This window comes from Canis lupus, chromosome 10 (assembly GCF_011100685.1).
Source record: "Canis lupus familiaris isolate Mischka breed German Shepherd chromosome 10, alternate assembly UU_Cfam_GSD_1.0, whole genome shotgun sequence".
Taxonomy (NCBI): Eukaryota; Metazoa; Chordata; class Mammalia; order Carnivora; family Canidae; genus Canis; species Canis lupus.
Window position 1 is genome coordinate 65,014,336 of NC_049231.1, and position 288,358 is coordinate 65,302,693.

Consider the following 288,358-nt stretch of genomic DNA (forward strand, 5'->3'; position numbering starts at 1 on the left):
AAGCAGATCATCCCCTACAATTGGGAGTCATTGTTTATAACACAATGACAGTTGATGTTCAACTCCATTGGCACTTTTTATTTTAAAATAGAAACTATTAAAGTGCAACATAGTTATCTCTGCTTCAACAAACAAAACCTGGGAATTTAACTGAATCTTGATGACTCAAGTCCCTGAATTAGGTGGACAGGGAAAGAGGTTCCAGTACCAGATGTATCAGTTAGTAGCCACTTTGCCTAAGGCCTTGGTTTCTCAACTGTAACGTGACTGCCACGATCCTTTCTAGTTTCATATTCTGTATTTTTACTCATAGTTACACAGTAATATGATATACGGAACTTCAGGAAATTCTAAGGTGAACAGATCTTAATTTTCCCTTTCAATCTTGGATTGCTTTTTGTGCCTTTCCTACCAATGATAGGCTCTCAAGTCTGTGTGACACACTTTTGGGCTGTAATCAATATTCCTTCTCTTTTCTCCAGAATTCTTTTTGTTCTCTTCCGGCATCATCCATAGGTTTTGTCTTGTTGCCAGATCACCTACTTATTGTCTTTGCAATGTCTCCGCGTTTGTTTTCCATTTTTATCTTTTCAGCCAAGAAAAACTGTTTTTTGATCAAATGGCTTCTGTAACCTTCATTCTTTTTGACTTTTTGTTAATGCTCTTAGACTGTTTTGATAGCCTAATGGTTCAGAGTTCTAATAGTTTCCTACAATTATGTAAGAAATAATTTTTCAGCATTTACCATGTGCCAGGCACCATGACAGCTTAACTAGGGAAAGAATTCCTTCAGTGGGTTCTATCATTAAAGCAGGGAATGAGCAGATAGGATACCAAAAGCACAGGCAACAAAAGCAAAAATGAGTAAGTGGGACTATATCAAACTGAAAAGTTTTTGCATAGCAAAGGAAACAACAGAATGAAAAGGCAACCTGTGGAATGGGAGACTTTATTTGCAAACCATATCTGATAAGGGCTTAATTTCCAAAATACAGAAGACACTCATATGACTCAATAATAATAATAATAATATTAATAACCCCCCCCCACACAAAACAAAACCTAATAAGTTGACTAAAAAATGGGCTAAGGACTTGAATAGCTATTTTAGAAGATATACACATGGCCAACAGGTATATAAAAAATGTTCAATGTCACTAATCATCAGGGAAATCCAAATCAAAACACAGTGAGATGTCATTTCACATCTGTCAGGTTGGCTATTTTTAAAAAACTAAAGACAATAAAGTGTTGGCAAGGATGTACAGACATTGGAACCCTTGCACACTGTTTGTAGGAATGCAAAATGGTGCAGCCACTATGGAAAATAAAAAATAAAAAAGAATTCCTCAAGAAATTAAAAATGTAACTACCATTTGATCCAGCAATCCCATTTCTGGGTAGTTATCCAAAAGAACTGAAATCAGGATTTTGAAGAGATATTAGCACTCCCATGTTCATTGAGGCATTATTCACAAGAGCCACAATGTGTAAACAACATCAAAGTCCAACAGGTGAATTGGTAAAGAAAACATGGTATATACATACTCTGGAATACAATTCAGCCTTAAAAAAGGAAAATTTTTGCAATATGCAACATGGATGAATGAACCTTAAGGACATTATGTCAGTGAAATAAGCCAGTCACATAAAGACAATACTGTGTGAGTCCACCAATATGAAGGAATGGCACTATTTCCTGGATGTGCATTTCTCTGGTTGCAGGACTAGAAATGATTATGTTTCTCCATCATTGAATTTGCTACCTTCTAAGCAGCTGCCTGGATCTTATAGCTGATCCTGCTCCCCTTATTGAATAACCTGCTAAACACCTTTGTGCTAAATTGATTTGTGACTCATGTTTAGCAAATTTGTAGGTCTTCATTAAATCCATTCATGTACTCACACCACTTCTGGTTCTTACTTTGTTATAATACCAAACCTTTTTTTCGTTGCTTTCTTTTTAAAAACTTTGCTACTGATGTTTTAATGTTATTTATAATTTTGGTTAGCTACCTTAAATCATTTTTTAAAAACTATGAAAGAAATAGACTTCAAATCCCACTCAACAAAAAAGGGGCAGGGAGCAAATATGGTGGCTGCATACACAGAAATAGAGCAAGACTTCCAAGGCTCAAATTCTACCTCCTGTAGTCATGAGCCATGTGAACCTTGGGCAAGTTACTAGATAATACTGTACCTAGTTTTGTCATTAAATGTAGACAAGAATTCCTACCTCACAGAGCTGTTTTCGGCTTTAAATAATATACTTAAAATTGTGCATTTAGAACAGTGCCTGTTCTAAATACTCAAATGTTAGCCGTGAGGAATTTATTTTATGCTGTGGCTTAACTATCACATACATAGCTGAGTTTACAATCTAATGTCAACCTAAACAGACAAGCATTCCCATCATATTGTCTAACAGAATGTTTAAATGGATGTGATGCTTTACAATTACTAGGAAGAATCTGATCTTATTTACTCCATTTTCTGCTGACAGTATTATCAAATACAGGCATATTTCTTTAAGGGAGGCTGGATACTGAAATCTGGGCTTATAGGTTCAAGAACTCTGTGTTTTCTGTAAACATCTGAATATTCAAAAGATTTTTTATTAAACATTTTATTTATTTATTCATGAGAAACACAGGGGTGGGGGAGAGAGAGGCAGAGACACAAACAGAGGGAGAAGCAGGCTCCATGCAGGGAGCCCAATGTGGCACTTGATCCCGGGACTCCAGGATCACACCCTGGGCCGAAGGCAGGTGCTAAACTGCTGAGCCACCCAGGGATCCCCAAGAATATTAAAAAGATTTTTTTCAAAAGATTTTTAAAAACAAAACACAACTTGTGCTTTGTCACTGCCAGAAAGAATTTGAAGCAGCAAAATATTAAGATTCAAATACTTTTTTTTTTTAAAGGAAGAGCTACACAAAAAGATGTACATGAAGAGGAAGAAAAACTGTATCAGAAATTATTGGCTAAAGGAAGTTACTATAGTTGAAAACAGAACCACATTTCCTCAAAGGGCAGCCAAAGCAAAGAGAGAAATATGAGAGGTGTCCCAACTCTATTTAATGAAAGGAAGTTTGCCATTAATTAGGAGAAACACTTTTTGTTTCTAAGCTAACATAGCATGTATGGAGAACTTTGTTCATGGTGGTTAAGAACTTTGAAAGGAGATTTAAAAAAATGCAGTGACAGTTCACCTTTGGCAAATACCTTGTCTAATAGGGGAGTCTCAAACTGATGTCCAAGGTTTTCCTGATTCTACAAGCAGTACGCCCCTCCTCCCCCCTTTTCTTCTCATAATCTCCATTCTAAACAGCAATTCTATTTTTCCAGTTGTCCAGGCTAATTGGGCGAAGTCATTCCTAATTCCTCTCCTTTCATACCCTATATCTGATCTGCCAGCAAATATTGTCAGCTTTGCCTTCAAATATACCCAGATTCTGGCCACTTTTCAAACCTGCTCCACTGCCACCACTTTGATCTATGCCACCATCATTTCTTTTTTTTTTTTTTTTTTTTTTAAATTTTTATTTATTTATGATAGTCACAGAGAGAGAGAGAGAGAGGCAGAGACACAGGCAGAGGGAGAAGCAGGCTCCATGCACCGGGAGCCTGACGTGGGATTCGATCCCGGGTCTCCAGGATCGCGCCCTGGGCCAAAGGCAGGCGCTAAACCACTGCGCCACCCAGGGATCCCTGCCACCATCATTTCTTTCCAGAGTTACTGCTATGGACTAACTGGTCTCCTCATTATCACTTCAGTCTGTTTGCATTAACTAAAACCTAAGTTGGATCACGTCACTTTCCTACTCAAAATCCTCCCTAGAACCCCCATCTCACTCAGGATAAAAGCCAAGCCTCAGGAGGCAGTCCATGGTCTAGTTTCATCCCTTTACCTCTTTGGCCATACCTATTACTCCTCCCTCTTACACTACATAGCTACGCTTCCATTCTATTATGGAAATATTCCAAGCACACTTTTACTTTAAGACTCTTGCAATTGCTATTCCCTTTGCCTAAATGTTCTCCTCCTAAGTGCAGCTTTCCCTGGCCCTCTCCCCTTTAATATCGCGAACATTCCACACACATCACCCATGGCATTTTGTATCTCCTTTATTTGTCCCTTCAGCACTGTTCACTACCCATCATGCTGTATCTTTTATTTTCTTACTCGTTTCTATCTTCCCCACTAAAACATAAGCCCCAAGAAGGCAGGGATTCTTTTTCCTGTTAAATCACCCAAAGTGGTTTGGTGCAGAGCAGGTATTGAAATATCTGTTGAAAGAATGCATAGATAAAATTTGAGGGCATGGTCTTAAAGTATACATATTTATGAAAGTGGAAGTGGGAGACAGAATAATATAGTTCAGTAAGCAGTATTTTGGTGATCTCATTTGCTACATGCTACAGGGTTAATGCTTGGATCATAAACACAAAAGAATGGATCATAGATCTTTTAGCCAGTGTCCCTAAAGTGGGATGGCACAAGATGATCCATTAGGATGAGGGGCCGAAGTGTTTAAATTTATAAGGTAAATATAATTCTAAGAAACGATGGATTTTCACTGGTGCCCTCACTCACTCAGTCTACGTGTCAGAAGATCATGCATCACACATGGTTCTTGAAGTATCCTGACGGAAGAGTAGAGTAGGAGTATTCATGTTAGATGTAATTATATATTTATTTACATTATTACATATTCCTATCCTATTTTACATGTACCAGAATATTTTTAAAATGATGGAAGTAAGCAATTACAGCTTCAAGATGATAGCCTGGAAAAGGATTTCTCCTTCTGGATATTTACCCTGTCTCATTTCATGACCCTAACATGTTAGATGAAGGAAAATTCCCTAATATAAATTAAGGAACATTTAGATAAGTAAGATCACTTTGATAAAAGAGTTAAGCCGTAAATATTATCTTTCTTTTGAGTATATTTGGGAGACCTAAATAGAACTTTTTCTCCTTGACCAGAATACTGATATCCCCTTAATACCACTGAGTAACTAAGTGTTCTATTAGGTGTTAGCAAAATGACAGAACCAATATTCAAAATGCTTGGATAAAAAAACACCTCATCACTTAAATTACCTGAGTTTTCAAAACTTAAATTTTGACAGAAAATGAACCAGACTTTTCACAGTTGGGAGGAGGGAATTCAGGCACTTTGGGAAGAACATGAACCTTTTATGGTCACCGAAGCACTGTTTAAAGAGTCTAGTATTCAACTTGCAAAAAGACAAATCTCTAGTAGGACTTAACTAAAGCTTTAATTATTCAACCACTGAACAAAGTTCCTTATTAATAAGTAAGAGATGCTTTCCCAAGAGAACCAGAGATTTAAAGTGTTACATTAAATACAAATTCTTCATCTATTTCAAGTGAGTATTTGTGAAGTGGGGGGGTAGATTTGTCCCCAAGTTTTCATTTCTGGTTTCCCATTCTCAGTTATGCAAAAACGAACTCACAGAGACAAATTCAAGTAACTATTTTGAAAAGTATTTACTTAGTTTGAATAAATTAATTGCAAATAAAAATTAGCTACAATATATAGCCTGAATAGAAATGACTAGAACAAGTACAACACAGGACTTGATTTCCTTGCATTAGTCACAAAGCATGTGACTATCTAGAAAACTTCAAAATCAATTATATTTCTTTGAAAAGGGGGTAACAGCAGTTACTGATACATCACAACTAGTAAACTTATAATACAGGTTTCCTGACATGCATTTCCTGAGTGAACCCAAATGATCATTTTAAAAACAAGGAAATTTTGACAAGTTGAATTAAAGTAAAATAGTTCATGGCTTCTAAGCAACAGATTTTTTTTTTTAAACCAAAAGAAAATTCAGAACAGCATAGTAATAGTTACGATAAATTAAAGCTATACTACCACATACGAAAATTTGCTAGAGGCAATTATAACACAACTTTTGAACTAAAGGAAAACAAATCAAAAGATTAAAAAAAAAAAGATTCTCTCTAGTCTAAAAGTGTACTGATTTCTACAAGTGTCACAAAGGGTTTGATGTAGTGCAACTGTCTATACTTCCCTTGTGGTGCATTAAAAAAAAAAGGGCAGGGAGGGAGTGAAGAAACGTTTTCTTGCTTCTTTAAGTGAAGAACTTATTGGAATTAGAGAACAAACATACCATGCAAGTATGTTCTACTCGGCTGTCACTGGTGCTCATCTGCCAACCAAACATTCTCTTGAGTCACACGGTGGCAACTCTCTTTAGGATTCAAAGCCGACAAAGTTAAGGCGGGTCTGCTAGTTTAAAAAAGGGGGGTGGGGCACTATTGTCATTGAACCCTTTATATCTCTCTAGATTTCTTAATGCCTAGGTAAGACCACACGCAGAATAATCAATTAATTATTTCTTTTTATAAAAGCAAATCAAGTCACTCTCTTCCTTGTTAATGTATGCTTTCTCTCATGAGAATGATTTTTTTTTTCTAGAAACAGTGAACAGATGAACCACAGTTTATATCTAAAAAATAAACTTGCCAAATGTTGCTGATACTAAAAACAGATTAAGTTATCATGGGAGAAAAATAGATAATCTAGATTAAATTGCATATTCAAAGGAGCATATAAAATGTTTTTAGCATTAAGTTTTGTTATATACTACACTTGAGAGAAACATTAAGAAAAAACTTTCCTGATTATATTCAATGTGGTTAAAAACAAACAGCTCTTACACAATAATTAATATGAATTTGGTTTTACAAAGTATTCTAATTTACCAAATTCCATATTTAGAAGAGGGTGGGGAGAGAGGCTCTCTTGTCCTTTCTAAGCTTGCAAATCCTTGAGCTATGCTCACTAAACTACCGTTCACACCAAGAGTGTGACACCATCGTTACCATGCTACTCTATCAAGAACATTCTAAGATATTTTCTATAATAAAGATAAATAGAAAAAAGTTAATATACATGTTGCTGTATTTTACAATGTTTGCAACAAACTGTAAACTAACATAGTTTGAACCAACAGTACCCTCAGTTATATAAAACAATTTTTCAACACTGAGGATGGGTGATTCAAAAACACTAAAAGGAAGGCAACAAATTAGACTATGTCTTTTTATCCTCAAAATATATTTTCAAAACTCAGAATTCATAAGTCTGGTACTTTCAGAAATTCTTTTTCTTGAGTTTCCCAGATTTTCTGATCAGAAATTGTTACTATTTATTATAAATGTTTAAAAAAATTCTTCATCTTAATGCAAATGACCAGAGCAGAGAAACTGTGACATGGACAACAGGTTGGAAAACCCAACTCACTTAGCTTATAAATTTATAATGTAGTCCTGGAGGACAACTGTCTGTTAGTCTAGAGGTCCTTGGAAAATAAGTCTGATGTAGCCTTGTTCACCAGCCAACTGATGTGCACAAAAGGGGCAGGCTGCATGAAAAGTATGAGTACCATGAGGAAGCGGGATCTGGGACCAATAGGCAGTTGTCTTTTCTGAACACACATGCCCACATGGGCTGAATGCATGGGTTGGAGGGCCGGCGTCCACATAAAATCCAGCTTCACATCCAAGCCACAGAGGGACATAGGGACCAATAGACCTACACATGGGACATTCACGATCTTTTCCATCACGTTCTTCTTTGTTTCCCCAGTTATGATAGCCATGCACATGGCCGCAGTTTAGGTATACCCATGGCTGTTTTTCATCGACAACATCTTTCCTCTTCATACTAGGAAATGCTAGTGTGTTGAACCCTACAGGGCACTGAGGTCGTGCTGCATTGATTTCCTGTCTTAAAGCTTCTAAATGCTTCACTGTAGGAGTGTGGGAAAGGCCTTCTGCAGTACGCCACAGCAATGTTGCACCGCAGAGGTCAATTAATGAGCCATCTTGTAACTGATTGGTTTCAATTTCCACCTAAAGGAAATAAGAATCGAAAAACACATTCACCATTTTGTTTTCAATTTTTACATGAGAGTTTTGGTCTTACATGCTCCTTACTCAAGAATTGAGATTTCCTATGATTGTTACTAAATATAAGAATGGCAGTCATGAAAAATGTAAGTTTGAAAATCAAAGATAAAATACTGAATAGGAACATATATCTTTTTAACTTTACAGTGAAGATAGTTTATGACTAAAACATCTAGCTACTCAGTAAGTCTAATATTTCCAATATACAACACGGTCAAAGAGATATAAATAGAAAATACACAGTGCTATTTAATTTAGGAAAGCTTAGGTTTTAAAATGTATTAACATAATATGAAAGAACAAATTTTTAAAGTGTCTTGATTCAAACATTAAGATATTATCCTCTAGTTTAATATTTAGTGGTCAGTGTTTGATAGCCTTAAGTACTCTATGTCAGCAAGAGATTTTAAGAGTTTTTGGAAATAGATAACGCATTCAGTCCAACCCACCCTATGTGTTTACTGTAGCTAAATAAGAAGCTCCATCTCAATACTTACCATTTTTCCTCTCTGCTGAGCTGATCTGGTTTCCCGCAGGCTAAATACATTTCCACACACTGATATTTCTCTCCATATTCCAGGCTTGGAGTCTTCTGTGAACCCATTACGTGGATGCATAACAAGAACGCCATTAGTGGTTAAACCATCCATCTGCCCATCTGACGTCTTCCATTTGGCAGCCTTCTCCTAGTAGCAATTAGAATAGTGAGCTTCCATTTCTTTTTGTAATTTGGAAACAGAAGTGGTTATAATATAATGCATCATTTAGGAAAAAAGCTTTTTACCCCAAGAAAGATGTTTTTTGATGAGTCAAATCCTGCAGCATAAATCCGTGCTGTAAAGGGGGGATTCCGTTCACATATGATTCTACAGGCAAATCTTGATATAGTGCTTTGCACTGACTGTGTATCAGAATTACTTTGGCTTCCAGGAACTGTGTCAGTTACTACAAAATCAATGGGACTTTCAGTCGACCGACCAATCTAAAGGAAAAAAGAAATGTCTATAAACCTACTGGAAGGAACACAATGGAAAAATCCATTCAAGAAAGATACAAAAAGGTGAAATCAGTAAGCCTCTGAAATTTCTAGAGCTCAAACTTATACTTAACTCTGAGAGCATCTACACCCTGGAAACCTAATCTGTCATACTTGTTCTGACATGATAATCATTTAGAGCATAGAAGTAAGTGGGAACTTACCATCCAGAATATATAAAACCCTCAGGGAATGCAGAGTTTAGCATGGCTGAGATTTCTAGATGGCTGGAAACTTTAATTTTAACCCCTTTGGAGGGAAATATGCCTAACATGTATTACTCTACCTTCTTCAACAGAATATAGTGAACACACAAGTAAATCTTTTATGATGACTCCAAGACATTGAACTATAAATACCATTTATATTATACTGAATGCAGTGATGTTTCAGGTGCTATAAAGGTGTACAAGAATGCTGATCCTTACATTATGGGCTTATATAGCTTTGCTTTGAGGCCTTATGCATACTTTATAGATATTTTTGTGTGTTTTCTGTCAAGTTGTCAACTCCCATTTCTTGCTATTAGGCATATTTGGTTCTAGCAGCATACCCCTCCTCTAATCAGCCACTATTATTCTGCTAGGGTTGAGGAAAAAAAAAAAAACAAAAACAGACTTCAAAGAATAGTATTTCAAAAGGTTCTTGGTAAGATCTTAAAGGATTCTCCAGGGAGCAAAGAAAAGGAATTTTAGTACATGGCTTATGTGGCCTTTATTTTATATACCTGGATGTCCTTTTTATTTTCTTCCTGTTTCTTGGCCATTATTTTAGAGAGACAAGGTTCCCAGATAAGAGTTTTGATATATGGGTCAGTAAATTAAAACATCTTCAGAGGTACCACTAGCAAATAAACTAATTTTCATTTTGAAAGATGAAAGTTGAGAAGAAAAAAAGAAATAGATGACAGAACTGATTGTCTTGGGGTTTTATTTTATTTTATTTTTTAAAGATTTTACTTATTTATTCATGAGAGACACACACACACACAGAGAAGCAGAGACACAGGCAGAGGGAGAAGCAGGCTCCATGCAGGGAGCCTGATGTGGGACTGGATCCTGGGTCTCCAGGATCACACCCTGGGCTGAAGGCGCCACTATACCGCTGAACCACCTGGGCTGCCCTGTCTCGGGGTTTTAAAGTAAACATTTAAAAATGAAAGAAAAAAGGAAATCTGGAATAGAGGAGAGTGTCACAGGGTTTTAAAGTAAACATTTAAAACTGAGTTCATTCATATATTTGTTATCAAGTAATATAAAACTGAAGTAGATATTTAGAAAAAAACACTGACCCTCTACAAAGATGATGACACTTCAAAGACATTCTTTGCATAGCTGAGTCTTAAGAATTCCTCATTACCACACACTTTTGGAGAAAATCCTTTTAGCATTTTTGTCCTATCATCAAGCATGTCTTTCTTATTTGGATGGTTTTAGAAGAAAACTGGTTAGTTAACAAACTTAAGACTGCATGTCCCTTTTCCTGCTTTTTAGATAACATTTAAAGAAAATGGTCTCAGAAACTTTTGAAACTAAAAATATTTCTAAAAATAAAAGGTTCTTTTAGATCCAAAAAATGCAGGCCCAGGAATGGATTGAGGATTGATATTTAGAATCAAGATATTCAGAAGTGGCACTCAATTGGGAGGGGAGATTGTTCCAGAAGAGCTGATACTTGAGCTGAGTCTTAGAGATTTAAGATATCAAAGCAATATTGGTTAAGATAGGTCAGAAGGAAGAAACCTTAAGTATCCATGAAGAGAAAAAGCCTATGTGATCATGATCAAAGTGCCAAAATGTAACTGTGTTAAGATAAATTTTAACAATTCTTCCTCTAACTGCTACAATTAGCTTTAAAAATATAGAGCTCATGTCATTCCCTCCCACTCTCATTAAAAACCCTAATGGTTCCTTCCTCACAGACTATCCAAACTTCTTAGTTTCTTATTTCTATAATAATTAGAAATTGACTTCACAATTTGCTTCCTACCGATCCAGCTTAGTTTCCTATCATTGCCATTCATATGAAAAGTATATTCTAGCCCCAAGCAGCCCGTAAATCTTCTACTACACCACTGTGTACTTTGTGATCTCTTTTGTCAGAATGCCTCTCTACTGGCTAGACTGACAAAATCATACTCACTTGGATGACAAAAAAAAAAAAAAGTCTGGATAAAAAGTCACTACTGTGACATCTTCCCTCCTCTTCAACCCAATCAGAAACTTGTACTTCACATTTAGATTGCCAGTATAACACCTATGAATATAACCAAATTATAATGTCTCCTTTATTTACTTCATAGTGTCAACCAAATGCAGAGAGTTGGAGTTTAAATAGCTAATGAATTACAATAAATGTTCTTGTTCAGTTTGGAAGGAAGGCAGGCAATCCCAGAATGATTATAAAATCAGTTCCTCAGAGACTGGCTAATTTATCAGGGTAGTTTCCGATATATCTCCAATTTTTTGATGTAGAAATGTTTGGATTTTCCATCAGTGTAATGCTTTGTAGAAGGAGTATCATGACTACAATTTAGAAAAAACTCTCCTTTATGAAAAGGAAAAAACTGAAAATGCTGCAACTTATCTAAGGAACCCTCATAAGATAGTAAAGACACTGTTCTATAATTCAGAATGCCTGCTTTTTTTTAAAGATTTTATTTATTTATTTATTCATGAGAGACAGAGAGAGAGAGAGAGAGAGAGAGAGGCAGAGACAAGGCAGAGGGAGAAGCAGGCTCCATGCAGGGAGCCCGATGCGGTACTTGATCCTGGGACTCCAGGATAATGCCCTGGGCTGAAGGCAGACGCTAAATTGCTGAGCCACCCAGGGATCCCCAAGAATGCCTGTTTTTGTTTTTTTTTTGAAAAGTTAAAAATTCCTTAATTTTTTATTCCTGGTACCACTACCACAATTTACAGGGCAATATACCTGATGTAATGAAAAGAAAAAGAAAAAGAAAAAGACAAAGCTACAACAGATAAAAGACCTCAGGAATGTACATCTAATTGACACTACATTGCATTAATCAATAGCTGCACTTTTTGCAAACTGTGGCTATGACGGTCCTGAACAAGAAGGGTTTCCTGTTTAAGCTGCAGTAACTTTTCTGACTATGGATCATCGTTCCTCCTGTGGCAGATTTTTACAGTTCCTCTAATGCATTTGGGACGACTGTCTCAAAGTAACCTGCAGCTTTCCTGACAACTCCTCGCTCTCTCTCCTGCTAAGAACTGTAGCCCTTTTCTTCTGAAATTTTTTTAGAACCTTCTGCTACCATATCCACCACTTCTACCACCAGATCCATAACCACCACCATAGGGACTGCCCGAGCTTCTTCCACCAAAACTGCCCCCTTTCATGGGTCCATAATTTGATTGCTGTTGTCCACTATAATTTCCAAAATCATTATAGTTCCCACCACCACCATAGTTACCTCCAAAATTTTCTCCTTCATTGTAACCATCGTATCATCCTCCTCCACCACCACCACCACCACCACCATATCCGCCTCCTTGGTTTCCATATCCTGGTCCACCACCACTATAGCCTCCTCTACTACTATAACCAGAACCACCACCATAGTTGCCACCATCACCTCCTCCATAACTACCTCTGCTGCCACCACCTCCACCACCATAGCCTCCTCTTCCACCAAAGTTTCTACCACGGCCAAAATTACCACCACCTCCAAAGTTTCCTCCACAACCCATGAAGCTGCCAGATCCACCTCCATGACCTCTTTGCGATCCAGCACACTGCATCTCTTGTTTAGAAAGGGCCTTTTTCACTTCACAATTATGCCCATTAATAGTGTGGTATTTCTGAACAACAATTTTATCAACTGTATCATGATCATCAAAAGTTACAAAAGCAAATCCTCTTTTTTCCACTCTGTCAGTCTTCCATAACTTCTATGGTTTCAATTTTGCCATACTTTTCAAAGTAATCTCTCAAATTATATTATTCTGTATCTTCTTTAATACCACCAATAAAAATTTTCTTCACTGTTAGATGGGGACCAGGCTTTACAGAATCCTCTCCAGAAACAGCTCTCTTTGGTTCCACTACACGCCCATCAACCTTGTGTGGTCGGGCACACATTGCTGCATTCACCTCTTCAACACAAGAGTAAGTCACAAGACCAAAACCCCTGGAACGTCTTGTTTGGGGGTCTCTCATTACCACACAATCTGTAAGTGTGCCCCATTTTTCAAAATGTTCTCTTAAACTATCATCCGTAGTTTCAAAGCTCAAACCACCAATAAACAGTTTTCTCAACTGCTCGGGTTCCTTTGGATCATGGCCTTCCTCCCTCCGGCGGCAGCGGTGACGGCCGGAGTCGGGTTGGGGGTGGCCAGGCAGCGGTTTTACCTCCATTTTGATACCGGACTCACCTCTTCCAACTCGAGTTCAATATCAAGAATGCCTGTTTTAATTTCAATTCTGCCCTACTAATTTCATAACCTTTAATTCACAAGATTTCAGTAACTTTACTGACAAAAAATAAGGGGTAAATAAATGAATTCAAGATATTTTCTGAAACTAAAGTTCTAGTCTGGAATCAAACATCTAAGTAGCATCTTGATTTTTTAAAAAACTAATTAAGCATATTTATTTTAACCAGTTGTCAGTGAACTAAAATGTAGAAAATCATCCTAAAGCTTTTGTTAGGTTCTCATTAAGATCCCAACCTTCATCTTCATTAAGGGTGTTATTTATTTTAAAATTCTTTTGGCAAAAGCAAGAAAGACATAAATATATATCCATATTCTGATATTAACTACTATAGAGACACTACACTAAAAAGTTCAGTATTCTCCTAGAAGGGCTAGAGGAGAACAAGTGACTTCAATAAAATATTTTGTTATTGATTATAATTAAAGATATCTCCAGGACTTTTCCTGTTCAATCTTGCAAAATAAAGAAAAATTGAAAAAAGTCACTGGGACAGTAATTGTAAAGAGTAACATTATCAGGTACTTTATGCTCTATTTGTTTTCAAACAGTCCAGGACTTTACAAAACCAAAGAAGGGAGAAGACATCATGGATTTTGTTTACATCTTTGGGTTTGATTGTTCTATCAAGTATATAAAAACATCAGTACTTGATTGGTACAAAAATGAGAGGGAAAAAAAAGTTTTATGCATTAGTAACTTGGAGCAAAGATGAGTTGAAAAACAGGTTTGATCACAAACATAACATAGACAATTAGAAACTGCCTATACATTTTGCTACCTAGAGAGGAAGGTGGAAAATAGTGGCAAAAACCAGTTGTAAATATGTGCAGGATATTTCTTGCTTCCTTTTTTGGGATAATAGTTAACTAAACTATTATTATAACTACTATTATTAATAGTTGGCCCAGCTTTGAGCACTTTACATGTACTAACACATCTAAGCCTCCTAAATGTCATATGAGGGAAGAAGCTCTATTACCTGAACTTCACAGGAGGAAACTGAGGCATAGAGTGGCTAAGTAATGTTTACCAGGGCCCATTTTTTAATCATGCTATGCTGACTTCTATATATGAGATTTAGAAATATATATTTTAGTGAAATACATGATTAAAATATGATAATCATGAATCTGACCACAGCAAAAGTCACTGACAATAGGTTTTCGACTTTTTTTTAAGAAAAAAGATGTTATAGAGAAAAGAAAGAAAAAAAATCCAGATGTTATAATACCTGAAACATATCAGTGTTGCTGTCATGAGTATATTCAACCACCACTGTCTGTGCTCGAGATAAGGTATACGATATGCTGTGCTGGTCCTTGTTGCTTATTGCCTAAGGAAGAGAAGATTAATAGCAACATTAGCTGGTAGGCCAATCAAATCAAATTCAAAAGAGAAAAGTAATCTATCACGTGTTTGATATATTTTCTCCTGAAATTTAAGGTAGAAATCAATAATTCTTTGTAACCTCAACTGTGAGTAGTTACTTGAGTGGGATGTACAAGAATACTTTGAAAATGTTGTAGAGTAAGAACATAAAATTTCACTGTATAAAAACACTGTAAAATCTGGGTCTCCCTTATAAATATTTTAAATCATAAAGTAATCAAAATCAAACCCCATGTAGAAACTGAAAATTGTACTTAACCATGCTCTAAAAAGGAGAAAATATAGAATTCTGCAAGATAAGAATCTTGATTTTAAAGTAACTCAAAGAGTTATAAATAAGTTACCAAAAAGTTAACTGGTTTTCTTAACATTCTTTGACTCTATAAGGTGACAAGTATTTGCAATATGCTAGGCTAGATATGGAAAAATTCATAGAATGATTAAACATTACCAAAGGAAATGGACAGAATGCTTACGACTATACTTCTGACTTATTCCAAACTAAAAACATTGCTAAAAAGAACTTTTCAGTTTTGTTTTCAGGCGTTTTCTATGTATATGAGTTGAAGATAATATCAGAAAGGGGGAAAACCTGCACAAAGGAAGTGGAAACAGGTTGTATAAAGGGAAAACAGATATAAAGACACAAAAGAATGATTATACACAGCAAAGAAGCTAAAATTCAAAAAATGTTTCTTAATTAGAACATTGGCATTATGAAACCTTACTTAGTTTCAATTTGTAGTTAATCTATAATAGATAAAGCCTTACAATAACAGCTTTGAAATTAATTAAGGCTGTGAAAATTTCAAATATTTAAAGAGAAAAAACAAAACACCTGGGTACCAACTACCCAACTTTATCAAAGCATAATAATGCCATTTTTGCTTCTGGTTTCTTAAAAGAAATTAAATTCAACAGACAATACCAAGGCTGCTTACATGTTTCTTTCACTTCCCTCTCTTCATAGGGGTATCCAACCTCATTAATGCAGGGCAGATCATTTACATGCACCTTAACGTTTTTAAAATAAACATTATATAATTGTTTTGCGGATTTTAAAACCTATAATTACTTTAACTCAGCAAAAAGCAATGAGTTTTCAAACAAATAATTGCCTGAATATTGGAAGTGAATTCTTAATGGCTAAAGAGATTTTAAAAACACAGGTTTCTGTGTACTTTGAGATTGTAATCTCCGGCTTTTTTTTTTTTTTTTTTTTAAGCTATTAAACCTACTCGGAGATTAAGAATAAGAACTATGTCTAATTAAGTTTTGACTGGACTGAAAGGCAGGGTTTAATCTTATCCCAGATGACTGCCAGAATAGGATATTTTAGAAGTAAGGGTTATAAATATTTTCTTTCTGCTAGTGGTTCTCAAACAGAGGTAGTATTAGCTGTGTAAGGGGCACTTGGAAATAGGTAGGTGCATTTTCTGACTATGATTTGAAGGCTTGAATGGCATTAGTGGTTGGGGACAAGAATATTAAATGTCCTGCAATATATGAGACAATACCCTGCAAAAAGAACTGGCATACCCAAAATGCAAGAGAACTGCTACAGGGGCAATTCTGGCATAAAGCTCCTCAGGTTGGATCAGTTAGCTTTCACTCCCTTTCACTACCTGGTTAGCACAACCCTTCTTTGCAAAGGAGCAAAAAGAAACACTTAAAGGAAACTGTCCCTTTTCTACATTCATTGGGTCTCAAATAGTAATAGAGGAGGCCTCATCAAGACATGAGGACTGTTCTAGTCACCATACTGTATACAAAACAAATTCAATTAACTTCAGGGACTGAAGCTAAAACTAGTCACCATATGCCAATTTCTCTGTCTCTTGTTTAACTTACAAAGATATACCTCAGATGGTATATTAATGCACATCCTGGGGCTGCTTAGCTAAAGATACAATTACTTCCAGAAGCTGAGCCACTCTTTGTAATTTTTATTCACTCAACACAGTATCAAATACAGTCTGTTATACAATTGGAAGCAGAGGAATACAGAGAAATATAAAGATTTGAAATTCCCCCTAATTGTCAATCACTCCAGGAAAAGCCTGAGGGTCCTGAAATGATGGCTCAGGTTCTGGAGATTCTGGTAGGGAAAGAAAAAGGAGCTAAGAGCATTAGGTATACTGGGAGACTGAGAAGTTATACTGTAGATCTAGTTGGGTATTTGCTTCTGTAGTTTTGATTCAATTTAATAGTTACTGATGTCCGTTTTGTTCAAGGCACTAAGCTAAAAGCTGTAAGGGTTATAAAACAAGCAAACAAAAGATAAGAGCATACACAGAATCTTTGATAAAGGTCTCTTGTAAGAACCACACAATTAAATCCTTAGTTTAAAAAAATCACCTCATCCAAACAACACTTCTCGTACCTGAGTACACTTATTATATATACTACATTCCTTGCTCAGCCCAGACAAGGCTCCTCTAGTAACAGTGGAAACTCCCTACTTCTCAGGGTGGACAGCCATACAATTCTAAAAATTAGGTAAAGTCCTGGTTCCAACCCAACTTTTTTTTAATATGAAAAGGGAATGTTTCCTTCTAATTTCCACCCGCTGATACTGGCTTGTCATTAAAAATATATATAAAAATAAAAATCTGATGCCCTTCCATATATGGCAGCCCTTCAAATATTGTCTCCAAAATGTCTGCTCCCATCAAAACAAAAGGAAACTTCTGGTACAGAATGTGAAGGGAATGCTAGAGAACATGTACAAGTCTTTCAATTTTTCTAAGTTAAATTATTTAGTTTAATTTGTGTTTGTTTTTTTACCTTTGCAGCCTGAGGAGTACAAGCAATATGTACAGTGCTGGGCTTCACCCCATTTGCCTTAGGTCTTTTAAACAAAGCAAACCTACTTTTCCTTCTTCCTCTATCGCCGTTTGGGAGAGATCCATTATACCTGATGGGGGAAAAAAGTTTGGGTGATCTTTTGTAAGTACCACACAATTCTAAAAATTATGCTTTGCCTTATAATAAAGATCAATCCCCAATTAATCATTTATTAGCACACTATATACGTATCTCAAAGTATCTCCCTTCAGTAATTGCTGATCCCCAGACCAGCTGTCTGAGTATGAAACAAAATGAAATTCTGGTTACATTCCAAGTCACAAAGAAATATTTTTTGGATTATAAATAGCGTTAAATTATCTGTACTCTTCTTCCTTCTTTTATTTAATATAATCAAGAGCTGATTAATGGCATATCTGATTCCTTGTGACTCATTCATGTGCAAATACAACCTTTAAAAGTATAGTATGAATTGTCTAAAACAATCTCCTTTAATTGTAACCTAATTACTTTAAATAGCTTGACTTTTGAAATAAGGAATTTTTAGACTTGTTTGATAAGTCTGATAAGTCTCAGTACTTGCATGTACACATACAGATTCACATTATGTTGGCAAGATCTATCCAACTGAGATGCCTGCTAAGCAGTGATTGAACATATTTTTGTTGTTGGGATCTTTTATTTTTTTATTTTTTAATTTTTATTTATTTATGATAGGGACACAGTGAGAGAGAGAGGCAGAGACATAGGCAGAGGGAGAAGCAGGCTCCATGCACCGGGAGCCTGACGTGGGATTCGATCCTGGGTCTCCAAGATCGCGCCCTGGGCCAAAGGCAGGCGTTAAACTGCTGCGCCACCCAGGGATCCCTGTTGTTTGGATCTTATAACCATTTCTCCATGATAACATATACATGTCCTGAAAATATGCAAGCAAGTGAGGACTGAATAGGAAAGAAGTTCAAAACAAAATATTTGGGTGTTTACTATGTATTAGGCATTACTGTATTCTCTACCATGTAGCATCTCATTTAATCCATTCTCATGAAAACTCTTGGGATGGGTATCACTCAACTTTACAGGTTAGGAATTTAAGTTATTCCTCAGAGGAATAAAATTTCTTAGAGGCTTAGAGAAATTAAGTCATTTTCTGAAGGGTCACATAAGTGACAATAGAAAAAGCAGAAATGAATCCAGGTGTTTGTCATGCTTTTTAAAATTCTTTACTGCTTCATTTTGACATGGGCAGTAGCTTAATAATAATCTCTCCTCATTCACTGTCCCCTGCCCCCTGAAGAAATCTTTGGTTTCCTGGTCTCTCATAAATAGCTGGTCAATCTGAGGGTAAAGGAGGCAGGGACCACGGACAGTTCTGAGGTTGGAGGAGAATGTGATTGTAAAATGGCCTACAAAGTAGCTGACAAGGAAAAGAAGGGACTTTACTCACACTGTTTTATACAGAAATTATACTGACTATAAAAAATAAAACACACTGCTTTCTGTTGGAGAAAGCTCTTGCTAATCTTGCTAGCCTTGGTAAGAGTTCAGAATAGTGCCCCTTAGTTAATACATTACTAAATTCTAGGCTGTGTGTTGCCACCAGCCCCACTGTGGGCTCCTGACTGTTCTATCTGCCTAGTTACATGACTTGTTTCTCTTGTGGGGTTGTATTCTATTCGCAAACATTGTGTTTCTATAGCTTAAAACTCTATTCTAAAGTAGTGACAAGACCAAACTGACCACCTTATCCAGCTTTATTTGTCCTAGAGGGCTGGAAAGAATTATTATTTGTATTTTAAGACACCAAGTGCCGGATACAGAGACAACCACTATTGCTAAGGACTAACTAAGACACTGCTGGGAGAAGAAAGGCAGTTTAAACTATATACTAAATTTTAAATTCTGGGCTTCAAATGACTCAGATTTCCTGGTAGAAGAACTTAACTTTGAATAATTTTTGGTAGTTAAAAGCTGTTAGTCATTAATACATTAAGATATACGTAATTTCAAAGTGTAACACTGTAGTTACTATATAAGTTTCTAATCTTTTAAGCTGTTTTTGAGAAAAAAGATTTTTAGGTCTCAAAGGGCCTTAAATGATCTTATCTGTCATTTTACAGAAGAGGAAACCGAGACCCAGAATGTTTAAGTGACTTGACCAAGGTCATATAACTAGCAATGTTGGAATAGCACTGGAATCTAGCATTCCTGACTTCCAGTCAAGCTCATTAACACCGTATTATCTTCTTACTCGCTCCTCTGAAAAATGGACACTTTCTCACTTTAAACAGCAACATGTGCCGATCTGATTCTAAAACATGTTGTAATGTATAGAGCTGTTTTCTAGACAGAAGAAAAGAAACAGCAGGGGTAAAGTAAAATTAGCAATTTCTAGTTTCTGAGATCTCTAGCTAATAGACTAATATTGTGTTTCTGTTTTGACAGCTCCTGTTAAGTTTAGACTGAATAAACTGAAATATGGAATCATCTGTTCCTCATACTTTAAATTGTGTATCTGTAATTTGTATGGATAAGAGTGCTTCAGAAGCAAACAAGTAGTGAGATCCTGGGCTTCAGGGTCATCATATTGTTAGCCTTTACAACTCTATCAGAAGAATAGGACCATAAGCACAAAGCAACAACTACCTCAGAAGGACAGAGACAAATAAATACTGACCTACATGAATGACCTAAATGGGGAAGAGATTTTGGTAAAGTCAGCTGAGGCAAACTTTTCTATAAGATGGGATAGGGAAGAAAATAGAACAATTCTATTGTTAGACATTTAGACTTAACATTAGTCAAATGTTAAGTTAGACATTTAGACTTAGCACTTTTCATCTTTAATAAGTGTTGTCCTTTCTGTGGGTAAAGGTGAGGAGGCAAAGTTTATGCATATGAGAGCACTTATAAGAGATGGCATAAAAATGAAGATTAAAAGAGTTTCTTGATTTAATATTATCAACATTACTTAGAAGTAATACTATCCTGTAGCTTTAATCATTTTTGGAAATAGGTAGGATACACAATCTAAAAAGTAGTTTTAATGTAGATGTCAAAGTTACTATACATCATTCCATTTGTGTGTCATCAGATGGGGAAAACTTACCCTAAGACAATGAGTTCACCATACTTTACTGGTGCTTTGGATGGATGATTTTCTTGATCAGGAGAAAACATGAGCTTGGCTGTCTTTCTCAAATCTTTGTTCACTGGTCAGGAGCCTAGGACACCTTTTGCATTATCTCCTAAAGGAAAAAAAGTTTTCATTAATAATGTAAACAATGAATTTCAGTTTAAATAAAGATGTTATTTTCTAGCAGTCTTGTAAACACAGTATTATGCAAAGTTACCATATAATATACAAAGCATGTGACATTTTCCCCAATAGTGGTTATATATTTGGTCCAACTATTTAAATAGTTTAAAAATGCTGGTAACTTCTACTTGTAGGTAAGATGGTAACTTACCTACAAATTTGGTAACTTCTACTTGTAGGAAGATGGTGTAGGAGTATTTTTTCCTATTATTTCCACTAACTACAACTATAGACTCTGGACATTATATATAAAACACAAGAAGCGGGATCCCTGGGTGGCGCAGCGGTTTGGCGCCTGCCTTTGGCCCAGGGCGTGATCCTGGAGACCCAGGATCGAATCCCACATCGGGCTCCCAGTGCATGGAGCCTGCTTCTCCCTCTGCCTGTGTCTCTGCCTCTCTCCCTCTCTCTCTGTGACTATCATAAATAAATAAAAAATTAAAAAAAAAAAACACACAAGAAGCGTATGAAAAGTAGAGATAAGTTAGACTAGATATGGACATTGGGGCACAAGGAATGACACAGTCCTGAGTTCTCTGGGTTTTCTTTATGCTTAATATATCCCAGATTTAGAGGTGATTAACCCAGCAGCCTGGAAATGTCAACTGGCAGAGACATAAAAAAAAGCCACCCCAAAAGTTTTGTTCTCTCTAGTTAAAGGAATGAGAAAGGGGCAGCCTTAGCAAGACAGAGGACTTTAACAATAACCACTCTACTGCACCCAAACACCACAGAAAACACTGGCCCTACCACTGCCCACACAAGCAAAAGCCAAGTAGGGAGCCTTAAACATGCACTTCATGAGGCCATAATGAAGAAGCCTAACCCCCTGCCTCCCAACCAAGGTATTGTCAGGGCAGCCAAGTAGAAGGCCAAGACTTTCACCATGTTGGTGAAAACATGCCCTCACCTCTACTCTAGCAGTATCAGGGGAGCCTGAACTTTCACCCTCATTTGGCCGTAACAAGGATTCCCTTCCCTTGAGACTCAGTGAAGGCTGAGTAGGGAATCTGGACTTCTCTATCTATCTGGCAATAATAAGGAAGCAGCCACTATTCCCCAGAAAAAGACAGAGGAAATAGTTGGTTTATATAACATCCAGAGTATTAGAACATAATGCCAAAATGTCCAGATTTTCTTTTTCTTTTTTTTTTTTTAATGTCCAGGTTTTCACAGAAGACCATTTATTGTATTAAGAACTAGAAGATTAAAAAAAAAAAAAAAAGAAGAACTAGAAGATTTAAGAAAATAGAAAAATATAATGAATAAATACCAAAATTGAGGTGACAGAGGTATCAGAATTACCTGACAAGGATTTTAAATTTATCATGATAAAAATGCAGAATGTTTTAATAAGCAATTGCAAACATATTTGGGACAAACAAAAAAAGTCTTGACAGAAAAACAAAAATTTAAGGATGAAAAAAAAATTTAAGGATGGGTTTACTAGCAGAATAAAAGGGACATAAAGAATCAGTGAACTGGAAGAGAGAAATTTCCTAATCTGAACAATAGAGGGAAAACAGACTAAAAAAAAAAAAAAAAAAGAAAGAAAGAAAGAAAAGAAAAGAAAGTGAAGAAAAGGTAGATTTCATGGAGCTGTGGGACCTCAGCAAAAGATCTAACATTTGTATCACTGGAACCCAAGGAGACAGGAAAGACACTGCAGCTGAAAATGTACTCAAAGAAATAATGGCTAAAAACACCAATTTGGAAAGAGAAACCACACAACCACAGATTCAAGAAGCTAAATAAACCACACAGAACATAAACCTGAAGAAATCCATGCCAAAATACATCATAGAAGCAAGAAGAAGGTAGCATATTTTTTTCAAGTGCTGAAAGAAAAGAACTGTCAACTCAGAATTCTATACCTAGCAAAAACAGAGGACAAATCAAGACAATCTCAGGTGAGGGGAAATTAAAGAGAATTTGTCACCAGCAGATATACTCTAATAGAATGGCCAGAGGAAATTCATTAAGAAGAAAAACGATAAAAGAAAAGAAACCTGGTACATCAGAAAAGAAGAAAGAACACGGTAAGTAAAATACAGGTAAATACAATAAGCTTTCCTTTTCTTGAATTTCTACATTATGTCTGAAAGTCAAAGCAAAAATTATCAACACTGTCTGATGTGGTTTCAAATGTATGTAAAGGAATATTTAAGAAAATTATATACAGCACACCTGGGCATTTATCCTAGAGAAATGAAGACTTATGTTACAAAACCTGTACATGAATGTTTATAGCAGCCTTATTCATAGCCCCAAACTGGAAACAATCCAGATGTTCTTTACTGACTGAGTGAATGATTAAACCGTAGTACATCTGTGTTGTGGAACAGTACTCAGCAATAAAAAGGAACAAACTACTGGTATATGAAATAATATGGATAAATTTCTAGAGAATGATGCTAACTAAAAAAAAAAAAAGCCAACCCTCAGGATGCCTGAGTGGCTCAGCAATTGAGCATCTGCTTTCAGCCCAGGGCGTGATCCTGGAGTCCCTGGACTGAGTCCCACATCCGGCTCCCTGCAGGGAGCCTGCTTCTCTCTCTGCCTATGTCTCTGCCTCTCTTTCTCTCTGTCTCTCTCATGAATAAATAAATAAAATCTTAAAAAAAGCCAACCTCAACAGGTTTTTACATAAATGATTTTATTTATGTAACATTCTTGAAATGACAGAATTATAGAAATGGGTAACAGATAAATGCTTGCTAGGAGTTAAGGAAGGGGTGGGAGAAATAGAAAAGTGGGTATGGCTACAAAAGGAAAACTGAAAGGACCCCCCGTGGTGATGGAAATGTTCTGTATTTTTACCAAAGTCAATATTCTGGCTGTGATATTTTATTATAGTTTTGCAAGATATTACCATGGGGGGAAATTGCATAAAGGGTACACAGAATCTCTCTGTATTATTTATCACCACATATGAATCTACAATGATCTCAAATTAACAAAGCTTAATTAATAAATATAAATTCGGTGGGGGCAGAGGGTGGGGGGCGCTCGGTGCTGGGGGTGGGGGGCAGAGGGGGGGCGCTGGGTGCTGGGGGGTGGGGGGCACTTGGGGCTGTGAGAGCTTTGGTCCTTCTGGGCCCCGGGGCCCTGCCCACACACCCGGGCTCCCTACCCCCCTCAAAAAAGAAATATAAATTCAACACACATATGAAAAACAAGACTAATGCTTCTGATAAGCCAGAAAAAACACTACAATAAACAATCCCCATAATATTATCATGTCTATTTCATCAGCAGTTTAATGGGACCAGTTATTTCCTATATCTATTATCTGCACGGTCTTCCTGTTAGACCTGTTACAAAGGTTTTTCACAACAAAACTCTTAGGAGCTAACTCATGACAGTCTCCTGATTTTATACTTCCACCAACAGGTTTTATAGGAATCTCATGAATGAAAAATGCCTATTTGTCTTTTTCTATACCAGTAGAGCGAAATGTAGCCTCTATAGCAGCACTTTTGGAGAGAAGGCAACACAGATATTTGTAGCCCAATAATAAGTAAGAACAAGTAAAAGGAGAAGCCTTAGCCATTTTGACCCTCTTCTATCCCTGTACCTGGCACACACATTTAGACCAGCAATTCAAACACTAGTTTTTAAATTTTTAAAAATTTAATTATTTTAAATAAATACCTTTTTTTAAAAAACCGTACTTCCTCCATTCAAATACTCTATAAAATCCTCACTTCCCCAGATGAATTTCTCCCCAGGGAAATGTTTTATTTCAGTAAAATATACTGATCATATCCTCCATTTAGAAAAAGAAATAATATGAAGCTAACTAAAACCTTCAATGTAAAAATTTAAGAGTTTTAAGACAAATTAATTCAAATTAACCAAAGAACAATTTTGGTTCCAAATAATAAGACCTTCTGATCTATATTAAATCAGACTTTAATATACGAACAAGAATTCATACCCTTTATTTTCCTTCCAAAGAAGCCACCCATTACAAAAAGCTAAGCAAAGCTTAATTAGAAGCTTTAACTGTACTTTTCTTATTAGACAATTAAGGTACTGCCATCAAACAGAAAACATTGCTTTGATACATTTCTGACCAGGAACAGCAAAAATTAAAAATTTAGTAACAAGAATTAAATTTAAAGTTTAAATTAAATTTTAATAACATGGCTTTCTTTTGATTTGGACTCCTATTTAGAGCTACTTTCTATTATTAGGAAGTGATAATTTTCCATCTATAGTAGTAAAATATTCCTTTTAAAAACACTTACTTAAAGAGGTAAGTCAATTTAAGTAGTATTAAATGGTGTAAGTACACAGACATGGCCAAAATCTGAAAGTGATATATGCGAATGCCCGTATTTGGCTGACACTAGTGTATAGCATGGATAGCAAATATTAGCCTATGTTCTAGTTCTAGCTATCTTTGAACAAAGCAATGTTCCCTCATCTCTAAAAATGGTGGGACTAAAGTAGAATAAAGAGAATTTTGGAGCTGTAAAAAATATGAGACCATCTGGTTCTAACATAAGAATTTATAAGTAATATACATATAGGACTATAGATTTAGTCCCACTGCCTCTACAGCAAAAGAAACAATTTTTAGCTTTGAAAAGTAACTAGAGTAGGGGTAACATATATCCACCATTCTATACTTCCTAGAGCCCTTGACCAAATTAGCCAAGAAAAACAACAGACTTCCAATTATACTTATTCTTACTCTGCTTATATCCCTCAGAAGGCCTGATTTGGGGATATTTTGTCAGTGATATCAAAGTTTCAATCACAGGAACACACTCAAACTTGGCTCCTATTTCTGTATCTAATAATCTGAAACCTATAATAAAATACTTTATTAGTACTGTTTATATACCTAAATGACCCAAGATAAACAGTTTCTTAAACTCAAAATGGCATATAACCAATGATAATACAACTGGCATTCTTAAAGTATGAATAACATATGCTATGACAGCTACTTCTCCTGGAACATTTCAGTGCAATTCTAATATATGTTAATAGGTGACTGTTGCAAAGAAGTTGTTAGAATCTTTACATGTTCTGAAAAGCCATGATTTTCACAATGGTTTAGGATCTAACAATGCCAAGTTGCTAGACAGTGTTCTTGTACTCTGTGTATATTCTCTAGATTTAAAATATGAATATAGAATTCTTCAAAATTAATTCCTAAAGTCATTCCTAAATTCACTTGAGAATGTGAAATGGGTATCTATATAAAGTATACTCTAATGCCTCAATTACGGGCTACACCAGGTGATATTCAATTAAGTTAGTTGGTCTAACTGCATGTATTCGGTTCTATACCAATGTGATGATCTAAAAAAAAGAACATTAAATAGCACCATTAATTCCGAGACTGGAAAAAAATGACAAAAAATCTTGCTAAGATAATAAGGCTGTTTTCTATAATACCTATTATTTTAAAACTGCTTGATCCTTAGAAAGTAAACATGTTCTCATCGACAGGGACCTTCCCAAGTTAAACTGTTTTAAAGAAACACATTCTAGAACAGTGTTATTTTCTGTGTAGGCTGGGAAAACATAAAAATCGAGCCATAATATATATGTTTCTTTGAAGGAGTCTCATTAATTTGATAAAACATTCTAATCATTTGTTGTTTAAAGGCCAGTGAAGTATAATTGTTTTCATATCAACTCTTCCCAAAGGAATGACGGTCTACAACATATAATTGTCAGTTTCACTTAAAGGAAAACTGGGAAATCAATCTTTGTTCAAATTGCTCCCTCAACATAACACATTTTATAATATTGCAAACAGCCTTTTGCGTACCACCTACTAAATACAAGTTCAAAATTCCTGCCCTGAAAAATAAAAAGAAGCAAAACAAATACTAAACAAAGAACAAAACCAATCTTACGTAGATATTTACCTAAACTTTTGAACACTTCTATTTTAGTGGGGAAGAGAGTAGGCATAAAGGGATGCTGAGAAAAAAAAAAGGAAAATGTTTTAAAACATGAAATGTTTCTTTATGGTGAAAAATGGTGTGGATTGCATATATTATCTCTGATGAAACAGATTCCCATCTACACAGAGTTCCCCTTTGGTTGATTTCAAAAGGATGACTCAAACAGAACTGTGTTGGTATATTTGTGGTGGAGCCATTTTATGAAACCAATTAAGCTGATGATTGAAGGGAGGTGAATTTATAGCAGCTTTTTGATAAGAGGGAAAATCTAATCACCTTCTTCCTTCTTTCACAATCAGTAGGATTAATAAACAGCATTCTTCCATAAAAGGAAAGAAAGGATAGAAGAAACAATGGAGTCAACAGGAATATGAGGTTACTACTGCCCTTCAGTCACTTTAAGCTTTTTAATACAGGAATGGAGGAAGTGACATCCCTGCTCCCCTTCCCAAAGTACAGGCACCCTCTGTGTGAACATTTGGTCTTCCCCAGAGGACAGCCAAATGACATGCTGATACTCTACCACTTAAGGGACACCGTATTTGCATCCTGATTGGAAAACAGTTAAAATCTTTCACGTGGGCAGTATTTGTTTCTTTAAACTAGGGCTTCTCAGCTTTGGCACTACTGACATTTTGACATTGTGGGGTGGCTGGCCTGTTCACTGCAGGAGGTTCAGTATCACTCCTGGCCTTTACACCCCTTAGATGCCAGGAGCATCCTTAGTTGTCATGATAAAAAATGTCACCTTCCCACCCTTCACCCTATAGAGAACCACTCTTCTAACCTCAAATTGAGGATGACAGTTTGTTTTTAGGAGGGGAATTTCCTCTATTTTTGGCATAGTGCTTGGCACATAGTAAGATATTTAATAAATGTTTGCTTTCTTATGTCACCATATTACTGTCTTAAATGGTTATTACTAAGCCTTATGTTAGTAAAGGCAGTAGCTTAGAAGGTAGCAGTAGTTTCAGTATTTTGTTAGAATTGGTAAAAGTGATTGGAAATGAAAACTGAAGAACTATCATCTTACCTTGATAGTGATTAATTATTAATATTTCTGTGCACTTAAAATATTTTAATATTGTAGCAATGTCTCTTAAGTGGTTGAAAGAACCCTTTCCTTCAACTGGAGCTGGGGTGGCCACAGAAATAATCTTATAGGCCTCTACTGGGTAGTCTGACTTTAGAGAAGGGCTAATCTGTGAAGGCCAGATAAGCAAATATCTTCTTGACCTAGGGGACTCAAATCTAGAGAAATTAAAAGTAAGCTTTGGAAAGCATAGGGGAATCTTTTTAAATCAAAAAGGGTGTCAACTTGAATCAACCTTGGATTAAAGTCTATCTTGCACTTGCACAGAATGTTAATTAGCAAAGAGCTTTCACATAAGGTTATTTTATTTGACCCTCACAATAGCCCTGTGAATTAGATAGGAAAGTCTTATTAACTCCATTTTCCAGATAAGAGAACTGAGTGTGTTAGTCAGAAAGGCCACTTACTGGGTTCAAGGCCAAACAGGTAATCTCTGGCAAAGCCAGAACTGAAACCCATATATTAATTCAACATATATTAACTCATTTAATTTCTATCAGAACTATATCAAGTATATTTATCCTCACTTTTATAAATGGAGACACTGTGGCTCCTAGAAGTTAAGCAGTCTGGGTTTTCTGATACCATCAATAAAATCCCACACAAGACAGGGTGGAGCTATTTCCTAAATAAGAATAAGCGGCCCTACTATGGGCCCATTTAGGAAGGAGACTAGAAAGTATATCTGGGTAAAATAAACTGAACAAGTTACACTCCAGTATAGACTAGTAAAAACTATGCAACTATGACTAGTGTTTTTGGAGACTGTTTGAAACTGTCACTTCCTCACTCTTCACTATATTTGTCAATCCTGTTTCCTGGTAGCAACCAACAATAAAAACTTCAGTAAATGAAGTGGACTTTGCATGGTTGTTTAAAAAATAGAACGGGAGAAAGGAGCCCAAGGTGAAAAGCAGGGTATTACACTAAGGCAAATTCCTGATACCATCGGAAAGAAAAACACATATTAGAAGTGAGTGAAGACAGCTTATGGACAGAAGCTTTCATGCACTCCCTAAAAAGTAATAACCAAGAAAAAAACTGTAGGGCAGTATTCCTGATTGGCTGACTTCAAATGATCACTTAATTCCCTACACCTAGAAATGTATTTTAAAAGACACAAAACAAATAAGCCTTCAAATATTTTTATTGTCTTGGCCCATACTTGGCCTGTGTGCAACCCTTTCAGATTACCAAAGTTCCTAAAATGAGAGTATGCTTCTCAGAAAACAAGACCAGAAATCCCCTTAGGTTTAACCACTAAAATCCCAAACAAAAGTCTGCAGAAAGCAGCAAATTCAGTGGGATTTGACAACTATTTGGAACAAAAACACTGGATAAAAGTATATTCATGGAAAATTCTATCATTTTCTAAAGTCAGCACCAAACACTGGCAGTCAACTCATGCTTATGCTACCTTTTTTTTTCATAGTGAGTGGCTAACACATACTGGGTTCTGTCTCTGTGCCAAGCACTGTTCTAAGCACTTTACATGTATTAACTGATTTAATCCTCAGAACAACCTTATGGGGTAGGAACTATTACAACTCTTACTTTATAGATAAGAAAGCTAAGTTACAACTCAAACTAGCTAGCTCGCTGGAACTGCTAAAATAGCTGAGTTTAAAAGGACATTGTAAGGGGGGAGTACAGAGGAAAGAACTAAGGTGGTAAACCAAATTAAACAACAAACAAAAAAATTTCCCCAACTATTCCTACTATAAAATATTAAAGAGTTTACATGCTACATGTTACATGCTATATTGTCCTAATGGGCATAAACTAATACTGACTAGCCATTTAAATTTTCTCAGTAATTCAATGAATTTTTTAAAGCTGAATTTAGAAGTCCCTCGGATAAAATTTAAACACAGAAAAAATGAATAAAATGGTTTCTTTTCCAACCACTTTAAATGTATACTATGAGATTAAAACATGGAACTCTGAGTCTATGGTCATGTTTTTATATTCCAGGAGTAAACCATATTAATCTTATGTAGGTTATGGGCCCTTCCAAAAAGAGTATTATGTAATAATTATTTCCAACAGTTAAATTACTCCCAGAAAGAGAATATTTCTCTAGTCCTTATTTTTATTGAAACAGTGACCAAGCTATATGAATTTTTAAAAAGGCAACAGGGGCACCTGGGTGGCTGTGGCTGAGTCTGTTCAGCGGCAAGATTTAAAGTTGGCCTCCTTTCAGCCTTCTCACAACCTAAAGGTATAATATTTCTATGTTGTGCTGGTGCCTCCCAGGTCTCCTGTCCTTTCTTTGATGGGAAACTGCCCATCCACATAGCCCCCAAGGTCATGGAGGTTGTTACTACAAGCGTGGCCACTCAACAAACTGATACCAGAACCAAAGTGATTCATTCCCCATACCGATCAGAATTTTGGAGAACTATGTTTCACGGATTTTTCTTTAAAAGAAAAGAAAGTTATGACAGAGAAGGACAATTTTACTATTAATATCATTAAGTGGCTTTATTAGAAAACACCCTGTATAAGCAATAATACCATAGCTTCTGAATTAATGTATTTACATTTATTTTTCTTTATAAAGTCAGGGTTATAATAGGGTCTACCTCATTTGGTTGTTCTCAAGATTAAGTCAGTTAATACATGTGAATTCAGTTAATATATGTACATTTACATGAAATTGAAATCTTTACAGTGTTTGAATTTGAGTTCTGTCCACCTACACACATGAAACCTCATCTTAAATAGTTTATGAAAAGGAATAGAAGGGGAGCTAGGAGGAAGAAGAGTTAGGAAAAAGCCAGCATCAAACTGTAATTCCACTATATTTCATTCAAACAAAATCTTGAAAATCTCGAAAGTCAAGGACTTTCCTGAATTATTCACTAAATTATTTCATTATGATAGTGTTTTCTTCAGAGTAGATGAGACATTATGAAAGTCTAAGCTGTGGCCGCCTAGGACCAAGCCTGAGAATTCTGGCCCTTGATAGTCATGAGGGCTACATCTATGGCCCTTCATGAATTCTCAAATCTGTAAAACCTAGCCTGTAGCACATGATTTTCTCTACTACCTATAAAATGGTGACAATATTTTCCACACTTCATAGAATTTGTCACCAGGGCTGAATGAGAACAAAGCTGCTTTAAGATTTGGATGTTGGGCCATCTGCTTGGTTCACTATGTACATAAGTAAAAGACTTTGGGGTCTCTTAAAATTACTCAAACTGTGAGGGTTTATATCAGGGATTTTCAAGGACCTAATGTAATATAAAATTTTTTTTAAAAAGGCACTTGCTAAATACCCAGTATGTATTTAGTTAGGCATAAAGTAGGTCTAATACTTAATACTGTTCCATCACTTTAGATTTATTCTCTCAGAGACTCATCTTTATTTCTTAGTATCTAAACAAATGTTTATAATCTATTCTTTGTAGATAACTAGAACTTTCATGATGTCAAAGTTTTCTACTACTTGTTATATGTAACATGCCCTGAAATACAATCAAGGCCTCAAAAACTATTGCAATTAGTTTCAAGGTTGAATGTTGTATAAATGTTTGATTTTCAATAGGGGAAAAACAGTATACCTAAGTCAAGTCAGATGTAGTATATGTAGTCCCTGCTCTTATAGCAAAGTTAACTTTAAGTCTTTTATAGTTTCATAATTCCATTATAAATTCTATTAAAAAGGAATGGAAAAAGGAAAATGTAGTTGAAAATTCAAATTACAAATGAATCTCCAATACTGTTTCTAACAGTGAGGTCAGCTACTTATAGAAAGAGGCCATTATTAAAAGGTGACAACTATTATTAATCTCACTAACAAAACTTTCATCTTATGAGGATTTTAGTTTTCTCTTTGGTTCATGAAAAGTCCTCAAAAGTAACAGCTGATCTTTCTTTGACCAAATCATAATGTTTTCCCCATAAATTTTTATAGCAGTAATTTAGAGACGTTGTGTGTGGGAGGCTAAGAACATCTATTTTTTAGCAGAGTGAATATTTTAAATCACTCAGTGTGATATTCCTACTTAACCCTTTTCATTAGGAAAATGATACATATATATAGCTCAGGTATTCTTACAAATTTCCTCTAATTATTGCTATGTTATCACATTACAAATATCCCAATTATGCAAAATTACTATGATCAATTTATCCTCCTAATTAGCAACTATTCTCTTGTTTCTTCCATTTTATACATGTGAGTACAAAATGAGCAAGTACTTCCCCTTCACAAACAGATCAGAAAATTTGACACACATTATTGGGCAACACGTTAGTATTCTAGCAAACATTCCGTTTTTAATAAATTTCCTATAAAAAGAAAAGTAAATCATATATGTTTTAGAAAAGAATACTGGGAACTCATTTTATAGTAGAAAAAGTCTCCTCTCATCAAACATCAGATAAAAAAATTATTAAACCTCTTCCCATCGTATCAGAGGAAGTACAACAGAACATTCAGGGTAGGAACATTACTTAAGATCTGTATAAAGCAAGACTCAGAATTAAAAAAAAACTTGGTAATTTTTCCCTACCTTGTGAAAGTGTCTACATAGTAAATTATAGTTATCTCAAAGGCCTAGATCTCTGAGAGGACCTCAAGAAGAGATTTATGGTCAAAAACTAAGATTCTGAATAAGCTGTCAATGGCTAACCAAAGTACAATGACAGCACTATCATTTTGGCTTCCAAACAATTTTCTTCAGAAAGCAACACCATTCACAAATTTAATAATTCAAAAGAAAACAAAGGACAACATTAAGTTCTAAAAGATGTAAAAGAAAAACACTACATATTTTAGCTTGGATTAGAAAAATATTACATATGAAGAATTCTCATGTTTCTGTTGACCAACAATTAACAGGCAATAAACACCTGTAGATATTTTTTTAAAGAGTGATGGAGGTGAGATTAACAGTGTAAAGCCTCCTTAAAACCACAAAAACCTTGAAGTTAGAGATTTATTCAACCCTTTCCCTAAGACAGATGGAAATGTAATTTCATACATAACAACTTCTAAAGCTGAATGTGAAAAAATTAAACACAAGCAATCTGATGATGATTCAAATCGTTCCACTTACAACCTGAACCACTGACAATGTGGCACTTAAAAGTAAGCTACAGAATACCTACCTCTTTATTCCATTGCTATCAGCATAAGCTAGATAAACAATCTTCTCACCAGCAGATAAAATCCAGACAGTATTAAAGCATCTCCCAATTACACTTGCAATCACACACTGATAGCTGTCTGCTCAGTGTTCTTTCACTTAAGCACCTCATAATGTGTGTGGGTGGGCCTGTGTTACGCAAAATAGGTAAACACTATATAATTCTAAATTCTATTGGCTCAAGGGAGAACTCCCTTCTCCCTTACGTCCTCCCTAAGGAAGCCTGTAACCCAAAAGGGAAGAAACGGAAGTAAGAGGGAAGCACAGAACAGTTTTTAACACAGGCTTGATTTCAAGTTATGGAATAAGGTACCTGAAAAGGCAGTATTCTATTTCATAAAAGGCTGACTGAATTAACTATATAAATGCTCTAGAAATGTCAGAGGTATAACTAAAATACTGAACTACCTTCTCATGATACTGTAAGACTCTATTTTTAACAGATTAAAATAATGTTAAGAAACGTTCCATTAAAAAAAAAAAACCAGAAGAATCAATCCAATCCACCTAGAAAGAAATAGTGTTCATTTAGCATTATCTAATGAATCAGACTTTTTTGGTCTTGCTACAAAACACATTATCCCAGGCATAAGAATAGGTAAACATTCCATCACATGACTGATCATGATTTTTTTATTTCTAGCTTTGTATTTTAAAATAAATTAAGATTCGTTTGGTGCTCATGAACATGGAGAATTGATAGCAATACCCAGCAGTGAGTTGGGATTATTTAAGGTTCATCAAGTAGTTACTGAATGCACCCTACTTACCCCTTCAGCTGCTCTTGTAAACTTCATTTGAAGAGTTAACTTCCTGCTACTCCAAATTCCCCCATTCTTCTCCTTAAGAAATGTGTTTTCTTAAGGTGAAGGGTTGTGCATGGAACTCATCTATTCCTTTACACAGTCAAAGGTGAACCTGCTTTGTGCTTAATTACATTTAAGTTTTTTTTTTAAAGCATGCTAATTAAGTCACAAGGGTAAGGGCTAGTTCATACCTGTTCAATGAGCTCCATATACAAACCATCTGTATGCTCTACCCATTAAACTCTTGCCCAACTCCAGTCTAGGGGTTAATATTCCCTTATACAAAAATGCTTTTGGCTGGCCTAGGTCTAATAACACTTTGTCACCTAACACCCTGGGACAAAATACACCCCCCTCCCCATGTTATAGCTGCAAGTTTACTTCTGTTGCTTCCCAGCATTCTATATCTGTGTCGTATCCCCTGAAGCTGTTCTTCAGTAAATCTGCATAATGTTTCTTTGGCCCATTCTGCTGGCAGCAGGCCCACTTGGTTACTCTGAAGTAAATTTGCTCCGGTATTCTGCTTTGGTCTAACCAGTGTAGATGCGTGACCAGTTCAGGAAACACATCTGTAAAAATGACCTCGGCATATTCTAAGATTTTGCTATTTGGTGATCCTGCCTTGTCATGTGATTCTAGGCTGATGAAACTGCTTAAGAAGCCGGACATGACAGGTCCAATACTCATGTAGTTGTGGCTGTGCCTTAAATTTGAGCCTACAACAAAACCTGAGGACCTGCCAATCTTTAGATCTACATTCCAACTCCCTTAATTTTGGAAGTGTGTTTTTTGTTCAAGGTAACTGAGATATCAACAGCTCACATGCTATCATCATGAACTATCTTAATGATTAAATGTCAAGCATTAAGAGCCTAAAAGTTCCTTATGTACTTCAAGCTTTGTGTTTATACCAAATAGTCTCCTGAGAGAATACGGTTTTCTTAAAAAACTCTAAGAAAACATTAAAGACAAAACATCCATATTTTCTACATGATTATGGCGAGTTATTTTTATAATGAAACAAAGAACCCATATTCATAAGGGAGAGAAGGGCTAGAATTAAATCTCCAAGTTCTTTCCCAGTCTGAATTCTTTTTTCTTTTCTATTTATTAAAGTCTTGTTTATTTAAATGATCTCTACACCCATCGTGGGGCTTGAACTCACGACTCCAAGATCAAGAGTTGGATGCTCTACTGACTGAGCCAGCCAGGTGCCCCTACTTTTTGCTTTTCACATGTACTTTATTTATAATAATGTCTGCTTATAATATCATGTAGACCAATCAAGTAAGAAAACAAAACTTTAAGCACTTTTCTTGGTTGATGGGAATCAAAGTTCCCAAATGTTGGCAAATGGACCTGAATCTCAGTGACCTTCCGCCTACTCTTCTTCCATATTTAGCTTGGCTTACAGGTAGGTGTCTTAAACTTCGTCTCTTATCTATAGTGTCTGAACTTCTAGTAAATATCCCAATTGAGCTTCGGGACCAATGATAAACTTTTAGTCCCCTGAAAACTTCTAAGAATCATTCTAGAAAAAGACTAAACCAAACAAAGTATACTTACCCCACAATTTCTAGGCCTTCTCAGAAGTTTCTTTTCTTATGGTCCTATTTTTCTTATTAGTTGTAGTCTAGGTTTTGATTTCACCTTTGGACACAACTAACCTCTGAGAGCGTGCTTCTTCTCTAATCTCTGAAAACTTCCACGGATGTAATAATCAAGGACTCATTCCTCACAGTCCCTTTACCTCTAGCCACACCCACAGCAGGTGTGTTATTTCATCCTTTAGTTCTGCCTCATTGGTGATGCATAGGTCATGTTCTTCTAATATATACGCAAGCTCATACAGATAGCATTGGCTATAATGTCTTTACTGAGTATCTACATGTTCCTGGTTTTTTACTTGCCAAATCCATCCATCTCCAATCCTTTTGGAAATAGGAATACTGGGGCCTAAGATTTTTTCAACAAGGGTGGAGAAGGAAGAAAGAAGAAGGGGGTGGGGGAAGGGGTAAAGGGGCAGGGGGTGGAGTAAAAGAAAGTCACTGGTATTAATGCAACATATAATCACATTCTAAAGCTGGAAAGAGACTTAAAGAATATCCTTCCTATTCAACTTGCACAATTTTCCTTTTAATACCCTCATTTTATAGATGAGAAAAATCTATATCCAGAGAGGATAGGTTATTTGATGAAGTTGTAGGGCTAAATAGTGGAGTTAGCTAGCAGATCTTGTGACTTCTGTTAGTCTGTTCCATAGTTTTGGAGGCAAAGCCACAAGCACTAAAGAACAGAACTGTCAGCCAACAAATAACTCATACCTTGTACTGTGCAAGTATTATCATAGGAGATAACCAAGTATTCACCTTTAGCTCTATTATTTGCTGTGTTGGTTGTTATAATTTATATCATAAAGAGAAAGCTGAAAATTAGATAAATAAAAGTTTGATGACAGGCATACCATGGAGATTTGTTTCTCTTTGCTCACCAGAGGAGCTGTGTCTCACTGAACTGTCTTGTTCACTCTCCCACTGTGTGGGCTTTTGCTAACCTGGAAGTCTCCTTAAACGAACCAAAGAAACCCAGATGTCAAAAAGTACTGCCATAGATAACGCACAGAATGGGAAAAGTATTTGCAAGTCACTTATATGATATAAATATATCTATATGCAGATATATAAAGAACTCTTGCAATTAAATGATAAAAATATAAACCCAATAAAAAATCGGTAAAGGATCTAAATAGACATTTCTCTAAAAAAGAGATATACAAGTGAGCATTAAGTTCATGAAAAAATACCCCACTCACTAGCCGTTAGGGAAATGTAAATCAGAACTACAATGATGGATGCGTGGGTGGCTCAGTGGCTGAGTGTCTGCCTTCAGCTCACGGTGTGATCCTGGAGTCCTGGGATCAAGTTCCGCATCAGGCTCCCCAGAGGGACCCTGCTTCTCCCTCTGCCCATGTCTTTGCCTCTGTCTCTCTCACAAATAAAATCTTAAAACACACACACACACAATAAAATACCACTTCACGGCCACTAGGATTACCAGAGTCAAAGACAGATAATAAATGTTGGCAAGGATGTGGAAAAGTTGGCATCCTTGATCACTGCTGGTAGAAAGGTAAAATGGTGCAGTTGTCATTTTGGAAAACAGTCTGGCAGTTCCTTAAAAGATTAAACATAAATTTATCATACGACCCAGGAATTCTACTCTAGGTATGTATCCAAGAGAAATGATAACATATGTCCACACACAGACTTGTACATGAATGTTCATAGCAGCATTATCAAATAGTCAGAAAGTTGAACAACCCAAATGTCATCCATCAATTGATGAACAAACAAAATGTGGTATGTCCATACACAGGATATTTGGCAATAAAACAGGATCTGTTAAAATCAAACACAAATGGTGACCAGACTTGAAAACTCGCTGAGCAGTCATATAAGCAAAGTTTAATTTAGCTTATTATGCAAGGTAAGTGAAGTTACCTTGACCTGGGTCACTTCTAAAAATCATAAGCAAAATTGTTCCTCCAAATTGATAAGGGGTGACCAATAACCAATTCTCCTTCCTTTAAGAAAATTCCAATATTGCAAATAATCACCATAAAGAATAAACATTCATGCCTTCACACTATCTAAGCTACTTTATATGCTTCTGAGCTTTATATACCTCTGAGCCTCCTTCCACGTTTTGATTTGAGTGCTCCTCATCTGCAAACTGTCTTGTTGGTGTGTACTCAATATATTTCTACTAATTTCTACTTAAGTGACTGATTTTTTTTTAAATGAACTTTTGACAGTACTGATACATGTTACAACATGGATGAACCTTGAAAACATCATGTTCAATAAAAGAAGCCACTCACAAAGGACTACAGATTGTATGATTCCATTTATATGAAATTTCCAGAATAGGCAAATCCAGGGGCAGAAAGGAAGATAGGTAGTTGACTAGGGTGAGGGTAGGGAATTGGAGTTTGAGGAGTGATGGCTAAAGGCTACGGGGTGTCTTTTACAGCTGATAAAAATGTTCTAAAATTGATTGTGATGATGGCTGCACAACTCTTGTGACTATAAAAAGTAGTGAGGTATATACACTTTAAAGTATGGTATATAAATTATATCTCAATAAAGTTATGAGAAATAATGAAGAAACAAAATACCACCACACTAAAAAAAAACAACCCTGCCATAAACTAGAAATTACTGAATATTGGAGTACGTCTGGAATTCAAATATTCATCTTTTGAAGAATATAAGATCAGAAGAACTTATGCAACTTTAGAACTTGCAGAAGTTAAAAAATTCTATTTTAATTCCAATTACTTGTTGAACCAGAGAAATTGAGGGAAGTAATCATTTGAACATTCTACAAGTTTTCACAAACCAAGCTTAAGATTTTCCCAAACCAAATCTTTCTGTACTAGAAATCACAAAATTCACAATTAGGTTTGGAACTTCTAATCTCATATTGTTTCAATCTAGCTTTAACTGCACACATGAATTTTTTGGTTTATGTTTTGCTGACATTTTACATCACCTTCAATGAAGGCAAATGAGCACGGTGTTTCCTCCAACACCAATCAATTAATCAATTCTCTGACATCAAGTGGGTGCCCAACAATTTAATTCAATTGACACTACCTATTTGGGGTTAACTCAGATCCCAGAAGTTAAAGGTCCCAAAAGACCATCCCACTTCTAATGCCAGTCGCAAATCCCAGGCTATCTCTACTTCTAATAGGCTATAAACTGGGGGTTTCCATGCCCCACTCCACATGTTCCATAATTTACTAATATGACTCACACAACTCACGAATACACTTCACTTACATTTACCAGTTTATTATAAATGGAAATATTAGCTACAAATATTAGCTTATAGTCCTATTTGGTTAAATAGCTAAAAATAGTTTAAAAACTATCATTTATTTCTAGGTTACCAGATGATGGTATCTCTACACAACAAGATTATAAAGAGCTACCCCACTTCCAACATTCTAGATTGGTTATTTTCCATTAAATGCTTATTAATGACTTTTTTCTACTAACAACAGCAATTGTAGGCTTCCCTTGCAGCTTAATTAACTTAGATGTTTGAGTAGTTTTCAAATTGGGGGCTGTGATTCCCCTTCATTTCTTTTTTAAGTAGGCTCCATGTCCAGTGGAGCCCAATGCAGGGCTTGAACTCAAGACTGAGATTAAGACCTGAGTGGAGATCAAGAGTTGGGACATTTAAACACAGAGCCACTAGGGTTCCCCCTCCTTACTTTGAATTTGGTGCATCTAGAATAACTAGTAATGCAATTACTAATCTAACAAATTATCAGTGAGCATTCACTATAATGCCAGAAGCTATGGAAGAATTCAAACCAATGCAAAAGGTGTAATTCTCTACACTACCACTTATTTCCTTATTGTTAGGAAAAAAAGGTATAAATCAATCAGCCCAGCTGTAATCAGCATAGGACAGGTACTACATTAAAAGACTATAGGTACGATAAGACCTCAAAGAAAAGTAAAAGACTATAGGTACGATAAGACCTCAAAGAAAAGTATTACCACTTTAGTGGAGGAGGATCCAGATAAATCTTCATAGGAGGTGTATTTGAGTTGGGCCTTATGAGACAGACTAGATTTTGATAAGCAGAGAAATGGCAGTTCAGGTGGAAGAAACAGATGGATGCATCAAGACAAAAAAAAACAATGAGTAAAAACTATATCGTGTGCTCAAAAAAGGGTAAGTAAGTAGATTCCCTGGAGTGAAGGGACCAGGTAGGAGACCAATAAACAGTAAGCCTGTGGAAATCAAGGAGCCTCTGTAAGCTCAATCACTCCCGGCAAGCACTGAATAAATGTCTAATAACTCAATGAGATACAGCTCAAAGGCAAAGAAATGCCATATATAGTGGGCCTTAAGGGTCAGGATCAAGGGAATGAACTTTATTCTGGAGTTTAACCTTTAAACAAGGTTTCAGAGAGAGGAAGAAAACAAACGTGTTATCTACTGGGTAGCAGGTATTAAGAACTTCAAATATGTTAAACTCAAACTCTGCAACTGTCTTATAACAGATGAGGAAAACAGGCTCAATAATTTGCTCAAGGTCATTCTGAAACTGAGTGGTAAAAGTTGTGATCTGAACTTAAGCCCCTGTCCTTTCCACCATTCTACACAGCAAAGGTCAATCAATCAAACCATGGCCAGAAGTTGTCTGCCAAAAAAATCTATAATAAAAATAATGTATTATGTCAAATTTATATTTTTAGTCTGGACTATCACCACAATATGGAAAAATGGGTTTTTGCCAAATTTGGGTGGAATTTTGGGTACTGTGACCCAAAATTTAAGCTGCAGTAGCACACATTAAATTCACTTTGGGGATTCTTAAAGAGTCATCTCAAAGAGTCATCTTTCAGAATAGAGTAAACCAATATAAGAAGTTAATCTAAATATGGAGAGGGAAATATATGCCATATGCATTAAGACAAAAATGGGTGAAGTAAGCTATGGAAAGCCCCAAAGGCACAGGTACCATGGCCCTTTTTTTCTAGTTACTGATTCTCCTCACATGTCTTGTTAATTTTTAACTATTTAGGAAAATCTATATTGATGAATATAGGGGCTTGTGTGGGATCCCTCAGCATTTGTGTACTGTTGTGTATTGTTCAACTTCTTCCAGGGAGAAGGCTGTTTTCCTAAGGAAGGTTACCAACCAGAGGGATGGGTTTATATCTATTTTTTCTCAGAGTAAATGGATCAAGAACAAGCCAGTAATGTTGCTCCCTGAGTGAGATGAGTTACCTAGATGCTTCTGCAATGCAAATACATAAAAGGACGAAGAAACCGTATATGCAGCTAGAAGATGCTCATGAAACTATCTGAAACCACCCAGATCGAAACTGCTCACATAAAACCTCTGTTTGATGTTGGACATGGTCTTCATACTTTTAAGTGCTCAGCACCAGGACAAATTTGACTAAGTCTGAATTTACTTAAAGGAATTTCTCGAGAAGCTAGGTGGAGTAGGCTGGAAGAAAACCAAAGAAATCACTCACCAATTAGGACATTTAGTATTTTGTATATCAAAAAACAAAACTTCTTTTTAAAAAATTCAGTTCAGTGCAATTACTGATTCCCCTTTACAGCCTCATCATAGAGAGAATCTCTTTATATTTTTTCAACAATGGACAGACTACCCAGACCAGAAAAAATATTCTCTTAAGACATATTAATTTGCAAAAGCCTAAGTTGTTAATAACCCTTTTGCTGATGCTTATTAAACAAAACAACACAATGTAGAATGAAAGCATAAAACCCATCAAATTCCATGCCAGTAAGGGTGATTTGAAAAATTTTCAGAGGAATGATTCTGTATACACTTGTTGGGAGACTATGCTTTAGTAGGTTACAACATCACAGCAATATTCACTAAGTAATGTTCAGTGAGTCAGGTTTTTTTTTAAGATTTTATTTATTTATTAATGAGAGAGAGAAAGAGAGAGAGAGAGAGACAGGGAGAGGGAGAAGCAGGCTCCACATGCAGGGAGCCGGACATGGGACTCGATCCCGGTTCTCCAGGATCATGCCCTGGACTGAAGGCGGCGCTAAACCACTGAGCCACCCGGGCTGCCCAGTGAGTCAGTTTTTTAACATTGGTGAATATGGCTTCAATTGACAGGTGGATGTCTCTGAAACTTTGCGATGCTAAAAATATACTCATTTAATGCTCTTTTAACTGTTTTTCTCAAATTCTATTTCCAATGAGCCCCTGACTGCAACAACTGCAATTGTGCTAATCACAGTTCTATTCCTTGTCAAAGGATTATTGTACCTGAAATTGGAACTAATCTGGAAAATCTAGGCTTTTGCCACAGTTAACATTTGAAAGTCAGAATTTAGCTTCCCTCTAACTACATCTGTTAGGACTGACCGCTAGGTAGGAATAGATCCTTTTTCCAGAAAAGTTCTCCACCTTAGTTGACTGCCTTTTTTCCATCAGTTATCTCAAATAAAAAGAGACTCTTCTCATTCATATTATTTAGAAACTATATTCTATATTCTAGGTACCTGAAAAGATGGTATGCTCTTAAACTGAGTTCCCTTTTAAGTAATTTCAGCTCAAGCTAAGGTTGAGCAGACGAAAAAAAATATCAACCAGTTTTCTTCACTCAAAACTGAGAAACTATTTGTACCAAAATTGAGATAGAAAAGTGCGTGTGTGGGGAGGGGAGGAGCATAGTTTTAAAGCCCAGAAAGATAACACTGTCCTATTCTGCAATTTCTAAAATTGAAGTTATTAGTTCAGCAAACATTTACAGGGTGTCTACCATGGGTCAGCTCTTGTGCTAGGGGTTGCACATACAAAGATTAAATGAGAAATATTCCTCTCTTAAAGGAACTATTAAAATCAGGACAAACACTTTTTTTGCTGCTAGAATTTTTTCTGAGATATGCTTTTTTTAAAATTTTTTAAAAAATTTGTATTTATTTATGATAGTCACACACACAGAGAGAGAGAGAGAGAGAGAGAGAGAGGCGCAGAGACACAGGCAGAGGGAGAAGCAGGCTCCATGCACCGAGAGCCCGACATGGGATTCGATCCCGGGTCTCCAGGATCGCGCCCTGGGCCAAAGGCAGGTGCTAAACCACTGCGCCACCCAGGGATCCCTGAGATATGCTTTTTAAATCATTTAATAATAGTCTTCCAAGCAAAGTTATATATATGAGATACACTTCTATGCTTTCAAAACTGAAAGATCGGATTTGCAAATGTACTTTTTTTTAAAGTACTGTAGGGGCGCTGGGGTAGCTTAGTTGGTTGGGTGTCCGACTCTTGATTTTGGCTCAGGGCATGAGTTTAGGATTATGAGACTGAATCTGTGTCTGCTCTGAGTGTTGAATCTGCTTGGGATTCTCTCTCTCCTGCCTGTCCACCTGCATACGCTTGCGTATGCCCTCTCTCACAAAAATAAATAAATAGGGGCACCTGGGTGGCTAAGTGGTTGAGCATCTGCTTTTGGCTCAGGTCCTGATCCTGGGGTCCTGGGATGGAGTCCTGCATCAGGCTCCCCACAAGGACTCTGCTTCTCCCTATGCCTATGTCTCTGCCTCTCTCTCTGTGTCCCTCATGAATAAATAAAATCTTAAAAAAAAACCAAATAAATAAATAAATAAATAAATTTTAATTGCCATCATCATTTCTTTCTCTTCCTCTCACTAAGGAAAAATCTTTTTACAGGACCTCAAAAAATTTCTTAAATTTTACATTTTTAAACAGAGTTACAGAATGAGCTAAAGTAATGTGACATCTATAATGAATTTTTTAAAAAACTCTTTATTTAGGGCAGCCCCAGTGGCTCAGCGGTTTAGCGCCGCCTTCCACCCAGGGTGTGATCTTGGAGACCCAGGATCAAGTCCCGGGATAAAAATCTTAAAAAAAAAAAAAAAAAAAACTTTTTATTTGCTTATATATTGTCATCTTTAATTATTTGTCCTAATAATGAGTCATGCTTTTATTAGAGTTTTATTGTTAGTAAAGACTGTATGTTTAAATTTCTACATGTATTTTTTTTAAGATTTTATTTATTTAGTCATGAGAGACACAGAGAGAGGCAGAGACAGGCAGAGGGAGAAGCAGTCTCCCCACAAGGAGCCCAAAGTGGGACTCGATCCTGGATCCGGGGATCATGCTTTGAGCCGAAGGCAGAAGCTCAACCGCTGAGCCACCCAGGCGTCCCATTCTATACATATCTTTAAGTTTCATATAGTTTACAATTCTCAGCAAGGATATCCTCTCTTAATATTTTCACATTAACATTTGTCCAAAAATTGGGTTTTATGTAAGCTAAAAATTATTTTTCATAATAGAAATAAAAAAGATTCTAATTAACATAGTTCTTTCTCTTCGAAGGCCCTGGCACAGATATAAAATTGCTGATATTTGATCAATAAGTTTGATGGATTGTTTTTTTTTTTAACCTTTGACCTAAACTGGTCTACCACTATATTTACTGAGCCAAATATCCACAAGGACAAACGGCAAAGCTTCCTATTCATTCCAGCTAAATCAATTAGGTTACTCACATTTACTGAACACTTGCCAAAAGCCCCTCCCTCTGCTTTTTGGTATCAATAAAAAGCATTCTTATAATAAAGGTTTATTTTGTTTTGGAAAAAAGCCAGGGTTCTTAAATTCACTGTGTTACTTTGCAACTCCTGCTTCACTTGCCTTCTACATTGTGTAGGTGGAGGAAAGAAACCAAGACATTCAGAACAAAATGTGAAGTCAAGGGAAATTTTTAGACAGCAATAAATTGTGAAATGACTTAAACTTACTGTCAGAACAATCTTTTGTAGAGAAACATAAATGTAGGAACTTTAACATACCCTTGGCATTCAATGAAAAAATACTAGGCTCAGAATACCATAAATTCAATTTTTATTTGTTTAAACTAGTTTGGGTTCTTTTTTATGTAACTCAATAAACTGCAATTAAAATTATATTTGAATAGATTTTGTTTTATTGCTCCTCTTAGGACTTCAAAAAAAGACAACTATTTACTAATCTATAAATTACTTTTTTTGTGATTATGAAAATGTTCTTCAGTAAACATTTAAAGTATTTATAAACTTTCCAAGACTATTCATTTAAAGTCATGCTGTATTTTGAAGAGTCCACTTTAAATGAATGTTGTATTTGTAAAACACATTAATACATATATAAACCCAACCAAATTAATATTGTTGATTCTAGAAGATAGAGTACAGACTACAATTGCTAATCTATATACAACCAAGGAATTTCTTTAATGACTAATGTTAGAAGATTAATCTAGAACTTCTAAGGCAATGTATGTACTATTTTTTCTTCGAATCATTGATTACTTCTTAATATAATTTTTATTAGGAATGATTTTCAACTTTTATTTATACTACAAAGAGTTATTGTGGTGGCTGAAATAGCTTCCCATTTGATGTGTCCCAATAAACTCCGTTACTTTTTTTAAAACCATGTGTCTTTAGGATCCACCATAACTCAAATTCTCCCAACTTTTCCCCAGATTTAAAAATGATGTATCGGGGATCCCTGGATGCCTCAGTAGTTTATGCCTGCCTTCGGCCCAGGGCTGGTCCTGGGGTCCCGGGATCGAGTCCCACGTCGGGCTCCCTGCGTGGAGCCTGCTTCTCCCTCTGTCTGCGTCTCTGCCTCTCTCTGTGTCTCTCATGAATAAATTAATAAAAAATCTTAAAAAGAATAAAAATGATATCACATATTCTTGACAAAAACCATGAAACTGAATATAATAAATGCTAAGTAAATAATTGTCATTTTAATATTATCACTATTTACTTGTAAAAAATTCTGATGTTTCGGGGATCCCCAGGTGGCTCAGAGGTTTGGCGCCTGCCTTTGGGCCTAGGGCACGATCCTGGAGTTACGGGATCGAATCCCGTGTTGGGCTCCCAGCATGGAGCCTGCTTCTCCCTCCTCCTGTGTCTCTGCCTCTCTCTCTATCATAAATAAATAAATCTTAAAAAAAAAAATTCTGATGTTTCAAGATCCATTTGATAGGCCTTTTCCAATCAAGGAGTCTTTCCTTTTCCTTATCCCCTAAACGCTTGTTCTTATAGCCAGCTTTGTGTTACAGTAGATACGGATCTTGTGCTATCTCCTATTAAAGCTGAAAACTCCTCTAAGGGAAAAACTGTTTTGCCCATTTTGCAGAACTTAATAAAGGAAAAGAAAATGTTAAAGATATGTTTAAGTTAGATCTTATGAAGACTTCATTTTAATTTGGTGAGTAAAGCATATTTGCACGGTGTCAAGAAATTTTGGGGTACCTGGGTGGCTCAGTTGGTTGAGTTCTCCAACTCCTGATTCTGTCTCAGGTCATGATCTCAGGGGCTGAAACCAGGATCCAAGTCAGTGTTAAATCTGCTTGGGATTCTCTCTCTCCTCCCTCTGCCACTCCCCCTGCTCATGCTTGCTCTCTCTAAATAAATAAATAAAATCTTAAAAGAAATTTAAAAGAAAAAACCCTAACATTTCCTCAATACTATAGAATTGTATTGTAAAGCCTTATTGGGATATTTGTACTCATTCACATATATATTAATGTAACATAAGAAATGGAAGGAGCTATCCAAATAATATTAGAGATTGAAATGTAAATGATTTTCTACTTCATTTCATATTTTTTATATTAAAAAAATAAAAGTATAATAGGTACTTTATTTTCCTTTTCAGTTATAACTGAGTTTCCATTTTCAGACTAAAATCAGTTACAGTAATGAAAGCATTTGTTAGTGTCCCTCATCACCCCTTATTGTTCCTCCTCTCCCAAAGGCCCTGAGTATCTTTAGGAGAGAACTTTAGATTTCATAGTTCTTTATGAACTTGCTGGTCTAAAATCCCAGTTGGCTTAAGGCATTAAGGAAGTATTCACCTAGAAAAACATGTGGATCTATAAAGACACTGTTATATATCATAAAACTACTTCTCAGCAAATGTGGTTACTATAGCTAATAGGAAAATTAATAGTACGGTTATTTGTTAAAATAGCACCAAATTTTAAAATTTTGATATTCTCAAAACTCTTCAAAGGTGACAAGTCTTAGCAATTCCCATTTATATATTGCTCTAAAACAGTAATTTGGAAGTGAAGTCATACAAATTCCAAATTAGCAGTGAATACTAAATTAAAAAAAAAAAAACAGAGGAAAAAAATAAAACAAGATGGAGAGAAAGACAAACCATAAGAGACTCTTAACCACAGGAAACAAACTGAGGGACCCTGAGGGTGGGGGGATGGGGTAACTGGGTGATGGACATTAAGAAAGCATGTGATGTAATAAGTACTGGGTATTATATAAGACTGATGAATCACTAACTTCTACCTTTGAAACCAATAATACATTATATGTTAATTTAATTTAAATAAAATTCAAAAAGTAATTTAAAAAAAATCAAACTGGTCTTCCTTAGTTGAGCCCTAACTCTTAAAATGGAAAAGATATAACAAGAGTTAAGGACATCTATTTTCTGCCTCCCAGCAGACATTCACCCTTCCTGTAATATAATGGTGTCTTTATTTCCTTCTTAGAAATTATAATTTATGTATATCTGGTTGACATAGTTGACTATGTCCTCAAACTCAATGGCTGGGTATGTAGCTCACTCCTAGACAATCCCGGCTTCATGTTCCTGTGGCCACAAAGAAAGTGGGCCAGTCTGAGCCAATAAGATGCAGTGAGACTTTTGCTGGGGCTTCTAGGAAAAAGATGGTCACTCTTTCCAGATACAGAGGATACTGCAGGGATTTAAGGGCTGAAGGGATTAAAGTTATCTTCTACTCAGGTAGGGCTGGAGAATAAAGCCAAGAAGGAGGAAGCAGTGCCAGGAAAAGCACAGAAATTGAGTCTCAACATTAAAGCCTTGGGTGGAGCTATCCTTGAAGCCATACCTATCCTGGTCCAGTTCACACAAATCAATAAACCTTTTCCCCTCTTAGGCCTGTTTGAGTGCAGTTTTCTGTCACAATAGATTCTTAACTGACATAACTATTTTAAGTGTGTTTGTTTCCCCAAGACTAAATACACTAGGCCACAGAATTCAGTTCCAAAAACATGGTAAAACAGACTCTTCATAAATGATTGTTTTTTAAAGTCCACTCTCCTTCTCAAGATCCTCTCCTTGCCAAGTTCAAGGGCTACAGAAGACTTTATATCTTCTGCCTTTATATTAAGACAAAGGAATTTCTTTTTTTTTTTGCCACAAAGAAATAAGAATTAAAAACCAACAATGGAAAAAAGAATAAGCATGGGGAAGTGGGGAAGTAAATCATCTACAGAAACTGTAAATAATAATCAGATGTATTTTTTTTTTTTTTACTAGAGGCCTAAATGAGAGTCAGGGACTAAAACTTATTTAATTAAGCAGATTCAACTACATACAGAATCTAATATACAAAGGCCTTAAAATACTAAAATCAAAGTTCATATTCAAAAAGAGGCTGATAAAATTAAAAGGAAAACTTTTCCTTGGGGAATTGAAATATCTATGGCTTTTAAAAATAGGCAAATAACTACATAATTTCAAAAGAGGTAATATTTAATCATAACCACAAAAATTACTGGTTTTAAGCATACTATGTGAATATGACATGCTTCCAAGTCATTCTGAAAATATTTAGCAAAAAACTACTTAATAGAGTAAGTCCAAATATTGTCAAGTAATTCACAACAACTAAAAACACTTTCAAGTAATATATAAAATTCGTACTCCTACTTTCTAGGGATTTGGTGACTAAACTGCTAACAAGAAAAAGAAAAAACAATGCATGCAGAATAAAATGGAATTAAGATGTATATTCTTGTGTTTCTCATACCATATTCAAGTGAGCTTTTAACTGTATACTTATCTTTTACATTTTAAACAAAGTAGGAGTACTAGAATGATTATAATACTCATATGATCACAATATCATTAATATGGAGACTTGTGTGCAAGAGTATGAGATACACTATTATTTGTTGAGATGAAGTAAAATAGAGTAGTTAAGGGAATTCTGGAGTCAGACTGTCTATGTTGACTCCTGGCACTGTCATTTTTAATAGTTATAAGTCTTGGACCAACCTTACTGAGGTTCAATTTCCTTATCTATAAACCTTATTAATAAGTAATAATGTTAATTAACATGTATGCAGTACTTATCATAAGTGACAGGTATTTTTGAATGAACTTTACTGAATAATTGTTTTACTCCTAATAATGTTCTTGGGAGGTAAATAATATCATCTCTCTTTTACAGATAAGAAAACTGAGGTCCAGATCAGTAAATTACCAGAGGTCATACAGCTAGTAAGTGGTAGGGTTGGCACTTCGGATGGAAACCTGAGAAATTTTGGTTAAGAGTCAATACTTGTAAACCTAACAGTCTATTACCTTTCAATAATATAATATTACTAACCCCAAAAGAGGTGTTTTGAGAATTAAACCAAGTACCTAGCACATAGTAGCTATTTCAATAAAGAATTACTGTTATAGCTCTTTTGATAGCTGATTCCTTTTTACTTGGATATTTATATTGTCAGTTAAATAATTATTTTAGTATAGAAACTATTTCCTGCTAAAGAGAATTTGGTGGGGGAGAACAACAACCCTGGAAATTAATTTTTATGAAGAGTAATAAATCACTCTTCAAACCTTCTGTAGCCAGGGACTTTGAGGCTCCCATAAATTTGACACTGAGCATGGGAATTTGAGGTACCTTTGAGATATCCATGGACATTAGAAGCAATTGTATATACAGGTCTGGAGCTTGGGCTGGACATATAAGCCTGGAAATCTTTGATATACAGATGAAATTACCTAGGGAATGAGTATGGAGTATGAGAAGAAAGCCTAAGATTAAGCCTTGAGTTCAAAACTTTAGGAATCTGAACGAAGTAGCACCTCCTAAAGGAGATTTTAAAAAGCAACAGCATCAAACTGCTGATCCATGGTATATAGTATCCTGGAAGTGAAGAATGCTTCAAAAAGTAGGAATTAGTCAGCAATGTCAAATGTCCCTAGGAAGTCAAGTAAGATAAATATTGAAAAAAGTATCACTCAATTTAGTAATATGGAGATAGCAAGTGATCTCCATAGCTATTTCAAAGGAATAATGGGATTTCATTTTATTTTAAACACAATTATGTATCTTTTAATCAAGAACAGCAAGCAGGGATCCCTGGGTGGTGCAGCGGTTTAGCGCCTGCCTTTGGCCCAGGGCACGATCCTGGAGACCCGGGATCGAATCCCACGTCAGGCTCCCGGTGCATGGAGCCTGCTTCTCCCTCCGCCTATGTCTCTCTCTCTCTCTCTCTCTCTCTCTCTGTGTGTGTGTGACTATCCTAAATAAATAAAAATTTATAAAAAAAAAAAAAATAAGAACAGCAAGCAAACACTGGAGATATGTTGATAATTGAGTCTCCCTTCTTCCTCCCTCCAGCCTCCATAATGCCCATCCAAGGAAGGCTGTAATGGTGAGATATTCCACAATGAAACTATAGTCACTGGAATTTTCGTGATTGTAATTATCCACAGTATTTTCACTAGATAAACAAGGAAAACCAAGACTCAGTTCTTGTCCTTAAGAAATGTATGTAAAACAATTTAATGCCAATGTAATATGGTAAAAGTAGTGTCTGGGCCCTATAGAAGCAAATAATACTCATCCCAGTTACGGCAGTAGGGTCAGACTGCTTTATACAAGAAAAATATCCACTCCTTCATTTTTCTGAGCAGCTCCTATGCACTGGATTCCTGGAACACAAATAAACTTAGATCTCTGGATTCACACAGCTCATGAATTAGCAAAATGTGTCCAGATATGTCAAAAGAGAAATTCTAATATAATGTGATCGGTGCTATAACAACAGTATTAGCCGAATGTTAATCAATGACAGTAAAATGTTAAAAAAAATAAAAGAAGAAGAAGAAAAAAGAGAGAGAGAGACCCTAACCGAAACATGGAGAAGTTGGAGAAAATTCTATAGAAGAATAAAATTCAAGATGGGCTTTGAAGGATGAAAGTCCTCAATGAGAGATGTTTATTCTATGTAATAGCATATGCAAAGTTCAAAACTGTTTTGAAAACAATGAGAATTTCATTATGACTTATGTACAGTAATGAAAGGAAGGAAGTGAGAGAAGCTAGAGGTAGATGAGGGATGAGTCCTTATAAGGACTTTATAAGCCAAGATAGAATTTGGAGCAGGTCTTTAAAAAATAGAAAAAAGATATATTTATTTATCTGAGACAGAGAGAGAGTGCACGCATACACAAGCGGAGGGTGGAGGAGTGGACGTGGGGGCCAGGCAGAGGGAGAAGGGGAGAGTCTTAAGCAGACTCCACCCTAACCACAGAACTTGATCTCACCACCCTGAGATCATGACCTGAGCTGAAACCAAGAGTCAGATGTTTAACAGACTATACTACCCAGAACAGATCTTATAGGAAATGGGAGACCCAGAATGGACTAACATAACTATGTTTTTTTTCAGACTCCTTAGCCTGACAAACTAGATATGTGATTCTGTCCCTTGCTCTAAGCTATCCCATCCCTAATCTATTTCCGTAAATGGCACCACTTAAACCCAGTAATTGCTCATACCAGAAACCTGGAAATCCTTAATAGCTCCTTCTCCCTCATTTTCTATATTGTCTACCACGATGTGCTACCATTTCACTTTTAAAACATACTCAGCGTCTTTGCTCATGCTGTACCCTCAACTTAGAATGATATTCTGCTCTTTGCCTAGCTGGCTCCTCTTTCTGGAGACAGTAGCTTAAATGTTAATTCCTTAGAAAGTGTTCTCTGATCATCCAATATACAATATCAGGTTCCCATCTGGTATTCTCTCTCAGCACCCAGTTCTGAATTTATTTGTATATTTACTTGTTTTTAATATCTACTCTCCTTTCTAGTCTGTGATTTTCATTAGGAACTGTCTCATCCTGTCCTCTCACCACATACTCAGTGCCTGCACAATAGAAGTATTCAAGACAGACTGGTTGTAAAAAAACAAACAAACAAAACACACACACAATTTTTAGGAAAATAACTTTGAAAGCACTATGGAGGATATGTGAGGAGGAAGAGGAGGATGTGAAAAACATGAGGAGACTAGAACCAACAAAATCAGATAAAAAGAGCCCAGGTGAAAAGATAAAGAGCCCAGGCAAAGGGAATGTAGAAATGAGGAAAGAGAAAAGCAGTACTTGAGAAATCAAGGCACAACTGACAAGTTCCTGGCTTGGGCAACATATAGTGAAACCTTAACTTCCACCAGGATTGAAGGAGACAGAACAGATATTGAGAGAATGAAGAGAGAGCTTCTTGACAATGCTAAGTCTGAAGAAAATGGATTAATAGGTCTAGTGGGCACTTGAAAACTTAAATGTGGCACACAGATCCTGGGTTGGGGGACAGTTCTTTTCCTCTCTTTTTCCACTTCTACAAATCAAGACACCAGTATGAATAAAAACAACTGTCAATTTTTGATCACCTACGTTATGCTTAACATTGTGCTGAGGGTTTTATGTATTAGTTCTATTCCTCTCAACAAGATTAAGTAAGTCACCTGCCCAAGGCAATAGAGCTGTTAATCAATGGTGGAAGGATTTAAATCCAGTTTTCTTTATATCAAAGCCTCTTAAAAAATATTTTATTTATTTATTCATGAGAGACACAGAGAGAGAGAGAGAGGCAGCGACATAGGCAGAGGGAGAAGCAGGCTCCATACAGGAAGCCCGATGTGGGACTCTATCCCAGGTCCTCAGGATCACACCCCAGAGCCCAAGGCAGATGCTCAACCGCTGAGCCACCCAGGCGTCCCTATCAAAGCCTTTTTGAATACTACCTTACCTATTATTATTCTAACTTGAATGACCATCTATGAAGTTGGTTCTGGAAAGTGAAAAACAGCAAAACTAAAGGAGCTATCAGACTGAGAAGATAGGGAATGAACCTAGAGAAACGAAGCTTCAAAAACAAGTTTAATGAAATTTCATGTGAAAGAGTCTGAGAAAAAGAAGTGGAGTTAAGATTTAAAGACCCAGCCAGAAGAACATCAAACCATCGTAACACTTTTCTAAAATATGTTCCATGGTATACAGCAGTAACACATTTGAGAGCTTGTTAAAACTGTAGAATCTCAAGGCTTATCTGGACTTACGGAATCAGAAAATGCATCTTAGTATGATTCCCAAATAATCTGCATAATACATTAATGTCTGAGAAGCAATGGTCTGATACTATTACCTAGATGAAGATACCAACCAGGTTAAAGAACAGTTTGCAGAGCTAAAAGGCCTCTTGACTCTCAGGCTAGTATTCATTCTGCTTCACCATGTGCCCTTCAAATAGACACATCACTTTGAATCTCAGTAACCTGATGTTTTGCCATTGAAACATTTAGGAGTTGAAATGAGTTTAAATCAAGTCACCACTAACCATTTTATTTTTTTTTTTAATTAAAATTTTTTTTCCACTAACCATTTTAAATGTTTCCACTCCACTTGGAATTTTAAATGTTCCCATGAATTTTCTCCAGTTTTTTTTTTTTCTTTAAGATTTATTTATTTTGGGGGGAGGAAGGAGAAATAGCATGAGCGGGGGGAGGGGCAGAAAGAAAGGGCAAGAAATGGACTCACTGCTGAGCACAGAGCCAAGCTAGATCTCAGGACCCTGAGATCATAACCTGAGCAGAAACCAAGAGCCGGACGCTTAACCAACTGAGCCACCCAGGTGCCCCTTCCAATATTTGTTTTTAACATCATGATATGTCTTTGCCCATTGGGGGTATTCTAACAGAATACCATAGACTGGATGGCTTATAAAAAACAGATTTATGTCTCACAGTACTGAAGACTGGGAAGTCCAAGATCAACACTGGCAGATTAGGTGATGGGGAGGGCTCACTTCCTGGCTCATAGATGGTCATCTTTTCACAGTATCCTTACATTGGCAGAAGGAGTGAGGGATATCTAAGGTCTTTTATAAGGTCATCAATCTCATTCATGAAGGCTCTGCCCTCATGACGGAATCCCCTCCCAGAAGTCCTCCCTCCAAATACCATCGTATTAGGGATTAGGTTTTAATACGTGAATTTTGTGGGGGATACAAACATTCAGTCTATAGTACTACATGAAATACAAACATGCTATCTCTGACCACAAAGAATTCTTAATTCACAGAATAAGTGAATTACCATCTCTCTAACTCTGTTCGATGTGAAAAAAACAGTAAAGACTCAAAAAAAAAAAAAAAGACTTTCTACTGGCAAGTCATTTAAAATCACGGAATTGTGGAGTTGGAAGAGATGACAGATTTCATCTAGAATGCCAACTATCTAGCTGCTGACAATACAGTACCAAAAAGGGGTCAGGTATTATGTATATCTGCATGGGTTGGTTCCAAAGAGGGCTATCATAGAGTTGCTAACCTTGTAAAGATAAGGAAAGTTAAGACCTTGAGAGGTTAAATGAAATATATGAGGCACTCACTAAATAAATGGATCAGAACTCCAGGTCTCATGACTTCTGGTATACTGGTTTTTATCCTGAATCCTGCTTTTCCTCTTTGATACATTTATTCAATAAAAAAATATAAAAACCTTTTCATGTAATAGCAAAAATCAACCAATTAAAATTTAACTGAGAATAAACAAGTCTTCAAGAAGTCCTATAACAATGACATACATGTAAGTACCTTCAAAGTTTTAAATGAAGCCCACAATCTCTAGGTTGTATCATTGTGATCAATGAATGATCTCTGACTCAGATTGTTTTCTGACAATTTTACTTCATGGTGAGTTTTTCCATGTGACAATTCTTCTTTAGAGTTTAGCCATGATGACTCAGGGCACCTAGATGCTACGAAAGAGCTTTCAATTTAAGAAGTAGGAGGAGAATGAGGGGGCATATTGAATCATTAACAGCCTACTCAGTTCTGAAATCCAGCAAATCCTTTTTGGAAGCCATTTTAAAGACAGCTTCAGGAGGCAAATTCTGGCTAAAGCCTTTAAAGACTGGTCTTTAAGAGCTCAACTACATACAAATAGATTGGTATACCATTTATAAAAGAGACACAACCAAGGAGTTTTAACAAAATGTGAATTTCTTTTTGTTAACTATAAGTTATGAATTTTTTAAAAAAGGTCTGGTGTCACTGAAGTCACATACATGATCTAGACTGAACACTTCAAGAGCAAAACTCAAAATTCATTGCTCCTTTGGTGAACTTAGTTCAGACTTAGTTCGGAGACTAAATCATGCCATTTTAAATGAAAATTACAGTAAAGCAGTTAAGTAAATCTAAAAAACTTTCAGATACATGAAGTTTGTCTATATTACTGTGGTTTCTAATTAGAAGCAACCACTACTTTATGAAACAAACACACATTTAACACATTTCTCACAAAAGATAAACGTAATTAGTTTTGTAATTTGGATGTTTTGGTCCTTTGTCAAATTTAAAGAATAGTAGTAAGAAACAAATGAAAGAAAAATCCATTATGTTAACAGTAGTCTAAATTAAAGAAAATCAGCTTTTAGTCCTTCTAGTACACGCAGTTCATTAAATTTGGCATAGACCCAGAGGAACATGAAGTACTGTGGGTATCATCTGCCAAAACCCAGGAATCCAACACTCAGGTTTTGAGGAACCAACAAAATACCTCCAGTTGTTTTCAGTTATCGTTAAAAAATAATATTAAACTTTATGAGGCCTTCTAAAGATTAAGCCAATTGACAGGCTGCACACTACAATGAGCATCTAACCAGCAAAAAAATCAGGGCCAGTCATCTTATAATTTATTCCATGAAAGGATGAAGAAGTTATAAACTTCTTTACCACATTACTGATCTTTCTACCCTTTCCTCTTAACGGTCAAAAAAGCACCTTATCAGAAGTCCGGACAGTTTTTTTCCAAGGCCATTTATGATTAACCATTATTACAGTGATGGTGAAGTCCCTGATTGATGTTTTTAGAAAAGACAACATACACCAAGAGTTGAAAATGGTGTTTGAAATTCTACGAGGCTGTTAATTCTGTCAAATTTTGCTAGTTTAAGTTTCATTCTGGATGGATGCAGAACTAACTCTTGAGGCTTTCAAATCAATGAGTTTACTACTATTTCCTATATTATTCAGTTGAAAAATACTGTATCCTTTGGGTCACAGAGTTATCTCTTAGAGCCTAACTGATAGAATATACCATCTCTCCTCTAGAACACACACCAAAAAATGGGGGGCAAGAAAAGGTAAAAAAGAAGGTAAGCAGGTAAAAGACACAAATAGGACAGATGTTATATCTGTCATCTACCTGTTACTACTTTAAGACCCTTCATTCATTCCAAGCCCACTCTCCAAGTATAAAAAATAGCAGGCATGTAGAAAACATGGTGGAAGGGCAATAGGCACTAAAGCAAGCAAAGGTGCATAAACAGAGCCAGTGACAAAAATGAAGAAGAGATGAAAGTAAGAGAGAGAGATGAAGTGAGAGCTACAGAGATGTGGAATACAAATACCTTTCAAAGCGCAACTTGAAAAGAAAATCCTGGAACCTGATGCAGCAAAAACCTACAGAGTTTAAGTAATAGAGTGAATTTTTTTTTTTTTTTAAAGGTTTATTTAGTTGAGAGAGAGAGAGAGAGAGCTTGCAAGTACATGTGCATGCATGAGCAGGGGGTGGAGCAGAGGGAGGGAGAGGGGCAAAAGGGGGAGAGATGGGGAGAGAGGGGGAGAGAATGAGAGAGAGAGAGACAAAGACAGAGACAGAGACAAGCAGACTCCTTACTGAGCATGGAGCCCAGACTCAGGGCTTGATCTCATGACCATGAGATCATGACCTGAGACAAAATGAAGAGTCAGATGCTTAACCTACTGAGCCACCCTGGCACTCCTAGAGAGTGAATTTTCAAATAATTCTTCATTAGTGTTACTTATTATCACCATCATTATTAACATTATTATCATTATTGCTATTATTTCCCAAAATAAATACAGGCTTTATCATGGTCACAAAGCTTAAGTCAACATGAAATTTAAGATATCCCCTTTTGCAAAGCAAGTTTTTTTCTTGAAATGGAAGCTGTATTATTATTACTATTTTCTATTTAATAATTTGAGTCTTAGCTCATTAAGTCATGGACACTTAAGCAGATCCAACTTACCAGAATTATCCATGGTCAAGTTTACTATTTTGTGAGAGCCAATTTTTTCTTTCCTTCCTTCTCTTCCCCTCCCCCTCTTTCTCTTCCTCCTCCATTATAAGCTATTTATTTATTCCACAAAAATGGAAATAAAAACAGATTCGTAATCCTACCACCAAATCAACAGACTGAAAGCTAGTTCTAAAATGAGCCACACATCAGAATGGTCCCACCATAGAATTTCAAAGTCCTTCATGAAAAACTATTATTCTTTTTATTGCATTTTACAGAGCAATCAAAGATAGTTTGTAAAGACCTTCAGAGTTAATGGAAAGCCCACGAATTAAACATGGGTTCTCTGTTCCAGGCCAATAAGCTAGTGTTTAAAATACATTACATAATCCAGCATAGCATCCAAATCCTGATAGTATATACAGTGTATGAAGAAAGGTTCTATCTATATGTAAACCTCTGCATATATATATATATATATGTGTGTGTGTGTGTATATATATATATATACACACACACACACACTAAAAGGATCAAAAACTCTGATTGAATTTAAAAAATTAAAGAATTTTCTAAAAATGTTTAAAACAGGGAGCTTTATCAAATATTCCTTATACTGATCCATACTTATATTCTTAGTGGTCACTTTATGCAATTTATTTTATTATATTCTTAGTGGTCACTTTATGCAATACTTTATTATTACTTTTTTTAAGATTTTATTTTTTTTAAGTAATCTCTACACCCACCACGGGGCTCAAACTTAACCCCAAGATCAAAAGTCGCATGCTCTACTGACTGAGCCAACCAGGCACCCCTGCAATTTATATAATAAAGGTCAAAAATTCTACTTAATGCCATTAAATCCTACATATTATTGATTAAAAATACAAAACCATTGTGCTCTTCTATTATGTGTAATTAACTAGAAAAAAATGGTTTTTTAAATTCAATGTTATTGACAAAGTAAAAATCCCTGAAATAAGTTTAGTTTCTCAGGTTGGAAAACTTATCCTTACAAAAAATGAAAATCATTTATCATTTAAATCATTTAGTGCAAAATCATTTGAAACTAGTAATCTCCAAATGTATATCGTTCTATGAATAGATTTTAAAAATCTATATTCATGGAGGGTTTTTTTGAGGGGGCCTTTCAAACATTTGGAAGATGAGATCAATTTTTCTATAATAATAAAGATTTAAACACAGTTCTCTATTATGGCAAATCATCATGTTCTGGAAGCAACCACTAATCTGAGAATTGAAGCATGAATTTAAGACTTGAGAGCCAGATTAGTCTCAAACACTAAATGTGTGTTAGTCTTTCAATTCCCCAAGTGTATGCCATAGCAACAAGAAAGTTATACAACTTCATTACATTATAAATGCCATCTCTTCAGTCTTGAATGCATAACACAAAACTTATCGGCAATGATGGTCTTGAGTACTTAATTTTTAAGAAGTGTGCACAGCTTTGTGTGTATATGTTTTAATGCATCAGACAAAACCTAAATATCTAAATGAGTGTAATAGTCTCTTCCGTATTAGTCATTCTCAGAGGTTAGATCCTTATTCCAAATGATGCTGCAATTGTCCACAACATTAATAAAACTCCTTTTCAGTCTATGGGTAGATCTGATTTTCAGAAATAGTAATTGCCTTCTCAGAGTGGATATGGATTTTAGAAACAGCCTGAAGTTATTTCCTATTTTCTTTCTGTCCCAAAGTCTTTTTGAGTCATATCTGATAAATGAAATGAGATGTCATATGGCTAATACCCTCTTTTTCCTTAAAAACAAGGAGCAAATATAAGGTACTGAGCTATTTTCATGTGTGGCTCCTAAACTGGCTTAGAAGGCAATTACCAAAAAAAGGTAGTTCCAAAAATATTTTGAGTAATGCTAGTATCCTTGAAATAAGTGTATAGCTTCCAGGGTGACCAAAGTAGACTTATTTTAGTTAAATGTATAAAATAAATGTCCTTACTTTAAAGCAAGATGGATAACCACCCAGGCCCTATAAAATCTGGTGTCCCAGCTCCTCCCTTTACCTTTCTTATCCAATCTGCTGTTCTTTCACTCTAACCCAGCCACACTGGTCTTATAGTTTCTTGTATTCTAGTCAAGATTCTCTACCTCAGAGCCATCATACTTGCTGTTTTCTTCGCCTGTGTCCTGTCCCAGGATTATCTGCAAGGCTTACTCCTTCACCTCCTTCCTTCAAGTCTTCACTCAAATACCTTCTCAATGAGGTCTATTCTGCATCCTCCTCCTATTACAACCCACCTGTTCCTTCTTCCCCTTCTCTGCTTTATTCTCTTGTGTGTGTGTAAAAGTGTTCATTACAGAAATTTCAAACATATACAAAAGTAGAGAGAATATGAGAAATCTAAGGTATGCATCATCTACCATCGACAATTTTCAATATATGGCCAATCTTGTTTCATCTATGCTCCTCTCCCGTCCAAATTATTTTAGAGCAATAATCCAGACATGACATTTTAATTCATAAATACGTTAGATCTCTAAAAGGACTCTTGTTTAAAACTCATAGTACATTATCACACCTACAAAAATTAACAATTTCTTTTCATCAGACATCCAATGTCCAAATTTCGCCAATTTTTCATAAGCATCTTTTTATAGTTAGTTTTGCTCAAAGCAGGATCTAACTAAGGTCTATACATTGCATTTGGTGGATATGCTTCTGAAGTCTCTTTAAATCTTAGAGCTTCCTCTCCTTTTCTTATTTCTTGTTATTTACTTCCTGAAGAAATGAGGTCATTTCTCCTTAAAACATGAAATACTTTACTTATTTATTTTATTGCCTGTGTTTGTTATTAGAATGTAAACACCATAAAGCAGAGCTTTTAGTTTTAGTCTGTATGACTAATATGAGTGCCTGACACATAAAAGACATCCAATAAATACTTAATGAATGAATATTTGGCATTCATGACAAAAGTCCATTGCCCACCCAATAGCAGAAACTGCCCATCACCATATCCTTTCCTACTGAGCTTGAACTGGGACTCCCAGTTTTCTAAATATAGTACAGGGAGCCCCCACCAAGCAACCAGATTTGGTACCCAAGGTGAAATCTATTCACTATCCCTGCTTTATCTCCCCCTCTTCAAAGTAAGCGTACTTCTATCACCAAAACAGATTCAATGCATCCTGTATGTTGAAATTTAGCTGAAGTTTAGCATAATAAATAACTGACTGTATTTCTTGTCAAGTATGCATAAACATTTCCTAGCTTATTTTAGACAATTTAGGGGAGAAAGCAAATTGCAGCCAAAAAATGATAGAAACAGAAACTGCAGAAGATGGTGGGAAACTAGGGGTAATACGTATTTTTAGAATTAGCAACATCCCAAGGGGTTCATTATAAAAGAAAAATCAGTAATAAATTCTTTGAAAAGGAAGTAAATCACATGTGTATTGAATTTAGAACTTTTTTTTTAACTACATGAATAGTCAAGATTAAGTGGGGAATGACAAATGTCCAAATTTTCTCATTTACAGGCAACAGCAACATATTCTATTTTCCTGTAAATGGCATTTTGAGGTGTATAAAAGTTTTACAGGGGTAACACGAGGAATACCATGTAGAATTCTATTCTCTGAAACAGAGTTTACTGCAGCAAAAAACAAAAAAAGAAAATAAAACATCGTGTACACATTCTGAAAAAAATAATCACATCTTCTTAGACTCATTTACAATTCATTTCTCTTAAATTACTTGACAAAGCTCTTTTCCTTTAAGTTTACTTCAGAAGGAAGCTATGATAATTGAAAGCCTCCAATCAGATGTTCATATTTTTTGATACTTATTTCTACTTAAAAAGGAAAAAAATCTCACAAATTCCTTGATATTCTCTCAAGAAATCACATGCTTCCTTCTTTAATATTTGCAAATTAATTCAGCAACAACAGAAATTATGTAGGACCTACTAAGCGTAACATGTGAGGCAATTATTTTCAACCTTTGGCAGGAAAATTAGAAGTGGTCTTTTGACATAATGTAAGAAAAAAGCTAGTGGCATAACTTGACATATCTAGTTCTTTCAGTGGCCAATATTTCTTGTTCTGAGGTTCCCACACATTAGTGTGGGGAACATCTTCTCTGCCAGAGGTCAAACTTAAGGAAAAGCAATGATAATCCTCCCCCTTACCACATGTGTAAAAAAACAAAAAACAAAAAACCAAAAAACAAAAAAAACTCAACAAAAATCCCCAAATCCCTTGAAAGAATGATTTCTGTTTACTTTTCCTGTGTAATATATTTAGAGAGAATCTGGAAAAGATGGCTAGAAATCTATAAACAGAAAGTGCTAAGTGGAATTCACTGTTTATAGACTTTAGCTAGAATTTTGTCCCTTATATAATGTTGCCAGGAATCTTTTATATTGTACTCTTTAAAAACATCTTCATCAGGTTTCCTTTTCTGTTGATTTTCCTCCTCCTCCTTTTCTCTGGCTCTTAAACTTGTTTCATTCTCTTCAATTAAATGGCATAAATGTAACTTTTGGAATAACTGATTTTTCCAAAGAAACTCCTGGAACTATCTTAGTGCCATCATATATACCTGTCATTTTGAAATTTTAATATATTATATATTGTATAGTTAAAATATATGTAATAAAATTATCCACAGAAATCTTTCTGATTTAATAAATACTAGGCTAGGTCTATATTGATGTGGAATGGTAAGATGTATATATGTAAGAATGTTAGAAAAATAATTTTGAATTGTAAGCCTGGGCTCAAAATCTTTATCAGCTCCAGAATTTTCTGTCTGCAAACAGTTGTTCACAAGCAGGATTACTATAGTCCTTATCATCTGACCCATTAGACAACTACAGTAAGACATATTCTGAATGACAAGACTCTGAACATATCAGTGACATTAATTATGACAACCTGAAAAGAAGCTGAAACGAAGTCAAACAGCAACATACAGAGGCTTCCCCTTGAAACATGCCTGACTAGCATTTGCTGTATTAGACTTAGTTCCTTGATCTGTGCTTTTCAGTCATTTCTTTAAGCAGTCCCAAAGACATCAGGAAACCTGCGGTGCCAGCCTTTGCCAGTCAACACTAACTTCTGCCTTTGGACTCTAGTGATTGAGCAAAGATGTTGTGTTAGTAGTTTCCTTTGAGTACAAATATCTCCGGTTTGAAAAGCTACAGGAAAAGTTCAATATAACCAAAAAACTGCAAGGTCACCTAAATGACAATTTTAAGGAGAGCAGATTCTCCCCCTTTACCCCAAAACTGTCATTCAGGCACAATTTCTAGCCTTTTTTTTTTAAGTCGACAAATACTGCTATTATTGCATTACAGCATCTCTAACACATTAATAAAAACCTAGGTGACACTTTTCTCTTTAAAAGGTGTAAATATATTAGAAGAGGCATAAAAAACCACTCCACTACATGCAACTTTCCAAACACTAACTGTTCTATTTCCAAATGTTTGTTTTAAACTCAAGATCTCTTTAAACATACTACAGGAACGGGACAGGTTAGAGGACTGGAGAGAAATATGAAAATAACAAATGTCTCACTTTTCCTTTTCTGATGGAACCACCAGAATCTAAAATGTGTGTGTGTGGGGGGGGGGGGGGGGGGCGGGGCGCGGGCAACGATATCATACAAAGGTGAATTCAAGAGGAATTCGGATAAGTGAAAGTACTCACTGTTACTACAGTTTTGATCACATTCAACTCAGGAAATAACTACTAGAAATGATGCTTGATTTAAATTTTTGGTACCCTCCAGTTTGGTTCAACTACCAAAACGAATAAACTTGTCCTCAGAGTTACGCATTTTCCTCCAGAAGAGGTTGTTGGTGCGAATAAGGAAACAAAAGGAATTGGTACGATATATTTGTACAATAAGGACAATGTTTTGAGAGATGTAAATCTGATCGCTCTGAGGAAACATTTCCTGTTTAAAAGAAAACATCATAGGCTGAAACAGAAGAAATGAAAAACTGAACCTTCTCCACAATTCAAAAAATCTAAATCCACACTACAATGCAGATTAAAAACAAACAAACAAAAAAACAAAACAAAAATCACTTTACATCTCTTCTCAGTTACCCTACACATTCAGTGTAGAAAGACAAAGCCAGTTCTGAAACAAAAGATCAGCTGCTACGAAAACAAAATAACACTCTGCAGAGGAGGAAAAGTACACAGCCTTTGAACCAAAACAAACAGATGACCTTTTCATACACTTAAAGCTTCAGTCCTTGGCACAGCCAGCACCTTATGGATAAAATGCTCCCTCCATTATTTGCTAACATACTGTCTGAGGACTACACGATGGGAAGGCTGTGGATAAAAACAAGGCACATTTCCTTGTGTGTGATCAAAATCTGTCAAATCTACATTAAAAAAGCAAAACAAAACAAAAAACAAAACCATCTCTGCCCTCCGCCCCCCCCCCCCCTTAATTGCTCTCTTGCCTCATGAGACCCCTGAATGTACAAAACTAAAAGTACGTGGGGAGGGGAGTGTAGGATTTTGCAGGCTTCTCCACGCTCCAGGGAGGCATTTCTCACGAGTCCTTTGAGGTTTTAGGATTCAGATACTATGCAACCAGAATTGCTGTCTGAGCTACCTCACAATTTACCCAGACTTCTTTTACTTTAGACTTGAGTTAACCTGTTAACTAAAAGGAGCATCTTGAACTTTTCCACGGGGGCGCCTTTGGAGAACGAGTTCTGGCTCATAAAGCCTTTTCGGGTCCTCAGACACTCGGCGCGCGGCGGCAGATCAAGAGTGTCCATCGGGTAGAGGGCTCTTTCCGGGACTCAGTTTACCCACCGAACCAAAAACGGGCGTATCAACGTCGTTTCGTGAGGGGGGAGACCCCCCTCACACACACACACAGACACACACACGCACACACACAGACACACACGCGCGCAGAGGCGTAATTAATCAGTGTCTTTGAACTGCTCTGAGATCCAGAGATGAAAGGAGACGCCGGAGAGACGCGCGGAGACGATGACAAGAATCACAACAATAAAAAGAATGACTAACTTGGAAGTCTGCGTTATGTAAGGAAGGAGAAAGAAGTTAGCAGATGCGCACGAACAAAAGAGGAGCCCACCGCCCCCTTTGTTTCTCTTTCCTTTCTCTCCTCCTCCCCGCGGCCCGCGCGGCTCGGCGCCGGGGGGCGCGGGGGGCGCGGGGCTCCCGGGCGGAGGGGGAGGGCGCGTCGGGCCGGCTCCTCACAAAGGCCCTTCCTCCCGCGAGGGCGCGGGATGCGGGCGCCGCGAACTCCGCTCCCGGCCGCGTCGAGCGCGGGGGCGCGCAGGCGGGCGGGCGGGCGGGCAGGGAGAGCCGGCGCGGGGGGCCCCCGGGCCGCCGCTGAGGAAGTTGCGCGCCCGCCTCGCCCGCGCGCCGGGCCGGCCCCGTCACCATCCCTCCCGCCCGCCCGCCCGCGCGCCGCCGCCGCCACACTCACCGGACGATCGCTGGCGGCCGCGAGCCCAGCACGGCCCCGAGGGCCGGAGCGAGGGGGCCGAGCGTGCGTACGCGAGCGGCGCGAGCAGACAGCCCGGCGTTCGGCCGCCGCCTCCCTCGCCAGCCGGCCGAGCCCCGCGAGGGAAGTTGGCCGCGGAGCCGAGCGCCGAGGAGCCGCGCGCTCAGGCACAGGCAGAGGCGCGGGGCCCGCTTTGTGGTGCGCTCCCGGAGGGCTGAGGCAACCCGAACGCGCGGCGCGGCGGCGGCGGCGGCGGCGGCGGCGGAGGCTGCGGCTGCTGGTGGAGGCGGCGGCCGCGGCGGCGCCCCCCGACGGTCCCTCCGCCTCACACCGCCTCTGGGTCACTGACACACACTCGGAGGGAGGGGAGGGGACTAGCCGGAAGGCGGGGCAGGAGGGACGGGACGGGGGCAGGGCCACAGCGGGAGGCGGTGACGCGGCGCCGAGTGGTCTCTTGGGAGTTGTAGTCCTCCAACGCAAGGAACCGAGGGCTCCATCGTGGCGGTGGAGGCTTCCCGGCTGTCTCTGCACTGCGCATGCTCAGGGCGAGAGGGTCGGCCCCCACTGTTGCTATGGTCACCGACACTCGGAGGGAGAGACCGCGTTCCTCGCTGCTGCTGGCTGAACAAGGCCCTCCTTGTCCTAAGGTACGGCGAGGGATCCCGCCCCCAGCTACTCCTTCCCTACTTTGCTCCACCCCCCCAGCTCCTAGTTTCACCACTCACAAGTGCCCAGTGAGGTCGGACTTCCTGTCGATATTTTTTGGCATTTCCCTGCTACTTAATTTTCTTTCAAAATTCCGAATCACAGATGCCCATTTTCCCCCTCCCTTCCCTCAAAAGAGTCCTCTCTGCTTTAGATTCAACTTTTTTTTTTTTTTTTTTTTTTTTTTTACCTAAGACTTGTAGAAAGGTAGTTGCTTCCAGTAACTTAATAATGAAGTGATAAAACGATTAGGAACATCACCTTGTTAATTTTTTTTCACTTCGTCACATCAGACTTTAAGACCAGCAAAGGTAAAAGAAAGAGTTCAGGGTTAATATTGGTATTTTTTACTTGCTCAGCGTAAAATGACCCAGGTTTGTTTATTTTAAAGCCTACGATTTTTTAAGAAATATACATAAGTTCAAACGATGCGTGGGACGTGGAAGATTGTTTACTGCACATATGTTGGCAAACTTTCATTTGGCAGTAACTGAAGTCTGAACCAAAGTCTGAGTATGCTGTTGGGCTGGTCAGCTAAGTCTACACCCATACAGGCAGGCACCGAGGTGTGAATTGGTGGTGGAGGAGGGTGGTAGAAGGCAGGACACAGTTACTGGATCTCTAAAGGTCTAAAGGTAACCTGTCCCAGCCTCTTGTATTCCTTCCCTAGCTGAAAACCCATACATACTCTGGAAGAAAAAGATTAATGCTTATAAATCAGAAAAACATGTAGTGGAAGAAAAACGGAGGTTTTCAAATAGAATCTTAAGATCAAAAATCCTTATTTTTGTAGACCACATAATTATTCATTCAAGAAAAAACACACTTATTGAGTATACTATGTCTCAGTATACTTTGTTGGTTCTCGGAAATAGAGATGCAGAAATATTAAAGAAACATTTCTTGTTTTCAAAGTGCTTGCTGTGCATAGAGGAGACAGGTAAATAAAGGGACTCAGTGTGATAAATACTATAACATGAAAGCATACCAGGTGCTTTGATGCACAGCTGCCCCAGACTCAAGTAAGGTCAGATGCTTCCAAGAACATTTGAACTTGAAGATGGCTGTGAGTTAGGGTGTTTTGAGTATTTTGGTGGAGGAGGGGAAGAGAGAAGTGAGTGGGAGCATGGGGGGTGGAGTTGGAAGGCAGGAAGAGCAAAGTGCTAGAGGCATGAGACTGTGCAGTATTCTGGCTTGGCAGAGTTCAGCATTGTTGGTAGAACAGGATTGAGGGAGTGGTGAGAGAAGACACAGAAAAAGAATGAAGAATCTTATACAATATGCTAAGGAATGTGAACTCTTTTCTAGAAGCAATGGAAACTCATGCCAGGACTGTAAGCAGATGAAATTTTCATAAGATATGTATTTTAGAAATGCATTTTCTGCATTTAAAAAAAGATGAGAGCCCGAACTAAGGCATCAGCAGTGGCAGGAGACTGAACTGAGGGTAATCAGACACTATTTAAGAGAGAGAATTAATAGAACCTAGTGAGCAGTTGCCTATGTTTGGGGGTGAAAGGTGAAGGAAGGTTATCAATTATGATGCTTTTGGTTGCAAGCAGCAAAACCCCAACTCTAACTGGCTTAACCAATCAATATTACCTGTCTAGATAGAAAGTCCAATGAAAAGGTGGGCTTCAAAGCTGAATGACTCAACAGTTCAAAGATGTCATGTTTCTCTCTTATTTCATTGCTTTTCCTTCCTTAGTATTAGCCTATGGTCAAATGACAGTGGTTTTAAGAAATTCCTGTGGTTTTAAGTTTCACCATCTAGGTACATGAAAAGAAAAAAAAAAAAGAAATTTTTGAAAACTGTTTTAGAAGGGAGAGAAAACTACCTTTCCCCAGAAGTCTCAAGAACTGGTTCATGTTTCTATACATGACCAGGGAATGACATGAGACTAATTATCTAAGGATAAAGACATATGCCCTGCCCCCAGCCCCAAAGGAGTTAGATTCCTCCAAGTTGTGATGGGGAGGTGTTGGATATCCCAATGAACACAGGGGTGATTGCCCAGAAAAAGAAGAATGAAGGCTGGCAAGGGGGGGGGGGATCCATAATATGTATTACAAGGAAGGAGAAGGATGAGATTTATGAGCCATTGATGCCATTAACTGAGTTAGGAAATACAGAAGATTGAACAGCTTTTGAGGGGGAATTTGATGAATTCGCTTTGGATATGTTGAGTTTGAGATAATTCTGGACATCTCTGTGAAGAAGTGGAGTAGGCAGTTATATATATACATATATATTATATATATGACTCTAGTGCTCTGAAGAAAGATCTGGACAGCAGAAGATACAATTGGAATATACCATCATATAGACGGTAGTCAAAATTATAGGAATGGATGAAATAACCCACAGGGAGTATGTACATCAGAAAAGGAGGAATCAATAATAGCATCCTGGGGAACACCAGCACTTAATGCGTAGGCAAGAAGATCATGAAAATGCCTAGGAACTAGCAAGAGACCTAGAACATGTAAAGAAATAGGAAAATGTAATCTATAACCAGGAGAAAAGTCAGTCAACATAAACAAAGCCAGAAATGAAAAAGATGGTAGAATTAGCAGTCCACAATATTAAAAGCTATTATGAATATGCTCCATATACTGAAAGAGAAATTAGAGATATAAAAGAATGGAATTTCAATGGACATAAAAATTTCACTGAGTGAGATTAATACTCAAGCAGGTTAGACACTCTGAAGAAAAGATTAGTAAACTTGGAGACATAGCAGTAGAATCTAGCCCAAAACTAAAAAAAAATTAAACAACAACGAAAATGAAAAAAAAAATGAAAAACTGCCTCAGTGATCTGTAGGATATTACCAAGTTTTCTAGTTTTTGTGTGACTGGAGTTCCAGATGAGAGAGAGGTGAGAAAGGGTGACAGAAAAAATATTTGAAGTAATATGGCTAAAAATTGGACAAAATTATAAACCCAGAGATTGAAGAAGTTCAATAAGCCCTAAGCAGGGTAAGCACATGCACTCAAAACCACTAAAAAAGACATCGTCATCAAACTGTTGAAATCTTGCGGTAAGAAGAAAATATCAAAAGCAGCCAGTGGGAGGAAAGGCACATTATGTATAGAGAAACAAAGACGAAAATTCAATGAACTTCTCTGATCAGAAACTATGCAAGTCAAGAGACAATGAAAGGGCATTTAAAAAAGTGCTGAAAGAAAAAAAATTCTGTCACATAGAATCCTATATTTAGAAAAAATATCTTTCAATAATGAAAGCTAAAGAAAACAAAAGCTGAGAGAATGTTGCCAGTTACACTGCACCACAAGAAATGTTAAAGCAACTTTTTCAGCATTAAAACACACACACACACATACACACAGAAGCTTGAGTTTGTATTAAAGAATGAAGAGTCCTGGAAATGGTAACTATATAAGTAAATACAAAAGGCTTTGCCCCTCTCATTTAGAAATTCTTAAAAAAATAACTGATTACTTAAACAAAAATACAATACTGTTTTATAGAGTTCATAACATATGTAGAAGTAAAATGCTTGACAATAATAGTTCAAAGGATGGAAGGGAGAAATGGAATTACATTGTTAGAATTTACATTGTATGTGAAATGTACTATTATTTGAAGGTAAATTGTGATAAATTTAAAATGTACATTCTAAATCTTAGAACACCCATCAAAAATAAAACAAACAGGTCTAGCTAATAGGTCAACAGTGGGGATAAAATGAAATCCTAAAAAGGTATGTTTGAATGTAGAATCAGAAATACAAAGAAATCTGTGTCCTTAATGACCATAGAGCTGACATAGCTTCTAGAACACAGGTTTCTATCTCTTGACCTCTTTTAAGTGATTGAGAAATAAACTTCTAATTCATAGGCATTGTTGTTTTATATTCTATGTTATGTACATAATCAGAATAGCTGCCTGCTTATATTAGTTATGGACATTCTATGTCCATTTTATGTTATGGACATAATCAGAATAGCTACCTGCTTATACTAGTTTCATGAAGTAAAGTATATTTCCCAGAATCAGGCAAACCCACACATTGCTCAAGATTTGGTCTCATTGGCAGCAACTTCAACATAATTCTGGAGTTCGTGTAATTGTCATTAAAATTACGAGTATAGTTTATCTTTTGTATGAATATTGCTTACCATTAGTTCAATCAGTTTTTCTTGAAAGAGGAAATACATGTAGAGTCCTTGGAATAGAGAAAATGCTCAGTCAATATACATTACTTTGAAACAGCCTCCATAATAAGGTTGAGATACCCTAATTTATTTATTTTTTAAAAGATTTTATTTATTTATTTGAGAGAGAGAGAGTCTACGAGCCGAGGGGAAGTGCAGAGGATAAAGCAGATTCCTCACTAAGCAGGAAGCCCAACATGGGGACTCGATCCCAGGACGCCGGGATCATGACCTGAGCCAAAGGCAGATGCTTAACGATCTGAGCCACCCAGGTGCCCTGAGATACCCCAATTTAGATATATTGTGAGGTTTGTACTCCAAAGTTAGGTAAAAAATAAAAGTGGCATTCATTTATCTATGAAAATCAGTGAACCTCTCTTTGAAATTGTGTTCACCGTACTCTTCTGTATAGTTCTTCAAAATCAGCAGTGCGAAACTTCAATCACAGGAAATGAGTGCACCTTCACTCACCCTCTACTCAGTCTATGTGTCTAGTTTAATATTTAACAGTTCTTTGACCAAAGCAGCTATCCTTTTTTGCTTATCTGCACTTTCAAATTTGGTATATTCAAATATCTAGTCATTTCAGTAAAAAATGACTAATAATTAAGGTTTTGTTAAATCTCTTAAATTCTAAAAACTTCTTGATCTTAGGAATTTGCTCAGTAAATTCCAGTGTTTCCTCCACCATCTGACTACATAAAAATCAACTAGAACGATGTTTCTACTCTTCCTCCAAATATACATGAAAATGATATTTAGAATATGAATATAAGGAAAAATCACAATGTTAATACCTTTCTCCAAAACATGATGCAATTAATCTAATTTGCTAGAAAATGATGTAGAGGGAATTGGATACACCAATCTTTTCTTATGACTTGAAAAAAACTGTTGCAAACTTATTTTTCTCTTTTTACTGCAAACGTTTCATCTGCAGCACGTGAACATACCTTTGCATATTTTGTCCAAATTTCTCATATTTTATACTGACAAATGATTATATCCTGTTCATGGATGTTAAAAGTTGGGCTTTTTTTTTTTTTTATTAGAAATGCAGGCAGACTTCTTTTTGAGATCTGGAAGACCGTAGACTACATTTGAATTCTTGCTGAGATGCTCAGATTTGAGAGTACTAATATTGTGTTTGCATTTTAATATTCAGGTATTATGTAGGTTATCTCTTAAAATTTCTATCTTCCAATAGTCTTCCCTAAAATAAAATTATTCTCTTTTAATGTTCTCAAAGTCTCCAAATAGCTCACAGTCAACATGGAACATGTTCCTATTTTAAACCTGTGAATGGCACACAATTTGAAGGCCTGGGCTTTCACTCAAAAGATTTGTAGGCCCCAAATGCTGTCTCTGACATTTTAGATATATTTGGAAAATGTCAAAGACAAGCTAGTTAAGATTTTAATTTTTTAAAGAAGTATGCTTATACACCAAAGAATGCAGCCTGTATATTTTCAGTATTAGGCCAATCAACACGTATGCAAACAGTTATTTTGGAACTTTAAAAAATACTAAATAATGAAAGAAGTGGAAAACTCATGGAGAGAAGATTTAGATTGTGTTACCATACCTATTGATTTTTCTGCTCATGGAATAATTACTTGTACTTTTATACCTCACGTTTCATGCATTAATTCCTTCATCAAATACTCATTGTACATAGTGCCAAGCTATGGATGTAAAGATTAATTAGTCATGTTTCCAACCCTTGGAAAGCTTATAAGCAAGTGCATAGATAAGTACAACAAAATTTTATAACCACTTTTCTAGAAGTATGTTTAGGAAATAGTGGGTACGTAGACAAGGGAATAATCAGTTTTACATGAGAATGCAGTCAGAAAACACTTCAAAGAGGAGATGGTGGTTGAGCTAAGTCCTGAAACATGTCCAGGTGACCAAGGACATTTTAATAGAGCTTGCACTATGAGAAAAAACATGGAAGATGAAATAGCATGACCTACTTGGAGAACAACAGGCAATTTGGGCCAGATCATAGGGTATGAGGTGAGCAACCTGAATCATGAGGTTAGGTAAATTTTCTGGGATCAGATCACAGAAGTCCTTTTATGCCATGCCATGCCAAGGAGTTTGGCAATGAGAAACTGTTGAAAGAATATAAACAGAAGAGTGATACCAATCATATTTGTGTTTGAGCAAGGTGACCAGTTTAAAGAATATATAATAATTCAGGTGAGAGATGATGGACACACTAAGTAGCTGTGGGGAATGGAAAGAAGAGAACAGATACCAAAGACATTCGAGAGATAGAATGGGACTTAATTGCTGATTGGATGTGGGAGGTGAGGGAAAGAGGAGAGAAGGATAATTTTGAGGTTTCTAGCTATGTAACTGGACATTACACATTGAAGCGATTCGTTAATAGTGAACACCAGAAGAGAAGCAACTTAGTGGAAAATAATGAACTTCATTTTGGACAATAGAACTGGAAGTGAATGTGATGATACCCAGAAGGCATGAGATAAATATTGAGTACTGATGCCATTGAACACTGAACCTGGGAATGGATAAGAGCCCTGGGGAAAGGGGTGCATGGGTGGCTCAGTTCGTTGAGTGTCTAACTCTTGATTTTGGCTAGGTCATGATCTCAGGGTCATGAGATTGAACCCTGCTTTGGGCTCTGTGCTCAGCATCAGCAGGGAGTCTGCTTCTCTCTCTTTCCCTCTCCCTCTGCGCCTCTATCCCCCTCTCAAATAAATAAATAAATAAATAAATAAATAAATAAATAAATGAATAAATCTTTAAAGAAAGATCCTCCAGTGAGTGTGTAGAGTGATACCAATAACAACAGTTAACATCTATTGCATTATTAAGATCTTATTTGTACCAAGTGTCCTGCTCTATGTTACCTCATTCAATCTTTGACAAACTCTATGAGGTTAAGTACTCTTGATTGTTAATTTTATGTGTCAACTTGACTGGACCAGATATTTGGTTAAACATTATTTCTGGGTGTGTCTCTGAAGGTGTTTTTGGATGATACTAACATTTGAATCATTGGACTAAGTAAAGCGAATTGCACTGTGGGCCTCATCTGATCAGTTGAAAGATTGAATAGAACAAAAAGGCTGACCCTTCCACAAATAAGGAGGAATTTCCTACTGCCTGACTGCCTTGAGCTTGGATATTGGCTTTCAGCTATTTGAAAGTCCTGGTGTTAGCAGGGGTCCCAGTTCTAACCTCCGCACTACCAGTACATCTCCTGTCCCTCTATAGGCATTAAAACCCTGGCCTCAGGCCCATAAGGCCTAGATTTAAGTCTGACTTAGAGTCCCTTTCTCCTGACACAACATTTTTTTCCCTCTGGCAATAGGATTTCTCTCAAGCCCAGGATGTCTATGTATTTGTATCAGAAAAGATGGCTGCAATGAGCTCAATCTGCCATGTTGTGAGAGCCTAGTTTTTATTCATTTTTGAAAATGATTTCGAATACTTTGCCATAATTACCTATATTCTTATTTTCTAAAAATCTTTTTACCAATACCTTTAAGGACGTATCTGACTTGTTCAAGTACAAAAGAAATACACTGACCATGAAACATTACCATCTCTGAAATAGTAGTATGTAGACACAGTTAGGGAATACTGGGGAGCCAGGCTAGGGTGTGGAAGGGATTTAGGGTAAATAGCCATATTTAAAGTTGGCAAGTTATAGGACTCTAACTTCATGATGTTCACTTTAATTCTCCTTGTTCACCCCCCAAGCTAGGTTGGTGCCCCATAACCCAATCTTTCTTTGGTAGTTTTCTCTAGTTCTCTGACTTATGTTGGTAAGTAAAATAGTAAGTTACTCTAAACTCACCAATTTTTGTTTTGTTTTAACATCTCTTTATAGACCTGAGTACAGGAATCCTGGACTTTGCCAATAAAAATTTCCTACTTAAGTTCTGCCCTTCTCAGTATTAATGTCTCACAACTAGATCTCCTGAACTGCTACTGCTCTAATATTTTCTCAGATAATTCCCCCATTCAGTTTCACATGCTGCCTTAAGCATCTGTGTCTCCTGCTTGTCCTGCCTCCACAGTTACCTCTCGGAGATCAGTTTCTTCACAACCCCACCCCGCTGTGTCACTGTTTAAAACTCCCAGCCTCCCAACCTGAGTCACCGCACGCCCCCTTCTAGTGTTACCAGCCGGGCCTCTTACCCCCAGCCTGTCTCTTCTCTGATAAAATCAGCATTGCATGTTAGCAGAGACACACCATTCCATCCATTTGACCAGACTTGGCAGCCTGGAGTTTTTCAGTTTATGAGAGTATGTTTTTAATGCAGCATTTATAGATCTTAGAAAATTTAAAAGTATACAGAAAAACAAAGAATAGTCCAATGAATCCCATGTATCCATCATCCAGCTTGAAGAATTTTCAACTTCTGGTCAACCTTGTTTGGTCTCTATCTCCACCACACCCACTGATTTATTTCAAAACAAATCCCAGATGCCATATAATTTTATCTGTATATCCATATGTGTCTTTTAAAAACTGAGTGTTTTATTTTATTTTTTAAAAGATTTTTTTTATTAATTTGAGACAGAGAGGGTACAAGCAGGGAGGAGGGTCAGAGGGAGAGGGAGAAGCAGACTCCTCACTCATGCAGGAAGCCTGATGTGGGGCTCAATCCCAGGACCCCAATGTCATGACCTAAGCCAAAGGCAGATGCTACTGAGCCACCCAGGCACCCCTAGATATCTTTATTTTAAAAACAAAACTATAACTTGATTATCACACCTAAAAATAACCCCCTGAATATTTTCTTAATATCCTCAAATATCCAGACAGTTTTTAAGAATTGAGATACAAAAATCCATTAGTTGTTATTATCTCTTAAGTCTCTCTTTTTAAAAAAGTTGCATATTATGAAAATTTTCAAACACATACAAAGTAAGCAATATAATATACATACACAACACCTAGCTTTAATCATGACCATCAGTCTTTTTTCTTGTATCATCTATACCTCTACCCACTCTCCAATTTCCATTCCATTATTTTTTAACAGTGTTTGTACATATATTTAAACATACAAATCTTAGTTGTATAGTTTTGACAAATGGATATACCAATGTAACCCATATCCCTATCATCACATAGGAATTTACATCTCCCTAGATGGTCCCCTTGTGCCTCTTACCCCTTCACAGGCAACTTCTATGTTGATTTTTATTTTAGCCTTAGATTAGTGCCTGTTCTAGGCCTTTATCCTCTTTTATGTTTAGCTTCTTCTCAGTACAATGTCTGTGAGATTCAGTCTACTTCATATAATTGCTATCACTACTACAGTATGTTTATCCTTTCTCCTGTTGATGGACATTTGGTTAATGAAGGTTTTTGTTATTGAGAATAAAGCTGCTATGAACATTATTCCATAAGACTACCAGTGCTTAAACTTTTTTTAAAGGTCTAAGTGGGGTGCGTGTGTGCGTGTGTGTGTGTGTGTGTGTGTGTGTGTGTGTGTAGGTGCAGGGAGTTGGTTATTGTTGAGGAATCCAGGTCATTTGTCCAGTAGAATGTCTAGTCAGGATTCTGCTGATTGCATCCACTTATGTTTTACATATTCCTCTGTCCCTTGAATTTTCTGTAAATTGATCATTAGATCTAGAGGCATAAAAGATTCAAGTTCAATTTTGTCAAGACTGTTTCAAAGGTGTTGTTGTGCACTTCCATTAGAAGATCACAGTGATGAGTATTCTTTTATTTGATACTGTAACTTTGGGATAGGTTTCTAGAAATGAGATTGTTGGATTAAAGGGTAAATGTATATAAACTTTCACTAGATTTAACTTATGAGATTTTCAGGTATATATTATAAACTATAATATGCTGTTCAGTGAGGTATTGGTTGTGGTAATTTTGCTACGTAGAAATACACATACACACACAATTTAATCTCATTATTTGTAGTAGTTATGATCTATAAAGTTGCTGCAAACACTGAATTAGTAAGTACTGAACCATGCCTCCTAGAGAAAAATACAAGGTTAAGATCCTGTGAGCATCTGGTCACAACATTTTAGTCAACTCAGCAATAGATAATCTTATTTTATGTGTACTTCTGCTTAAAGACAACTTATTTAATATATATTGTTGATTCATTAATATTGAGCTCACAGTCAACAGCACTATAACTCATGCCTAAATGAAACTTATCTAACACGCATATTTTCTCTGAGGGCAACAGCACAGCCTTCCTATGCTTAGAAACATTAGACAGCAGCTCAGCACTGTTTGTGGGCCCTTTTAAACATTGAAATCACACACACACAAACAAAAGCAGAAGACATAAAAATCTGAACAACCTGGTGCTAAATGGACCACAAAATGGACACTTATTTACAGTATGAGATCTAAGACAAGAAGGCAGAACATTACCTTGTTCAGCCTCAGCTAGGTATGTGGGTGCCAAGAAACTCAAATTTTGGGGGACTCGTGGCATGTCCATGAATGACCTACGAAAGCACTATGATTATTAATATGGGAATTACAAGTATTTTTAGTGAGTAGGCAAAATCACAAATACGTACTCCATGAAGAATGAGAATCAACTCTATACATAAAACAGGGTTAGCATCTGTTTCCAATCCCCCAGAAATTGGGCAGCTAAAAAGAAGAATAAACATATTCTTTTCAGCAGGCTCAATGGGACTATATTCCCATGAGAGCTAGGCTTGATGGAGGTATCCTGTCTCAAAAACGTGTAGACTGAAGCGTAACCATAACTCACTGTGATAGGAGATGTAGGTAAATTGGGTTGTAAATATGCTAACATTTTTACTAAGAAAGAACCCTCCTTAAGTGAGAAAAATATCATATATAGTGGTGGAAATGGCGTGAGGTTTAGAAAGTATAGAAGTGTCTAAGAAAACTAGCTTAAAATCTGACCTGAAAGAAAGAAAAGACTGAGGACTTAGTACAGAATAAATGCAAAGAATATAGTTCTAAGATGTTTCACTGAATGGGGAGTGAGAGACATACTACCTAATGAGGATGTCTGGTGATGACAAGAATCAATTTACCTGGGAGATAAGAAGTAATAGAAAATCCTTTGCCTCACTAATGAGAAGTAGTTCTGACTTGGACTTGAGGGTATATGTATGGGAAGCCATAGTGAAAAAAGACCAAGTGAATCCAGAATATGCTTTAAAAAAATTATCTTGTTCTAGGTATGAACCTTAGAGAGCAATTTGTAAAGAGTTTGATTGATTAATTAATTAAGTAATATCAGATCACTATAATAATAAATAAAAACAATGCCTGGTGGTTTACATATTGAGATAGATATTCTGCTCCCAAGTCCTCCGTAAATTATAGTCTCACATTTGGCTCTCCATATATTGAGCAAAAGCTGGTATAAAAATTATCAGAGGAGTGCCTGGGTGGCTTAGTCTGTTAAGTGTCTGCCTTTGGCTGGGGTCATGATCCTGGGGTCCTGGGATCAAGCCCTGCATTGGGCTCCCTGCTCAGTGGGGGACCTACTTCTCCCTCTCCTTCTCCTGCTCTCTCTGCTTGTACTCTCACTCTCTCTCTCCCTCTCTCTGTCAAATTAACAAATGAAATCTTTAAAAAAAAAAGAGAGAGAGAATTATCAGAGACACTAGGGCCAACACATAGGATAACAGCCATATTTTTCAAATATACCATGACAATTACTCTCCCACCTCTTATCCCTAATACTATTCTCTTGAGAGGCAACAACAGAAAATATACCACTAGATTTTTGCTTCAGACTTACCCTTAAAATTTCTCTAGTTTAGATATCGGGCTGAAGATATTTCTTGAAGTCGAGTCACAGAGACATTCTAGTGCTTGACCACAACACTTATATCCCTATGGTGAGACTCCAGCCTCCTTCCCAGCCCCAACCAGGATTCCCATAAAACTCTCCTATAATTCTCTTTCCTAAGACGCTCTTATAAATAGCATGTCCTAAATCATGGACACTAGCCTAGGTTTCCCTTTTTGCTTATTGGACATCTTGCCTGCACTCACTAGTTTCTCTCTGGCTTTAAGAATTTCAAAGGCCATCTCCAGGAGGCAGAGGTGGAAATGGTACTAGAAAAGCCCATTTGGATTATATACTTTTAAAGACAGTGACTTAGATCATATGAAGATTATCAACACAGTAACAAACACCTACGTTTTAGTTTCTTACTGACCAGACTTAACAATATTTAGGGAAATCATGAGAAGCAATTCTTACTCCCAGAAGCCTAGAATTCAGGAAAGCTCTGCTTTTGCAGAGTCAGAGTCAGAGTCATTTTGCTGACTGAGAAAAATAAAAAGGAATTTGGTAGAAACTTTTGTTATATATATATATATATATGTATGTGTATATATATGACATATATGTGACATTTATATATATATAAAGTAGTAGGATTGATATGAAATAAAAATATTTTCATAATTTCAGGTTCAGTTTGAACTTTTGTTTACTTAATTTCTGAATTTCATTGTTCAATTAGAATCATACAATAACATGAGATTATTTTGCTATCCAAAGCAATTTGTTGCTATTCATTCCTCAACAATAGCTCTCTACCCTCATCTTTTACTCTCCAATTCCAAATTCCAATATTATTCAACTGGAGGATTAGACTGAGTGAGGAGTTGAAGACAAACAGGTGATACTTAACACAAAGCAATGAAATACATAATGTAAGCATTCCATTTTGAAATAAGTTAGATGTTAAGAAATATAGCTGCTATGAATTTTTACTGATGACATGCCTGTTGTGACCTAGGCTATTGATATGGTTGGCCAAGCATGAATAGAAGCATAAACATTTCTATACCTGAACTCAGGCAAAGTGGTTAACTTAGAAGAAACTTCAAGTCTATATTTATCAATGGAGCAGACAAAATGGAATCAAATGACACAGGAAGAAAAAAAGGGAAAAAAAAGATAACTATATGGTAAAAATCCCAATTATCTTGGGATCATTTTTCCAGCAATCAAAATAGGACCATTAACCCAAAGGTAAAACTTCTGAGCTGCTAAAAAAAAAAAAAGAAAAAAAAAGAAAAAAAAACTGTACACTACAGTTCACAAACTTTATGTAGAAAATGTTATAATATTAAATTTATCTAAATAAACTTGATATTTCACTCCCCTAGTCACAGAAAATTAGAAGCAATAAATTTTTTAACCCTCAGTTATTATAGACTCTAACATTTATTGTTTGTTTACTGTGTGTGAGGAATAGTTACATAAATAGTTAATTTAATCCTATAAGGTATGTATTATTATTCCCCTCATTTCACAGACAAGGAGACAGAGGTAGAGAGAGGTTGTTAAATTTGCCCAACATGACACAGTAAAAACCAGGAGGGTCAGGATTCAAATACAAGCATTTTACCAGAGACTACACTTCGAGGCATTAGTGGCAGACATCAGGGACTGTAAATACAGTGATGAACAGGTGAGGAGGCTCCTGTTGTCAAGGTCTACAAGGGCCGGGGACCTGGAAGAGGCATGAGCTGGTAGGAGCAAGAACTGATGCTGACAGCACAAGAAGGCAGAGGTGTTTAGGGTTGGGAGCGCCAGACCCTTTACAGTTATTGTTTAATTCATTCTTTGCAACCATTCTGTAACTTAGAAGTAGCCCTTTCTCAGATGAAGAAATTGAGTTTGCGGAGCATTAAATAAATTCCCCCCAAATTGCATAATTTAGTAAATAGTGGACCTGGGATTTGAATCCAGGTCTGACATGAAGGCTTCATTTCTTTCTCCTGTACCTCACTACTCTAGCAAAACCTTAGAAACAGAGGAACTTAAAAGTATTTTGTCTGCAATTCTGTATAAAAGGAAAAAGCCCTGAACACACTACACCAGCCTGTGAGAGTTTTGTTGAATTCATAAAGTGGTTCAATGTGAAAATGGTGCAATAAAATACGTACAATTAAGACCCTAATAATAAAAAACCAGTGACATTATGTAGATTACTCTCTGTTTAAGAAAACAGGAAAAAGTCTTGCATATTTTAAAAAGCCTAAAAATAGATATGGTTAAAATAAAACGTGCATTTAAAGGGACAAGCTTCAAGAATCTGGAAATTTCTCCTCTGTGGAATACCTCTTTTCTAATGACGCCAGATAAAGAAAGTTTCCTATGTTGAGAAATAGTACAAATAGACATATTAAATAAAGGTTAACACTATTTTGTGTCATAGGACCCAACAAAAATAGTCCCAACACTTTAATAGCAACTTGGATTATGTGTTAATACTGAATGATACAGTATCTAAAATGTGTTTCTACAAGTTGTAAGAAATTGTAATTTATCAGGGATTCAAGCTATTAGGAAAGTAAAATAATTGGATTTCTCCTCATTCTATACTTCTGTGAGACAAAAGGACACAGATGTTCTTCAAAGACCTATGAACTTAAAATTCAAATATTCAGCACCAAATAAGCCAAAGGTTTACTTTAAAGAGCAACATATATGGTATGTCTTACATACAATATTGAACTGTATTTCCTATACTTTCTCTACAGTGCTGTGTTGATGATTGTTTTCATGACAACAATCATGACCCATAGTGTGCCCTCTAAGCTACAAAAAGACAAAAAAGCTAAAAACTACGTTCAATGTAATTTGAGAACAATACATTCAATTACCAGCTTTAAAAAATGAGCCAACTATTGCGTATCTAAAATCTTTCAGATAACCCAAATACTAATTTGAAAATTTCATTATCTAGTTTATTCATTAGAACACCTGAAAAAAATATTTATGAAAAATATTCCTAGAAATATAAGAAAATATTTTCATCTGCACATTACTTTTATTGACTTACATGTTCTTTTAAAGTTCTATGCCCTGCTTAGGTGTTGGATGTATTTTTAATGAAAAATTTTAATAATTTAAAAATAGCTATTAAGAAATTTTCAGTTGGTTAATGATTATAGACAACATTCAAATAAAAAATACCGTTTGTTACTGAATAGCTTTAACATTTTACTTGGGTTGCCAGAAAACTTTGTGTGGGAGATAATTATTTAATTTAGATGTATATATTTGTTCACTCAGAAGTGATGCTTTGTCAATGACAAAAACATAATTATGCATAAAGTTAGTTTTGTTCAAACCTTTTTTGCTAACTTTTAAAAAGATTTTATTTATTTATTTGACAGAGCGCAAAAGAGAGAGCACAAATGGGGAGCAGGAGAGGGAGGAACAGGCTCCTTGTTGAGCTAGGAGCCAGATACAGGCTCCATCCCAGGACTCCAGGACCATGACCTGAGCTGAAGCAGATGTTTAACCAACTGAGCCACCAGGTACCCGTCCTTTTACTAATTTTTTTTTTAAATCAAAGAAATGTATGTAGTTTAAAGTAGAAGAGAAAGGAAAATATTTTCTTCCTGGGCAAATTCATGGTAGGTGGAGGATGTGTAGCTATAACTACTTTCTGTAACGTTTCTAAGATAGTTCCAAGTTTCAATTTAAAAACCATGTTAAACCATTCATTTTGATTTTTGTTTCAAAGTGTTTAGACACCATAGAGGGTAATGATCTGATATTTTTGGGAAAATCTTACTTTGACTTTGTTTCTAAATGAGCCTTAGGAACATTAAAGAGTTTCTATAGCTGGGTCCTACACTCATTGAAGACTTAGAGCATTTAATTAATAAAGGGTAACTGATTGTGAATAGGTCTTCTGATGGGCTTCAGAAATTTTATGAAATATGATCTGAATTTATAACATCATAGAGAGATCTATTTATGAAGCTTTATTATGCCAGAGACACTCTGAAAATTCTTTCTTCCAGTTTAAGGCTTCAAATAGCACATATATATTGATTAGTCTGTAATTTGGAAAGAGTCAGTCTATTACTAGGACAGCATTTCAACCATGTAAGAGAATCTATTTCCCCTTTTAAAAACATTTACCCTTATTTTATTTTCTAAAAAATCATTTAAATATTAAATCAGTATGACAGGCCTTGTCAAAGCAACAATTGAGCAATTGGCGTAGAATAGTAAAGTACTATTACCTAGATGAGGCTCAGATAGTAGATTCATTAAAAGAACACATTGTCCTGTTTTCTTCCTCTTTAAAGGCAGCATTCTAGCAGTAGCAGTGTAAAGACAGGCAGTACCTATTCCTTGCTTACTAAAAGAAAATGTTGAAAGGGAATCTTATCTCCACCTGCTTGACAGCTTCTCAGAAAAGACCAGTCTTTTAATTTCCTTTCCTTTTTCTCTTTACAACTTTTAATTGGTTCACATGTTCCAGACCTCAGGGGACAATGTGATTTCTCATTTTTAATGTGGCATATCCTCAATATCCTAATGCCCACACACAGTGAGTGTGATGCTGGTGGCTCCTAAGACATACTTTTTTCTGTGTCATACTTGTGTGACATATCTTTTGGGATGGTTATGACATACTTCTTCCCAAATAAAGATTTTAAATTTACTGTTTTGGGAGATTAATGCATATAGTGGCACAGAAAGTAATATATTAGTGTCATTATTATTACCAATTATTACTCAGAAGGTGCTTTTTGATGACAAGTTCACACACATGTACCAAACAGAAGAGCTCTTATGACCATCTACATAATCATATAAATTAAATCTAAAAACTGCCACAAAAAGCCCAAAACTCATTTTGTATCAGGAGATTGGAAATGGGAGAGTATTTCTGTTTGTATTTGATTTCCTGGTGCTCTGTCTTTATATAACTAAGAAATGATGCAAATCCATATAATCATGGCCAACAGCCAAATCTTCCACAAGTACTTGTGAGTGTATGTGGAAGTTCATGAAAATATATTTCAAAGATTTCTATCTTGCTAATTTATAAACTTTTATGTCTAGACAGAAACAAATACAGGGCAACTTTTGAGCATTATTTCTGATGTGTATGATAATAATTTAAGCAAACCATTTAGACAGACTAAAAACATATGAAATAAATGTGATGCTTCTAAAAAGACTTCTCTGATTTTCACTCTGGAGAAAATAATTTGCTGTTTTACCTTACTGTTTTTTTCCTTGTGACTCAAGGGAATCCATGACTCTAATATGTTTTTCTTGTAGGTATTTAAAATAACATACTATAAAGGTAGATAGTATTTTCAAATTTAGTTAAATAGGGAAATAGTTAAGATTGTAACTTTCAGACAATACTCCTCCTTAAAATTTAGACAATACTCTTCTTTGACATTTTAGTGAGCTCCAAAGTTCGTAAGTAATTTTGCCCTTTATTTAGTAGAACATCACCCAACATGTAATGGGAAAATAAAAACTTACATATCACAATATTATCATTGTATATAATTATGATATATGACACACTGTATTATGTGATTTACCAAATTAATCTGTAAAAGACTGTGTGGCCACTATTAGTTGCTTCAAACTGTCAAATGAACTAGATGTTGATTTTTAAACCTCAAGAGAGCATTAATGGTTTACTAAATTTTCTCAACTGAAGTTCATCATCTGAGCAGAGCAAGACCTTTTTTCATCATTCATCTGTCAAAAGTCATTCTTCTGGCATTTTCCTCTACTCTCTAAGTGTTCGCCAGAGTGAGATTCAACTGCAGCTCTTGTGGCCCCCATCTTACCACCTGTCTGTCTTGCTCAGCTCTCAGAACTGCTTCTCTTTGATGTACCTCTGATATCTCCAGAGAGCCTCCCTACTGGCTGTCTCCTCAAAATGCCCCCCAGGACCCTACACCCTTCTTTAGCTATACTTTCTCTCCTTTTCTTCCCATCCAAGCTTCTTGAGAAGGGGCTCTAGTCAGTCCCTACATTTTCTTGTCTCTCATTCAATCTTTTTATTCTCTCTTTTTTCTTTTAATAAAATATACATAACATAAAACTTGCCATTTTAACTTTCAAGTGCATAGGTCTGTGGCATGAAGCACATTGACATCGCTCTACAACCATCACCACCATCCATCTCCAGAACCTTTTCACTTCCCAAACTGAAACTCTATACCTGTTAAACAATAATTTTCTATTCCTCCTCCTCCCTGCTTGCAGCCCCTGGAAACCCCCATTCTACTTTCTGTCTTTATGAATTTGATGACTCTGTGTACCTCATATAAGGGGAATCCCATAGTATTTATGCTTATGTGACTGACATTTCATTGAGCATAACATCCTTAAGCTCAGTCATGTTTCCTTTATTGTCTTTGTTTTATCTTTTCCATGCCATTGAACTGCTCCTTGCCAAGGTCACCAGTGACCCCCAACTTACTTGATACTCTGGAAAATTGTCTTTTTTAAAAATCTTTCAGTGGCATTCAACTGCACTTGAAACTTCTTTACACTCTCCCCTCTTTTCAATTCCAAGACCTCCCTCTCTCCTGTTTTCTTCCTACGTTCCTAGCACTTCTGTGTTTGCTCCTCTTTACCTCAAATAATGTTTTTCTTCTGTGTCCTGTGTACATTTTAGAACATACTTTTCCATTCCTGTAATTTCTATTGCCATCCATATGTGGACTCTGACTCTTTGTTGTCATCAACCTAGATTTCTCTCCTGAACTCCAGAGAAGCGCAAACATCTATTGATGGAGATCCCCACATGAATGCTCCACCCACAAAATGTTTAAATCCATGTTTCCCTCTGGATTTATATCAGCAATAGCTGGTACCATCCTCTGAGTTACTCTTGACTTTAAAATTTTTCCAACCCGCAACATTTAATTGATTTCATAAGTTTTCTCAGTTTTTCCCATTCCATATCTCTGCAATAACCTTAATATTCACTTGTATCTATCCTCACTGCTACTGCTACTTGGCAATTCAAGTATTATTCTTCTCTCTGGGATCACTGTCACAGCTTCCTAATGAGTCTGCTTCTTTTCCTTCAGTTTCATCCCCATCTGGTATATTCTCCACCTATTGTCAGAATGATTTGTACAAAGCAAATCTGATTATATCACTCGCTGAATAAAAGTTTTGAATGCCTTCCCATTGCCTTCAGGAAGAAGAGTGCCATATTCTGCAGGATCTGGCCTCTCCATCTAAACCTCAGTACTTGCTGCTTTCCCTTATGCATTATTTGTTCCCAAGGGCATGATAAACTGTTCTAAATGTACTCTCTCCAGGCTGCCTTATTAACATAGGTGCCGTTCTCCTGGATAACTCTTACTGTCCTTTAGGACTCTACTCCAGGGCCATCTTCTCTAGAAAACCTTCCATGAAGGTGGGTATGGTAGATCCAGTGGTGTGCTGTTTGGATTCTTTTAAGGCCTCAGGACTGAATTGTTCATTCCCTGACCGCTGAGAGTATTAGTACAGATAGATCATAGCTAAATTTCATTTTGCAGCTTGACCGTGGTTGAAGAGAGCCACTTCCTTAAGGCCATGCCTTCCTTCCTATGGGCAACCCATATGTAATGACTACTTGATCTGGAAATATAGAAGCCTAGTTACATTGTCCCAGTTGGGACTATTCTGCAGGCCACCCTAGCCCTATAATCCTCCCATGAAAAGGCTGAGAACTTTGTTGTGATTGCATCAGAGACCAACTTCTTCTGTTCAATTCAGTTTCTTTCACTTCTCCTGCACGTGATTGATCCTGAAAGCTAGTCTCCTGTGCATAAATCTCCATCTTAGAGTCCATTTCACAGGGAACTAAGTAGCAACACTGAGTTAGGATCCTCAACGTCACTTGCTTATTTCTATCATAACACTTATCCCCCTATATCATCATAATTGTCTGTTTACTTGTGGGCCTCTGCCTAAGTACAATGAGCAACTTGAGGACAGAGAGTCACCATCTTGTTTTTTTTATCTTCACTTCCTTTTTATCGTTATTTATTAAATCTTCTTGAATAAATAAATGAGTAAATAAATGTATGAGATCACCATCTTCAAAATCCTTGGGGATTTTTTCTAAAATCAATTCAATCCTTCTTGACCTTTATTTCCTTTAGGAATAGCTCCAGAAAGTCTGGATTGTCTCTTCCAGGATGTATTTGAAGTTTGCTGCTGCTTGTGTTTAATAAAATTGAGAGAAGCGTGGATTTGAAGGTCTAGATTTAGATGCCTGGATTGAATTCTTAGTCATCATAGCTGTGTGACTTTGGGCAAATCATATAACCTCTTCATGTCTCAATTTGATCAGCTGGACAATTGTAATTCTAGCCCATAAATCCTGCTTGGTGGTAAATAAATTAGGTATTATCTGTATGAAATAATGGCACGTGGTAGATACTCAATAAATTTTAGCCCCATATCCCTTTTTTCCTTTTTAGATTAAACTTATTCTTCCTATAATAATTTGCAAAGAAATAAATTACAGTAGTTTGGTCCTACTGAGATGATCTCAGTAGCTCTCATTATCTTCTCACCCCACTCCCCTGCCTTTCATGGAACATAGCAAAAATCCATCATTCTCTTCTCTGCTACTGTTCTTATTCTAGAAGGGAAAAAAGCATCTACTGAAAGCCTTTGAAAGCATCTACCTGTGGAAGGAGCCTCGGTGTCCATCGAAGGATGAATGGATAAAGTAGATGTGGTATATATATACAATGGAATATTACTTAGCCATTAGAAACGATTAATACCCACCATTTGTTTCAAAGTGGATGGAACTAGAAGGTATTATGCTGAGTGAAGGAGGTCAATCGGAGAGGGACAAACATTGTATGGTTTCACTTATTTGGGGAATATAGAAAATAGTGAAAGGGATTATAGAGGAAAGGAGAAAAAATGAGTGGGAAATATCAGAGAGGGTGACAAAACATGAGAGACTCCTAACTCTGGGAAACAAACAAGGGGTAGTGGAAGGGGAGGTGGATGGGGGGATGGGGTGGCTGGGTGGCGGGCACTGAGGGGGGTACTTGAGGGATGAGCACTGGGTGTTTTTTTTTTTTTTTCTTTTTTTTTTTTTTTTTTAGCACTGGGTGTTATACTATATGTTGGCAAATTGAATTCCAATAAAAAATATACAAAAAATAAAATTCAAATTCCAAAAAATAAATAAATGAAAAATAAAAAGAAAATAAAAGAAAATTCCATTTCACATATAAATATTGTCTTTTGTCTGTACATTTATACCTATTTTTTATATTTTTTTAAATTTTTATTTATTTATGAAAGTCACAGAGAGAGAGAGAGAGGGGCAGAGACATAGGCAGAGGGAGAAGCAGGCTCCATGCACCAGGAGCCCGATGTGGGATTCGATCCCGGGTCTCCAGGATTGCGCCCTGGGCCAAAGGCAGGCACTAAACCGCTGCACCACCCAGGGATCCCCATTTATGCCTATTTAAAATATACTGTATATAGCAGAAAATTGACTATTAATACCATATATAAATATATATTTATGAATTTTGTTTTCTAGGTCACTTCTGTTTGTTACTGATAAATCTCTAAACTCTTAGCCATACAAATGAATATAGGTGAAGAGGTTTAAAGCTGAATTCAAATCTGCCTCATGTAATTCCAACAGTTTCAAAGCCAATTTAGTTTTGATTAGATAATACTTACTCTTGGTGACAGGTGTTGAGTATATAAGAAACTAAATTGAGCTTTAAAAATGCTGATAGAAGAAGTCAGTGTAAGTAAATATGGAACATCATGATGACATTTTTAACATTTTATTGCGTGGTGTTAATAGTTTGGTTATAGGCAGTAGCTTTGGGGCAAAAGGTAGATACCGATTTTCATAAAATTTCAGGCTTAACAATGAGAAGAAAGTTTGTGAATCCCAAGAGAGGTTAAGATTGTTTCATTCTAAAAGGTAGTTTGACAAGACTGACTTGAGATCAGAGACAGCTATAATTTGTGTGCTTTCTTATGGTGTGCTGTGTTTATGATAAATAAAAGGTACTTCTCTATTTAAAAAAAGCATCTACTCAACAATGCAAGTCCCTGCTTGCTACAATTTTTGTTAAATTTATTGTCAAGCATCAAATTTGCTAGTGACTAGAGAGGTGTGACTAGGTGTGTCTGACAGTGAATCAAAGGTGAGTTAAATGACTTGAATGGAACACTACCCGATAGGCTTCAGTGAAGCATAGGAAGGGCTAAAATGATTAACATAAAGCAACAAGAAAAGTTTAAAGTTATAGTAGCAGGGTATCCCATATTTAGGTACCTGATTCACTCAATACTTCTAGTTTTCTTCTTCCCAGTACTTGGAAAATCACATTTCTTGGTTTCCTTGTCATTAATTGGACCATGTGATAAGCTCTGGCCAATTACTGGGACAGAAGTGTCACATCACATGTAGGTAGAAGTATCTGAGTCAGTGATCAGGTCTCAGCTAGAAATCTGGAATTTTGAAGAACACATGCCCTGAATAGTCTTTTAGATCTGGAGCAAATTCTGCAAAAAGTGAAATAACCTTTCATTGTATTAAACTGCTGAGGTATTCATGTTACACATTACCTTAACCATTTGGTTCAAATGTAACCATTTCTGGCCAACTTCACTGGGGCTCAAGAGAACTCAGGATAAATTTGAATAAACAAAACATCCCAGGAAAAATAACCACGGCCAGCTGTTTCAGAAAATAGAACTGGAAGGTTGTTCACAATTCTTTTGCCCACATCTACTCTACTGTTCTATGCTAGAGTAACTTAGCTCTTCCCTTTCAATATGCTCTCTTCTGTGTATCTCCTTCTCTCACTTCCAACAGCCAGTTGTCTTTCTCAGCATCATTGCGTGTCCACATCCCTGAATCATTCATCTTTCAAGGAGATAGAATTCAGTTGGTCCAAGGTCTGCAACCATCACAAGGTCCTCTTGAACCAGACTACATAGGCTTCTGGGTAGTCTACAAATAGGCTTTTCTTGAATTAGATGCCCTCCCCATTGTCCAATTAGCAACAACCATGAGATTGGATCATGAGATACAAAACATGGCCGCCCACGCTTAAAGAAAAGGAATTGTGAATTGGAGTCTGTCTTGGCTTGCCCAGTAAACTGGGATACAGATGCTTCGGGCCAGTGAGAGGATAGTACTCCCTTGTTGTGCCTACTGGACACTGAACTGGTTTCACAAATGTCTTGGTCTTGATCTGGAAATTGACCTGGGACTCCTGGGCCAGGACAAAATTTTTATTGAGCTGATCGATGAGTCTTCCTAGATGAGTCAGAAAAAGTGGATCCAATGACCCTGGGTCAAATGCAGGAAATATCTGGCTTATTAGATAATTTTAATCAAGAACTAGATATTTAATTTTGAGAGTGTTTTTGGTTGGTAGTAGGCACAAAAGGCAATGGTTGTTTTAGAGCAGTGTAATAATCAGTGATTTAAAAATGGTTTTGTTGTCTACATATAAATTAGGAACCATTTCATTTCACCCTGAGCGTTTGGTTAACTTATTCATAAATGTGAAATAACAGCTTCCCTTTGCTCTTAACATCACCATCTTACCTGCCACAGTTTCTTATGAATGCTCTTATTAATGTATGATAGTCTCTATTTGGAGTGTATTTATTTACCTTCTTAAAGTGTTTATTTCATTTTTTTTTGTTTCATTTTAAATTGCACTCCTTAACCTGTCCCTATTGTTTAATGTTCCCCTGAAGAACCTTCTTATCTTTCCCACGGTACTCCCCGTTGCCCTCTCAAATGGTGTCAATGCCCTCACTGTCCTCCACTGCACTCTGAATCAAAGTCTTCATTGCCTCTTTGAGGTGGTCTCAGTTGAGAATAAGAGGAAATTAGCCAATTAAACTATTAACTAAGCTAAGAATTTCTGATAGTTAAGTGACAAAATAAAAACAACGCAAACAAGGTTTTTGATCAGAGCTGTCTTCCTGCCATTCTCTAAATAATTGCAGTTAGGCTCTTTCAGCTTTCTTTTGATACTGCAAACAGAATAGAGGTCTCCAATACTAGCTTTTGGTCAGAGGTAATGATACAGGATAAAGATGGTGAACTCAATAGTTTTTGAGAAACCATTATCACATTTCAAGGAATTTTAAAGGCTATCATTTATAAAATGCATTCCTATTTCAGGAATGTTAAGCTATGAGCAAGGTGTGCCGTAAATTCTACCAAAATGTGGCATTGGGTTGGTACACTGTGGGGAAACAGCAGGGGAGTGGAGTGAGTGGTGAAATTTAATTGAGACTAGGTTCAAGCTCCAATTGTGCCCCTTACTAGCTATGAGACCCTCAGCAAAGTGTTTAACTTCTTTGAGCCTGAACATCCTCATCTGAAAGCTGGAGATAATATTAGCTACGGGGTTATTAGATGTTTTACATAAGCTATTGTACATGAACTATCTTGACACATAGCAGGTTCTCAGTGGGTGTTAACTGAATTTGAATCTGCTTTTTAAGCACCCTGTGGCCTCGAGGAAAGAAAATCTGTCCTATCAAAAGGATTGATAGAGAACTCTCTGGTTGGGAGAGAAAAGGCTTCATCTGTCAATGCTTGATCTGCTTTGGACTATTTTTGACTTGATAATAATTTGCTTGTTATTCCTTGATTCATCTATTCCTTCATTCAATTGTTATTTTAGTGTTCCCTACTTTTTGTCAGGCAATAGGGTTTAAAAAGATGAATAAGACATGGTGGTTTCCACAGATCGTAGAACCTCGTAGAGAAAGAAAGGTATGTAACCAAATAACTGAGAACGATTAAACTATTCATTAAAAATTTGCAACCCTTTCCATTAAAGAAACAATTAAAAAAATAAGATAGAGTCCCCAAATCTTCTATGATTTGTAAATTATTATAGAAGTATGGGTGATCCAAACTATATCAAAAACAAAATTTCCTCTTTCAACTTTTCCCTCTTGTTAGAGTTAATTTTGACATTGGCATCAGGACACATTTTGTTTATCTTTCGCTCTCACACTACATCTGTTACCTTCTCTGTTAGGCAAGTATAGAAAGTAAATCACCAGGCAAGAAACAATAAGCTCAGCATACATTTGAAACCAAGCAAGAATCTGAAACCAAGTTGGTAGACATAATTTTAGTTCTACCTGTGTTCATAATGCTTTGCATATGGAATACTGTATCTATAGAACTTTTAGCAGTTTTTTGGCCGGGCAGCATGGCACAGTGGGAAAATATAGGCATAGAATAAGTTTAAATTTTGGTTTTACCACTTATTAATTGTATGGGAAACTCTTTTAACCTCATTGACTCTATTTCCTTATTTGTGAAAATGAGTGATAGTAATACTTATAATAGGATTATAGTGAACATATATGCCCACACATATGACTTCAACAAATATAAGTTATTATTAAAACCTTAAGACAAAAAAGAAAGTATATTTTGAGCCCTTGGATAACTGTACAAAGTACTCAAATGCTTTAATATAAATCATATATATTAGAGGCAGAATTTGACTTGATTATATTAAGCTGGCAAATGGTTATTAAGGTTGTTTTAACTTGGGACACCTACTGTGACAAGGTCATTACAAGGTGTAAATGCCTAGTAAGAGTGGTGAACTCTGGGAACCAGGCTGGACATAGATTGGAGCCAGTCAAGATGGGAGTGTGGAGTGGGAGATTAAGCTCTGCCTATTTGAGGAGAAATATCCACATATTTGGAGTTCTTTTGTAAGGAAGAATTGTCTTCTTCTTAGTTAATTTATTAGTTAATTAATTTTTATTCATTCATTTATATTAGTATGGAGTCATGCATATTTTATATTTTAGGTAAAAAGCTATGTTCTTTATTTTGCTGTTTAAATTGCTCCAACTTTGTCCATGGGGAACTCTTTCAGGTTGTTTCCTGGCCTCTTTGATGTGTTCTGACCCTTTGTTTTTCTGAGCACTTCTTTGCTTTTGGGGATTATAAAGTGCTCTAGGCTCATCTTGTTTTTTCTCTCTGCTCCAGTTGTAAAATCAGCCATCTCTCCAAAGAGCCCTGGTTCCTTTTGTTAAGGAATGGTATATAGAAACCAAAATCTGGGTCCTGTGTGTGCTCAATAAATATTTTCTGAGCATTTCTATCAGCTTGGCACAGTTCTGGGTGCTAGAGATACAACAGCAAAGTTCTCTGGATCTCATAGAATTTATATTCTAATAGATCATGAAATACTATGAACAAAATGATACCATGTTCATGATGCTATGAACAAAACATCTAGAATAATATTTGGCTTATAACAGGGGTTCAATAAATGTCAATAACTCCTTCCCAACTCTCCCTCACTATACTTGCTCTAAAGTTGTTCAAACCCCTTTTTAAGGGATTGGAGCTAACTGGGCTGTGCCGAGGGCTAGAGTCTCATGCAAGAGTGGGTGTAGAGATTACTGCTATTGCCGGGCTACATAACACATACGTTCTTCAAAGCATGTTTGAAGTGTTCCTGTGATGGCAAATCAATGTTTATAATTGAGGATACCCAAGAGGTACAGCCAGGAGATGAGGCCAAAAGCTCAGAAATATCAGTTGACCGAAACCAACTGTGGAAGCTGAGTACAAGTTGAATCCATTAAGAAAAGATCCTGACTAGTCTATGAATGAGATAGAGGACCTGGGTCTTTCTTGGGTCCTGCCTCCTTGGAATAGGAACACTTTATTGCTCATAAGCCTAGGCAAGGCAAACATGCTTGATCTCTGAATGTCCATATACCTGCTTTGCAACCTCCTCTTATTTTCTGTCCACCACTCCCCTGCTGCCCTGCCATGTATTCCAGGGTTCAGATAGAAGAAACCTTAGTGTAGGTATAGTGTTGGCACTGCAATGGCCACACTATCTCCCAGAGTCATAATGCAGGGACTGGAGTAAGCTGTTAATAGCTGCTCCCAGAGTTGAGGCTTACTTAAGGGAACACCTTGTCTCTCTGCTTTCTACCTTTGTGTTTAAGTCCCCTTGGTGCTGGGTGAATGGGAAGTTGCTACCTGGGAGGGTCTATGGTAAGGAGTAGGAACCCATGGTCTCACTGGATATCCAGATTGTGAACAGAAGGAGAGGCAGAGGTTAGTACCAGGGAAGTGGCCAAGCAGATCCTGCCTCAGGCTATAGACAGGAAAGTAACCCACAAGGCTAGAATCTGGGAAGGCTGGGAACTTGTAAAGAAAAAAAAGTGTGAGGGGGGTAGACAAAAAGGTATAGGACAAAGGCTGAAGGTGTTAGGGTACATATGCCCAGGTACATGTGGTAATGACTGCTGAATGGGTGAGCTGGATGGGTTCAGATGGTTTTCCAGGCCCTTCCCCAGAAGCTCCAGAAGACTAAAATTGCCCCTTCTTTCCCAGTGATAGCAAATAATCAATAATTATTTATTATAATGATAATTATAAGATAATTACCTTAGTAATTATAATAATAAATACTATATAAATAACAAATGGAAATTTGCCTTCTGATGCCATTTTGAGGTTGTGGTACTTTTTAGTAGGCAAAATTCACCCAAATCCAGTGAAATGAATTCCAGTACCTTAAAAATTTTTGAAAAAAAAATTTTTTTTTTGAAAAAATATGTTGATGCGAGCCTGCCCTTGTTAACCTCATCTTGAGGCCAGAAGAGGGCATGCAGTTGTAAAAACAAGTTTGGTATCCTTGTCCCTTTACAGCCTGGTTCCTTGACTGGAGACTATAATATCATGGAACCTAGAGGAAAACAAGGCTAAAAGGAAATAAGGGATGGTGTTAGGGCAAGATTATCCCATCTTCTATCACTGTCCTCTCATAAAACCTGTTCTCCTGGCACAGTCTTGCCAAAAACATGCTGACCAATGCTTAGGGTACAAGTCAGGAGCAACGCATGGGCAATCATGCAGGATAATGGTGGGGACTAGATGATTTGTCCTCAAAGTCAGACATAATGTCCTCTCACCTCTGTGCACATCAGGACACTTGCAGAGCACTGTCTGTACCCCGAATGGGATACTTTAGAAGTCTTAGCTGCTTCGAAGTAGCAAACAAAACCCAAACAAGATTTTAAATTAATTTCTATGCCTCCTTGGCAGCTATCATGTTAAACGCAGTAAATATCTGGGGTAAACCTAGTAGTCACAGAGGAAAATGATATCTCACACATCTATTTTGTAATTATTGCACAAAGTTTGCCACATCCCTCATGTTGAATATCACATAGTTAAATTGATTATCACTCCAGTTGAACATGATGATCTGTAATTAAATTATTAGTCATTGTTCTGTTGCATAAAAATATTTGGTTTCTCAACTTACAAAGTCTGTAACAAAGGTTGCTGGCTTGCAAGTTGATATTTACCAATGACTTATGCAAGGTTGTAAAAAATTAATTAGCAAAGGCTAAAGAAAAGAGTGAATAATTTGAGACATTATCAGGTCCTCTGTTTAAAAAAAAAAAAAAAAAAAACAGCCTTTAGAAACATTAGATTCAGGTTCTAATAGAATAAACCAAAAGAGCATTTGCTTCCTTAACAACTAAGCACTAGAACTCTGCAGTCCTCTGGCATATATTAACCATGCTTAAAATTCCCTCTCTGTGCTGCAGAGGCCATATTGACAGAGCAAATAAAGCTGAGAAGGTGGCTATCCTATCCCCCTTAATGTTTTTGCTCTGCACTTTCCTTTCCCTCTCTCCATTGCCTGCTATCTTGTTCTCATCCTTCTCCAACCCCCTCCACGCTTCCTTATGTTCCCTTCTAGCCATGTTACCTCCGTTTCCCTGCCTCCTACTTTTTTTTTAAGATTTTATTTATTTATTCATGAGAGACACACAGAGAGAGGCAGAGACACAGGCAGAGGGAGGCTTTCTGCAGGGAGCCTGATATGGGACTCGATCCTAGGACCCCAGGATCATGACCAGAGCCAAAGGCAGATGCTCAACCACTGAGCCACTCAGATGCCCCTCTGTCCCTCCTACTTTATAGTCTTCTTTTCTTTCTTCCCTTCCTTTTCCTTCCTCCTTCTATGCAATGCTGCATAGTAGTTATTAAGAGCATGGGCTCCGGAAGCAGATTAAGGCTTCCAATTCTGGCTCCCTCATGCACTGAGTGACCTTGGGTGAGCTACTTAATCTTGCCCTGATGCCACTACCTTGGATCAGTCAAGAGTTGATTAGGGAAACAGAACTGCTAGTGTGGGAGGCTCCGAGGAAGTAAAGATCAGAGGGGTCACTCATCAGTCCCTCTGAGATGACAGGCATGACCAACTGCTGGAATGGACCTGTGAGTAGGGAGATGTGAAGAAGTCCATGGGGAACTGCTGCCTCGGAAGGTTTGCATGCAAGCATCTGGTCATGCATGCTGTGTTTCATCAGCAGGGCCAGAGGTCCTCGAAAAAGCAAGATGTGGAGTGGAGGAGAACCTACTGGCATCCCTATGTCTGCCACTGCTGCATCTAATCACGATGGCCTGCAGACAGTAATGGCGGCTGCTTTACTTCTGCATTCCGTATCTCACATGAATTCTACTTTTGGCCAAATCAAACCCAGAACCATATAGGGAAGTGGCTTTTGGGGAACCTAGGTCTAACCTAGCCAGGTTTTTGCAGTACAAATCACCATATGAGTCATTTTCAAAATGCAGTTATTAAGAGTTCAGAACCCATGAAGATGTTGTGAAAAGTAGATGAGACCAAATACATATAAGGAAAGCACTTATCACAGTGTCTGGCACATTGTGAACACCCAATAAATAAATTCTCCTTTGTTTTCAATCCATTTCCTCTTACGTTTATCTTCTACCTAAGCACTATTACCAGATTTCTCACTGTCATTGGCATTGTATCACCAATGTTCAGGATTATTAGTAAATGATGTGGGAAGTGTTACAATAAAATAGATATTATTTATTGAGTATTTAGTAGGTTACATCCACGGCACCTTTGTATGCATCAACACATATGCTTACAACAACCTTATGAGCTAGGTACCATCGCCATTCACATTAAAAGTTGAGGAAATTGAAGTAAAAAGATTATTTACTTGGCCCAAACCTCACAGGATTTAAACACAATACCTGTTTGTTTACAGTGGAATAATGTAAGCCCAACCATTTTAAATACTCTGTTCCCATTAGAAGTGGGAATACCACCTGTAGGAGGATTATCTTCAGGCATACAGCACCTTCAAAACTTGCAAAGGAGGGAATCCCTGGGTGGCTCAGCAGTTTAGCGCCTGCCTTCGGCCCACGGCTTTATTCTGGGGTCCTAGGATCGAGTCCCGCATCAGGCTCCCTGCGTGGAGCCTGCTTCTCCCTCTGCCTGTGTCTCTGCCTCTCTCTGTGTCTCTCATGAATAAATAAGTAAAGTCTTAAAAATAAAAACTTGGAAACGATCTCAGAATTCCCTTTCTGTGGATATTGTTTCACACAAAATTGGGGCAAATTCTAAATCTGCTCACCATGGTGGAGACTACCACACCAGTGGCCAGAAAGGACTTGGTATGTGGCAGTGTTGGGTGAAGCAGCTTGGATCAAGCCAACAGAAGGCTGAGGGATTGGAGAGATGGAAAAAAGTTAGTTTGTAATTAGATATAATTTTACAACCTAAAACTTGAAATACTTGTTCTAAATGGACTCTCTGGCCCTTTTTAAAGCATAGCCTTGTGACTTTTATTGGAATGCAAAGTCCCTTAAATTACCCCAGCAAATAACTCTGGCTTCTGCCCTAAACTCAAGTAGAGACTTCAAATCTGCACCTCCACAGATTGTCAATGGGCTTGGGCTATCTCACATATATTTTTAAAAATTTAAATGTTTTTGGATGGGGCTTATCACAGTTCCCATTCATCCCTCATGTTTTTTTTTTTTTTTTCAAGATTTTGCTTATTTATTCATGAGAGACACACAGAGAGAGGCAGAAACATAGGTAGAGGGAGAAGCAGGCTCCCTCTGGGTAGCCTGATGTGGGACCCAATCCCAGGACCCTAGGATCACAACTTGAGCCAAAGGCAGATGCTCAACCACTGAACAACCCACGTGTCCCTCACTCATCCCTCCTTATCTGTCAACTAGCCTTACTTTACTCATCGACAATTATATCTCTTGACTTAGAAGACGTTGAGTGTCTGATTCCTGCAAAGTTAACAATCTCTAAGAAGACAGATTTCAAAGGAGTTGGCTGGTCTTGGATTTCCACGTGGAAATCAGCAGAGATGAGGGGCACGAATCCTCTCAATTCTTTTTTCTACTCATCCGGTCTCTCACCTCTGAACCCATTCTTTGAAGCTCCTTGTCCATAAACTTGCTGTGTGGCATTCTGACAACCCCTAGGTTACCTTCTAAAAAATAAGATCTGAGTTCCCAGTGGTGGAACCATACAATTTCACCTTTGCCAAACATGACATGCATTTTGTAAACAAAAGGTCTTGAGATGTAAAGGCTAAGAGTGAAGCAGAAAATCTGAGACTATTTGTAGGTAGACACAGGTGCAATCCCTGCAAGTGCCCTGGAAAAAGTTAATTGTGTACTTTTCAGTTCTAGGGCTTAAAGTGTTAAAGTGTGCTATTAGGGAAATAGTTGGTTTCCTATGGTTTGGAACACCTGTAGTATGAAAATTTGAAGTTATCAGAATATGATAAATGATAGTGTTTTTAGCTATGTTGACAAGCGTGTTTGGCATTGAGGTTGTTGTCTATCAAAAATAGTGCGAGTATTCATTGCATTTATTAACTGTCACTGAAACCTGGGACATGATAATGATGGTGTGGTAAAAATGTATTTGGTTCAAAAGCTGGTTTTGGCATTTTATGATACAGATTGACAAAAGTTTGTGATATATAATTTAAAACATGTGGGTGTAGTTAAGGTAACCATAGTATTTATTGGAGAGAACCTTTTATTTTTTTAATTTATTTTTTATTGGTGTTTAATTTGCCAACATATAGAATAACACCCAGTGCTCATCCCATCCAGTGCCCCCCTCAGTGCCCGTCACCAGTCACCCCCATCCCCCACCCACCTCCCTTTCTACCACCCCTGGTTCGTTTCCCAGAGTTAGGAGTCTCTCATGTTCTGGAGAGCACCCTTTAAATAAAGATATGGAGAAAAATGGGACTATATAGAGTCTAGCTTGTTAAAAGGAGGCAAAGAACCTGTTTCTTTGTTACAAGAAACAAAGCTTCCTAGAAATTTGCGTATTTCTCCCAGTGTACTGGTTTCCTGGTTTGTGTCCCTGAATCTGAGCATCATATCATCTTCACCAGTCTCTTATCTTCACTTGTATCATTACTAAAGATGCTTTTGCTTGTATGGGTATTTAAATCAAATTACTTTTAATTAAGTATAAATGTTATAGTTTTGTTATTCTGTGCCCTGGCAACTTTCAGTCCCTGCTCCCAGAGACAAAATATTTGCTTGTAGTGTATGGAATGAGATGGCTGTAAGTACAGTCTTATGTTTTTAAAAATGCATAATAGTTGAAATAAAAAAATCTTAAATGTATTGAATATTATTCATTTGGAATGCAATACCAGTTTAACACATAATTACAATTTCAGAATGTGGTGCAATCATGTCCTTAACATAATTAAGTAAATTAATACAAATCCAAATTCCCTGTACACTAATGATGACTTCTAGAGCACATTATATCTTTCCCATCTTTATTCTCAGTATGTACATAAAGACCTAGCCTGTATAATAAATGCACTGTTAGAACAGTGGATTTTCTCAATTTCAAGGATTCTTTTGAGTACTCAGGAAAGTATATAGAACCATAGGTGCCTGGACTTTTATAAATCAGAGCAGCCAAATGATTTGTCAATAATCTGGAAGAAAAAGAGGTAAAGATTATGCTCAATCTAGTGGAGAACAACAGTCTTATAGGAAAGGGGTTTAAGTCATTCAGTTAATACTAACAATAGCAGCACTAATAATGAGCTGATTGAGCCTGGAAGAATAATACCCCCCTTGGACCAGAATTATAGCATTACTTGGGCTGTGCTGCCCACTAGAACTTTCTACAATGATGGAAATACTCTATAATCTGCGCTGATCCAGTATAATCTGTGCTGTCCAATAGCCACTAGTTGTGTGTGACTATTGAGCATTGGAAATGTAGCTGGTGCAACTGAGGAACTGGATTTTTAGTTTTATTAATTTTAATTAATTTAAGGTTAAATTAAAATAGCTATGTGTGGCTCGTGTCTACAGTATGGAGAGTAAGGTTCTAAAGTGTTACGGATAAAGCCTCTTTGAACAATTTCTTTACTCATTTATTGATGTACACATTTATATATATGTTTACATTAATTAATTCTACCAATATTTTTTGAGCTTTCTTTGCTTCAAGTACTGGGAATATAATTGTGTATAAAACTAACCCAGATGCTACCTTCATGGAGTTTATAATGTCTCATGGAATAGATGAACACCAATCAAATAATCACACAGCTGGTGGGAATTAGGAGAACATGAAGGTTGTAAGATTATCCCATGTGGACGACTTCTGTGAGGAAATCCAAGCTTTTTAATTTCTTTAAAGTCTTCCTATTTCCCCCCAAGGAAATGACCTCTGACCTGGGATCTGAAAGCTGTTTGGCCTATGAAAGGAATAGATTTTATCAGTTGACACTACTGAGATCAAGCAGGGTTGGTAGAAACACATTTAGATTACATGGGTAAATAAAATCACTGTTTCTCTTTAGAAAGAAGAAGAAAAATATCAGGAGCCTGGTGTTCTAAGAAACATTATAGCTGTCAGAATTGCAAGAACTGTTGATCAGAGGATATCCAGGGAGTTTCCAAGTCATTTTGTCTCATTGTATAAAGGCAGAGACCCTCTGGAGAGCTTCTTTCTCTTTTATTAAAATAACGTGTAGAAAACACACGCAAAAACAGTTGTGCACACACCTGGGTACAATTAAGAAGTTAGAGGTCACATGAATTACATTTCCTTAAAGAAATATTTTAGTATTCTTGGAAACCTATACTGCTACTGAATGGTAAGTTTCTGTTACAGACAAACTATATCTCTTGCAAATATGCCATATGAAACAGTACTGATTTTTTCCATTTGAATATTCCCTAGTGCCCTAGGATGGTTATCCATGAAATAGATAATTTGAGGCTTCAGAAAATAAAGCTAACCAAAAGGAGCATAAATAGTGGTCACAAGAATCTAGTTTGCATATATAATTCCAATCTCCCTAAAGTTCTGGTTGATAATCTAATTTAACCATGAAATGATAAATGATAATTTGAAAATAATTATGTACTCTTAAATGAGAAGCCACTAAAGTATGGCAGCACAGAATTAAAGTAGCATGTGACACTCTCTAATTTTACTTGCTGTAATTTTAATTTGGGGTTTGGAGTCAGGGTGGCAATGCCTCTTCAAAACAACCTGATCCTGGTAAAATATCCAGATAAAATCTAAGAGAAATACACTCTATCATCTTCAAAAGGGTATAAAGTTTTATCTACCACTTCCCCTAGTACCATATTTTATAATAAATCTGTCCAGTTTTATGGAATGCTGCCAGATGGCTGAGCTCTATCCTTCCCCCCACCCTTTGCTCAATGTGCCTGAGAGCATCTGAATTAGGCTAGGGGCATACCTTCATCAAAATTATATTGCATTTAATTAACAGAAATCACTATATAACACACCTATGGAACATTCTGAGGATGTGTGCTATATAGAGCCTTGGAGAACTCTTGGGTCATTGCGGTACTTAATGTCTTTATTTCACCTACAAATACTGACACATATCCCTCCCTGAGCCTACATGTAAGATCTTCATGAGTAATCAGAGGGATGGGATACTGCCTCAAAATTCAAGTCTGCAGATACCCTGAAGCCCCTGTGCTTTATCAATTGTGTTTTCAATTTTCTATAAAACCCACACAGACTGCTTTCATCAGGATATGTGCTCATTCTCTCCTGAGAGGTAGGCACTGGTTCTAGGGAATTCCCTAGGTTGTTATTACCCTACATTGACTCTTAGTTTTATATGAAGGAGTTCCTGTTGCTCAGGTTTCTGTGTGTGGAGGGAGACGCAAGGAAGCCTAATGGTTAGGGGTGGAGACTTCCCTTCATTTTACCAGTGGTCATTAATGGCCTACCTGTCCAGTCCTCCAGGCCCAAACCATTATGTTATACATTTTGTACCCATTTACATGTAGTTTATTACATAAGCAAATGACATGGGGAATACTTTAACTTTTTCTAATGCAAAATTTCAAATACACACAGAAGTAGATACACTAGTGTGATGAAGCTCCGCACACTCCCAACACTGAGCTTCCACATGACTAAGTCATGGCTGGCCTTACTTTATCTGCACCCCAACCTACTCACCCCTTTCTGAATTATTTTGAAGCAAATTCATGAATAGTTTGCACATAGATAAAGCAATTAATAGAGGAGGCCACTCTCTCCCTAAAGCCAGCTTTGAGCCTTCTCTTTCCAGTAGGAAGAAACTGCCATCCTTGAGATTAGTGTATCTCTTTCTTCTAGCACTTATTACTTCTTATCTGGAATTATTGGTCTTTAGTACATCCTATCTTTCCTATTGAACTTATAGTTCCTTAAAAGCAGGACTTAGGACTAATTTATTTAACATTCACTAAATATTTGCTGAATTAAAGAAGAAATATATAAAGATGGGTCACAATGACTACAATTCAAATTCAGCCCAAGATAAATCCACATCCAGCACTGGGAATCGAAGAAACAGATACTACTTTACTGTGTACTTCATCTGGCTTGTCTATGGATCTTAAGTATAGACCTGAGTTTCTTCCGAATGCCAATACAACTTTTAGGCAAAATATGTTTATCTTGAATTGAATGATAAGGGAGATAAATATGGTGGAAGATGTATTTGTTATTTATAATAATGTAGATAACAGAAGTGGTTTCACATAGCTATGTATTAATACAAACTTGAAAATGGCAATCCACATTTTGCATGAAATAGCGAAAGAGATTTAGGAAGGACAATTTTCTTCTATGGAGGAAGAAAATGGACTTTGGAGTCAGGCAGACCTGACTACAAATCCCAGCCTTGAGCAGGTTATTAACCTCTCTGACCTTTAGCTTCCTAATCTATAAAAATGGAAGAATTTTTCCTTGCCTCACAGGATTGTGAAGGATTAAATGAGATAGGATATGTGAAATCTTCTAGCACTGTCTGTCATATGGTTGGCACTTTTATGTGTTGGTAATAATACTAGCAATCACTTATTGAGAACTTACTATATGCTAGCACTGGATTAAGCAGGATACAGGTATTATTCTAATTAATCTTCAGAGTAACTTTGAGGACAGTGTTGATATTTTTGCTTTTTAAAAAAAGATATTTATTTATTTATTTATTTATTTATTTATTTATTTATTTGAGAGAGCACGAGAGGCAGAGGGAGAGGGAGAGAGAGAATCTCAAGCAGACTCCTTGCTGAGTGTGGAGGCCTATAGGGGCTTTATTTCACAACCCTGAGATCATGACCTGAGCTGAAATCAAGAATTGGCCGCTTAACTGGCTATGTCACCCAGGTGAAACTTTGCACAGGATAGGGCTTTTCTTAAAATTTTAAGGAAAATGTTATTTCTTTCAATCAGTTATCAACATTGTGATCATATATCACAGAAACTGAGAAATATGCAGCTTTAACTGGGAATTTTTGAAAGTGGTAGAGTTAATAACAGAAAAATGAACAATTGAAAACCAAATTCATTTTTATTTTAAATATAAGAATGTGATCTGATAGAAAATTAATACATTTAAGGGATGCAAAATATACAGAGACTTTTTTGTAACACTAATTTTAGTGATGTAGGAGGAAAATACACCTAAAGGCACAACTTCCAGAAGACACAGAAATAGCAGCATCAAACAAGTATAAAATTCACAAAATTTTGAAGGTCTTAAGTTAAGAAATCAATACTAGTAAAGTGTTTAGAATAGTGCATGATACATTAGGAACGTGGAACAGGCGTTTGTTGGATAACATGAAGGATGAGGCGTAAAACACCTCATTTATTAAGTCACACAGAATCTGAGGCAATGTCCAGTGCTTATTAATTAGTCTTAAGAAGACATTAGCACATCTCCAAGAGGGTATACATTTTCTTTTTCTCCTTCTTATTAGAAATTCTGGCATTTCTTAAGTTCCATTGGTTATTCCAATACAAAAGCCTAGAAGGGCTTCCATTAAAATATGCAGATTGGCTATTGCAAGCTGCTGTTACTGTCCTCTTTCAATACAAATACTTAAAGGATTTGCTCTTCCAGAAAATGCAGCCTAGCCCAAAAACCGGTCTTTAAGGTTGAGCTAGAGTGGCTGGTCCCTACAAGTTTCCACATTCTGAACACAGATTTACTGTAGTAAAGAAAAATCTAAGTCAAGTGTCTGAAGAACAGGGTGTGATTTAGCTAAAATTGCCAATTTTGTTATAGCATGTTTGGAAAAGTTGCCCCCGAACCGGCTGTCACGAGTATTTCTTAAATTAAAATAATTCCCACTGAATCTTTTGAAAGTAAACAGTTGATGTCCAAGAATCTCCCAGAATAAGCCATTGTAAAGTCTCATCAGGACAGGAAACTTTGTGGCAGTTACCTCTGCTTGCTCAGGGCCTGGAACCTGGCAGATGCCATAAATCTATGTTGCCCATGGAATGAAGAGAAATTATTTATGCCATTATTATACCAGGAGCCTGGCTTCATGCTTCATCTTACCATTAAAGCTCTCCCTACGTAGGCTTTAAAACTCCTGGATGTTACAGTAAACATTCCTCAAATAAGTTTTGGATCATAACCTCTATAGGGCCCAAGTCATGTGTGGCAAAGATAAGCCTGTTCTACTATTGACCCATCCTAAAACTCTCTGGATTTGGATGCTGGCAGAGTTAAAGCAGACCCCAAGATGGTCTCAAGTGGACAAATGTTGAATAGAACAATTGCTGCCTCCAGCTGCTTTTGACAAATACTTGGTGGGGTGGGGAGCAGAGGACAGTATGTTTTCTATTCATGGACAGGCTCTTTGCTTTTTTATCCTATAGGCTTTGTTAGCAATGATAGTTAATACTGCAGGGTCCTTGAGGTTGGGCACACAGGTCAGATACCCTATATCCACTGGGTACTCATATAAGGGGAAAGAGGAAGGAGCAAGCCACTTGCCTTTAATAGAAATAGTATGTGGTGCTCTGGCAGTCCTCTGCCAGTCTGCTTTGGCTTGAGTGTGGGCTAGGCAACTCCCCACCAAGAGGTCCTCAGGGGAGAAAGGCGGGAGGGGAGGGGCAGTGTGGTAGATGAGCCACCAGACTGAAACATAAGTCCAAATATACCCACCTTCTCCATACCTCATCTGCCAAGCATTTGAGGAATTAAGTTGCTCCTACACTGTTGGTGTGCCTCAGTTTCCCCCAAGTTTAGTTATGGGCAGAGTATACACTATACCCTAGGGTCTGCTGCTTGCAGCAGGAGATAATGCTCTTGTATGCATCACTAAGCACAGCATGAAATTAGTCCCCAAAGGGAGGAGGCATGACCAATGTGTGTCAGATGTTCAGGCTTTCTGTGTGACTCCAGCCAGGGGAGGGATGTGGATACCAGGAACACAGGATTCGGGGAGACAAAGGAGCTTGGAGGAAACCAGGGCTCCAGGCTAACCCCACAGTATAAAAATCACAGGGTGGGTGTGGGAAGGAGGGCTAGTGGGAGGCAGTGAAGTAAGAGTGAGAGAGGGGGAAATCTTTACAAGCTGCCTGTGAGAGCTCTTGTGAGCTGGCTCAGCCACCCACCAGCAGTGTGACCTTGTGTAAGTTAACCTTTCTGGGTGTCACAGTCTTTATTTGTAAAGTGGGGGTAATGACAGCACCTACATCATCAGGTTGTTAAGAAGTAGAAATTGATACATGGAAAACATAGGTCTATACCTGGCCAAAAAATAAATAAATAAATAAATAAATAAATAAATAAATAAATAAATAAACCCAAAAAACCCCAAAATTAAAAAGGTCAATAAATATTAGCTTTTATTATCTGTAGCTCAGGTTTGGTTTTTTGATGTGGTTTGACTCGTTTATCTACGGTTTATACCAAGGCAGCTATTTGGGAGCATGGAGGTTTCACTGGGTATCACTTCATAGTTTGAATAGAATCAGGTACGCCTTAAGGTTGGTGATCCTTAAGAAATGTCCTTAAGAAATGTAATGCTTAAGGAGCATTACACCTGCCATTAAGTGTGAATTATTTGGCTAATTCCATGTTACAAATAACAAAAAAGAATGGAAAAAAGAGGCTTTTTTTACATCTGTACTCATTTGATAACAGAACATTTAGTGACTCACTCTCACTTGCTTAAAAAAGGCAATTAAAGAACTTCACAAAAGAAACAGTGCACATCTCAAGAGGGGTTCTTTTGCGGGAATATATTCTCATTAGGTCCTTGATCAGTCTGCATCTGGGGTTCAGGAATGAGGGCCGGCTTGAGGCAGATCTCTGTAGAGATGTACAACAGGATCTGATTAAAAGCCCATGAGAAGAGAGATGCTGTGAGCTTTCAAGTAACTACACAGATCTGAAATTCAATGTGTGATCTAGGCCAGGACAAGTCTTTGAGAAACACAGGGGAGACATTATTGTAAAAGTGGTATGTGGCCTGGGCCAGTAGGAGAAAGGGGAATAACAATGTAAAGAAGAAATCTTGGGGTTTAAATGTAAATTTGAACTGTGGAGTGAGGGGGGAAGTCAATAATAACCTTCTAGGTTAATCTTCACTATCTCCTTACCATGGGAATCAAAACACTTGATACAAGGTCATTTCAGATGTAAACCAGGAATAACATGGAGGCATAATTATTATATCCTAAACATTAATCCCACAGCAAACATTTTAATAGACTGAACTAGTTTGGGTCAGAAAAAAAAAATCTTTGGTGTGTCTTCACTGGAGTCTACCTCCATAATGTAACCTGGGGGAGGGTCTAATGCTGGAGTGACTAAAAGTCATTATTCTTTAGGGTTTCTTCTATAATTAGTCTGTGATTAGTAGGTCTCGGGTGGAAGTTAACTCTGAGAAAAAGTGTTACCGGGAACCTGGGTTTTAATATGGAGTTTTGCAAGCTCATATAATATGCAGTGGCCTAAGGAGCAGAATGTGCTTAATCGGAGTTGTTACCAGATTGTTTGCGTTCAACGTTAGTTTACCTCTTATAAAAAAAAAAAAAAAAGCAATATGTTTTTCAGGACCAATATTATGAATATTTCATAAATAGGACAAATTAAAGTTATACATTAAATTGCTATAGTTTGGAGAGAAGGAAAGAATTAAAAGGGAAAGAGAAAATTGAACTTGATACTTTGCAAGTTTAGAATCAGAATCTTGGAGGTTGGATTGTGCCCATCAGTGATAGTGTGATCCTGTATAGGCAACCTAGTTTCCTGTGTAGGTTTCTGAGCAAATAACTTAATCTTTCTGCTATAGATTATGAATACCTTATCAATATCTACATAGTAAAAAAATAAAGAAGTGATTGCTGATTATTCGTTTTAGGTGATCAGTGAAGATAGCAGAACCAGCCACGTCTGAGATTTATTGTTCTTGACTTGCCTGCCTTGATTACTTATGTGGCTTCAATTAGCTACCTAAGTGTAGACCTCCTTCCATTTTTTATCAGCAAATATGACTGCAAAGTTGTTTTCTTTGCCTGTGAATATGAGCAATGTTTATATTAAGCAGATCTGAATGAAAGATTTTAAAGATGACTAAAAACTAGAGAGTAGAATATTTTCATTTCCTGAGCCCTCCACTTTGTACTTCCTTCTATCACCCAAAGGACAGTGGGCTCCCCACTCCCTTGGGCCACCTGCCTAGTCAGGGGCTCTCAGATTTGACTCACTTTAGATGCATGTAGGGGCTTGTTAAAGCAGATGGCTAGGCCCAACCTCCAGAGTTTCTGATTCATGGGTCTAGAGTAGGACCGAGAATTTGCATCTCTAACAAGTTGCCAATGATTGCTGATGTTGCCCATCTTGGGACCATACTTTAAAAACCACAAAGGAAATTGGCCTCCTGTCAGCTCCTGAATTGCCCCATAACACTTTCTCACTGCTCCCCCCCACCCCCAGCCTTTATCTTTGCCTTGGGCCAATGCTTCTATCCCTGCATGTGCCCAGTGGGATCCCTGGCCTCCAGCTGTTCCCTCTATGTGGGCCCTGCTGGGGGTCCATGTGAAAGGGGCCGAACTTCCCCCACACTCCCTCTTAATACAAGACTTGTGTGTTTTTTAATGGAAGCATAGAAGTGACTAGAGGGAATTTACAAACAGAAGAGGATGATATGAAACTGAAGGGAAGTGTGATTGTCCTAGTAGTCGATTCCTTAGAGTTTTTTCATTATCATCCCCTAAAGAGACTTTTTTGACCTTTTTTTCTTCTACCTGCACCCCATACCATCCCTCATCCCTGCCCATGAAATTGAACCACTACGATACACTGTACATCTGTTTATTTGTCGAAGCCTTTTGAATGGCTACAAACCACTGTAATATCTAACATTTTACACCAAAATTTTATATCCACCAAGGACCAGTTTTGCCTCCTTGGGGTGATACCACTCCTGTGGAATATGCATGTTCTAGCAGAGTAAGGTAAAGTCACTGAAGCAATTTAAACTAAGTTTTCTTTGCAGACACAGTTTAGTTCTTCACTTTGCCCTAGGGTTTCAAAGACTCTCTTGTCTCTTCTCTCTGAGAGGGGCTCATTCTTCCATTTTCCTAGTATTTCCAGCCTGCTTTTCCTCTTTTGAGGAAAACCCATTCCCATTTCTCTTCCTCAAGTCTAAAAAGTGTGAGATGGAAAGAGAAAACAGTAAATCCACCTAAGAAAGTGATAACCCTATGTTTTCCTTCTTAGTTCTCTACCACCTGGCCTCAGGGGTGAAACTCTGCCAAAGGGGGAAATTTGATTTGAACTCACTACCAGATGCTTCCTTTTGCCTGACCAGGTAGTCTAATGATGCCACAACAGCATTTCCCAAGGTCTGAGTCACTCAGTTAAGAACAGCCCCATTGGAACTTTAATAGGACAGCCAATAGCAGGCCCTAGCCCTCCAGAAAAGGCTCTCTCTCCAGTTTCTTCACTGCTGGGTGTGTAGACATTTCCTTTTCTCCCTGCAGGCTCTGGGTGGGTGAATAGGAAAGCATCTCTCCTTTCCATCCCTCTTCTCCACAATGCGCGCGCGTGCGTGCACACACACACACACACACACACCACAAACACATGCATAAGTGCAGGTGCAAAAATTCTCAGAGACTGAATAGACTAAATTCAAATTAAGAGCAAGAACTGCCCCCCCCCCTTCTCTTCTAAATACAATGTATATGTCCAAATCCCTGTGCCCGCAAGGGAGATAGAATTTTACATTTTTTATGCAGAACACTTTCAGTTCCTTTCTCCTGTTGCCAGATAATGCCCTAACTCCTACTGTGAGAAGCTCACTAGAACATCTTGCCAAGCAACAGAACCCCCTGCTCCAACTAGAGCTCTGAAATTAAAGCTTTTTTTAACTTGGGACCATTATTTATTTTACTGAGCTCAACACAGAAAAGGGAAGGGTCTTGTTATCGTTCCGTCCAAACAGCTGGAGAGATATTATCAGGTGGTGTTGCTGGGAAAGTATTGTTCCACTAGTCACATTAAAAAAAAAAAAAAAAGAAAATCTGTTTTTTTGGGATGGGATGTATATTTTTATGCTTCTTCTAAATGGAAAATGGGAGAAATGTCACTTAAATCACTGGATAAGATTTTACATGTAGCCCAGGTGATGGGTTGGCAGCCAACATGCAAACAAGGCAGATGGCAGATGGTTGGGTTGAAAACCACACTTCTGGTAGACTGGAGATGGCGGGTCCAGTACAATGGTCATCACCTGCCTAATTAGTGACTCCTACTTCCTAGCTCCAAAAGGACTGTTAGAAGTACCCTAAAGAGCTTGTTAGAGGTGTGAGATCCAGAGGGATAAACTGGTTTGTCCAGGGTCAGCCAGATGAAAAGGAAAGGAACTAGACATCAGACCCAAATTCCTCTCATTCCTGCCTCGATGGTTCTTTCCATCACATCATTGCTCTTTCCCATGGTGCCTTCTTCTTCCTTTGTTGTAACATTGGATTCTGGTTCTTCACTGATACTAGTGAGATATGTAAAGTCTCACAGGAGTTTTGAAAGGTCTGTCTAGGTTTAGATTCCAATTTTCTAAAGAACTGAAGGAAACAGGATGACCTTTCTGGCTTCTGAAGGTAAGGGTAAGGAGAGACCACAAAGGAGGCCCAGAGGTTTAGGAGGCTTCTCTACATTTTCAGAAGCCTTACAGTGAGAACTCCAAAACATCCCTATGTTTATCACATGACCAGAATGGAAACCAAGAAGGGAAAAAAGGAAGCTAAGGGTGAGGCCTAGACAAAGATTTCCCTTTCCTTCTCAGGTTCCTCTTCTTAGCACATGATGCTGTAGAGGCAATATTCAGTGACGTCAGCATCTTCGTTAAAAAAGAAGACAGAAGTGGAGGGTATATGAGAAGGGAATTAGCAGCCTGAAGGCACTCAACCCAGCAATGTAACATGGGCATCCAACATAACAGCTAACTTAGTGGAAGCACCATCTGAATGTGGCCTCAGTTGCAGGTTTGGGCCTGGATTAGTTAGTTTGGGTCTGTAATTTGACCTAATTCATATCAATTATAAATATTAAGGATTGATTATGTGCCAGGTAAGTGTTGTGGGGAACAGGAAGGCAAACATGGCATGGACCCTGCATTTATTATCTAGAAGGAGGTGGAAGGGCTGTATACAAACCACTAAGATACAAGACAGAATGTGACTATGCTGTTAAAGAGGTAAAAACAAAGTTCTCTGGGAGCCCTGGGCTATGGCTGCAAAGAACTTTGGGCCAATATCTTGTAGATCCGGGGTTACCTTTAGGTTTGGAGAAGGATGATGTAGAGTGCCCAGTAGGGAGTCAGTGGCAGTGGTCGGAAGGGGGAGGGGTAGGGGAGATTTAGTAATAAAGAGGTTATCGATTGCAGAAGCAACTACTTTAGCAAGCTATTTGTGGTCACTGAGGCCAATTTTCAATTTTAGTCTATATATTTGCATCCTCATTTTGGTGAGGTCTCTCTTCCTACTCAGTCTTGTAAACAACCAATCCATTGTTCTTTTCACTTGGGTAGGTAAGAAACTGAGGGATAGCATGTGCAAATTCAGGGGTTTGGAGAAAAACACAACTATGTTAGTGGTTCTGTTACCCTGAATTGACGATAGAAAATCAGTAGGCAACCTGTGAAAATCATTGCTAATGTTTTCCTTCTGAACTATCAAAACATAAAATTCTATACTGGTCTTTGGAACATGATAGATAGGATAAACATCTATCTTAGACAAGGAACACAGCAGTTTTCTAAGTCGCTGGTGCTTTGTTATTTGAGTAAGATCTATATTAGTAACAACAACAACAAAAATAAAACCAAACCATGAGATCCTGAATACTTTCTGGCTATTCCAATTTCAGCATAAGTGGGTCTAGAAATAAAGCTCAAGCATGCCCAGGATAGGGAGCTTGAAATTTTGGGTGGCAGAAATGGTTAAGAGATCACCAAAAATTCGTCCTCTTCCTTCCTTAGTGAAGTTGTTGTGGGAGGTGGCCTTTCAGACAGAAGCTACATTTTTCAGCATGCCCCATCTCTCTAGCTCCTTGCATCCGGGTGGTCATCAATAAATGTGACAGAAGGGATATGTATCTTCTCTAGGGCCAGGCTTTTAAAAAGTGAGTGGAGCTCCTTCCCTTTCTTTCTTCCCCATCTGCTGGCTGGATACAGATGGTGGAATCACATGATGGAAATAGCCTGAGTCTGAATGATCACAAGGAGGAAAGCTGCCTACAAACCAGGAACACTTGTACTGAACTGTTATGTGAGTGAGAAACAAAATTCTATTGTTTGATAGATTTTATTGCTCCCAACTATCTGCTGCTCTAGAGCAGGGGTCTATGGTGGCAAGTCTCCCTGGAGAAAAGGTGTACTTCCTGCTCATTCATATTGGACTTGGCCCTATGACTTGCTTTGGCTGGTGAAACGTCAGCAGAATTGATATAGACCACATGCGAGCAGAAGCGTCAAGAGTTGCGGCATGACTCCACCATTATTCTTTGTCCTGCCCTGAGAACAGCATGTGTCACGTACAGGCCGTTTCTTCAGGCTGGAGGCTTCAGTCTGGGTTCCAGATGAAGAAGACATATGGGGCAGAGCTGCAACTAACACATAGTCAACAAAGCGAAAAATAAGCCTTTGCTGTTGATTTGGCGATTGTTTGTCACGGAAGAGTAACCTAGCAAAGGCTGCCCAGTATATTGTGCTAACACGTTGACCTTTTGATAGTTATCTAGTATAGCATTAGTGTTACCCTAACTAATATGCTCTGAAATGGAAAGAGCTGAGTGTGTGGTAAACTGGAGAAGATAAAACACATTCTTTTAAAGGATGGTTAAATACGAAATACTCTAATGGAATTAAGTCTTGTTAAATATTAATTGACAATTCACAATCAGGTGAAACTGCAAACCAATAAATTAATTTTCAAGCACAAATTGGATAACAAATCATTAAGTCAGTGGGACCACCTTCTGGCTCCACTCAGCTGTCTGACTCCTCCTGCCAATGGAAAGTTTTGGAAGACTCTGAAGAGGTAGTTTGAGTCCCAAAGAAAGAGATGATCTCACAAAGGTTCCTATGTTCCCTCCAACCCCAGGACCACCTCCCTCTGCCTGTTCCTCCTCCTTGATGGAATGTTAGAGGAGAGAGATGCCAGAGGGGACTGATAGGATAGAAACAAAGGAACATTTCAACTTCTCATTTTTGCATGAGGCTGGACCCTTCACATGGCTGGTCTCTTTGTATGAGGTTATAAAAAAAAAAAAAAAAAAAAAAAGGAATCATTTTGGAGATCCAAGGCCTTCAGAGATAGGCAGGCTGGATTGGTGTGTGGGGACAGGGCATTATGGAAGGAGGTGGAGAGGAAATCTTGTGACAGAGCACCTCAGGCGAGTTATCCTATCATCTCTTGCTTAACAGGACTCTTGAGAGGTTAGGCTCTTGAGAAGTGAGTAATTTAAAAACATAAAAATGAATTGTGTCATCAGGAAAAAAAATGAAATATGCTCCAGTAGGTTGAAAAAGTCTTATCATTTTTGTTTATCTCATCATTATGACCAGGGAATTTATTTCCACAAATGATAAGTTTGTAGAAAATAATGAAGGCATAAAAATAATTATTTACCACCTAGACAACAAGGTCCACTGGTGATGTCTGACTGAGTTGCAGAAGGCAGTAGGTTGCAACCATTAGCTCTGCCATTCTCCATGCTCTCCACTACAGCTCTCCACTACAGCTCTCCACTACATCTGCCACAGGAATGTGGGATGGGAGGTCCTGTCACACTTAGTGCTATGTGCTACTCAGGTCTTTTGAAAATCTGGTTGGCCCTGTCTCATCATCCTCTGGTTGTGGACTCACTCAGGTGATATTGATCATTCATTCAGCATATTCTGTTTGGCAGATAACTTCCATTTTCACCCTGGTAGCCTCTTGGTGATGTTAGTGAAAGTGTTGTGTAATCTTGTGATTTATAAGAAATATATATACTTGACCAAAATATATTTGTCATATACATTTAGTCTTTGTCTGTGGTTTCTAGCTCACAGTTTCTAAAACCCCTAGAATTTCCTAAGTGATGAGAACAACAAAGGTGTCTTGTTAGGTTAATGATGTGATTTCCGGACCTTACCTAAAGATGGAGGCTGGTTGCCATCTGAGCCAACCACATGATTAGAGAGTTAGAATTTAAAGTCCCTTCCGACCTGGGATGAAAGAGGGGCTGGAGGTTGAATCAATTCCCCAATGGCCAATGATTTCATTAATGCCTATATAATGAAGCCTCCATAAAAACCCAGAAGAACTGGGTTTGGAGAGCTTCTGGATTGGTGAACACATGGAGGTGCTGAGAGAGTGGTGTCCCTGGAGAGGGTGCGGAGGCTCCGCCTCCTTCCCCCCTACTTTGATCTATGCGTCTCTTCCATTTGGCTGTTCCTGAATTATGTCCTCTTATAATAAACATTATTAAAAACACATATCTCTCTGAGTTCTGTGAGCCACGCTATCGAATTAATTGAACCCAAGAAAGTGGTCATGGGAACCTCTGATTTATAGCCAGTCAATCAGAAGCACAGGTGACAACTTGGGCTCATGACTCCATCTGAGGTGGGGGAAAGGGTGGTCTTATGAGACTGAATTTCTCACTTGTGGAATCTGATGCTATCTCTGGGTAGGTAGAGTCAGGACTGAACTGGATTCTCAGACACCAGCAAGTTGTCTGAGAATTGTTTGTTGATGTGGGGGGGAAAACCCCCTCCTCCGTTGGAAATTGAGTCTCAGAACTATTTCATGTGTTCGAAACAGGAAAGGTGAATGGTGACCAGGACCAGACACATGATATTATGTCACATGACACGGGCCACCAGCAACCCTCCCAACTGCACCATCAGCTCAAACGCAAATGTTTTGGTGGATGGTTTAACTTTATTCTTCCAAAACTAGTCTTAACTTTTACATTTTATTAAAAAATTAAATTAACACTATCTAAACACTCATGCCAGATGTTTATAAGATTGGTGGTATTGGATATGAATGAGTGCAGTGTTATTTCTCTTAAAGATGTGTTTGCAGCTCTGTTCATGGATTACACTATGTAAAGTCACATAAATGAAGGGTGCTTATAATATGTGTACAGTTTTTATATGTCTGGATATAGTTTTTCAATAAAAGAATGTTTTCAGCCCATGTAAAAAATTAAATGTGTGAAAGTTAGGAGGTTGGTGTATTGTGTGAGTTGGAACTTTGGCAGCAGTGTGTAATCTGGGAATGGTTGAGACCTAGAGTTTAATTGCAGTGCTTAGGATTGTGGGGTTCAGTGAATAAAATGGATATAAAATAATTAGGTGGGATCCCTGGGTGGCGCAGCGGTTTAGCGCCTGCCTCTGGCCCAGGGCGCGATCCTGGAGACCCGGGATCGAATCCCACGTCGGGCTCCTGGTGCATGGAGCCTGCTTCTCCCTCTGCCTGTGTCTCTGCCTCTCTCTCTCTCTCTCTCTCTCTCTCTCTGTGACTATCATAAATAAATAAAAATTTTAAAAAATATAATAATTAGGTAATAACTTTTGCTTCTTCCTTTCACCTGATTGTTATGAAAAAGTAAAGTCCATCTGATCTGTACTAAAAATAGATTGAAAGGTATGAAAATAGATCAGCAAAAAACGTATTTAGAAAAAGAAGGCAAACCTTGGTGTTAACAGAGCACAAGTATTGTGACCTAAACCTTGCATTTTGTTGAAAGTGCTTTTATATTTGTATTACTACTACTTCTAGTCTGACCTTTTCATTTTTCCCAGAAGAGCAAAATGGAGTTAGAAGTGAGGGAAGTGGAAGGACAGGGGGCCATAAAAGTGATGGAACAGCCAGAAGGAATATAAGAAACTAAATATTGATCTTCGTTCTCTCAGTTAGGACTCTCGTGTTTCTCAGGATGTCATTACAGCTATGGTGGCATTGGTTAATCTGATCTGCTATTCAGCTGTGGTCCTGCTCAGCACTGAAAGAACACTTTGTTCATGGGCTTCAGCTGACAACCAGAGAGTTTTCTAAAGTAAGGGTTATAGTGAGAACATTCCTCTCCATGTGTTATGTAAGATATTTGGGGCATGCAGGACTCTGAGGCAATGAATAAAACTTGCTTTAAAAACAGACACAACTAAAAAAAAATGACACAATTTATACATTCAAATTAGTATTATCCTTCAAGGAGTCACACTGGGAGACATACTTATTCTAGCAAAGACACTATAGCTCAGAGCATTTTGGAGCTTTTTATTTTAGAGTTGCCTTTATAAGCAAGGGTAGGGTTTGTGAATCGCATAGAACCATTTAGTGTTTCATCTCAATTTTTAGCCATGTCACAGAAGGTTGATTACTTATTCTTCTTCTCCATAGACTTAACTCAAAATAACTTGGAATATTAAAAAAAAATCAGATCTATTCAGTTATTCATTCACTTATTGACTCATTTAGTCAATAAATAGCCACTGACTGCCCCGTGTGCCAGGCTCTGTGTTAGTTGCTGAGGATTCCATGATGCACAAGTTGGAAATTGTCCTTGCTCCGCTGGAGCTGATGTAATTGGAAAGACAGACCAAAACCACCCTCATAATAACCTGCTAACAAATTAAAAAAAAAAAAAAAAAAGACTTGCCAGTTGGGTAAATGGTATAAAGGAAACAGATAAAGAGCTGAACTGGAGACATAACAAGTAGAAACCAGGTTGTTAGATGGGAAAAGTGACATCAAAGCACAAATTCGGCCTTAAAGGTGTACAGTTGTCACCATTGGGAGTATTCAAATATGTAAGCTCTAAGCTTTAATCTTGGAGGACAAATTTGAAACCTGACTGGACTGAGCAGAGCCCACTGTCCCATAGCAAAGTTTCTTTCTGTAGGATATGAGAGCATGATCCTAATCAGCAAAGGGGCCTCAAAAATGATAACAGTTGCTACAAATAATCCATGATATTAGATAGATTGTATCTCACTTGGCAGCCCACTTTTTCTGTTTGTTTGTTTTTCGGGTTTTTTGTTTTGTTTTGTTTTTTGCTTTGGGCTTAAACACACACACACACACACAATATTTCTTTTCTCCCAGTTGGTAAAGCCATCTTGACTGTACTGTCTGTAAAGCCCTGGGATCTACAATCCTTCGTCTAGTGAGGACCTCAGAGCCCCCTGGGAGATGTCCCAGAGGCCCTCATGACTATAGAAGGGACATACTTTATGCTGTGTTTGTTACTTGCAGGCCAAAGTGGGATGATATCAGCACCGTTAGGTTCTCAAACTCCTTCTCTAGGAGGATGCCATCAGTCTTGAGAAAGATTATGAGGCGGTGGGCAGCCCCGGTGGCTCAGTGGTTTAGTGCCACCTTCAGCTTGGGGTGTGATCCTGGAGACCCGGGATCGAGTCCCACATCGGGTTCCCAGCATGGAGCCTGCTTCTCCCTCTGCCTGTGTCTCTGCCTCTGTCATGAATAAATAAATAAAATCTTAAAAAAAAAAAAAGATTATGAGGCTGTGCCCTGGCTTCATGGGAAAGCGTGCTGAGAACCATTCATGATGTCTGCGATGGGCATGGGATGAGGTCACATAATGTCAGTTTGCTCATTACGACGAGGAAGTTTGATCATTAGGTTAAGGTGGTGTCTAATAGATTTCTCCATTATGTAGGTATCTTTCCCCTTTGTAATGAAGGCATGCCTTGTGAGATAATATTTTGAGACCATGTGACTGCCTAGCATTTCACTGCCAGATGACTTGCCCAAGTTTGTAGCTCTAAGTCACAGAATTCTGACTCCCCGTCCCAAGTACTTTTTCTCCACCATGCTTGTTCCATTCGTTAGCACAGGAATATTTCAAGCAGGACATGAAGACAGGGTTTCTAAAGACTAAGAATATCTAGGTATTCTCTAGACCTTTATTGTTACTAAATGTGTTGAATAATAATGGTTTCATTAGAAGCTCCTATTTTGTGAGAAATAATTAGATGTTCCTTAATGTGGCTAAGGAAGAAATGGCAATATGGCTAAGTAAATGAATTATTACTATTACTATCAAAAGAAAGAGACAGATGTTGTGGCCAATTCTCCTGCTCTCAAATACTCTTAAACAGGTTTCTTTTGCTCTTCCTCTTCTCTTTGAACAGTAGTGTGGATTTGTTGGATAGAAGGTTCTGTGCTGGGCATGAGTAACCATATCTTTCCTTTGAATCTACTATAACCCTAAATCAGGTATTTCATTTTTTAAAACCACACAGTGGTGGCTTTTATATTAATTGAATCCCTGTTTTGACATTCTAAACACCAGGAGCTCTCCCAAAGACTTGCTGTGGCAGGGTAGTCCATGGGGTGATTATATAGGGATAACAGGGCTGAAACAGTTCATAATTTAATGAGTTTTTGGATTTCTTATTTCCAGAATTAAAAAAGAACCTCTATGAATGTCAAATTCAGTAATTATCAAACTGAACAGAATTTGGCTCTATGTAACCAACTGGCATACTCTCCATAGATAACAACATGATTTGATATTTATAAAGGGCCTATTTCCCAGCCCCGCCCCCCAGCTCAGACATCAGAAAGTCATTAAATATAAAGCCTTACATAATTCTGTGAAAAAACCCCTCACTTCTCTGGAGCTTTCCTAACCTCTAAATTAGACATTTCAAAAGAGATATTCTTTTGGTACAGGTTTTTTTCAGCTTTCCCTGAAACAGACTGGCTAGTTACAGCCCAGCCCACAAACTGCCTCAGATTTAATGAAATTTAACGGATAATAATCATTGTCATCATAAATGCAAAGCCCCCTTGATGTTAGAGTGACAAGCGATTAAATTCTGGGGAGGGGAATGAGAGAAGGAAGTGGCCCCGGTCAGGCAGCTTCCTTCTGGTATTAGGTGTACACATATGGGTGGATTTGGATTAGAAACATGAGAAAGCATAATTTTTGCCTTTAATTAAAAATTTGTTTCCAACAGTTCCCTTGCCTAACACCTGAAGAAATACAGAGATGGGTAACAATAATAGCTCACATTCATGTTCTAGGTGTTTCACACGAATATCATTTAATCCTCATAAGCAATCCTTTACACAGGTACAATTATTATTTTCCTTCTTTAAAAGATGAAGGAATAGGGGCCCAGAAAGTTGATGCAACACCCTGTAGGGTGATCCATCTTGCAAACCCAAACAAACAGCAGGACTGCAGAGTCGGAGACAGGCCACACCACTTCCCAAACTCTGCTGCCTCTCCACCAAAGGGGAGTGGGGAGATTTATAGTGCTTTTCATAGGAGGAATGCTAAGCACTTCTCTTGAATGTAATGATTACTTCCCATGGCAATCCTTTGATGCAGCTTATAAACCAAGAACTGGCGTTCCATCAAATGGGAAATTGACTTGTGTAAGACATTCCCTGTGCTCCTGGGAGATCCAGGCAGAAAAGTAAAGAGGCTCTTACCTTCACTCCTGGGAGTTCACCAATGGCTAGGACTCTCATCATGAAAGACAAATAGCATTCTTCCCAGCTGGAGTGTACTCATCCAATACTTGTTCTGCATTTCTCCCCAGGGACTAACATTCCTGGCAGAGAAAATGAAACCAGGATAATAACCATTGTAGAGATTATGAAATTGCTTCTTATCTGCATTCATACTCCAACCCTTTTTTAGTGCTTTCATACACCACTCCAAACTGATAGAATTATTTTCTTTATGACTCATAGATATATTTTGCTTCTCCATTTTTATCCTCTTTACTTTCAAGGAGAAGATTAGATGATGAAGTAAGATTCACCCTGTAGCTCTCCGTGGGATTTTATTTAACCCCAACACATGGTCTGTGGACTGAAAAAAAATAAATTATGCTCATGTCTTACACTATCATATATATGTACTTATTAAAGGTTTACAAAAACATAACCTAATTATAGAATTTCTTAATTTAACAATCATTTATTGAATTCTTTCTAGGTGTAAAGCACTGCAATAGGTGCTGAAGATTCAAGAGTAAGTAAGACATCATCCCTACCCTAAAGATGCTTATACTCATATGTGACATTGTGTGACTGTTAGTCTAGACTTGCTGGGCTGTCTTGATTGACATCTGTTTCCCCAGTGTGATTATAAATAGCACCCCCTTTTGCTCTAAAAAGTGTCCAAGTTTGGGTAATAAAGTACAGATACCCTATAATAATATTTCCCACTAGATGATGTTTTTGAACTACTTGTAATTCTTAGCTATAAATAAAAAGCACAAACAGCAAAGGCCCCCAAAATGTACTGACATGCTGTCTTCATTTCAGAATCACTATTTCTGTCACCGTGTGTCAGGTGAAGTAAGTTCACTGGGAAAGTGTGGCATTTGGGTTTACATTATTTTTTAAAATGCAACTACTAAAAAAAATAAAAATAAAAAAATAAAATGCAACTACTGTTCACCCTATATCAGGAGGATGGAAAACGTTGGCTAGAAAATGTAAGAAGACAAGAGCACATTATAGCAAATGGAGGTAACACCATGTATCATACCCTCAACTCCGATTTTGGTAGGAGCCTAAAGTGGACAGGATACGAGGGTTTTTGGCAGCAAGGGGTATGTCACGTGGAACCAGCAAAGCAATGGTTGGAGGCATTTAGGGTCAAGAGCCTCTGATCTTAGAATTCAAGTTGGCATCTGCCTGCCCTTCCCTTGGACTCTTTGGTCTCTACCCCATTTCGAAAGGTACCAAACTCATTGGTTTTTAAAGCTACTTGCAATGTGCTTTTGTGAAAGGTTGGTGTCTGTAGAACTTCTAATTACATATCATTCTGTGTACCCTTGTCTGAATATGTATATGTATGTATTTTGATATTGAAGACAAGCTATTTTTAGTTTCCTTTTGGGTATGTTTGGAGAAACTCTTAACTGTTGCTATGCTGCTATGGAAACAGTATCCATGTATACTGACATGTTTACAATTGTTTAAAACACTATAAACTTTCCAGGGCAAAGGCAAACAGCTTACTTCCATCAAAGTTGCTCCATGCTTTCCTTTTTTATTAGTGTATTTATTACTCTCAGACCCATGTTGGAATCTGTTTCATTTGTGCCTCTGCTAAAGGACCATTTTTTTTTATTTTTTATTTTATTTTTTTTGCTGATGTGCATCATCATTTAATTGATTTCACATTCATAACTACAGTAGAGCTGAGAGCAGATGAAAATTTTCCCCTGAAATCAAAAATATGCCCTAGTCTCGTTAGAACTGTGAATTGAATACCTCCTAGGCTCCCAAATGAAAAATGGAATAATACCTATTGAGGGTATGTTGATGATCTCTCTAGAATTTGCAAGCGTAGGAGACTTTGATAGTCGTTTGAATGTTACTATTGTAATTATTATTTGTGTATACAGAATGAATTTAAAGACTATTCTAATTGCTTAGAAACATGCAAACCCAAAGCCAGGAGTTTTCTGGCTTATTCCAAGCATGGGGAAAAGTAGGTGGCTGAGAATGTTTACAACTTTTGGAAAGAGAATCTTAACAAAGCCACATGAATTGAAGTGAGTAAGAACCATATTTGTTTGAAGGTACCAGGAAAATGATTTTTGGCAGGGTGGTTTTCTAGGAGTCAAAAAATATTTGAAAGTACAATCTGTAATTGTGAATCATACAGTCCTGACTATGTAAAAGGCCCACACTTTAGTAGAGCACAATATCCTCCAGGACTTTAAGCCCAGAGTACTTTCTCCTTTAAAAACTCCTTTTTATCAAAATTTGGTACCTATTTTGGGTAAGTGTACAGTAAAGGAAATTTTAGCTGTCACGAAGGAGACTACTTTCCTCTCTCTTTTACTAAAATCTCATTTTTGTCATCGTCCTGAATCATTTTAAGTCACAGATCAAAAACACACCACAGAGAAGTTCTATGGGAAGGGGATGATTTGTGAAGACCTGATGGACCTGGGCCTCAGTTGCACGTGGATTCAGGGAGTCATGGAGCCAACAGTCCCCCACCCCCACTCCCTGGGTCCCCTTTTTGCACTGTTTATATATTTTTTCTGCCACAGCTCAGCAGTGGATATTCCATTCTAAGCCCTTCATTGAACAAGGTTTATGTGATTTTTTTTTTTCCCTTCCTTGTGGGAAGGATTTCTCCCTGCCTCCTGGAGCTTAGCAGCAGCTAAGAAATGTGACCCCAAGGTCACATTCAGATTAGAACTCAGTAAAACCTGATGGGAAACTCTCGCAGTATGACAGCTGTGGCTTGATAGTTTACCATGGGGAGGAGGCAAGAGGGAGGGAGGGTTTACAGGAGGTCCTAACTGGAAGTGAATCTGGCTTAGCAGCAGCTCATGTCAAGAGGCTAAGAATTGTGCCATTAATTCCCCTGCGTTGGGAGCCTTGGGTATCAAGTGGCTCTGGCAACTGGGAACCTTCAGGGTTACCCTCAGGATCAGGATGAAAAGGAGGAAGGTGGGCAGGAGCAGCAGTGTGGCTTGACACAGAGCCCTCCCCTGGCACACGCTAATTGTCTCATTCTGTTTAGAGTTCTCTGAAGAAGCAGATTTCCGTTTCTGTTCTGTTGCCTCTAAGGGGATTTCCCAAATTAACCTTCTCTAAGCTTTCTTGAGGGACTGTTTTTGAGGCCTGGTGGGGAATTTCCCTCTTCTGACCAAACTGTTGTCTGGAGAGATTATTGCTGATCTTCATCTGGGGATTTTCTCACAGGCTTTTTGCTGCTTCCTGTTTCCCAAGAGTCTTTGTTCCCTGGGAACTGAAGAGTTATGGAGAGAAAGGGGGCAAACAGGTTTTAGGAAAAAGGGAAGGAGGGTGTATCCGATACAGTGGTGCTGTTCTCCCCATCCCCAGGTCTTTGTTGTAGTGATACTGGATTTGAAGATCAGGCCCAGGGACCTTGCTGACGGCTTGGGACTGATTATACTCCACAATCCACAGGAACTGGGGTTGGACGGCGTGATCACAAACTCCATTAGTGACTGGTTTATTAGAATACCTCTCCTGTATTGGGGATGGACAGAAACTCCCATATTAAAAGAAACTATTAAAGGATAATGACTCCTTATACTTAAGGATAGTGCTCTACCGTTCTTGAGTGCTTTCCATGAATCATGCGCCGTATTAGGGGCCTTATATACATTTCTCATGTGATTCTGGCCACAACCCAGGGAAGTAGACCTTATGAAGATTTCGTTTAGCAGATGAGCAAACCAAGGCTTGGAGAGGTTAGGTAACTTAGCCAGTTTTGTGGGCTGGTGTTAGGAGAGGTCCAATTCTGTGGGACCCCAAAGCCTGTGTTGTCTTCTTTCAGCTATACATCTCACCCAAATTTGGGATTTGTTTCTTAGCCTTTTAGGTGCTATTACCAGGAAAGTGGTGGGAAGGACCCTGAGAAGAAGCAGTCCCCAAGAACAAGGGGTTAGAATATTTTAGGGGGCGGTATTGTTGTTTGTTAGCTTAGCTCTCTGCACCTGCAGGGCCCTTTGGCTGTATGTTCATCATTTTCTCATCAGCTCGAAGGAAGTGCTGACCAGGGAGGTAGTAGGAATCAATATATAAAAGAAGCTCCAGTCAAACCAATTAATTAGTTCTTTCTCTTAGAGAACGCTTCTCTCCAACAACTGCTTTCACGTTGCTACTTCCTACTCTAGCTTTGTACATTTTATCAAGGCTCTTAGAAATAATTACCCCGAAGATAGGTCCCGAATATCTCTGACTCTGCTCTAGCCCAGGGAAAATAATGTTCTAGAGTTACTCTACCTTTTGATTCTTGATTGCTCTGAAGCCAGATCAGTGTCCATGTGTGCATGGGATCAGTGTGTGTGTGTGGGTGTGTGTTCTTGTGGTACCGTGTTCTCAAGGCAATATGTAATTAGCCACAGTTAGCCATGGTTGACTTTTGCAAGGTTCTCCATGTAGTTTCAGTTCCATCAGAGAAGTCATTAGCACAGGTGAGGGTGTTGAGGGCAGCACCAGGACTGATAGGCAGTTCCTGGAAGTTCCCAAGGAGAAGGAGATGCACCTGCTGCATCGTCTCCCTTTACCCACTGCACACTTTGCTGCAGATCTTCCTGTCCCAGATCTACCTAGGAGGGCTCCTAACCATATCCTCTTCATCCAAATAGTGAACAGACAGTTGAGAGCTAACTGGCTGCCAAGTGATTTACCTGCATTAAATGACTTGATCCTTATCTGTGAAGTTAGGAAAAATGATTCTTATTAATTTTACCAATGAGGAAACCATGACCCTGGCTGGTTAATAATTGGCCCTAGCTCATAAACTGAGGGGCTGGGATTCAAATACTGGACTGATTCCTAGTTGAGGCTTTATTGAGGGAGGATGTAGTAAACCTTATTTATTTTTTAATCACTAGGAAAATATAGCATAGCCTTGAAACATCAAACACACAGGCTATGTTATTATTTTAAGTAATAGGTAGTAGAAAGGAAACAAGATCCTAATCAGCATGATGCCAGTGCTGAGGAAGGACGATGGCATGGCCCAGAGGCCTCTGGCCTGACAGGAAGTGGTATTTGGTAAAGCTGCCCCTCCTTTGAACTGAGGGATCCATAGCTTCCTTGTGGTCATTGTTGCCGGGGCATCTTCACAGGGGCTCTGCAATTTCAGGGGGCTAAGTAAGCTATGCTTGCCACGCTTAGATTCTCATTCCATTTACTTGGGAAAAAACAAACAGATAAAAAACAGATCTCCCCAAATTCAGTGCTTTACAACTCGTCCTAATTAAGGAGGCAAGAATCTAAGTTATACTGTTCATTCCCAGACCCTGATACATATTATAATTCAAATCCCCTTTCCTTTCAAGGGCAAAGAGTCACTGCCCTTCACATCATTCTCTTGCAGAACAGCAGAGGAAGACAGGGTCAGAGACCATCATGGCAGCTGGTGAGAGGGAAGCTCTGCTTCCCAAACCAGTGTGACATGTGCCTCTCGTGTATCATGTGGGGTCCAGGCTGAAAAATGTGATGGGCAGGAACCTCAAGAAAAGCAAGGCCGTGCCTTAGTAGCAAGAAAGTCGCATCCATCAGGAGCCTCTCAAAGCTCTAATCTTGACCGCTCCTCCCTTAGCTCCATATCTTAATCAATTTCAGGCCCTTGAATATTAATATAAAAGCAAAGCAAAGCAAAAATACCCCCCAAATATTCTCTCTTCAACTTAGATATAACCTCATGGCTGTTGCTTCATGACCAAGGAAAATGGTGTGGTGGTACTGCTGGTTGGCAACAAACACAATTACCCCTCTTCAGACTACACCAGGTCACAGGCAGGTGAAGGGAAGCTGCCAGCCTGTTGCTACCTGTTTACCAACAGCAATCTGGTACCTCAGAGGGCTCTCGCTTGGTATGATGGGGGAGATCCGCAGTGTCAAAACAAACTCTCATTACATGAAATCTGGGCTCTAGAAAAATCTTGTGTTAGCCCTTACCTAAATTTAGCACCTTCTTCTGTTTCCATTTCTATGGATTAAAATGCATAATGGAGCCAAGCATCCAGTGGCAACTTACATATTATTTAAATTTGCTGTAATTCTTGACTCCATCATTTCTTAGTTTTGCTTAAAAGATAAAGATGCTTTTATTTTCAATAGACTCCTGCTCCCATCCCTGGTGGGCAAAATTTCTCATTCCCCAATGAATGAGAGAGAGAAAACCCTTTATATATTTGATCATGGAAGTAATGTGGTTTATATGCTTACCTGCATACTTGCTCCCTACATCCATCAAGTCGTTGGTTTTGTTGTTGTAACGCAGGTGCACCAGGCTGGCTGGTCCTGGAGTTTCTCCACCTGGCAGGTCAGCATGACCTGAGCACAGCAGCACTCCATGCACTGGAGTTTCTACTGCATGGAGTCCTATTTGCCCCATAGCAACTGCGCTGCATGGGAGTACATGGCCCTGCATCCTGCTGATGTTGCCTTTCCAGACGCTCCACCACGGGAGCTACTGCCACCTGGATAAAACCCTGTTCTGTGCCCGCCTCTGAGGTGCCCAGGTGGACTCAGGAGGGTGACCCTCCTCCTTCATAGCACCTTCGCAGATCATCAAAGTCATTGCCCCAGTGCCAATGCTTTCTGTCACCCTGCCGTAGTGCAACTGGGAAGTTGCTAGCTTAGCAACGACAGCAATACAATCCTCACAGTATTTTAGGATACCTGTAATTCTGAAGCTTTGGTAGTTATTAGTAGTCATAAAAATCGCTATTCTCTATACATTCTTTTCTTAATATAGCAAGTATTATTTCAAACATTTATTCTTATAAAATGGAACTACTTACATAGCTAGGTGAGTTGAAATGATTCATGTTAGTGAAAAGACATAAGACAAAAATATTCCTTTTACTTAGAGATGATCCTCACCTATGATTGTGGATGCAATATTCAGTATTGTCTTTTCTTTTGGGGGGATGCTTTCAAAGCTCCTTAAATTAAATCAGGTTTTAAAAAATGAGTTTCAGAATATTGGCTGTGACTTAGGTATCATAGTATGGCTTAGACAGTGACAGTAGTTTAAATGTAGTAAAGAGCAGAACAGCAAAGAATGCCTACTGTCCCCATACCTCCAAAAGAAAGGAAACCATTAAAACACACACACACACACACACACACACACACACACACACACACACACGTGGACTCATACAGAGCCCTTTGGGTTTGAAGTTAGCCTTAGTTAATAAAACAAAACACCAATATCACACTCAGAATTGCTTACCAGAGTTAGATCTGACTTCAGAGATACAGTCTGAAGTCTGATACACTTAGTGCCCTCCCCCATCTTCTCAATACCCCCAGTGCCCGCACACCAACTCACTCCCTTTTCCCTTGTACTATTGGAAGTGAGGGATTGGATGCAAGGAGACTTTCCCAAGGTCCTGGGTATAAGTAGCAAAGGGAGCTGTCCTGCTGCTTCACTGCAGTATTCCATCTGAGATGAATGGTTTTGCATTTTGAGAAGGGATAGAAGTAAGAAACACCAAAACATATATCACTTGGAGAAGGCCTCCTTGGCATAAAGAATCTTTTATAGTGGAGGTGATTTTATAATCTCTGAAATGTCCTTGTACAGACACAGTATTAACAGCTTGTTAAATAACTCCATAGTAAATAACTGCATTTAGGACACATTTGTCTGCTTAAAAGAAAACAGGCCAGGACATTCACTTGGTAATTATTAGTTTTTCATGTTTTTAAATTAAATTTAATTTATTTAAAAAATTTTAATTCCAGTATAGTTACCATATAGTCTTATATTAGTTTCAGGTATACAATATGATTCAACAATTCTATGCATTACTCAGTTCTCATCACAATAAATGTACTCTTAATCCCCATTATCTACTCTACCTCTCCCCCTCACTTCCCCTCTGGTAACCATCAGTTTTTCTCTATAGCTAAGAGTCTGGTTTTCTTGGTTGTCTCTTTTTTATTCTGTTCAGTTTTGTTTGCTTGTTTTTTAAATTCCACATATGAGTGAAATCATATGGTATTTGTCTTTTTCTGACTTATTTCACTTAGGATTATACTGCCTAGATCCATCCATGTTGCTGGAAATAGCAAGATTTCATTCTATTTTATGGCTCAGTGATGTCCCATCATACACTCACATCACATCACATCACATCACATCTTCTTTGTCCACTCATCTATCAATAGATGCTTGGGCTGCTTCCATAATTTGGCTATTGTGAAAAAAAAATTGGCTATTGTGAAAATGCTGTAATAAACATAGGGATGCATATTTCAAATTAGTGTTTTTCTATCCTTTGGGTAAATACTCAGCAGCGGAATTACTGGATCATAGGGTGGTTCTATTTTTAATTTTCTGAGGAACCTCCATACTCTTTTCCACAGTGGCCGCACCAGTTTGCGTTCCCACCAGCAGTGCACAAGCATTCCTTTTGCTCTACATCTTCACCAACACTTGTTGTTTCTTGTGTAATTTTTCATATTTACACATGAAGAAAACACTTAAGAAAAATGGGGGCTATAGCCCGAATTCTTTGTTCTCTTTTAAGCAAAATTTTTCTGAAGGGGTATTTATATTTACTGCCTCTAGTTTTTCCCTTCTTATCACCTCTTAAATTCATTCTCCCACAAACACTCCATTGAAACCGCTGTCCCCAAAGATACCAGTGACCTACCCTCCCCATAGGTCTGTTCTCATTCCAAGGCTTAGGTATGTGTCAGGAGCATTTGACAGAGCTGACTACTCCCTCTTCTTTGAAACAATGTCTTCACTTGGCTTCCAGGACACACCCTTTCTTGGTTTTCCTCCTCCTCACTGGGCATTCCTTTTCAGTCTCCTTGTCTGGCCCCTCTTCTTCTCTCTGACTTCATAATCTTGGAGGGCCACCAGGCTCTTTCTCTTTGGGCCTCTTCTCTTCCTTGCTCGCTCCCTTGGTGATCTCACCCGGTTTCATGGCCTTAAATATTATCTATGAGCTGTGAAATGTGTATCTCCAACTCAGATGTCTCTCCTAAACTCCAGACCTTTATCCAATTGCCTACTCAATGTTTGAAACCTAACAAGTCCAAACTTGAACTCTCATTCTTCTTTTAAAGCCTGCTCTACCCCCTCAGTTGATGACGACTCTATCCCTAATTAGTTCAGACCAAAAACTTTAGAGTCATCCTTGTCTACTCTCTTTCTTTCTTCACATCCAAATTATGCTGGTTCCTACTTCAATATACCTGGAATCCAACCACGTTTCACCACCTCCACTGCTACTTCCCTAGTCTGAACCACTGTCACATCTCTCTTGGATTATTGTAATCACTTCCTAACCAGCTTCTCTGCTTCTACCTTTTCCCCCTCACTTCTATAACAGTCTAGCTGCCAGAATGAAGTCAGAGAGATACTCAAAAATGCAAGTCAGATCATGTCACTCCTCTGCTCAGAACCTCACAATGATGCCTATTTCACTCAGAGTAGATATAAGTCCTTAGAAACGTCTATGCAACCGGAAGACCTGCCCCCCTATTACCTCCTGCTAACTTCACCTTCACTCATCCCACTCCAGCCATACTGGTCTCCTTGTTCCTCAAATACCCAGTCATGTTTGTTCCCTCAGCCTGGAATATTTTTCCCAAGAGAGTCACATGGCCCACTCCCTTACCCTCACTTGTTTGCTCCATTGCTGCCTTCTCAATGGGACCTACCTTGCCACCTATTTAAACTGGATTTGCCTTCCTTCTCCATACTTAGCATTCCTGGGCCTCTTACCCTGCCCTAATATTTCCTTTTCTATAATCTTTATCCCTTCCAATATCTATTGAAATTCCTGATTATGTTTATGGTTTATTTTCTGCTTCCTACTTAGAATGTAATCTCCATAAGGTACCCCTGTTTGTTTTGTTTACTGATCCATCCTAAGCACCAGATCATTGTCTGACATGTGGTAGGAAATCAATACATATTTTTGAATTAATAACAGTTCAAATCTTCAGAGACTGGAATGACAGAAATGAGAAAAGTCTGTAAAGATCCTATCTCTGTCGATTCAGTGATTTTAAAAGGGATTTTTATCTCTTACTTCCTGATGACAGAAAGGAGTATACGACTTTGTAAATTCACATATTAAAAGCACCCACAACAGTTTGTTCACTTCAACTGTTGCTTTTGAAGAACTTGATAAGCATCTTGTCCTGCCATCCCTTCTTTTGTGGTAAAGCCTCCCGTTAAATACTCAAATAACCTAGATACTTGTGCTCTGAAGGCATCAGAAAGGCATTTAGATTAGGGGTAGAATTCATCAGGTTTCCTGGTCAAAACAACGCCTCAATATGTATTCAATAGCACCTTTGTTGGATCTACTCCTAGCCCTGCCTGGATCATCTTCCTGGTGACATTCATAGCACTGTTGGGGGCCTTGAATTTATGTGATCTTCACCCTCAGCTGAAAGTGGGCAGGTTTCTTCCAGCAAGTTGGTTTGTGGGTAAAACCACTGACACCACCGGCCCGGGTCTGATGACCACCAGAGCAGCTAACACGTCTACGTTAATACTTCCCTCTCTGAGACATTTCAAGAAGTACTTTTCTCGGCAATATGAGGTAGACTACATGTGCTAATGACAAAATTTCGGAGGCTGCTCAAGAGTGTTTTCTGGTAGGCCTAACTGATGACATCATGGGTGCTTACTGAATGTCACATGCTTGGCAAAGAGGTTAGAAAGGGTCATTCATCTCACTGTCCTTTTCATCAGGAGACCTAAAACAGTATAAGCTGTGTTGTTCTCTAGTTTTCACCTGTGACCTTTTTTTCCTACTCCAGGGAAGCCTTAAATGGATTTTCTGTAATAACTGTTATGCATATGATAGAATTTATTATGATTACATAATTAATTTTTGTTTTGAAAGGGCGACTGATTTATAATGGCAGTTCTGTTACTTAAAGTAACTTTGATCAAAATTCATCACTCAATTTTTAACACTAGGGTTTGAAATCTCCAATGTGTTTTTTATTAAAAGCATTAGGGGAGTATAATACAATTATAGGAATAGGATAACATTATAGGAAGTTTGAATGATTTTAAAAATTACTTGTAATTCCATCTAATTGTTATGATCATTTGTAAATATTTTCTGTTAATCATTTTCTATAAACATGCTGATTATTCCTATAACTGAAATGAGTATCACTGTCAGCGGATGGTGGTGGGAATCCTTTGAGATGGGGACCCTTGCTGATCATTGTGTGTATACCCGTAATGTAGCACAGGGCCGGGTATAGAGAGGTACTTGAAAAATTATTGCCAGAATAATGAATTAGTAAGGGAGTTTGCTGAGGAACAAAGACATGATTAAGTATAATCAACATTGGATTGATTATTTTGTTGATTCACATTGAGAGGCCCAAATCCCAACCCTTGGCAAACATCAGTTCTGCCTGGATCTCTAGGAGCAGCACAGGAGAAAGGAAATAGTCCCATGGTGATATGGCTCCTCTTCTCTCGTTTGAAAACAATAGCATTCATTCATTTTACTTCTCTACCCTTTGTCTGCAGATTACTTAGGTCTAAACTGGCCTTAAATCTCTGAAACAGACTGATCCCTCCCTGATCCTAAAATAAAATTGCAAATCAAATTTAGAGTTTGATGTAAAAGCTTGAGAGACACAGGTTTGTTGCTAATTTAGATTACAAATGTCATAAAAAATAGAAACCAAAAAGGTTAGGTAATTTCTAAATTAAACACTCTTTCTTAGAATAATTACTGTGTTACGGCATCTGTGTACTTTGGTAGAATTTGAATAACACTTTATTGCTCCGAATAATGTTCTATTCTTGTCACCTAATAATAGTTGAGTACATGCTCCTGTACTCCGTGACTGCAGGAAGGGTGTTGCCCTGAACACTGACACACCCTCTGCAGCAAGGCTTGGTTTTGCTGGAACTTTCCAGGTGCTAAAAAATCCCTTTCTCTACTTTCCATTCATTCACATGCAAGAGAACTGAGCTTTACTATTTTTTCTAAATCCAAATAGAAAGAGTCAGGTTCACGCAGTCACCATTAAGGACTGACTAGGGTTGCCTGGAGAATATTGTTTGAATCTTCTTTCCATAAGAAACTGGCTTAAAAAGCATAGGCCCACCAATCAGGATTTGAAAGGCAAGTTACAAATCCTTTGATGGAGTTTTTCAGGCTATCACTGAAGCAATAGAACTGGGAACAGTTTTTTTTAGTTGACCAAATACACCTGGTCATTAGGGACATTTCCATTTTGATAATTTAGCCAGTAGAAGTTCTTGGGCTTAAATAACAGTTTTTCAGAATTTCATGTTTCTAAGTCTGAGTCTGAATTTAAGGAATACTAGTCTGTCTCCTTTTATACCACAACAGCTATAGAATTCCACAGAATTTTTTCTAAAACGACGCGAATGGGTTGTCATAGTCTGGGAGATAATTCTTCACTAGAACACAGAACTATCTTTATTTGAAGGCCATACATGGCATAAGCAAACAATGGCTGTGTTCTGTGTGTTTTTCTGTTACCTTAATGCATTTAAATTTCAATTATGGGAGTACAAGACATGAGTTGTATTATTAAACTCTCCTTTAAGTTCCTTAATGATGACTGTTTTATTTTTCTTTCTGAGTTCAAAGTAAATCCTTTTAGCTTGAAAGTCTTATGTATTCTAAAAATGAATTCACTATGCAGAGACTATGATCACTCTGCTATTTGTCACTTACTACATGTTCTCCTTTCTTCTGTAGTATTAGAACCTCTGATTTGTAGAACAGACATTTAGCAGTCCAGGAAAAAAAAAAAAGGCTGCTTTGCAATGTCCCTTGTAAAGGAGTAGGTCAAAGTATTATGTAGCAAGTTCTGGAGCTTTCCTTATATGGTAGTTGTTGTGTACCTCTTGTCCCTTCTCCATCCCTTCCTCCATCCTGCTGCTACAACCGTGGACACACTAATAGGAACTCTAGCTGCCATCTTGGATCATGAAGACAAGGGTGACACAGCTGATGAGTGAATAGAAGTGCCATACCAACTTTCTTACCTTTCCCACTTGATATAAAAGAAAGAGAAACTATCCTGTTTAAGTGACTGCTCTTTGGGGTCTGTTTTTCTCAAATGAAAAATAATCCTAATGTACACAATCACCTGTACTAGAAAGTATTGGATTATTTATTTAATCTGACATAAAGAAATGAACATACTATAGCGGACACCTGTTGGCTCATCTTTGCAACACTGTTTTCCAGTTCTGACCCCCTCTCTAACCACCATCTACTTGGTTCTAGTGAGAGTTTCCAATTCCAGAGCATGATCTTACCTTTGATTGAGGAAGCTCCCCTGACCCACGCTGGGCCAATGAAAATCTTTCTCTAGGAGCTAAAAAATATGATAGAGAAAAGGAGATTAGTTTCTTTCAGTTATAAGACCATAGTAATAAATATCTGAGTTATTGGCAGCTCTATTTTCCACCACATTTTGGGAGAAGTGGAAGAAACAGGCTTGATGAGAAGAACAGTGAATCAGAGTCAAAGAGGGGAAGTAGAGATATAGAAGTGGAAGGTTGGGATGATTCCTTGGCTCCCATACTTTGCCAATGCCTGTTACTTGCATACTTAACATCTACTCTCTATTTTTCTTTTCTAGACAATACTAATCATGTTCTGGATCCACTCATCCTTAAAAGAGGTTGCCAACTGGTCTAAGACAACATGTGCATGGCAACTCTCTGGCAACTGTATTGATCCAGTGATGGGCTTGATCCTGAATTGGCCCAATCTGTTTAAAAATGTATATTCTATATCTAGGGGGGAAGTTACTCTTTCTCCTGCTGGAGATGAACAAGGAAGCACATAGTCCTAATTGCCATTGTCAGCTTCCTTGCCACCCTAAGGGAGACCATCCTGGGATGAGGGCAATACTGAAGATGGCAGCAAAAATAATTCTAAAAACCCCAAGGCTTTGATAGCATTTTGAGCCCACTCTGGACTGAATCAAATATATTAGATAATAAATGATCTATTATAGAAGTCAGAGGTAACCAAACTTTTTCTTAAAGGGTCAGATAGTAAATATTTTAAGATTTGCAAGCTAAGAAGTTTTTGTTGCAACTAATCCACTCTGCCATGGTAGCTCTAAAGCAGCCCTACCTGATACATATATGAGTGACTATGAATGTGTTCCAGCAAGACAGCTGTCCAGCCTCTGGGTTGTCACTTGCTGGCCACTGTTATAAGCTAGCGTGAGTTAATTTTCCATTGCTTGTTGCCAAAATTACCATGTATGATACACAGGTTCTAGTCCATTTCTGAGAGCTGGCTGCATCTTGCCTTTGGAGTCTATGAGGACCTCCAGTGTCCAGAGCTGGTGGCCAAATACTTAACAAAAGCTACAGTCTGAACACCAACCACTCACAAAAACATAGGATGACATTCTAGGGTGAATTGGCTGGATATCATTCTGTCATTATTGTTCTATCAAGTCCCCTTTATGACTTAAACCAGCCAGAGTTTATTTCGTTATTTGTAAACAAAAGCATCCTCACTATTCTTTTTAGATTTTCATTTTGGGTACTCCTTTAATCATTTTACTCATTTTTGGTTGAGATACTGATCAGTTTTCTTTTTTCTTTCTTTCTTTCTTTCTTTCTTTCTTTCTTTCTTTCTTTCTTTCTTTCTTTCTTTCTTTCTTTCTTTTCTTCTTTCTTTCTTTCTTTCTTTCTTTCTTTCTTTCTTTCTTTCTTTCTTTCTTTCTTTCTTTCTTTCTTCTTCCTCCCTCCCTCCCTCCCTCCCTTCCTTCCTTCCTTCCTTCTTTTCATTCCCCATCTCTTTTTGTTTGTTTTTTAAAATTTTTATTTTATTTTAAGTAGGCTCCACACCCAGCATGGGGCTTGAATTCACAATCCTGAGATCAAGAGTTACACACTCTACTGACTGAGCCAGCCAGGCACCCCTGATTCTCCATTTCTTTTCTTTTTTTTTTTTTTTTTGAAAGATTTTATTTATTCATGAGGGACACAGAGAAAGAGAGAGGCAGAGACACAGGCAGAGGGAGAAGCAGGCCCTATGCAGGGATCCTGACATGGGACTCGATCCCAGGTCTCCAGGATCAGGCCCTGGAATGAAGACAGCGCTAAACTGCTGAGCCACCCCAGGCTGCCCTGATTCTCCATTTATTAAGTTCATTATGTCAGTGCCAAGATTATAATACTGATTCTTTTAAAACTGGGTAGATGAAAACTTTACATGATAATGAGCTCTTTTTTTTTTAATTCCTGTAGGCCTTATGATCAATAACACAGGATCTAGCGCCTGACACATGAGGTGTGACTATAAAGTATCAGGAAGATTTTAGCACACACACCAATGCTCAGACACCCAATTTTGTTAAACACAGTTGCAACAGGAAATTATATTCCGATAATGCCTCCATTTCTCCAAGTGTCTTTGGGATTCCTCCAATCTCCCTCACTTTATTATAATATCTGCTGTTGATGGAGATTTGTCACATTGTCACCAGGCTTGCTCTGGATTCTTGCCATTTGCAAAAAAAAAAAAAAAAAAAAAAAAAAAAAAAAACAGATCTATCTTAAATATTTGGAATCATTAAGTTTTTTTCTTTTTCCCTTTCCTTTCTCACATAATTATTAAACACTGAGCTATGCCTAATATGTACCCATCACTCTTCTAGGTGCTGAGGACATAAAGTCCTTATTATCAACGTGATTGTAGTTTAAGAGAGGAAAAAGTATGTAAATACATTATAATGTAACCCAAATTTGTCCAGGCTTTATCAGTCCATGAGTACAAATATGATCCTCCTAAGAGGAAATAACCCAGATTTTGCAGGCTTTTCCCCATTTTCATTTGTAAGAACTTAGTCCCCTGCCAGAGTTTTCACATGGTCTCCCACACTGACTCCTTATGCTTTCCCATTTCAGCACTTGCCTATTGAGATCTATTGCTTTCCAGACTCAGGGATGTCAAGTGTCTGGCATTTTTCTTTTCTTGCTTTTTGACTTTTATTTAATGGTGGAGGAAAACAACACTACTTGCTGTACTAGTTTAAAGCTTTTCATATTGTTGGTTTTTTTTTTTTTTAAGATTTTATTTATTTATCCACAGAGAGAGAGAGGCAGAGACATAGGCAGAGGGAGAAGCAGGCTCCCTGTGGGGAGCCTGATGCGGGACTTGATCCCAGGACCCTGCGATCACGACCTGAGCCAAAGGCAGACGCTCAATCACTGAGCCACCCAGGTGCCCTTCACATTGTTTTCAAAAAATTCTAGAAAACAACCTCACAGAAGATACACCTCTGTAGTAGGCAGCCTGATGGGCAACCAGTGTCTCTAGAACAGTTCAGAATTAGGGAATTCTTATTGCTTTCCAGTGTGACCTGCTCTGAAGAGAAGAGTCTAGTTTAACCCAGTAAGCAAATATAGAACTAAAAGATAGGAGGAAAATGGGCCAGAAGAGTGACTGAGACCATATTTTCTTCTCAAGCTCAGCTGGCTGTGCCTCCTTTTTAGGGGTATATTTTATAAGAACATAGGTTTCTGTAGATGCCACCTCCTGGTCAGCACACAACAGGAATAAGCTCCCAGAGGGCAGGAGCTTTGTCCATTTCATTCAGTGGTATATTCTTTGGGCCTAGAACAGTACCACTTACTAGCAGCTTGACATGTGAACATTGAATGAATGAATGCCAAAATATAGTTAGTTCTCAGTCCATGCTTCACTGCAATCCAGTTGTCTATAATCCATGCAGAAATGGGGAGAATGCCCATCCCTTTTGCTCTGAGTGTTATGTTTGTTTTCTGGGGACTGATGCAGAGGGATCTGGACCCCTTCTCTTCCAAAGTCCTAGACTATCACAGTCTGTTTCAAATTCCCTCTCAGCTCTGTTCTCTAAGAACTCAGGCCTTGTTCTTAGGTCATTGGTGGGAAATATAGACATATTGGAACCCTAACTATGGCCTAGATTCAAACTCAATTTCCAGGCTGAATTATAATACAGAGTAATAAGAGTGACATTACATGCACTTACAAGGATGTAGCAAAGGAGACAAGAAAGCGAAGAGAGCAGGAAATCAGAGGGAGGAGGACAGAAGGTATAGAAAAGATGATAGCTAAAACTTTGCCTGCCTTTTGTTTGCCCTGAAAATTTTGTCTTTGTAACCTGATTGTAACCTCCTCCTCCTTGTTTCATAAATTTCCTCTTTCAAGGTACACAGTAGGTGTTAGTTAAATATTTGTTGACTGGTTGACAAAAAGAGAATTAAGGCTCTAGTGGAGTCCCATTGCTTTTCCCCGAATATTTGCTTTCGTTATTGATTGCTCTGTGGTCACACCAGGCTATGGGATACTGGATAGTGAGTCCTCAATACACCCTCATTTGTTCAAGTCAATAACTAGTTAGAGATTATGCACTGTGCCAAGCACAGTGCTGGATGGAAAGCCACAGAGCTTAATAAGGTATAGCTCTAAAGAACCATGCAGTGTAGCAGCAGAGATAAAGCTTGTCAAATAACTGTAATGTAAAGTAGAAAGAGATCACACGAGAAGATCACTTAACTTGTGATGAGAATATCGAGGGAGCAACAGAACTCCAATTTGCAAGTTCTGAGAAAGTTCCACAGAGGAGCTCTGTGAGGAATATATGAAGAGTTTGAACCAATGGAGATGGATGGGGGGAAGCTTGTAGGCAGTAGGAACTCCATGAACAAATATGCAGAGGTGAAATTCAATCTATAAGGACCACATATCATAGATGTTTGCAGTGTTTTCTCATCCTTTATCAGTTATGTGTCAGTCTCTTAAAACATAACCACAGAATAATGGCACGGTGTGTTTTTTTGAGTTTGCACTGATGGAGAGGGTTTCACCGAACACTGCTGCTGGCAGTATTTTAAACAAAGGTTAAAGTACCATGCTGCATGTGTATCGTTCTGTCCAATTCCACACGCAAAGCAGATGGCTATTAGACGTTTGTTCCATCCTTGGTCCTGTCTGCCTTATAAATGCTAAAGAGTAGCTGAAATTGAGAATTCTATCACATTAAAGGAATCTTTGCCTATAATTTGTTTATAACACACTCTTGACTAATGGTCAGGCTCAAGCTCCCTGTTCCCTGGGGCTATGCTCCAAGTGCACACACGTTCCAGAACGATTAGCCTTTCCCCTGTTGCTGCTAAGAGCCCTAAAAGCCATGGAAATCAATACATACAATAATTAATCACTGACAGATTAAAACTTTTGATTGATTTCCTCTGAAATGGGAATTTGCATTCCCCTCCTTCTAAGATCTTTATTTTTTTAATAAACAACTAGGCAATCAGTTGTGATTTTAAGTTTTGAAATGCATTGGCAACAATTTTTATGTAACATACAGTAGAAAAATAACAAGAGGCCATGGATAGTTTCAAAGTCTTGCTGGGATGTACAGAGGTGAATGTCACTTGCCTGCCTATGCCAACTGTGAGCTTCAGTTCCCTGAAACAGATGCTCTGTCCCTTGCCATGTATCTAAGGACTGCTGTCAATTTGCAAGCACCGGAAATATGGGCTTCTTGTCTTTTCTTTTTTTTTTTTTTTTTCCTTTCTGGAAACAATCATCTACTTGAAATGCAATCTGAGGCTATACATTTCTAGGGACCAGCAAGCAGTTGGTATTTGGAGGATCCATCATTCAAGTAGGTTTTATATTAGTGCTTTTCAAACTTGAACGTATGCACAAGTCTCCCTTGGGGGCCCCATTAAAATTCAGACTTTGAGTCTGGGATACGGCCTGAGATTCTACAGTTCTAACATGTTCTCAGGTAGGAAGGACAGGTGGTGTGACAAGGGTGGTGTGCGGAGCACTCAAAGGCCACTTGATAATACAAAACCTTGATCAAATGTCCCACAAATTTCATGAACAGAGCCCAAAGGGAGAGGCCTAACTTCACTGGTAAAGCTTATCTTTATTTATGTGTTTCTCTGAGGCAATATGGGGATGAGGGAAAAGAGGAAGAGAAAGAAAAGAGATTGCCCATTCTTCTATTCTGCACATTTTAATCCCCTCCTCCATGCCAGGCATTTGAGGCAGAGGGAATATAAGATATAATGGGTAGAGAAGTAGTCTATTCTGGAAAGGCAGACATTGAAAACATTCCCTACAACCCCTTTATTTTTGTCAGGAAACTTTACTCTAAGAGACCCTATAAGAATCCAGCCATTCAGCATTTCCCAGCAGAACAACATTATCTGTCATTGTTCTTTGTGTTCAAAGATACTTCTGGCAATAATGTTACTATTCCTGTGTGTGCGTCTGGCAGGAAGCCCTAAGATGTGACCTAATTTCCAAATAGCTTGTCCTTCTGGTGAGCCATGATTAGGAAAACCTGCTGTAGTTTATGACTCTACCCTATAGACTTTGAGAAAATGGGAAGCCAAGGAGATTTCCACCTGTATTAGTTTGTGTAACTAGAAATCTGTTTGGAATAATAGCTTATGTCCATTATATGAACAGATGATGTAGAAACCAAACACTCTCTCTTTTCTTTCGGAAAGAAGGGCTCTTAAAAGCCTGGAAATGGAAGATCATTAGATAATTTGTTGTTAGCTGGAGAAGGGCACATCCTGGTATATTTATAGTCCTGCTGCCCGGGGGGAGAATGTTTATGTATGGGCCCGTCTTATCATCCCTTCTATCCCGAGTGGATCTTGAAAGTTAAATTATAACATCGCATTATGTTTAAAACGGAAGGATGCTTCATAGAAAAGGCATTTACTAAGCTCTTGAGGGACTGTTGCACACTCATCAAATGACAGATGGTGTGCAGCTTTCACAATGTAGGAGTGCTAAAAGAATGTGGGGTCACAGCGAAGCCATGGGAAATCGGAGTAAAATATGGTGCAAGTTGTTATAAGCCTGGTATGAGAAGAAGCAAGAGGAAAATGATCCCAACCACCAAGAGAGGAAAGGAAACAAATTTTAAAAACTGATCGCACCTCAATTTTTGAAAAGCAAGTCTGCCCCTCAGTAGCTGTGGGATCCTGGGGAGGCAGGCCACATCTCTGGGCCTCGCTGTGCTAGAGCAGCGGGTAAGAGGATTGGGATGCTAAGTTCTCTCTGGGCTCCCTAACTCTGCGCACTTACTACGTGCTAAATGTCCCATGAGATAAACACCTTCACTTGCATTATCATTTGACCTCTGGGAAGGTGTTTTTTGTTTTGTTTCATTTTTGGTTTTGGTCATCTCCATTTCACAGAAGAGGGAACTAAGGTTCAGAAAACTTAAGAAATCAGGCTGAGCTTACACATCTAAGAGAAGACAGGGCTGGAATTTGAACCCAGGTAACCTGACACCATAAGAATTTTATGGGTGAAGAAAGAAGGAATATTTCCTTTGTTGCTTTCTTAGAGAATCAACTGGCATGTTACAGTGTTTGTTACGTACCTGTTTTATAATTCCTGACATGTTGGGAGTTTGATCCTGATAAAGGAAGATGTAACTGGAGTCATAATTTAATGACTAAGAATTTATGACGTGAGGTGAGCAGCAGACACCTCGTCCTACCTGTCTCAGCTCTCTTAGAGGCTGCAGGTACTGCTAGTTATGCTTCTCGTGTCCTGGCTTGTCCAGTTGAACCCCCTTGTCAGGTCAGGCTGCTGAAAAGTAGCCACACAAGTGTTGACTAGTGGAGTCTGGGATGCACATTCCTGTCTCCTACACTTGAGATCTGGGATTTGGGGAGCACTGGGCTGCAGACAGCAGCTTCCTCTCACCCTCTCCCAACATGATTTTCCCACGCCCACATGACAGGGGTTCCAGCAGAGTTTCCTGGTTTGCCTGCTGCTGACTTTGCTCCTGAGACTGGAGCTCTGTATCAAATACCATCCTGCCTGGATGGAGCTATGACACCCTCCCTAGCCCAAGGAGGCTGTAGCAAAGGGCTGCCACCTTAGCGATTTTTGCATATCTGCATTTCATCTGTAGATACTCACTTCTATTTTTCTTTAAACTGACTCACGTTCAAAATTTAAATAGCTTAATCTTGTTAAAAAAGCAAGCTTCCCAGAGTTTTAAGTTTTACATTTAGGTCTATGATTCATTTTGAGTAATTTTTTTTCAATTGGTGAGAAGTATAGATCAAGGTATTTTATTTTTTGCAGATAGATACCCAATTATTCCAGCACTATTTATTGAAAAGATTATTTTTTTCTCTGCCTTTGCACATTTGTTCCTCTCCTGGGAGTTAGACTGACTGGGTTCTTTCTTCCTCTTTCTTAATTGCTAGCTGGCAAGCCAAAATACGAGCTACCCACCCACCTGTCTTCTACGCCTTCTAAGAGACTCCTGCTGCCCACTGGCTTGGACTCTAAGTTTGCTAATAACCTTGGACATTGTAATTTAGTTTCTTATTGATCTCTTTGGTTACTTCTGATCTCCACCAACCCTTCAAATTCTTTTTATACCAACTTCCCATTGGTGTCTCAAAAGTTACAGCTTACAAAATGAGTTTGAAATTTTATAGGAGGTGGGAGAGGGCAACAAAAGGGTTGAACCCTTTGTACAAGAAACAGATGGGTATTCATAAAGCAATGCCATGAACTATTACCATGATTCAACTGGGACTCACTATTTAAGAGCTCTTGTAGATAATGAGTTATTTCCCTCACGTGATTCCTGTTTCATTTAATCCTATGATCTATCTCACATACGTGGACAAAGGCACATATTTGACATTAACACACATACATACACAGATATATGAAAATATTTTTGCACTTAACTGTGGCTCTCCTAGTTAGTTTACAGATATATTTTATAGTTATAATATGGGGGAGATATTTAAGTTTTTGGGTCTTTGAGACTCTAAGGAATCATCTGGGTTAGGTGGGTTGTCAACTTTGATGAACTAGTTGGTGGTGACAGCTTGGAGCATGCATGGAAAAAGATTGCCAGGCTAAGCTTAGTTCAGCAGGGAAAAAAAAACTATCATTGATTAGTCATGTCTGCCATGGCTGGGTAGAGGTTGGCATACATATGGTATATTACTAACTCTAATCTAAAAGTAGGCCACTCTCTTTTCCAGTACAAAAATCCCTTATCACACTATCTTTGAGAGCTGGCCTCTTCCCACTGTGAGAATACTTTCAGTAATTGTGAGCTTACTATTTTTCAAGAATGTTCCTTGCATTGTTGAACACCTTACATGTTGAGTCCAAAATCGATCTCATTGCGACTTCCAATCATTTGTCCCAATTCTATTATTTGGAGTTGTGCAGACCAAGTTTATACCCTATTGCACATCATAGCTCTTCAAATATCAGAAGGCAGCTATCATTTAATCTCTTCTCCTAGATAAACACCACTGTTTCTTTTGACTATTTGTTAGATATTGTGGTTTCTGGGTCTCCCACTATCCCAAATGTTGTTTAATGTCTCCTTGCTACACTTCAAGTATCCTACTCAGAAAGGGACAAAGAATTTTAGATAGGATCTGACCAAATGGAATCAATTGGGACTCTTCCTTTTGGGTTTGCACATACTTATATTAATAAGTTTCAGTCTGCACTTGAAACATGTTACTTGGTTATTTCACACTGAACTTTCAGTAAATTAAAAAAATATTTGTGTATGAATCACTGAATTCAGTCCTTCTCTTTCCTGAATTTATATTTAAATTTTTACATTTTACATCATATCTTAATTATAGTTGCCCTCTCTTGAGAACTCGTGTTGCATACTCTGTATTTTCTTTCTTACCTGTCCAGTAGATATTCTATTCCCATTTTGCAGCTGTGAAAAGTGAGACTCAGAGGTGCCCAGTGTCACACAACTAGTAGGTTGTAGAGCTTGGAATCAAACCCAATTCTTTCTGGCTCTCGAGTTTACTTTTTTGGCTGCCAAATGCTCAATTTGCTCACTTTGACCCCTGATCCAATATTGAAAAAAGAAAAAAAAGGTGGGGGAAGATAAACAGGCTATCCTTTTGTCAAGATGTTCTATTTTTTTGGTATTCTGATATATTAATCAGGCACTTTATTTTTAAAAAAGACATAAGAAGGAAATAAACTTTGGCTTCACCAGTTCTTGGTCAAGTTCTTGTTGGTTCCTAGTGGTCATCTTTTTTAAGTGCTCACTAGCTGCCTGCTTAGCTATCCAATCTAGAATTTTGCTGGGGATTAATGGTAAATGTATCAGTCTATGATTTCCAGAATCTAGATTATTGGGACATTTGTTTGTGTCCTTTGGTCCCTATCCTACTTTCCATAAGGTCTCATGGCTGCTTACAGTGGTTGTACCTTTACATCTGCATGTGTGTTCAATTCTCTGGGATGGAAGTAAGATGGGCGAGGAGTGTGCCCTCATAGCTAAGTGCTTTCACACTACATTCTTTCCTTTTATTCGTTGGTTTCCTCTCAGTAATGTTATTTGGTCCACTTCCAATCTGTAGGTAAGAAGCAGAGCCTCTCTCGTAATGGAGGGATTAATGGAAAAGATGCACTCAACAAAGTTCCCAGTGTTTTCTCTTAAAACGAATTCTAAAGTGACCTCTTACCGACTTAACAACAAAAGACTGAATGCACGTTCCCAAAAACCTACCTGGTATTAGAAGTCCATGAAATGCTTTTCGGAGCGATCTACTCTTTCAGATGATCTGTGCTGGGACATTTCTCCATGAATAAAAATAATAGAGTCAAATATGAGCATCAACAGGTATGGCTAATTCCCCAATTATGTCCCAATTAGATCTAAGAGTATATGTATTATAAAAGTCTAGTTAAAAGTTTCCAGCCTTGGAATCCCTGGGTGGCTCAGCGGTTAGCGCCTGCCTTTGGCCCAGGGCGTGATCCTGGAGTCCTGGGATCGAGTCCCACGTCGGGCTCCCTGCATGGAGCCTGCTTCTCCCTCTGCCTGTGTCTCTGCCTCTCTCTGTGTGTCTTTCATGAATAAATAAATAAACTCTTAAAAAGAAAAAAAGTTGAAAGTTTCCAGCCTCTGGCAAAGACTGACACCCACCCAAAGTCGTAGATTAGATCATGAGAGTGCACAAATTAACATAGCTGCTGCACCCGGTCCGTGTGCAGAGAGGCACGTTATTAACACAGAGGAGTCACGAAGTAGCAGTGAACACAGCCGAAGCCCTCTCTTGGTTTGCACGGTTCCCAGGGCTAGGAAGAGCGCTCGGGTGCCCGTGGTTGGTGCCCGTGGGTGGGGCGGGGCCGCAAGGTGCACCCAGGCCCTCACCAGCCCGACCTCGCCCGACCTCGCCCGACCTCGCCCGCGCCAGCCGCCCCGCGCCCGGGTCCCGGCCGTTCCCTCCCCCGCCGTCCTCCCGGGCAGGCCCTTCCTCCCACCTCCCTCCCCCGCCTAACCCCTTGAGGGGCGCCGGGGTCCCGGGCTCGGGCTCGCAGGCGGGGCCGCTTGAATATTCATCTGGGGCGTGGCCCCCGCGGGCTCCGCCCCCGCCGCAGGGAGCCGCAGGGAGCCGCAGGGAGCCGCAGGGAGCCGCAGGGAGCCGCAGGGAGCCGCAGGGAGCCGCAGGGACCGCTGCGCGGGCGAACAGTTGGCGTTTGTGCGTGGGGCTGACGCCGCGTCCTGCCCGGGGCCTCACCCTGCGGGCGGGGGAGGGGCTCTGCCAAGACCAGTGGACTTTTCTGAGGCAGGGCTCCCCCCCACCCCCCCAGCTGCAAATCTCCGGGGGCCTCCCACCTGCCATGCATGGGAAATTCCATTGATGAAAATCCAGGCATTATCCTCTCCAGGAGCTTGTCCCTTTTAAAGAAGACAGGACCCCCCCCCCCCTTAATGTGATTAATTGTAGGCTTTCTGTCCCCCTTTGCAATTCTCTCCAGTGGAGACTTTTTTTTTCTGCTTCCCAGGCTGGTTACAACTGCTCCGCACTTTTTTTTTTTTTTTTTTTTAAGATCATCAAGCCATGGGATGCCTGGGTGGCTCAGCGGTTGAGCATCTGCCTTTGGCTCAGGGCATGATCCCATGGTCCCGGGATCGACTCCCACATCGGGCTCCTGCATTGAGCCTGCTTCTTCCTCTGCCTCTCTCTCTTGTCTCTCGTGAATAAATAAAATCTTTAAAAAAAATCTATAGATATAAAAAAGGATCATTAAGCCATCTTGTTTCAATCTCCCCTCCTGCCCGGCATCCTTTACTCAGTAGTGTAGCATAGGGGCGAAAAGCCAGGCATCCTCAATTAAAATTCCAGTTTCACCAGTTTACAGTCTGCGTGAATGTGGCAGGTGAGCTGCTTTTGCCTCCGTTTCTTCTGCTGCATGATGGATCTGATACCACCTATCTCATAGCCTTGGTTTGAGAATGAAGTGATCCGTATACACAGAGTTTATAGACATGTGTATATATAATATGATATGATAACATTATATATTAATCGTATATGATGTATGTTGATGGATGGTGGTCACATGTATTTTTATATATGTATTTGTGTGTATCATATGTATGTAAAATGCCTGAACAGTGCCAGGCATGTATTAAACAGTAAGTGTTACTGTTTTTATTTTGTCTTTTGGCTGGACGAAACTGGCAAAGGACAGCTGAATGTAAAACAGAGTGGAAGTCAGCCCGGGTGGATACTGCTGGAGGTGGAGCCTTCTCAGAAGCAAAGGGGGCAAGAAACCACACCCACTAAAGTCAAAAAGAAAGCCAGGCTGAACCCAGAGAGAACAGAGAGGCAAACCTACTTTGGGAGCTGGGATGCCAACAGGGAAGTGTGGGCCGAAGCCTTTAAGAAAGAATCATGGGGGATCCCTGGGTGGCGCAGCAGTTTGGCGCCTGCCTTTGGCCCAGGGCGCGATCCTGGAGACCCGGGATCGAATCCCACATCGGGCTCCCGGTGCATGGAGCCTGCTTCTCCCTCTGCCTGTGTCTCTGCCTGTGTCTCTGCCTCTCTCTCTCTCTCTCTGTGACTATCATAAATAAATTAAAAAAAAAAAAAAAAGAAAGAAAGAAAGAATCATGGGATGCCTGGGTGGCTCAGCAGTTGAGCCTCTGCCTTTGGCTCAGGGCATGATTCCAGGGTTCTGGGATGGAGTCTCCGCATTGGGCTTCCTGCAGGGAGCCTGCTTCTCCCTCTGCCTGTGTCCCTGCCTCTCTCTCTCTCTCTCTCTCTCTCTCTCTGTTTCTCATGAATAAATAAATAAGATCTTTTTTTTTTTTTTTAAGGGAGAATCATGCAGTGTCCAGAGATGGTGATCACAGTACCACCAGGACCTTTTTTCATTTGTTTGCTTTTAGGCTGGTTTCCAGACCGTTGGACTCCACTGATTCTCAAAGCAATAGGAACCCTAGGCTGGCCCTGGGAGCAGGAGCTGGCCTTTTATTTTGGGTGCCACAGGTCGGGAAGTTTGAGCTCACGGATTCTCTGTTGACTACATCTCCCTGTGTTTGCACTATTCTCATCTTTAAAATCCCATTGTCCTCAGCATGATGCTCACTCAGGCTCTTGACCCCACTCAAACCTTCTAGGTAGTTTTTTGGTTCTGACTTTACCTTCCTTCCTGGCTCTCCTGGCACTAGAGCCACTTATTCCCCACAACACATATCATCCCTCATCATCCCCATTGATTTCCAGATATGCCACTCATAGTTTTCTAAACATGTTGTGGTAGAGACAATGGTGTTCACTACCTCATTTCATCTTCCTGGGCAGATGAGAAGATATTTCTTAGCTTCTCTTGCAGTTGGGTTGGGACAGTGATCAAATACTTGACAACAGAAAAGTGAGCAGAAGGGATATGGCACTTCTGGTTCAAGGAAACTAAGAGAGGGTCTGTGTTGTTCATGTTTTGTCTATAATCCAGGAAGTGCAGAAATCTAAGATGGTGGGTTGCAAGACAGAAGCAGACTGAGTCCTGAATTTATGTTGCAATAAAACTGACCAATTGGCATCAGATTTTTTTAATGAGAAAAAAAAAGCCATTGAGATCGTGGGATTTACTTATTATCTCAGTTGAGCCTACCCAATCCAAATTAATAATACACCTGCCATGCTCTTTCTCATTTGGGTGTCTCTGTAATTACATTATGTCACTTAGAGTGCCTCTCTGCTTTCCCTCCCTGCAATAAATTACTACTATACTTGACGTTTCTTCTATATTCTTATAGCACTGTGTTCAGGTTTCTGGACTAAGTGATTGGATGGATCTTGGCACCAGTAAGGAAAATGAGAAAGGTGGAAGAGAAGTACGTTTGTTGGAGAAGAAGAGCTCCATGATGTGCAAGGTGTATTGAGAATGGGATATCCAAGCAGGGATGTCTAGGAGGCATTTGGAGATATGAATCTGAAGCTCAGGAAAGAGAGCTGAGCTAGAGGTAGGTAGAGAGTTGAAAGTCATCAGCATGTAGAGAGAAGTAAGTAAGATCACCCAGGGAGACTCTGTAAAGTAGGTGAGAAGAGAGTGGAAGATGAAGAGATGGAGCTTAGTGAAACCCCAACATTTAGAGGAAGACAGAGAAAGTAGAGCCCTTACAAACTTCCCTGACTTCATAGTACCCCTCTAGGCCATTCAGGATTGAGCAGGAAGTCTGGGAAACTAAGACTAGTTTGTTGATCAAAATTTACAAGTATGAAATTTAATTTTGAAGAAAATAAGGTACTGTGTAAGCAAAACCGTTGAGTAGACATGAAAATGTCTTAGATGGTGAAATTGCTTGACTTTATTATTGGGAAAACATCCCTGTAAAAGTTTGGCTTTGATTGTGTTAAAGGAAACTGTAGAGTGGTAAATTTAATTTAAAAACCTACCCTTTTATATTCCTGGCCTTCCTCAACATGAAGTCTTCTGACTTATATCAACCTAGAGAAGTGAGAAAGTTGTAAGGATTTTTAACTTTTTAATGGGAATCAAATTGTTTTCCCTATCCTGTTTTGTTTTGTCTGATTCTGTTTTCTTAATGTGATTGCTCTTTGGAGGCAATGTTCAAATTATTCTAAATAGGCACTGTATTACCTCAGATCTTTAAATGGCACCTGGACTGTAGCCATGTATGTAATTGGTACATATTTCAAGGCTTTCAGCAGACCACTAAGGTTCTTTCAATACTGATACTATTTAACATCTGTGGTCTCTGAGGCTTCCATGTACAGATCTCTCAAGTACCTCTCTCAGAAATGTAACTCCCTTTGAAATCAGTTTCATGTGAAAAAGGAATGGTTCCCCTTTCATACAGAGAAATAGATAATATCAACCATTATATTGCTAAATAAAATTCTAAATGCACCTCACTACATTGGTTTAACATACCTTTTGACTGGAAGGTGAGAGCCCCCAAATGCATTTTCAGTAGCCAATTCTGTCACAAATCTTGTCATTGGATGTGATGTTAAGTAATTAAACTCTTTCTTAAGTCTTTGGACACGTTTAAGTGTGCATTACACCTGCCCTCAATCTTGGGACTCTATTAAATATGCAATTTGTAAGGTAACATTCCGTCAACTACAATTAAGGAAGAAACATAATCTATATGGCATTGGATTTAGCGCCATGGAGTATGTGGTATATCTGATGAACATCAAATATTAAAAGCCATAATTGAAAGAGTAAGAGAACGGACAATGGAAGGCAGTCTGCCCTGTGTCAAGGGCACCACTCCAGGCTGACATCTGCTCGTGAGTTGCTGGATAGCATTTTTCTCATACGGAAAAAAATTATCCTTGTGATCTTCAGATTGAGTGCCTCACTGTCCATGTATCTTATTTTAGGTTTTAGGTTTCCTTTCATCAGGTTGGTGGAAACCTTCACACATTTTCTATATGTATAATGCTCTCTGTTCTTACTGGAATCGTACTTGTAACAGGCATTTTGTTTGTTGGCTTGTCTCTGAGCGCCGCCTGTTACGGACTAGCGTTCATGTTTGGGGCTTATAAAACATCTTCAGTTTCAACATCAACTCTGCAAGATGGTTATTACCATTTTTGTTTCGTAGAAGAGGAAACTGAGTCTTGGAGACGTTAGTAAATTGCTTCAGGTCACAGCTGGTGATGGTAGAATTGGATTCAAAGCTGGGACTGTCTGCCTCCAGAGCTCATGCCCTTTCTGTGAGAACATGCCATTTGTCTAGTCTTTATGCCATCTTAGAATTCTTCCTCCATAACTTCTCACTTGAACTTGGAAGCTCCAATTTCCTGAGCCAAGCATTGGGAGAGTTTGAAGAGTTAATTTCAAGTTCCTTCATCTGTTGAGGGAGCTAAAAATTCTCTGAGCCTAGACTCAGTCCATTTATCTTGGAGTTCCTGCCCCCTCAGCAACTGGCCCTCTCATTATCTGGCCAGTTCAGTGGTGCCTGGTGGGTGTTTGTGCATCCGGGCTCTTGTCTTGACTCTACCTTTAACTCATGAGGTGGCCTGAGGGTGTCACTTAACCATTTCATGTCTCTCATTCTCCAAATATAAAATGGAGGTACATTAAGAATAACTTTTTTCCTGAGGGCTTGTGTGGGCTAGCTAATCAAGCCTTGGACTACATTTTAGAACAATGAAGCATGTTAATTCAAGTCAACAAGCATTTACTGAGTGCCTGCAGTGTCCAGAGCAGGTGGAGGGTGGTGTTCCTGACCCGTGGATGCTCGATTCTAAGCATTTCCTTCATTTTGCATCTCTGTGAGACTCTACCTCACCTCTAGGAAGGCCTGTATTTCCATGTACATGTTTTTAAAATTTCTTTGTGTGCCAGAACTCACTCCTGAGTGCTTTATCATTCTTTTCCACTCTACTTTGGTTGCAGGGAAACAGCATGTTTCTTTCTTGTTGTTTAGAAAATTCTGTTAGAATTCAACCAGCTTGGAAAATGACCTCTTCCTTTTCAATCAAACTGGTCACGTTTCTCCGGGTTGGCGCACAGCATGGTTCATACAAGTCTGCATTATTAGCTCAGAGGAGTAGACTGTTTGTTTTTTATTTCAAACATGGCACCTGAACTAACATTGGGTCTTCCCACAGTGATGTCACGACAGTGACTATAGAACTTTCGGGTCTTTGGAGGTCTCTGCCAAGTGCATCCATGAGCCTGAGATATAGTGTCCTGAGATCCCCAGGTCAGATCTTCCTTGGTCTCTGTCCCAACCCAAGAGATAACAGCATGCCATAAACAAATTTGGGATGGAGTTCGCCCTGCCTGGAGCTAGTTATCCAAAGGTTGAAACTTTGCCTTATTCTACTGAACCTATTTTCTTACATTTCCAATTGGAATCTTTTGGTAGGAAGACAGTTTTCTGGGACTCTTATGAGCAGTTCTGGAGTTGATGGGTATTTTTACATGCAGGCGCATTCACCTTTTTTGGTGACCTACCAGAGGGAAGAGTCTTCATTTGGCTGGAAACCTGGGATGATTTAGTCTCTACTATTTCGGCATGAATTAACAATCAAATGTTTCAGATACTTAGTTATCTTAGTTATAAGGAGAGGTATTGAAAGAATCTGTACCATAGTTAAAGATGTATAAATCATGTGTGCTAAGACGAATGAAGAGCCATGTTGACAGGAGCAAACTACTGAAAAGAACTAGTGGAATGTAGCTCTCCAGGTGAAGGGCAATGTGCATCTTAATGCTTTATTCATCAAGTTTGAGTAGTGCTCCTTTCATAAAGCATTTGGCCTATGCCAGGTATTCAAAACATGAAATCCAGTGACTTGATGCAATGGACTAAAGGGAGAAAAACTACCATTTTAGAAGAACAACAGCAACTAAACACCCGAAATTGCAAAAGCAGAACAAAGCAAACATAAAAACAACCAACCAAACAACAACAAAAAAAACCCCACAAGAATGCTGTTAAAGCCACTTCTCTACTTCTTCTGGCATCATCTCTGGAAACCAAATTTCATTAGAAACATGAAAATGGGATAAAACTTTTGAGACAAGATCTTGTCTGTTGGGCTTTTTTCCCCTCAAAATCCTTAATTATCAGATCTCTATTATACGAGACCCGAGTACATCTTATCCATTAAATGTATTAATCTGATAACATGTAGGTTTGAAAGGTTAAAGCTGGCAAAGAGGGTTTTACACTTTGAGGATCTATTAGTGTTTTCTGAGATTGGGATTACTTTTTTAAAAAAAAAGCTTTTCAAGGTAACAACTGGCATCACAGAAGGCCCCATGTCACAAATAGCAATCCTAGACAGAGTAGTTCTTTAGCTGTACTTTTCCCCCCTTTTTATTGTGTCCTATAACATGTCATTGTCTGAGAGGCAGTTACACTAGAAGAGTGACCACTGCTGAAATGCATCCTATACGATAAGATTTCTTATAAATGGAAACATCATGGCTCCTCATCTTTTATTTCTAGCATTGACTTTGAAGGAGCTTTCATTCGAGCTTTCATTCCTCCAGGAATGTCTTGGCTGACTTTCCCATGGACCCTGAGTCCTGTGGTTTATGAAATCAGTGATTCTATTCATTATTATGTCATAGTAGGACTGGCTTCATACTAATTTTAGAAACTCTTTTCTCTTCGGACCAGACAAGCCATCAAAGAGCCTGGTTTGCCTTATAGAAAGTAAGAAATCAAATGTATTCAGTTATGAATTTTTAAAAACCTTACTAATCTAGAAAACTAGAGATTTTTCTGGAAGCATACTAGACCCATGATTATTTTAAAAATGATTACTCAATTATAAAATTTTAAAATTCTTCAGAATTAGAAGAAATATAGTGACAAATACATTAAATATTCACTGTCAGGAATGCACCATAGGACTGAGGTCCTACTGTTCCCAGATGGCAACTTCAGAGTTTTTTTCCATTTAACATTATTAAAATTTTGCTGCTTTGATTGAAGCAAGATGAAGAAATGGTAAAGTGACTCAATGCATGGAGATAAAGATTCTGTAAATATTGTTAATATTTTTAAGTCGTCAACTTTGTGCTCTATGAACTAAAAGAAGGATATATCTCAGCTTGGGATATATGTGAATCCATGTTTTTCTCAAATACAATTAGAAATATTGTTCCTTATTGTTTTGTCCCTTCAATATATTAAATTTATTATAAGCAAATAATTGGACACATGCAAAGATTTAGCTACACATTGATAATAGCAAAGAAAAAAAAAACAAACTGGAACTGACCTTACATTTAGTTTGTCCATCCTTAGAAGAATAGGTAAATAAATAATGGCACATGCCTACAATAGAATTCATGGAGCCACTTGAAAAGATGTTGCAGAGAGCATTTAATGACATAGGAAGATAATCAACATGTAGTAAATAAAAAATGTAGTCTGCAAGTCAAATAGCATTAGTTTCCAACCCTTTTTGGCTCACGTCTCTCTCTGGGAACCTGAGTAAACATATATTTACTCTGGGCTTCTTAACTCCTGTCTCCTTTTTTCCCCTGGCTACTGTTAGCACCTTCTTATTTTATCCTGAGTGTTTTTTTTTCTCAGCTTCAATCTTACCAGTTTACCCATAAAACTTGGGTTTCTCCCTGGTTTGCAAATCAGGTAAATCAATAATATTGGGCTTTGAAACTTTCCTCTAAATTTTATATAAACAAAAATGTTTCATGCATAACTTGTTTAAGATGGGATCAACTGTTTGTTCAGATGACTTTAATGTTCTTGGTGCTTGTTTTTGATGGTCATTCATCCATCCATTGTCACATGTAAAACACTCAAACAGAACCTGGCATGTAGTAAACAAACATGTAAATGATAGCTATTATTTTCACTCACATGCATTGAGTGAATCCATGCATTCGAATCCTTATTGAACAACTACCTTGAACATGGCTAGTCAGTGGTGAATAAGACAGCTCTGGTTTCTTCCAATTTCTATATGTTTTTGAGAGAAACAGACATCAATCAACCACTAAAGACAAAAGAATGGTGCTAAAAGTGGAGAAATACAGCAACATATGGGCATACATTGGGGCACTCAGCCCCTTCTAAGGTATCAGGGAAGCCAAGGCCCTAAGGATAAATTGAGATTAGATTAGAAGTTAGACATAGTGGACAGGAAGGAAACAGCGTTTTGAGTAGAGGGAACAGCATGTGCAAAGGATCCTGTGTCAACACTTGACCTGAATTCGTATAGGTTTTCATGATTTAGAAACGGTATACTCTTAGTCATTGACAATCAAAAGAGGTGTAAATATAACTGCTCCAAAATGAACTCCATTCCGTTTTTCAAAGTTTATTTTCCTTAGTTCTATTTAAAAACCAGAAGATGACTGCCTGTTGCAGTTATGATGAACTTTCCAATAGCTCCAAGAATGTGCAGGGTGTACTGTGGGAACTAAGCCAGCACGGTTCCTACCACAAATCTCAAATGTGGAGGCCTGCCTCTGAATTGCCCTGGAGGGGTGCCTGGGTGGCTCAGTCAGTTAAGGGGTCGACTCTTGGTTTTGGCTCAGGTCAAGATCTCAGGGTCATAGGGTTGAGTTCCATGTCAGGCTCTGTGCTCAGAGGGGAGCCTGCTTGCAGATTCTTTCTCCCTCTGCCCCTCCCCCAACTTGTGCACATCCTTGCTCTCTCTCAAATAAATAAAAAATGTTTTTTAAGATTTTATTTATTCATGAGAGACACAGAGAGAGAAGCAGCGACATAGGCAGAAGGAGAAGCAGTCCCCTCTCAGGGAGCCCAATGCGGGACTCAATCCCTAGACCCCAGGATCATGCCCTGAACTGAAGGCAGATGCTCAACCACTGAGCCACCCAGGCATCCCAGTAAATAAACCTTTTAACAAACAAACAAACAAACAAACAAACAAACAAACAAACAAGCTGCCCTGGAAATTTTTACGGTGTTATCTCAAATTGTTTAAAAAAGTTAAATTCTGAGTTCTGTGTTCATAAAATCCTCCATATTCTTAATCCTTCGTATTCTTTTGGCATTATGTGGGATTAATTGAGACTGGGATAGATTTGGTTTCTACGATTTTGCTGGGAGAAAAAAAAAGGTTCTGCTTGTCCCACAGTATGTACAGATGATCTGACATGCTTCCTTTGAAGCCTGTTTGAACATCTAAGTAGATGCAGGTTCACCAGGAATTACAAGTAGAGTAGATCATCGTGTAGGTACACTTGACTGGACTGAACTTTCTTATCAAGTTTCAGTTATATCAAGTTTTGCAGCAGGCTTGAGTCCATGCAACCAGACTTTCTAGAAGAGAAAGTTCAGTGTAAGTTCAGAGGTAAAGTATGTGACGAAACCACTTTGCAAATATGAGCAATTGAAAGACACATTATTTCCCCATATTTGAGCATTACTGCCCTCCCACTTCCTATATAGCATCATGTAAGATAATATTGCCAACAAATGCCCAGGCAGATGCTGAATTATTTATAAGAACAGGCTACTAATGTGGATTGGAGAAAAGAAATAACAAAGCAAGACATAATAATGTTTTTGCAACTGATCAAGCAAAAGGACATAAGCAAATGTGAGTGAACAGTATCTCTAGAGACTTCCACCCACAGGAAAGCTGTATGCTGTCACTTGGCTCATGTAGATCCTTACTTGAGAATAGAAACAACACCTGGGGAATTAGCTGTACTGTATTATTTAACGTTTTATTTATAACTTTTCAGCAATTTCCATAACCAGCATTATTTAGTCACAGATGTCTTTGCAATCAGAGTCACAGGCTTTGACAACCATATTTCTTAAGAGAGATGATTTGTGGTATCTCTCCGATGTTTGACAATTTGGAATCTTCTGGTTCTTGCCTATTCACTATTGTGTTTTTATAACAGACAACGTCAGCAGTGGCAATTAGAAGATTTAGAAGCTCTATTCTAGTAATCTTTTCAAAAGAAATGTCTAAAGACTCTCTGTTTCTAAGGACTTTATTGTTCTGTTTTTTTCAGATGTAAGTGGCCAAGATAGTATTTAGATTTTGGTCATAAGCCAAAAGGAAATCTCAAAGGTTACCCCTGGGCCTGGGGTACAGGAGAGTTAAAAGTCGTAAGAGGGCCCTTTCTCTTCTCAGAAAGTTATTTTAGTTTGGAGATGTGCTCCCCAAACCTCCTTGATGAACCACATCTAATAAATCCTTCTAATTTTTAAGGATCCAATCAGAGTTCTTTTTATCAGTAGTAAAACTATACCTAAATAAAATCATAGCTTTAGAAATTAAAATATTGATAATTCTCTACACTCCTCAATAGAATTTAGAAGGCACACAATGTACTCTGCAATGTCTTTTCCTCCATGTGAGTAGGGACGTTTTTTTATGAAGTCAGATTTGTCTTTTTTTTCCTCCTTCATTCTCAGTGCCCAGAACTGTGCCTGACACCGAGCAGGTGCTCCATAAGTATGAATGCATGAATAAATGAATTGAAGCAATTAAAATAAACCAGAGCAGAATCACCAGTATATCCTAGTACATTTAGACCTTTGTAGTCTGGGGCCATGAAACTAAGTCACATTTAATACCCCATTTGCCTGGCACCACCAGAAGTTAACTCTCCATCAAACGCGCCTAGATATTTCTTAGAGGTCTTGAGAATGAGGTCTTACATGTATTTAGAGACGTAAAACCTGTAGCTTCTTCTCTAAGCCAGACTGCCTGTGGCATTTGGAGAGAGGTTACAGATTTCTTCTTTGCCACTCCCTCCCAAGCCTGACCCTTAACTTCCCCATAGAACAGCTGAGACTAAGTTGCAATTTTGGGTAAGACTTATTTGAGAGTTTAGCACAGGAGAAGTACAATTTAGTGGGTATCTCAATTTTGCGGCTGTTAGAGCCCAGCAGATCCAAATCCAGCCTCACGAGACTGGTGGTGCTCAACCTGTGTCCAGGTAGCCAGGTCTGGCTGGCTCATCTCTGCTGCTGGGAATCCATCTCATGACTCATCTTCATGACTTGAAATCCAAGGCTAGGAGAGAAGAAAGACTCCTCATCCCTAGCTGAGATCCAGGGCTTTCCTCCCAAGTCCCCATTTTCTGTCCCAAGAGCTGTCTTCTCCCAGGATGACTGATAGTAGGAGCATTCACTCATTTTAAGTGAATGATTCTACTTATGACCATTTCCTGCAGACACACAAAACTAAAATACACATACCTTCAACCCAACTAAATTGCATAATAGAACCTTTAGTTTACATTGAAAACCAACAGCTAATATCATATTTAAATTTACTTAAGGTTGTTCCAAAGGCATCAACAGACACACAGTATGGGTACTTGCTTTATATTTGTGTAACTAAACATCCCAGAGTTTTTCCCCCCAAACAAAGGAATGGTTTGCCCTAAGTATAAATTAATGTCTCTACCTTTTTTTTTTTTTTGAGAAAAAAAATCTTTTGCAAATTTTAAATAAATAAATGCATTCTAGTTTCTAGTCATTAAATTTCTTAGGAATGATTTTTAGCCAGGATACTATATTTCTATTAAAGCCAGCTGGTGTAAATGCAGTATAGTATCCTGCAGCAGAAAAAGGACATCAGTGGAAAAACTGGTGTTGTCCAGAGTCTGTGGCTTAGTTAATAATATTGCACCAATGTAAATTTCTTAGTTTTGACAAATAATTGAGATGTTAATGTTAGGGGAAACCGGATGAAAGGTATACTAACTATTTGTACTATTTTACAACTTTTCTATAAATCTAAAATTATTCCAAAGTAAAAAAGTTTATGAAAACATAAAACAAGCTGGGGCATATAGATTTAAGGCACCAGAATATAACCAGTCATTATAGTTGATTATTAAATCAACTTCTTAGAAACAAGAACGAACAGGGGAGTGGATAAATTGTATGGTTCTTGTAAGGAAAAAAAATGCATTATATTCATTTAAAGATAGAAAATTTTCCAGGTCAGGATTTTAGGAATTTACTGCATGAGTGCTTATATGAGAAATCATGAGCAACTTAAAGGATGAAGTGTTCAACTACGATTTAATGAAAGAAAATAAATGATCCTAAATAGATATTTAAAATATTGTGCCTCAAAAATCTCAGGTGCATAACTTAAAAAAAACCTCATCAATATTTTTTGTGGGGTACAGAGAATGGCAACTAAAATTATATGTCCAGATATATGACTTTCTAATTATCTCACCTAGAGAAGTTGGCAATATAGGAAGTTAGGATTATTGCTTGGAGAACCTAAATGAATGAAACTAATATATCCTTTTGGCTGTGTCTCTTAATTAAAAGGTGCCACAACTTACTCTTTACCAGAAATGGGTCATAAAATCATTGATTTATTTGATGGGCAATAAAGCTGTTAAAGATGTATTAAGCTGGGAGTCCTAAGGTGGACTCTTCCATCCTAAGACAGCCTACATGAGGTGTATAAGAAGAACCTGTATTTATTTTTATCCCCAAATCTTTGAATCTGCTCAAGTAATAGAACACATGAAAAGAGTTCTCTAACACTTTATAGGCAAAAGATGGTTTGGGCTTGAGCATTTTTATGAATAACTTACCAGTCTACTACCCAGGTATACACAAACGAACATTGTAGCATGTTCCTATAGAGTGTCCACCTTTGAGTAAAAGTGCAGACTGTAGTTCCTTCCAAAGCTCAATAACTCCTCCATAGTAGAGAATTCTGTCTACCAAAATCCATGCTCCCATTTCTTGGCCTCTTGTAGAGTAGATGAGGTTTTTCAACTGAGCTCCCATTAGTGGGATGTGGGAAGAAGCAACATGGGCAACCTCCACCTCATTTGCTTGGGTGGAATCTCTGGCCCTGGACTGCTCTCTACCCTCCTTCTGGATGGCTGGAATAGAGCAGCCTTGGAAACCACACATTGAAGATGGGACAGGTGCTGTCAGCCGGGGACCCAGGATGACTGTGTGGAGCCGAGCTGTCTGGCAACCCAGAGGAGGTCACCTTAGGTTGAAACACAAGAGAGATGATCTTCCACGTTGTCTTTACAGCCACTTAGCCTACCTTGTCGAATACAGGGATTCTGGCAAAATATGTTAGGAAGTATGATTTGGGTCTATGACCTCCTGTCTCTGACCTTGAAATCTCTGCCATGGGATTCATGAAGTCACATGTGCCTTCAGGCCCAGGACAATACCTGGGGCACAGATTCCAACCACTAACCCAGCTGGCTGGGTAGGTCAAACACCCTCTCACTCACCCAACCAGGGCTGAACAGGGAGAGAAGGAGAATAGTTATCCTCCCCTGGTGAGAACCCCTTCTTGGTTTTCCCACTACATGGAGACGGGAAACACAGGAGTGGGAAGGAAAAACTGAATTCTATAGGCCAGAGCCTGTTTCTCCTGTTCCAAGACCCAATCACCCCGCCACCTATAAGAATATGGCAGAAAAAATTCGAGCTCTGAGCGACCGGGTCAGCCATTCCTTCCTTGGGTAGCAAAAGCAAGTTGGTGGGGACAGAAGTGGGAGATGCTCTCTCCTACATTCCCCAAGAAGGGAGGAGAGTGGAAGTCCTATGGAAAAGCACTCCTCCTACTCCAAGCCAGCCCCTCAGTAGGCTCCCTCCGTGGATCTGTTGCTGGGGCCCATTAGGGAGCATCCACAGCAGCATTAGAGGGTGTTTGCCAAACAGGGTGATTTTGGTTTCAGTTTGGTAACACTGGCCTTTTCAGGCTATGCCCCCTGGGAGAGCCATAGGAGCTCCGGGTAACAGATGTAAAGGTAACCATGTAAAGGTAATGATCCCCACGCAGTGGAATTGCTGCCTTGGGTGCTCCAGTCCTGCTCCTTCCCACGGCGAGGTCCTGGGTCACTCACAGACGGGTCCCTGACATCTGGGGGGTGGGCTCAGACTAATACCTCCATGGAGTTATTTCAATGTTTTGTTTTTATTTTTTAAAATATTTTATTTATTTATTCATGAAACACAGAGAGAGGGGCAGAGACACAGGCATAGGGAGAAACAGGCTCCATGCAGGGAGCCGGATGTGGGACTCGATCCCAGGACCCCAGGACCACAGCCTGGGCCGAACGCAGATGCTCAACAGCTGAGCCACCCAGGCATCCCTATTTCGATGTTTTAAATCAAGCTAACAAATTAGAAAATATGTGCCATTGTTTGATCCACAAACTGACACATTAAAAAAAAAGTTGCCTCGCAGCACTCCCGCAAAACATCACTTTGTTAGGCCATCAAGTACCCCACTGGCAGTGGGGAGAAAGGCTGGGGTGTCAATCCTCCTCCTCTCCTACCTGAGTGCTTTGACCGCTCAGCCTCCCACCCTCACCGTGGGGACGCGGTGTTCACAGCAGCAGAAGCCACCATCCGCGACAGCATTTGGGGGCAAGAGGTGCGGGGAAATGTTTCCCGGGAGCCTGAACCAAGACCAGGAAAGAAGATGTGTAGGGGTGGGGTCTCAGAGCACCACATCTGAGACCCAGAGCCTGGGTGACAAATGTTCCTTAACATTGTTCTCTTTGGGTTTGTGACATATGGGGCCCTGCGAAGCACGGTCCTCCCTTGCCCTCAGAAGGCCAGCAGGTCGCGCAGCCCCTCCCTGGAAGCCGCTCACCGCCCCGCTCCTGCTCTGTGCTCTGCAGGCCTCAACTGCTGCCCCGAGGGTCAGGGTTCTTTCCAAGGATCCCCTCATTAGCGTCCTGGAGAGGCCGGCTTATCCGGGGCACCTGAGGCAGGAGCACTGGAGGCGCTCGCAGGCCGTCTGGCCAGCCTTAGCCGTGCATCGTGTGCAAGCATCCTTCCTTCCACACCTGTGGCCCTGCAGGTCCAAAGTTCCCACCTGAGTAGCCGCTGAGGAGCCAGAGCCTGAGGTGGGCCTTAGTGTCAGCACTGCCCCTCCCTAACCTCTAGGGCTACAGCTTATGCTCCGCTGGACCTTCCAACAGTCATCGAATGACAGGCCCGACAGCTTCAGAAGCTGCCCCAAGTTCCGAACAGTAAATTCACAGGAGCACCAGGGAAGACTCTTGTCTCTCTCTCTCTCTCTGCTGGCTGGAGGGCATCCTCGAACTCAACCTGGTAGCGGTGCCAAATAATTAACCCGGATGGTCTGGAGGGAGAGGGGCCTAGCATACAGCCCTGTTTTACGTCATTTAAAATTGGGACCTCATCTGTCAAAAGACTGTTTCCAACCCACTTCAGGTTTGGGCATGTGCATTTAAACAGGATTTATAGCCTGAAATCTACACCATGATTATACAGATAGTTTTTATGGACTCACAGGTTAGCAGAGGACGTGTGGCTAGTGAGTCAAAGATGACGCTGTCCTTAACCATAGTTGTGGTGAGACGGGGCAAGGGGTTGCAAAAATCCGAAGAGAAACCTTGTGCCTAAATGTAATACTTAATGTCATTGAACTGAGAGGCTTTGTCCTTGAGTATGTTGACAAGCAAACCGATGTTCCATTTTGAGGAAAATGTAGAAGACTTGTCTCTAAGCTTGGGGGATGGGGTAGCTCCTTTTCAAGGATGGGATTGCTTACGCTTCAGTTCTCTCCTAAGAAATCAGTACATACGTGATTAGCTCAGCAAGGATTGAGAGAGCCAGTTAGAAAGCTACATTCCCATTTTGAGCATCTCTTGGTCCATGTGTTTATGTATTTACTTTTAAAATAATAACTGAGCCTCTGCTATGTCCCTGCACTGTACAGGCCCTGCCCCAACATTTACTCCTCACTTCGAACTTCTATAAGTCAAGTATGTTTGTATTCACTGTACGGATGACAGAGCTGCAGGGAGGGAAGGATAAGTCATCTGCCAAAAAGCTCTCAGCAAGTCTCAGAGCTGGAGCTCCCATCTCTCTGGGTCCAGGGCCCTTTCCTCTAGATCACACTGTCTTCTATGGTACCTGCAAATACGCGCGTGCCTGCTTGGTCCAAGTAATGAACGCTCAGGACATTCAGGTCCAGGGTGGTGAAGGGCAGCGGCACTGCAGAGGTGAGAGCTGTCACTGCTCGAAAAATATAGACATGAACTGGTGGCCCTGACGTTAGTTAATGCAGTTAAAATCACCTTTAAATGCAGAGCGATGTCTGCTTCTCAGGCTAAAGAGCCAGAAAGTTTAGTCTGGGTAGAAACTGCCGTGGACTATGTCAGAATGCCCAGATCCTTTGGCTTCATGTGTTCTGTAAAGTCAAGCTAGAATTTTTTTTTTTTTTAATTCAGGAATCTGTAACAGGTCTTTCATTTTTCCCTAGTTAAGTTGAAGTCTGCTTCTGAGGAAAAATACTGGGAGGAATGAGATACAGCTGAGAAGGGGTCGTCACTTTAACACACACCTGCTCTTTCCTCCCCACCAGGTCAGAAGTTTCGATGGAACCTTCGAGGCCTCCGAACTCCATTTGCTCTTCATGCCCACCCTCGACGCCCCAGTCTGTGCAGAGAGCTCACCATCCTGGGTTCTCAGTAATGAGTAATGAAACATCTCACTTGTGAGGTTTATGTCAGCAAGGAAGTGATTGTAGAACAGTATGTGCTCTGCAACCTTTAGCAACATGAACCTTCATGAGCATGGCATTGGCATTTCCTTTTCTGTCAATATTGAGCTAAATTGGTGGCATGAAACAGAGCAAAGATGGTGCTGGTGACAGGTCTGTCACCAAAGATGGTGTCTGTGTCTGGACCGGCATTTCTTAGTCACTGATACAGGCCATGGAAGGGACATATTCCTGCCTTAGCTTTCTTCCACTCCCTGCCCTGCTTCTGGGCAGCCTCTCCCCTTGCCTCACCCGTCTCCTCCTCCACCAAGTGCTATGAGAATCAGGGTGGGAAACGTAGGCATACCACTACCAGTTTTTAGCATAGTTTTAACCAAAACAATATTCCACATCATACCATAACATGAGGTGGCTTCTGTTTAAACACAAAAACAAAAACAAACTTCAAAACTATTGTACTGACTGGAAAACATATTTGGTGATTGGACTTTTCTATTTGTTTTGTTTTGTTTTTCCTACCAGTCATACCATGTACACTCAATGCAACTCTGAGAATCTTTCAGAATAAACCAATAAGAATTGAAACTTTCCACAGACTGAAAATTCCATTTAAATCCTTGTTTCTACCTGCATGGACAAAGAGATAGGAATTGCTGGATGGTCTACCACCAAGCAGAGGGGTGGGGTAGGTCATCGCCAGTGGGGTGTAACTGTCCAGCGGACATGGCCCCAGCCACACTTCCTGACTCACCGGGAAGTGTCCCTTGCGCACCACTCTCGCCCTGGGCCAGCTCACCCCCACTCTCCACTGCTGGTGTGGCCGTGTCCCCCCACCCCCCGACACCTTATCAGCTCAGTGGTCCCTCTTCCCATCCCAGGGAATTAATGGGTTCATGGCACTTAGTAGAAGTAGCAGATCTGGAAAAGGAAATGACAATGTGGTAGGGTGGGCAGGACATAGTTTGGGGTAGTCATTGGCAAATCTGAATTGAGGTCTGGCTGTGAGCCTCTGAGTTAAGTCTTTTTGCTTCTTGAGCTCAGTTACTTTATCCGTATAACAGTGCTTCTTTTATTCACGATGAGATATTCATTAGGTACTTACTAAATGCCAGGCGTTGTTCTGGGTGCCCACTACCAGGGAAGAGGGTTAGGGGCCATAGGCTAATGGTGTGGGTACAAAGAATCCAGTTTTAAAATAGACCAGAAAAGGATTCACCGATGAGGTGACATTTGCGAACACTTGAAGGAAGTGAGTGAACCATGAGGGTATTTGGGGGGAGGATGCTCCAAGCAGAAGAAATAGCTAGTTCAAAAGAGGGAGTACGATGTGCCAGGAGAACAGCAAGGAGACCAGTATGGCTGGAGCAGGTGAGCAAAGCTGTTGGGTCAGAGGGGAGCAAGAGGGAGCTAAGGAGCTTAGTTTAGCTTAGCTAAGCTAAGACCATGGTAAGGACTTGGGTTTTTACTTGAGAGAGGATGAAGAATCCCTAGAGGTTTGTGAGCCTAGGATTTGTGTTCTGGAAGAGTCATTCTGGCTGCCATCTTGAGGATAGACTGTAGGTGGGCAAGGCCAAGAAGCAGGGACATGGGTTAGGAGGAAGGCATGATAGTGGTTTGGACCAGGATATAGCTGTGGAAGGTGGGTGTGGGACTGGATGGATTCTGGACATTTCTTGAAAGGAGAAATAGCAGGGTTTGCTGATGGATTGGATTGAGCGTGAGAAAAAGAAAAAAAAAGTCAAGGAGGCCTGTGAGGTTTGGGGTCTGAGCAATTTGAAGAATAGTGGTGTCATTCCCTGAGATAGTTAAGGCTGGGGGAGGAACAGATTTGGGATGCGGGGGGGCAGCAAATGGAAAACTTAGTGATGATAATAATATCTGCCCTGCCTCCCTCACGGGATTAAATGCAATGATTTATGTGTAATTTATCCTGCAAATCTGCCTACTGCTCCTAGTATTCAAGGACTCTTTCTCTTCCTACTCAGAAGTGGTCTGTTCTATGGATAGTCCCCTCTCTTTCATGCGCTGCGCTGGTGGTTCCAGTGGGTGGTGGGTGAGGGGTTCCTAGCACATGGACTCTTGGATCTGACAGGTATCATCGGAGCTATGTTTAGGTGGATATTCTGGGGTAGGTCCTCCAACCATGACTCAAGTATGACTTAACAGTTAATACTTTTATTTCTCCCTAGCAGAATATTGTTTCTAATTTTTCTTTCATATAGCAACTGATGTTGCCATGCAGATCTCTTGGTTGCTATGAGATGGTAACATTACCCTGCCTGGTGATTGGCCGGGGCCTCCTATGCTGTGTGGTTCTCACTCAGGCGACTGACACTGAGCTGTTACTATGGTGAACTTTACAATTTCCTTTGATTGGTGGGTTTCAGAAATAGGTCATCAGTGGAATTCATTATATTCCGTAAGTAAAAATGAAAAATAAATATCATCATTTCTCCCCGTTACCAACATGAAGGAACTGTTCTGCTTAATGACATAATGAATCTCCGTTAGACGACTTAGAGCCCTTCTGAGAACGGACCAGTGATGATGATACTGTGCTAAATTTGGGTGGGGAAAATCTTCCCTCTTACTCAGAGTTGTTTATTCAGAATTGGGGGCATCAGGCTGGCCCGAGTTGGGAGGGAGGTGGTGTGTGTGGACCAAAATGTCAACTCCCTTCTCTCTGTGGGATTAGGGGTGACGCTGGGGTGTGGAAGCTGGGAGGGATGTGCTGATTAATGCAGCATTTTAGGACCAAGTGTTCTCCAGGTATCAGGAGGGTGCTAAGATTTGGGTTATCAGACTCACTCCAGAAAGGAAAGCCCCTGAGGGCTTCTGGTGTGACATGGGTCCCGAGAGTCCAGGGAAGCTTGTGCTAGCTGAATCGTCCCCCCCGCCCCTCCCCAGCCTCACAAGTAGGCAGATCCTGGGGGGTCAGACCTGTGCTCATCTCTACTCTCAGTTAGTGGGAAAAGAGAGTGGAGGAACGCCTTTTAACCCTTCTAATTTTGCAACCCAACTCCCTTCTCTGCAAGAAAAAGTGGGAGAAAGAACTTGGGAGGAGAGATGAACTACTGAAAGTGCTCAGGTCTGCCTTCCCTAATACTTCTCTGACAGGTCCTGGTGGGGTAGGGGTTGAGACTGTACGGGAGGCAGAGTCAGGGAGCTCCAAAATAGAGTAGGTAATAGATTGGGGTGCTGAAGGGTGCCTGTCGGTTAAGCGTCTGCCTTCGGCTCAGGTCATGATCCCAGGGTCCTGGGATGGAGTCTCACATCAGGCTCCCTGCTCAGCAGGGAGTATGCTTCTCCCTCTGCTCTTCCCTCCACCCCTGCTCGTAATCTCTCCTTCTCTCTCTCTCAAATAAATAAATAAAATCTTAAAATAACATAAAAAGATTAGGGTGCTGGGACTAATATTTGACACCCAGAGCAGATCATCTCTTTCTTTTCTTTTTTTTAAAGATTTATTTATTTATTTATTTATTTATTTATTTATTTATTTATGAGAGAGAGAGAGAGAGAGAGAGAGGCAGAGACACAGGAGGAGGGAGAAGCAGGCTCCACGCAGGGAACCCGACACGGGACTTGATCCCGGGACTCCAGGATCACGCCCTGGGCCAAAGGCAGGCGCTAAACTGCTGAGCCACCCAGGGATCCCCCAGAGCAGATCATTTCTAATACCCCCTTCCTATAGGACAAAATTATTTTTAACAATAATCACACTGTGAAACCAATAACAATGGCCCGAAAAGAAATGTTCTTTTACAAAATGTTATATCCTATCATTAAAATTTTTTAAAAAAATAAATATCATATTCCACAAGAGGAAAAGACTCATGGAGTACTATTTTTAATTTCGTTAGCGTGTTTTTTTAAGAAAGAGATGAAAACGTAGACCTACTTATTGTTCTCTCACAGTGATGAATAGTTATTTTACAGTTTCTGTTTTTGCCATTAACTTCTGCAGATTTGTCAGTGACTTTGTCAAACTTGTTTTTCTTCCCATATTCATGAAGTGTCAATCTGTCTTTGATCAAAGAACCCTTCTTATTAATTTTAATTTTGAAAGGCTTCTTTCACATGAAGCAACATATCAAAGAAATAGGACAAGTCTTAAACATAAGGATGCATTTGGCAGAGATGCATAAGAATCTGCTTTCACAATAAATCCCAGAACATTTAAACACAGTAAAAAAAATCAAAAACTCCCAAGCGGCCACATAGCACGACAAAATAGAAATGACTCAAGTTCCGTGTGTCTCTACAGTTAACCCTGCTATCAGTATTTATCTCGACTCAGTTGTTTGAATGCAAGAATAGTAGCAGAGGAGTGGGAGACGTGGGCCCGGGGCAAGCTTCGTTGTGTGCTTACTTTCAGAGTGAACGCATGGAGTTAATTCTCCGAATCAGCTTCCACGCAGAATCTGTTTACTAAAGGAGAAGCAATAAAAAAATGTACGAAGTCAAAGCTTACATTTATATTATTAAAACCCAACAGCAATTGCTACAGTTCTTTAGAACCTAGCCCAACAAAAGATCTTTTTTTTGGTTGGGGGAGAGCAGTATATTACTGATATTGTTTAGAATCGCTCGCCGTGGTGATAATAGAAAGCAGACTGGCTTCTCAGTTGGTTTATTATTGCTTTTGAGTCCTCTCCCAGCCAGGCACCCCTGGGCTGCCCACCCCGGGGGCGGACCTCTCCTCCTGGCCCCCGTGCCAGGCGGAGGCGGAATCACTGTGATTGTGTCTTGCTGGAGCTGGAGGCTGTAGTAAGAGGGGATAATACAGGAGTTTGAAGGAATGAAGGAGAATCACTGAGATGCAGTTGGTCAGCAAATATCTAATAAATCCTCTGGCCCTGACACAACCAAATGGGTTTTCTTCTCTTCTTACTCTCATAATAAAAGGGGGGCTGGGAAACAACAACCAATCACGCATCATTAGCTGAGTGTCTTTTCCCATTAAAACATTAGTGATTCCTGAGGCTCTGTGCGCTATTGGTGCCAGCTCCTGTGTGGCCTAACGTTTCTACCTGAATTTTTGCCATTCTTTTTCTATTCGGTGGCATTGTTTTTGACCTTTAATTTCGTTTTGCACTGAACTCAGCACTGAGTTGATCTCTACCAATAAAACCTGGGACATGCTTTGCTGAGTCTTCAGAATGGGTTTAGTCACAGGGGCAATGGAATTGGCAGCAGGAAGTTGCAGAAACCATCATGAGGCCTAGTGAAGGAAGGAGGAAGAAAATACAGCAGAATCAGGACTTACCCTTCCAGGTTTATTATGTACAACACTCCCTTTTTTGCCTGTCACCTCATCAGGCAGTTGCATTTGGATGCTCCCTTATATTTATTAATAGGTGGTCTCCAGGGTAGGGTGATTTGAAAACTTGTTGCCTGAAATTCTACCGCTAGTTCTATGTACTCTTGTAGGTCAGATATTGTTCCCTCTTACAGGGCCTCTGAGAGGCAGGTGCCTCTGGAGTGCAGACACCCCTGGGAGAAGTACCGCATTAAGTCTCTAACACTTTAGTATAAATGAATGTATTTGCTTCCTCGGTTATCTGCTCAGCAGGATGGGAACCCTTGGGTACTTAGAAAGTCATGAAGACATCTCTCAACTGGGGCCTGCTCAGCCTTGAACGTGTGCCTTTGTGTTAAGTAACTTCAATTCCCACTCTGAGGGGAAAAACAACAACAAAAAAACCCCCAAAAATAGAAAAAGACCCACCCTGTTGACGATAGTCCTGAGGAACTTAATATGTAAAGGATAACACGTTTTAGTTTCATTTCTCGCCCAAGAACCAGAACGTCCTCCTGGCCCATAACACAGCCCCTCGCTTCTCCCCAGGAGTGCTGGAGTCTTCATGCTATCATTTGTGTCTCATTTTTATTCCACTCACACATGTCTAGGGAGAGGACCCTTTGAGATTTCTTCTTGGCTCTGCTTCAGGATCCGTAATAGCAATGGATCCATGGTTCTTAATACAGCGAGGGCAGGTGGCAGCAATCCAAAGTGGCCTCCATGGACTGCGTTTGTAGGAGTGGGGTTTTCCGCATGCATTAAAAAATCAGGAGCCAGCCAAGACAAAGGCCCAGACTGACAGCGTGCCCCCAAGAAGGGTGCCTGCACCAAGGTTTAAGAAAGGAAAAGAAAGAAAAGCATTTTCTTCCCCCATTGAATTGAGTTAATGTTCTGTGCCAGCTTTTGTTCCAAGGAGCATCATGTGTGCATGCGCGTGCGCGAGTAGTTGCTCACACAGCTGCTACTTGAAAAATCACAAGGGCAAGTTGTAGAAATGATGCCGGAGAGTGTGAACAAGGCAGCTGAGAGGGTGGCTACAGAGGTCAGCAAGAGCCAACGAGGTGACCTTGACTTTGCTCACAGTTTGTCTCTCCTTAAGTGTTAAACGCGTATTTGTGTCAATATATAATCCAAGGATGTTCGTTGACTGCCTGTCTGGATGACTCTGTCCATAATAGGTATGTATTCTGGGCACAAGTTGTTAATAGGATAGACTGAAACTGATCTGGATATGCAACAGGATCGATTATTCTACGGTTTACAATCGCACCTGTAAACGTAATAGTACTTAATTCATACTCCGTTTCGGGGGCCGCTGTCCTTCACTCTATTACGGGTATCTTCCCGGGAATGTAGAAGTGAAATATTTTAAAATCGAATCCATTTTGATGGTTCCAAAAAGTCTGAAATGCCTGTGGCAAAACTTTCCTTCCTGAAAAGTACGACTTAGGAATGAGAAGATCATTGGCCTGCTCGTTTTCCCTCTGTGGGCGCAGTTGCCTCACCTACTGAAGAAGAAGAGGATGAGTCCGACGAAAGATTTCTTAAGACTCCTTTCCAGTTCTGTTTTTCTGGGGTCTGAAACTGTCTTGTGGTGTGAATGAGCTCCTCACAATCGACTCGGGGGCTGTCTTAATGAAGAGGGATTCACCTGAATAGGTACTAACAGGTTGTCCGAATTCGTTACTCGTTTCCATGATTCTTCCAAGATGAAGAATGAGTCTTAAGTGAGGAGATTATAAAAGCACACACAGATCAGCATGAAGGCAGAGACAGGAAGAGAGGTAGCAGGACCTGTCAGCATTTTCCCCCAGACGGCTTGAAAGCAAAAGCAGACTCCCTGCTGCTGGCTCGCAGCTTTTGTACACTGACCTGTTAGCATTAGACACCCAGCCATAGGGGCGCAGCCATGAGCCCTTTCTGGAACCCTACAGGCCTCCCATGAGAATGACTGCCCTACAGGTATTTATGTGGGAGAGAAAAGTCTTTGAATGTATGAATTACAGGAAGTGAGTCTTAGGGTCATTGCTAGGGCAGGGTTCCCCCAGCCTTTACCCTGTTTGGCTATTTCTTGAAATTTTCTCCATACCACAAAGTGCCTTGAAAAGGTTGGTTTGGTTTTTTTTGTTTGTTTGTTTTTTGTCATTGTTGTTTTTTCTTAGAATTTCCATTGTGGGAAATTAAAAGCCTCTTCCTTGGTGATAGTAAAAATTAAGTAATTTTGTACCATTGGTGGCTTTTGGTGGTAAAAACCCATTCTTCTGGACAAGGCCTATTGACTAGCAATATTTATCAACATGTTCTGGAGGAAATTGATAGCAAAATATGAACTGCCTCTAAATCACACAAATTGTCCAATTTGTAGATGTAGAACCCTATCACAGACAAGAATAACTTGGTTTACCTTAAAACAGCCATTTTCTGAACGTCTACTCCTCATCCAGCAGTGTGCTAGGGATGAAGAGATCACAGCTTCCTTGCCATATTTTCATATTCCTGGATATCAGTTCCCCTCTTATGGACTGAATGTTTGTGACACACCCCGCTCCCCACATAATTCAGATGTTGAAACTCTACTCACTATCCTCCATAGTGGCAGTATTAGGGGGCGAAGCCTTTGGGGATAATTAGGATTTGTTGACTGCCGTGTAAGTGGAGCCCTCCAGAATAAGATTAGCGCCTTCATAAGAGTCATGAGAGAGCTTGCTTCCTCTCACTGCTTACAGCCGTGTGAGATACAAGGAAAAGTTGACGGTCTGGTCTGCCACCTAGAAGAGGACCCTCACCAGGACCTGACCTTGCTATTACCCAGATGTCAGGCTTCCAACCTTCAGAACCGTGTGGGAAAAAAAAAATTCTATTGTTCGTAATTCTATTGTCCGGACCATGTACTTCGTTATAGCAACCCAAACTGACTAAGATACCGTCTTAGTGTCACTATTTTCCAGAACCACATATTTATCTATTTTTCCTACCTAGGATTTTGTCATGTGCAACAGCACATCAATAGATTCCAGCTTATCTTCGGTTGGTTATAAAGCAGCAAACTTGCCAAAATTCTCTATTTTGCATTTTGACTCTATGCCAGTAAGTAATTTTCTAGTAATGGTTGTTTTCTAATGTATTCTTCAATTCGTAGTATGCAGCTGGATTATTTGAACACTACTGGATGGTCTGTCCTATGGTCTTAGCACAATTATCATGGCAGCTGGTATCGTCTGCTACAGGAAGCAGAGTAGAGTTTCCTCTCCTATTGGTGACTCTATTCTGTGTATACTTAATATCAAAAGGCTTTTTTTTATATAATCATTTTCAAAAGCCATAACCCTCTTATCAATTGTTTTAACAAACTCTTATGTCATTAGGAAACATACTTTGGCTACTTTTTACCTATATCATTTTGGTTGCCTTGATGCAGGTAAATACCACAAAGGCACGATCTTATCTGGTGTAGAATACACTCCTGAAAACACAATAGAATGTCAAAGTTCTCTAGACAACTCATAATTTGTCCAAAGTTGATGGTGAGGGACCCAGGGCCACTGCAGTCACCATAACCCCAAGCCCTTTGACAAAATGACTAAAATCTAAATCTGAACATGGAAGAAATAAAGAACTTTATTCTTTTTTTAAGATTTTATTTATTTATTCACGAGAGACACAGAGGGAGGCAGAGACACAGGCAGAGGGAGAAGCAGGCTCCATGCAGGGAGCCCGACGTGGGACTTGATCCCAGGTCTTCAGGATCACGCCCTGGGCTGAAGGTGGCGATAAACCACTGAGCCACCCAGGCTGCCTGGAAAAAAGAACTTTAAAGGGAAGGTGTAGAAAAGGTGACTGGGAGCTGTTGAAACAAACTTGCTTATTCAGCGATTTTTATGTGCACTGTGATCACACTAACTATCAGAACAAGACTGGAAATACTGTCAGCATTGCTTCTGGCACATTCTGAAAAAATGCAAGGTGGGCCTTTAAATTGAATGTGTTTAGTGAGAATTGAAGCTTTCAGTTAGGGGTCCATTTCCGTGCCTGCCTTATGGTCTTGTTCTCAGTGCTACTTGGTTGCGGCACATGAAGAGGGAACATACGCTCCCAGCTAACTCTTCTGCTTTCTTGATAGCTGCACCCCAAGTTGACCTTACCGGTCTCTCCCAGGATTAATGGGAGCTGTCATTTTGCTCTTGGATCCATTTTTCCTTTGAATCCTATGGAAACACAACTCAAAAGAGGATTGTGAGCTCCTGTGGCCTTTGACCCCTGAGCAGGAAAGGTGAGTGAGCTCAGCTGGACTTTGCCCGCCAGGTTAGGGAATGATGCAGGCTCCCAGAACATGTAGAGGACCAGGAAGAGACTCAAGCATGCTCCAATGGTGGCTGGTCTCTTGGTAATGTGTAGGCTTGAGGGAGGTGTCCTATCTCAACAGGATTGCCCGTGTTGGGGTGTTAGAGACATGCTCAAGGGGATGGCCACCCACTCACTTGCAAAGAAGAATTTTATCTTCCTGTTAGCTGTATTTTCCCTCCCATTAAGTGTGGGAGCACATGAATTAATGGGGGAAATGGGCTTGATGGGGATACAGAGTCAGGCTTGGCTAAGAGAGAGAACCAGGTGGGAGGGGGACGACCTGGATGGCGACCAGCTCCAGTTAGCCAGCTCAGAAAGACTGTCATCACCACCCAAACTGTACCGAGTTGAGACTGACTGTTACCTTCATGATTAACTGTGTAGTGTTTATTGTCCTGGATGAATTCAGTTCTTCTCCATAAGATTTTCTTTCTTTTGAGAAGGATCCCCTCCTAGTGCAAGGAGGTCTCTGAACAGGGTAGGCACAGGACGGTTGTACCAGTCAGCTGTGCCTGGACAATGATGCCTTGTCTGGGGGGAAGGGCTGACGCAGGAGCTGGTTCTGGCCTGCTCAGCTTGCTGAGCTGAGCTCTGGCCCAGGGCCGGTCAGCTGGGGGAAGGAACACCTTTGCATAATTGGTCTGCATTTTTCTAGTCTGTGCAAAGCCCTCTTAAATGTTAGTATGGTATGTGGCCACCATCCCAGGAGGGTCCAGGAACTGTGTGCAGTGGCATCCTGGCATTCAATGTGAGTAGCTCATGGGAACATCTGACGGAGCCTATGCCTCTCTCAGGTAGTCACATACTACTCTTGTACCTAAAAAGAGACAAAACCTTGGCATTCGGGAGTTCCAAGAAGGACTGTGCCTGTCTCTGCATTTGATGAGGGCCCAGGCTCCCTCTCATTTGGGCTCAAAGAGTCAACCCTCTACTCTGGGAGAACTCCAACAGCTGTTTGATCTAGGGTGAGTCATTTAAACCTTCAGATCCTTTCATTTCCTTACCTGTTTAAAAGGGGATGGCAATTTTCACATTAAAGGATGGTCCTCAAGATTAAACAGGAGAATGTTCCAGAGAACATTTTGGGACCTGCAATACTAATATCCTGAACAAACGCAAATGTTAGGAATGGTCATTACTCCCCGTGCACGCTCAGCCTCTGATTCACCTCGGGATGAGAAACCAGATGCTCTTGTTTCCATTTTGTGCAGCGGCCACTTCAAAGTCTTGTGAAGTCTACCCAGTAAGGCGGGGTGAGTGGAGCCCCCGTGTCCTGATAGCAAGGCCCTGCTGTGAGCTCTCTGTTGCTGTTGTAGAGACTTGCCTACAGATAAGTAATGCTGCCCAGGGAACGTCAGAAAGTCTCTTATGAGCCATAAAGGTTTTGTTTTTGTTTTGTTTCTGGTGTGTGTGTGTGTGTGTGTGTGTGTGTGTGTGTGAAGTCGGATATTCTTGAAAAGTAAAAAAGCAAAAAGATTAGGGGACAAGCAAAGTCAGGAATCTGACTCTGTTTAAATGAACTGCAAAATGCTTTTGTTCATTTGTCCATGGTACCGAGACAAATACCAGTCCCCGGGGCTGTGTTTCCCACTCCAGGGAATGCCGTCTACAGACCCTTCCATCCTTCCAGACCTACCTCTCTTTTCAGCTCTCTCTCTCCATACCATCATAACCCTCCCACCTTCATCTCAACAGGTGGACCCACAGGTGGGTTGATGGGGAGGTAGAGCATGAGGAACCAAGCTTAAGAAATTCTTTCACCCCAAAACATCTCCTGAATATCTCATTGCTAATGACTGAAATCCTGTTCTTGGCCACCAATTCTTTTAGATTAAAAACATCACCTCCTATTAAAACCCAAGTAACCCCTGGCAGAGTCACAAAGAAAACTGCTGCACCTTAATATGAAGGACTGACCCGGGAGCCAGCAAACTTCTTCTACAAAGGATCAGATGGTAAATATTTGGGGCTTGGTCACCATCAGTCATCTGTTGCAAACTACTCAGCTGTCGCTGTGGGATGAGGGCAGCCATGGAGGGTATACCACCAATGAGCACAGCTGGGTTTCTCTAAAATTTCACTTACAAATACAGGAACTGAGCTGCATGTGGCCTGTGGGCTATAGTTTCTGACCCCTGACTTCATTGAGTCCTTTCCAAGGGGGGCAACCAGCTGCGAGCAAGGGAGGGAGCTCCTGCACCTGACGTGGGGGGTGGGGTGGCCAGGAGGGTGCAACAAAAAGCCTCTGGAGACACAGACCTGAGAAGCCAAGCTTCATAAGAGTCAGTCCTTGTTTCATTTAGGCATTTTTTTTTCCTGAGTTGAAATTATTTGACTCTGTTCGTGTGCTACAATTTTTTATGGGGGGGGGATACACATTTTTTTCACTCATTTTAATCTTTATTTAACATATCATTCTTATTTAGTGTATCAATTAAGTAGGCAAAGCACAAGCCAGCTCTTATCCTACCATTTTACAGCTTAAAATACTATTAACGTCCTGGAAGTTCCTAAACATTGAAAGGGAAACACTTTAGAATACACGGACTTCCAACTGTACCGAGCTGCCCCCTTCTTCTGTTTGCGCTGAACACTTCTTGACCCCTGGAGTACGTCGTGGATGATCTGAGAAGTGAATGGTGTTCTGCTTTCCTTGAAGGTGTGTGTGAAAGAAGCTTTTGCTCTTTTCGTCCGGGGAGCATCTTATCTCAGGGTCCACAGTGGTGGATTCATGGTGCTTAGTCTGAGCCATGACAGGTTCTTGAATTAAAAAGAGATTTGTAAGTGTTTTCAAACCTCAGTTGGGTGCCAGTGGGCCCATGGGAGAAGGTGCGTGATTCTCCCACACACACAGAGGGTGTGTGTGAGCCTGTGTTCTGGGAGCCGGGCGGGATTTGACCTGAGACCTCGCTCCTCTTTGCCATACGACGCAACATGGAAGATGCCAACTGTTGAATTAGGAAGGGAGCCCCTCGCCATGGACTGGTGAGATGGAGTCCTCACCACGGCCTCTGAGGAGACTAAAATTGGCCACCGGGGTGGGGAGAGGATGGGCCACGGGGTCGTTGAATTGGTGCCTTCTTTTTACCCTGAGACATACTGGCTTCTCTCTGTCTTTGTGAATAGGCCCAGTGCCTTGGAGACAGTCTAATCTTTTTATACATTCATAAAGAAGTTTATTCTTGGTAAAGTCACTCAAACTCGAATATACTTGATTGGTTTACATTGGAAAAGTAATTTGGGGCTCATCATCCAAATTACATTAAAAATGCTGAACTGTGTTCAAGTTATTACCTAGTCTAGCCTACTTCTTACTGTACCAGGGAGATGGCGCAGCAGTAAATTACAGGGCCGCCGTGTGTTTTGTGCTCCTCAACATGAGCTAGTAAGAGAAAAAGTTTGCTGTTAACAAGGGGTTATTAACATCCACTAGATGTTTTATACCCGGGCCTCTCCCCAACTTGTCCAGAACCTCATCAGGGATCGGAATGCAGAAAGGACATGAGACCCGCACCACCTGCGCTGGGCACAGAGGGGAAGAGTGGCGCCATAGCAGGACCAGTTAGGGGTCTCCAGAGAAACAGGACCCTCTGCCCCACGAACACAGTCGGTTCTTGTTCCTCTTGGTAATATTCTAGCAAGCACCGCAGACACCGAGTGAGCCAACACTGAGCCACTGCCCCTAGGAGAAATCCAGAGGTAGGTTCCGTGAGCCCCAGCTCACAGCATTGCATCGACCAATCAAGGTATAACCTTGTTTTATCCATGTTTCTGTTTGACGACACCTGATTCATGACCCCTGACCTCGCCGCCGACAGCACTGTAACTCATACCTGAACGAAGCTCGTCTGCTATGTTTGTATCTCGTGATGCCCATCCACAACCTGCTGGCGTGAAGAATACTAGACAGCACTTTGGCACTTTTAAACAGCAAAAGCACCAAAAAGAAGCACAAAAATACAAAAAATCACGGCACCGGATAGATCGCAGATGGAACAGTCGTTTACTGTACGTGAGCTAAACAGGAAAGCAGAGGCACGTTGTTCAACCTCAGCTGGAAACATGGATTAGGTGACTCAAATTTTTCATCACTGCTCAGGCCCGTGAATGACTGCAGACGCACCGCCGGTGTGGATTTGGGGGTTACAAAGCGGGCAAATTCACAAATACAGAATCTGTGAATAATGAGGATTGACTGTGTCTATAACGAGATTCATTGCGAGGAACTGGTGAACATGCTTGTGGAGCCTGGCAAGTCTAAAATCCGCAGGGCAGGCCAGCAGGCTGGAAACTCTCTAGCAGGAGCCAAAACTGTACTTAGCAGGTGGAATCTCAACTTCTCCAGGGAAACTCCAGTTTTGCTTTTAAGGCCTTTCCAGTGATTGGATGAGACCCACCCAGAGTATCAAGAATAATTTCCTTTATTTAAAGTCAGCTGACTGTAGATGTTAATTTAAGCACATCTACAAAATCCAGCAACACCTAGACTAGTATTTAATTGAACAGCTGGGTGCTATCGTCTAGCCAAGTTGACAATTAAACGAACCATCGCGGCACCCAACTTAGAGCCCGGGAAAGAGGCCCGGGAGGAGATCTTTCCTTTGCATTTTCCTAGAAGGCCAGTGTGGGAGAGCAGTAACGGACCCGTACACCCTGCCCTCTGGCCTGCCTCAGTGTTTGTTCTACTAGCTCCAAATTCCCTTCTGCAGAGTCCTGACCTCAGTGGACGTAGGGAGAGACCCTTTTCTGAGGTGTTAAGAAGGGACAAAAATGTAAGCCTCTCCCTTTGATTTTCCAGACATGACCCATCTTTGTTTCCAACTAATAATGTTCTTATACCCACTGAGTCAGGCTCTCTCTGCTCTGAGCCCCATCCTGCAGCCAGTTGCTTAGCCCCTGCCCTGGAATGAATGGAGGCCTTTGACTGCTCCCAGTCCGCGGGCTAACGTCCACACTGTTACTGGGCAGGTGTTATTGCCTAATCTAGAGTACCAGGCTTCCCTGTTTCTCTTGGCCCCATGATGGTTAGTAGAAAAAGAGGGAGGGACCTCTTTAATGCCCAGCCTCTTGCTATTTCAAGTGTGGTGTGTGAACCAGCAGCAGCAGTAGCATTTGAGAGCTTCTTTGGAACGCAGAACCCCAGACCTACTGAATCAGAATCTGCATTTTTAGCCAGAATCCAGGCAATTCACATGCACAGTGAATTTGCACAGCATGCTCTGGATAGCTGTCTGGAGCCTGTGGTCTGTCCTTCAACCCTCATTAGCCGAGGTCTTGCGTCTTGATCCCTCTTAGCACCTATTTTGAGTCAGATATTCCAGAAGAACCTTGCTCCACCTGGCACGGGTGGATGGATACCTCCATCCTACCTCCAACAATCGGGAGTCCCCATATCATGCCACCTGCCAAACCTGGCCAGCCTTCTTCCTTCCCCTGTTGAGGCATGACTTTCTATCTTTAGCACCTCTCCAGGAGCACTGCTTCTGCCCCATCCTGCCCTGTGTGTTTCAGCCAGCTCCCCGCCCCCCTTGGACTCCTGTTGGGTTCTACAGGCCAGACTTCAGGGGGCGGGGTGGAGAGTGACTGGAACTTCCTTCTCAGCACCGACTTGGACAGACTCAAACACTGATTAGCACAGTTCAGAGAGGAAGTAGAATCAGCTGAGAGATTCAGGGAACGGGGGGACAGTTCCTGGATGCCTCACTTCTGGAATCAACTGAGGTCAGCGTATGACCTCTATTTAAGCCTCCATTTCTAAATTGATGGGAATTTGAGTACCTCTGAATACCTTCTGTGAAACCCATTAAACCAGTTTGGGATCTTAAAGATTTTTTATATAAATATATACATTTGCCCTTCAGGACAGTTTAACAGGGGGTCTGCGGCCAGCAAAGAGTTACAGAGTCGTCTTTACTAGAAGTCTGATGGTCTCTTTTTACTAAGCATGGAACCCATTAACCTGTCACTGTGGAATGTCATCATGCCATGCGGCAAATGGTTAATTGAGTGGCATGCCTTGAATAGTGTAGTCTGTAATTATAAAGGCTGTCTTCAAAGCCCCATATTTGATCGTTCCTGAAGCAAGAGGATTTCTCACCTTAAAAACCAGCTTTAGGCTTGGACAGCAATTACTCATATTTCCTTTTCCTGGCATTATGACTAGAGGAGTAGACGGTGGATTGGTTCCAAAAACAATCTTAAGCTTCTCTTACCTAAAGTCTGTCAGTTTCTAGGCTCTTGTCTCATGTCTCCAGAAACGGAGAACATATAGTCATAAGCTGAACAATCGACCATAGCCTGCAATTTGCCGAGGGTCATTTTCCTGACTTGTCTGACTCACCACATGGTTACCATGATTGCCCATTGTATCCAGATGGACTAAGTGCATGTTAATGGATATGCAAATCTACTTGAGCAAAGTAAATTAATTATACAAGTGGATTGACTTACACTTGCCTGGAACATTCTGAACCACTCTGCTGCACAATGCTAGGCGTGCCACTGTTGTCCATGTAAATGGAGTTCACGTGCAGTGCACGACCTGTGGAACTGCACGTAGTTGGTGCCTTTTGGTTTCAGCCCGAATATCACCTCCTTGGAAGGCTTCCTTGACCTTCTAACACTAAGGAGATAATACACCTTTACTCCCCCCCATTCTATTTCCTTCATGGTATTTATCATAGTCCGAAATGATCTATTTTAGTGTCTGCCTCTTTATATCAAACTGGAAGTTTCTGGATGGCAGGGACATTGTCTGTCTTGCTAGAAGTCTGCTTAATACATAGCGGGTCCTTAATATGTGTTTGTGGAGTGGGGGAATGAGATACTCAATATGTATATTTAAAGCAATGTCTATAAGATTCTTTAGGCATCTTCCATACCAAAATGATAGAGTAAACATTCTTCTGTGATTATTCTTTCTGGAAATTTTTGCTTTGTATAATTTCTTCTATCCTGTTGTACTTTGTCTTGTCTTCCCCCCCCCCCCCCCCGCCCTCTTAAGGTACAAATAGTGACCTTAAACCTCCCTAGAATGAAAGAATTAACCAGTAGCTGAGTGCCTACTACTATCAGCCATCGTTACAAATACAAAGCAGTGAAAGCCATAGTCCCTCCATCAGTGATGAAGTAAGACATAAATATGAAACGCAGATACTTTTTGATTATTTAAGCTATACTTAAGTTCTTAAGGATTGATAGGGAAGGGGACTTTCTTGATTTTCCTGTTTTTGTTTTTGCTCAGTATCCTCAGAATCAGAAAGGTATTCCTTTAAAATACAATTTTTTTTCTAGTACAAAAAAAATTTTAACACCAATTTAGGGAAAGAACAGGAGAGTTGTCACAAGGAAATACAAGATTAATTACCAAATTAATTGAACAACCATGACTGCTATAGAGGCCTGTGAGTTTATTTAGCTTGAGCTAGAAAAGATTTTATGAAGGTTAGTGCTGAGTCTGAGGTTCTTAAAGAGAATGATGCAATGAGATTCCTGGTTTGAGCCTAAGCTTTTCCACCAGCAGGATTAGAATATTTCTGAGCACCTCTGATGAGCCAGCCAGGCAAAGAGCTCTTGGATATCTATTTGCTTGACTACATTGTCAAGTGTGCTTCTGCGGGGGTGGTCAGGGGCAAGAGAATGGGAAGAGCTGTGGTCTGAGCCTGTGGAAAGAGGGCAGATACCCAAAGAGCTGGTTTCAGGAAGGATCTGAGTCACTCTGCTGAGAACAATGTCCCTCGGAGTCCAGGGGATGGAGGCCGGCCTTGAAGACTCCAGGGCCTACAGGTCTGATGCCTTGAGGATTGAGCCTTGAGTTCATCAGGAGGAAAGACATCGTGGACGACTTGGACAGGCGCGGCGGCCTCGGCTGGAAGAATAAATGTGGGGCATAAGGGTGGCTGGAGCAGGAAAGGAAGAACACGGCAGAGGTCACCTGTTTGTGGCACGTTGTGAGTCAAACACTGCCCGGGGTGAAATTTCTGGGTGTGACTTTGAGGAGCCCCGGAATCTTGTATCACTCAGGTGGAGCAATGTCGGGGAGCTGCTGTTGCTATGATTCATAGGCTAATAACGCTAGACGAACTCAGGTTCTAGAGTTTGAATGAAGACATTTGAAAAGGAAAACTTGGGCCCACAGTGTAGTGGCAAGATGTGAGCAAAAAATTGGGAGTAGTGTCATACATGTCGTATTCTAGAAACAGGGTCTTGGGGGGGCGGGTGGTGGGAAACTAGGGTGCCAAGGTAGATTGTAACCAGAAGCAGAGGGTCTGAATGGCCGAGCCAAGAAGCTGCTCCTGGGGGCTTATCAACAGGAGAGTAAGGCAAAGACAGCGGGACTCAGGAGGGGCCACCTGGCCCCGGTGGTTAGCAGTAGTTTTCAAACCCACTTTAGTAGAAACATTTTGTGAAGTGAAATCCAATGAAGATGCTTTGTAGGTGTGAAGTAGATCAAACCAGAGTGGTAGAAAGGGAAGGGGGGGTGCGGGGAAGATGGGGCCAGGATGAGTCCAACCGTTACCTTTTGATCATAGGATAGTTGGTGAGTTGAATTTTTTTTAACCTGTATTTTCTAAAATAGTTTTAGTTTTGTGATAAAAACAAAACAAAACAAAACAAAACCTCCAAGGCTATTTTAAAAACTAAAACCATTCATCGCTTTGCCTTTAGAATCATTTCATAGCTCATCTCAGGAAAATATTTCTCCTTCTCCTGGGCCTCACAGATTTCCTTTCAGCACGGCTCGTACGCTGCTTGCTAATTGTGAGGAGAGTCACAGAGGTGCTTCGGGCGGCTATCCCAACACCATGGACTGGGGTGGCTAATAAACAAGAGAAATTTCTTTCCCACAGTTCTGGAGGCTGGAAGTCCAAGATCAAAATGCGGAGATTCAGTCTGCTAAGGGCCCACTTCCTAGAGGCCCATCTTCTCACTGTGTCTTCACAGGGCAGAAGGGGTGAGGGAGCTCTCTGGGGTCTCTCATAAATAAGGGCACCAATCCTATTCTTGAGGGCTCCACGCTCCTGACCAAATCACCTTCCAAAAGGCTCCATCTCCAGATGCTGTCACATTAGGAATTAAGTTTCAATATATGAATTTTAGGGGCACACAAACCTTCAGCCTTACCAAGCAGGTACCTACAGCCCTAGGTGCGTTAATGTTGCCTCCTAACCAGTCTGTAAGCTAAGATCTGTAAACTTACTAAGGTCAGCTTGTCTTTTTTTTTTTTGAATATTTTTTAAAATTTTAGTTTTAAATTCGATTAACACATAGCATATTATTAGTTTCAATGATTCATCGGTTGCATATAACACCCACCTTGTCTTAATCTGTGTCTCCGCCCTATTTATCAGTAGGTGCTCAATTAATGCCTCTGAGCTAAGGAAGGATCCTTCTGCTAAACTAAAGGGGAGCAGCCGGTAAAGCCTTGTTTGGAATGTGGCCTACAGCTTCCGGAATGTCCACGTGCATCTTGAGTGTTGTCCCGTTTGTAAATCAGCTACCGGGTCCCTACTGCTGTGGAGAACGACAGGGACACTATTTTTGGACCCAGCCCAAGGAGGCTGCACCTGAGCAGATTCTGCTGCTTACTCAGGGGAACTTAATCTTTTGCTAATTGTGTTAGGAGAGGACACAGGAAAAAAGTGTATGTGGCTGGATGCGAATACATTGCAGCCTGGAGGAAATGCCAGGGTGACGCTAACAGGGAGCATGTGTGACTCTCAGGATTCAAACCTGCCACATGTGTGCCTGGTCACAGGTATTTCAAGTCACACCTCCACCTGCCCACGCAAGAACATTCTGTTCTCTCATCCCGCCTCCTCCTACCCTGGTGTCTCTCTCTCTCTCTCTCTCTCTCACACACACACACACACACACACACACACAATCTCACTGTTGTGCTTTCCTCGTTAACTCTTTCAGTCAGCCTTTGGTTTTATAAATCTGTAGCTTTGGTGAAATCCCAGTCCCTTTTGGATCATTGAACTCACAGAGTGTCCTCTCTCTCCAGTTCCTGGTGCTTCTGCTAAGTGCCTGAGGGGAAGCAAACATCCACCAAGAGACAAATAGCAAAAACTGGCCCCACGGGCCTTCACATTAAAGCCATTTCGTTATGTAACAACAACAAAAACCCCTAATCACATGGAGACCGGGATACAGAGAATGACTTATTCTGTTTGATATGAATGAGTCTAAAGGAAGTTGTGGTGACAAGTCAGGGATTAGCATAGTTAACTCTTTATATGAACGTCTGATCTGTGACCACACGGGGCTGACTGGGGGGCAGTATGTCACTCGCTGTCACCGCCTTGCCCTAGTTGTGTAATCAAGGTGGGTTTCTCAGAGGCTGAAGGAAGACAGAGGTGTAAAGCCCGGGAGTTGCAGCAGAGGAAGAAATGGGGCTTCCTGCCGGAAGGAGCCTCCCACCCAGAGGAAGAGAGGGTGAGCGGGAAAGGCGTCTCTCCCAGATGGGCCCTGAGCTGCTTCTGTTCCCTTCCAGCCTCAGGCGGGGTCTAGTTTTTAGGGCTCCGGGCCCCAGGGCCATGAGAGGGAGTTAACTGCATCCTCCCACGAGCCTCTACCGAGCCAGGGCCAGAAACATTCATCTACTCTGATGTGGAAAATCACTCAGTCATGAGATCCGTGGTTTGCCTCGTTCTCCACCTCTGGGAGCCAGCCAAGGCTAACCGGCCTGGGATTTCCATCTGGGGTGACTGGAACCAGTCCTGGCGAGCTCCGGGCTTCGGTAGAAACTGGCCTTACGGGTGTCTCTTGAGTCCCTTGAGTGGTTCTCCATTCTGGGGTCATTGCAGAGCCACCCTTGGCTTTCAGGGCTCTGTAAACCCGTGAATTGGGGCTGGGCTGTGTGATGTCCTTGCTCCTTCTTTTGGGTCCCTCCACCATCACCTCATCCCTGCTGCTAAAAACCTAGCCCAACTTGTTGGGATGAGCACTGGGTGTTGCATGTGGGTGATGAATCACTGGATCCTGCTCCTGAAACCAGTGCTGCGCTGTATGTTAACTAACTTGAATCAAAAAAAAAAAAAAAAGCAGTTTCCATCTCATGGACCAATTCTAGCTAATTGGTAGTGGATTCTAGAATCCTACATTGAAAAGAATTTTGAGTTTAGCAGGAAAAAGGAAAGGCTGGCTGTCCATTAGCAGTGGTTGCCACGGGCGCCAGAGGGAACTGCAGCACGCATCCCGATCAGGTCTGTTGCCTTAGCCGTCTGAGGGCTATGCTTCTCTTTTCTTCTGGAAAAAGGAAGATTAATCGAGAAGCATTGTTTAATAACATCTTATCAAAAAACCCTTCAACCCCACTCCACGTTAGCAACTGAGACCTATCTCTGTTATCTCCATCAAATTACATACGTATGTACGTGTGTATGCATGTGTGTGTATACAGGACCACACTCAGGCCTTCTTCTTGCCCTGTCACCCCCTTTCTCCCAGTCCATGGGCTGTTCATCTCCACTCATTTCTCCGAGCTCATCCCTGACATCCCTGGATCCCAGGATGCAGCTCTTTGATCACTCTCATCAGCAACCTCAAGCTCCTTGCTCCCTTCCTTCCGCTGTGTCAGTCCTACAAACCCTTTCCTGGGCATTGACCTGACCGGTTTTCCTGTCCTCCTTCCTACTCGAGGGCTCCTGAAGGCAGCCAGAGGAATTCACACTCTTGTGGTTTGACCTCTGACCAACATGACCTGTGTCCTCTGACCTCGGCTGGGTTCTCAGCACAGCCACCCTTGGTCAGCACCCTTTCCTCCCCTGTTCTCCCAGTTGCCATCTCACACCTTCACTGTAGCACCCCTGCCATCTCCCCAACCGTGGCCCCCTTCTCTCAGCAAATGACCAAGTCTTCTGTTTTAGCTCAGGCTGCTATAACAAAATACCTTCAACTAGGTGGCCTAAATAATAGACATTTATTTCTCATAGAAATAAATCTTGAGTCTGGGAAGTCCAAGATCAAGCATTTGCAAAGTCAGTGTCTGGTGAGAACCTGCTTCCTGGGTTGCAAGTGGCTGCCTCCTTGCTATGTCCTCACATGGTAGGCAGAGGGAGGGCTCTGGTCTTTTCTTCTTATGAGGACACTAATTCGATCATGGGGGCTACACCCGCGTGAACTCATCTCAGCCTAACTATTCCCCAAAGGCCCCGCGTCCTAATTCCATAACATTTGGGATTGGGGCTTCAACATATGACTTTTTGAGGGGACACAAATCTTCAGTCCATAGCAGCTTCTGTTTTATGACCTCCCTCAACTCCTACCCTCAGAACTTTGAGCTCTCTGGCCCTCCCATCCAGCCCTCTCCTCCACTTTAGGGAAAACCTGGATTCTTTTCTGTGCAGAGCCTCCTCTGCAACAATTTATTTTGGCTTTTTGCTCTCTCCCTCTCCTTTATCCTTCTTTTCCCCACTTCTAAACCCTTCCTAGCAGCCTAGAAACATGGTCATATATCTCCCTTCTTAAGATTAAAAAACTCTCTCCCCAGCTATCTGCTGCTGTCTGGCTCCCTCACAGCTAAACTGCTGGAAAAGTCCATTCCTTCATGACCCTGTCCACCTCGCTCTTACCTGTCCACTTTGCATGGAGCCGATCACTGTTCTTGGCTTTCTGGATACCAGACCTTCCTGGTTCTTCTCTTTTCTCCTTGATTGGTCCTCCTCAAGCCCTACCCTTTAAATGATGGCGTGGCCTGGAGATTTGAAAGTGGGTTTCTAATGCCAAAGGCTGATGTTGTAAGCACCATGGCAAGCTCTTTCAGAGCTGTTACCAGGTGAAGAGACAACTACCTTCCAGGGCGGTCTTGGGAAGGTGGGCTATTGTCACTCCTGGGGATGAAGAGGATGGAGAGAGGAACGTTGTTTCCAAAGCAGGGCAAAGTATGAAGAATGTTCACATTGCACAAATTCCTAATTGCACTACAGCTTTAGCTCGGCTAAAGAATGTGAAAAATGTAAATTTCCTGTTTGAATAAGATGCCTGTATTTAACTGTTTTGTCACGAAGAGGGTACCTAGATACCTGTTTACAGTGGGGGCAGCAGCTAGAACTAACTTGCCTGCCCAGTTCAGGGACCTGAAACATCCAAGACACCATCAGGGCTTTGCTTCAAAGAGGATCTGAAGGAGAAGAACTTTCTCCAAGTCCTGGATGTTGCGATTAGGACCCTAAGGTAAAGGAGCAGAAAAAGAAAAGACTTCCTTCAAACTCCTTTATGAGATGGAGAACTTACCCTCAATGGGAGGGGTTGAGCTCAGGGTCCCAAAAAGGGTCTGAGAATCAAACCCAGCCCCTTTTCCAATTGTCCTGATTGAGACTGGTCCTTGAGTCATCGGATAGGGCAGTAGATCTGAAACTGGTAGGCCCGTTCTTTCTGAAGCCTAGAGGGCAGACTTTGCCTCCACACGGAGCCAGAAAGCTCAGACCCTGGGCAGGAATAGCCCAAGTGGCCTCTCTGAGCTCTGCTGAACGTTGACATCCTTCAAAACCAGGTGGTGCCTGAAATCAAATACCTCTTTGTAACTTGGACCCTGGCTTTCTCTTCCTGTAGTGGGTGAGACCTGGGAAATAAGCTGCCCTTGGAAATGAAGCCCAGAGGTAAATAACTGAGCAGCTCACCAACCAGTTGGAGAAGTTCCACTTCGTCTGCAGAATGTGGGTTTGGGAATAATAATGCTCTTCTCATAAGTCGCATTCCAGTTTCGAGAGCTCTGTGACTGTAACCATTCATGTCCGTAGACAATTAGTCTCTCAAAGTCCTTTTCAAGCCGGGGAGGCCCTTGTGTCTGACTCCACACCAGCTCTGGGTTGGGGCGGTGGTGGGGGCGATGGTGATGGGGATTTTGGAGGAGGAGGTGCCTCAGCAAGGTGGGTCCCAAGATGTGAAAATATAATCAGATCCACCATTTGAGGAACCAAAGTGCTAATTTCCCAAAGTGCTTAGTCACTTTTAATCCCTGACTGCCTCCTCTGTGACTGGACCCAGTGTGGATCTGAGTGAGTCATTTATGGGGGCAGGGCAAGTGTAGGAGAGAACAGCAGGACTTTTTACCAATCTCAGATTTACTGGCTAAATGAATTTGGCATCTGGTTGGTGGTCCTTGTACCTCACCATTTCATCTTTTTTTTTTTTTTTTCAAGACAGAACATAGGGAAACAAGTTGTTTAGTTGTTTTGGTGCAAGAACAGAGGCAGTAGTAGTTCACCTACACTTGGTGCTACAGATCCTTCCAGTATCTGTCCTATGTGCAGAATCCCCACTTTTCCTCAGTTTTCAGAGGAGTTAGGGAGTCCAAAAGGAGATGGAAAGACAGCATTTGGGAGAGTTGCCCACCCAAAATGTACCCAACCCAATTCCAGATGACTTGGCTCTGTGTTGAACGGAGCTTTCTTATTGTTTTCTTTTTTCCTTTGAGATTGGTTTTCATTATCCATTGTTTCCCTAAGTGGATAAAAACTGAAAACTATGGGTATTACATTTTAATTGGGGCCAGCACTATTCCAACAATTAGGAATTTAACTGATGTTTTTAAGAAAACTCAATTTGCTGGCATGAAAAAAAAATCCTTCTCCCAAATTTTTCATATGTTGATGCAGGAGGATAGGGAAAACCTTTTATGTCCAAAATAAAATATTTTCAAATATGTTCAAATAGGAGACTGTTACCCAGTTCCACATTTCTTTAATTACCTACAGATAATGGGATCCTTGTAGGTGTCACCACCAAACTGGTTATTACCAATTTCTTCCCATAGCATTCTTACTTTCCTCATTAACTCTTGTTTTGAGTGGTTTGAGACAGAAAACCCTTCTTTCCAATATTAGAACTTCTAAAAAGAATGATGTTAAAGAATTAATCATATTCATTATTAAGAGCAGAGCCAGAATAAATGTGATGTGATGCATTATCACACATTCTCTATTTGTGAGTATAAAGACATCAACTAGGAATTAATGCGCTTGCTACAAACTTAGGGAAACAAATTAAAATCCCCATTCTGTATTTTAAAGATCTAATTAATTTACCAGCTATTTGCTTCATCACTTGAAAGTGTAAAAAATGCCATTTATACAAATTATATAATTTTGGTCATATTTTATTTTTTAGACTATTTCTGTAATTGTCTTACCCAATAGATTTGCAGCTAGTGTATGTCTTTTGTTATTTATTATTGTTGTTTTTGTAGCTTGGAATATACTACTGATGATTAAAATGTTCTTTAAATTGTACAAGCCATTTATCTTAAAAACTAGACAGGGGGATCCCTGGGTGGCTCAGCGATTTGACGCCTACCTTTGGCCCAGGGCGTGATCCTGGAGTCCCGGGATCAAGTCCCGCTTCGGGCTCCCTGCATGGAGCCTGTTTCTCCCTCTGCTTGTGTCTCTGCCCCTCTCTCTCTGTGTGTGTGTGTCTCTCATGAGTAAATAAATAAAATCTTAAAAAAAAAAACTGGACAATTCAATAGTTTAGTATCTACCTCCATCCAGGAAATAAATATCAGATCTACACTACTTCACAGAACCCAGATTTAGTCTTCAGAATTCTGGAGGGGAAAGTGGAGGGGAAAGTGACTTGCTTAGTTTTTAGTGGGACAGAACACAAAAGTTCCCACGGCCCCTAAATGGTCAAAAGAGAAACCACATTGATCCATCAATCTGTGAATGTTTGAAATCTGTCTAGTTCAATTCTTTCCAATTCTTGGAATATTCAGGAGTACACACACACACACACACACACACACACACTTTAAAAAATGGTTCAACCCGGTTCCTTGGAGGAGTACTAAAACTACTAATCATCCAACTAGACCTTTTGTTTTCTTAAGAACTCATGGAATACTTATGATCTTTTCATTCCTACCATACTTGTTGGTGTTCTAGACATCAGGGTGTTTGACTAGTCCTGTCATTACGTTTCACTATCAGGTAAGCAGGGTAGGGGAGATGCTGAGTGAAATCCAGAATCAATTCTTTTATTTTTAAAAAGATTTTATTTATTCATGAGAGACACAGAGAGAGAGGCAGAGACATAGGCAGAAAGAGAAGCAGGCTCCCCACAGGGAGCCTGTTGTGGGACTTGATCCCAGGACCCCGGGATCATGCCCTGAGCCAAAGCCAGACACTCAACCACTGAGCCACCCAGGTGCCCCTCTAAAATCAATTCTAATTTGGTTACATAACATATAACATACAACATAAACAGAATTAATGTGGTTCCTTAGAATTTAGGTTAAAGCACTCAAAGCAGAGTGGACCTGAAAGAGACTCCTGAGATTAGTAAATGGATTCCAGTAACTCTTATGAACTTCTTCTTCAGTTGCCATTTTTGCTTCCAGAGATTGTTAAAATACTGACCCTCAGCTCCTACTTGATCAGTCCCTTATTCTCTTGACTAGATATTGACTGCTATACAAATAATACTCCACTTTGCATGGAAGGGATCTGAGGCTGCGAGTCACCATAGAGCTGCTGTCCCAAGGACACAGCTGGAAGACACAACTGTATCCCTGTGCAACTGGACATCTGAGCCTAAGGAGCTTGGTCAGGACTTGACAACTGACTGGCTGGCCTCCTGGAGATTCCACAGCTGCAATGGCTACCATAAGCAGGTGGGCTAGGGGACCGCTGGCTTTCCCATTACCTCTACACCATCATGTAGAGGTACCCACAAAGCAGAAAAGCGTGTGTTTTAGCCACTAGCAAAGCAAATGGCAGTCTATTCCCCTCCCTGCACATCCAATCAGTTGAACATCTTGAGAGAAAAGACTGAGAACTCCCAGAAGGAAGGAATTCTATCTTTGGGTTTGACTGTAACATCAACTCTCTGTCCCTGAGTCTTCAGCCTGCCATGTAGATTTCATGCTAATCCCCACCATTGTGTGAGATAATTCCTTAAAATCTCTCCCTCTCTCTCTCTCTTTCTCTCATCTATCTCCTATAGGTGCTGTTTCTCTGGAGAACCCTAACTAATAAAATGGGAAAGGTAGGCATTGAAACAATAGGTACCAGTAATATTCCTGAAATTGTAATGATGTTTCATTTTCCTGTTACTTCTGCTTTTGCCCACCCCTCAAGCCGAGTTGCTTGGTACTCAGTGCCCATTGCTTTAAGGCAGATATAAGGAAAGAAATGAATCTTTTTGGATTTGGTTTCAAAAAACCAAAAACCCCACCACTCTGTAGAATGGAAATTCAATGGTTTAGAGAAAAATTACATGTCTCAGTCATCTAAATTGTGACAAGCAGCATACAAGAATGGGATAGTTTTGCAGAGCTGAAAGATGGCCATGAGGGTGGAGCACAGTGAGAAGGGGGGAAGGTAGCCCAAGGTGAGGTTGGGAAGATGGGCAGGGGTCAGATCACGTAGGAGTTCATAGAGCACATCAGAAAATTTGTATTTGAAGTGAATTGGAAGGTGTGGAAGGGTTGCAAGCACTGCCCAATTTGTAAAGATCACATTGGTTGCCGCATGGAGAGTGGGTAGCCTGTGCGCACGCAGGTTGGGACAGCAGTTGAGAGGCTATTGCAGTCTTCTCGGTGAGAGAAGATGATGGCCCCAACCAGATGGACGGCTACGGAGTGAGTAGACGGATCCTTGAAGTATTTTGGTGGGAGAATAAACAGGTCTTGCCCTTGGGGTAGATTTGCAGAGTGAGGCAAAATGAGGGGTCAGTAAGAACTCTCAGTCTGAGCAATGAGTGGAAGGTGAAGCCATTTACTGAAGGGAAGACGTTTGGGGGGAAAACAGGTATATGTGAAGAAATGCAAACTTCTGTTGTGGACACAATACGTTTGAAACACCCACCTGAGAGATAACCAGCTAGAAATCTCCAGAAGGTGTGTATGAATGGTGGAGAGCAGGCAGAGAAGACGTCTGAGCTGGAGATAGGAGCATGAACGTCCTCAGGGTTAGGCTTTGCTGCTTTTCATTTTGTTTGTCTTTGCTGCTTCTCTTGACCCCGAACCTACCGAACTCCCTTTCATCCTTGAGTTCTCAGCTTTGACATCACTTTCTCAAAGACCCCTCTCTCCTCTTGCCCCAAAATAAATCAGCGTGAATTAGACTCTCCACTGGACTCTCTATTTCCATTTTTTTTTCTTCAAAGCACTCATCGTGGTTTGGAATTAAAGATTTATGTTTGCTTGTTCTGTAGGGATGAACCTCAGTCCCTGATGAGATGCTTTAGGGAAAAAAAGATGACTTTTCTGTAAAGAAATGACGTGGGCTCTAATTTGAGGAAGAGAAGGCAGGTTGAAAAGAAAAGAGGGCCCAGCGCTGAGTGCAGGTGGATTGCCACATTTACGGGTCATGCGGAAGAGAAGCAGGTGATAAGACCAGCCGAGAAGGAGCTAGGAAGGAAGCCAAGGGTCTGGGCTGCCACGGAGACCAGAGGTGGGACCGCAGGCCCCAGGCTGTGTGACTGTGCCAGATGCCGCTGAGGAGTCAGGTGCACAGGGCCCGGCCGCTCGTCGGATTCAGTGTGGTGGGCGGGGGTCCTTGGCAAGAAGGCTTGGGGGCAGCCGTGTGGGTGGACGGCGAGCTGCAGTGACGAGAGGAACAAATGGAAAAGAGGAATGGGGAAGAAAATGTGAAGACAGTTGCTCCGGGGAGTGGCATTGCTGGGGGAGAGAAGCAGGCAGTAGCTGGGAGGGCCTCGCCCCGCTGGGAGCTGGGAGCTGCGGGGTGCAGCAGCACGTCCAGGTGCAGGTGACCGCGGGGGCCCTGGAGGTGCGCAGCAAGGCAGGAAGGGGCAGAGCGGTCCGGAGGCGGTGACACGGGGAGAATGGAGCAAGGAGGCTCTGAAGGTCACCCCAGGGCAGCCCCAGGCGCCGGGAGGCTCCTCTGCAGGCCGGCCAAGGGGTGGCAGTCGAAGGGGTGGCAGTCGGTGGCCGTCCTGGCCAGCCCCAGGGCAGCTGGGAGGGAGGGCCAGCCTTCCCAGGGCGCCCCCCGAGCACACCCAGCCGGAGCCCGCAGGGACCCTGCAGCCTCCCACCAAAGGGGGGGCAGGGGTGCAGATTAACGCATCCTCTGTCTTGTTCCCTGGGTCCCGCCACTTCGGGGGACGGCCCGGCAGCCGCCTAGCCGTCCCACAGGAGCAGATGAGAAGGGAACCAGAGGGATATTGCCGGGGGAGCCCCTGCAGCCCCCAGGCCCGCCGCAGCTGGACGGGGGAGCCGGGACCAGGGCCGGGCCCTGGCTGCCCGGTGGAGGCCAAGCCGCAGAGCTGCCCAGGGGAGCAGAGCTGCAAGGCCCAGAACCAGAACCCGCGTCCCCACCCGCTCTGCGCTGTGCTCTTCAAACCCAACACGCAAGAGAGTTAGCAGGGGATTATGTTAAAATGCAAGATCCCAGTCCCTGAATCTGGGGCGGGGCTCAGGGTCAGCGTCTCTCAAAGCCCAGGGCGATGCTGCTGCTTCGTGGCCCTGACCACACCCTGCTGGGCAAGGCATGGGACACCCCTGGGGAGTTAAGACTGCGCTTCCCTGAAACACAGGTAGAAGCTTCTAACACAAACCCTGCACCACGTGGGAGTCACATATTCATAGGAGGCCATTGCCTCCTGCCTTGACACCCCCCAAGATAGGGAGCCCAGCCCCACATGCCTGTTGCCAAATCGTTGCCCTTCCCTTAACCCCTTCCCAGGGGCTGTGGGAATTCAGAGGCCAGGGGAATCATCTGGGACACTTGTTGAGAATATACCCTTTGCCCCCCCTTTCTCCTTCCCAGAGGAGCTGATTCCATAGGTCTGGGGCAGAAGGCAGGAATACACATTTTAAGTTTCCCCAGCTGGTTCCTACCCAGGTATTAGCATTGAGCGCACCCGAGAAACACTAACTAGAAGCCGAGGGTTCGTGGTTTTTCCAGGGGTACGTGTGCGGAGATCTGCAAATCCCAAGGCTTGACAGGAAGCAGCTGTGATCGGAAAGCTTAGGTGCCGAGGTTGGTGTATTTGGGCAGGGGACTTACTAAGTCTTCTCTCACATCACCCTAGATGGGTCATTTTGAGCACACGTTGGATTGACCTCTGCCCTGGCGTACCAGCTGCTGCCCCCAGGGAGGTGGGAACTGTTTTTTAAGCATCAGTGATGGATTTGAACAGGCTGATGAGGTTTCCCCGGGAACTAAGGACACCTCCCTACCGGCTGCTCTGACCCCTCCTGTGTGGGAGGGTGCCTCCAATCAGAACATAGGTAAGCAAACAAACCTTCCACCTGCTAAGGTTGTAGGCAGGGATCTTATCCCACTATCTACAGTATGTGACAAATGACATATTAATTTGCTCTATTTATATCTGATCCTAAGTCTCAGATTTCCCAAAATCGAGCTCAGTCATTATTGGAGAGCTTGATACCTCCAGGGTGGTGGGAAGATTCCCCAAAGGCCCTCAGGTTTTTAACTGCCTGCCACTGGTCCCTTTTCAAGACTGTCCCTTTTCAAGCTCACATGGCCCCTTGGATCAGCGACTTTAATCAGAGGCCATACTCTGTCCGAGGATCACCTTGGGGGCTGGGAATGCTATGTTTAGGATCCAGCCCCCTAACTGCCCGGGTCGGCATCCCCCTCTGGAAACCCTGCTAGTTTTCCAGGACTCTGCCAGAGAGCATGCCAGGGGTCAAAATAAACTTTGGAACCTGCGGGGGCCCATCGCCTTCTTGGCCTTGGGGAATCTCCCCACTCTGCCTCAAAGCTTCCACCTTTCCCTCCCCACTTAGCATAAACCTGCCAAGAAGCTTAGGCTTTTCCAAAACAAAAGCCAGGAAGAGAAGTTGTCTGTAACATAAATCAGTTTAGAAAAAGTGTCAGATTTTCAAAAGGTTAAAAAGCCTGGCCTTTACATGAATATAAAATGAACACACGCTGAAGATTGTATTTAACTCCAATTTATGAGGGAACTGGTGGGACACTAAGCCGCTTCTCAAACAGCAGTTGAGAATCTTGTACATGACTTAGCTGATTGCTGGGTCAGATACAAAACTGGTTAAGATGCCAACAGGGCCACAAACCATAGCTTTGGGGGTTATCTGTTCTGCTGCACAGACATTATTTGCATCTCCATCCAACAAAAAGCTGTGGGTTAACCTCACCCCTGTAGAGTTGTATAACAGCCTTAGTAAATAGAAAGTCAGGTCCAGCAGAGCCCTAAAATAACACCTAGGACTACTCTCTCTTGCCTATTTCCAAGTTTTGGATAACTTTTCTACTGGAAGGAACCTCAAAGGGCCCACCTATATTCTTGGAATAGGGGAGGAGAAAAACTAGCAAGACTAACTCTCAGAATAATATCTCAACTATTCCATCACAGAAACATATAACCCCCCTTTAACATGACCCCATTCTTAAGCTGGCAAAGTATCTATGTCTTTGCCTTGCCTCACCGGAGGACCCTTCCCCCTTCCTACTAGGGCAGGGAGATGAAAAGGACACAAAACTTCTCCTACCATATTAAACACTCAAGTGAAGCCTCAGCCCTCTGGCCTGTCCGGGAAGCACATTCACAGACCTTCTTCGCGCTGCTTAAAAACCCAGACAGAGAGAGGGAAAGCCCGCCCTGATCTCATTATGGTGGGATGTTGGCCCCTCGTTCCAGCGCCCAAAACCTGCGGGCTTTCCACAGTTTGCCACCGGCTCCAAACCTGGCTTAGTCACAGGATGGAGGAGAAGATGGAGATACCCTGAGACAGATGGCACCTCTGGCTCCACCTGGCTCCACCTGGCTCCACCTGGCTCCACGGAGGGAGCCGGAGAGATGCACCTATGCGGCGCTCCTTCCTTGGGCAACTGCAGCGGCCTCCCCCTCTTGGCGGCTGGCTCTGTGCAGCTAAGCCACAAAGAGGAGACCCACTCCTTGGGTTGTGCCTGTGAGGCTCCGCAGCTGCTCCCTCTGCCCCATCTTTCCTTTCTTCAATCTGAAGCTCACTGGGAGGGGAAGTCAGCCTTTGGGTGGGAGTTGGTGTAACCTCTGGCAGAGATCCTGAGGGGGGATCAGCGAGATCGTGGGAAGAATGTCAGGCCATGGCTCCAACCGGATGCGTCCCGAGACGGGAGGAAGGTGGGTCTCACAGAGGAGAGACACTGTTATCTATTCCAAGTCTTTTGGATCGGGAGCCAAAGCTACACACAGAGGTTAGAGGAGTGAGTTAACCCCCAAACCTCTAAGATACGCAGCTGGCCAGGTTCCCTAGTGGATCTGCAATCTGAAATTGTTGCCTTATCCCTTTAGAATCACGGTTCTGAAACCATAGTGGACAGCCTGTTAAAGTCCTGAACCTCATCCCCCACAGTGTCGGATTCAGCGGCCTGTGAATTTGCATTTCTCCCAAGTTCTCAAGTGATGCTGCTGTTGCTGCTCCAGGGAACGTACTTTGAGAAGTACTGCTCTAGTTGGAGCCTTCCCAAACTTTACCATACACAGTAGTCACTCAGGGAACCTTTCTTCCGTGCAGATTCTGCATCAGTGGGTCTGGGTGAGAGCTTAAAATTCTGCCTTTCTAGCAGATTCTTAGATGTCCATATTGCTGGTCCTCAGACCACACTTTAAGTGGCAAGTCTCTGACAACACAGGTCCTCAACTCCAGTCGCACCTTGTAAACATCTGGAGGACTTGAAAAACCCCCATGCCACAGAATTAAATCAGAATTCCTGGGAATGAGGTCCAGGCATCAAAAGTTTCTAAAGCCCCCCGGATGAATACCATGTGCAGCCAAGACTAGAGACTATTGTTTTAGAACAGTGGTTCCCAACCCTACTGCATATTTTAAATGCATGGGATACTTTTGTAAAATACCTATTCTAGAGTCATATGCCTAACACTCTGCTAACTAGTCTCTGCAATCTGTAATCCAGATAAACAATACACACACACACACACATACACACACACCCCCTTCCTTAAAACCTTCAATAGCGTCTCCTTGCCTTTAGGAGGAAAACAAAAATCAATTTCTGGACATGGAGCCTGGTGCCTTTATATTTAAAAAAAAAAAAAAAAAAAGATACCCCCAGTGATTCACATGTGCAGCCAGGAGTGAGAATCACTGCTTCATCACATTCTTCCTGCCCTATGACCTTTGACCAGTAAATGCAGTCTGCTCTGCTCAGCCAGGCAAGTAGGAACCTGCCTTAGGCCGCAGCAGCAGCCCTGGGTCGTTGACACCTCCCACTTGCCACTCAGCCTGCTGGTCACCCTGCAGTTCTTTGCCTCCCTCCCCAGAGCTGCCTTGGGGCTCCTCCATGTTTTAGTCAGCGGTGGCCCCCCCCGCCTCGGTTCTGATCCTGCTCCACGTTCTCCATTACCCTGATTTGACGTGGCTCTACACACCTTCTCAGCTTCCGCCTCTCCCCCCATCCTCCAATGCTGGTTGCCTGCTTAGCCTCCCATCTTCCGGTTCACGTATATAGACTTTTTGCAAATACTTACCGTGAGCCTCCAATGTGCCAAGCACTGTTCTGGGCAGGGACTGCCATGCGACCCACAACAGACGTGGTCACTACCCTTGGGGAACCTTACATTCTGGCTTGGGAGACGGTGATCAAACATCTCCTAGGGAAATGGGGGCATATCTACTGATTATTAGAAGAAGGGCTAGGTACCGTGGTTTATTTTAGATAAATTATTTTTATGTTCAAAATGGCCCTTTATTATTTTTTTAAATGTTTAAACAAATTGTTTATTTAAATTCAATTTAGTTAATATATGCTGTATTATTAGTTTCAGGGGTAGAAAATAGTGATTCATCAGTTGCCTATAACACCCAGTGCTCATTACATCACGTGCCCTCCTTGATGCCCATCACCAGCTACCCCATCCCCCCACCCACCTCCCTTCCAGAAACCCTCAATTTTTTTTCCTAGAGCTCAGCATTTCCTATGGTTTGCTTCCCCCTCTATTTTCATCTTATTTTCTCCCTTTCCTTCCCCTATATTCATTTGTTTTGTTTCTGAAGTTCCACCTATGAGTGAAATCATATGGTGTTTGTCTTTCTCTGACTGACTTATTTTGCTTAGCATAATACCCTCTAGTTCCATCCACACGGTTGCATATGGCAAGATTTCATTCTTCTGATGGCTGAGTAGTATTCCCTTGTACATATACACCACATCGTCTTTATCCATTCATCTGTTCATGGCCACCTGGGCTCTTTCCATAGCTTGGCTCTTGTCCCTATAAACATTGGGGTACATGTGCCCCTTCAAATCACTGTTTTTAATCCTTTGGATAAATACCTGATAGTGCAATTACTGGGTTGTAGGGTAGCTCTGTTTTTACTTTTTGAGGAACCTCCACACTGTTTCTAGAGTGGCTGCACCAGTTTGCATTCCCACCAACAGTGTAAAAGGGTTCCCCTTTCTCCTCATCCTCACCAACATCTGCTGTTTCCCAAGTCGTTAACTTTAGCCATTCTGAGTGGTATGAGGTGGTGTCTCATTGTTTTGATTTGTATTTTCTGATGCCAAGTGATGTTGAATATTTTTTTCATGTGTCTGTTACACATTTGTATGTCTTCTTTGGAGAAATGTTTATTCATATCTTCTGCCCATTTCTTGACTGGATTTTTTGGGTTTTGGGGGGTGTTGAGTTTGATAAATTCTTTATAGATTTTGGATACTAACCCTTCCTCTGATAAGATATTTGCAGATATCTTCTCCCATTCCATAGGCTTTTGGTTTTGTTGACTGTTTCCTTTGCTGTGCAAAAGCTTTTCATCTTGATGATGTCCCAATAGTTTCTTTTTGCTTTTGTTTCTCTTGCCTTTGGCGATGTGTCCAGCAAGACGTTGCTGCAGCTGAGGTCAAAGAGGTTGAGGCCTGTGTTCTCTAGGATTTTGATGGATTCGTATCTCACATTTAAGTCTTTTATCCATTTTTTTAGTTTATTTTTGTATATGGTCTAAGAAAGTGGCCCAGTTTTGTTATTCTGCATGTGACTATCCAATTTTCCCAGCACCCTTTGTTGAAGAGGCTATCTTTTTTCCATTGGATATTCTTTCCTACTTTGTCAATGATTAGTTGACCATAGAGTTGAGTGTTCATTTCTGGGTTCTCTCTTCTGTTACATTGATCTATGTGTCTCATTTTGTGCCAGTACCACACTGTCTTGATGATCACAGCTTTGTAATATAGCTTGGAGTCCAGAATTGTGATGCCCCCAGCTTTGGTTTTCAACCAAAAGCTTTTTCAACGTTCCTTTAGCTATTTGGGGTCTTTTCTGGTTCCATACACATTTTAGTATTGTTTGTTCTAGCTCTGTGAAAAATGCTGCTGGTATTTTGATAGGGCTTGTATTGAATTTGTAGATTGCTTTGGATAGCATAGAACAAACCACATTTGTTCTTCCAATCCATGAGCATGGAATGTTTTTCCATTTCTTTGCATCTTCCTCAATTTCTTTCATAAGTGTTCTATAGTTTTCAGGGTGCAGATCTTTTACCTCTTTTGATAGGTTTATTCTTAGGTATTTTACAGTTTTTGGTGCAATTACAAATGGGATCGATTTCTAGATTTCTCTTTCTTCTGTCTTATTATTAGAGTATAGAAATGCAATTGACTTCCGTGCATTGATTTTATATCCTGAAACTTCTCTGAATTCCTGTATCAGTTCTAGCAATTTTTGGATGGAATCTTTTGGGTTTTCTACATATTGTATCATATGACCTGGGAAGAGTGAATGTTTGACTTCTTGGCTGATTTAGATGCATTTTGTCTCTTTTTGTTGTCTGATTGCTGAGGCTAGGACTCCCAGTACTATGTTGGACAATAGTGGTGAGAGCGGACATCCCTGTGGTTTGACCTTAGGGGAAAAGTTCTTAGTTGTTCCCCACTGAGGATTATTTTCTCTGTGGGTTTTTCATATACAGCTTTTATGATATTGAGGTATGTTCCCTCTATCCCTACATGGTAGAGAGTTTTTATCAAGAAAGGATGCTGCATTTTGTCAAATGCTTTTTCTGCATCTATGGTTCTTGTCCTTTCTTCTATTAATGTAGTGTATCACATTGATTGATTTGAGGATGTTGAGCCACCCCTGCAGCCCAGAAATAAATCCCACTTGGTTGTGGTGAACAATCCTTTGGATCATATTAGCTAGTATCTTGATGAGAATTTTTGTATCCGTGTTCATCAGGGATATTGGTCTGTAATTCTCCTTTTTAGTGGGGTCTTTGGTTTTGGAATCAAGGAAATGCCTGCCTCATAGAAGGGGTTTGGAAGTTTTCTATTTCTGTTTTTTTTTCTAAACAGTTTCAGAAGAATAGGTATTAATTCTTCTTTAAATGTTTGGTAGTATTCCCCTGGGAGGCCATCCAGCCCTGGATTCTTGTTTCTTGGGAGATTTTTGATGACTGATTCAATCTTTCTACTAGTTATGGGTCTGTTCAGGTTTTCTATTTCTTCCTGTTTCAGTTTTGGTAGTTTAGATGTTTTTAGGAATGCATCCATTTCTTCCAGATTGCCCAATTTGTTGGCATATAATTGCTCATAATATTCTCTTATAATTGTTTGTATTTCTTTGCTGTTGGTTGTGATCTCTCTCATTCATGAATTTATTTATTTGGGTCCTTTTTCTTTTCTTTTTGATAAGTCTAGCTAGGGTTTTATTGATCTTATTAATTCTTTCAAAGAACTAGCTTATAGTTTTGTTGATCTGTTCTACTGTTTTTTTTTTTTTTAATTTCTATATCATTGATTTCTGCCCTAGCCTTTATTATTTCTCTACTCCTTTTGGATTTGGGCTTTATTTGCTGTCCATTTTTGAGCTCCTATAGGTGTAAAGTTAGGTTGTATATTTGAGACTTTTCTCGTTTCTTGACAAAGTCCTGTATTGCTATGTACTTCTCTCTGAGGACCACCTTTGCTGTATCCCAAAGTGTGTATCCTTCCCTCTTAGGACCACCTTGCTGTACCCCAAAGGTTCTGAACTGTTGTGTTTTCATTTTAATTTGCCTCCATGTGTTTTTTTAAGTTCTTCTTTAATTTCCTGGTTGACCCATTCATTCTTTGGTAGGATCAAAAAGGCCCTTTATTTTAGATTCAGGTTGTGCATCTTCTAATCCATATGCCGTCACCATGGGCTAGAGGTCTGGGAGACACTCCTGTATCCCATTCAGTTGCCTCCCACATCCTTAGCAGTTGGAATGTTTCCTTCCTTTTTAGCTCCTGGAGGCCATCCTTCTCATCCAGCCACTAGAGACCAATAGCAAGAAGGGAACTTCCGCTTGGTCCCTGTTCACAATAAAGTGTTCTTGGAGGAGGTGACTGACAGCAGTGAAGAGGGGACTGTCCCAAAGGACTTCATGATTCAGCAGGGAACTCCAGAGCATCTGACCTATGGGGTGTGCTCCTAAAGAACATAAATGGTCTTTGAGTGCTGAGAATGGGTGAAAACTGGTCTCTGCACTTGACCCAGTTAGAACAGCCTAAGGGAGGATGCTGAAAGAAATAACTACAATTACAGGTAGAAAAAAGTGATGTGTCAAAAAAAAAAAAAGAAAGCTATAACTTCTTCAACCTGACAAAAACTATCTATAAAAAGCTTAAAACTAACAACATACTTAGCGGTAAGAAACTCAAAGATTTCCACTAAGATCAGCTATACAGCAAGGATTTCCCCTCTCATGTCTCCTTTTCAACATAGTACTGGAAGGCTCTGCAAATGCAATGAGGCTTAATTAATCAATCAATCAATTAATTAAAAGGTATACAGATTGGGAAGGAAGAGGCAAAACTTTTTGTTCACAGATGACATGGAGAGGGAGAGGGACAAAGGAAAGGGAAGATAGAGAGAGAGAGAGAGAAGCTCTACTTTCTAAACTGGCTCTTATGAGATCCCCTCTCTTTCTTTATTATTCCCCCCTTATTTTTTTTTTAAGTTTCTTTAAATGTCTTTCAGTATCTTATAACCAAAGAGTCTCAACCCAAACAAGCAGGAAATCAGAATGTCAGAGATGACCACCATGCCATAAACCCAGAGGAAAACCTAGAGAAGGCAGTGATTTCCGTGGTAGAAATCACACTATGCCCAATACAGGTGTTTGCTCCTCCTTGCTGAAGGGCTGTTTACCTTACTTGGCTTCCAGAAATGTAGAAGGTTTCCAGTCCAAGAATTTCAGAGAGTAACAAACAAGGTTTGGTGAGGAGGTGCTGCATGCCTGGGACTCTGGACCACCCAATTTATAGCTGACCCACAGAGAGATTTGATAATCTGAGATTGAAATGAAAGTTTAACCAAGGTGAGAAAATCACTCGGGAATAACAGCTCTCAATCCTCACAATATCTCGTTAGTGAGTGCATTTAGATGGTTTAATGCTATGCAATTATTATTTTTTATGTAATTATCCATCCATCCACCCCTTGATTTTACAAATATTTATTTAGCGCCTACTAAGTAACAGGCATCGGAGATACCAAAACAAATGAGACATATTCTATGTCCTCAAAGGGCAGTGAGTACCACTTGTTCATAGAGCTTTAATGGCTTATAATTACATGCTTTCGTGAGATTCTTTATTTAATCTCTCTCTCCCCTACCATGTCAATTTTATAATGGCCGGAATCACATCTCGTGTCTTTTTTGTATCCTAGCACCTGGCACACAATGGACACTTAATGCATATTTGGTAAACAGTTAATGAATAATTGGCTTTCAGTTTATTCAAGACTTAGAATTATCTTTCTTCTGTTTTTATTAACCCTTATTATATCCTGCCCCACAAAAGGATCTCTTGAAAGAAGACTCAGGCAATAGTACATTTTGAAAGCTAGGTGACTGATGTCCCACAGCGTTTGAAAACTGCAGACTCTGTGACAGGTGCCCAAGCTAACAGCCCCTGGTTACTAAGGATCCCCCCTATAATGTCTATCCGTGGTGTCTAGGGACTCTTCCTTTCTTGATAGTTCAGGAGAAAGTGCATAAAATGCAGCTGATTCACTGACCTTCAGGAAACTGACTCTGAAAAGTGGAAGTAGGTGTAAGCAATGACCATCTCTACACCAGCAAGAGGAAGTGGGCAGATAGGACAAGGGACTCCATGTACAGCTGTGTAGGTCCTGGGCAAGGGCATCCAACTAGGGGAGGAAGTAGGGGCTGAAATCTATCCAGGATCTTCTTTCTGACAATGAACCCTGGCAAGAGGCTGTGTCACAGGAATCCTAAGAACCAGAGGTGGCCCAGGTTCACTCTCAGTGGGGAGTCTTCTGGTTCTCAGGAAGACTGATGAAGTTATGAGGGAGAGTATGGCAGACACCTGCACTTAGCATTCAATCTGAAATCAGTAGGGTGAAGTGTTGCTCACTCCAAAAGCCTTACTCCATGAACTACTGATTGCCACCCTTCACCCACGCACACCCCTCTCCCCGACTATGGCAGCTTCAGTGCTCAGAGTGATAAAGGCTGTCTCCTAGGAATAGCAGGAGAGATTTGTGCAGAGACGTCTAAGACCAAGGCTGGGGACGCCTGGGTGGCTCAGCAGTTGAGCGTCTGCCTTTGACTCAGGGCATGATTCCAGGGTTCTGAGATCAAGTCCCGCATTGGGCTCCCTGTGAAGAGCCTGCTTCTCCCTCTGCCTGTGCCTCTGCCTCTCGTTCTGTCTCGTTCTTTCATGGATAAATAAATAAAATCTTAAAAAAAAAAAAAAGACCAAGGCTGGAAGAAGGAGGAGAAGGCCCCCTGCTTCCCTGAAGATGAAGGGAGATGGGAGAGCAGAAAATGGGGCTGCTGGCGGGCCACCCCAGGGCTCTGTATTGGCTGGCAGTGAACGTTTCTTTTCCCCAAATGTGGATAGGTTCTACTGGCTCTGGAAAGAACTCTGTACACAGCCTAATAGAAAAACAATTAAGTAGCAAATAGCTTGAAAAAAAAAAAAAAGTTACCCACATCCACCCCTATTCTGTTCTTCACGGTACATAGAAACTGCAAGGCTATTTCTAGCTCTAGATGCAGGGGTGCTGATGAACAGTGGGGTTTCTGCAGCTAATCTCTGATAGGACCGAGCTGTCGCCACCCCGCAGAGGTGCTAGGGACAGGCAGCTTGATTGCACCCGGCCAGCACATGGTGGGTGGGCGGGAGGACGTCTGGCTGGCTGGGCCCAGGGGGACTGGGAGCAGCTCTGAGACTGCATTTTGGAAGCAACGAGCAGAGACCATGTGGCTCTGTGTGCCTCTAACACCACCTTGCTTCCAGAGCTCTGTGCTTAAAAAGAACCGAAGAAAGAAAAAAGGAAAACCCTGCGGATCCAGGCACAGCTCCCAGGGCTGTTTCTCTTGCTTCGAATCTGTGATGGCATTGCAGAGGTCAAAATGCCATTCTTCTTGATGGAGAAGGAAAGCGTTAAGGAAAACCATCCAGACATCATGGGAAGGGAAGGGAGGGGAGGGTCAACTTCATTTATAAAATTTCACAGACTTTGCAGTCGGATGACTTTGAGTTCAATTTGTCTCTTTTACTGTCAGCAGTGTGACCTTAAGCAGCTGCTTGATCTCCTCCTGCCCCTTTTTCCTCACCTGGAAAGGCGGGGGTGTGGGGGTATGTGTGGGGGGCTGGGGGGTGTTCCTAGAGGTAAGGCCCACAAGGGTTTGGTGCCCCTGCAAGGTCAGGCCTTTGTCCTTGGCTCTGCAGGCTCACTTCCTGCAGAAGTGAGTCAGTTGGGTTTTCCCAACCCAGCACTCTGCTGTGGCTCCTTCAGCCCCGCCCAGGACAGTGAGCATTGTTTTTCTTCCTTTTTATATTTCATGTTGATGGAGAGCTTGCAGTTTTTGCACACCCAAAGAACAAGCAGAAATGTGACTTATATATGTTACAGTACTTACATAACAAAATCCAAACACTGTTTCAATGGTTTAAAATGTCTCTGTCCTCTAGGATACAGGATGTCACACTTTGCTCTCCATGGAAGCTCGAATGCAATGGTCACACATACATTGAAACGAGTTTTGTAGCCATTAAACATGTCAATACTTAGCCCCATGCCTGGCATGTAAATGCTAAGGAAAAACTGGCTTTTGTGGCAGGTATGTATTTGTAAACACCACCCTTGGGTGCAGAAAAAAATTCCCCGATAACTTTTCTAAATCAAATGACCGCTTACCTTGAGCCTCGACTTTCTACATCTTCTTCATTATTGGGAACATCCCCCTCAACTATGAGAAGGTCTGAGGAAACTTGTGCAAAGCAGAACTTTCCAGAAGGTTCTCTGGCCGTCAGCCCACACCAGTCACTTGCTGATGTGCTCACTGGCCAAGCGCTCAGAGGGGGCTGCTCTGCTGTCTTCATTCCTTGTTCAGGTTCACAGTGTTTGCAGTGCCTGGAACCTCAGTTCCTAGCACACAGGTCCCCCCCCAGCTCCTCAACCCCCCAGCTCACTATTTTTCTCTGAGACCGAGGCATCTCTCTAGTGACTGCAATGAAGCAGAAACTCTACTATTTGAAAGCCCATATGACCTCGTGGAGTCCAAACTATCATTCTGCTCCCAGGCTCAAGGACTTGAGACTTCCCTTCTTTTCCTGGAAGGGAAGAGGGGCTGGACAGAGGCTCAACTCTCCGAGCGTCAGGGCTTCACCTTCCAATGGGGCCATTTCTCTTTTAGTTCATCTCTTACTGCATCATCATCATTATTCTTGAACAAGATATATCATCTTATCAGAGGAATGTGGGATTCTTTCATCACAGTTTTATTTTGAGAGTTGTGAACACTCAGAACATCATTCAATCTGACCCCAAACGAAGACTTAACAGTGCAGAGCAGAAATGGCTCAGGCCCATTGAAAAACAGTGCTCCATCTTCTAACTCTTGGTTTCCTTCAAGAGAGCACTGTGCTCAACTTCACGGCTATTCTCTGTGAAATATCCTCTGCGTACCCTTCTCTGTCAGAGACATTTCCTAACTCATCTATGAGTTGTTTCACTTGACTGCACTGCATATGGAGAGAGAGAGTGGTTCTGTAGGAGTCTGATCCTCTCAAGAGAGGAAATATGTTTGCCTGGGATTTTTCTGCAGAAGGCAGCCAGCAACACAATCTCGTGGCCTATATGTAAAACATCTGACTTTCTCACCAATGCGGTTAAATCTTCTGTTTTCTTACTCAGCAGGAGCTTGCTGAAAACTGACATCGTAGCTGCTGGCTGAGATCACAGCTCTGCAACTTATTTCTAACCACACGCAGTTTTTCTAAAAGGAGTCGAGCAAGGTCAACACAATGGACATTTGTCTGATAGCCTCTGGGGTTAGCGGGCACTTTTGTTTACTCGAGGAGGGGAGGAGAGGAAGGAATGAAAACCTGGAGTCTGAAAAGTCCCAAGAAGTTTTGCTATTGGCTGGTAACAAACATGTTTCTCAGTTTTTCCATCCATGAGAGAAATAGCTATTAAATATTTGCAGTCAGCTCTTTATAGGTTTATTTCTGCTCTTATTGAGCACTTCTTACAAGACATCAAAGTATTGAAGAAGTAGATGTGCCTTTGTTGACATTCCAAATAAGTCAGGAAGCCCAAAAGGAGAAGGATGGGAATTAGCCCAGATGGACATGGGTGATGACAGAAGCCTCCATTGTCTCCTCTATCACAGACTTGCCACCCTCTGATTCATTTGTGAAACCAAGAGGAACATTCTACAGAGTCATAGGGAGGCCTCTGGCTAAAGATCATAAGCACAAGTGGAAGCTCTTCACTCGCTCTGGACACTAAAGAACTTATAGATAAAGTATAATCAAAATGTTTTTAATGTATAACTAAGCATGAAGTCAAGAAAGGAAAAGTGCCAAGTTACAGAAGCAAAAAGAAAACTCAAAGTCGGAGGTGAATAGGAGTTGTATTGCGCATAGGGTGAGATCTAAACCCCTATTATCAAAAAAGTAAATAAAATAAATAAACCCCTATTATCCACAGAACATGGAAACTCAGGCCGTGAGTTGTACACTTATCATGGTGACCGCTGAGTAACGCATAGAATTGTTGAAGCACTATATTATACACCTGAAACTAATATAACTACACTTCAATAAAAAAAAATAGTTTAAAAAAGGAGCTCATTGAAAGACAGGTTTAAAAGGCCCCAAAATATAAATAAAATCTTAAAAAAAAAAAAAAAAAAGGGGCAGCCCTGGTGGCTCAGCGGTTTAGCGCCGCCTTCAGCCCAGGGTGTGATCCTGGGGCCCTGGGATCGAGTCCCACATCGGGCTCCCCACAGGGAGCCTGCTTCTCCCTCTGCCTGTGTCTCTGCCTCTCTCTCTGTGTCTCTCATGAATAAATAAAATCTTAAAAAAAAATTAAAGGCCCCAAAATGAAAAATAAATTATATTCAAAGATACAAAGATCTACTAGCATGAAGATCAATTTGTCCCAGATTTATCTGTAGTCTCAATCAAAATTTCAATGGAAATATTTTGTGGATATTCTGCAGAGAAACCCCAGCTGCTTATAAAATGCATATGGAAGGGCAAGGGGCCAGAAAAAGACAGAATTCTCAAGAAGAAGTGGAAGAAGGAGGGAGAGAACTTGCCCTGCCAGATACCTAGAGTTCACTATAAAATTCTAGCAATTAAGAGATGGTGGGAGGAAGAATTGATAGGGAGTAGACAAAGAGGCCACAAGAATGGAATGCAAGAGAGCTTAGAAGTAAATTCACTGTATGAGAAAAACTTGATTCATAACACAGCAAGCATTATGGATCAGTCAAGAAGGGAATGGGGTAATCAAAACTGGAGCTGGGATAATTGATTAACCATTAAGAAAAGGGAGAGATTGAGCTCCTACCTTATATGGAAAAAGCAATTCTAAGTGGATGAAATTTCTGAATATTAAAAAGGCAAAACTTAAACAGTTTATTAAAATGTAGAATGTTCTTATGGCCACTGAGTAAGGAAAATGTTCGTGAATAAATCACAAAATGTGTAAAAATATAGAAGAAACTATTCATAATTTGAATCAGTAAAAAGAAGTAAACCTTTGGTTCATCATAGCATGCCACTAAAAGAGTGGAAGGAACAAAATATAAAATGAGAGAAGATATCTGAAATAAGCTTGACTAGCAAAGGATTAATATTTTGAAAATGTAAAGAACCTCCCTAAATTAACAAGAAAAAGACAACACCGATGAGATACCTGATGTATTTGAACAGGCTAAGAGGAGGTTTAAACAACTGTCAGAATGTTGGGATTAAATGAGAGTAAGTTCATAGGAAAATAAGCAAGTGAGAAAAACAAGTATCGGTTCCACGGGAAACAAAACTGTGACAGGAAAGGAAAAGGATTCTCGGTACATTACATTGCCCAGCAATCAAAGGTGTTTATGTAATCACAACAATCTAAGCACTGAGTAGCGATCTAATCAAATGACAACATAACCTTTGGAAGGATGGAATGTGGGGAGAATGGCTGACTGTGGGGAGACCTGAGGGGAAAGCAAACTCAACCCTTATTTTCCAGAGTTGGATTGCAACATAATGCCATCCACCCAAACTACTAGGCAGGCAAGAAACAATATGAGCATGTTGTTTAGAGAGAGAGAAAGCAGTAAATCCCAAATAATCAACCAATAGAGCTGAAAGTGACTTCTCTGGGGAGGAGAATGGAAGATTCCCTTAGAGGACGAGCTGTCTCTTTTAACCATGAGCACATGTAACTCCATACAAATGAACACAGACTCCTCCCCTAATAACAAAGAACCAAACGGAAAGTCTAAGCCATTGGAATGAAAAGCTTGAGAGATGGATTCAACCGAATAGACATAGCTCCCTCAGAAGTGTTCGGGTTCAACCAATAAAGCTGGGAAATTAGGGTGAGACCATGTCAGGCAGGAGCCCCCACCCGGAAACAGGCCTGCTCAGCATTGGGGGTCAGTACGCCCAGCCCTGTCTGTCTTCTCTACAGGCTGGATAATGTCCCAAGAAGAGAGAGGACAGCTAGTGGTGACAGCTCCTCCTCCCCCTCCATAGAGAGCCTCGATTTCAGCATTACCTGCCTGCCCCACACCAACAATAACGATTAACACGGAGTGAGCATCTGTTCTAAGCGCGTCGCACCTGCGAATGTATTAGCATTTCCTCCTTACAATCACACTAAGAGGTAAGCATTCTTCTCGTAATGAAAGCTGAGGTACACGGAATTAAAGGACTTGCTTGAAGTCACTCAGCTAGGTAGTGGTGGGCTTGGGATTTGAACCCAGGCAGTCTTTCTACAAAGACACACATTCTGCAGTGTCTTGGTACGTACGCACACCCCTTTACTGAAGCCTTCAGCGAAATAGCAAGGAGCTTATCTTTGAAAACAGGTTAAGAATCCCTCCTATATCACAAATGAGAGCCAGCTGAAAGCAGAATGAATTCGTAAGACAGGGACTTGCAAAATTGTTTACTGATTTCATTTATTCCCTACCTCATTCAAAAAAAAAAAAAATGAAGCAACTTCCAAAAATGTCGTGTACAGGAAGTAAATAAAATACGAGCAAAAATTTTAAGAGTCAAAGAAAGTGGATAAATAAATGTGCCAACCCCCCAAATTCAAGAGGGTTGCTGTATCTGAAAATAAAACCCAAATGTGAGCCTCCTGGAAGCCAACACGAAGAAGGAAATGCAAGCAGTCGCTAAACTCTCATTATAAAATAGGAGAGAGCTGATGGAGTGTTTACACGATGTACAAGTTAAGTGCACGATAGAGAAGAAAGAGCAAGAGGAATGTCGTGTAATTATATATTGAGTCACTGTGATTTCGGAGAAAGTTACCACTTTCCTTCAACAGCTGGGAAAGCGAATTTGGAAAAGCTTCGCATGGCCCCTCTCTCTGCCTTAGAGCTAGCTGGCTCCTGTTTAGAGCCCCAACGTTAAAACCACACTGCAGGTTGCTTCCATAAGTCACTAGGGCCTCCCTTACTGTGCAGCCACCTGATGCAGAGTCAACCCCACAAGCAACCGGCCACAATCCGAGGGGGACCTAAACCCGGGGCGGGGACAGCGGAATGTGACTGTGCTTCCCATGCTCGTGGGCCTTGTTGGCAGCCCTTGGCCTCTGCTGTGTGGAGGAACGGATCGTGCAGATTTTGGAAAGCTGTGGTGTTCGTAAGCTGGGATGGAGGCCAGCTGTGGAACTCGCAGCCAAGCGCGCCAGACACCGGCGTCGAGAAGAGTCCTTAGGTGCTCCTGGGATCCTGGGTGCTCGGTGGAGACAGCGGCCACAGCCACAGCTGTTCAAGTGCTTGCACCCTTCCCTGCCTCCCTGCCCTGCTAGCCCTGGCTTCCTGGGACCCTCTCTTTCCTGGGAAAGTAGCATTTACCCGAAGCACAAGAAGACTTGGAAGTCAACAGAGATTCAGATAATCATTTGGAGTTACCCAGATGGCCTTCCCTTGCCGCGTCCCCTGTTGGCACAGCCATCGCATCCTCCTCCGGCAGCCAATTTCTCTCTGCCACAGCCAGACTTCTCGGAGGAGCTGTGTGCCCTTACTGTCTCTATGTGGGCATCCGCCAGCCAATATTCCCGTGAAAGTGCTCTGGGCAGAGTAGCTAATGACCTCCTCGTTGCTGGGTGGGCCCTCCTCAATTCTTGGCTTGATCTCCTTGTAGCAGGAGATTCTTCTGTCTGTGGAAACACCCACTTCCCGTGGCCTCTGTGACTCCACCATGTCCTCACTCTCCTCCTCGGGGTCTTCTCCGGGGCCCCGAGTTCTCAGTGCCCCCCCTCCTGCATGTGAACCGGATGAGTTCTCCGAGGGGAGCGAAGGTTGACTTGCTCACCATGGTTTCTCACTCTACAGTGTGACCAGAGTCCCAAGGGGAGGGAAGGCAGCCAGTGCACACCTCCTCTTCACCAGCGGAGAGAGACTTGCCAAGTGCTGGGGAAGCGGAAGGTGATCAATACTTTTGAAGGAATGAATAAATGTGAGTTTTATTCCTGTGTCTTTAGGATCTATATCCTGAAAACACCAAAAGAACAACAGCAACAAAAGGATTGGAGGTGGTTTACACTGTTCAAATACACCCCAAAACATTAGCAAGGCTTTTCAAGAGAAACGAAATAATGGAAACCAATGAAACATGGAATAAGGTAGATGCACCAACTTATTGGGTTGAATCGGTTACTGCAGTGGAGCATCCCTGTTGGTGCTGAGCTTCCTGGTAGGCGAAGCAAAATGAGAAATACACCAAGTTCCATAGCTCTCACTGGCAAACAAAAGAAAGCACACAAGTTTGAGTATGGCTAGAACTATCTCCTGGCACTGAATTTTAATAGGTGTTTAATCATGCAGTTATCTTTCTAAGGCGAGACATTAGCTAACGTATCAGGCACGGTCTTTCACCGTCATTTTTTCAAAATGTTTAGATGCTTCTCCAGAGTGTTCATTGAGCCACCCAGATGATACCAATAGAAGGCTAGGTAAGCCAGGGCATACCGCAGCTGTCTTAATCCGGGAAGTAGATGAGGATTGCGTGGGATAAACTCCTGGGTACCAGGCCCCTACCAGGCACATTTGTAATGTGAACTCAAATAGCGTGGCTTGCTTGCCCTTGTTGGAAGGCCTAAGTAAATTTTGGTGGAGGCCAAGGCAGTGTGGCTCTACTTATTTTCACAGGGAAACACACCCAGAGGGATCCTAATTCCATTTTCCTTCAGAGATTCCACACACCTGCTTCGTAAAAGCTCCAGCTTGCAAGTGGGGAAAAGCCGTGTTCTAACAATGAGGACTCTTGGGGGCGTGTGATGAGAAGGTCCCAGAGGGAGGCCAGCTGGGATTTCTGCTCATGCCTCCTTCTCCCACCAGGTTTGGGGTTTGGGTTACATCCAAAGAACCAGAAACAATAGAAACCACGTTCCAAAAGCAGGTACGAAGAGATTATTCATCATCCCCTCTCAACACCCAACTTAAAACCAGAGTTGAGAGGCAAGATGTTCATTAAGGGTCTTTGGAGAAAGCTGATGGTGTGTGAGCTGAGGGCCCCCCATCCCTGCACAGGAGCGGAACAGATGCAGGATGCACCTCCTTCCCCTCCCCACAGAGGGGCTTATGGAGGACTTAAGGTGTGTTGCCTTTGGTTTGAGGGTCGCTCTGTGTCTTGGACCAAACTGGGTCGGTCTCAGTGGACTGGCTCGTGGTCTTGCTGGGCGAGGGCATGCGGGACCAAGAATGCAGTCACACACCATGTACACTTAGAGGACCGGTATGGGGTCATAGATGCTGCACCCTGAGGAGTCACCTTGATGGCAGTGTTGGCAGGGGGTGGAGTGTAAAAGGACCTCGGCTGTGAGCCACAGAGACGTCACTGAATTTCCAGGAACCAAGGAGGTAGAAGCACCAACTGGGACCTTGTCCCCTTCACCCCTGTCTCACACAGCTGAGAGAACCCAGGGGTGCTGCTAAGGGGGGAGGTGGGCCTCTGAAGAAAACTGAACTGTCATACTGACCGAGACCTGAGAAGGCCCACCCTAGAACCTCCTGCGCCCTCCCCCAGCTGTGTGTGGTGGGGTGAGGTGGTGGGGTGGGGTCAGGGGGCCTGGGGGGGAGACAGTGTCAGAAACCACAGTCTGCATTGTAAGAGAGGAGACATGGGGGAAAGAATCGATCACAGCTGCCCCCCACGCCACCCCACACCACCCCACACCACCCCACCCCAGCACCTGGTCCACACTGGGAGCCAGAAGAGGCCTCAACTTGAAATCCGGTTCAGAGTTTTCCTCAATACATAAAACTGGACATTTTAATTTCTGGATCCACTGTGATTTCAGTGGCCACAGAACTCTTTTTTTTTTTTTTTTTTTTTTTTTTTTTTGCTAAAAGGGACCAGAAAAGTCTGACGGTCTTCCCCGGGTGTCCTTCCAGGGCCAGGAGACGAGCCCACACGGCAAGTTCAAAGGGACCCTGGCAGACAAAGCAAAGCTCCTGTGTGATACCTGGCCCCGGCCACGCTGGCACGAAGTCCCAGGGACATGGACAGAAGCAAGCCCAGGGCCGTCCCTGCCCTGACCCGGGACAACGGGGACACAGCGTCCACCCAGGGCAGGTTTGGGATCTGCGCCCTCAGAGGAAGGGGCAGGAAGCCGAGCTCACTCCCTGGCACTTCCTGCCGAGGCCCCAGCAGCAGGAAGGCACCGGGCCGCCGGGTCGGGCGCCTCCGAAGGCACCGAGGGCCAGGCCAGCCACCGGGGCAGGGGGCGAGAGGCTCGTCGTCGGGGCGCACGGCGGAGGGCGGCGGAGGCCCCAGGAAGTCAGCCGGCCGTGGGCCCTGTGGCCCGGGTGGAGGCAGGGGCAGGGGCAGGGGCAGGGGCAGGTGGCCTGGAGGCCTGCCCTCGCAGCTGAGGATGCTCCCGCGCTGGCAGGAGGCGCTCGGAGATGCCAAGTAATGCTATTACCGTCCTAATTATAATTAGAACCTACAAGTTGAGTCTTGAAAGGCATTTATAGCACATCCTTACTTGTTTAGGTCAGCTTCCCAGAAAGAGGGGGAAAAAATAGACTTGGGCATTTTTAATTTAGACAAGAAACAGGTCCATGTGTCCAGGCTGCTATCTGGGGCTCCCCTATTTTAAGGATGTCCTGTGGGGCTCAGGTAGTCACCGTGGTGGCTGGGGCCTGAAAGCGCCACGTGGACGGAAACAGGCCTGTGTGCAGCCCCGGAGGCCAGTCGGAAGCTTCCAGCCGCCGTGAGGTAACGGGCCGGGCAGCAGGGGGGTGACCAGCCGTGTGGCCTGGGAAGCGACTCTGGGCAGAGCAGGAGGGCAGTATGCCGACTACCCAGGGGCGCCCCGAGGCCCTCGGGGACTCAGGGCTGCTTGTGTGGGTTCAGGATCCCCCGGACGGGCTGACCCTCTCGCCTCCACCCCTCGAGGCCGGAGGACCACGGCCACCTGCTCACCCAGCGGGTGAAGTGGCGAAGTCTACGAGGACAGGTTTGGGGGTGGGGGAGGAGACCTCTGCCTCTGGATCTCAGGCACCCGCGCTGCTCCTGTCACAGTCCCCGGCAAGTGAGCCATCCCGATTGGTGGAGCCACTGAAACCAGAGCTGCGTAGACACCGTGGAGAGTCCTGCTGCATGTGGCGCAGCCGGGTCTGCAGGCCTCGTGAGGACAGAAGACAAGTCCTGCAAAACAGCTTATGAAAAACCGGTCAAAACCCTGTGCGTACCCGTCATGGTTGATGGGACCTTCATGGAGAGGCAGCCAGGGGTTATTTTGCTTCTGTCCCACCTCCAGGCCCCAAAACCTAGGGCCCCAGACCCCCTGCACAACCCATCTTATAATCTGAACCTATTTTTGGACCCTCTTTCCCTTCACTCAATTTCCAAACTTACCCGACCTTAGTCTCTACCTCAGGGATTCTGAGAGTCTGAAAATCAGTAATGTTGGATTTGACGTGTTCCTTCTTCCAGATAACATTTCACTCTGCTTTGCAGAGATGTACCTTTACCTAAACGGAGACCGTGGGGGGGGGGGGGGGGGCGGGGGGGAGGCGCCATGTAGCCCAGTGGGGGGAATAGTTGGGTGCAAAGTATCTCTCAGCAGCACCAGACACATACGAGTCTGTAAAGTCTGGGAGCGTCAGGATTCCTACCCCCTCACCCCCCAATTTTGCTCTGAATTTTTTGGCTACTGTCCTTGCTCAGATAAGTTTTCTTCTTTCTAAGTTTCTAATCCTTAGGTTCATCATGACTCACACTTAAAACAAACAAATTTTTACTTCTTTCCCCCTAAGTGTTATAGCAGTTTTTCCCTGGGTGGGAAGAAACTTCCAGTTGGCTCCAAAAACTTTGGAAAAGGAAACTACCCCCCCTCCCCAATCAATCTCTCCCATGATCACTATATATTTTTTCACTCACAGAAATGATTCAGTGAAGTAAAGAGCATTTTGTTATGCCTTCTGGGCAATTTTGTGCAAAAATTCACAATGTCAAGAGGACATGGTTATTAGGAGCAAACTGTACAACCCTTTATCTGGTTCTCTACAGGCTCTAGACTCGGGGTGGGGGGGGGTCGGGGGTGGCCAGAGCCAAGTGCCAGCTCTTCGTTCTAAAAATGTTCACAATTCGGTCCCTGCCAGCAGTGAGGACTACAGAGTGAATGTGCGAATCTTGCTCCAAACTGGCTCGACCCACACTCTGTAAATGTCATTTCTTGGGATCCTGTTTTATCCGAGAAGCCAGATTTCACCAACAGCACTAAGACTAGCTGATGATGCTGTACAAGTTCTGAATCTCACAGGGAGAAGCTCTTTTTTTTTTTTTTTAAGATTTTATTTATTTATTCACGAGAGACACACAGAGAGAGGCAGAGACACAGGCAGAGGGAGAAGCAGGCTCCTTGCAGGGAGCCTGATGTGGGATTCAATCCCAGGACCCCAGGATCACGCCCTGAGCCAAAGGCAGATGCTCAACCACTAAGCCACCCAGGTGCTCTTAAAAACCCTCTTCTTGCTTTCTACCTATGGGCTAACATGGGTTCAATATGCACCAACATACAGAACTGAAAATGCATTTTGTATTTGAAATATAGATTTTTAAAATATATATAACAGGATGATAATCCTGGAACTTCCCCTTTAAAAATTGATGTCATACCACAAAAAGTATTTTTGATCATGCAGCATCAGTATCTGATAAACCTCCAGTTCTTAATTCTAAGGTGAGAGATACTACCTCAAAATGGAAGAAACGGTCTCCCATTTTACTTGCATAGGTTTGCAATAAAAGACTGAAGCTGGCAGTTAAGCTGGTCCCTAAGCCCTCAGAAAGGACATAGAAGTGGTTTCCGTGGGGCTGGGGGGTGGGAGAAATGGGCAAAATGGATGGAGGAAGTCAAAAGGTATAAAATAAAATTCCAATTATAAAATGATGGGGTTATAATGTACAGCACAGCCACTGTAGTTACATTGTTTTGCATATTTGAACGTTGGGAAGAGAGTAGATCTTCAAAGTTCTCATAACAAGAAAGAAATTGCAACTACGTATGGTGATGGATGTTAACTAGATTTACTGGGGTGATCATTTCACAATATATACAAATATAAGATCATTATGTTGTACCTGAAACTCATATAATGTCACATGTCAGTTATACCCCCATAAAAAAGGACGTAGAGAAATGTCCTGTGCATACGATCTTCAATCGGATACCCTATGTTTTAAAACGAGCTTCACTAAGTTTTAACTCAAAAGAACTACTACACATGTATATTCAAATGAAATATAATTTTCCTACTAAACGCAACACCTAGTGAAACTGTGTTGTTATTTTAGCAGGCAACAAATAACGAAAGGAGCTATATATATATTCAGCCAAGTTGAGGTTGACAACGACCCATTTGTTGTTCAAATTGCAATAAATTCTTATTTGCCTGCAATGTAAATTACTAGAAATGTCAAGTCACAGAAATGTGTTGGAACCATTCTTCTTTTATGGTTTTTACCACGTGTCCAGCAACTAGGTTGACAAAGAGATGTATGTAACAAAAGCAAAACTTCCAGGCGGCACCTTAATAGCCGTGTTGTTTTAAGTCAGGATATCTGCTATCTGAGGGTAAAGTCCTCTGCACTGGGTGTTGTGCTTATGGAGGGCCCCGAATGGTTCTGAAAGGTTGTGTGTAACCAGGGCCTGAGTGTAACACCTACACAACAAAGAGGCAAAAAAATCGTAGTGGCGAGTGTGTGGATTCTGAAGGCAGCTGGCCTGGGTTCACATTCCCTGCCAGGGGCACCTGGGTGGCTTAGTTAAGCATCAGATTCTTGATTTCGGCTCAGGTCCACGATCTGAGGGTCCCAGGATGGAGCCCTGCATCGGGCTCCACGTTCAGCGGGGAGTCTGCTTCTCTATCTCTCCCTCTCCCCTCTCTCAAATAAATAAATAAATCACTAAAGAAAAGCAGATCCCCTGCCGGACCACTTCCTTGCTCTGTGACTTTGTGCCCATTCTGAATCTCCTTGGCCTCAGTTTCCATATCTGTTAACATGCACAAAAAGTTGCATCGCAGCATTGCTGTGAAGAGCATACGTACGGAGCGTGCCTGGCATGGTGCTGGCACAGAGAAGGCACGCAGTGAGCATCAGTGGTTACTATTCCCAAATGTTCTTTTCCCCATGGATCCCAACCTTCAGTTTCTGCCTTAATTAACTGACTGAGGTGGGTTAGGACCATAGTTAGGAAGGGTGCCATCAAAACGCCCACCCCCTTCTATTGCCCCAGGTGCAGCTCCTAAAATTCCATCATTGGAATAAGTGTAAACTGTATAGTTGGATGTTGAACACAAGTATCACTATTTAGCAGTAATGACAGCAAACAACTTTCTGCAAGTGTTACGTACTCTGCGTCAAGAGCGAGTTAAGGGCAGCCCGGGTGACTCAGTGGTTTAGTGCTGCCTTCAGCCCGGGGCCTGATCCTGGAGACCTGGGATCAAGTCCCACATGGGGGCTCCCTGCATGGAGGCTGCTTCTCTCTCTGCTTGTGCCTCTCATAAATAAATAAATAAAATCTTAAAAAAAAAAAAAAAAAGAGCCAGTTGAGAGATGGGTTCTGGCCCATCTCAGACCCGGAGTTCCCAGGCCCCTGCTCCCCTTGTCTCCCATCTCCTGGCGCACTATTCCATCTTGGTCCTCTGACCAAATACGGATTTTCTCACTTCTAATGGTTGTGTCCTCTAGATTTGCACGGAGCAGCTCTCCTCTAACCCAGGCCAATGCAGAGAAAGCAAGACAGAAACATGTTTCCCTTCCCATCTTGGCTGTCAGGTCTTCGGAGCTGGCCAGGAGAACGATGGTGCACAGGGAACTGCAAAACCGTCTCAGCTGCCGGGATATCGCAGGCTACCTGGGCTTCCGGGGGTGATGCTTTTCTCGAACATTCAAGCAGAGTGGCAGAGTGGTGGAAGCCTCCATGCTCCTTCCCGCAATGTCTCTGGGGCCTCTCAAGGTGCTTCTTTGTGTCCCAGCCTCCTCTTGCTTCCACCGCACTCTTGAGCTAACCCAAAGTCTTGCCTCCTAGGACTGCTTTGTTCACGCTGCCTTGTCTCGTGCTGGGCACGGCTCTGATTCCCTTTTGAGACCAGGAATCTACATATGGTGGCATCCCAGAGCCCCTAGATGGCAAGGGGTGGTGGTAAGAGAAGAGGTAAGAGAACAGAGTGAGGGAGGAGACCCAGAGTGTGTAGAAGTTTCCACCTAAGTCCCTCCTGTCCAACATCTGTGTTTGGGCACAAGGTCGCTCACCCTAAAACTCCACAGGGTCTAATGAGACCATCCCCTCAGAAGAATGCAGCACACCCCAAAATACACAAACGTCTTAGAAACTTTGTGGACCTACTTAATTAAATGTAGTTGCCATTTGGCTTGGAGTCCCAAATGCTCACTGTGGTTTCTCAACATTTTATGAGAGAGCTAGTCAGGCTTAAAGAGAGTCCTTTGGGGTGCCCAAGGCCATTAAGGGGCCTCTTAACAGAGGCCCAGTCATAAACTGAGGTCGCAGCTTTGGGTTCTATGTTCTTTCTCTCTTTTCTCTTTAAAATTTCTTTGTTTCCGGAACATGAGGAACTCCTTTTCTAGAGTTACCCACCCCCCTCCCCCAAGATCAAGGCAGCCCCATCCACTGAGGCTGAGAAAATACCCAACGTTTCAGCCAGGAGCAAAAGATTGAAAAGATTGACCCAGATTGAAAGAGAGGAAAATGAATGAAAATGCCTGAGGCTCCACTGCCCAGACTTTCCAGTGAGAAGATAAAATTCCTGATTTGAAATGTCCCCCGGGGAAGGGAGGTTTTGGGGGATGCTATGGGAACAAAAGGTCATTGTCTGGTGGGTGTTTTCTCATTAGAGCATGGGTCGTAGGTAGGTCGAGGAGGCTTCCTGAGGCCTCTTGGCTCGAGCAGGGAGTGAAGTTGGAGGGAAGGTGGAGCAGGCCACACGTGCAGCCACTTTGTCATTACGGCGGGCGCAGGGTCACCCGGGGCTGCAGCCACTTTGTCATTACAGCGGGCGCAGGGTCACCCGGGGCTGCCACCAGGTGATCCTGCTTTGTCCAGGGCCGTGGCTCCTAGGGGGGCTGGTGCTCATGGCCTCCTCGAAGCTCTGTGCCCTTTCATCGGTGGTCCTCCCCGCTGGCTGCACGTTAGAACCACCTGCAGAACTTAAAATCTCTGCCAGGACACCGCCTCTGAGCGGCCTGGAGTGGGACCCAGGAGTCCTTGGAAGTAAATGCTCCCCGGGGGGAGAAACCATTACCGAAGTGTCGCTAGAACCAGTTGCAGGCATCCTGAGCATCCGTAGGTAATTTAGATACTTAAATAATCAGACCCAAGCTAAAGGGACTGTTCTTTCAAACATGACAGCCTTCGAGTCAGGAAAACTGTGTTGTCAAAGAAGGTTGACCAGAAAAACGGGTCCGTGTCTGACATTCGTCCTCCTTCAAGTCATTAAGTAACAGAATCCGATCAGCCTCGGTAATGAAGCTGAACTTCTGGTAAGTACTTAATAAGATGAGATTTTCTAGGGAGAATTAATCAAGAATGAGTTTAATACTATTCCAATTAGGTGTGGGTTAAATAATGCACCACATAAGAATTCAAACCAAACATCGATGAAGGAGAGTGTGGGAGTCCCTCCGGACGGGGGCGGAGGTCACCGACAGCACCGAGGTCGGGAACTTTGGCCAAGCACAGTCCTTGGCAATAAAACCCAGTGACTCTGCCCTTGGACAGGGTTCAATACTACGATTCCAGTGAAGTTCGGGGCCACTCCTCTTACGAGATTATTCTTGTTTCTAGGAAGAAGACAGAGGGTCAAGGGTGACACCTGGGGAAAAAAAAAAGGGTGACACCTGGGGACCGGTTGGTCACATGTACAGAGCAGTTAGTGAGATGGGCATCTTAGATTGGTTCTCCAGAAGCAGGCTCTACAACACGGATCCGGGGGCAGTAGTTCGTGTCCAGGGTGATCCCAGGAAATAGTGGAAGAGGAAAGAAAGGCACTGAAGCACGTGTGTTCCCAGTGAGGGCAACTGGTGGGTTAATCCCACTGTGTGGACACATGTCAGTCACCCATACTGAGATGCAAGGGGGCCGGTTACCCCGCCAGATGAAGGTTCACAGAGACGGAGCGGCAGGTCTGGGAAATAAGTAGCCCTTTGAGTGTAGAAGTGGGAAGAGCGAGAACCCAGGCAAGGCACTGACGGCGTCTGCGCAGGGATGAACATCGACAGTGGAGCTCCCATCCCTCCATCCCTCCCTCCATCCCTCCCTCCACCCTGCACTCATCCATCCCCTAGACTGTTTATCAAGGGTCAGATAGACATTCAGGGTAAGGGCTGGTCATGGGCTTGCATAACTAAGGGTAAACTGACTCCCCTCATCTCCTGGGATCTGCCTGCCTAATCGTTGAATCCAGGCAGTACTGTTTCCTCAGATTCTCCAAAAATTTATTATGCTTCAAACTTTTTGTTTCTGTTCCCCGCCCCCACTCCAACACTTAAAACTACTCAAAATTACAGGTTCGCAGGTGGGATCCTCGGGGGCCGGCCCACCAGCCGTGAAGGGAGAAAACCCGCTTGAATGTGGAGGGACTCACGCAGCCGAGGGTCACCGGCCGGGGGAGCCCGCAAGTCCTGTGCTGTCCTTGCTGAGGGCTCGGCTCCGGCGGCGCGGGCCCCCGTCCCTCCTCTGACCCAGCCGAGAGCACAGATTCCTTAACAGCTCTCTGCTGGTTCTTGCTCATAACCAAGCCACAAAGAGACGGTCACCCGGGCAGCCCCGGTGGCCCAGAGGTTTAGCGCTGCCTTCAGCCCAGGGTGTGACCCTGGAGACCCGGATCGAGTCCCACGTCGGGCTCCCTGCATGGGGCCTGCTTCTCCCTCTGCCTGTGACTCTGCCTCTCTCCCTCTGTGTCTCTCATAAATAAACAAAATCTTTAAAAAAAAGAGAGAGAGAGATGGTCACCAGCGGAGAAGCCGGAAGGGAGCCAGAACCTAGGGGCCCGGCAGGGGGAAGCAAGGCCCAGTCTTGGGTAAGTGACATTTGAGCGCGGTCACTTCATGCATGGGGTCTTTGACTTGGGCCAAACAAAACACACACTAAGGCTCTGGGCTCCAGAAAGCAACCGACACTGCGACAAAACCAATGCTGTCACACCATCGCTGGCCTTCCTTTGCGGAGCGGTCGGTGCAGAGGGTGTCGGGGCCAAGCAGGGGTGGGGAAGGGTGCGGTGGGGGCAGTGGGGGCTGGCGCCACCCGGCCTGCAGGTAGACCAGCCCCCTGGCTGGGTCCCCTCTACTTATCTTGGGAGGTGCCATCAATCAGACCAGCAAGCGGTGGCCCTTGCCTGAGAATCTGCTGGCATCTTGGTGGCCCGCCTCTCGACTCTCTGCTGGGTCCCTTCAAGTTAACCACACTTGACCTGGAGGGTTGAGACAAGAAAACTGAAGGAACCCCATGAAAAAAAGTTTATGTTTTTTTTTTTTCCCTTTTGCTTCTATTCCGGCTGGGACTTGCCCCCCTCCCCACTTGACACACGCCTTGTAATGCGAATAGCATAGGTCCTCCTTGTAAGGGACAGAGAGACGATGATGGCTTTCGAGGCTTCCAGTATATTCCAGATGATGTCTAAGGAATCATGGAGCAGAGGCCTCAGGCTCCTACTCCAGATGGATGGAGCCTGGGCTTCAGGGAATGAGTGACTTCCGAAGGACACCTGGACCTGTCCTTGTTCTGACCAGACACCAGACACCAGATACCAGACCACAATTGCCAACAAAAAACTCCAGATCTCAAGCAAAGGAGAGTCTTCCCTCCTTTCCTTTCTGAGTCTCTTGGACTAAGAGTCCGTCTGCATCTGGTCTCTCACGGTCTTCAACGGACCCTGCTTTCCCCTCGCGCTGGCTCCCATTTGATCTCCATCCTGTGAGAAGCCTGACACCCTCTTGGTTGGTCCCATGAGACCCCCTCTTCTGGGTCCTTGGGCCTGGGGTATGAAGGCAATGAGGACATTTGAATCACACCATTATCCCTTTTTCTGAACTTCCGAATGCCCAGAAAAACTTCGATTATGTTTCCAGTGCTTCTTTAAAGGCTTTCAATAAAGAACATACACTAAATACATTATACTTCCTTCCAAATTTTGATTTTTAGAGGCAGAATTAATGTCACCTTCGAGTCTTAACCCAGTTCTGACAGACTTCAAATATTCTCTTCCTGGCCTTTGCCGATTATAAAAATAATTCACCTCATAAAAATTCAAACAAAACAGAGATCAAGAAGACTGCGAGCGTCCCTGCGGGTCGGGGCGGGGATGGGGGGCAGCACGAGGTCGGGGGTGTCAGCTGTGCATGTTGCTTGGCGATAAAGCCCAGTGGCTTTGCACCCTGGCAGGGGCATGGATGCAAGATGGTTTCATCAAACTGGCCCTTTTAAAACGTCTTGCCTCCTGGAGATCAAGAAGTGGAGGCGGCAGGCCCCTGGCCTTCCCCGTCACCCGCGTCACGCAGCATTAGTCCACGCTGTCCGCCGAGTGCCCAGGCCTGAGAAGACACCGATGAGCAGGACAGACACGGGACGCGGCCCCTGCTCTCCAGGAGCCCGGAGCTGGTGGTGAGGGGAGCTAGACCTAAAGGGCAGGACCACACCCCACACCCCCCGGGGCGCAGGGGTAGTCAGTGAGCAGAACCACCGGGGGAAGGAGAGGGAAGTTGTAACAAAGCCTCTGCCCTAGTCGGGGGCTGAGGAAGACCGTCCTGAGGACCTGCTGCTGCGAGCAGAAGGAGGCCGCGTGAACCAGACCAAGGGGTGTGCAGGGGGACGGGGAGCCGGGGGCACTGCGGGGGGCAGGGGGAGCGCGTGCAAAAGCTCTGTGGTCGGAGGGAGCGTCCAGTTCTGAAGGAAGGCGGGGGCCGGGAGCAGAGACCAGTAGAGAGGGCTGTTCCATCAGTCAGGCCTTGTCAACAGGCCAAGGGTCTGGGAAAGCTCCGGAAAGTTCAAGTGGGGTTTGTGAGCAGGTGAGTAGGGGGTGGAGACATGACTCTGGGGGTTGCAGTTGGGTGGGAGAGCCGGGGATCGGGGGGAGAGGGCTGGCAGCCAGCGCAAGCCGAGGCGTCCTCAACGACCAACAGAGCAAGGCCGCGTCTGCCCCCGGCTTCCGATGCCAGCTCACTGCGCCAGCCACCGGCCTCAGGCTCCCCTGGGGGAGCCCCTGGGTCCCACACACATCTATTCCTGTTTACAGGTCTCAGCAGTGCCCAGGAATTGGGCGTTTCAAAGCTTCTCCAGGTAATACAGGTGCGTGTCTGTATTTTTTCCATTTTTCTCCACAAACGTTTGCCTGGAAGATAGTGTTGGACCCCGAACCCAGCACTGAGTGCTGTTTCCGTTTTGCCACTCCTCACAGTGTGACCTTAATCAGATGGCGTCACCTCGGGAGACTTCATCCGAGTCTCGATTTCACCGTCTGTAAAATGGGCGTGAGCCTTTTCTTCTAGCGGGCTTCATGGGGCTGTTTGGAAGACCTAATGAGATCATAAATTTAAAAGCATAACAAAAAATACCCGATATTCTTTACCCCCCCCCCAAAAAAAAACAATAGTTTTCATTGTTGGAAAAATCATTCAGCTTTTATTCTGTGGTATTTCGGTCCTTTTAAATCTTGGCTAAGTTGGATAAGTGAAGCTTTCCTTCCAAAAGCCCCCTCCAAATGCGCTGAGGGGGTTTCTCCTTAAGGAGGTTGTGTAATTTAGCAGAGGTCATGCGGCCAGGAAAGCAAAGGACTATTTGGACCCATTAACCACTCTTTGATCATCATTTGCAGGAATGGAGAGTTTCCTTCGTCCCTGGGGTGTGACTCTCAAAGCTAGCGTGGCCTCCTTTCTACTTCTTATCTCTTGTCCTAGAGGTCTGACCATCAGGATCCTGCTTCACCCTCACCTTTCCTCCAGAGGAACAAGGATACCATCAGGCAATGGTGACTCTTGGGGTAAGTGTGTAGACCCAACCTCGAGCCTCAGTAAGTCATGAAAATACTCCTAAGACCGTGAGCCTCCCCAGGGCAAGGACTCTCTCTCTTATTCATTTTTGTGTAAACAGCCCAAAGTTAGGTGTTTGGCAAAGTTTGTCAATGAATGGAGAGTTGGGAAGGTAACTAAGAGTGTGTGTGCGGGGTGGGGGTGTTTATCCATCTCGTGCTGGCCTCCCTCTAATACTCTGCTTTGCATTGGAGCAGTAGCACTGCTCATCTAGAAGGTGGGTGGTGCTCTACAGTTGCTGCTCTGCATCAACACAGCAATGTTTATTTACCCCACAAGGTGACTTTATCACCATTTGAAGGAAGACAAAACTGAAATCAGGCAGACGTGTTTGAGCCTTGAAGTAGCCAATATCACACGTGGCTCTGCGGCATTGAACGAGGCACATATGCTCTGGGAACCCTGTTTTCCTCATAAGTGAAATGACGATAGCAACATTTACATAGGATTTTCTTGGAGATTAGATGAGATCATGCCTAAAAGTGCGAGGCACGCCGCCAGTGCTCGGTGACTACTCGCTCTTACTAGGCCTGTAGCGCTGGTGAACTCCGGGCGCCTGACTTCAGTTGAATATTCTTTGGCCCAGATTTGAAGTCTGCAGTCAGAACTTTTAGAATGAACAAGTGCAGCGCAGGACGGGACGTCACAGAAGAAATTATGACAATGTCTCCTAAAGAGCTGGCATTTGCACCAGTAACAACCAAAAGGAGAGCCTTCAGGGCTGAGCAGGGAGAGAAACTGTAGGTGTCTCTGATGAACTGGGGTCATTACTTTGGATCTAAAAAAAGGATGATCCCTGCTGCTTATAACTACAGTGTCCAGCACAGTGGCCTGGCTCATTGTCACCAACTGATTTCAATAGTTACCTGAGGGAATATAAGAAATAGCGAAAGAGACCATAAGGGAAGGGGGGGCGGGAACTTTGTGGGGAAAAATCAGAGAGGAAGACAAACCATGAGAGACTCCTAAACTCTGGGAAACAAAGGGTTGAGGAAAGGGAGGTTGGGGGGAGGTGATGGAGGTGACTGGGTGACGGGCGCTGAGGAGGGCACGTGATGGGATAAACACTGGGTGTTATAGTATATGCTGGCAAATTAAATTTAAATAAAATAAAATAAAATAATAAAACCAATAAATAGAACAAAAAAATAGTTGCCTGAGGCATCCCTTGAGAACATTACACATTTATTCCAAATACATTTGTTGGGCACCACTGTGTCAGCCTCTGTGCTGGGAGCCGGGATGTGACGGTGAGCAGAAGTCAGTGACTGCATGAAGGGCACAGTCTGGCAGGAACACTGGAGAGGCTGCCCTTGGGCCTGGAGACTCTTGGCAGCCACTGAGCCCCACCCCGTCATGGGACATTGAGACCAGTCAGGTGGTGACCTGGGTCTGTTATGATCCATTAGCTCTTAGTGAATGTGAGCGAGTCTTTAAGGCTGTTTCCTCTTTTTCTTCTCCTTCTCCTCCTCCTCCTCCTCTTCCTCCTCCTCTCTTCTTCTTTTTAAAGATTTTATTTATTTATTTATTTATTTATTCATTCATTCATTCATTCATTCATTTATGAGAGACACACAGAGAGAGGCAGAGACACAGGGAGAAGTAGGCTCCATGCAGGGAGCCCGACGTGGGAGCCGACCCAGGGACTCCGGGATCACACCCTGGGCCAAAGGCAGGCATTCAATTGCTGAGCCACCCAGGTGTCCCAAGGCTGTTTCTCTTAAAGGCTGTCCCAAAGGATGTGTATTCTTGGCTGAATGGGACAAGGAGGGGAGCCCCTGTGATTTCCCGGGGTGGGCCTTAGCTCCCTTCAGTGTTGACACACAGAGAGATGGCGCCTTGCGAGAGAGTTCCTCATTATCCAGAATTAACAACTGGAAACATGGAGCAACAATTCTAAGAGGCTAAACAACAGTTATAGTCTTAGCCTCATAGCTACTCCTGTGGAGACAAGCAGAGCTGCCCAACGGTTCGCAGGCCTTCTTCCTGAGCCATCTGTTTATTTCCAAAGAAAAGGTATTCTCACATCCGAATCCTATTTGCTGAGGGTCCCAAATCCAGCACTGGAATCGGCAGAAAGGACCTACGGATAATCTGTGTCCTGTTCTTATCATTGACAAGAATTGGCAAAATTCTTCTTTGAATTCTGGTTAGATAACATACGGTGCAGGTGAATGTCTCCCATGGGACCTGATGGTGCTCAGGGCAGATGAGGTCACGTCTGTAAAAGCCCTGGCACGATGCCTGGCAGATTATAAAGACTTGACATCTACTAGCCGCTTGTAGTGGACGTTTTGCTTGGGTCTGCCTGGCACCTGTGTGTCCTCTGGGGGACAGTCACCCTCCCATGCCATATGGCCCTGGAGGCCACGGAACCCAGCCTGGCCCGACTGTGGTGCCCTGTCTCCTGCCCCCAGCACGAGGGCGAGGCCTGGGCCCAGAGTCCCGCCGACGGGGAGAGAGGGCCCCGGCCTACTTGGGACCAGCTCTGGTCTCTAAATCCAGGTTCCTCGAGTTCTGTGTTCAGGTTCCCTCAGCGACCCTGGGCCACGAGGGTCAAGGGTGAGGAAAGTTCCCTCTGTCGCTGAAGCTGTCCGAGCTGAGTTATCCTAATGTAAGGCTTAGAGTCACGCCGACCTGCGGACATGAAGCTGGAGGCTCGCACGGCAGGAGGATGGGGTGGGGGTGCCCACCGCTGAGGACGGAGGGGACCCCCAGTACGTCTGCTCTGCATTGAGACGGTGGCCACAGGATGTGGCCTTTGATCTGCTGCCTGTCACGCTGTCCAAGAGTGAGGTCATGTGGCTTCCCCCCCACCCGGAGTCACACGGCGCTTCCCAATCCCCGAGACAACACGCCCAGAACTGGGAACGGGTCTCGGCGCCGGGGACCTGTCCCTTGTGTGGTCGAGGAAGGACATGCAGCCCTCGGTGCAGGTGAGTGACGGGAAGGAAAGCAGGGGGGCCAGCGGGCCGCGAATGTACCCTGGAAAACAGCCGCTGCCCCCAGGCACTGAGTGGTCCCCAGCCCCCAGCTCCAGGCCCGTGCGGCACCGGGTCCCCTCGGTCTTCTGTGAAGGTGGGTGAATGGACGGGCCCGCCGTGTGGCCCCCGCAGGTGCGTCGGGACGGGCTGCGGGATCCCACAGAGCCACGCTCCCACGCTGCCACGGCCACCGGCTTGGAAAGGCAGGGAATGGGCTTCCGCTGGTCTTGCAGGGTGAGTGGGACCCCAAATATGCGGAGCGGGCAGTGGGACCTGCAAGGTGCGCGCTGAGCGGGGGGACGGTCTCGGCGGGCTTGGCAGGTGCCGAGGCCCGGGTGGGGCGGCTCTGCGGGCCCTGACCGCCCCCGAGGGTGCCGGTAACGGGTCCCTTTGGTGGGAACGGAGCGCGGGGGGCTGAGCGTGGGCCCCGACGGGCGGCACCGCGGGAGCCTCCTGGAAAGGCGCCCCGTCCACCGCCTGGGCTGAGCAGCCTGGGGGCCTTGCACGAGCAGCAGGGGGGCAGTGGGAGCAGAAAGCCTCCTGGGGCCGGGCAGCCGCGGCATCTGATTGCAGGATCCTAAACACCAGATTCTAGAATCAGGGCGGTTTTTTTCCTTCCCGTCGAGAAGCTACCGAAAGGTTTTGAACCAGAGTCTCTTACTCCCTCTTTCCTTCCTTCCACCAACATTTACCGAGTACCTGCCAGGTCCCTCCCCGGCCCGCACGCGGCCCCAGGATGCCACGGTAGACGCACCCATGTTAGTTCAGAGCAGTGTCCTAAGTACACCTTCACCTGCAGACAACATGGCTTTTGTCTTTTTTTTTTTAATCTGATTTACAAAAGGAAGATACGCCTACTACACTCTCCAGAAACAACTCCGCTGCTTGTCCCTTGCCGTCTTGCCGTCGGAAGTTGCTCAGCTAGGCGCTTCCCGAAGTTTCAAACACCAGCGAGAGGGCAAGGAGGGAGGCACACGAAGGGGGTGGAGGCGTCAGCGGGGCAAGGCATTTTCTTTTAAATCCCTGCGGCCTGCCTGAGAGCTGCTGCTTCCTGGGTTCCCAGATGGACCTCACAGCCTTTGACTTCCCCCATGTGAGGGCTCCACGAGCTCCAGGCGTTTCTGTGTGTGCCTCACAGTTTGGAGAAGCTGCGGGCCAGGAGGGCGGTGGAGGGGAAGGGGCCGGTGAAAGAGGCAGGCTGTGGGCGGCTCTCTCCTGAGCTCCCACCCCAGTCCTTTTTTTTTTCTTTTTTTAAAGATTTGCTCTATTTATTCATGAGAGACACACAGAGAGACAGACAGATAGACACAGGCAGAGGGAGAAGCAGGCTCCATGCAGGGAGTCCAATGTGGGACTTGATCCCGGGTCTCTCCCACCCCAGTTCTGCTGTTGCTCCACGAAACTGGAGCGCGATTTCAAAGACAAATGGGTCTCTTCATCGGAATTAAATGAAACAAGCCAAAGTGCTGGTCTGGGAGGCCAGATGTCCTCAGGACAATGTTCAGCCCCCTTTTTTGGTTTGGACAGGGGACCAAACTGGGGATGAGGATGGGGAGGCGGGGGCCAGCTCCTGGGTCCCAGCCTCTGGGCAGCTGGCTCCTCCAGGGGTTCCTACAGGCAGGTGGAGGTTGGGGGGCCTGGCCCTCTGCTGGGCCTGCTCAGGAGAAAGGAGTTCAGGCCAGTGATGGTCGCGTGTGCTGGCAGGGGCCAGGACTCGGAGGGGTCCTCTGGGCTGTTCCAGTCTGAGTCTGGCTCCCTGACCTTTGAGAAAACAGAGGTGAGTTTCTGAGGTCCCCTAAGCCCTCCGTCTCCCACCCCTGCACCCTGTCTCTCCTACCCCAAGAGAACAGTCGTTTACTTCTTCCTCTGAACAATCCTCAGCTCCCGCTAGATCTGAGGTCGCAGAGGGAAGGATCAGGAGAGAGAAATGGGGGAGCCTCTCCGTGTCCAGCACCAGCCCCGTGTCGGGTTTCCTCGCCTTGTGTTTAGACCACGGCAGCTTGACCCTTTGCAAGTCCCCCCCCCCATCCCTTGCTCGCGGGGACCCTGTGCAGGAGACCAGCGTCTCAGGGAGCAGGTGCGCCTTTAACATTCCCGTAGGCAGCGCACCGTCATCCTACCACGGCTCTTATTTTAAACTAATTACATTATGGAGGGGTGGGTGGGAGGGAGGAGAGGGGGGTAATGATAATGGGGGGGGGGATTTTTTTTTTAAAGACCTAGTTTCAAAAACCTCAGACTTAATTTAGTAAATTTCAATTACAAGGGGAGTCACTAAGATGAAGATCATTTGTATTATATCCTTAATCACCACTTCATTTGTACCCGAGATCATCAATAGAGATTCTTGGGAGTGTGTACTCAGGAATACGTGATGGATCCTAATGAGGCCTTTGTTCTCCGGAGCCTCTCTCTTGAAGCTATTTCCTCCCTGGTGGAGAGACACAGAGTTTGCCAAACCGGGTGGAGACATCTTAAATTAGAAATGGAGCCTGGGAAGGAATCAAGAGGTTTTCAAACTGGCTTTGCCACCAGGGAGAAAATGCCAACCTCAACCTCCATCTCCGTGACAGCCCCTTATCAGGGTCGCATTCCTCTCCCCTCCAATGCACTGGATCTGCCGGGCTGTTGGGGATGACCCCCCTCCGGGTCAGCCACTCAAGTCCACCTTCTTTAGCTCCCAGCAGAGGACACGGCCTTCCGAGGCCTTCCTCTGGCAAATACCGGATGCTGCTGTGGATCTTCCTGCTTCCGCTCTTCCTGCTTCCGCTAAAGAAAGACCCAGGGACCTCTGGGTCTTTATTGGAAAAGCTTTCTCCCAAGGTCATCAGTTCTTAAAAAAAAAAAAAAAATTGATGAGCCTACAGGGACCATGGGAGTGTGTGTAGGTGTGCGAGTTAATGTCCACTTTGTAGAAGGAGGCAGATGTCTTTGTTGGGGGCGGGGAGGAGGCAGTTAGGAAAAGGGAAAGGGGGAAAGTGAATTTAAACCCTCTCCTACCTAAATCCTAATGCCTGCTCTTCCTTCCTGCACCTCCCACCCTGCAGGGCTTTACAAAGCACTTGCTCATCTATTACCTGAAGGCAAGAAAAGAATGGCTTCATCCTCTAAGTGAGGGGAGACTGAGGCCCACAGAGGTTAAGTGACTTGCCCGAGGTCACTCAGCTGGGGGTGACAGAGCGACAGAGCAGGGCTTTCTATTCAGGCCTCTTAATCCTCTGCTCCTTCCTTACCCCAAACCTCTCCCCAGGGTGGCCAGCAGCTTGCACAATTGCTCGGCTTGTGGAGGTTGGGGGTCTGCATTCCACTGCAGTGTGCTCCCCCGCGGAGACTTTATTTCTAAATCTGTGTATTTAAGCCACAGCTTTGTTTCAGAGGAATCCGGAGGTGGCCTGACTTGACTCTGCTCTGGAGGTGTGTCTGTTTGGTGGAGAACCGTGGATGGAGGGCGTCGAGAGGGAAGAGAAGGGAGTGGCCCGCGGGGAATCTTCCCAGTTTTCCACTGGACCAGGCCAAAGCCCAGGGAGTCGGAGACAAATCCACGATTCTCCTGGCATTCTGAACGTTTGCCAAATCCCTGCTCTTTGCTCTCATTATTCTTCTGGGGCGGTTTCCAAGTGTGGAGGAGTGTAGGCTGCGGAAGTGTTTGTGTTGGGGGGGGGGGGGGGAGGCAGCAGGACAGATGCTGTGAAGCAGGAGGGTGTTTACCCCATAGGCCAGCCAAGGCTTGGGGGTCACAGCGACTGGTCCTGGGGAGGAGGTGTCCTCTGAGCTCCAGCTGCATTTATCTTCTCCAGAACCTCCTGGATAGTGTAGCTTCCTTTGCAATAGCTGGCTGCCCCCAGATGGAATACTCTAAGTAAGCCACTGAACCTCCCCAAGAATCTGTTTTCTCGTGTATTAAACGAGAACACCGATACCCACTCTCTGGGCTGTTCTGAATTTTAAATTAAGTGTGGAAAGCAAATAGCAAATGGTGACTTCAACTGGCAGGGGTTTGGAGGCAGTTGGGGGTGGGGGGGTGGGGGGATAGGACAGTAGGAAAGGAGACTGGGGATCCCTGGGTGGCTCAGCGGTTTAGCGCCTGCCTTTGGCCCAGGGTGCGATCCTGGTAGTCCCGGGATCGAGTCCCCCTGTCGAGCTCCCGGCATGGAGCCTGCTTCTCCCTCTGCCTGTGTCTCTGCCTCTCTCTCTCTCTCTCTCTCTGTCTATCACGAATAAATAAATAAAATCTTAAAAAAAAAAAAAAAGAAAGAAAGAAAGAAAGAAAGGGGACTGCTTGGTCCTCCCAGGCACGAACCAGGAGCAGGAGTGGGTTCCCTGATGAAACAGCTTGCAAGGACTGTTGTAAATAGCCCCTGTGCTGGCTCTGAGAAACTAGTTGGAAAAGCATAAAAGTCATAAAATAGCACCAGTGGCTTTTTTTGCGGTTTTTTTTTTTCTTCTTAGTGTGAGCAAAAAATATTCAAGCAGACAAACCCCAGCCAATCTTCTGGGACTGAGACTCTAAATATTCCTCGTGAGTCACCCCAGCTTCCATCCAAGAGAAAGACTCCCCCATGCCCTCCCTCGACGCCCCCGTGTGTGATGCATTAGGATCGTAGCTTTTCAGCTTCTCTTACCAAAACCCCAGCCCCTCATCGTGGGCATGAGGACAGCCCTGTGCACAGGGAACCTGGTTCCTCCTTTCAGCCGGTTCCCCCTCCTCCTCCCGCCCCAGAAAACCCTCCTCAGAAGAGCAGCAGGCAGGCCAGGCCCCGCCGCGGCCGCTAGATGGCGCTGGACCCCACGCCATCTGGGCGCTTCGAGCCCCGCGCCCTTTTAGGGACCTAGGTGTCCGCGGTGAGGTCCTGCGGGGGCTCCTGCAGTTTAGGTCGCACCTGGCTTTGCTGCTCGCTGGGCCCTGCAGGTGGCAGGTCGCAGACCTGAGGCTGCAGCCCTCCCGGGCAGTGCTGGGCGCTCCAGGCCTCATCTGCTCCCTGCATGGAGCCTGCTTCTCCCTCCTCCTGTGTCTCTGCCCCCCTCTCTCTCTCTCTGGGTGTCTCATGAATAAATAAATACAATCTTTAAAAAAAAAAAAAAGGAGTCAGTAACCCTCTCCCACCTCTGCTCAGCCTGGAGGAGCAGGAAGGAAAAGACCTGTCCCGCTTTAGATGAGGGGGTGGAGGAGAGGCAGGTCCCCCAGGCTCCCTGCCTCTGCCCTCCCCGGCTGGGGATTTTCACCCTGACCCAAGCCATCTGTCCACACCCGCCCTCCCTGGGAGCAAGGGCAGCCTCAGTGTCCCTGAGGGGCTGAGCTGCCAGTTTGTTTTCTGTCGGGAGATGGAGGCTGAGGCTGCCCTTCATGACCTGAATTCCCCTGTCCTGAGAGTGCATGCACCCTGATGTTTACACGGGGAGCACCCCGGGATCCTTAAGGCCTGCCATCTCAAAGCTCTTATGAACGATCACAGTAAGCGGCAGTTATAAAGTGGTTTCCAGTTTTCTAAGCATTATGAGCTCTCTTTACACCTGAAGAGGCAGGTGAGTTGCATTTTGCGTGCGCAGATGAAGGGACTGACACTCCAGGGTCTCATTGGACCTGTAGGCACTGATGTTGTCTTTTTGAAACGATGATCATCATCATTTTTTTTAAAGATTTTATTTATTTATTCAGAGAGAGAAATAGAGAGGCAGAGACACAGGCAGAGGGAGAAGCAGGCCCCATGCAGGGGGCCTGATGTGGGACTTGATCCCAGGACTCCAGGGTCACACTCTGAGCCGAAGGCAGGTGCTAAACCGCTGAGCCACCCAGGGATCCCTCATCGTTGTTTATTGTCATTTCCCCCCTGTTATGTTTCCTTTTGTGTCCGAACAGAACCCTTGCTCAAATACAGCTTCTGGCTGATGGGTTTCCTTGTGGCTGATACTACGTGGGCAAAGGAGAGCTGACTCCTGCGGAGGACCTCGGGAGGACCTTGACTTCTTGGCCCTGGGAGAGCGTTCCCTGTGCTGGGAGACGGGGCTCTGCAGAGTCCCCACTAGTCGGCCGATCAGCACATCCCTGTGCACATACCATACAGCCGGCCGGTGTGGCTCCGTGAGGTTGCAGGGACCCATAGTGTTTATGGTGCAGAGTCGTCGGGTGAGGATAACATACAAATAGAAAAGTCCTTGGGCACCTGGGTGGCTCAGTGGTTGAGCATCTGCCTTCAGCTCAGGTCCTGATCCGGGTCCTGGGATCCAGTCCCGCAGGGGGCTCCCTGTACGGAGCCTGCTCCTCCCTCTGCCTATGTCTCTGCCTTTCTCTGTGTGTCTATGATGAATAAATAAAATTTAAGAAAAAAAGAAAGAGTCCTAGCAAGAGTGTGGTCATGGTCCCTGTAGCAGTGAGGAAGGAGGGGCAGGAGGAGCCTGGGAGGAGGAGGTGGGAGGAAGGGACCCCAACAGGATTCCTGTTGGCTTTGCCTGGGTCATGTCCAGGCTGGAGATATCTCGCTAGGGTCAAAGTGGAATCAAAGGCCCAGGGTGTCTAGATGATGGTGTTGTGTCCCAGGAATCACCTGAAGGCAGGCAAACCTCCCACTCTCCAGCCCTCCTCCCCACAGGGTCCTGTTCCCCCGGGTCCTCAGAGGTGGGGGCCAAGCTCTGGCCCACCACCCCTACTTCCACTGAGCCGTGGAGTCCTGGCAACTGGGCTCCTGACTCTCCCCCTTTCTTCCACACCCCAACCGCCACCGCAGTTCAGGCCCTCCTCACACCTTCCCTGAAAGGCCTTGCTTTTTAAAATAAACGGTAATATCTTTATAGGAGACAAATGCATTGGAGGTGAAAACACATGCGCAAATCCAACAAGAGGATGTTTAGTGAAAAGTAAGTCTCCCTTCTACTCCTGGTTCCAGCTTTCTAGATCCTCTACCAGAGGCAGCCCTGACCCCCACCCTCCAGCCCTTTCTCTCTCTACCCACCCACCCTTTTCTGGTTTCCAGAAGTGCATTTTTCTTTTTTTTAAGAGCACAAACATCCTGTTGCTCCTCCTTGTCCTCAGGATTTGCAAAAATACAAACTCGATCAGGTTTTACAGACATCTCCAGCCTCATCACCCTCCAGATGCTGCTCATGAGCTCTGCTCCAGCCAGGCCCAAATACACACTTGCAGGGTGTATTTCAGCAGAGTGTAATCTTAAAAATAATTTTTAATTTACTTTTTGGAGTATATAACACGTCGACACACACATACACACACACACATACTCCCCCAAGGATAACCAAGGTTGAGTCATGTCATATATTTTCATCCAGACAATTTTTATGCATTATCAATAAAATACAACTATGTCCTCCCCTTTTTTACCCAAATGATAACAGGCAATTTGCACTTTCTCCACCTGCTTTTTAAAAATCCACTGATAATATCCCAGGAACCTTTCCATAGCAAATACATGAAGAGCTTCTCCATTGGTTTTGTATCTCCGTAGTATTCAATGGCATGGGGACCCCGCACAGTGACATTTTGCATTTTGTGGACCATCCAGTCTCTGTGGCTGCCACTCAGCTCTCTGTGGTACAGCAAAAGGAGCCGTAGATTGCAGGTCACACAAAGGGGCACGGCTCCGCGCCAATAAAACTTTACTCATGAACACTGATACTCGAATTTTATGTGAAGTTTATGTGTCACACACACACACACACAAAAATTCTTCTTCTGATTTTTTTAAATTTTTATTTATTTATTTATGATAGTCACAGAGAGAGAGAGAGAGAGGCAGAGACACAGGCAGAGGGAGAAGCAGGCTCCATGCACCGGGAGCCTGATGTGGGATTCGATCCCGGGTCTCCAGGATCACGTCCCTGGGCCAAAGGCAGGCGCTAAACCGCTGCGCCACCCAGGGATCCTTCTTCTGATTTTTTGAGCCATTTAAAAATGTTAAAACCATTCTTGGCTGCAGGCCCTACAGAAGTGGGCAAAGGGCCACTTGGGCCCACTTGTCAACCCCTCGTGTATCTATATCCAGTTCTCTGTTAACGAGCATCTAAATCATTTCTAACCTTTTGCTGCAATTTCGCATCGTCAGCGTAATGTTACTCCATGTGCATATCAAGTCTATCTACCTGTAGGGCAAGCTCTAAGATGCTTGGTCAGAAGATTGCTTTGTCAGAAGACGCATGCACTTATTTTGATACATATTGCTCAGTTGCCTTCAAGGGGCTACACTAGCTGACATGCCCCCAGCACCGTGTGGGATGTGTGTGTCCTTGAAGGCAGCCATGTGTTTTCACACGCATCTTTTTGCCAATCTGATAGGTTTAATAAAAACACCAAACAGCATCTCAGCACTTTTGATGTGCGTCGTTCTTGTCATGACGGTGGTTGAACATCTTTTCCTACGTTTGACACCCATTTGTATTTCTTTGTTTTCCTGTAGGGGATCTTTTCTTATCCTTTGCTCCTATTTTCGTTGGTCTTTTCTTCAGAGATTTGTCTATGTAGCTTTACAATTGCAGGAGATTTGCCCTTTGCTGAACCACGTGCATTCTTCCCAGGTTTTCCTTTGTTCTTTACTTTGCTGATGGAAGTTTTGTTTGTTTGTTTGGCCTGCATTAGCTGTGAACATTTGGGGGCTTGCTTTGCTTTGCTTTGCTTTGCTTTTCTTTTTTCTTTTCTTTTCTTTCTTTCTTTTCTTTTCTTTTTTTTTTTTTAAATTTTTATTTATTTATGATAGTCACATACAGAGAGAGAGAGAGAGGCAGAGACACAGGCAGAGGGAGAAGCAGGCTCATGCACCGGGAGCCCGATGCGGGATTCGATCCCGGGTCTCCAGGATCGCGCCCTGGGCCAAAGGCAGGCGCCAAACCGCTGCGCCACCCAGGGATCCCTCTTTTCTTTTCTTTTATGAGCAAATGTATCAATTTATTATATCATAGTTTGTGGGTTTTGAGCCATAATTAGGATTTTTGCATTCTCGGGGGTTAATAGAATTCTCCTGCATTCCTTAGTACTTTAATGATTTGTTGGTTGGTCTGTTTACACTTAATGTCTAATCCATTTGGAGTTCACTCTAGCATCGTGTGAGGCGTGGCTCCCGCTGAATTTCATTTCAAGCTGCCTGTCTGGGAATCTCGACACCGCTTTATCATACAGTCAGTCGCTGGATTTGGTGTGTGGCCTTGATCACATACCAAATACACTCATAGTCTTCTAAACTGTTCCACTGATCTATTCATGCACTAGTACTCTGAAGTTTTTAATCACCCAAGTGCTCTAACACGTTTTCATATTTGGTGGTCTAGCCTAGAGTTTCTCCACCTTGGCACTACTGACATCTGCCAGAGAGGATTCTTTCTTGGTGAGGGCTGTCCTGTGCCGTGTAGGATATTTTGCAGCATCCCTGGACTCTACCTGTTAGATGCCAGTAGCAGATGCACACATATACACAGTTAAGATAAGCCGAAAAAAGAAAAATAAAGTGTCTGCATGTTGCCAAATGTCTCCTGGGTGATAAAATCACCCCTGTTGAGAACCACCAGTCTAGCCATTCATGGTTGTTTTTTTCTCTCCCCCCGCCTCACCACCCATGGCTTCTTGTTTATTCTTATTTATTTCAACACTGTGTGTTTGTATAGGCTGTTCCCCTCTGTCTGGAATGTCCTTCTCTTACTAACTTCCACATCAAAACTCAGCTCAAACACTACGTCCGGGAAGCCTACCTGGATGACTCTGCTCCATCCTGCGGCCCCCAAACCCAGGTGCTGACCCCCATCATTCTCTATGAAAAGCAGCTATTTGCTTGTCTCTCACCCCTGACCAGGGTGTCAGCTCCCAGAAGATAGGGGTTTGGTTCATATCTTTATCTCCAGCCTCTGGCACTGAGCCTGGCACAGGGTAGGTGCTCCATCAGTCTCCTTGGAAAAAAAGGTGATAGGATATTTCTTTTACTGACCTCTTTCTGAGGGCCACAAGTTCAGTTGAAGAAGACACCTGCGAAAGATGGGGTCTCAGCTGGTACCCAGAGTGGAGCCCTGGTGTTGAGAAGGAGCAGGGGGCAGGGAGAGTCTTGCACGTGTAAAGTGCCCACTGTGTGCCAGGCGAGGTGGTAGGTGAGAGGGATGCAATCCCCTGTTAAATAGCCTCCAGCATGCAGCCACAAAGATGCGTCCAATAAATAGGAAGAGGAGAGCTGGGGAAACCCAAAGGTCCTAAGTCATTTCTGGGAAAAGCTGGATAAACAGTGTGGACAGCACAAGCACAGATGTCGGACTCCTACTCTAGTCACTTAGGAGGCACTTAACCTCTTCAAGCCTCAGTTTTCCCATTAGTAAAATGGGGATATGAATAGCATCCGTCTCAGAAGGCCCCTGTAAGAATGCAGTGTCCCAACCATACTGATGCACAGCACACATTCCAGCAGGCTGTTATTATTTGTATTTCCTCTGTGAAGCTGGAACTTGCCTGAAATTTTTTTTTCCAGCTGGCAGTTTAAAAATCTGAGGCCACCATAGACCCAGGGCAGGAGGGTTTTCCAGGGGTGGCTCCTTGCAAAGAGCTAGGAGCCTCCCTGGCAGGAGCCTCCTCCTTTGGGCCAGTGGTTCACATCTTACAGGTTATACCAGATCCCTCAACCCTGAGAGCCTTGGAGAGAGGAGAGAAAAATAAAATGACTACTCTGGGTATGGGCCAAACTGTATGTGAGAGGATGATGGTGTTTGGGGGGCTTCTGACTATTTTCTAAGGCAGAGATGCCAGGATGACTGTGAACCTCAGGAGCCAGGAAAGAGCCAGCCGCTAGGTAAGAAGTGTCCTCCTTTCCCCCAAAAGTTAACACCAGGAGCATTTACCCAAGATCAGAGATGAAGCAAAATTATTCAGATATGCATAGGAGGAGATAATAGCAATAAGTAGCATCTATTAAATGCCAGACACTGTGTGCTACCTGGTTTACACACAGTTACACGAGCCACCCACACATCTCCCTCTCTGAAAGTGAGTCTTTATCCTGTAATGGGTGGGGTAGAATTTTTATACCCAGCCCTCCACTCCCAGTATCAATTCTCTTATTAATTCTAACCCTGTTTATCTCTAACCCCAGAGCTCTCTCCTCTCTGCCTTGCTGTGCTCTGTGTCAGTTCAGCTAGGAGCACAGTAAACGAGCCACATGTGAATGCAGGCTTTTAGCTCACACCCACTCGGGGCTAGAGGAGGGGCTGTCCAACACGGTACAAGCAGCCCAGCCTGCACCCTCAGACCTCCTACGTACCGCACTGTAAACACATAGCTGCCCCCTGGACAAATAATCTCAGAGAGGAAACAGATTCATCCAAGGAAGAACACATGTTCCTCCTCTGAATGCCCTCTGACGCCTGCTTGGACTCCTCAGGTGCTAAGATGTTGTTGATGGGTCTGCCTGGTCTGAGCTACATTTCTAGGGATGCAGCCCTCCCCAGGCGGTAGGGGTATGGAGGCCTTCTCCTTTCAGAGGTTCTTCCAAGAAAGGAAAATGGGGTCTCCCATTTATTTTGTTTCCTCCAGAGTCTTTGTCCAGGACATCTGTCATCTTTCCCCCCAGAATCTGCAACACTTTCAAGGATGCCTCTGCTCCTAGCCTGACCTGCCTGTGATATTGTGACTTATGATAGGTAATATATATTTGGTCTTGGTCCTCCCATCTTTACCTGTGAAACGTTACCTGGTGAGTATGTCACACAGCACGTAAATGTCACTCCTTTGGGAAGGCCTACCCCCGAGGGGTCAATACCAGCTCTCCTGGCTCCAAGTACCACTGCCCACTGCAGCTTCAATTTCATATCTACTTGTGTGATTATTGATTAATATTTCCTCCCCTAGCCCATGAGGGCAAGTGGTATCTTTTTTTTCTTACAACCTATTTCCAGAGCTTAGCATAGTGCCTGAACACAGTAGATACTCCGTGTATGAGTGAATAGTGAATGAAGGATAGCAGTATTTAGTAAGTCATGCTAATATTTATGTGCCCGTGAAGTTCTAAGTATGTTACAAATACTACAATCTTCCTAACAACCTACTGAGGTGAGTAGTATGACCCCCATTTTATCCACGAGGAAATTCACCTATAATCTCATAACTAGTAAGAGCCAGAATTTGAATCCAGGGAGTCTGGCTCCAGTGCCTGAATGTTTAAACACTGTGTTATTCTGGCCTGTGTTGTTCTCCACATTCTAGTAAATCCATGAATTTCATTTGGGGCTAGATCGTTATTATGTCATGCCTGTACCTCTTACTTGCAATGAACTGTATTCAACATGACATTGCAAGATTTCTATGACAAAACATTTTATCTGGCAGACAGGACTCTAGTAATACACATCCTGAATTTTAGCAAAAAACAAATTGTACGTATTACTCAAAAGCTGGTGGCAAGTCAATGAAGGATGGACTTCGTAGTGCGTGAGTTTGAGAACTCCTGCTGGTATACCAGCTGATAACAAATCCTTAATATACTCGATCATTCCATTCTCTTTTACAGGTTATGTATAAAATTTTGCCCACCTCTGCCCTGGAAAAATGTCTTCCTGGAGTTGGCGGAATGCTTCATCTTCCTGCTCGGCGAGCCTTTCAAAGGAAGGCCTCCTTCTATCTCAAATGCCCTCAAAACTCTTCTCTGTGCTTTGCAGCGGTCAGAATAATGTGGGCCTCTTGCTCAAAAGGAATATCTATCTCAAGGCCAACCTTGTATTCAGAGGTTTTGATTTCTTTACAACTGTGTTCCTGGTTCCTCAGGACTTTGCAAAATCACCCTCACCCCCTTGTAGGAAAGTGCCAGGGACATGAACCCGGGCTTTCTTAGGTAACCTGCACCTTCTCACTTTTCTAGACGGCACTGGAAGTGGTGTACCACACCTGGAGATGGTTTTAGCACCCATACCCCAGAGATTTGTTTGGCCTCTTTACCAAGGTCAGTCGATACAAAGCAGTGGGCATCAGAGGGCTTGGCAGCGTAGCTGGGCGTTCAGGGACTCACTTAGGATGGCTTAGCCAGATCCCACCTGAGCTCAAGCTACTGTCTTCCCCCCGCCCCCACCTCTGAAATCCCAAGCTTACTGGACATGTTGAATCTCTTCTGTTTGCCTCACCCCTGCCCCCATGCCCAGATCCATTCCCTACCCTTTGTGCCCTCTGCTTCCAGGCGGGTTTAGCCATTGGGATTCACTGCAGTCCCCTCCCCTCCTTTAGGCCTGGGGGAAATAATGGTTTCCCGCAGTTGCTGGTCCCTGGACACCTCATTACCTTTCGTGGTTCTTTTACCTTGCCCGCCTCAATTAACAATCCCTTCCCTAAAGTGTCTTCAGTTAAAGCCTTTCAAGTGTGCCATCTTCTTGCTGGTACTCCGGAACTTTCTGGGTGCATCTCTATGGCTTTCCTAATTTGCTTATGGTCCTTGACATTTCTGGAGAACTGCAGTAGCCGGGGCTCCCCCTCTTGTGTCCAGCAGCTCTTGCCATCTCCTGGCATGTGGACAATGCCTACCCCACTCTGAGTACAACTCCTGTGCCTGTCAGACTCTGATCCCAGGGCTCTGGGGAGGGATGAGAGGTGGGGGGATCCCTGAGATGTCAGCGCCCATAATGCCCTTTTGGTCAAACCAGATCTTTATTCTACTCAAGCTTTCTCACGGCCTCATCCTCCCTTCACCTCCAGCCTCATTCATTCAACAGGTCTTTATGCGAGCCTGGCAACGTGCAGACACATGCTGATCACACAGCTCTACCATCTGCTGTCATGTCAGCATTTCACTCAAATGATGTTCCTTTTTGGGTTTTGGAGTGTATGCTCCTGGGCAATGACTCACGCTTAAATTTACATTTGCTCACATTTAAAATCCTCAAATACCAGAGAAATACAAATCGTCTATCACTTGTAATTTCTTGGCCAGTCTTTCAAAGAAGCAAACCCGGTTGGAGGCAACCTCCTTAAGGCATCTCACCCTTCCCTACTTTCTGATTGTGGGACACTTCAATCATCTGGGCTGCAGCCTTTCCATGTGGCCTCCAAGAAACTGGACCTTGACGACAGCCACTGGCGTGGCTCTATGTGTGGTGGTGCAAGGATCTGAGTGATCTTGGGTCTTGCAGAGGCCCTTGCTCAGAACCAGGACGGTGCTTCCTTGACAGTATACAGGCTGACTGCCTCCAGGCCACCTAGGGACAGCTGCCAATGTGGATAATACTTGATATTCAGCCTGCAGAGGTTAAAGGTAGTTATTTATATGACAGTGAAAAAAATTTTAAATAACCTAAGTGTCTGCCAATAGAAAATAAGTTAAGTTGAAGTCCATATGTTATTATAGAATGCTATATGTGGCCATTAAGAAGGATTTAATGGCTCTATCAGTACTGAAATGGAGAGATGTTGAAAACATCACCCAGTGAGAATAAAACAGTTTCAGGATACCAAATATAGTTAAATTCTATGATATAAAAATATTTGAAAAAAATATATATATAGTTTTAAAGCCTAAATGTGTATGTGTCTGTGTATGTGTATTACATATATGTAAATTATAGAAGAGAGATGAGAAAAATCTCTGCCAAGAGTGGTCACCTCCAGAGGCAGAAGTAAGAGGGAAAGAGATCGTGATGAAGGGGAACTTCTTTAAATTTAGGAAGGTGATATGCTTCTGAACATTTGGATCTTTACGGTAAGAACAAATTCACTTATCAGATAATTAACTCCTTCTTCCCCCAAAGAAGGGAGACAAAGAAAGAAAGAACTATTATTAACACAGAGGAAGGGAGGGAGATGGGGAAGGGCAGCCCCTGAAAGGGCTCTTTCATTTTTCCCCTCCGTATACTTCTGTATTCTTGAATTTGTGCAATAGGAACACACTCACGCATTTCTGGTGTAGCTATTTTTTATCATGTAAAGGCTCATTTATGTCCTCAACAGCTAATATTTTTGTCTTCACTCAATGCTGAGCACTGTGCTCTGCCCTTGACCTGCTATAATCCTGTCAATATTCTGAGTCCTGTATTATCATCCCATCTTACAGAAGAGGAACCTGGGGCCCCAGGACCGATGATGTGACCTGCCCAGTTCCCCAGCTAGCACATGACAGGGCTGAGATCCAAACACGTCTGCAGGGTCGCAAAGCCCACGTTCTCACCTCCATGCTCCACACACCAGGCCCAGGGGTGGTGGGTACTGGTGGGAATGAGGCTTCCTGATTTCGTGTCAGTGGAACCTAGTGGAGAGGGAAAACATGAGAGAAAAGTGGAAGAAATGAGCAGACTGAGGAAAATAAGCAGAAACATTTACCGGAAAGAAAGGCTCAGGGAAATAGCCCCAGTATAAAGTTGAGTGACACCAGAAGGGCCATCAGAGGCGGTTTCGTGTGCCAGAGCACCCATAAACATTTCCATTCAGTTTTGCACACCCAGACGCCTGATGTCACACTGCAGCTCTGTCCAGATGATTCTAATAATAGCCCAGTGGAATCCTGTGGCTGGAGGAGACCGAGAGAGGTCACCGAGTCCGTCTTCTGCCCGCAGAAGGGGGTAGGTGCTCTTCTTGTGGGATCGTGGAGGGAAGGGACAGCCTAAGCTGCTAGATCGAAGTCAGTTCCCCAGCCTGCCCTCGACGTCGGCAGAGGAGTGGAACCGTGTCCTCGACCCGAGGGCACTGACAGTCTCCCGAGCCAGCTTGTGGACAATGATGTTCATGTTGCAATTGTTTACAAAGGAAACAGCTGCCACCCCTCTTTTCCAGCTGGTAGACATCTGGTGGGGGACAGGGCGTCAGCAGTAGAAATGAAAAGGAGTCCCTAGAACGCCCCTTCTCCCACAGGGGCGTCTGGAGGAGGAATGGGCACAGTTGGAAGGAGCTGGGTGTTAGGTGTTCATGCATCGTTGGGTCACCCTTGCTGTCACCCTGCTTCATCAGGACGGGGCTCCATCAGGACGGAGAATTAGGCAGAGAGTGTACGAATGATTAAGGGCCTTGCGAAAGATTAAGAGAATTCCATTTATAGACTCCATCTAGCCAAAGGCTGGAGGGCAACCGCCTAGCTGTATGCACGGAAACCGGAGAATTACTGGAGCCCGTTCCAGAGCTTAGGGCTTTGAATAAGGAGAATAATGCAGATACAAATTCTCTGAGGGAAAGTGGCTCTTCAGTCATGGGCATTGAGAGAACTGTTGAGTTGGGTACGATTTGAATGAAGATACATGTCTGATGACAGTGATGCAGGAAGCAATCCAGAGGGCAAGGGTCTCCTTTGGGCCACGGTGGTTAATTGAGGCAGAACTAGGGTGAGGTACTCACCTGAAGTGCAAAATTTAAGGGGACGTTAAAAAAACTCAGCAATCAAGAAAAATAATATTTTAATGCCTTATTTTTTAAAGTCAGAAGTATGCTCTCCAAATGCCACAAAACACCCACGATGAACAAAATATCCAGATTTTAAATAAAAAAAAAAAAATCAGTGCCAGGTGGAACCATATTGGAGCCTGAGGTGGAAGGAAAAATGTGTGCCCCCTAGCTTTAGTGGAAGCAAACGCCATTTGGGATTTTTCCAATATTCTTCTTTGCTTATCTCATTTTTTAAAAAAAGATTTTATTTATTTATTCATGAGAGACACACAGAGAAAGGCAGAGCCATAGAGAGAGAAGCAGGCTCCCTCCAGGGAGCCTGGTGTGGGACTCGATCCCACGACCCAGGTCCCAGGATCACGACCTGTGCCAAAGGCAGATGCTCAACCACTGAGTCACCCAGGCGTCCCTGCTTATCTCATTTTTAACCGAGAGAATTGCCCTGTTTGACAATTGCTCTGGACTAAGTGACAGTCTTAAATCATTTTTAATTTAAGAAGAACTAAAATGTTAGTAAATTCTATTTGGTGTAAGTCAAATATTTAAACTGAAAATAATATTGTGAGTTTTTCAATCTTTCAATATTTTTTCATCTATTTTAATGTTCTAGAAGGAAACCAATCATTAAAAAATACATATGGAGGTACATAGCTTTCCTTCAGATTCCGACAGCCCCTGATGGCTGTGGCGGCAAATAAATCACAACAGATGGTCTCCAGCTGAAAGTGGGGTATGTCTATGTCAGACTTGGAGGGTGCTTGCTGATTACTCCTCCCCTCAGGCTACAAAAGACCCTTCTACCTCTCTGGGGTCACCCTTTTGGGACTGGGGGTGCAGGTAATCATCCCATTTCATACCATGAGAATGATGTGACGCCATGAGATTATGGAAACTGGGGAGGACATTACCCCACATCCATTGCTTGTCATGCGGGAGTCCCCAGGTCTCTGGGTGGGAGTCACCTTGAATCAAAGACCAAGGGGACATAGCACATGCCAGGTAAAGATCTATAGGTGTGAATTCTGTACTCTAGGAGACTTTAAGAAACACTGTATGGAAATTCTTGGCTAGAAGAAACTTCCTGAGATAATGAGGTTTTTCTCTAAAAAAAAAAACAAAACAACAACCCATAATATGTTCACATGGTTCAAAGTTCAAAATGATATAAAAAGGCAAATACCAGGCAAACACCTGGGTGGCTCAGGGGTTGAGCATCTGCCTTCAGCTCAGGGCGTGATCCTGGGGTCCTGGGATTGAGTCCCGCATTGGGCTCCCTGCAGGGAGCCTGCTTCTCCCTCTGCCTGTGTCTCTGCCTCTCTCTCTCTGTTTCTCATGAATAAATAAATAAAATCTTTTATATATATAAAAAAAGTAAGAAGCCTATCTCTGTCTCTTATTCCACGCTCTCCCCTTCCCTCCATACAAACAGCAAATAACATAGTAATTTCTTAGCAATTAGGGCTTTTCAAAAAATAGTTATTAAAATGGGTTTTATGAGTTAGCCTGGGACCCACCCAACTCTTTCTGGATCAGACTGTGTAGCTGGTGCAGAGGGCTAAGCAGAGAGGTCCCATCTTGCATGTGGCTGACCCTGGCAACTTGGAGCTCTTGTTGTACTCGAGTGACGCCAGAGCCTGCAGGCAGGAGGCCTCTCTTGCAGGCTGGCACTGTGTCTAGTGCTGGTGCTCGTGGATGCCCCAAGGCCAGCCTAATGGGGCATAGTTTTAGGCCATCAGCATGATTGAGGTTTTCCTCCTGTGACATCTTTGGCCTAATAATAATCCCCAAAGGAAAGGGTATCAGTGTTTCTTAGAAACACATGCCAGAGTTTGTAATCTGTCCCACATTCAACCACGAGCAAACTTCTGCATGCCCAGGATTACACGCATCCTCACGATGGGAATGACACTCCAAACCACAAGCACAACTCTTTGTTTTTGTGGTCACCACGTACCCTCAAGATATCAGTTGCTCCAAAGGCAACTGATTTCCTTTGCTCTCTTGGTTATGGCTGAGGAGCTCACTGGAAGCCAGGGATGGAGGATCCCCCCTTAGGAGCAAGGGGCCCGCAGGGTTCAGAGCTGGAGTGTAAGCAGAAGCTGGGCCAGGAGAGATCTCAGCACAAACCTGGAGAAATGCTGACTAAACCACTGCGCCGCATTAACTTTGTTATATGTCAGAGGCGTCTTCTCTTCACGCCTCTCTTGGCCACATCCCTACTCATCACTCTTGTCTATAAAGTTGTTTCCCACTGAGTCACCCTCCAGGGCTTGCTGGCAGGCTCCCCAATCCTTCTGATGTTCAGCCGAGGGGCCCCTCCCAGACTTCTCCACTCATTCCCACCCTTCACAAGCCCTGGAAACTTCGGTGGAAACCCAAGTGGTGTGTGATCTCCCAGGTGCTGCAGAATGTCCTGAGCAACTGGTTGAGAAAAGCAGCCTGGACCCAACGGCTCCCGCTGGACCCTCTGGGTTGCTTGAATCTACGAAGACTCTAGAGTAAAGAAAAACCAGAGCTCGTGGTTCCCCCCCTAGGGCAACATGTCAATGCTTACCTAACCGAGAGCAGACACATTTCTTTTGTTCCGTTCAGCTAGCATTAATTAAATGTGTTCTGGAAAGTGATAATTGCCATTGGGGCAAATTTAAGAGTAAGAATCCTTTGGGGAGGGCTTGGGGCCAAGAGTGGTAGCCGGCCTTCAGAGAACAGGAAATGTCTGGAGAGCCCTGGAAAGAGAGCCTGTGAAATGTTGAGGAGGCTCACATGCTTCAATGCTGAAGGAAATCACAGGCAGGAAGGGGAAGCTGCAGGTTGAATTCTGAAGGGCAAAAGGTAAATTCTGCACCAAGCAAGAACCCCAAGCACTTTCCCTGGTTTCCTCAAACCCATGGAAGCCTCTGGAGACTTCCTTCAATTGTGTGATGCATATTTGCACCTACCTCACTGGGGCACTCAAGAGTCAACCAAAGCGATGTCTTTCTCTGCATATTTTTCCGTTTCCTTGGATATCTCTTCCTGGCTTTTTGAGAAGAAATAAATACAGGTTCGGAAAACACAAATAACATTTTCTCTGGAAGATGAATTTCGCCGCCAGTAGTGCATTTCCAGAGATCTGTGCCACATCCAAGGAATAAAACATCCATCACACACCCTCTCAAGGGGGGACTGGCTGTTCTCCTGTTAGCGAGTTGGGGGGGGGAAGACGAGATCATCATTTCACGAGTTAGAAACAGAGCAGAGGGGTGGTGCGTTGGCTTCCTGGGCTATTGGACGGCAACGCTTGCTGTAATTTTTTTGTCGTTGTTGTTAACTCTACAATTTTGAGGCCATGTTGATGGAATGTTCCTTTGTACTCTCGCTGCTGTCTGGAAATATTTGTTTTCATCTTATGGATTAAAGAGCGCTCAGACTTCTAGATTTTAGTAAGTGTGACCTACATAGTGGGAAACAGCCCACACTCCACCCCTGCCCTTCTGATACACAAAGTGCATCTCAAAAAGCCTTTTGCAATCCTGATTAGCTCAGACAGGCTTACTTACCTTCGAGGCCAGGACTCTTGCTGTTGAGGGAGACTTCTCCCTCCTAGGCCCACCTATAAACACAAACCACCTGGGGGGGGGGGGCGGGGCAGAAGCAAGAAATATTTTCTTTCACAGCTAAATTGAATAAACTTTAACTCCTCTACTTTCACACATGAAATGTTGGATATCTCCCATCTTACCAAGTGCCGGCTCCTGTCTCCTGTGGGGTGACACCTCCCCACCCCCATCTCCCCAAGGACTTCAGTCATTGGCATAGCCCGTCTTTCTCCACTTTGATGCCTTGGTACCTCCCCTTCTCTTGTGAATCATTCGCATCCGCATAAAAAAATAAACATGAAAAACTCCCCTTCTTCATATCCCCCAGGCATAGCCCACCTCTCCGTCCCCGCCCCAACCTAAATTTCTAATGGTTTTGTCCGAATCCTTTTAACCCGACCCCTGCGTCCTCCTGGACCCCAGCGTGGTTTCTGGCTCAGCCTCTCTCCTGGTTCTCCTCCTCCCTCCCTGCCCACATCTCCACCCACGTTTAAACACTGGGGCAGCTCAAGGGTTTGGTGTCAGGTTCTGTTTCCCTCTGTCTACACCCTCTTCCTGGCTCAGCTCAGCAGTGCCCAGGGACTGAAATGCTTCCTTTCTGCTCTTGGCTCCTAAATTTCTCACCAGCTCAGACCTCTCCAGCCCAAGACTGGCCCGCAGAACTACCTGCCTCTGTAGCTTCTCCCTATTTAATATCTCATGAGTGTCCCAAGCCCGGCCAGTCCAAAATAAGGGATAATGTGCGTTGCTGAGCATTTGAGAGTTAAAAGAATTTGTCCTTGTCTTCCTCCTGGTGATGATGCCTGATGATGACATCTGTGTGTGTGTGAAGTGTGGTTTCAGTATGTGTGTGAGTGTGTGGCACCTAGAGCTCCACTCCCACTCATCATGTGTACACTGTCCCGGTTAGCCGCTATGTGTCATTTTTCTGGGCTTATCTCTAGTGGACCGTTCTTCCTATCCTATGGTCCTATGATATTTCGAACCATGACCCCAACACCAACAAAAGCCCATAATCCCATACTTTTCCTAGAATGTTGAGAAATGTCCTATAAACTGTGATGGTTGCCTTGCTGGGACCCCAGGGCTAGGGCATACCCTTCTGGGTGCAGGGGGTGAGAGGGTTTACAGTGAAAGAAGGAGATATTCTCAGAGCCATCCATCCCAGAAGAGTTGGTTCAGGGCCTTAGATGTAAGTGAGGGAAACCTCAATCCCTCTCTGCTCAAGGCCTGGAGACATTGAGGATTATAGCAGTGGGCAGGTCCCTGAGTTACAGGAACATAAAACCACATTTAAAACTTTTTTGTTTAAATCAACTTACTCACTAGTCCATCTCCCATCCTGGCTGTTCCCCTAAGCTCCTACCTCCTCAACCATGAAGCTTCCCATCAGGGGACAGGTGGTTCCCTAGAGCAAGAACACATGAGGGGCTGGGAGGCTCCAGCCCAGTGTTCCTCCTGCTATATATTGGTTTACTGGGGTTGGAGGGAGTGGGGCTTTAGAAAAGGCCGGTGGCTGAGACTTTCCCTGGAGATTCTAATTTATTTTTTCTGGGTGCAGCCTAGGTCCTTGATGGTTTCCAAAGCTTCCCAGCTGATCCTAATGCAAGCCAAGGTTAAAAGCTCTACTCTGGGCCACGCTGGCACTGGCTTCACAAATTTTTTCACCCAGCTGATTTCCAGCAGTAGGGTTTCGGCTCCAGAGGGCCCCAGGCTGGCATCTATCAAATGGCCCCTCCCGTCATGATCTCTTTTCCTAATAAACTTGAGGGGCTGGTGCTGTGTCACCGCATCTGTTTCTCTGTGTCCAGCACACAGTGGAGCTCAATAAATGTTTGCTCAATGCAGGAAGAATGTCCCAGGTGTGAAGTAGATGGTTGCCATCAGTCCTCGTGTCCTGGGTCAGGGTGACCTTCTGAGACTCTGCAACATCAGTGCACATTGGGTGTGTACTCACAATACATTCCAAGCTGAGTCTCCCAGGTTCCCATGAGGACACGGTCTGTAGAATTGTTCTCCACGCTTTCATTGTTCTGCTGCTGCCTCCTCCGTCGGGATGGGGAAACTCACCACAGTAGCTTAGTTCCCTGTTTGCTATGGCTGGGGACCGTCACCTCAGAATATTTCATCCAGCCACTCTAAGGCTCCTCTCCCACTGGGCCAGGAGTGTGGTACCCTAAGGGCTGGAAGGTCTGGAAACTAATGGGTGGTCCTGTTGGGGTCTTGGGAGGGCCTTGGGAGCAAGAGTTCCATGAAGGATGATTTCTCTTGGGCATGTGTCACTCCTGTGACATTGTCACCTGTCATTCTCTAAGTCTCAGGATGACATCATTTAACTTGGGCCTCCAGGTGTGTTGGATGTGGTGCCAGCATTGTTTGCGCTCTGCCCTTGTGCAGCTCTCTTCCTTGCTGCTGAATCCTTTAGAGTGGAGGATCTTATCCTAGGGCTAACAGACGGGTCTTGGAGGGGAGGATCCATGGCTTTCGAAAATCGTGCATAGGGTCTGGCATGGGTAGGATTTAAGCATATCTCTCCAAAGGGAGAGCCTCTCAGTTGTCTTCAGGTTTGAAGCTGTCCAAGAACCTGCAAAAGTTCTGACCCGCTGACCTCCCACTGTCTTCCCCACAGCTTTAACTTCCTACTGATCCTCGAAGGCCTTGCGAGGGTGAGTTCTGTCATTATTCTGGCACAAAGCTCTGGAATGAGGTTGTCTGGGTTAGACTCGCTTCTAGGGACGTAGACGATGGGTTATTTGGTTTTCTGAGACCTTGGGAAGGTAGAGGGATACTCGCCTGGGCACCCTTCATCCTCCATCTTGGACGCTGGTATTGTGCTTGTGTGTGTGTGTCAGGGAGCGAGAGAGGCGGAGAGACCTCCTCACACCGAGCGCGAGTGCAACCACCTGACGGGCAGCCTTGTCTCAGTCCTGCTGTGCCAATCCCTGTTGGCAGGGCCGAGTTTTCCTGGGCTCTGGGATGCCCACTCAGAATGGCCAGAATCTCCTCAGGGGGACCAGCCCCCCAACCCTGCCACCAACATTCCCACCCCGCCCACCTCGAGCTCCTCCCAGGAGCCCTGTAGGGTCCCTTTCTCCGGGGGGGGGGGGGGGGGGGTGTTTATTGCCACGGGCGGGGGGTGCAGGCCCTGGCAGCCGGGCGCCTCCAGTGCGGGCTCGGCCTCGGCCTCCTTCCCTCCGAGGAAGAAGGGACGGGCGAGGATCGAACCTGGGAAGCCGGTGCACGCATTGCTGAGGCTCCAACCGGGATGGACGCAGGGAGAAGCCGGCGTTGGCCACAGGCCTCAGTAACGTCCCAGTCGGCCTGGCCTGGCCTAACCTGCTCTCTGCCCTCCCTGCCCTCCCCAGGGGGTCACTTGTAGCGGCCTCTCTGCTACCTCCTCCCACATGCTCTTGTACGTGTTTATCCCAGACAGGTGGCCGGGCCCCCCTCCCTCAGCCTCTTGGGGGCTGCCCTGCATTTGGGGACGTGGGGAGCTTGGGTATCCTGGGCTTCGCTGTGGAACTGATGCGGGGTGGGGGGGGGGGTGCCGGAACTGTCTTCTTGCCCGAGTTTTCTCTGTGTGAAGCCCACTCAGCACCCGCTTACCTACGTAAGGCACCGCGGCTGGTGCCTGACCCGACGGCCGGGGGCGGGGGCCGCTGTCTGCCGGCCAGGGCGACCACGACCCTTCCAAGCAGCAGGCTGGCGCTCCCTGGGCGCGGGCCATGTCAGAGTCGCTGCTAAGCGCGTCGCAGGGGCCGCCCGCCTCCAGCTCCAGTCCTCCTGTTACGGAAAGCTCGGAGGACTTAGGTCACCTGCCCGGGTCGCCAGGTGGCCGAAGGTTACAGCTGAGCCTCAAGCGCGGTCCGTCCCCAAAGCCCGACCCGTAGCCCCCGCTCTGAGCCCCCCACCGCCAGGGTCCCTGGGCACCGCAGTGGCTCAGAGGATGAGCGACTCGGGCATCCAGCTCTGGGTGACACAGGAATTCGGAAGAAGGGGGAAAAGCAGGTAACAAGAGGGGGCAGTGGAGTGGGAAGGAGACACAGGATTCTGGGAAAGAAAGCCTTGAACCTGCCATGAAAATCCATTGGTTCCCCAAAAAAAGAATATTGAGAGACGTCCTGGGGATGCCTCGGCGGTCTCGGTCTCAGCCGCGGTCCCCAACCTCTCAGGCCCCGGCTCCCGGCCGTGTGCTCGGCTCCGAACAGCCTGGCCCGGCGCTAGCGGAGCCGCCTCCCGTCCAGGAGCGCGAAGTGCCTGGAACGCGCAACCCCGCGGTGACCTGGAGCCGAGGACCGAGGCGGGTGAAAGCTCAGCAGACTCGCCTCCGGGGACGAAGGCTCGGGGGTAGTGTCTCCTCTGGAGGTCGCAGCCTGGCTGGCTCGAGCCTGCTGTCCACGTCCCCAGCCCGGTCATCGCTGCCGGGAGCGCCGCCTTCATCATCACCTGCGCGCACACCTCAAGCTCCACTCGGGGGCCAGGCCCGAGGCCGCGTGGCGGCGACGTCCCACCGACATCTCTGGGAAGACCGTGTTGACTGGAGCTGACGGGACGCCACGTGAAGTCTGAGGCTCTGGGGACGTTTGTGGGTCGAGGAGTCCCTAAAGGAAGGCGGGGGGAGGATTGTGGAGGGCAGGGAAGGGACGTGGACCCACATTCGCCCCTCGCACAGCATTGCCGGCTGCGCAGTGACTTCTGGGCTGCGGGGGTCCTTGCTCTCGGGGCTGGGACCCTGGCTCTGCTCCGCTCACTTCCAAACCACAGCGTGGGAGGGGCTGGGGTTACCGGGAACGGAGGAGCAATCAGGTGGCCTCTGAAGGACAAATGAAGGGCGAGGGAGGCCGTTCTAGGGGGCGGGGGAGCAAGATGAGCAATGAGGAGAAGGCCTTCTCGGGACTTCTGGCCTTCAGTGGATCCAAAACTGGGGCCACAGCCCTGCAGGTCTTCACCGAAGGTCCGACCCCCTCGGTCCACCTGCAGAGCCCTCACCCTTGGCCGTCCCCGCCACTGAATATGAGCCTTTCCTTCCGTCAGTAACTCCCACAAAGCACAGCACGCTGAGGTGAGAGTAGGTGGCGATTCCCACAGGGGTTACCTCACCTGAGGACCCATGTTCCCCAGGTTTCAGGTAAGAATGCTCTATTGAGAAGACACACAGTGCATAGGACTCCCTCTGAGGAGAGGCCACGCCACCTCCCACGCGCGCGCGCACACACGCACACACGCACACACACGCACACACACATCCCTCCTGTATTCTTTCATCCGTGGGTTTCCCTCAGTCAGGGCCCGCTGGGTCAAGGAAGTGACCACGCTTTGAGGCCTATTGTAAAGCCAGACTTCGGGGCTCATGATTTTTCCTGCTTGACTAAGCCCTAGCTGGCAGCCTGGCAAAGATAACCGCCAGCTCGGGTCATAGGAAAAGCGGTGGGGTTGAGAGAAAGAAAGTGAAGCACCCCAGGGCCTTGGAACCTGCCTGACAGAGATGTGCCACTCCCCTGCTCAAGAGTCATCTCATCTCTCTCCCTCCACACCTGCTCGGAGAGCGTGACCTGCCGCCTGGGGAATGCAGGCGCCTCCCTCCACACAGGGGAACAGCTGTTCCACCTCTGGGGAGAAGCAGTCTCTCCCTCAGCCCCAAAGGGATGCTCTCTCCTGCCTTCTTCCTCATTCCTGAAGTTGTGGCAATTCTTCGTCCCTGGGTGATGCCAGGTGTGGTCTTCATTGGAGTTCATCCTCGACTCATCATGAATTAGGAATGTGCGTCCTTATCCCAACATGGCGAGGTCCTGAGGTGGTGCACCGTTCCTCCTCCCTAGTCAGGACTTACCCTGATACCTCTCCTCCTGGCCTACTCGGGCTTCGGAGCGGGCTGAGAAAATCTCCAGCAGGAGACATAGAGTCCCCAGGGGTGTATTTCCCTCCATTCAGGAAAGGCAGCAAATTCCGATCCTCTCAGTAATAACTCAAGTCAGCCTTGAGGGACACTGTGGACAGTTGAGTAGGTCGTGCACTGCACACATATGTCCCGCTGAGGGGATGACTGGAGGCTGAAATTCAACCAGAGCTTTATTTGCTGAGCTGTGTGCTCTGGTGTGGGATGCATTATTTTTTCATTGCACACAAGCACCCCTTGTACACTGTGGTGACTCACACAAAGACTCTCTATAATCTGGCCTCTGACCTGGCAACCTTGTTTCCCTTACCTTCTTCTGCCTGGAAATAGTCTCCTCTCTGCAGTTTTTCCCTTTCACTCTCTTCCTCTTCTGTCTGGGATGGTCTAATAGAATCAACCTACAGTCTACCATCGTCGTTGAGAAAGTGACCCCCACGTGCCTTCTCAAATTCTCCATCTGCAACGAACGGCAGTCCCAGGCTGTCTGGGTGAAACTGGCCGTGCCGGTTTGCCCATCCACTCAGCCTGCTCTTCTTTCTTTTCCTCCCACAGTGTCCAGCAAGACCATTTCTCATGATGCTTTCTCTTGGGGAGGTGAACAAGGCCAAACCGGAAAAGACAACCAACCCCTCCCCCTCCCCCACGGCAGCCTTAAGAAATGGCAGGTGGAGCTCCTGACCAGGCCTGGCTCCAGTTCCCCCCAGCTCTTCTATGTGATATTTATTTTCCTTTTTTGGATCTTCCTCTGCTGGGCTGTGAGCTAGAACTAAGCACCCCAGCTGGAGGCAGAGCACAGCCCAGAGAGTGGCTTAAGCAAAGCTCGTGGGAAGCACCTGCTGGGGTAAATGGCCCTCGCCAGCTTCAGTCTGTCTGCTGCAGTAGAGGCATACCCATATCCCACACAGAGGCCCCCTGTCCCTTGCCTTCCCAAGTAGTCTCTTTACAAATTTTCTCCTTGGCTCTTTGCAGGGAGTAGGAGTTGGTTCTTGTGTCATTGGAGCTCTCCACAAGGTTAACTCTGAAGCCTCCAACTGGGAAGACCTTCCTGGGGCCCCTCTCAGGAATGGGACTGAGTGTGCTGGACAGAGGGTTTGGAATGGGTCTGATCCTACAGGTGGGGAAGATCCTATAACCCAACACTTTGTCAATGGCACAGGAGGGTCTGTTCGCTCAAAGTGTGGCTGAAAGTATGTGTGCCCTGGGTTGGGGTTCTGTTGGGCTCACGGCCAAGCCTCAGCGCTTTCCTGCATTATGTTCGGGGCAGGGGGGTCTAAGCACAGCTTAGAGAGATGGAAAGAGAGGCTCAGATAGACCCAGGACTTGGCTTGGAAACACCATTCTCTTCTAAGAGGATTAGCACTCCTTGGAAAAATAGCCAACTCTAGGCCTAGAGCGGAGAGAGTACATGAGCCTGGCATATCTTGTGCCAGAGAGCAAGGAGGTGCTCACAGAAAGATGGCAACGTGTCAAAAAGACGCAGGAACCAGCTTTAGGGAACTCCCACTGGACACGTCTGGAATAATGTGAGCACAACGTAAGGATGATAATGAATTATAATCCATTCAATAAGATTGGAGTCTTTGAGTCCATATTGATATAAATAAGTGAATGAATAAATTGTTGAAAAATGGTATTTACACAATCTGAAAGTACTTCCCTATGAAATACCTATTCATTACAGAGGGAAAAATAATAATTTACCGTGGAGAAACTGGCAGGCATCACTTTAATCAAGTGATCTAAGCTAACAAAGCTAGTTAAGGGGACAATTTGAACTTGCGTGCCCCCTGATAAAATACGGTGCGGAGAGCACAGCACCATTGCTTTGGCGTGATCGTTCAAGAGGCGTAGCATGAATCTCTTGGTGTGGAAACATGAGACAAAACTAAGTTCTACAAAATAAGTGGCCTGTGATCGTCAAGAGTGTCGAAGACATGAAAATCAAGAAAAGGTATAAGAATTATTCCAGAACGAAGGAGACTCAAGAGACTTGACCGCTAAGTGCAATGTGTAATCCTGACCCGAATCCTTTCACTGTAAAGAACAGATCTGGAACAAGCAGCAAAACCCAAATATTGTGTAATAATCAGATGGTAAATAATAGATCAATCTTCATTTACTGATTTCGACAGTTGTGGGTATGTAAAAGAATATCCTTGCTTTTAGGAAATACACGATAAAGTATTCGGGGGTGACGGAGTATCATGTTGTAAAACACACTCTCCGTTGTTTCGGGTAAAACAGTAGGTTCTTGCACCTATTCTGTAAATTTGTTATTGTTTCCAAAATTAAAAAGAAATTAATTACATGAAACCTTGCAGCTATGATAAACTTTAGGATGGGGAAACCTATCTTCGCAGAAGTTCAGGTATGAAGCATTTGGGGATTTTATTTGAACAGAGACCCAATACGTACAAAAATGGCGATGATAATATATAGCTTGAAATGTTTCTAGGATTAAGAATAATTCCATTAGGCTGTGAGGGTAGGAATTCACCTGTTTTATCTACCACTATATTCTCAGTACAGTGTCTGACATTTATACATATTTGTTAAATAAATGAATAATATGTGGCAAGTAATAATCGCTCGATAAATGGTAGTTTCAACGACTACCGCCATGAGGAAGAATGCAAGTCAACCTATATGGGGCTGCCAACATGGTGGTCTTCCGAGCGGCACAAGGTAGGCAGTGGCCCAAGCACCCAAAAAAGCGGCAGTGCTGTTGTTCCTCACAGGTCCATGGATCTTGGAATCCTGTGCTTCAGCAGCGTAGCTCTTCCTACCTCTGCAGTTCGCCTAATACCGTGATTTAATACTGGTTGTATCATTACTCATGAGGCTACATTATCCATCAGCCGCCTACTGTCAATCACTCTCTCAAAGGTGGTTCTGTGCTTCCCTGAGAATGACCACAAGTGGTCAGGGTGTGCAGAAAAATGTGAACAGTAAGTTGTTTTCTAGTCACGTTAAGTTTACTGATAGAGAATTTATGGTGAAAGCATAGAACATCTTCTGATTTTGTCTTCTCTTAAACTCGTTCGGCCGTAATCATCACAATCCTAGAATGTGATCTCTTTTAAGAGAAGGACCTCTGCCCTCTAAACATTACCACCAGCAGGGAGAATAAGTGAGGGACCCAGGGGTGGGGCCGGAAGATTGGTCCCATTAGTGCAAAAAAAGTCAGTCTCTTGTCCTGCAAGACTGAAGACCTGCCTGGTGTCGCTGATCAGAAAGACCTAGTAGCGTTGCAGAGCAACTGCTTGCAATTCGCTCATCAGGCCTCTGTCCCGAAAGCAAGGCTCGACACGGGTCCCGGAAACTATCCCAGATTTCAAGAAAGGTGGTCTAAAGCAGGAGTGGATCCTGGGTCTCAGGGGGTAGGAAAACACTCTCTTCCTGTGCCTGCCTGGAAATGAGCCCCTCTGGGAAGAGACAATGTCTACAGGAGGCACTCTGTGCACTGGGGCACCATGACTGGAAGGGTGGGGACCACAGGCACCCTGGAAGGGAGAGAGAAATCCCATGGGTTCTGCACAGTGATGGCCACAGACAACCTGGTTTGTAGTCACATGGGTGGTATCTTTGTAAAGACTTCCAGAAATTCTTGGAAGACACCTTGGAGTGGACAGAAGTGATTGGGCTGTAGGGCTGAGACCCAGCAATCCCCTCTCATCTGGGGAATTGCAGATTGATCTCATTTTACACTCACAAGTGAGGGGACCCACCAGTTCAATTAGCTGGTTTTCTAAAAAAGTCTTACTTTTTATATCTGTATTTATATGTATACAATATACAAGTAATTACATGGCACGAGATGTTTCAAACCTGCTCTTAATTAAACAGTACCGTACGATTCACTTCCAAGATCAATGATGACTTGCTCATTTCATTATTATTTTAATTTTGGAGATAAAATTTATATATAGTGACATGCATGGATCACAAACGTACGATCTGGTAAGATTTAGCAGATACATACAACTGTGTAACCACCACTCCAATCAAGGTATAGACTGTTTCCATTACCCCAGAAAGTTCTATCATCCCCCCACCAGTCAAACCCAACTCCATGGGCCACCACTGTTCTGATTTCTATCACCGTGGATTGGCTTTATGGATTATAGAACTTCATATCAATGGAATTGTATATTATTTACTCTTTTCTGTCTGGTTTCTTCCACCGAATATGTTTCTGAGATTCACCATTAAATGTGTATTAGTAGCTGACTCTTTTTTATTGCGGAGTTTAGCCTTTTTATTCTTTTTTTATTCCACTGTAGAGATGAACACAGTTTACCCTCCTGTTGATGGACTTTGGGTCATTTCCATTATCTGTGATTTCAAACCGTGTTCTGGAGCGCCTTAGGGTCACTGTCGAGGTTCACTCAGAATTAGCTGCTAAAGTGGAACCCAAAACGATTGTGTTGCATCTTGCTAGGAAAGAGTTGTTCAGCTTTCTAGGGGCTGGGGTTCCCCTGGCTCATTAGTTCTTGGCACAGCATCATGTTAAAGGAGAGGCAACCGGGGTAAACGAGAAACCAGTAAGCCAGGTGCAGCCACGGCTGCCTGACGACTGCTTGCCAAGAAGACCTGTTCAGATATGTCACTTCAGCTCACTTGGTGAGTAACTCTGCTCCTGAAACAATGGCCACTCTGTAATAAACAAAGTTTGCAAAATGAATTGGCCTCTGACCATCTGCCACATTCCAAAACAGTGAACTAACTAAAGGCCAAGATGGGAAGCTCAGCTTCAGCTCAAATTCAGGACAGACCTGTAAATACAAGGGGACAAGATGAAATGTAACTGCCTGGAGCGTCTCCAACTTGTCATTCACCCAGAAAGTGGAATATGGGTGCTGTAGCTCTTACAGTAGGAGGGTGGGGAGAGGTGACAAGGCTGAGGTTCTGAGGCCCAGCCCAGAGAGGTGGACAAAACAGGAGATGAGGCCATCCTCAGAGTTGGAATTTCTAAGTGAATCCTCCCTCCCAGCCCACTCTTCCTGTCCATCCCTAAATATTGAACCAAGAGAAAATCTAAGGTAGGGTCCCCGAGCCCAGCCCCTCTAAAGAGACTCGCAGTGAGCCACTTACATCCCCTCCCTGAGCCATCATCCCTCTTCTCTTCTGTGTCCTCACCTAGCTTCATAGGAAGTTTGATGCCTTCTGCTCTTGGCCACCAGGAAACAGGTGATGATGAATTTGCCACTCCACTATCTCAAGCATGTGGAAGGCCTTGTCATCTGGAACATCCTTTCCGATGCCCCTCACTCTAATTACTTTCTACATTTCACTAATGCACCGTGTATTTCCTATAAGCAATACCTAATCCTTTGTGGAATGAGGTGGGGTGTGAATAAATAAGTCAGTCACAAAGCCTGGCCTCAGAGCTCTGCTGAAACAACCCGCATCTCTTACGGTACCCCCACCCAGCAGGGGCGGCCAGGACAATGGCTCCTTCTTCCCACAGACAGAATGAGCAAACAGGAGTTGAGCCACCACGGGAGGCGATGCTATCCAAACTTCTCACCAGCATTTTGCATTTTCATTCACTCACTCAACAAGTACCTACCGGGCACCTACTCCATGTCAGGTGCTCGGGGACATGAGCAAGGTCCCGCTCTTATGGAATCTACGTTGCATGAGGGAGACAGACAAGCAAGTAAGCGAGAAAAGTAAATCACACGATTTCAGAGAAGTGCTACAGAAAAGGTGAATGAGGATAGGGTGGTTGATTGTTTTAGCCAGTAGGGCTTGGGAAGGCCTCTGGGAGGGGAGATATTTGAACAAAGACTTTGAATGAAGAGGAAATTAGCCGGAGACCGTTCTGGGAGAAGGGTTTTCCAGGCAGAGCGAATAGCCATGCAAAGCTCCTGTGATGAGAAGGTGCTCGATCCATTCCGGGAACTGTAAGAAAGTTTCAGGGAGTGGCTGGAGTGTGACAAGGAAGGGGGTAGGCAGTGTGGGGAGATGAGAAGCCAGGTCATGTAGGGCTGCATATACTCATAATAGGAAGCCACTGAAAACTTTTGAGCAAGGGAGTGGGGTGAACTGATTTGTGATTTTAAAAGATCTCTCTGGCTGCTGTGTGCCCAACAGACTGAAGTGGAGCGAGAGTGGAAGCAGGTGACTGGTCAGGAGGCTGCTGCAGGTGTGCAGGGAGGAGACTCTGGGCAAGACCAGAATGTTAGCGGAGGAGATGGGAAGGGTGGTCAGATTTCACGGTGGAGGGAAGATGCCATTAATTAAACTGTGGTGTGCCATCAGCTGTAAGGTGCGTCCGACATTCGTAGATGCGGTCACATGGGGGGAAATGTGTCTTAGAATTGGTGAAATATGGTATTCAGAAAGTAGAACCCAAGAGTCTTGCTGAAGGATTGGATATAGAGGGTTGAGGAGAAAAGAGGAACAAAGGATGATTCCTGGGTTTTTGGCCTGAGCGAATGGGCAAGTGATGTGCTATCAAAGATGAATGGGAAGGAGGAAGGGGCACTGGGGCAACGGGAAGCAGTGGGGAGGCGGGGACTTGTTGGGCCACGTTACATTTGAGCCGCCTATTAGAGGGCCAGGTGCAGGGGTGAGGCAGGCCAAGGCTGGATATATGAGTCTGGAGCTTGGGGGAGCTAAGGGCCAGATTTAGAAATCTGGGAATCCTTAGCATCGGGATGGCACTTATAGCCATAAAACAGGGTATACTCTTTCCCCTTTTCTGGTGCCCCACCCAGAGGCCCTCTCAAGACCCCCCAAGCTATAGAAAGCAGAGCGCAAGAGCAAGAAGATCTTGGGTCATGTCGCATTCCCGGGTCCTCTCCCAGGGACCCTCCAGTGTGCCTGTCCTACCTGAGTTTCCTCCAAAAAACAAAGCCCAAATCGAGGGTGTTTATGCAAGCAGTTTATTTCGGGAGGGAAACCAGAGAGCCAGAGTTCAGGAACTTGTGGGACAAAATAGGAAAGCCAGTGCAAGGGTCTTCGGTGGTGCTGCTCACCGCGGTGGGCAGCTTGATCCCACGAGGGCCTTCTGAGGAAGGTGCTGAATGCACCTGGGACTCAGGAGAAGGGGTTATCCATCCACCCTGTCCCATCCCCCACTGGCCAGCACCGCCCCCGGACTGCTGAGCCCCTCCACGTCCGAGTGTGCCCGCCCAGCCACTGCAGGCAGCTGTCACTGCGTCCCCCGTCCCCCGCAGCGGCATCAAGTCCCCGGTAGAGGCAGCACCTGCACCTCCTAGTCGCCACGGTGACCCCAGCAAAGACTGGGCCAGACGTTCTGAGGCAGGTATGACAAGGGTGTCTGCCAGCGTCGCCTTGAATCCTGTCATAAACTCAAGCCAGCGTTTGAGGGCCTGCGTTCATGAGGCCCTAAGGATACACGGGGCACGGAAAACAGTGTAAAATGAGAGAATTAGTCAAGGTCACTGGATTTTAATATTTAGTCTGTTAAGAGTTCCGGAGGCTAGAGGCCTTTCAGAGCTGATTCACTTGGATTAAAATGCTTCCTTACAACCCTGTCTCCTTCCCACTCCAGACACAGGCGACTTCTTTCTCAGGACGGAGCTCTCCTAGACTTTGGCACGATCCTGGGTCCTGTGCATCTGTGTGTGTGACTTGGGTAGAGATGCGTGACTATTGCTCCTGCTGTAGGGGCCTTGGCCTCTCACCTAAAAGTGAGTGGATAACACCTTCCTTGACCCAGAGGTGATTCACTGGGCCCCAAGCGAGGTCATACAGCCCAGGAATTGACACCATCAGGCCAGCTTGACTCTGTGCCAAGACCTACAGCAGTCAAGGTGGGACTCATGGCTGGTAGACCTCTCCAGGGTGCCCTGGGTCCTCCAAATGAGCTCGACCTTGGAAGACGAGGGTTGTGGAGGATTCCTCAGTGTCCTCGTAGCTGGTCCTCATGAGCTCTTGCAGCAGTCGCTTTACTCCCTGTCACTACCACCACTGGATTTTAATATTTAGCCTGTTAAAATTTCTGGCAGCCAGAAGCCTGTTCTTTGTTTGTTTTTAAAGACTTTATTTATTTGAGAAAGAGCACGAGCAAGGGAGGGGCAGAGGGACAAGGAGACTCTCCAATGAGCGTGGACCCTCATTTGGGGCTTAATCCCAGGACTCAGATTGTGACCTGAGCCAAAATCAGGAGTCGGACGCTTAACCGACTGAGCCACCTGGGCGCCCCCGACAGACACTATTCTTAACTCTTTCTACAGAATAGCTCATTTAAGCTTCACATTTAATACATAAATTTATATATAATTTTCATACATTTAATTTATGTATAAATGTAAAGCCCATGTTTTCACCTAATAGCCCCTTTAAGCTTTAGCAGTGTTGCAGGGAGAGCACTATTATTATCATCATTATTCCCATTTGACAGTTGAGGAAACTGAGGCATAGAGTGAATGAATAAATTGCCCATGGTTAACTGGCTAGTGAGTGGTGGAGCCAAGATTCAAACCCGGGCGGTCTGGCCCTGGAACCTCTCTGTGTGGCCATGATCCTACAAGGCATCCACACCTCCTATGCCAGGGTCGATGTAATGATGCTGTAGGCCACGTGCACCTGGAAAGCAGAGTTTGCCCAGCAGCAGGGCCACCTGTCCCTGTCTCAGGAGCCACTGAGTGGGTGACATGTACTGTGACATGCCGAGGGGCCAATTCTGTCTCTGTGGAAGGCTGGAGCTTTCCGAAGGCCGTGCACCAGGCTGCACAAACCAGACTTACGGGCTTGGTGGTGGGGAGGGGCCCATCTGCACATCAACAAGGCGGTGATGTTTTTATTTATGTGGAACCATAAATGCTCCGGTAGCTTTTATGAGCGTAAAGCAGAAAATGAGCAAACCAGAGCAAGGCTTCCTCAGCAAAGAGCTGACACTCCGAAAAGAGTCCTCACCTCACAAAAGAGGGCGTGTGTGTGTTTGCACAGGGTAAGATCACAGGAGAAACTAGATGGGCTATCTAATCTGATATGAAGTCTGGGAAAGAGAAAAAAGGAGAGCGAGGCAAAGGAGGCCACACAGAGTCGAGAGGTTGGAGCGCAGTGGTTTGGGAGGTGGAAGGGATTCACGCTGTTTTTTCCAAATCACTTTTTTTATTGAAAAATCAATATAATAGCAGATTTTTTTTCAAGTTTCTATAATCACTAATCTTTAACAGAATTTAAAACAATATTTCGTATATCCGTCCCTTCTAGTCTTTGTACCGGTAGTTATCAAGCTCATCCATGAATTTATTCAATTGCTTTCACTTCTAGTTCTACTTTTCCATATTTCTACACACTCATGCAGTGGTTGGGAAAGCCACTGAATTCACACAGCCTCGGTCCCCTCATCTTTAAAATGGGGCTATTAGTACCCAGAGGGGTTCTTCTAAGGATTAATTGAAGCGAAGAGGTTCCACATGCTTCGCAGAGCGCCTGCCACATAGTCAGTGTAACCCAGAGGCATTCCTTCCCCCCAAAGCGTTAGAGTTTCCCCAACACTTCAATTCCAGGCCCCTTAGTGTTCAAGGCAGCCCATGCACTTCTGGGTGTCCCTAACAATGAATTTCCTCAAGCTTCCATGCTCCTACTTCTCATCTGTTCACACCAGACCAGTAAAGGGATAACCTGAGTGAAGGCTTGGCTGCATAAACCAGTTGGGGTGAAGTTGTTGGATGAAGCACTAGACAGCGATAAGAAAGAAAAGCCATCACTACCCACAGCCACACAGGTACAAGATGCTGGGTGGAAGGCGTTAGATCCCCTTCTATAAAGTTCCCAAATAGGCAGGGGTGCCTGGGTGGCTCAGCCGGTTAAGGAGTCTTGGGATCAAGCCCAGTGTTGGGCTCCCTGCTCCGCGGGGGGGCTGCTTCTCCCCCTCCCTCTGCTTCTACCCCTCCTCCTGCCTGTGTGCTCTCTTCCTCTCTCTCAAATAAATAAATAAAATCTTTTTAAAAATTAAATTCCTAAACAGGCAAAACTCATCTATAGGATGTCAGCATAGTGGCTACCTTGTGGGGGAGACGACTGGGAGGGGCAATAGGGGTACCTCCTGGGGTTTAGCTAACGTCCTATATCTCCATCTGTGAGGTGCTTCCACATGTGTGTTTACTTTGTAAAACTGCATCACACCGTTCACCCCTGACGTGTGCAGTTTATCGTATGTTGAGATTAAGATCTCATTATAGTGGCTGACATTTTTGAGCATTTATTAAGTACCTGGCATCGTTCTAAAAGATTTCATAAATATAAACTCATTGAATCTGCACAACAATCCTGTAAAGAAGGCACTGCTATTATCTCTTCTGTATAGACGGGGAAGCTGAAGCACAGAGTGGTTGAGTCATTCACTCAGAGTCACACCGCTAGTGCACGTTAGAGCCACGACTCGATCTGGGGAATCTAGAGCCTATGCTCTTTCCTAACTGCCCCTCCCAGAGAAGGGAACAAAGCCTCCTCCTTCCCACTAATGTCATGTCACCAGCCAAGCATGTCCCGAAGCTAATCCCAAAGGTGAGACAGGGACGGTTCCTCTCAGGATGAGATGGATTAAAAGTAGACCGGCACGTTGAGCCCAAAGGCTGCTTTGTGGAACCAGCTGGAAATGCACAACATGGCTAATGTCTTAGAGAACATTCCCGGTGCTACTGCTCAATAACTCCTTTCCCTCTCATTTCCCATAGCAGCCACCCCAAAGCACCCTTGTCCGAAGGGCTTCACCTCCCTCACCCTCCACCAATGGCCCCATCACTTGTTCCACCAAAGAAAGAGGGTATGAGCCCCTCAACCTCCTCCTCCCATAAACTTACCGGTATCTCCAAGCAGTCCTGGGTTCCCACGTTCAGACTAAGAAGAGATGTCCCTTGTCTCACCCAGGACTTCCCCCTTCCCTCCTGATCACATTCCTTGCTCTCTCTGCAGATTTTTCCAGGACTGGCCCAAGTCCCTCCCAACCTTAAAAAAAATAAAAAAAATAAAAATAAAAAAATCCAACCACCTCATTTGAATTGCCACACTTGATGAAAGAGGTCTACAGCAGAGTCTTCTAGTTCCTCAACCCAATCCCTCCTCAGCCCACTGTACTCTGGTTTGTGCCCACTGCACCCGTCCCCTTATACATTGTCTCTGTGACGGGCGTGGATGACCTGCTCTTACTTGACATCCCGACAATGTTCGGAGCCTCCTTCTCCTTCTGTGAGTATGAGTAGTAGAGCGCAGCAGGAAAGGATGCTAGCTCAAGAGACAACTACCTGAGTTCCAACCCCAGCTTCTTCCTGTGTGACCTTGGGCAAGTGATTTCATTTCTCTGAGCTTCCCTTTCCTCAGCTATACCATGCTGCTGATAATCCTCTGCCTCACGGGGCTACTTAGGGATGAAGCGAGAGGATGCGTGTAAAGCCAGGCATCCATACCTGTACCTCCTTCATCACTGGCCACCTCCACCCATCACTGACCATGTTCCTGCCCTTGGTGCTGACCTCAGCACCAGCAGACAACATGTACAGAATTGCGTGGTCCCCTCCGAGGTGGCCTTCAGGGACACACACCTTAGCCAGAGAACATGTCTCCCGGTGTCCTTGACAGGTATGTGTAGCACTGAGTATCAGCTAAGTTCTCTTCTCATTTATACCATTTGGTCTCAGGTAAGTCAGATTTTGAGGTTTCATCATTTGGAGGATACATGCAAGGTCAGAGTCCTAGGCCATCAAGGTGTCTGAGTGAGGGACCAGTAATCTAGGGGCCCTGCCACAAGCCTCCCAATCCACAGCCAGGAGTGAGGGAGAAGAAAGTATCTAGAACAACTCTCAGTTTCACCTTGGGTGACTGAGGAGCTCACAGGAGATGGGGTCGATCCAGGGAAGGGGACTTCCTTTGCTGTGAAGTGTCAGAGGCAGTGCCACAGCCAGACTTGAGATACAGACTTGATGATGTATCTCATCATGAGGACGGCCCCAAGGAGGAGCTTCCGCTTTCTGCTGTTCTCCCCAAATCCCTGCTGGTTACCCTGTTTCCTTGATTCAAATCCAAGCCAATTTTCTCACTCCAACAACCACTGTTGTGTTTGCTTCCACCATCACAGCTGAGATCCATTTGCATTTTCTGCTTCACGTTTCTTAGACCACGTTGGGGTTGTGACTTCAGACCTCAGGCTTGTGTGAGTCTACTGACACCAGACCACAGCAATTCCCTACCAAACTCTACCTGCCCCTTCAGGAAAACAGTTAAGAGGGAAATGGCGGGGGGGGGGGGGGGGGGGGGGGGGGTTGGGGGAGGTTGTGCTGCTGGAGGGTCTTTCTCAGAAGAGAGCAGCTGGACCTGCCTTCTGAGCTTCCCCCCCTGAGTTATGGCTCCTATTTCATTTCTCAATAAGAAATAAAATTGGTAAATTTTTGAGTTTTATCTTATACAGAGAGAACAATTTGGGGGGTGGAGAAAGCATTTAAAGCTGGGAATTAAATTTGGCAAATAAAGAGAACACGTTTAGAGAAAGTAATGCTATTTCACAGACGTAGAGCTCAACATACAGGTGTTTTGATTCTGATATTTAAATAGTTTCTATATTTGTGATAGAGTTGGTTTTTAGCAAGAAATATATACTTAACTCAAGTACTATTCTACAATAAACATTTGTTACAGTGTTCTTGGACTTGGTTGATGCTTTTTGTTTGTTACTCCTTATTTCGAAACAATTTTAGACACAGGAAATTGTAAAAACAGCAAAGGAGCTTCTGTGTACTCCTGAGACTTGTTCTTAACGGATGCTAGAAACTAGTGTAATAAAATACGACCGTAACGTTGGAAAGTTCAAAGAAAATTTAATAAAGCAGGGTTTTATGCATTTTATGTCTGTCATAGAATAAACATGATATTGAAGTTTTTCCTAGTTCGGTACTCACGAACCCCCTTCCCCCAGGGACTGGTGTGAGCCTAATAATAATCCACCAGGTTTTAAAAATTAAGCATCAAATCTCATAAATTGGAAGCAAATCATTAAATCTAAGGATAATCTAATGGAATCATGGGAAGAGTATGTTTGGAAACCTATTATTTTACAAAAAGAGCCCTCCACACCTCTAGGTCTGTGAATTCTCTGCTTCCTTAGTCTTTCTGGACTGCTCTGAGTTGGTCAGGTCTCTCTCTGGGCAGCCTGGGCTACAGCTTTTCTATGGAACTCCCCGATCTGGGTTCCCCCAGACAAGCAGAGTAATTCTTCTCAACCACAGTATAGTGAATTGTGTGTGTTGCTCTCTTGGTAGATTATAGGGGAGCCATTCAGTATGGTGGAAATACAAGTTTTAGAAGAGAAACATTGTGTTTCAAGTCCCAGTTACCCCTTAACCTAAGACTCAAACGTCTCATCTGTTAAATGAAGACCACCTGAGCTCAGAGTTGCTAAAACACATAAAATATGTGCCTGTCATTTGGCACCAAGGAAGACTGTTGATATTACTGACCGTGAGAAGAAGGGGGATATTAGCAGGTGTTTGAATAAAGTTCTAGCAGAATAAGAGACTTTCTCCTCGAGAGAGAGGACTGCCCTTTTGTCCAAGAAAATTCCATGTTTTTCCCCCATACCTGATTGTAAAAATTGAGGTCTCCCAAGAAGGAAAGAAACTGAGCTTAAATTATAAAATAATAATAATAATAACAGCAATAGTGAAATTCATCCATTCCTTTGCTTCTTCTACTTGTTGTTTCCCTTTTCTTCCTGAACCATTTGGTCTTAAAGCCACGAGAGGGCCCAGACGAGGTAGGTGTCCACAGTGGGGCCTTCGGTGGCCCAGAGCAGTTCCAGTCAAGCTCTAGTAGGGGAAGGAGGACATCCACAAGGAGGGACAGCCCAACGTGCAGTGTCGGAGCCTGTACGTAGTTAAAAGAGCATCGAGGTGAAGAAGAGCTGGGAGACAGGTCACGTAGAGGGACACTGATGAGCTTATTAAGGATAAGGGGGTTATAGGTATGGAAAGAGAAGGAAGTGAAACCTTGCAATGCCTGGATTGGAATTGTAGGCATCAGTGCAAACTCATGGTTTTCCACACGTACAGATTTAGGAAGCAAACCAAGTGTAAATGTGTGTATATGTGTGTGAAGGGGGAAAGATCGCCAAGTAGTGTTTCATTGTATGAATATTCCACAATTATATGTTCATCCTGTTAACGAGCATTAGGATTCTTTTCCGTTTGGGAGCTATTACGAATAATGTGTCTGTGCCATCTTTAAAAAATTATTTTTGGGGGGTATATTATTTTCCTTTGGGTAAATACCCACAAGGGAAATTATTGGGTCATAGGGTAGGAGTCTCGGTCCATTTACGCTGCTCTTATAGAACACCATAGACGGGGGGTTCTTACAAACAACAGAAGTTTATTCCTCACAGTTCTGGAGGCTGGGGAATCCCAGATCAAGGCACCAGCAGATTCAGTGTCTGGCAAGGGCCTGGTTCCTGGTTCAAAGATGACTGTCTTCTTACTGTGTGTTCCCACGGTGAAAGGGGTGAGGGATGTTTTTGAAGTCCCTTTCATGAGGGCACTAATTCTATTCATAAGGACTCCAGCCTCATGATCCAGTCACCTTCCAAATGGCACATCTCCCAACACCAACATAGAATCTGGGGAGAGGTGAGGACGTAAACCATCTATAGCAGTAGGCCAATTTTTTTATGGTTTTATGATTTTCACATGTAACATTCTAGGACCTGCAATTAGGAGAAATCCAGGTGCTCCTCATCTTCACCAACATTTGGGGCTTTTAATTTAAGTCATTTGAGTACATTTGAAACGGTATCACCTTTCTATTTTTTTTTCTTTTTTTTTTTTAAGAATTATTTACTCATGAGAGACGGAGAAAGAGGGAGAGAGTGAGGCAGAGGGAGAAGCAGGCTCCATGCAGGGAGCCCGACGTGGGACTCGATCCCGGGTCTCTAGGATCACGCCCCAGGCCAAAGGCAGCACTAAACCAGTGAGCCACCTGGGCTGCCCTCACCTTTCTATTTTAATGTCTTTCCCTCACCAGTAATGATGCCGAGCACCTTTTCAGGTGCTTATTGTCACTCATATATCTTCTTTCACGAACTGCCTATTCCAATCTTTTGCCCATCATTTAGAAATTGGGTTATCTTTTGACTTGTAACAGTTAACTTGTAACAGTTCTTTCTATATTCTAGATATAAGCCTTACATCAAATACATACATTGTGAATATTTTTCCTACTATGTAGCTTGCCTATTTTTTATTTTATTTTTTAAAGATTTTTATTTATTCATAGAGATATACAGAGAGAGAGAGAGAGAGAGAGAGTGAGTGAGAGGCAGAGACACAGGCAGAGGGAGAAGCAGGCTCCATGCAGGGAGCCCAACGTGGGACTCGATCCAGGGTCTCCAAGATCACGCCCTGGGCTGCAGGCGGCGCTAAACCGTTGCGCACTGGGGCTGCCCCCTTGCCTATTTTCTAATGATTTCTTTCAATGAGCAGGAGAATTTAATTTCGTGGAAGTCTAATTTATCTTTATTTTTTCTTTTTTGACTATTGTTGTCCATGTCTTACTTAAGAAATTTTGCCTAATCTGAGAAAGATATTCTCCTATGTTTTCTTTTGAAGCTCTAGAATGTTAGCTTTGGCAAATAGGCCTACATTCCATCTTGTGTTAGACTTTGTGCAGTGTGAAATAGTAAATATTGAGGTTTGTTTTATCTAGTTTAGTTTATCCAGTTATTCCAGAACAATTTGTTGAAAAGATTATACATTTCCCATTGAAAGCTGATGATGCCTCTGTCAAAAGTCAATAAACCATGTATTTATGGGCATAGTTCCATACTCGCCACTCTGTTCAATTGATTTGTGTATTTGCGTTTCCTTACCTAAATAGCACATTATTGTGATTACAGTAGCTTCGTCCGAAGTCGGATATCAGGGAGTGTGAGTGCTCCCGCTTGGGGTTTTTTTCTTTTCAAAATTGTTTTGGCTATTCTAGACCCTTTGTATTTCCATATAAATTATAGGGTCAACCTGTAAATTTCTACAAAAGCCTCTTAGGATTAAAATCGAAATTGTATTGAATCTTTAGATCATTTTGAGTAAATTTAATGTTGTAACTATATTAAATCTTCCAATCCATGACATGTATCTTTCAATATTGTAGGTCTCTAATTTCTTTCAATACTCTCTTGTAGTTTGTAATATAGACTTATTATACATCATTTATCAAATTAATTCCTATTTTATATTTTTTAACTTTATTTTCCAATTGTTGGTTGCTGTTACATAGAAATGTAATTTATTTTTGTATATTGACCTTTTATCCTCAGGATTCTCTACATAAACAATCCTGTCATCTGCAGCTACAGTTTATTCTTTATTTCCAAACTTTAATTCTTTGATTTATTTTCTTGTTTTGTTGCCCTGGCTAAGACCTCCAATTACAAGCTGAATAGAAGCATTAGAAATTGACAACCTCTCATTTTTCCTGATCTTAGGAGGGAAATATTCAATATTTCACCATGTATGAGATGTTAACTGTAGGTTTTTTTCATAGATGCACTTTATCAGATTGAGAAAATTCCCATCTATTCCTAAATGTCTGGTTGTTGTTGTTGGCTTTTTTTTAAAAGCATGAATGGGTATCAATTTTGTATATGCTTTCTCTACCTCTACTAAAATGATTATATATTTTTTCTCCTTTATTCTGTTATTATGAATTAAGTTGATTTGTTTTCAAATGTAAAACCAACTTTATATTCCTAGGATAAACACTTGGTCACAATGCATAATTTTTATGTATTGCTGAATTCTATTTGCCAATATTTTGTTAAGAATTTTTATGTCTATCTTTACAGATATATTGACCCTGTTATTTTTGTTTCTGTAAATGTCTTTATTAAGTCTTGATATCAGAATTATGCTAATCTCAGAAAATAAATTGGGAAATTTTCCTTTCTTCTCCCTTTTTAAACTGTTACACAATATTTGTAATTTTTTCCCCTTAAATAAATCAAATTCACAAGCGAAATCAGCTACATATAGAATTTTCTTTGTGGGAAGTTTTTGATAGCAAATTCAGTTTCTTTATAAAATACAGGCTACTTAATTTTCTATTTCTTCCTGAGTCAGTTTTGGTAAGTTTATTTTTCAAAGAATTTGTTTATTTCATTTAAGTTACCAACTTGGTTAGCATAAAGTTGTTCATAGCATTCCCCTATTGTAATTATAATGTGTGCAGGATTAGTAATGATATCACTTCTTCCATCCCATATATTGGTCATTTGTATTTTCTTTTTTTTCCCACCTCTTTGAGAGAGAGAGAGAGGCAGAGACACAAGCAGAGGGAGAAGCAGGCTCCATGTGGGGAGCCCGATGTGGGACTCGATCCCAGGACTCCGGGATCATGCCCTGGGCCAAAGGCTCAACCACTGAGCCACCCAAGTGTCCCTTTTTCTTTCTTTCTTTCTTTCTTTCTTTCTTTCTTTCTTTCTTTCTTTCTTTCTTTCTTTCTTTCTTTTTTCTTTCTTTCTTCTTTCTTTCTTTCTTTCTTTCTTTCTTTCTTTTTTCATTGAGAAATCTTGCTAGGGGTTTACAAATTTTATGAAACTTTTTAAAGTACCAATTACCAACTTTGTTAAAAATACCTAGTTTATTTTCCAATATATTGATTTCTGCTTTTAGTTATTATTATAACTATTATTATAATTATTATTTCCTTTTATTTTCTTTGGGTTTAATTTCCTTACCTTCTTTTTTCTTCTTTTTAAAGGGTAAATGACACATAGATAAAGTGCTTGTATCCAAAAATCTATAAAGAAGTTATCAAACTCAATACCCAAAGAATAAATAATCCAACCAAGAAAATGGGCAGAAACAGACATTTCTCCAAAGAAGATATACAAATGGCCAATAGACACATGAAAAATGTTCAACATCATTCGGCATCAGGGAAATACAAATGAACACCACAATGAGATACCACCTCACAGCAGTCAGAATGGCTAAAATTAACAAGTCAGGAAATGACAGACATTTGTGAGGATGTGGAGAAAGGGGAACCCTCTTATACTGTTGATGGGAATGCAAGCTGGTGCAGCCACTCTGGAAAACAGTATGGAAGTTCTTCAAAAAGTTGAAAATAGAGCTACCCTATGACCCAGCAATTGCACTGCTGAGTATTTACCACAAACATACAAATGTAGTAAACTGAAGGGGCACCTGCACCCCAATGTTTATAGCAGCTATGTCCACAATAGCCAACCTATGGAAAGAGCTCAGATGTCCATCAACAGATGAATGGATAAAGACTATGTGGTATATATACACACAAAGGACTACCACTTAGCCATTTTAAAAAATGAAATCTTGCCATTTACAATGACATGGATAGAACTAGAGGATAGTATACTAAGTGAAATAAGTCAATCAGAGAAAGATAATTATCATATGATCTCACTCATGTGGAACTTAAGAAACAAACAGAGGGTCATAGCGGAAGAGAGGAAAAAATAAAATAAGACAAAATCAGAGAGAGACAAACCATAAGAGACTCTTAATCATAGGAAACAAACTAAGGGTCACTGGAGGGGAGGGAGGCGGGAGGAGGGGGTAGCTGGGTGATGGACCTTAAGGAGGGCACGTGGTGTAATGAGCACTGGATATACATAAGACTGATGAATCACTGACATCTACCTCTGAAACCAATAATACATTAAACGTTAATTCAATTTAAGTAAATTTTTAAAAATAAAGTGGAAATTTGGATAACTAATTTTAAAACTTCCTTCTTGGGGTGCCTGGCTGGCTCAGTCAGTAGAACATGTGACTCTTGGTCTCTGGGTTGTAAGTTCAAGCCCCACATGGGCATGGGTGTGGAGTCCACTTAAAAAATGAATGAATGAATGAATGAATGAATGAATGAATGAATAAATAAAACTTCCTTCTTTTCCAACCACGATCAGGTTAATGCTATTAACCTCACTCTAAGCACTGCTTTATCTGCACCGTACAAATTTTGAAATGTAGCATTGAATTCTCATTGTCATTCAATTTGAATATTTTCTAAAGTGCATTTTTTGATTTTCAAGTATTTAGGATTATCTAAGTAGCTTATTTTTAATTTAGTTCCACTGTAGTCAAAGGACTTATTCTGTAAGAATTCAATCTTTTGGGATCCCTGGGTGGCGCAGCGGTTTAGTGCCTGCCTTTGGCCCAGGGCGCATCCTGGAGACCCGGGATCGAATCCCACGTCAGGCTCCCGGTGCATGGAGCCTGCTTCTCCTTCTGCCTATGTCTCTCTCTCTCTCTCTCTCTCTGTGTGTGTGTGTGACTATCATAAATAAATAAATAAATAAATAAATAAATAAATAAATAAATAATTCAATCTTTTGAAATGTACTGATATAAAACAAGTGTGTAATTTATGTTACAGTAAGTGGAAAGTAGACATCAGAGAGGTGTAGATAAAGTTCCATGGGAGTTAGAGAAGGAAAAAGTTAATTCCAACTGGTGTCTATCATGGAAGACTTATGAAAAGAGGAGACATTTGAGCTGGGTCTTGTGGATGGATAGAATTGAGGAATAAGGAGATAGAAGGCAGTGCCTCAGGCAGAAAAAACAACTCAACTAAAATTTCCTTAAAAGGAGGAATTGTGATTATCTTTTATGAACTCCAAGACCTAAGAGCTCTGCTGAGAAAGTGACTACAGACTCATGGTCCCAATAATCTCCTCTAAGATGTCTTGAAACATCGGCTGCCAAACAGCTACTTAGACATTTTGAACTCTGAGTCTGGCCATCTCCTGTTTTAGACACTGACAGTACCACATACTTTAAAGTAGCCAAATCCCATAACTTCAAGCTTTTTTTTTTTTTTTTTTTTTTTAAGTGTACTCAACATTCTAAGGTTTCTTTTTCTGCCCACAGGTCTGGGAATATAACAAGAGGGATACACCAGGAAATCTATTTCCAGTCGTAGTCTCTCCCTCCTGGGATGTTGGGAATTATTAATGACATCATTAGAGAAAAGCTTCACTTGTCACTAGAGTCATGTGGCAAGAGCCACTCTTAGAAGTGTCACAGGCAGGAGGCAAGTGCCTCCTGGGGATCTACGTCATCTGAAAATAGCTCCTAGTCAGAGTCCCCTGATAGGCGAGTGATGCAAATGAGTTTAGGCTTGAAACCATTATCTTTCAGCCAAGCACTTATAGGCCACCATTCAGCTCCATAGGCATCTTGGGCCCTGATAGCCACCACCCCAGAGCTCAGGACAGGGATGGTGTTTTATTTCTCCCCTTCACATGCTCTAGTCTCCAGAGTAGCAATTGTGGTAGTCCCTTAAGTGAACGAGTGGAACCACGCTGAGCCTCTTACCTGAGTGCTGGCACATAACAGACATGCCCTTTACCCCGCACTTCCCTCAGTGAGGTGGGACAGTTGCCCTTATCACGATTGTTTCTTAGGGGTTGAGTTCCCAGTGTAGAAGAGTTGGTTTGGAATGTTTTCTCAGATCTACTTTGATATGCTAACACCCACACTCCCGCCTCAATTTAATACTCCTGTCAGCCCTGCCAGATGTCATGGGCTTATCTGTGTCACAGGTGCCCTGGCAGGAAGGGGGTGAAGGGCTGACCTGGAACAAAAATGAACTTTTGATGGCTAAACTCTCAAAAGACTGAGAAAGCCACACCGAAGTCTGTCAAGACCTTCAGGGGACACCAGCATGGCTCAGTGGTTGAGCATCTGCCTTTGGCTCAGGTCATGATGCCAGGGTCCTGAAATCGAGAACTGCAGGGAGCCTGCTCCTCCCTCTGCTCATGTCTCTGCCTCTCTGTGTGTGTCTCTCATGAATAAGTCAATAAAATCTTTTTTTAAAATAGGCCTTCAGTTCCAAATAGTCATTTAATACAATTCCTGGCAAGAAAAGTCAGGTAATCCTAAGTCAGGCATAAGGTTAGTCCTCTGTGGGTCTAATGAAGCCTATTTCAGAAAATCAACTTGCTCTTTCCTTTGGCCTTGCTGAAGACAGTGTCCCCTGGCCAGCGGCTCTGCACAGGGCGCACTGCCCACATGTGATACATTCCAGCCCTGTGTTTGCAGTGAAACTGTCCCAAGAACTCCACCTCCAGTGCTTAGTCCCTCCTTGACTTTGCAACTCCAAGTCTGTAAGGGTTTCCTAGCCAGGATGGTGGCAAAGATAAAACCCTCTCTGGAATATCTCTCTTCAGATGTGCCTGACAACGCTTTGTCAGAGTCAAAGACAAAGTGTGAGAGCAGAAAGTGCTTCATTCATCCAGGAGCGTGTCATCTCCGGTGAAGGCATCTGGTTATGTTTCAAGACTGGGTGATCTTGACAGAGCCTGCCAGGTCACTTCTCAACACTGGACAGAGGTGGGCATCTGGTCCCTCACCCTCCAAGTGAGGAAGGCAGGATATACAAGGAATCTCTGGGCTAGAGGCGTCCCTGAGTCTGTTTAGCCTAGGTGAGTCTTAGAAAGTTTAGGGACAAACTCGAGTCTGGTACCTTCTTCCTTAATGCATTGCTTTATGTTGCTAGTCCTCAGACAACTTATCAATGACTTTTCCACCACTTCCTCCCTGCTTTCCTCTCTCTTTGTAGAGGGGGCCAATATTTGAGGAGTGCAAGATTTGGAAGCATCAGGACTGAGACTAGAACCCAGAAAGAGACCCAAGTGAAAAAATATGAATGCTTGATTGGACATGACGTTGTCAAAGGGGGGAAGGAGGGAATGCTGATAACCAGAAAGGCCAAGAGGGCCTCCTTGCAAATGCTTCCTACAGATTCTGAGAATATATTTATAAACCAAGCCCAATGCTACAGGGAGACCTGTTCCAAATGTAATGGGTTCGACAAGCTGGGGTAACATCAATGTCATACTTGTTTGAGATGTTTCCAGCATCTTCCCAGAATGTGCCCAGAGCAGTAACTATTACAACAAGTTCATCGAAACAGGAGTGCCCAAGAAGGCTCCACCTTCCACTTTAAGGGTTAGGCTTTGCGCATTAGCATACATTCCTGCCATGTACTAGAACTCCCTCCTTGTGTATAAGATGCTTGGGCTCTGAAATAATTGGTTTCCATTTAAATGCCCAAATGTGATTATATAACCTTGATTCAATTAACAGGTCTGACTTGATTCAAGCCTTGCTTGGGAATGAGGCAAATAGTGATCTAAATAATAATTAGAACAAGATGAACCGGCTTTGCTGGTCTCCGATGTTGGGGACTGGAGGATCTTCCGAGTCATCAGATGGGAGTTGATGGATCTGGAGGTCCAACTCCCAACACTGTGCTCACTGGCCTTTGAGGTCCAGAGCTGGAGGTCTGAGGTTCCCTGACAGTGGCCATCGAGGGCTCTAACAGCTGGTCCCTCTTTTCAACTTAGCAATAATAAAATGGAGCCCAGGAGAGGTAGTGTTGCTGGCCCAGGGTTGCTCAATCAGCTAAAAGCAGAGCAAGGACTTAGGTTCAGCACAAAGAACTGCAGAGTTCATGTGATCCAACCTCCCACCCAGTTTGGGAACCCTCGGCTGTCATCACACCTCTGCTTGGCCTCTGTCAACAGCAGGAAACCCACTGCCGCTACCAATCTCACCACCTATGATACACTCTTCCTTGCTTTGATCCCCAATCCACTTCCCTATAACTTTCATCTGAAGATCCTTGTATCCTTAGACTTCCCCATGTCATTTCTTAACTTACTCATCTTTACTCCTTCAAAATAAATTCTGGATCCCCAAAAAAGCTTTGCTCTGCTAAGATATGTTGGCAGCAGCTTGGACTCGTGGTTTTTCACAAAACCCAATCATGAGCTCCGCCTTGATTTGTGAGTGTTTCAGCTGCCTCACCACTGAGCCCTCCCAGACCTGGAGGGGGTCAGAGGAAGTAAGGAATCCTGCACATTGTTGTACAAAGTCATCTCGAAGACTAGAACAAAATTGGAGAGGAAAACGAAATAATTAATTCATGCTTTTGCCAATATAGTGACATATGTTGAGGAGAGAATCTGAATTTTTTTTCCGAATAGAGTTTTGTACAAAAATGTGTCATTTATGATTCGTTCATAATGGTATTGTGCAATTTTCATGCTATTAGACACGGATCCCACTGAGTGCCAATCTGCGGAAGGAAAAGCCAGATAACTCAGTGTTTTGATTAGATATTCAACATGAAGAGATTAGAATTAATCAGGGTCTACATAATGCACGGCACCTGGTATACCATGCTGGAGTGAGCCGAGTGCCCGCCTCCTTTGCCACTAGACTGTGAGGTCCTTGGAGGCAGGAAATGTGTCCTCATCGCTGTGCCCTCAGCCTTGGCTGACTTCTCAGCAACTATTTATTGGATAAACTGATGCATAAAGGGTGTTCCGTCCTGGTCCGTGTGCCAGTTTGGGGGAGTTAATCGGTGGTATGTTCTGACATCAGCCTTGTGCTGTGCATCTCACCGCACCTGGGAGCACATCCTAGCCTGGAAATCTGGACCAGGAAGCAATTTATAGCACAAGATAATTACTTCCTTAAAAATGGATTTGCCACGTACCCTCTCTAAACAATGAGCACCGCCCCCCACCGGCCCTACAACTTTTTTAAATGATCCAATTGACAAAACCTTGGTCAGCATTTCTTAGGATCCATATCACGAGTGAATGGCACCCCATGCAGCTATGAAAGAGCTATCAGTACATTTTGAATGATCTGTTTGAGTTCAACTCTGCCAAATTCAGGTATCAGTCTTAACATCGTTCTGACCTTTTCCACACCTCTGCTGGCATGTGCCTTCAAGTCAAAGGGCCTGGAGAAAAAGCAGGAAAGGAAGACTTTTTTCTTTTTCTTTCTTTCTTTCTTTCTTTTTTTTTTTTTTTTAAGATTTTGTTTATTTATTCATGAGAGACAGAGAGGCAGAGGGAGAGGCAGGCTCCGTGCAGGGAGCCCGATGTGGGACTCGATCCCAGGACCCCAGGATCATGCCCTGAGCTGAAGGCAGACGCTCAACCGCTGAGCCACCCAGGGGTCCAGGAAAGGAAGACCTTCTGCAGTCGGAGATTGGCTCCTCTCTACATCCCTGATCTCCGGGCAGGCAAAGCTTGGGGAGCATAGCACATGACGGCCCAGGCTCCCCAACTTTGGGAACTTACAAGCCACAATAGTATAAATCCCAAAGGTCTCTAGAGTCAAGAAATGGAGCCCCACATTTAAATGCTGTCATCTAATCAGAATAGCCACCCTGTGAGGCGTTTTTCAGATAATAAAGCTGAAAGTTGGTGAGATTAATGTCTCCCAATGTCACAGTCACACGGAAGGGACAAGGTGGGCCTCGGCCCTGGGCCATGGGCAGGACTGGAGCTTCCGAGGCCCTCCTGACAGCAAGTGTGGCCCGTGCCTCCCGGGATGCAGGGGGCTCCGGCTTCCTGGGCAGGGCAGCTGTGGCCTGAGCTTGTGATTGCTCGCCACGACCCCCACCCCCCACCTCCCTCACCCCCCAACCCCCGTCAAGCCAGAATTCCTCTCTTTTCTGCCTCTGGGTGTAAGCTGCCTGGAAGAAGTAACGTCTGGGCCTTCTGCTCTGAGGCCGGGAGTGTGACCCGGGTCCTGACCTCTTGCCCCTGGCCGCCCCCCGCCCTGCTCTCCTCCCTTGCTTCCCTCCACCCCTTCCCCACACCATCCTGGGACAGGAGAGAAGCACAGTGGTCCCAGCCCGGGCCCCACTTGAGTCTGCCCTTGCGGGGCACAGAGAGCCCAGCTGCCAGAACCAGCATGGAGTTCAGCTCAGTGCGACCTTGCGATCGAGAAAGGGGAGACAGAGTCTATCACAAGCCCCTCATCCCCTACGGCCCAAGGGGGATGTGTCACTGTGGGAAAACAGAAGTGCCCAGGTGGCCTTTGCCCCGGGTGGCCCTGGCCTTCGGGGAGGACTCCAGGGTGACTTGGGGTTGCCTGGCCCCTGAGAATGAGTGGGGTCGAGATGAAATGGATCATGGTCTCGTTCTTCATTGTCCACCCCAGCCACACGAAGCTTTGGGTGAGACAGGCCGCTGCGGTTGTGTTTGCCCCCAGTTAACAGTCGCCTCCCTCACCTGCGGAATCTTGGCCGGTCACCCCCGGCCCTTTGCCCTCACCCTGTCTCCTCTTTGTCCCTAGACACACTAGGCTCCCCAACACCGTCTAGACCTTATCATCCCTTCCATCTAGAATAGCACCCCCCGACCCTCTCCAGGCTGTGTCCACCCAGCCCCGAGGCCCCCACCTTGCGGGAACTTCCCACAACGTCTCAGGCAACAGTGCTTACTGCGAATTCCCGTAGCACTTTGTACAGCACGTCGCTGGTCACGTGATATGAGCCTTATTCGCCTGTCTGTCCATCTCACTGCTTGGATGAGGCCCTCTTTGTGGGGAAGGAGTCACCTCTTTCTCTTCCTTATACCTCCTAGATCCTAGGAGGGGCCCTGTGAATGTCGCTGGAAAGTGGCCACAGCAGCAGCAGTGGAAGATATTTTGCGTGGGTGTTGCATGCATCCCGGGCAGCCTTGGGGCCAGGAGCACAGGACTGGCTCCTGAGGGGTGAGCCCTCTTGTCCCTCCCTCACCACATTCTCCAGCGGGGCTCAGCTCAGGTCCTGGACGGGAACGTCCACCAGCCCTAGTGCCAGGAGGGTGTACAGGGGAGCAGCGTTTTGGTTTAGGGGATCAAGGTGTCCTTTGAAGGACATGAAGGCTGCTTTTCAAGCCCATGATGACGGCTCCCCAGGGAAGGAGGGTAGACAGAGAGATGAGGTTGTCCTTTCTGATCTGGGTAACTTTGAATAAGTTACTTAATCTCTCTGGGCCTCAATATCCGCATCTATACAGACGGGGAGATGATGCATACCTCATGTTGTTGTGAAGACTAACAATTACTGTTCCCTGAACTTACTGTAAGAGCTCGGGGCTTTGCAAACAGTGTCCAATAAGAGAGCAACAGAGACAGAATCGGAGCTTGAACCACCGCCGGATCAAAAGGACAAGCAAAACTGCAAAAGACGACACAAATGGTAGCCATCGCTCTCTACCGGAAGTGCATTTAGACCTCAAAACCTTTGTCCTGGTAGGAATTGAAAGTGGAAAAAAAAAAAAAAAGACCTTCTTTTTGTCGCCCATCCCCTCCCCGAACAAGAGTAAATAGCTGTGACAGGAAGTACAAAGGTGCAGAAATGTCAGGGACACCAACAAATTGTGTCTCATTTTCCATAGACCGCCTTAGTTCTGGGAAGTGGCTGCCCAGCCAGGGATTACATGTGCCATCCCCGCAGGTAGGGGGGCTATGCAATAGGTTCCCCTAGGGAAGGCGATTCGAAATGACATGAGTCCCTGGACGGTCAAGAGGGTTAAAAAGAAGGTGTGCAGAGCCAAATGGTAAAAGCAACCAAAGTGTCCCTTAATGGAAGGATGGATGAATGAAGTGTGGTGCATAGTTATGGAGGGGGTGGCATTCGCCCTTCCAGAGGATGGAGATGCTAACAGGTGCTGCCACAGTTCCCTGAGAATGAGATGGGGGAAGGTTTCAGAGCTCGGCTTGGTTTGGGGCTGAGAAGACGTTTGTGCTGAGGGCTCACCTGCAAGATCCAGCCGGTTCCCACAGACTGAGTCACAGCCCCTTGGCTGCGAGGATTCCAAGGACTCTGCTACTGAGGAAACCCAGGGAAGTTTGCCTCCATGGAAGGCACATCACTCATTCTTGGAGAGGAACTGGCTCTGGGCTCGGGGTATAGGAATGCAGAGGGAGAGGGGGCGATGGCTCTGTCTGCGGAGGCCACTTGGGCACCCAGGCCCATGTGCTCTCCTAGGCCAGCCTGCCCAGGGGGACGCTGCTCCTGTGGCTCCTGATGGGAGGCCGCCTTAGCAGAGGCCAGCACTGAAGGGGCCAGGGATTGTCCTGTCTCGTACTCAAAAGTGGGACCTGCACCGGAGCTGCCGGCTGTACCACAGTCCCCAGGATCGGCAGTGAGGGGAGGCCCAGCCTCGGGGGTGTAGAAGGGGTGAGGTGGGTGCCACCAAGACAGGCTCTGGGGCTCAGACGGGGACATGGAATTATAAACTGGTGGCAACCGCAGCAACCAGACTAGCTGGCTGTCCAGGCTCCGGCCCCTCTGGTGTTGGTGGCCATCCAGCACCCCTGGCAATGACTGAGGAGACTCCCAGCCCGAAGTCATGCACCCGAGGTGACTCTCGTGGCCTAAAAGACCAGGAAGGACCCTTGGGTTTCAGATAATCATTCTGGAGCCCTTGACTTTTTTGGGCTCATCACAGGACAGTGACCCTGGGAAAGAGAGGAAGTCGCGCTGACAACAAGGGGGAATGAAGCTGAGCCAAACTGTGGAGCCGAAAAAACAGACGCAATCTCATTTCGTTATCGATTTTGCAAAGAATTTGCTGTTTTAATGAATCCAAGCAATTCAAGGTTAGCTGTAATGACAATATTCTTATGCGCATTCGTCCTGGGCTCCCACGCTGGAGAGGCGGAGATGGACTTAGGACCAGGGAGCCGGGAATTGCACACGAATCTGACAGTTGTGTCAAAATCCTGCACCGTCTATAGGGGTGAGTCATCCAGGGAAAGGTCACGTGAGTTGCATTAAAATAAAGGTTGAGAATGATGGGTTGTCACAGGTCGTTTTCCAGGGATTCAATGTTTGTTAAGTGCACCCATGCCCCCTTCTCCCTTATTCCGGGTTAAGACCACCAGACTCTCCCACAGTGGCCATCAGCGCCGCAATTGGCCCCAGTGTCCCTTGCCCCAGGCCTTGACCACGTGACATGCCACCAGACTCTAAGGCACTGGGAGATGACAAACACACAACACTCAAGGAAGAGATAAAGTGCAGACGCTGCCTTTTCCTTGCACCTCCCGTCTCTCGGAGTCTCTTGGAGTCAGCCTTCCATCTTCCTACAAGGTGGCGTCTGGTTTTCTCTCCAACCCTGGGTTAATGTTTGCCTTTGCTTTCACTAAGGCCAAAGCGGAGTGTGGGAACCCTGCCCCCAGCCTGGGCCTGATCTAAAGAGAGCTGTCGAAGCTTTCCTGGGATTTTCTGAATTCTTGTACAACCTCAGCTGGGGCCTGGTACAAAACCCTATCGATAAGCATTGATAAGCACCCTGCCTTTGAAGGGTGCCAAGGCCGCCTGGGCCTTGTGCTGCTTCCTGGGATCTGGTCCCAGGGCCAAGGCTGAGCCGGCCTCGGGCAGGGCCCCGCGGAGAGTGGAAACCCTTAGGAAAGGGAGGCCTGTCCCTCGCCAATCAGACAGTGATTCAGAGCTGCCAGTCCAGAATCCCAGTTCCCCCAGCATGACTAATACCATCCTCCCCACCCGCTTGCCAGAAGGATGCACCCTGCTCCGGCTGTCGGTGCTCACCTTTGTGGGGAGCACTCACTGGGCCGTGAGCATAGCCTGCCATCCCCTTCAGCACCACGGTGGGCTGGTGCCTGCAGTGACTTGGGGTCATTCCGAGACCTGCCTGCTCCCTCTCCTGTCCCTCCCGCCCTCTTGCTGCCATGAGAATGGGCTGAGCTATCCCTGACCCCGGGGCTTGAGCAGCGCTGCAGGGAGGCCGGGCTGGAACAAGGGTAACTGGGGGCTCATCATGCCTGAACCCGTTCTCAGGCCCACTTCCCCGGAGGCCAATGCCGCCAGATAGCTGCATGTGCTTGGGCGGATGGTGACAGTGGGCTTACGTGCCGGGGCCACCCCTGGCTCCTAGTCTCTGCTTCCACCAGACTCTTTCAGTGTGAGTCACTTTGCCATCTGTGCACCGACCTCAGTCTGCACCTGCAACTCAGGCCTTTGCCTTGATTTCCACCAAAACCAGACTAACCACCTGTGCAAGACCTTCGTGTGTGTAGCCCACTCTGGGCAAGGGCTGCTTAGGCCCCGGGCTGCTGCAGCAATGCAAACCACTTCAAACAGCATCTTTGATCTTTAATGATCCTCTTTGAGGCCACCCTCACCTCTGGTGATGTCTTGCTGGCCGGACCACCCCATGTTGCTAACTGAGCTCCTGTTTCTCAAAAGAGCAGTTCATGAACCACCTGCACCCGAATCACTAACGTAGGAGTGGAGGGTCTCCTGGGGCAGTGTGTGTGTGTGTGTGTGTGTGTGTGTGTGTGTGTGTGTTAAAGAGAGATGGAGGGGATCCCTGGGTGGCTCAGCAGTTTGGCACCTGCCTTTGGCCCAGGGCGTGAACCTGGAGTCCCGGGATCGAATCCCACGTCGGGCTCCTTGCATGGAGCCTGCTTCTCCCTCCTCCTGTGTCTCTGCCTCTCTCTCTCTCTCTCTCTCTCTCTCTCTCTCTCTCTCTATGTCTATCATAAATAAATAAATAAAAATCTTTAAAAAAAGAGAGAGAGATGGGAAGAGGTGCGTATTTTTGGCTTTGCTTATTTTGTTTTTTTTTTGTTGTTGTTGTTGTTGTTGTTAGAACACTTATTTACAAGCGAATTTGTACATTTAGGGGTGTCTTCCCACGCTATTCACAGTGTCCACTCATGAGTGACCCCTTGGATCATATCCACAAAACCCATAGAGTTGAAAGGAACAACGAATGCCATCTAGTTCAGGGGTCTGCAAGCATTTTGCTTTCGTACCTCTTTCAAAGAATTTTGAAACCTTATGCGTACCCCCTTAAGCATTCGTGGGTTGGTATCTAAAATTTTTCATCTTAAGTTTAAATAGCTGCTGAAGATTAAATTCCATGGTAAATGTGAAATATTTTAACAGTTTAAACATTTTGAAATAACTCTTGTCACTCATTTAAACGTATCTAAGTAGAATTTTAAATGTGATAGCAATTCATACCCGCCATTATCCTTTTAAAAATACTGTGAATGAGCTCTTCCTTAGGTCAGAAATTTTGCATTATTTCCTTTCCTCCTTGAATTTATATTTCCATTTCCCTTCCCCTATAGAACTTTATCCTGATATAATATTACATTTATGATTAAAAGTTTGTATTAATCATCTTATCACATTTCTCTTAAAATGTGTATAAATGCAAATTTAATTTCTTTTTCTGGGGTCAGAAAGCTCTAATGCTATGCCATCCAATATGGTAGCCACTAGCCACAGGTGGCTATTTACATTTTTTAATTAAATAAAATTTAAATTTCAGCTTTTATTCCCACTAGCCACACTTCAGGTGCTCAATAGCCGTGTGTGGCGCATGGAATCGCACCGGACAGAGTAAACAGAAAACATCTCCATCATTACAGAAAGTTCTATTGAATAATGCTGGTCTGCAGCCTGAAAAGGTTGTCTCCCAGAATTAGTCATCATTACAATTAATAGTAACACACAATGCATCAAAATAACATAAATGTATCATCTGTTTATTGACACATTTGGGTAAGATACTATGACCCCAAAAGGTAAAATTTTATTAGAAATGCCTCTCTTGGGATCCCTGGGTGGCACAGCGGTTTGGTGTCTGCCTTTGGCTCAGGGCGCGATCCTGGAGACCCGGGATCGAGTCCCACGTCGGGCTCCCGGTGCATGGAGCCTGCTTCTCCCTCTGCCTATGTCTCTGCCTCTCTCTCTCTCTGTGACTATCATAAATAAAAAAAAAAAAAAAAAATTAAAAAAAATTAAAAAAAAAAAGAAATGCCTCTCTTAATGAGACAGTTAGTGCTTTTTTGTTTTTCATGCATCCATGGATGAATATTACTTTCTTTAGAATGAGCACAGTTTCCACATCAATTCTTATCCTTAATTCTCACTTTTAAAAATACAAATGCCAAGAAAATGTGCTCAGAATGGACATGTCTTGTGGTAGTGGTATTATTTGATTGTGTGAACTCTTTCTGAGGAGTGTGCCCAACCTCACACATAATGACAAGACTACTGCTAGTGATTTATCATCTGATATTAATAAATATTTATTAGTTTCTCCTTCACCTTTGCTAAAATGATGGGATAATGCCTGATTTGCCAAAGGATCTGTAGTCCAGTCACTAGAGTAGTTCACTTACTCAGCCTTAACCAAAGCTTTGAATTGTCTCTTTGATTGGAGTTGAAGATTTTTACAAATGACAAGGTGACCAGACGGGCCGCACCCTTCTTCTGCAAAACATGGGGAAAGGACATCTTCTGTAAGAGAAAGGGGGAGAGCCACCCAAACACAGGAGCAATCACAGGGACACCAGCTTTAGCAGAAGAGGACACCTCAATGTGAGCATCTAGAAATGGATGTCTTTAAGGTCACCTGCAGTGCAACCCGTTAGAATGTCTTCGCGGTCCCTGGCATATGCTCACCCCAGTTTACAGACCGCTGCTCCAGAAATCGCAAATGCTCCTACACTCAGCTCCACTCAGCCCTCGCCTTCCCCTCTCTCAGCACCTGCATTTTTTTTTTAATCCAAATACATGAATTTGTTTGATGCAATTATGGGCCTATTATTCCTTTCTCTCTTTTCTTTCCTCCAATATTTTATACTTTAAAATGATCCACATATCTCTTTATTTAAATAAGATGTATACACACAGTATATCATAATAAGCATAAATTTATCTATAAATATATATGTAGTATATAATAATTAGCCCACCACCCTACTTAAGAAGTGGAACAATCCCAAATGACCCTAATGTCTCACTTTCCCTCCTGGGTACATGATCGGATTGTACTTCCCCACATGGCCATGTGACTTGCTCTGGCCAATAGAATGCAAGCAAAAGCAATGAGCGCCACTTTGGGATGGCCTTGGAGGACATGATTTGTCGTGTTCCCTCCCGCCGCCACCCTTACCGGAGACACGGAGGCCTCCTTAGCTGGCCCATAATGAATCTTTTCTGTCCTTAAGCCATTAAGATTTCAGCTCTGGCTTATTACTGCGGCACAACTAAAACAGAAACATCTTTGAAACTTTACGTGTGGTCCTCAGCAATGGTATTCCAGGGACAACCACCATCCTTGCCTTTTCTTAAGGTTTTACCACATATTTATATTCCTAAAAAATATTTGTATGTGTTTTTGAACTCTATAAATATGAAATCATATTTTGCTTTTTTAAGGTGTTATTTGTGAGATTCATCAATACTGAGGATACGCCACAACTTATCCATTCTACTATTAATAAACAGTTAAGTTGGGTTTCTTCACTGTTAAAAACAATGCGTCTCTGATTATGCTTGTACATGTGCTGGCATAGATATATGAAATTTTTCTAAAGTAGCAGTTCTCAAAGTGTGGTCTGGAGACTTCTGGGAACCTCTGAGAGACCCTCTCAGGGGCATCTATGAAGTCAAAACTATTTTCATAATAATAAGATGTTATTTGTCTTTTTAAACCTCCTTCTCACACAAGAGAATGATGGAATTTTCCAGCAGCTACATGACAAGAGATATCACAACACACTGATGCAGACGCAGCTGAGAATGCCCGTCTTCTATGAAATCAGATTTGTAAGACCATTGAACAATATCACTCTTCCCACTAATTTGCTTTGTTTTCGAAAATATATTTTTTCATAAATATTAATTTATGTTGGTATGCTACAGTTCTATCACTGTTACTCTTAAATGAATTAATGATTTTTAAAATTCTTAGTATTAATTTCTAATATAATAAATATCCTTATTTGGTGTCCTCAATGATATTTCAGAGTGCAAAGGGGTCCCGAGACCAAAAGGCTTGAGAACTGCTGCTTTAGGATATGTAGCTACCAATGGAATTGCTGGGTTATAGTTTATGTACATCTTGGACTTTCCTAGATAATGTTACAAGAGTCTTCCCAAGTGGTTGTATCAACTCCCCCTCCCGTGAGCAACACACGAGAGTTCCTACAGGGGCACAGGTGCTCTACTACCTCAGAAAGCCTTGTGAAGGGGGTGGGTTGAGAAAGTATCCGTTTCAGGAGCGCCTGGGTAGCTCAGTCAGTCAAGCATCAACTCTTGATCTCAGCTCAGGTCTTGATCTCAGGGTTGTGAGTTCAAGCCTCCCCCCACAACCTTCCCCGTTGGGCCCCATGCTGGGTTTGGAGTCTTGTTAATAAATAAATAAGTAGCAGAAAGCATCCACTTCTTCCTTCTGTCTCCCTCTACCCAACCAGTTCTCCAGGTGAACCAGAGCTGAGGTCAAAGCAATTGGGAGATGCCCCCAACTCATTGAGGACAGCTGTGGGTTGCAGTTCTGGAAAGGAGAAGGGATTATTGCCGCCTGGTGGTTTGTTTCTACTCTTTGGGACTCATAGGAACCGTGTTGCTTTTAGATCCTCCTGCAACTAAAAATGATTGCAGTTTCCCCCTCCTCATTAAGCCCCTGGGCTCCCCCACACACCCAAGCCTTCCTCCCCTGAGTTCACCTTGCTGAAAGTGTCAGCGAGGGCAGATTTCTGCACACCCTCGAGAGTCTTCATCCTGTCTGGCCCCGAGGAGGCCCTCACGGCCCCCTGGCTGTATTGGGCTCCAGAGGAGCTTCCCAAGAGGAAAAGCGAGCTTCCCAGGCCGGGCCTGGAAGAGAGAACCGAGAAGGCCTGTTCCTGCCTCAGAAACACAAGGAGGCAAAGCTGAGTTTCTTGCATTCTCTTATCCCAGCGTGTTCCCTGGCGGGGACCACGAGCAGCTTATAATATTCTTTCTTTAAACACGAGCACAAACAAACAAACAAACAAACAAACATGAGCACACGTACACTTGGGGAAAACCACGCTCACGGGAGGTAGGCCAACCATGGGTACAAGAGCCTGGAGGGATAAAACTCTCCTGATTTTCAGAAGAAACATGCAAGGGTTGTTACCAGGAAAAATGCTGCTGGGTTGCGTCCACTCCCTTCAGTGCCCTCGTCCCTCCTCCCTTCCCACAAACCTACTTCCGTCATGAGTTGGCAGCAGTGTCGTTCCTCTGCCCTGGGAGCCCTGCCAGGGCCCTCCCATTTTCCGGAGAGGTTCTCTTCCATTCCTAAGCAGAGCTGTTTAAAACCGGATGCCACACGGCGCCTGGGCTCCTTGCCCTTCCACCCCCTGCCCCCTGGCCCCATGAGCAGTCCCCCCCTCCCTTCACCATTCTTGACTTTGGAGTCCAGGGTGTAACCGAAGCCAACCTCCTTCTGTGGGGCAGACAGGCACAGGCTCCCGGCCAGGGCCTGGAAGCTGCCAGAGGAAATTTCGCTGGGCGGTGAGGCTCCCAAAGGCTTTCCAGCCGCCTCGGCCCCCCACTACCTTCTCCGACCTCTACGGCAGGAATCCCGAGGCCGGGATTAGATGGCTCATCCAGCCAGGCCCTCGATCGGGCCAGATTTAAGCCACCACGAGTACAGGGAGAGAGCCAGTTGATCAGAAACAACCGAAGGCGGGTCTAGAGCCTCCATTCACTTAGCTTGAATACATCAGCCTTTGAGCAGAAGGTGCCCATTCATGCTTGGATTGGCGCGACCATTCGTTGGCTCCCCAACGTCGCGGCCAGGCCTATGGCCTACTGCTCTTCACAGTTCTGCGGCCCCAGGGACCCTACGGACCGAGGCCGTCAGGAGTTTCCTACAAAGGAAGGAATAGGAAGTCGTCGGAAATATGACCACAGAAAGACCTTAGGAGGCTGCTGGGTGCCAGAGGATGGCGATGTCCCCGACCCTGCTGCAGTCCTGCGGACGCACAAAGAGTTCCCCAGGCCTGAAGCCCAGACCCGGCAGGCGGCAGGGCCGGAAACCCGGGCAGGAGAGTGACAGCCAGTGGGAGTGGGAGGTTGGGAACGTGGCTTTGGATCTCCCCCAACACATGTGTGGGAGGAGGTGGGCCATCTGAGGCTTCGGGGAGGGCCTGGGCCCAGCAGCCGCAGATGTCACTGCTCATGTCTGGGGAGCAGCTGGCAGTCGGAGGGCCTCGCCAGGCTGGGGCAGGGGCCTTGGCCTCCCGGCCTGGTGCTGCTACCCTGGTTGTCACAGGGGCCGTGACACCATGATAGCCACAGGTCATGCTGACGGGGAGGGGGGAGCCCCAAAAAGATGCAACCGTTGCCTTCCTCGAGAGCTGTGGTAACGTCCATGTGTCTCCAAATCGAACTCGGTTTTCCACGGCCAACCAGTCCTCTGTGTGGGGAGGTTCTATCACTGTTTCTGATTCCTGTTTCTTGAGCAATGCCGCCACCGTTTTGCTTCCGGTGTCCCTGCTTCAGCTTATCAGTCACATGAACAGTGACCTACAAATACACTTTCATTCATTCGGCAAACACACCCTGGGCGGCAACCATGTGCCCGGCCCTGTGCAGGCCACGGAAAATGCTGGAAAGGCAGGGTCTTGCCCTGCAGGTTGTAGTGGGGGAGGCAGGCACGGCACACGGCCGAGAAAGGCTCTCCTGGAGGGAATCACTGGGCTGAGAGCTCTGGGGCCCCCGGCGAGGGCCCTCCTTCACCACGTGTGGCCTCGAGAGCCCTTTCGGGGTCCAGTGCACTGTACCCCGTGCTAGTATCTCAAAGGCCTCAGCGCAGAAGGGACAGTGAGCTCATTGGACATGAATGAATAGAAGGTTCCAAGGCTGGCACCTGATGGGGAGCGGGAGGGGTGCAGGAGCTTAGGATCACAGCAAAGTGCCTGTGCAAAGGCTGAGAGGCCGGAAAGAGCAAGGTTCACAGCAAGGCCTAGGCCCGTTGCCAGGGCTGGAGTCTGAGTGTGGGGCAGGGAGGTGGCCCATCGGAGGCGGGCTGGGGACGGAGCGCGGAGAGGCCAGAGGTACGGAGGCCACGCCAAGTGGAGTTTGGACCCTGACCTATAATAAGCAAGACGGAACTGTGGAAGGTTTTTAAAGCAGGGCATGACCTGATCAGATCTGAGAGCTGCACTCACACACACACCTCTAAACATATATTTATATATTTACGCACATTCGTACTGTAGACACGTATGGATACCGCTGAAGTAAAATTGATGAAAATATCTAAAATTTCTCAGAATATACCCACGTTCAATACACATATGTGTTTATATTTCACCCCTATAAACCTAGATACACCAGTTGCCGTGCTTTTCTTCTTCTATTCCCTCTCCCCCAGCCAGTCAGAAATTTGAACACTGCCCAGGAGAATTCCAGTGTTCTTAGCAGAACTATAAAGAGGAAAACACGGTTAATATTCAGAAATCTCCCCTTTCTTCCAAAGGATGCTTTTGCAAGTCAATAGGCAAGGCCATAGGGAGGGGAATTCAGCAGTGAGCCAGAGAGAGGGGCGGGCAGGTGACGCCTTCCCAGGGAGGCCCCCCGCCTGCCCCGCAGCTGGGGTGAGGGGTGGCACAGAGGGCAGTGGGGGTGGGGGGTCAGGCCCTGCCATGGGGCACAGGTGTCCGCAAGAGGCCGCCGGCGCCCTGGCCACGACAACAGAGGCCGTGCAGAAGTGCCATCCACCCCCGCAGCCCCTTCCCCCGCTTGCCAGGAGCAGGTGTCCACGCGGGCAGAAGCTGCTGGCCTCTCTCCGGGGCCAGGTCATCCACCAACAGTTGGCTGAGTGCGCTGGTGGCCGCACCGCAGAGCGGGGCTCGAGCCAAACGGGCTGGTTGAGAGGCCAGGACAGCCCTTGCTCCCATCCCTCTGAAGTACCTCAAAAGCTTGGTCCCCAACCCCCCACCGGAGAGGAGGAAAGGGGGTGGCGGGGAAGCCAGGGATATGCCGCAGATCATTAAAGGGAATTTAGAGACGCCTTACGAACTCCACCCAGGAGGTCGGAGACCCAGGAGTTGCCCTGGTGCCTGCCTCCTTCTCACTCTGCCCGTTTAAGTCCCCCGGCTCTCCCTCAGCCGCCTGGGGCCGGCCCACGACATCCCTTCATCTTCACTGTCCCCACCGGGGCCAGGCCCCACGGTCTGTCAGTCTGCGAGGGCGGCCGGCCCGGGTACCGCGCGGACTGAGTGCCTCGCCGCAGCGTGTTCTCCTGTAGGTCTGGAGGCCACAAGCCTGAGACCAATGCGTCGGGGGAAGGGGGGGGTTGGCCTGTCTCCTGGACACGTTGATTCTATCGCCTCCTGTGTCTCCACCCGGTCTCTCCCCGTGTGCGTGTCTGCGTCCTCATCTCTTCCTATAAGGAGACCCGTCGTCCTGGGTGGGGGCTCACCCTAATGACTTCATTTAACCTGAACTGCCTCTTTCAAGGCCCTGCCTCCAAATACAGTGCCATCCTGAGGTACTGGGCCCTCGGACCTCCCATGTGAATTGTAGGGAAACAATTCAGCCCCTGACACTTGGACCAATGTGAGAGAAAAGGGAGATGCAAATGTCTGATAACTGCTCTCCCCACTTCCGTCTTTGCCCCTCTCCGATTCGCTCTCCACGCGGGATCCTGAGGGAATGTTTAAAAATATAAATCTTACCATCTTATTCCTCTGCCTCCAAGTCTTGAGTGCCTTCCTATCCCACTTAGAACAAAACCCGACCCCTTGGCCTGCAGGGCCTGGCTCCAGTCCACTGCGTCAGCCTCCTCTCGTGTCCCTCCCCCGTCAGCCACCACGCCGCCATCCCACCCAACTTCTCTCCGTTCCCAGGGCAAGCCAAGCCTTCACACGGCTCAAAGGCTTTGTACACGTGGTGTGCTTGCCAGAAAGTTCCTTCCTGCTGCGTGTCCCATGCCTGTCCCCTTTCTACTCTTCCTGTCTTAAGTTAAATGTCCCCCCACCTGGTTATTCTCTGTGACAGTGTCCTTCAAGGTGCTCACATATGACCGTCGTCCCTTTGTCAGATCATCTACTTTCTGCCCGTTTTTTGTTTCTTCTACTTGAATGTGAGCTTCATGAGGGCAGAGACTTTGTCTCCTTTCTGTGGCTTTCTCTCTAGCACCTGGAAGAGTGCCTGGCATACTACGGGTGCTCTGCAAACACTAACTGCATGTGTGATTGTGCCAGAGTAAATTATGTGCAAAAATGGCCCCCCAAGGAACTGAATGATTTGCTGTCGTATAACATTGTTGGATACGTGTTCATTAAATTTCAAAGACTTCTGCCAAAATGACTAATGTAGAATAGTTGTTCTTGAACCTTCCTTTGTGGCCATAGTGGAAGAGCAGGAGCGATTTCCTGTTGAAAGTGCTTCCAGTTCCCCACGACTAAATCATCTCATCAGTGGAGGAGCACGCCCCTTTAATTGTCTAGGGCAGGACCAGCTGGCCATTCGAGTGCCACATTGGAGTGGCGCAGACTTTGGCATTGACATACTCAACTGGTTTGAATCTTGTCTCTGCTATTATAAGCTGCATGGCCCAGCAAGGTCGAAACTCCCTGAGCCTCCCTCTCCTTTATAGGTAGACTGGAGAGAAAGGGACCCACCTCTCAGGAATGTTCTGAGATTAAATGACATAATAAAAAAAATTGAAATGAAATAAATGACATAATTAGGTGCTCAACATAGTTTTCCACACATGGTGAAGGTGACTGAGTGGCAGCCATTAAATTGGACCCAGGAAGCAGCAATGCAGGACTTTGGAGCAGAGTCATGGAAGCAAAGAACAGGAGATAAATTAAATGCATGATTATGAGATGGCACTGATAAAATCTGTAATTATTTGGATTGAGTGTGAGAGATGAAGCAACATTAATTGAACGGAACTTGAAATTTCTAGCCAGATGATTGTGCAGTCATGTGCTGTCATGTCGTCAACAGACACTTCCACACAAAAGCTGCTCCACACAGGATTTTGAATTCAGATAACTCACTGCTTGATTTTTTAGCTCCAGATAGCCTTAAAATGGGCTTTACTGGTATTTAAGAACTCCTAATAAGACCTATTCACTTCCTGGCCAGTGGGAAAAAGCAATCCGAAGCAATAGGGAAAGCTGGAGTGTTTTTCCCTTTTGTGTATTTCTAAGTTTTATTCATTGTCTGGTCTTATCTCGTACGTGAATGAATCTTCCCATTTCTTTTGCACTGTAAGGGGAAATGCTCCTCCAGCTGTCCTCCCAAGGTTACAGATTTAGGCTCAAGCCCCCCTCCTCCAGAGACCTCCACAGGGTTCGATGGAGGTCCTCTGTTGTCCAGGACTCTCAGACAGGTGCATGCCAAAACTATGTACTGAGAAAAGCACAGAAAGCGGTGTCCCTGAGAATTGGAAACCTCTATCCCACTGAAACCAGATTAGCTAGCAACCACAAGGCAGTCTCTCAAGTTTAGGGTGGGTGGTTGCCATGTTATGTTTTATTGGTTGCTGAAAGAAAAGGTGGAGGGGAAGAGGAATCATCAGGAACACATTCATAAAATAGGGATCTAATCACCACCACCCTTGGCAAGGGGGGAGGAGGTGAGTGTAATTGTCACAATGAGAGTCAAACTCTTTTATCCTCCAGCTCAGTCCCAAGTCATGGCTTTTAAAATTGTGGCAAGAACGGCTTAATGCAAATACGTGTTGAATGAATTAAGTTACAGGGAAAAAACCCAAGCGTGCTTAATTATATACTCCAGAGAAACAAATGCAAATGTTCATCTAGAAACATGTACAAGAATATTTAAAACAGCATTATTCATAACAACCAAAAAGTAGAAACATCCCAAATATCTATCATTAGTAGAATAGGTAAATCAACTGTGGTCTATTTATGTAAAGGAATACCACACATCATGAAATGAACAGTGCATACGCTCGTCAACATGGATAAATCTCCTACACATTAGGAACAAAAGATAAATCTCATACATACCAGGAACCAAAGAAATCAGACATTAAATAAAACGTGGCAGACACACTCTACAGTGGCCCCCAGCAAGTCACATCCTTATATAAGCCCCTTCTTGTGGTTGCAGATGAGGACGGCAACTTACTGCCAACAAATAGAGTATGACAAAGGTGATGGGATGTTGCTTCCTTGGTGACGTTATGATATATGCCATGGTAATGAGACATCACTCCCACGATTTCTTACTTAATTTGTTTTTTAAATAGATTTGCTACTTTATCTAAGACTCTGTCTGCAAACTAGAGACAGATTCCTCCTTATTCTCCTGAAGTAAGTTGTCACATTGTGAGAGAGCCCGTGAGAGGGCCGTGTGGCAAGGCACTACAGGTGTTCTCCAAAAGCTGGGATTAGGGGTGCTGGGTGGCTCAGTCAGTTGCACATCTAACTGTTAGTTTTGGCTCAGGTCAAGATCTCACAGTTGTGGAATCAAGCCCTTCATCGGGCTCTGAGCTCAGTGCAGAGTCTGCTTCAGATTCCCTCTCCTTTTCCCTCTCCACCCCTTCCCCTGCTTACACTCTCTCTCTAAAATAAATAAATAAATAAAATCTTTAGAAAAATAAAAATGAAAGCTGACAGTGACCTTTGGCCAACCATCCTACAACCACAAAGAAGTGAACTCTGCCAACAACCTGAATGAGCTTGCCAATAGATCTTTCCCCAGTCAAGCAATCAGATGAGAACGCAGCCCAGCCAACATCTTGATTGCAGCCTTGTAAGATCCTGAGCAGATAATCCAGCTGAGCTGTGCCTTAAGTCTCGATCCAGAGATAATGGGAGGTGGTAGATATGTGCTATTTTAAACCACTAGGTGTATTGTAATTTGTTATACCACAATAGGCAACCAACCCAGAAAATATACTGAATGATTCCAAGTTCATGAACAGAAAAAAACAAAACTTAATCAATGGTGAATAGAATTCAGAATAGAGGTTACCTCCAAAGTGAAGGAGGGATTATTAATGAGGAAGGAGCAAGGGTTACTTCCTGGGATGCTGAAAATGTTCTTTATACTGATCTGTGTACATGGATGTGTATGTATGCAAAAATTGACTGAGCTGTACACGTAAGAACAATGCGCTCTAAACACTCTACTATATATGTTGTATTCTTTGATTTGAAATTTTTAGAAAATAAGAAGGGGGAGAGAGAATTCTGAAGGATGATCCTTTGTCCATCTCTTCACCAGTCTTACATCCAGTTGAATCTCCAGCAAAGAGCATGTGGAGAGTTCCAGAATTTGGGTTCTAGTACATTTCCTCAGCCCTCCCTTGGTTGATGTGCACTTCCCTGCCCCACATGCTCCTTGTCTAGTTACAAAAAGAAGTCACTTGCAAAATTCTGGGCAGAACTAAGAATTTTAAAGCAAGTAAGTTCATGATATTCATTTAATTATGAGGGTTTTCACAAGTCCTCATGACCCAGAATGCCTAGGATGCTGGTGTCCTCTGGATGAGGCTCACTTTGTGACCGTCTCCCTCTGGAGGCTTGGTGCTCCAGAACGTCACTCAGCTAGTGTGAGCAGACCTGGCCAACTGTGCAGTAATCACAGCACAAGAATGTATTGTCCTTTACTGTCTTTGTGTCCACAGTCCATTGGGTATAGACCCTACTCTTGATTATTCACATATTCAGGGATTCTGGAAAGTTTCCAGTCATCTCTTGCATCTTGAAGTTAATCACCAAGACAGGCACCTTCACTGCCCGATCCCACCACACCCCCCAATCTCAAGCAAGGTCTCTTCTCACTTCTTTGCTGGACTCCTCTGCCTGCCCTGCTCCTAACACGACATGGTGAGCCTTATTTTCTGCTGGATCTTCTGCTGATAGCCTAACCCTGCCTGGGCTCTCCAAGTGGGTGCCAAGGAAGTACCGCTTTCCCTCAGCCCTTTCTTGAGGTACTTATTCATCTTAGAATTTTTCTCCCCACTTCTCTGGAAAA

The 288,358-nt window shown here is 42.6% G+C and overlaps 1 protein-coding gene, 5 long non-coding RNA genes and 1 pseudogene across 19 annotated transcripts; 3 read left to right on the forward strand and 4 right to left on the reverse strand.

The window, feature by feature from the left end:
• Positions 1–5,496: 5,496 nt before the first annotated feature.
• On the reverse strand, positions 5,497–141,235 carry PELI1 (pellino E3 ubiquitin protein ligase 1). Of its 8 annotated transcripts, XM_038551435.1 has the most exons (12): positions 141,085–141,235; positions 140,668–140,738; positions 139,828–139,996; positions 130,397–130,455; positions 123,313–123,402; positions 117,055–117,176; positions 20,779–20,917; positions 17,652–17,781; positions 14,707–14,808; positions 8,763–8,960; positions 8,476–8,664; positions 5,497–7,921 (listed from the first exon to the last, which is right to left on the reverse strand). In XM_038551435.1, exons 7-12 carry the CDS (start codon positions 20,847–20,849, stop codon positions 7,355–7,357), a joined length of 1,257 nt encoding a protein of 418 aa, XP_038407363.1. In that variant the 5' UTR covers positions 20,850–20,917; positions 117,055–117,176; positions 123,313–123,402; positions 130,397–130,455; positions 139,828–139,996; positions 140,668–140,738; positions 141,085–141,235; the 3' UTR covers positions 5,497–7,354. The 8 variants fall into 8 exon arrangements, with proteins under 8 accessions (XP_038407363.1, XP_038407359.1, XP_038407360.1 ...); XM_038551431.1 differs by lacking the exons at positions 123,313–123,402; positions 139,828–139,996 and adding an exon at positions 69,057–69,103; XM_038551432.1 differs by lacking the exon at positions 139,828–139,996.
• Positions 11,970–14,490, reverse strand: LOC610383 (annotated as a pseudogene).
• LOC111097780 lies at positions 33,354–50,112 on the forward strand. The gene is made up of 3 exons (XR_005366148.1): positions 33,354–33,482; positions 48,805–48,854; positions 49,987–50,112. It is a non-coding gene; the product is annotated as an uncharacterized LOC111097780 (long non-coding RNA).
• Positions 64,579–198,391, forward strand: LOC102153572. Of its 6 annotated transcripts, none has more exons than XR_005366146.1 (7): positions 64,579–64,852; positions 80,257–80,400; positions 117,566–117,601; positions 184,444–184,656; positions 184,989–185,030; positions 188,040–188,238; positions 198,224–198,391. It is a non-coding gene; the product is annotated as an uncharacterized LOC102153572 (long non-coding RNA). The 6 variants fall into 6 exon arrangements; XR_005366145.1 differs by lacking the exon at positions 198,224–198,391 and adding an exon at positions 195,197–197,937; XR_005366142.1 differs by lacking the exons at positions 184,444–184,656; positions 184,989–185,030; positions 188,040–188,238; positions 198,224–198,391 and adding exons at positions 140,519–140,781; positions 158,255–158,981 and having other exon boundaries at positions 64,587–64,852.
• An 8,891-nt stretch (positions 198,392–207,282) lies between these two features.
• Positions 207,283–215,180, forward strand: LOC102153332. 2 transcript variants are annotated; one of them, XR_005366150.1, is made up of 6 exons: positions 207,283–207,673; positions 207,980–208,141; positions 211,742–211,922; positions 211,995–212,120; positions 213,333–213,463; positions 214,490–215,180. It is a non-coding gene; the product is annotated as an uncharacterized LOC102153332 (long non-coding RNA). The 2 variants fall into 2 exon arrangements; XR_005366149.1 differs by having other exon boundaries at positions 207,283–208,141.
• A 19,620-nt stretch (positions 215,181–234,800) lies between these two features.
• LOC102153409 lies at positions 234,801–237,182 on the reverse strand. Its single transcript, XR_005365246.1, has 3 exons — positions 236,258–237,182; positions 236,106–236,183; positions 234,801–235,181 (listed from the first exon to the last, which is right to left on the reverse strand). It is a non-coding gene; the product is annotated as an uncharacterized LOC102153409 (long non-coding RNA).
• A 39,913-nt stretch (positions 237,183–277,095) lies between these two features.
• Positions 277,096–280,614, reverse strand: LOC102153454. Its single transcript, XR_005365247.1, has 4 exons — positions 280,521–280,614; positions 280,087–280,234; positions 277,756–277,846; positions 277,096–277,332 (listed from the first exon to the last, which is right to left on the reverse strand). It is a non-coding gene; the product is annotated as an uncharacterized LOC102153454 (long non-coding RNA).
• Positions 280,615–288,358: the final 7,744 nt, after the last annotated feature.

Bases quoted from the DNA above. Each gene is read 5' to 3' on its own strand.
- PELI1 (XM_038551430.1), bottom strand. From the start codon at position 20,849: ATGTTTTCTCCTGATCAAGAAAATCATCCATCCAAAGCACCAGTAAAG. The intron at 8,665-8,762 runs GTAAAAAGCTTT...AATTGCTACTAG, and splicing joins CAAAAAACATCTTTCTTGGG to GAGAAGGCTGCCAAATGGAA. The intron at 7,922-8,475 runs GTAAGTATTGAG...TATTTCCTTTAG, and splicing joins CTCAGCAGAGAGGAAAAATG to GTGGAAATTGAAACCAATCA.